Genomic DNA, 206,695 nt, shown 5'->3' with positions numbered 1-206,695 from the left:
CTAGTCCAGTCCTCACATTTTAGAGATGAGAAAATTGAGACCTAAATCTGGCAAGTGACTTGCCCAAGGTCACAGAGTGAATTTTCTGTAAAGCTAGAACTATAACCCAGGTCTATTGTTAGGTCAATAGAGATAGGTCAATATTGTATCAAGTATAACAAGTGAAAATGATAGGTCAATATCAGAATACATATTTTCCCCATTTTAACAAATACGGAGTTGGAAAAATAGGACACCTCTCACACATCTACAGAAATAAATCCTTTTATTTTATAACATTCCTTTTCATTTTTAAGATGCATACAGTACTTGTTGCCCAAGAATTCTGAGAAAAGCTATAGAAGACCTGGCACTATATTTGAGAATTACACAACTGGGCAGCAAAATAACACCTTTATAAATGTCAGGACATATAGAAATAAAATTTAGTGTTTGCACATAAAAATAGGGAAATTACATTCAAAATATTTTCTTAAATGTGCATTTAAAATATTTAAATGTTTTCTAAAACTTTGGTCGTCATGCTTTATTATAACTTGTTAAATTTCACAATTATATAGATGATTAAACCCAAATGGTAAGCAAATATATCACATTAACACAGCAGCAAGAGCAAGCTAATACTGCACAATCATATTAGCAGACTGATTTCAGAAATACATGTTTTTCACAAATAGCACACAAAACTTAGTTTGTGATAACATAGTTCAGTGACTTTTCTTCCACTTCATAAAATAAGGCTGAGTAATGAGACATAGCAAAACATGATTATATAATAAAAAGTATATTTTTAATTAAAAGTCTAATTGTACATATAGGGCAACAAATTTCAGTTTCTATAAAATAGTGCAAATGAGCAGGACTTTTCTCAAAAATATTAAAATTGGATTCATTCCACATGCCTCAGATTTCATGAATATTAGATTAGATTATTTTAGATTTTTGTGTGATGGGTGCAAATGATAGGGTTGATAAAGGACAGATGTGTACTCATAGGCTGCAAATAAAAATAGCTATTGACTTAATTTACGGGATGAGAAGTGCAGGCACTGAAAATCTAACTTTAAAAAACTTCCATTTGTCATCATGTAAACAGTTTTGTTCATCATATTTCATCAAAAATTCGTAATTCATTTCAAATTGTCATATCAAGCAATTCTTCTAAACTCTTTTTTATATGTGATGGTTGAGATGCAGCCTGATTTAACAGATTCTGACCCATCTGTGTAAAAAGTGCTTTTGATAATTTAGCTGTGGCTGTGCGTATATTTCCTCCAGCTCCAGGCAGCGAGCCACTATTTGTCATGTTCCCTAAGAGGTGCCATAAAACAACCAACACTTTCTGTTCTGTGGCATGGGGCTTCCTTTGATAAAGTTCCGTAACAATATCTGAAACACAAAAATATGGTAAACAGTGAGGTTAAAAAACAAACAAACAAATTCAAGTTCTGAGAATTAAAAAGCATATAAAATAAACGAAGCTTCTTCCCTATGCCATTTGCCCTGAAATGTTTGGTATCTTAAAAAAAAGTAAAGTCAGAAACTTTGCTCCCAAAGATTGGGATCTTCAAGTATTAGAAATCTATATATGACAGGCAAAAGTAGTAAAGACAGAAACCAAACCAAAAATTCATCACAATGTTTTCCAAATGTAGTTAAATCAAGACATATACAGTTTTAACTCATGGACCTTTTATTAAATACATAATTTGAAATAGTAGTTTTCCATCTGTACCAATATTTGATTTTAATGTCTTTTTATTTATCCTGTTTATTTCTACTAACAAGAAGACTAAACACTTACTGGGGAAAAGAGGAATAAAATTCTTTTGAAGAAAATTTTTGGGTAAAAGTCTTAAAAGGTCCTCTTTCTGATCATTATACAATTTATTTCTACTTCTTGGATAATGATATTGAGTTTAGTAGCTATCCTAAAATTGAATTGAAATGTCCATCAGTTTATCCTTAGTCAATAAATTATTTCTTTAGAAATAACAATTTAAAAATATTTACCAGCAAGCTTTTCAGTCATATCCTGTTTTGCCTTTCCATTTAAAAACTGGGCTTTTGTGCAAAATGGCTGTAGAAGTAAGTAATTATCTAAACAAAAAGAATAACACAGAGACATGTTTAAAGCGTTACAAGATCTTATTTATTTTCCATTACATAGCATTGAAAGGAAAAAAATCCATGCAAGTGAATGCAAATGTGTTAGGAAGATTTAATCTACATAGTTAAACACTTTTTAAAATTCTCTATAAAACCTTAACAGAGTAATATTCTTACAGCAAATGAGAAATAAAAATAGCTCACAGAATATTAAAGGAGCTGTCATATGGTATAAAAAAGAAGAAGAACTGCCTATCTCCTAGGCATCTTATTCCAAATGATAGTACATAGGTTTATCAAAAAAAAAAAAAAAAAAAAAGAATTGAAATTTTGGGGATAGTTTTTACCTTTACTGGTTTTTTTCAAATCTCTAATTTCATAGTTTCACAGGAAGTTGCAAAGACAGTACAGAGAGGTCTTGTGTACTTTCACCCAAATGTTACATCTTACATGATTATAGTACACATCAAAACAAGGAATCTGACATTGGTACAATATGTGTATATAATTCTAAGTCATTTTATCGCATGTATAGATTTGTGAAACTATCAGTACAATTAAGATACAGAACTATTCTATCACCCCACAGATCTACAGTCACATCTAGCCACTCCTCCTAAACTGCCCTTAAACCCTGATAACCACTAATTTGTTATCCATCTCTGCAAATTTGTCATTTTGAGAGTTAAACACATGGAATCCTACAGCATGTGACCTTTTGGCACTGGCTTTTTTTCACTCAGCATAATGACCTTGAGATCCATCCAAACTGTTTCATGTATCAATAATTCATTCCTTTTTATTGCTAACTAATATTTTATGGTATGGATGTATCAGTTTCTTTCACCATTAACACACTGAATTATATCTAGTTTTTCGCTGTTACAAACAAAGCTGCTATGAACAATCATGTGCAGGTTTTTCCATGGACATAGGATTTCATTTCTCTGGGATAAAGGCCTAAAACACAACTGATGGGTAAGTGCATCCTTAGTTTTTTAAGAAACAGCCAAACAATTTTCTAGAGTGGCTATGCCATTTTATTTACATTCTCACCACCAACGTAAGAGATCCAGTTTCTTTGCAACCTTGTTAGCATTTGGTGTTGTCACTATTTTTAATTTTAGCTGTTCTAATACTTGCTGTGGACTGAATGTTTGCATCCCCGCCCAAATTTATATGTTGAAACCCAATCCCCAGTGTGATGGTGTTTGGAGGTGGGGCTTTTGGGAGGTAATAAGGTCATGAAGGTGGCACCCTCACGAATGGGATTAGTGCCTTTATAAAAGAGACCCCAAAGAGCTCCCTTGCCCCTTCCACCACGTGAGGACACAGCCAGAAGATGGCTATTTATAAACCAGGAAGAGGGCCCTCACTCAACACCAAATCTGCTGGTGCCTTGATCTTGGACTTCCCAGGCTCCAGAACTGTGAGAAATAAGTGTTTGTTGTTTTTAAGCCACCCAGGCTGTGGTAGTTTGTTTTAACTACCCGAACAGACTAATGTAATGATTACTTGTGTAATGATTATGGTCTTAATTTGTATTTGCATTTCCCTAATGACTGGGGACGTTAAACATCTTTTCATGTGTTTATTTGCCATCCATATAAGTGTTTCTTCACATCTTTTGCCCATCTTCTAATTAGATTTTTTTTTAATGTTGAGTTTTAAGACTTCTTTATTTATTATTTATTAATTTATTTATTTATCAGCCAGGCCGTACCGTACGGCTTGCAGGATCTTAGTTCCCCGACCAGGGATCAAACCCAGGCTCCCTTACAGTGGAAGCCCGGAGTCCTAACTACTGGACCGCCAGGGAATTCCCAAGAGTTTTTTATATATTCTAGATATGCGTATTTATCAGATATGTGGTTTGCAAATATTTCCTCCGAATCTGCAGTTTGTCTGGGAGGATAACTGGGATGATGACATAGAGGATGACTTGTCCAATTAGTTACGAGCTACACTACAGAAATATGGTTCTAAGATGGAGACCTCATAGCATCCAGAACAAGTATGAAGCAACCTAAACTTGAATTGTTTACTAACTTCTAGGACAGAGAGCCCAGGATGGGACACTTAAAAAATATGTTTATTTCATTATCTGCTTGGATATATTTTTGTTTTTGTAACACAAAAATAAATATTTTCATGTAAAAAAAATAAGGTCTTTTGCAAAGTAAATGTTTTACATTTTGATGAAGTCCAATTTATAGACTTTTTTTGGATCATACTTTTTTCTTTTTTTTCACCAAGCACAGGTCCTAAGGACTTTCTCATGTGTTCTGAAAGTCTTACAGTTAAATTTTACATTTAAATCTGTGATCCATTTTGAGTTAATTTTGTATCAGATATGAAGTTGAGGTAGAAAATAAGAATTGAAAAAGTCAAAAAGAAGGGAAGAGAAAGTCAATTTAATGGGATGGTATTTAATCACTAAAAATAATTAAAACTGCTATGGAGAAAATAAAAAAAATTCTGTCACAACATGAATTGACAAAAATTTAACAGCTAGGTTTTCAGCATTAAAAAAATTTGTAGAATCAGAAAATACGAAAGTAAAGCCAAAATAATTTGAATGCCAAAGTAAGATTTCTTACCTACATGCTGACTCAATGCCTGAACAACATTTGTGGCAGCAGCATAGATGCCTGGATTCTTGGAATTCAGATTGTTATCTACTATTGCTGGGATGAGCATGTTGATTATAGGAGATAAGTTGTCTCTGAGCAAAGGAATCATTTTGTGCATTGTTTCTAGAGCCACCAGGTTTACTTTACTATTGGAATCATGAAGTCGAGATTTAAAAGCATCAAAGATCTGGAAGTAAATTGGTAAATTATTTAAAGTGAAATAATGTTGATATCTATTATATTTAAATTCCTTATGACATTTCATAGTATTCATCCTACTAAAGGAGAAATGTACTATTTAAAAACACACACACATCTTACTTAACTTGAACTTAGATAATAGGAACTTTATAAAAATGTTGATGCTAAATCTAAGTGTCCAATCTTCTTATAGCAAAAAGAGAAGGCTTCAAACATCACTTAAAAAGACATCCTACTAAATTAAGGTTGAGAAATTTGGTTCAGTACACAGATAACTGATTTACTATAAATGTGATAAAAATGCTGTTTTCTGAAATGTACAGGTTTAGCTAACTTTAAGAACTTAAGAAAAGTTTCTATTCTTATCTCTATTTGTAACAGAGAGATTTAATCTAGTTTCAGTTTAGGTTTCTCATGAGAATTTTAGATGCAATTTCAGAGTTAAGTTTTTATTATTACCTCTTAACCTGAGTACTTAAACAATTGTTCCTTGCTCTTTTAATTCTTAGCTTTCATAACTTCAAGATATAATAAAGTGAATGCTAAGCAATTCTTTACCTATATCAGGTGAGGGAAGAGCTATTCTGTGAAACCAAGACTATTAACTAATAATTCCTGATATATATAGATATAGATATATGAAAATTACTCAACAGATATCAGAAAATGTAACTTTCTGATTCCCATGACATGGTAACAAGGTACTTTTCTTCTGAAAATTAAGAGACACGACCACTAGAATAGAGTTGTTATAGTATGTTTGCCAAGTTTAATGAACCTAATACAAATTTAAAATGGAATTTAATGAATAAATTACTAATGGGATTAACTGAACTAAACTCTGATGAAGCACAAGTAATCTATACTCTGGTACCACTAACATTTATTAATTTACTACTGTCTCCCTTTCTATTGCTTCTTGTCTTCCTAAACAAATTATAAAATATAAATACATATTTATAAATATATATTAACATAATATATAAAAATTAGCATACGCAGATTTCTAACCTACATATGAAAACTTTTATTAACTATTCCTTAGTAATATCAACTCTCTTAAATGCCTTGGTTTTTAAAATATTTATTGATTCACTCAGCAATTTTTTTTTTTTTGGGTCATACCTCATGGCTTGTGGGGATCTCAGTTCCCCAACTAGGGACTGAACTCAGGCCATGGCAGTGAAATCCCGGAATAATGACCATTAGTCCAACAAGGAACTCCCTCACTCAACATATATTTACTGAATGCCAGGTTCTAAGAGCTCTGAGAATACAGAGCTTTCAAGGAGTTACCATCTAGTGGGACAAGTCAAACAAATAAACCTATTTTCTTACCTTTTTCCTCAATTACTTTCAATTGTTCTAGAATGCTTTTAACATTGCAAAACCTAAGCAGTGCATTCTTTTCACTAAGTTTAACACTTTACAGTAATATATATATATAATATTAAGAAATAGGGCAATTTTTTATGCTAATGAACTTTATTAACCACAGATTGAAAATGAAAATTAATTTTGACAGTCCTTACCTTCACAATGTTTCCAACAACAAGCTCTTGATTGTTTTCAGTATCTGATAAAAGCTGCTTAATCCCATTAATACGATCACGAAAGTCTTTTGCATTTAATAAACCTGTTATGACTTTAATGTACTCAGCACTTTCTAAGGAATTGCGGGGAACTGATTTTCTGGTGATTTCACGAATTTCAGTTACCTCTCTAAAGTGAAAGAAAGGTAAAACACAAACACAATGAATAATTCTCATCATGTATTCATTTTTGAAAAATTCAAAAAATGACTTAACCCATAGCCACGATACCTGTGTTGGGAGTCCCTAATATCTCCCCTGGGTTTGGTGATTTTCTGGGAGAACTCAGGATTCAGCATGTAGCTTTACTCATGGTTAAGATTTATTACAGCAGAAGGATATAAAGCAAAATCAGTGAAGGGAAAAGGTGCATGGGGTAAAAGTCTGAAGGAAACTAGATGGAAACTTCCAAGAGTCCTTTCCCTGTGGAGTCACACAGTATAAACTTAATTCTTCCAGCAACAAACTGTGACAACACATATGAAATGTTTTCTACCAAAGAAGCTTATTAGAGGCTCTGTGCCCAGGGTTTTTATGGGTAGTTGGTCATGGGTGGTCCTCTGCCTTGGACATACCAAAATTCCAGACTCCCAGAAGGAAAGCAGGTCTTCAGCTTTAACCATACTGTTTGCCTAAATAATACAGGCACAGTAAATTACTCTTATCAAGTTAAAGAATGGGGGGGAAATCCTCCTGAAATTCTAGTTTCCAGATGCTAGCCAAAGGCTAACCTCACAAGCTGGCCTTTCCAAGGATACCAGTCTCAGGCCCGATATGTCAATCCTTTTCTGAAAAATAGCCATGTGAATATGCCTGGGAAAATTAGAATCTCAAGACCAGTGGGATTTACTATTTCAATGACTTAGTATTAGTAACAATACATTAAAAGAATTATAGACAATGACCCAAATAGGATTCATTCCATGGATGCAAGGATGGTTCCACATCCACCAGTCAATCAATATAATATATCACATTAACAACATGAAGGATAAAAATCATATTATCATCTCAATAGATGCAGAAAAAGCATCTGGAAAATTCAACTTGCATTCACGATAAAAACTCTCTACAATTTGGGTATAGAGGGAACATACCTCAAGATAATAAAGGCCATATATGACAAGCCCACAACATCATACAACAGTGAAGGGTTAAAAGCTTTTCCTTTAATCTCAGGAACAAAACAGGGATGCCTACTCTTCCCATTCTTATTCAACATAGTATTGGAAGTCCAAGCCAGAGCAATTAATCAAGAAAAAGAAATAAAAGGCATCCAAATTGGAAAGAAAGAAGTAAAATTATCTCTATTTCCAGATGTTACAATATTTTATATAAAAAAACTCTAAAGATGTCGCCAAAAAATGTTAGAACTAATGAAAAATTCAGTAAGGTTACAGGATACAAAATTCACATACAAAAATCAGTTGCATTTCTATATACTAACAACCAACTATCTGAAAAAGAAATTAAGAAAACCATCTCATTTATAAACGCATCAAAAAGAATAAAATACCTAGAAGTAAATTTAACCAAGGAGGTGAAAAAGCTCCACACTCAAAACGAAAGAAATTGAAGAAGACACAAATAAATGGAAGACATTCCATGCTCATGGATTGGAAGAATTAAAATTATTAAAATGACCATACTACTCAAGGCAATTTACAGATTCAATGCAATCCCTATTGAAATAACAAAATTAGAACAAATAATTCTAAAATTTGAATGGAACCACTAAAGCCCAATTAGCTAAAGCAATCTTGAGAAAGAACAAAACTGGTGGCATCACATTTCCTGATTTCAAACTATATTGCAAAGCTGTAGTAATCAAAACAGTATGGTACTAGTTTAAGAGAGACCCATAGATCAATGGAACATAGTAGAGCCTAGAAATAAACACACAATTAATTTATGATATATGGTCAATTAATTTATGATAAAGGAACCAAGAATATACAACGGGAAAGCACAGTCTTTTAAATGGTGCTGGGAAAACCAAACAGCCACATGCAAAACAGTGAAACTGGACCCCTATTTTACACCATACACAAAAATCAACCCAAATGGGTTAAAGACTTGAATGTAAGACCTGAAACCATAAAACTCCTAGTAGAAAACATAGAGGATAAGCTCCTTGACATCAGTCTTGACAATGATTTTTTGGATTTTACAACAAGAGTAAGGCAACAAAAGTAAAAACAAACAACTGGGACTACATCAAACTAAAAAGCTTCTGTGCAGCAAAAGAAACCATCAACAAAATTAAAAGGCAATTTACAGAATGGGAGAAAATACTTGTAAATTATATATCTGATAAGGGGCTAATATCCAAAGTATAAGAGGCACTCATACAATTCAATGGCAAAAAAACAAACAACCTGATTAAAAAATAGGCAGAGGAACTGAGTAGACATTTTTCCAAAGAAGACACAAATGCCCAACAGATACATGAAAAGGTGCTCAACATCATTAATCATCAGGGAAATGCAATCAAAACCACAGTGAGATATTATCTCACACCTGCTGGAATGGCTACTATCAAAAAGACAAGAAATAACAAGTATTGGTGAGGATGTGGAGAAAAGGGAACCCTGTGCACTCTTGGTGGGAATGTAAATTGGTGCAGCCACTATGGAAAATAGTATGGAGGTTCCTCAAAAAAATTAAAAATAGAACTACCATGAAGAACTCCAAGTGCGGGAAAGGGAGTGAGGCAGCCATTCACTGTTTTGGAAGATAACAACTGGGTGAGGAGGCCTCTAACTATGCCTCACCAGGGTCTTTAAAAAAAAACAAAACAAAAAAACTACCATATAATTCAGGAACTCCGTTTCTGATTAATATATCCTAAGGAAATGGAATCACTATCTCTAAAATATATCTGCATCCTCATGTTCACTGCAGCATTATTTACCATAGCCAAGACATGGAAACAACCTAAGTGTCCACTGACAGATGAATGAATAAAGAAAATGTGGTATATACATATACATTCAGCCCTAGAAAGCAAGGAAGTCTTGCTGCTTGTGACAACATGAATAGATCTTGAGGGCATTATGCTAAGCGAAATAAGTCACAGAAAGATAAATACTGTATGATCTCACTTAAATCTAAAAAACCAAACTCATAGATACAGAGAACAGATTGGTGGTTGCCAGAGGCAGGGGTTAAAGGGTGGGCAAAATGGGTGAAGAGAGTCAAAAGATAAAAATTTCCAGTTGTAAGATAAATGAGTTCTGGAGATGTAAAGTACAGTATGGTGACAATAGTGTAGATTTGAAAGTTGCTAGGAGAGTAGGTCTTAAAATTTCTCAGGGAAAGAAAAAGAAATTGTAACTATGTGAGGTGATGGATGTTAACTAAATTTATTATTGTGGTAATCATTTCACAATATATTTACATATTAAATCATGCTGTATACCTTAAACTAATACAATGTTATTTTTCAATTGTATCTCAATAAAATTGGGAGAAAAAAGAATGAATGAAAATAGTTCATGGCAACATTATTAATTATACAATGTATAGACTATTCAAAACAAATATTACAATAATGTATTATGGGGATTATAGTATGTAGAAGTTAAATGCATGACAAAAATAGCATAAAAGGGGCTTCCCTGGTGGCACAGTGGTTGAGAGTCGCCTGCCGATGCAGGGGACATGGGTTCGTGCCCTGGTCCGGGAAGATCCCACATGCCGCGGAGCGGCTGGGCCCGTGAGCCATGGCCGCTGAGCCTGCGCGTCTGGAGCCTGTGCTCTGCAATGGGAGATGCCACAACAGTGAGAGGCCCGTGTACCGCAAAAAAAAAAAAAAAAAAAAAAAAAAAAAAAAGATGATAGGCTTAAACCCAACCATGTGAACAATAACATCAAATATAAATGGTCAAACATCCCAATTAAAAGGCAGAGATTGTTAGACTGGATACAAAAGCAAGACCTAATCACATACGATCTACAAAAAACATACTTTGAAAAATTTATTCTGAAACTTGATAACGGGATTTATAGCCAAGATTGAGAGGGTCAGTGGATGGAAGATTACTAAGAGTAGACATCAAGAGTAGGGGTTTTCTTACTAAGCTGGTCTAACAAGATTTTTGCTGAAGACAAGCCAGATACTTATATATCAAAGGTGGAGGATGAGGAACCTGCTCAGATATCAAGGGTGATAAGTATGAAGGGGTAGGAAGGAAATGACTTAGCAGGATTCTTAACTAAGACTAGCTTAGGCAGGCCAAAGACACGGCCCAAGGATGAGGCCTGGTGTAAAAGAGGGCTCAGAGGAGGCTGTCTAAAGTTTGTCAAAGAGAATCTTTGTCAAATAAGAAACCAGTTTACACCTACATGGAAAATAACAAGTATTGATGAGGGTGTGGTGAAATTGGAACCCTCTTACTATTGCTGGTGGGACTGTAAAATGGAGCCACTTTGGAAAACAGTCTGACAGTTCTTCAAAAGTTTAAACACAGTTATCTTACTACCCAGCAATTCCACTCCTTATACCCAAGAGAATTGCAAACATGTCCACAACAAAACCCAAATATCCATCAACTAATGAATGGATAAACAAAACGTAGTGTATCCATACAATGGAATATTATCTAGTTGTGAAAACGAATGAGGTACTGATATATGCTACAACTTGGATAAAGCTTAAAAACATAATGCCAAGTCTAAGGAATCAGTCACAAAAGACCACGTATCATATGATTCCATCTGTATGAAATGCCCAGAATATGCAAATCCACAGAAACAGAAGGCATACTGCCTAGGGCTTGGAATGGGGGGGTTGCAGGGAAATGACAGTGACTATTAATGAGCATGGGATTTCTTTTAGAGGTGATGAAAATGTTCTAAAATTGACTGTAATGATGGCTGCACAACTCAGTGAATATACAAAAAACATTAAACTGTATGCTTTAAATAGGTGAATTATGTGTTATATGACTTACATCTCCACAACACTGTTATTAAAAAAAAAAGACATATCATGTAAACACTATTACAATAAAATGGTTAATACTAGACAGAGTAGACTTCAGGAAAAAGAATATTATCAGAGATAAAGTGAGAGACTTCATAAGGATAAAAAGGTCGTTTCATCAAAAAGTCACAACTATCCTAAATACCTGAACATAAGCACATTGCATCAAAATACATAAAGCAAAAAATGACAGAACTTAAAGCATAAATTAAAAAATCCACTACAGTTGGAGATATTAATAGTCCTATCTTAGCAATTAATAGAACAAGTAGAAAATCAGTTAGGGTATAGAAGACTTGAACAACAGCTACAGAAGGCCACACCCCATGCAGAGAAAACCCAGCACAGAGGAACTGAGGCCTTGGACATGGAGGTGAAGATGCCATGAGAGAAGAAGGGAGCTAAAGTGCAGTGAGAAAAGTGGCCAACTGAGGAAAAGCAGGACCCTAGGAGGCAAGAAATGGGGCAAAAAGGGCCTGCAGACTAATGAAGTCAAATCAGGCTGAGAAGGGTATTGAGGAGGAGAAAAGAGCTGAGGTGGCAGGTGAAATGAGCCCCTCATCGGTAAGGTCCTGGAAGTAGGCCCTATTTACTGCATGAAGAAGTTAGCGATCTCCTCTAGAGTCCTCATAAATTAAATAATAATTCATTCTAAAATAATTAAAAGAAACATAAATACACATCTTCTCTCACATTTTGTTTTGAGACTTTTGCCCCAAAGTGGTTTGGTCCTTCCAAGCTATAGAATAACGTGGCATACACAGTCTCTGCTCTGGAAGCAACCTAGTTCCTATAGTATTTTATTTCCTCTAAAGAACTCTTTTAACATTTCTTGCAGAGCAAGTCTAACGGAAACAAATTCCCTCATTTTTCGTCTAAGCAAGCCTTTGTTTCTCCCACACTTTTTTCTTCCAATTTTATTGAGATATAATTGATATACAGCACTGTGCAAGTTTAAGGTATACAGCATAATGATTTGATTTGCATATCTCATGAAGTGATTATCACAATAAGTTTAGTTGCACCTAAAGAAACAGAAAAAAATGTTTTTAATAAATAACTTCTCCTTGTGATGAGAACTCTTAGGATTTACTTTCATATATAACGTATAGCAGCATTAATTATATTTATCATGTTGTACATTACACGTCCCTCTGTGAAGTATACTTTGAATAACAAAGTTCCAAAATTCCATGGATTTTTATTTTTTGTAAAATTTATTATCCAAAGACACACAAATACAGAAAATATGAAAGATACCTATGTATCTACTCATATAATTTTTAAAGTAATGTTTAAAATATATTTTAAAATATACCAGAGATCATAATAATTCTGAAAGATATTTAGAAGTTATATAATCAATATATTAAATATCACTAAATAGCTTAAACAGGTTATGCAATTACATATACAATTATATTTATAAAAATTTTAAGAGTAGTTTTTTTTCCTGGTTGGTGATATTATAGGTGATTGGTTAAATTTTTTATTTTAAATTTTTATTACATTATAGTTGATTTACAATGTTGCATTAATTTCTGCTGTACAGCAAAGTTTATCAGTTATATATATACATATATCCACTCTTTTCACTTACTTTTTCTTTCTCCTTTTTTTATTTTTATTTTTTTGAATTTTATTTTTCATACAGCAGGTTCTTTTTGGTTATCTATTTTATACATATTACTGTATATGTCAATCCCAATCTCCCAACTCATCCCACCCCCCCCCGTCAAATTCTTTTAATGTTTGTATTTTCTCAAGTGTTTTTCCCCCTTAACCATAATTATGTATTACTTTTATAATCAAGGGGGGAAAGTAAAGCCTATAAATTGAAAAAATTAATCAGAGTTGTCCAACACTGGCCAACTATTGACAAGTTCAATAACACTAAAGTTTTACTAATGTTTAGTTCATGTAAAAGCAAGTTGCTGTGAATATACAATTACCTTATTAAATCTAATTACCTCACACTTTCTAAGTCCTTACCAACTTTTAAAACTCCATTAAATTTTGACAAATACCCCTGGGATAGTTCATGAAAACATTCAAATAGACTATCATCACTATTAGGGAGTAATTTCTGTAATAATGTGGACTAGCAAATGCTTCTACCTTTCAGCTGAATTGAAAGCATCTCTAGAAACAGATGATGACCTTGTATTTCCAACACTGCCAGTATGAGATCGTCTTCCTTTTGTTGAAGGAGTATCTAGTGGTATCTCTCCCAAACCCTATAAGAAAGGCAGTGTAATAAAAGTCTTAAAACTTGTAAAGTGAAAGAATGTGTACAATGGAATTTTCATAGCAGTCATTGTTGATCTCTTATGGTTGAAAGCATTTTAATAATCTGCTATACTTGTGCTTTAAAGGGTTTCAGATATATAAACTATCTTGTAATTAGTAGTAAATTAACAAAGTATGTACCCAACTACTAGGAAATGATATTGGCTTGGTAAAACTGTTTAAATACAAAACTTAACATCTATGTTTTGTAACTACTCTTCTTCAAGCTTAAAATCTATACAGAAAATATGAACACATTATATAAACAATGAATTCCTATGCAACACTAGTATGAAAATAAACATTTCGAAAGAACTATTTAAAACCTCTTTTTTTTCCTGATACCTGTACTTGAAATAACTCACAGATATAATCTGCCTCATTTTAGTAAGACAATCTTTTTGCATGGCTATTTTAATAAATTCTATATGAATTAAGCTGAAATCTTTAATATCAATAGGAAGAAAAAAAATGCTCTAAAATGTTTACCACAATACATATTTGAAGTAGTATTCCTTCATAAATGAATCCTTTGCCAAAGCTTACCAGAGAGGAATAACATAAATTAACACAGAAAAATTCTACATTATTAAATTAAGCACATTTTTGCAAAAAACAATGTGTAAACAGATTACTTTTTTATAAGACACTTTTCACATTTCATTTCACTTGATATTCCCTCAGTCACGCATTTTACAGACATTTTTGAATCCCCATTATTTGTCATGATATATAAGACATGGGGCTTCCCCTCAAGGATCTCCTTATCAACACTCCACAGTGTGGTAGGAGCTCTAACGGTAGAACATACAAGGTAAAGTAGGAATTAATTGTAATAAACATCATTAGCCTCATTTTATAAAAATAAAAATTCTGGGTTAAAGAAATGATGTGCCTAAGATTATATAGTTGCTAATTCTGAGTTGTGATTCAAACCTGTCTTGTAATTCCAATAAACCACACTACATTCTACCAAATATCAAGCTTCTGTTCAATAAACATCTACTGACACTATGAATGTCTACTCAGTACTGCAGTTGTTGAAATGCTACTGTAGATATATTCTAAATGGTTAACAGAAATAATCAAAGAATTATTTCTATCCTTTACCTTCCTCAGCAAATGAACTTTGTTTTTAAAGTTGTTTATAAAATAAACTTCTTCTACATACCTTTTGCCTTAAGCTTTTAACAGATTCCTTAATATATGGTAAATCTTTAGATGGGACATACTTTTCAAGCATTTTATCAAAGTTAGGATGACACATCATGAGGAAAAGCATCTTTCGGCCATAATACCTATGGATATTTAAGAAATACGTAAATAATTCTATAAATCTTAACAAGCTCAGTTTCTGTCCTTAGATACAATTTTTTTTCCAATAGAAAAAACCTATCAACATCAAGATTATCATCTCTATTTTAAATAAGCCATTGAAATGTAGTTACACTAACTGGATTAGAAAATACAGCAGTCTCTTGCCACCCATCTTTAAAAAAAAATGGCTTCAAATCTTTTAGCTATGTGTCAGATCAGAGCCAAAAGCTCTGACTCTATTTTTCAGGCACCCGAGGGTCCATATCAAGGCTGGCATTTTGCAGAACTGTGAATTAAGAGAACTGTGTCTTTGTCCTGGGCTCCTTGCCTGGTGACCTTTTGCTGCTCACTTGCTGGCCAGATGTTCTGGCCTAAGACTACCTTCCAAAGGTTCTGTATTTCCGACCCTCTCTCTTTTCCTCTTCCTGCCAAAACTTACCTGGGTTTCAATTCTTCAAAAACCTATTCTTTGCTACTTAAAATACAACCAAAATTAGTTGGTAAATCGTGGCTGATATATTAATGAATGTCTAATGTTCTCCAAACTAGGTTTTTTATGCTATATGAATTTTAAAATAATTCTTTTAGGATAATACCTTAAGCCAAGATATCATTCTAATGGTAAATGATATGGTGGAAGTGCATACTGGAGATATTTTTGGATGGGGTGGTCGGTATAGTACCTCATAATAAAAATACATTATTATTCTTCAAGGAGGCTTGGCCCTAAAATAATTACAGTTATACTTTTACCTACAACTTGGAATTATGACACTAGAAGAACCAGGGAAGGCAAGGCTTTTGTGGGGGAGATGAATAGGATGATCTCAGCATCATTTATATCAACGAGACTCCTTCAAATGTAGTGAAATTACAGAAAAGGAGGTTAATAACAAAGAATAAAAATTACTTTTCTTGCCCCACAACCAGAATAAGGTCAATACCCGGATAAGTAGCTCCTAATCAGTTATAGTTTCAAAGGTGACTCTAAAGTTTATCCCAGAATGTTAAGGACTGTAGGTCTATCATAGGCCTTAATGATATGGGAATGGCTAAAGCAAACAAGTAAACATGCAAAAGGGACACGAAATGTAAGAAATACTAAAACTGGAAAGTTGTAATTATTTTGTAATTTTAAAATTTCAAATAAGAATCTAAGAAATGACAAAATGGATTAGAAAAGTTACTATGCCATTAAGGAAAGGTTAAGATGTACACAAAACAGCTATTGTAAATTTTATTTTGTTCCTAACTAGTCTATTATGATCCAGCCCTCCTAAATTGTTTTGAACTTTACTGTAGTATGCAGAACTTCTAAAATGGTTCCTCCAAAGATGTCCTGCTCTAATTCCTACAATTTATGAATATGATGAGATATAACTTCCAGGATTATGTTACATGGCACAGTTGACTTTAAGATAGGGGGATTGGGCTTCCCTGGTGGCGCAGTGGTTGAAAGTCCACCTGCCAATGCAGGGGACATGGGTTCGTGCCCCAGTCTGGGAAGATCCCACATGCCACAGAGCGGCTAGGCCCGTGAGCCATGGCCACTAAGCCTGCGCGTCCGGAGCCTGTGCTCCGCAATGGGAGGGGCCACAACAGTGAGAGGCCCGTGTAGCACAAAAAAAAAAAAAAAAAAAAAGATAGGGGGATTATCTGGGTGAACCTAATCTAATCACATGAACCCTTAAATGCAGAGAACTTTCTGTGGCTGGTAGAAGAAAAAGAAGTCAAAGAGATTCCAAGCATGAGAGGGATTCAACTTGCTGTTGCTGGCTTGAAGATGGAGTGGGTTGTGTGAGAAGGAATTCAGGTGGCCTTAAGGGAGCTGAGAGAGGACCCTCGCTGACAGCCAGCAAGGAAACAGGGACCTCAGTCCTATAATCACAAGAAACTGAAATTGGTCAAAAACCTGAATGAGTTTGTAAGCAGATTCATCTATAGAGCCTCTAGATAAGAGCCCAGCACTGTTATTACCTTGATTTCAGCCTTGTGAAACCCTAAGCAGAGAACCCAGTTGAGCATGCCAGACTTCTAACCTAAGAACGGAAAGCTAAAAAAATCTGTGTTGCCTTAAATCACTATATTTGTGGTTATTTGTTATGCAGCGACAGAAAATGAATATATCTACTTTCTATGTTAGCTTTTGGCATAATGACTTCCACAAGATTAACTGCAGTTACCTAAAGTACTGAATATCTTTGTCTTAAAATGGTAAAAAGTTTGATATCCTTCTTTACTTTTTAGTCTCCATGAAGTCAGGATCCTACCTTCTTCCTTTAATCTATGATCATATATAACTGCCATAATTTTTAGATTTTGTATGGGACATTATAAATATCTGGTCCAACCTTACTAATTTGATAGACGAGGAAACAGAGGCTAACAGAGGTTAAGTAACTTGCTTAGGGCAGACAGTGACTGGAGCTAAGAGTTGAACCTAGGCTTCTGACTACTTCTAAAACTTCTGTCAGCATTACAGCTATAGTACCATCCACATATTAATTATTTTGTTATCTTTCTCTGATTGTTCTTAACCTTCATAAAACTATTCTTCAAGTACAGACAGCAATCAGAAATTCATGGAATTTTCTAAGTGAACATATCTCATGTTATCCATTTTGCTTCCTGTATTTTTCCTTGATTTTACCTGGCTACTTGGAAAATATATCATTTTCCCCTAAAGGCATTACCTTACATTTGCCCACAATGAAGTTCTTCAGCCACTTTTCTGCCCACTCATACAGTCTTGTGCCATTTTCATGCAGATCATCCCTGTGACACGGCATCTCACTACCCAGAAGTATGTAGTGTCATCTGTAAATTTGGAGAATTCACTGTGCACTCCCTCAAGACCATTTACAAACTGGTTAAATAAGATCATCCCCCAGCACTAATCCCTGGGGACCCCACTTTTCCATTTAGAAAAATGTTCATTCTTCTTTAGCCTTTGTTTAAGCCCTTAAAGTAAGCCATTTAAGCCCTTAAAGTACGCCATTTAAGCCCTTAAAGTAAGAGATTCAGCAAATACTATTAGCAGCTACTCACCTGGTTTCTGGTGAGCTGTCCTGAGCAAATTTAGCAGCAGCTGGTAATATACGGTCAGCCATATCCTTTGTTCCAGATAGAATACGCTCTGGTTCCATAAATTTTACTACATCTGATAAGTGCTGGGCTGCACATCTTCTTACCGCAATGTGTAAATGGCTATAGGGAAACGTGGTCAATTAAAATAGAGTTGATGTATAAACAATTTTTCAAAGATATACCTTAAAAGTCAAATGATTACTCCTAAGCCTCAGCAATCATCCTTGCAGGCTAAAATGACAAATTATTTGCATTAGCTATCCCTCCCCAAGAAGTTAAAAACAAAACTCATAATCACTGACATTTATTTAGCTCCAGATGTATGAATGTAAGTAACATTAGAATAACAATATTATTATCCTCTGTATGCTTAATACCTAATATGATGTTTATCACGTAGGAATTATTTAATACATGTTTTTTGACTGAAATAACATTGAAATTTGCTTGTTTTTTTCCTATACCCCAGATTACAAGCAACTGTATTTTTAGTTTAAGGACATGTCCAGATTATTTTGAACATTACCTTTGTCCTCCATTGATAAGAGAAACAACTGCACGTGCAGGAGTTACATTAGTGATCATAGCTCTCAATGCCTTGTCAACATCTTCTCTTATAAATGTATTTGATTCTCCTGATTTATGCAACAAAACTTTTACTGTATTATCTAGTTCTTGATCCATGCTCTTTTTCAGGTAAGTGAAAAGGTCACTTAAACAAACCACAGCAGCACGAGAAACTCCAGAGCGTAAATTTTTCACCTAAAAAAAATTAACATTGTGAAGAATTAACATTGTGAAAATGACTCTACTACCCAAAGCAATCTACAGATTCAATGCAGTCCCTATCAAACTATCACTGGCATTTTTCACAGAACTAGAACAAAAAATTTCACAATTTGTATGGAAACACAAAAGACCCCAAATAGCCAAAGCAATCATGAGAACGAAAAAAGGAGCTGGAGGAATCAGGCTCCCTGACTTCAGACTATACTACAAAGCTACAGTAATCAAGACAGTATGGTACTGGCACAAAAACAGAAAGATAGATCAATGGAACAGGATAGAAAGCCCAGAGATAAACCCACACACATATAGTCACCTTATCTTTGATAAAGGAGGCAGGAATGTACTGTGGAGAAAGGACAGCTTCTTCAGTAAGTGGTGCTGGAAAACTGGACAGGTACATGTAAAAGTATGAGATTACAACACTCCCTAACATCACACACAAAAATAAGCTCAAAATGGATTAAAGACCTAAATGTAAGGCCAGAAACTATCAAACTCTTAGAGGAAAACATAGGCAGAACACTCTATGACATAAATCACAGCAAGATCCTTTTTGACTCACCTCCTAGAGAAATGGAAATAAAAACAAAAATAAACAAATGGGACCTAATGAAACATCAAAGCTTTTGCACAGCAAAGGAAACCATAAACAAGACCAAAAGACAACCCTCAGAATGGGAGAAAATATTTGCAAATGAAGCAACTGACAAAGGATTAATCTCCAAAATTTACAAGCAGCTCATGCAGCTCAATAACAAAAAAACAAACAACCCAATCCAAAAATGGGCAGAATACCTAAATAGACATTTCTCCAAAGAAGATATACAGACTGCCAACAAACACATGAAAGAATGCTCAACATCATTAATCATTAGAGAAATGCAAATGAAAACTACAATGAGATATCATCTCACACCAGTCAGAATGGCCATCATCAAAAAATCTAGAAACAATAAATGCTGGAGAGGGTGTGGAGAAAAGGGAACACTCTTGCACTGCTGTTGGGAATGTGAATAGGTACAGCCACTATGGAGAACAGTATGGAGGTTCCTTAAAAAACTAAAAATAGAACTACCATATGACCCAGCAATCCCACTACTGGGCATATACCCTGAGAAAACCATCATTCAAAAAGAGTCATGTACCAAAATGTTCATTGCAGCTTTATTTACAATAGCCAGGAGGTGGAAGCAACCTAATTGTCCATCATTGGATGAATGGATAAAGAAGATGTGGCACATATATACAATGGAATATTACTCAGCCACAAAAAGAAACTAAATTGAGTTATTTGTAGTGAGGTGGATGGACCTAGAGTCTGTCATACACAGTGAAGTAAGTCAGAAAGAGAAAGACAAATACCATATGCTAACACATATATATGGAATCTAAGAGAAAAAAACAAAAATGTCATGAAGAACCTAGGGGTAAGACAGGAATAAAGACATAGGCCTACTAGAGAATGGACTTGAGGATATGGGGAGGGGGAAGGGTAAGCTGTGACAAAGTGAGAGAGTGGCATGGACATATATACACTACCAAATGTAAAATAGATAGCTAGTGGGAAGCAGCCACATAGCACAGGGAGATCAGCTCAGTGCTTTGTGACCACCTAGAGGGGTGGGATAGGAAGGGTGGGAGGGAGGGAGACGTAAGAGGGAAGAGATATGGGAACATATGTATATGTATAACTGATTCACTTTGTTATAAAGCAGAAACTAGCACACCATTGTAAAGCAATTATACTCCAATAAAGATGTTAAAAAAAAAATTTCCAAAATGTACATTTTGCTGAAATTCTGAAAGAAATTCAGTAATAATGACTTTGAAACCAAATTTACTATCAAAGTAACGTACTTTAAATATGTATTATATTATTTCCTAAAAATATCAACATTTTATCAATTTTTTCAAATGTGGCAAAGTAAGGCATGAGTTACTTTACATATAAGCCTACTGATTTCATTTAGTACAGCTTTTCTTTCTTAAGGTCAAATAAATGTGGCATATTGATACTTTGTTATTCAAACAATCCTTAACTCAGCTGAAAAATAGGATTACCTCTTGAAGTACTGCAAAATTTGTTTCATGCAACTTTGTGTTCAATATTTCAGAATGAAAAGCAGCTAAGCATCTAATAAAGTTCAGTCCCTCAATTTTCTTCTCCCTATGGGAAAAACAAAGAAAAAACAAAATCATGCATTAAATGGGGCTCAACTGGAACAGGATCTCAGATTTCTTCTTTTGTGTGTATGGAATACTGTCAACGAGGAGACCCTGGGTATTTTCCCTTATCATGTAGGAAGCTCAAATAAAAAGATATGGAAAGTTTTGTTCACTCCTATAGTTCTCTTTCATGATCCAGAACATCTTTTAAGAGCCAAAACCACTATTGACAGTCAAACTAAGTTCATGCTTTATAAATAAAAAGGAACATTTCTCCACCAGTAAGAATGTCATATTCTTTTTAGAGAACAGAAGGGAAAGGAATGGCAAATAAAATGTGAGGGAATCAGTAAAACAAAAATGGAAGGAGATTAAGTAACTACATATTACTTTGTTGGTGAGTATATAATCCAAGTGCAGAAAACCATCAAGAGATGTTTCTGTAACTTCTATTTCTTTTTCATTATCTTACCTAATGAGCCAGATGAAGGGTAGGTGAATACTAACAACAAGACGGTAGATTCAAGTGGGATTGGGATATAACATTTTAAACTTGATGGTTTCCATCTTATATGTTTGAAAAATGCAAGCTGAGTTTCCTTAGTTGGTAATATTGATGGTGGTTATTTTTCTAAGCATTTAAATCCCCTGAATAAGTTATGGAAAATAGCGAGAAAAGACCTAAGATTCCAAGGTGGCAAGAGTAAACCTATTTAATAGCTGTCTGGTTCAAGATTTTCATTTTTTGATTAAGCATAAAACTGTTACAGTTACTGTTCAGATGCACAAACAACCAGATTCTGTACACAAAGTAAATAAGAGAAAGTGGAGTCAAGAGAGAGGAAAGCAGAAAAAGAAATTAAGAAATAGTGGCTGAAATTTTTTCATCAAATCTATAAATTCTCAGATCCAAGAACAAATCCTAAACAGGATAACCATAAAATAAACACAAAATGGAACATCATTATCAAATTACTAAAAAGAGTGTTGAAGGGAATATTCTTAAAAGCAGCCATAGAAAAAAGGGCAAATTACACGCAGGAGAACAAAGATAACAATGATAAAAGACTTTAGCTCAGAAATATGCAAGCCACTGAACAAAATTTAAGTGCTAAAAAGAAACCGACAAAAAAATCAACTTAATTTAAGGAGGAATATACAAATCTTAAACTATAGTTGGAGATTGCAAAAGCCCAGTAACTGATGAAACAAATAAACAGGAAGTCAGTAAGGATACAGAAAACTTAACACTGTCAACCACTACCAACCAACCTGATCTTCTTAACCTTTATAGAACACTACAAACAACTTCAGAATGCAGATTCTTTTCAAGTTCATGTGAAACATGCATCTGCATGGTTTTGACATCAGGGTATACTGGTTTCAAAGAATGAGATGGGAAGTATACCAGCCTCTTCAATGTTCTAAAAGTTTGTATAGAATTTCTTTCCTAAATGTTTGGTATAATTCACTAGTGAAACCATCCAAGCATGGAGTTTTCTTTGTGGGAAAGAAACTCAAATTCAATTTCCTCAATAGATATTGGGTTATATAGATTATCTACTTTTTGAGTGAATTTTGGTAGATTCTGTCTTTCAAGGAATCTGTGCATTTCACTAAGTTGTCGAATTTATGGGCATAAAGCTTTTTATCATATTCCTTTATTATTTAATAGCTGTATGATCAGTAATGATGTTCCTTCTCTCATTCCTGATGTATTAATCTGTTTCTTCTCTTTTTTCTTCATCAGTCTGACTAGAGGTTTATCAATTTTATTTATTTTCTCCAAGAGCCCGCTTTTGCTTTTATTTATATCCTCTATTATTTGTTTTCTATTTCATTGATTTCCATCATGTTGTTTATTATTTTCTTTTTTTTTGCTTATTTTGGGCTTCATTTGCTCTTCTGTTTCAGTTTAAGATGAAAGCTGAGGTCACTGATATAATGTTTCATTCTTAATTTTATTAAATTTAAAATACATTCTAATTTCCCTTATGATTTCTTCTTACAGCCATGGGTGATTTATAAGTATGTTACTTAGTTTCCAAATATTTAGAGATTTTACAGGTATGTGTTCCTAACTTCTAATTTAATTCCACTGTGGTCAGAGAACAAAATTTGTATAATCTGCAACCTTTTAAATTACTTGTTTTATGTTCCAGAATATGGTCTTTCTTGGTAAATGTTCCTTGCAGACTTGAAAAGAATGTGAATTCTGTTGTTTTAGGTGGAGTGTTCTATAAATGTCAATCAGGTCAAGTTGAAAGTCTTCTATATCCTTACTAATTTTCTTTCTACTAGTTTTATCAATTAATGAGAGGATTGTTTGAGTTCCAACTATAACTGTGGATTTGTTTATTTCTTTGCAGTTCTACCAGTTTTTGCTTAATGTATTTTGAAGCTCCATTATATGGTAATATAATTTATATAATATTATATTATATAATAGAATATGGTTCAGGATTGCCATGTCTTCTTGATGAATTAACTCCCTTATCAATATAAAATGGCCCTCTTTATTCGTGATGTGATAGAATTCTAAGATGGCACCTTGATTCCTGTCCCAGGTGTACATGCCCTGAATAATACTCTCCCCTTGAGGGTGAATATGATGGGATATCACTTCTCTCAATCATGTTACATTATATAACAAAAGGGATTTTGCAAGTTGTCCTACAGCTCACCGATCCTCTGTTCATGTCTTTCTTCTAGTTTCTTTAACACATGGATTAGAATTATAACTATAGTTATAATGTCTTTGTCTACTAATTCTATCATTTTTGGGTTAGTTTCAATTGTTTTCTTTTTTTCCTTTTCATTATGGGTTGTATTTTCCTGCTTCTTTGCATGCCTGGTAATTTTTTATTGGATGCCAGGCATTGTGAATTTTTATCTTAGATATTTTTGTATTCCTATAAATATTTTTGGGCTTCTTTATGAGATATAGTTAAGTTACTTGGAAAGTCTGATCCTTTCAGGCCTTGCTTTTATGCTTTGTTTGGAGAAACAAAACTAGTCTTTAGCCTAGGGCTTATTCATTCCATAGATGAAGCAAAACTCTTCTGAGTATTCTACCCAATGCCATGTGAATTATAAGGTTTTCCACTCTGCCGGCGGGGAGAGAAAGTATTCTTGGCCTTATATACATACCAGGGAACATTCTTTGTAACTTCTATGAGTGGTCCTTGTTCTGGTTTCACAAGCATGCCTTGACCAAATGCTCAGCTAAACATTTGAGAATAATCTTCTGAAGGTTCTTAGAGTTCTTTAAGGAACTGTATCCTCCTCTGGCATTCTGCCCTGCAAGCTCTAGCTATCTTGGCCTCCCCAAACTCCCAGCTCCATCTCTATCTCTGCTGGTATCTACATGGTTTTCCCCTCCCTAAGCTGTGTAGGAAGTTAGCAAGGGCTCACCTTTGTTTCTCAGGGATCACTGTCTTTCACTGCCTGGTTAACAATACTCTGAAAACCATTGTTTCATATATTTTGTATTATTTCTTTAGTTCTTTCTGATGTGAAGGCAAATCTAATGCCTGTTAATCTATCTTGGCAGGAAGTGGAATTTCAAGAGTTCTATTTTGGCCATGTTAAATTTAAGATGTCTATTGGCATCCAAGTGGAAGTCAAAGAGGCAGTTTGATTACAAGTCCAGAGCTCAAGAAGATACCAGAGATTCAGATAAGCATTTATGAGAAATCAGAATACAGATAGAATTTAAAGCTATCGAATTGAATGAGATCATTTAAGAAAGGGGTTGGCAAACTATGGCTCACAGGGCAAATCTAGCCCCATCAGAGTTTACTTCTATAAGTAAAATTTTTATAAGTAAAGTTCACTGAAACACAACCGTGCCCATTCGTTTTCATACTGTCTAAGGCTGATTTTGCACTATAACAGCAAAGTTGAGTAGCTGCAACAGAGACAAGTGGCCTGAAAAGCCTAAAATATTTTACTATCTGGCTCTTTATAGGGAAAGATTGCCAGCCTGGATCTATGGGATGAATGTAGATAGAGAACGCCAGTGGATTAAATTCTGGAGCACTCCTCAATTTTGAAATCAAACATTAAGTACTGAAGCAGGAAAAGAACCAAGAGTCTCAAATTTTTCCAGGGTGAAATGAAAAAAAGTATATGAATAAGGGAGTGTCAACTGTGTCAAATGATGCTGAGAGGCTAAGTATGATGAGGACTAATAAGTGACCAGTATTTAGCAAATGGCCACTTCTGCAGTTTTAGTGAAGTGGCGGTCACAGTGGGGAGGGTTGAAAGCCAATCAAAGAAGGTTGAGAAGAGAACATAAGGTGAAAAAGCAGACACAATGAATTAGCCTTTTTGAGGACTTTTGCTAAAAAGGGGGGAGAAAAGATATGTGAAAATGTGAAGAAGATGTGCAGTTTAGGAAGGAGTTTTAAAAACAGGAAATATTATAGCACATTTTTGTGTTGATGAATATGAATCTAGAAAAGAAGCAAAACTGATGATGAGGTATAGGAGGTGGATGCAGAGAGAGATTGAAGATTGAATAGGGGAGGAAATGGGACAAGGGGAGCCAAGAGATGTTCCAGCTGAAGCAAGTGGAATGCCACTGTCTTTTTTTTCCCTTTGAGTTATTGGCTGGGTTGGCTGGGTGGCTGCTGTAGCTGTGGTAGGAACAGATAAGTATTTTCAGGATTTTTATAGGATATATTTCACAGAGAAACACTTGGAGAAATGATGAGATTTATACTTAATACCAAAAGGTTTGCATAATCCATAATAAAGCTAACTATGTCCTTATGGTATGTAAGTTATAATATAACAGGTAATACAGTGCTATTAGGACCAGAGTTCAGCTACATTAATAAGTTGGAAAAAACTCAGACTGCCTAAGAAGTAAAATAATCATTCCTAAGACTATTTTAATAGGAAATGTTTCAAGGTTTCTAAAAATAAATTTTCAGAAAACTTTTGGAACTCAGCTTAGTTTTAAGTTAAGGATGGTGAACTCACCAATCCTCATCAGCTAAAAGCCTCAGAGCTTCTGTCAGTGCTACTTCTGGTTTGGAAAATGGCCGTAGTTCTGATGAATCCATTATTTCTGGACTATGGGTGACAGAAGGCATCCTTTCTTTATACTGTGGAATGGCTCCAGGAGATGCTTCGTCTAAAACAAAGAAACATACTAAATAAAGCATCGAATAACTGATACAAAGGGGTACAAATAATATTCTGACCATAGACTCTATGAATATTTCTTATAGAAACTAGTAACTATTAGTTTAGTCTCTAACAAAATTGTAATACCTGGATACCAAAGCTATTTAAAACTATACTTTTTATGTACAAAATTATTAAATTACATTTACTGTAAGTATATAAGTGTTTTTGCAGTCATGAGTCATATAACAAAGTCTAGCTTTAAGAGCTAAAAGTCAGTAAGAAGCATATGATCCCATTTTGTAAAAACATGTGGATATATACCTGTTTCAGTGTACAACCAATAACAGAAATGAAGCTTTGTGACAACAGTATATAAATTACCAATTTTTGCTATTGTTATTGAATTAATGGTATACTAAAAATGGTATACTACCATGTGTAGTAACGTGGTCGATGTTTCTTCCATAATCAAACATTTACTTTCCATTTTCTAGATGTAAGGCATTGCCCTAGATATTGGGGAAACAAATCATCTGAGTGCTCAGGGTAATACCTTGAGGGCACTGCATAATGTAAGACACATGCAGTGAAGGTGTTAGAACGGAACAGACCAGAAAGATAAAATAGAATGTGTAATGGTTTTTGTAAATGGATAAAGGTTAGTTATTTTTTCATGTTAAGAGATAATTTTAAAAAGGTAATATTAAGCACTAGAAAACGACTATAATAAAAAGTATTTATCAACCATGCTGTTCTTAAGAAAATGTTAGATGAAACACATGAGATACACAAATATAAGAAATTACACTTGATGCTGTATATTAATTACATATTCAGATGCAATTAAAATCCAAAGACAACAAGATATTAATGATATTAGTTAACACTTATTAAATACTTTGTGTTAGATGTTGTGATAAAGACTTTACAAACTTTACTACATTTAATTCTCTCAACAAAGGTGATGGATATTCTCATTATCTCTAATTTGCAACCGAGAGAAAATAACTGAGTTTTACAGAGGCTAAGAAATGTATTCAAGGTCTCAATGCTAGTGAGTGGCAAAGGCAGGACTTTCATCTAGGTCTATTATCACCCTAGATTTTATACAAAGAGGTCTAAGACAGAATCCCTGCTTTCCAAACTTTATCACATACCCGATGAGAAGAGACATGCTAAAAGATGAATATGGTATTCTGGATTACTGTAGTGATAAACTTGTACCAGTTTTTGTTAGAGTAAATCACATATGAAGAAAATTATATGACAATTAATGAATATGATAAATAGACATCATTAATTTTTTTTGATGATTCAGATGCACCCTCATTAGGTTTCATATGTAAGACTGACATGTATTAAAAAAAAACAAAACACAAAACTCAACTTTGGAATTTTACAATCCAGAAAGAATAGCAAATACAAAATAGCACTACTAACTTTCATTTATTGACATCTTGCCTGCATTGTGCTAAGTGCTTCACATGTTTACATTATCCCATTTGATTCATTCAACAACCCTATGTGATGGTTACTACTATTCCTACATTACAGGTGAAGAAACTGTTGCTAAAGTTTTAAGGATTCCCTCTCTATATCTACTCCACCTCCATTCTCATGAGAGAATAATTCATTAGGAAGAGATGCAGATAAACACCAAGTTATCAACCTTGGGGTTATACCACTATTGCTACTGTTTTTACCTGAAAAAAGTGAAAAAACAAAACAAAACAAATACTACTCTGGAAAAGGAGGTGTACAGAGTATCAGTCTAAAGCAGTGCTGCCCCAACTAAGGGTTTTTTGTTTAAACGTCCCCTCCTGAAGCCTGCTACTTTTATAAAATACAATAAAAGTGTTGTGGCAAGTCTCTAAAAGGTTACTCTCACTGTTTGTAGTTATCCTGTAAGCATATTCTTCTGTTCAAAATATAAGCATGATTTCAAGGAAGCACTCTCCTTATACTGCTTAGAAATAAAATCTGCAAAGCCTATATTATAGGCGAGAAAAAATCACAAAATTAGTTGATGTCTCTAGCAAGAATGAATATGAAACAATTTATGATTTGCTACTCTTTGTATTATTTGCTACTATTTGTACTTCTATTCCTACTGTTAACTACTGACTTAGGTAAGAAGTTTTGTGGGTTTTTCTCCCCCTAGATTCTATGACAGTAATAATTAGTGAAACTATTTAAGTATGCTGAAAATAGGCTTAAATGTCACAAATGCCTAGATTTAACTGGTACTCAGGGCCGTGTTTAACCAGTAATTTTACAGGCCAACACCTCTCATCAGGCATACTCTCAATAATTACTAACTTTGAGGATACAGAATTTTTAAAACGTTTTCTACACTTCCTGCATTATTAAAAGAAATACAAGCTAGGAAGAATTGCAAACATTCATCTAGCTCAATTCTCTTTTATATTTATCTTTGGGAGAGGTTAAGTATGTTGTCTAAGATCACATTTATAAATTTACGTTTTCTATACTTCTTGGGTTTTTTGTTCACACCTAGACTTCAGACCCAACATCAATTTAAGAATGTTTGTTATAGTTTATACAGTTTATTCCTTAGGAAAAAAAATAACAAAAATAATAAGCAGTAATTTTTTTTTTTGTGGTACACAGGCCTCTCACTGCTGTGGCCTCTCCCGTTGCGGAGCACAGGCTCAGCGCCCATGCCCCACGGGCCCAGCCGCTCCGCGGCATGTGGGATCTTCCTGGACCGGGGCACGAACCCGTGTCCCCTGCAACAGCAGGCGGACTCTCAACCACTGCGCCACCAGGGAAGCCCATAAGCAGTAATTTTTAATGTTTATTATAGTTCACACAATTTTTCATTTCAATTTCTGATTTTCCTAGCTGCTGCTATACCTAAGACCTATTCAATATTTTTTAAAATAGCACAGGAAACATGGAGCTTAATCTTGACCAGGTATAGAACCTATTAAGTACTCAATGACTAGCTGAATAAATGATAAATGCAATGATTTTTTTTTATCATGATCTAATAGACCAGCTTCACAATCTCAGTTACCTTAGCTATAAAATGGAATACTACCCTCAGTGAAACAAGAATATTTTGCAGGGAACAAAGATGAGATCTTTGAGATAATCTGAACCTTTCAGATAGTTTAGATATTTTACATGGCCAGAAAATAGAGGCCTTTTTTCAGGTCACAAAGCTAATTAAAAGGCAGAACTAATATTAAAGAAGCCAGGTCTGTCTACTGACTCCTACTGGTTTAGTGTTTTTTCCATCACAAAATGCATTGAACCACATGTGGTCTCTTCAACTTAAATAAGCATTTGTGACATTACTCCCTATATTTAAACATACCTTACCTGACTCTGAAAACACTAAAGATGGTGACCTTTTTAAACTGGCCTCTTTTTTTCAATGGAGGGCTGAAGGCAATGTTTTCTAAAGGAGAACTTTCATTTTTTTCATATTCCCACCTCATCCCCCAAAATATTTAAGTCTAGAAGGGAGAAAAACAATCAATTAGCTTCCTTTTTATAAGAAACAGTATTTATTACAATAGTTAGAAGTAACTGGGTCTTTCAAATTTCAGTGTTGTATTTCAACATATTCCACTATTAGCCATATATCAACCTCAATTAAACTATAGTACATTAGTTTTAGAATATTACGAGTTAAATAAGACCACAGCAAATGTTAAATTCCACTTACTTTCAGATGCCATTTTCTCAGTTCCTGTATGTTTCATTCGTTCCCAAGGATTCTTCTCACAATCTTTAATGTCAAAAAGTTCTTTTTCCTCTTTTCTCTTTTGTCTCATCTTGTCATAAGTAGATTTTGAAATAGAAACTTTAATCTGCAGGAAAAAGTTGAAATATCTGAAATCATTCAGGGAGTCTGACATTTAAAATAACTATCTTCATCTTAGACAACTGTAAGCTATACAAAATAAACTATACATTTCTTAGTCCTTATTTCAGTAATTCTAAAACTGAATAGAATTACCTAGTGCTAATCTCCAAATAAATTTGTGCCTGAAGATACTAGTTTGTTACTCCCTGAGGATATCCTAGGAAATTGTTGAATATATACATACACATACATATATGTATATAAAGTACATGTAGAGCATAAAGTACACTAGATACTTTACGCCAGAATGACAGCATATTTGGTGGGAAAGGAGAATAACCTATCATTTAAATGATTAAAGTTCAGGAATTTCAATTACACTGAGATTTAAAAAAATTTAATCAAAACACTTTCACTACCCCAAATCTGATATACACAAAACAATGATGCATCACTGAATTTATCCTAATAATTAGTAAATAACCTTACATCTTTTTCATTCTCAACATCAACACATGATGGAATACTCTGCTGGACTGCTCTTCCATAAATCCCTGATGGTGGTTCAGTACTTTTAACTGAAAACGTATCCCCATTTTCCACAGAAGATATCACTGATTGGCTGCAGGTTGCTGGTGCTGGGACTGGACTTCCAAATACCCCTGAAAGCAACCAACCATCAAACTGTCATTAAGTATTTATGTGATGTTACGCTGGACAGCAAAGTTTTAAGACAAGGCTCGTCTTCAAGAAGTATACGATATAGTTAATAAGAAAAACATGTTAAATAATCACAAAATATAAAAACACTCTAACAGGATGATAATATGAGGTACCACAAGACATTTCATGATAATATCAAATGAGAACACCATATTGTAAGTTCTGAGTTCACAAGAAAGAACGGTTGGGTGAGCTGGGGGTTTAAGATGGTTTCAAAGAGCAAGGATTTGAGCTGGGATTAGAAGACACAAAGAATTTGGATAGACAAGTGAGGAAGGAGGGGAGGACGTCCTATGAGATGGGATGCTCATAAGCAGAGCTGAACAAGTAGAAAGCATGTATGTGGAGTGAATAAGTTTGGTTGGGCACAAGGCAAATAGAGGAAAAACAGAAAATAAGTTTACAAGGGTAGGTTGGAGCCTATCTGAGGAGGGACTTTTATTTTTTATTATATATTTCTTTTTAAAATTTATTTATTTATTTATTTTTGTCTGCGTTGGGTCTTTGTTGCTGCGTGTGGGCTTTCTCTAGTTGCAGCGAGTGGGGGCTACTCTTTTTTTTTTTTTTAAAGAAGATGTTGGGGGTAGGAGTTTATTAATTTATTTTATTTAGTTTTGCTGTGTTGGGTCTTCGTTTCTGTGCAAGGGCTTTCTCTAGTTGTGGCAAGCAGGGGCCACTCTTCATCGTGGTGTGCGGGCCTCTCACTATCGCGGCCTCTCTTGTTGCAGAGCACAGGCTCCAGACACACAGGCTCAGCAGTTGTGGCTCATGGGTCTAGATGCTCCGTGGCATGTGGGATCCTCCCAGACCAGGGCTTGAACCCGTGTCTCCTGCATTAGCAGGCAGATTCTCAACCACTGCACCACCAGGGAAGCCCGAGCGGGGGCTACTCTTCGTTGCAGTGTGTGGGCTTCTCATTGCGGTGGCTTCTTTTGCTGCAGAGCACGGGCTCTAGGCGCGCAGACTTCAGTAGTTGTGGCACATGGGCTCAGTAGTTGTGGCTCGTGGGCTCTAGAGCGCAAGCTCAGTAGTTGTGGTGCATGGGCTTAGTTGCTCTGCAGCATGTGGGATCTTCCCGGACCAGGGCTTGAACCCATGTCCCCTGTGTTGGCAGGTGGATTCTTAACCACTGTGCCACCAGGGAAGCCCTGAGGAGGGTCTTAATTTAACTTAATAAGACTCTATCAAGCAAAGAAGTTAGGAAAGCTTTCTGAGCATTTCATTCTATTTACCAAAAATAAGATGTACACCCTCAATGTCTATCATCATATTCTAGTTTTTCAACTAGAATTGAAATTAAAATTAAACTAAAATTAAATTGAAATTTAAATTAAATTTTAACTTAAATTAATTTTAATTTAATTTAAAAATAAAATTTAATTAAAAAATTAAAAAGGAATCTAGCTGGGTTGTGTTAATGAACTTGATGGGGAAATCCTTTCACAATGTATATGGATATCAAATCATCACACTGTACACTTTAAATATCTTACAATTTTATTTGTCAATTATACCTCAATAAAGTTGGGGGAAAAAAACACTAGTTTTAAAGGATATTTGCAAATATGTTGTTCAAAGGTTTCCTAACTCCCCTAAAATATATAAGAGATATTAATTAAGATTTGTCTAGTCTTTGCATGGGAGACAATACAATTATATTAATTTATATTGATGACAAAGTCGATCAATAAGGACTACTATTTGAATTTAAACTGTGGTAAAATGGTCTAAGCTATCCTAAAAGTGTCTTAGAAGTACCTAAACCCCACCTGTCACATAATACACCTCTGAAAATTACTGACATGAATTTACTGTTGTTTCATTAGAGGATAGAAATGTCATGTTACGTATTCACTTTTAATTCTTTCAATTTCACAATATTTTAAAAAGAAAGTTCTATTCAGCACCTGAATCACACTCTTCTCTATTCTTTATTGATATGCTTTGCTTATATGTGAAGAACATATTCAATTAAAAGCTAAAAAACTTTGAAATACCTTTTCCAACAACTACTACTGAGTCTTCTGATAAGGTATTTGTAGACATAAAGTTGAAACTGGAAATTTGGTGGAAATTTGATGATGACCCTGTAAATCCTAAAGAAACAAAAAAACCCACATTAAAAAATACATATTTATATAGTATTTCAGGATATCATAACATGATCTTTTAAAACTGAAAACTAACTTCATGCAAAGAATTTACAATTTATATATTTACGCATGTTCATTAACTCAATAAATTTTTTTTTATTTATTTATTTTTTGTTTTTGCGGTACGCAGTCCTCTCACTGTTGTGAACTCTCCCGTTGCGGAGCACAGGCTCTGGACACGCAGGCTCAGAGGCCTTGGCTCACAGGCCCAGCCGCTACACGGCATGTGGGATCTTCCTGGACCGGGGCATGAACCTGTGTCCTCTGCATCAGCAGGCGGACTCTCAACCACTGTGCCACCAGGGAAGCCCAACTCAATAAATATTTATAATTAGAATACCTGGTTTGTCCATTGTATATTCTTGCCTCCTTTGTCATAGATTAATTGACTGTAGGTGCATGGGTTTACTTCTGAGCTCTCTATTCTGTGCCATTGATCTATATGTCTGTTTTTGTGCAAATACCACGCTGTTTTGATTACTGTAGTGCTGCAGTATTGTTTGAAGTCTCAAAGGGATATGCCTCCAGCTTCATTCTTTTTTCCTCAGGACTGCTTTGGCAATTCTGGGTGTTTTGTGATTCCATATAAATTTTAGTATTATTGTTCTAGTTCTGTGAATAATGCCATGCGTATTTTGATAGGGATCACATTAAATCTGTATAGTTTGCTTTGGGTAGTATTAACTTTTAAACATTAACTCTTCCAATCCAAGAGCACGGGATAGCTTTCCATTTCTTAAAATCATCATCAATTTCCTTTATCAATGTTTTGGAGTCTTCGGCATATAGGTTTTTCACTCATTTCATTTCTTCATTTTGCCACACCATGAGGCATGTGGGATCTTAGTTCCCCCCCCAGTGATCGAACTCATGCCCCCTGCATTGGGAGTGCAGAGTCTTAACCACTGAACCACCAGGGAAGTCCAGTATTTTTTTTTTTGACGTGATTTTAAATGGGATTTTTTTTTAACCTTCTTTCTGATATTTCATTGTTACTGTAAAAAAATGTAACAGATTTCTGTATATTAATCTTGTAACCTGCTACCTTGCTGAATTCATCTATTAGTTCTAATAATTTTTGCGTGGAGTCTTTAGGGGTCTCTATATAGAGTATCATGTCATCTGCCAATAGGGACAGTTTTACCACCTCCCTTCCGATTTGGATACCTTTTGTTTCTTTTTCTTGTCTGATTGCTTCCAATACTATGCTCAATAGAAGTGGTGAGAGCAGGTATCCTTGTCTTGTTCCTGAATTTAGTGGGAAGGCTTTTAGCTTTTCACCATTGAGTATTATGTTGGCTGTGGGTTTGCTGTAAATGGCTTTTGAGGTATGTTCCCTCTATACCCACTTGGGTGAGAGTTTTTACCATGGATGGATGCTGAATTTTATCAAATACTTTTTCTGCATCTATTGAGATGATCATATGGCTTCCTGTTGATGTAGTATTGATATATCACATTGATTATTATGATGAACCATCCTTGTGACCCTAAAATGAATCCAACTTGATCGTGATGTATGATCCTTTTTACGTATCATTGGATTCAGTTTGCTAATATTTTGGAAAGTTTTTTTTTTTGATTGATTGATTGATTTGGCTGCATTGGGTCTTAGTTGTGGCACGCAGGATCTTTGCTGCAGCACATGGGATCTTTCATTGCAGCACGTGGGCTCTAGAGCGTGCAGGCTCAGTAGCTGTGGCGCAAAGGCTCTCTAGTTGTGGCACATGGGCTCCAGAGTGCGCGGGCTCAGTAGTTGCAGCAAGCAGGCTCTCTAGTTGTGGCTCATGGGCTCTAGAGCGTGTGGGCTCAGTAGCTGTGGCACACGGGCTTAGCTGCCCCGCGGCATGTAGGATCTTAGTTCCCCGACCAGGGATCAAACCCACGTCCCCTGCATTAGAAGGTGGATTCTTAACCACTGGACCAAATCAAAAAATATTTGCTAATATTTTGTTGAGGATTTGTACATCTATGTTTATGAAACATATTGATCTGTAATTTTCTTTCTTTTTTCTTTTCTTAATGTCTTTGTCTGGTTTTGGTATCAGGGTGACGATGGCTTCATAGAATGAATTAGGGAGTGTTCCCTCCTCTTCAATCTTTTGGAATAGTTTGAGAAGGATAGGTGTAAGGTCTTGTATGTTTGGTAGAATTTCCCAGTGAAGCTGTCTGGCCCGAGATTTTTGCTTGCAGAGAGCTTTTTAAATTACAAATTCTATTTCACTTCTAGTGATCAGTCTGTTCAAAATATGTTTCTTCTTGACTAAATTTTGGCAGGCTGTATATTTCTAAAAATTTGCCCAATTTGTTGGCATATAACTCTTCATAGTATTCTCATGAGTTTTTGTATTTCTGTGGTATCAGTTGTTATTTCTCTTTACCTTCTTATGTTTTTTCGGGGTCCTCTCTCTTTTCTTCTTGGTGAGCCTGGCTAGAGGTTTGTCAATTTTGTTTATCTTAAAAACAAACAAACAAAAAAAACAGCTCTTGGTTTTATTGATCTCTTTTTTTTTTGATCTCTATTTATTTCCTCTCTGATATTTATTTATTTCCTTCCTTCTGCTGGCTTTGGGTTTTGTTTGTCTTTCTTCTTCTAGTTCTTTTAGGTGGTAGGTTAGGTTGTTTATTTGAGATTTTTCTTGTTTCTTGAGGAATATCTGTATCGCTATAAACTTCCCTCTTAGAAATGCTTTTGCTATATCCCACAGATTTTGTAAAGTTGTATTTTCATTGTCACTTGTCTTGAGGTATTTTCTGATTTCCTCCTTGGTTTCATCGTTTACCCACTGGTTTTTTACTACCATGTTGCTTAGTATCCATGTGATGGGTTTTTTTCTTATTTTTCTTTCTGTGGCTGATTTCTACAGTTTCATACTATTGTGGTTAGAAAAGATGCTTGAAATAATTTCTATCCTCCTAAATTTGTTGAAGCTTGTTTGGTGACCTAGTATGTCATCTATTGCAGAGAATGTTCCATGGGCACTTGAAAAGAATGTGTATTCTGGGTTTTATCAATGTAGTGTCCTATAGATATCAATTAAGTCCAACTGGTCTATTGCATCACTTAGGATCTCTGTTCCCTTATTGACTTTCTGTCTGGAAATCTGTCCATTGATGTCAGTGGGGTGTTAAAAGTCTCCTAGTATTATTGTATTCCTGTCAGTTTCTCTCTTCATGTCTGTTAGTATTTGTTTTATATAGTGTATTTAGGTGCTCCTATACTGAGTACATATATGTTAATGAGAATAATATCCTCTTCTTGTATTGATCCTTTTATCATGATATAATGTCCTTCTTTGTCTTTCTTTATGAACTTTGTTTTAAAGTCTATTTTGTCTTTAGAAAATGGACTTGAGGACATGGGGTGGGAGGGCAAACCTGGGGTGAAGTGAGAATAGCATCGACATACATACACTACTGAATGTAGAATAGTTGGCTGGTGGGAAGCAGCAGCATAGCACAGGGAGATCAGCTCGGTGTTATGCGATGATCTAGAGGGGTGGGTTAGGGAGGATGGGAGGGAGGCTCATGAGGGAGGGGATATGGGGACATGTGTATGCATATGGCTGATTTGCTTTGTTGTGCAACAAAAACTAACACAGTACTGTGAAGCAATTATACTCCAACAAAGATTTATTAAAAAAAAGAAAAAAAAAGTCTATTTTGTCTGATACGAGTATTGCTACTCCCACTTTCTTGTTATTTCCATCTGCATAAAATACCTTTTTCCATCCCCTCACTTTCAATCTGTATGTGTTCTTTGCCCTAACGTGAGTCTCTTGTAGGCAGCATATTGTAGGTTCTTGTGTTTTTATCCAGTCTGCCATTCAGTCTTTTTTTTTTTTTTTTTTTTTTTTGCGGTACGCAGGCCTCTCACTGTTGTGGCCTCTTCCGTTGCGGAGCACAGGCTCCGGACGCGCAGGCTCAGCAGCCATGGCTCACAGGCCCAGCCGCTCCGCGGCATGTGGGATCTTCCCGGACTGGCGCACGAACCCGTGTCCCCTGCATCAGCAGGCGGACTCTCAACTACTGCGCCACCAGGGAAGCCCCCATTCAGTGTCTTTTGATCGGAGTATTTAGTCCATTGATATTTAAAGTGATTATTAATAGGTATGTACTTATTGCCATTTTAAACCTTGTTTCCCAGTTGATTCTGTAGTTCTTCTTTGTTCATTTCTTCCTTTTGTGGTTTGATGATTGTGTATTATGTTGGAGTTCCTTTCTTTTTGGTTTTTGTGAATCTATGTATGTTTTTGATTTGTGTGATAAACTTGCTGGGTAGAGTATCCTAGGTTGTAGGTTTTTCCCTTTCAGGACTTTGAATATATCATGCCACCCCCTTGCGGACTGCAAAGTTTCTGCAGAGAAATTAGCTGATAGCCTTATGGAGATTCCCCTGTAACTGACTCTTTGACTCTTTGTTTTTCTCTTGCTGTCTTTAGAATCCCTTCCTTAACTCTTTCCACGTTAATTATATGTCTTGGTGTGGGTGTTTGGATTCATCTTGTTTGGGACCCTCTGTGTTTCCTGCACCTGGATATCTGTTTCCTTCTCTATGTTTGAGAAGTTCTCAGTCTCTTCAGCAAGTGGTGTTGGAAAAGCTGGACAGCTACATGTAAATTAATGAAATTAGAACACTACCTCACACCATATTCAAAAATAAACCCATAAAGACCTAAATGTAAGACATGACACCATAAAACTTCTAGAACAGTACACAGGCAAAACATTCTCAAACATAAATTGTACTAATGTTTTCTTAGATCAGTCTCCCAAGGCAAAAGAAATAAAAGCAAAAATAAACAAATGGGACCTAATCAAACTTAAAAGCCTTTGCATAGCAAAGGAAACCGTAAACAAGATGAAAAGACAACCTAGGGAATCAGAGGAAATATTTGCAATTGATGTGACCAACAAGGGTTAATATCCAAAATATACAAATAGCTCATAAAATTCAGTATCAGAAAAACAAACTCAAAAAATGGGCAGAAGACCTAAACAGACATGTCTCCAAAGTAGACATACAGATGGCCAACGGGCACATGAAAAGATGCTCAACATTGCTAAGTATCAGAGAAATGCAAATCAAAATCACAACGAGGTACCGGTCAAAATGGCTACCATCAAAGTCTACAAGTAATAAATACTGGAGAGGAGGTGGAGAAAAGAGAACACTTGTACATTGTTGGTGGGACTGTAAATTGGTGCAAACATGATGGAAAACACTATTACATGATCCAGCAATTCCGCTCCTGGGTATATATCCAGAAAAAAATGAAAACACTACTTTGAAAAGATACATGCACCCTAATGTTCACAGCAGCACTATTTACAATAGTCAAGACATGGAAAAAACACAAGTGCCCATCAACAGATGACTGGTTTAAGAAGATGTGATGTATATGTATATATTATATATATATATGTATACATACATACATATATACACATACACAATGGAATATTACTCAGCCATAAAAAAGAATGAAATATTGCCATTTGCAGCAACATGGATTGATCTAGAGAATATCATACTAAGTAAGTCAGAAAGAGAAAGACAAATATTATATGCTATCATTATATGTGGAATATAAAAAATAATATAAATGAATCCATATACAAAACAGAAACAGACTCACAGACATAGAAAACAAACTTCTGGTTACCAAATAGAAATGGGAGGGAAGGGAGGAATAAACTAGGAGTATGGGATTAACATACACACACTACTATACACAAAATAGATAAGCAACAAGGATCTACTTTATAGCACAGGGAACTATATTCAATATCTTGTAATAACCTATAATGGAAAATAATCTGAAAAAAATATATAATTGAATCACTTTGCTATATATGTAAAACTAATACAATATTGTAAATCAACTATATTTCAATTAAAAAAAGAAACCTAGCTCAGACTAGGCACTAGAGAGAAAAGAAACCTTGAAACACTTAAGGAGTTTATACATGCCAAGGTTAAGAGTGGGAAAGATGGCACTTCCCTGGTGGTGCAGTGGTTACGAATCCTCCTGCCAATGCAGGGGCCATAGGTTTGAGCCCTGGTCCAGGAAGATCCCACATGCCACAGAGCAACTAAGCCCGTGTGCCACAACTACGGAGCCTGTGCTCTAGAGTCTGCGAGCCACAGCTACTGAGCCCACGTGCCACAATTACTGAAGCCCGCATGCCTAGAGCTCATGCTCTGCAACGAGAAGCCACTGCAATGAGAAGCCCATGCACCGCAACGAAGAGTAGTCCCCACTTGCCACAACTAGAGAAAGCCCAAGCGCAACAATGTAGACCTGACACAGCCAAAAAAGAGTGGAAAAGATATACAAGAAAATAATCACCACATGATAATCAACCAACAAAAGGATAACTTTGAAGGAAAGCTTCTAACCCCCAGGAACAGATCAAGTCAATTTTATAGCAATCTGTACTTTCCTAGGTTAACTTCTAGCTCAGTTTGTGATTATTTAATTATCCTCTCTCCTACTAGACTGTAAGCTCTATGGGAATAGCACCTATGTCTAGTTTTGATTATCATTCTTTTCCAGAGACCGTTAGTACAGTGCTTGGCACATAGCAGGTGCTCAATAAATGTTAGATGAATGTTGTAAGGCAGAAAAAATGGAAAGCAAAATATAATTAATTTAGGGTCAACTGACAGAAACATCAGGTAGCCCCAAAAAGTGTTTGGTGACAAAGAGAAACAAATCTCAGTAAATGGAACTATTTGCTCCACAGTAGTTCACAAACATAAAATCTATACATAAACTATTAAGAGATGATTGATAATTAGACAAATCTCATGAGGAAACACATAAAAAACATATTTAAGTAGCTTAATTTCATTTATAAGAGAGGCTGACATAACACCATTTTTTGGTTGTTTTTATTTTTACCTTAACAAAACAAAGCTTTTTTTTTCAATCATATAATATTCGTTCTTGAAACAGGGGAGAGGTTCTGCTCCATATAATCCTTACTCAAGGACCAGGGTTCATCATCTAGAACATCAGAATCATAGTGGCAGGAGGAAGATGGAAAAAGAGAATCATGAACCTGTTCTAAAGCCCTTCTACCCACATGTCACTTCTGATTACGTTTCATTGGTTAAAGAAACTCATGTGATCATCTAACTGCAAAGGGTCAGAGAAGTGTATTCCTGCTGATTAGCCAAAAGGAGAACTGGAAATAATTAATGAGCAGCGATCATAACATCATTTTTAATGTTACTTTTACTTTTTACCCTACAGTTTCTTCTAAGCAAAGAATTACTGAAAGAAATATTGCTCAAATCTCAATTCTAACATATAAAGAAAAAATATGCTTAAAAGATTTTTTGCATATGAACTATCCTTATATAATCTTTTTTTGTTATTTCTGTCCCATTCATTCAAACAGAGAAAGAGAAAATATTAACTCATGGAATCTAGTTTGCTAACACTCCAAGCATCCATCTTAATCACTTTCTCAAATCATTAATTGGGGCTCCAGGTTAATATGCTAGAAAATGGGAAGGTTCAAAGGGACAACCAGCAGAGAAAAGGAAGAAGAGGTGGTTCTGAGAGCTAATCCTAAAAAAGTCTGAAGTTTCTTGTAAAAGGAATCCATTCACATTTGCCACTCATTGCCAATATTTCTTTTGGAAGGTTTTTTTATTCCTTTTAGCACTGCACTCAATATTTACTTTAACCTGATTATTTGAGCATGCAAGTTTTGTCTGATTGTGCCCAAGGCCACACTATTAGTTTTGGTTGGCTCATCACCACTCCATTCATTTAACATGTGGCATGAACACCATTATATACAAAGCATAATAGGGATATAAAGATGACAGTATCTTAACTTTATCTTATACTACTCCAGACCAGAAACATGGGGAAAGCTTCCTAAAGAAATGGCTTTTAGCCAGTATTCAAAAAACAGACATGATCTGGACACATTAAGATTAGGAAAGGGCATCAATGAAGACTGTACATACAAACCAAGAAAACTTCTAGTATTAAGAATTCTAGAGCATTTGGCATGAAAAGAAGTATAGTGAGAGGTAATTCAAGAAAGGTAAGCTGAGGCAAGATTATTAAGGGTCTTAAAAATTATGCTACAGAGTAGGAAATTTATTCTGTGAAAACCACTCAAGGTTTTGAGTATGGAAGAGATGATGACTGTACCTTAGAAAGATAATTCTGGAAGAGTATGTAGCCTTAATTAAAAAGAACTGAAAATAAGTGATAAAATGTCTTATCACAAGGCTACTGTAATTATCCAGGGAAGAAGTAATGAAAGCCCAAATTAAACTGAAAAGAATTGGTAAGATTGGTCACTGCCTGAACTTGGAGGATAAGGAGAAGTAGAAAAGATGACTGTAAAGTTTTAAGTCTCCGTAACTGGGAAAATGGTAATGCTGCTAATAAAAATAGATTAAAAAGGAGGAGGAGCAGGTCCAGAAAGGAAGGTAAGTTTGGTTTTGAACATGTTTATTCTTGTTGGCCAGATAGACCTAGTATATGTTTGGTTTAGAGTTGGAAGTGTGAGTGTGAAGTAATTTTCTGGAATAGAATTAACTATTGATCAAAGATACAAATATTTTTATGAGTCTGTTGTCCAAAACAAAAAAAGCCACTGGCAGTAAATGAACATATTCAGCAATTATTTAAAAACAATTAAATTATATTACCTTTAGGAAGAAAAGTATTTTTACATTTGATTTTTTATATAAGAAAATATGTAAGTAAATATGAAAAAACCCTGTCATTCTCTTTTGTAAAAACAATGGACAAATGATCTCTCCTAAAAAGAACAGATACTATGAATTATATTAAGGATTAAATTTTAAGAAATTTACCAAAAAAACAAAAACAACAACAAAACACAAAAGGTTTCTAATCAAGTTCCCTCTTACTGAAGTTGTGTTAGCTCCACAAAAAATATACATGTCTAAAATGCCTGATTACCTGCACATGTATGACTTAAGGTGACCAGAAGCAAGAGAATTTGACCTTACGATAACCAAGATTGCTACACACAAAAAAATGACAGCTCCTTACCTTTACTGGTAGGCCACAATGCTTAAATACAGGTGACTTCTATTTACTCTATTGAAATATTTATACCCTTCAAAATCACTCCCTCTTTGTTTTTTGACCCACCTCCTAGAATAACAAAACTAAAAACAAAAATAAACAAATGGGACCTAATGAAACTTAAAAGCTTTTGCACAGCAAAGAAAACCATAAACGAGACGAAAAGACAACCCTCAGAAGGGGAGAAAATATTTGCAAATGAAGCAACTGACAATGGATTAATCTCAAAAAATATACAAAGAGCTCATGCAGCTCAATATCAAAAAAACAATAAATGCTGGAGAAGGTGTGGAGAAAAGGGAACCCCTTGCACTGTTGGTGGGAATGTAAATTGATACAGCCACAATGGAGAACAGTATGGAGGTTCCTTAAAAAGCTAAAAATAGAGCTACCATATGATCCAGCAATCTCACTCCTGGACATATATCTGGAGAAAACTATAACTCGAAAAGACACATGCACCCCAATGTTCACTGCAGCATTATTTACAATAGCCAGGACATGGAAGCAACCTAAATGTCCATTGACAGATGAATGGATAAAGAAGATGCAGTATATATATACAATGGAATATACTCAGCCATAAAAAAGGAACGAAATTGAGTTATCTGCAGTGAGGTGGATGGGCCTAGAGTGTCATACAGAGTGAAGTAAGTCAGAAAGAGAAAAACAAATACCATATATTAATGCATATATGTGGAATCTAAAAAATGGTACAGATTAACCTATTTGCAAGGCAGAAATAGACACGCAGATGTACAGAATGGACGTGTGGACATGGGGGAGGGAGGAAGGGGTGGTGGGATGAATTGGGAGATTGGGATCGACATATATACACTACCATGTGTAAAACAGATAGCTAGTGGGAACCTGCTGTATAGCACAGGGAGCTCAGCTTGGTGCTCTGTGGCGACCTAGATGGGTGGGAGGGAGGTCCAAGAGGAAGGGGATATATGTATACATACAGCTGATTCACTTCATTGTACAGCAGAAACTAACACAACATTGTAAAGCAACTATACCCCAATAGTAAAAAACAACAACAACAACAAAACAAAATCACTTCCTCTCTACCCTGAGGAAAAAAATTTAAATGCAGCTGAAATAGGATCTCTGAAAAAAACAGAGCAGTCATAGAAGTGCTGCTTGCTACTAAGTTTAAAAAAAAAAAAAAGGAATGTAAATTATTAACAATGGTTAGTGATAACAAGGAAGCTTCCCAGGTTCTACCACAGGGAAATTATATTCCTGTTTCCAGTTTTACTCCATAGTTACAACCTAAGTAGGCACCTGGGAGTCTTTTGTTCACATGATTTCTCCGTCGCATTTTAATGGTAAAATGTCTGTATGTGTGTGTATGCGTGTGTGTATCCTGGGGTTAAAGGTCAGCAGGGAAACCCTAGTTTTCACCTCTTGGGTAATAGCTTCCCTGCATTGGCTCCTCAGACAAAACCATAAATTAATATGTGAACCTATGTGTTCTCCTATTTGGCAAGATTATTCAAACAACAACACAGCAGCAGAAGGGTAAGAAGAAAAATCTCAAAACTGAGACCTCAGTTAGTTTTTCTTTATTGGCATGCTTACAGAGAGACACTGAATCTTAAAAATGAACTTATGAAATTTACTAACCTTTTGTATGCTTATAATGTCTTGGGTGTTCCTTACTTTGTATTTTTAAAACACTAGGTGAAATGTCATGTGACCTATCATCTTCAAAATCACCACATCCAAACCCATAGTTCACACGTTGACCAATTATGCTTACATTGGATGTTGTAATCCCTATAAAATAAATAAAATACATAAAAATATTTATTTGAATGATGTAATACCATAGGTACATATCTCTCCTCTAAATCTATCTTGGCTTCTAAACCTTTAAAAAGGTTCAATAACATAATATTAAAAATTATAACATTACAGTAATTTTTTAAAGTTTTATCTTATTTAAAATTTTTATAATACTTTTACCTTACTAGCAGATCAGAACATTTATTATAAGCCATACTATCACATTTTACAAAAGAGGCTTTAAAATTACAATGAAATACAAAATTCAATGTTTGAAAGAGATAATCAAATATATATATTTTAAAAACATGACAGGCATTTAATGTTTAAACGACACTTTACAGCAAAACAGAATTTTTTTAAATCTAGAATTTTTAAACTGCTTCCTGAGAGAGGCCTATATTCTCCATTTCTCTCTTTTCTCCCACTCTCATGGTCTGGCTTGTGAGGCAATAAACTATATAGGAAAGGAGCTCAGAATCTGGAATTATGCTTCCTGGCTTTAAATCATAGCACTGCCACTTAAATTGCTGACAGAAGCTGGTCAAGACACTTAAGCTTATTTGTAAAATGGGGATAATAGTAGTAGCTCTTCGAGAACCTCTGTGAGGATTGAATGAAGAAAATGTAAAGGGGTTATTAGTACAGGGACTAGTGTACCATAAATATACAAATGTTATATTCCTAGTTAAAAACAAATCAAACCCTAATGTAGGCCTCCTTTTAATAAATACCTAAAATTTTAATCTACATTTGAATGTTTAAACTGAACACCCTATACTAATACTTTGCAGCTGTTAAAACCACAAAACTACTAAATGGAAAATCCTAGGCAATATATATTTAAGTCACCATCCATTTTTATGTATAGCTGCCATGTAAACCATTAAGTAATAACAATAAAATATAATTTGTTTTTAATACTGTTGAGGGTATTTTAATAAAAACAGGACAGCAGGGAGAGGAGGTGGCTGGTGGCCGCTGGGCTAGAGAGTACTGCAGAGTATAGGGCACTAGGTCAGATTCATTGAGAAAGATTTAAAAAATATCTGCTGTTAAATGATAGAGACCTTCTGGGCATAACATGGATATCTTTCTAAATTCTTCTTAATTTTGATAGTTAATTCATAAAGTAAGCCTCATAAAGATATTGGCTTTGGATGGAAATGCTTTCTACTAATAGTTGATACTAACGTAAAGCTACAGGAAAAAAGTTTGCTAAAACAACATTCAGGAAATTCAGCACAATGTGCTATAGTAGGTAGTAGTGGAATCTATGTGGAAATCTTTATTGGAAATGCTGATGTGAAGACAGAATTAATTTATAATTTTTACGTAATTATTTTTGTTTTTATCTTCAGGTAGTCCTTATTCTGAGCATTACCATTTTTATGTTTCACCAATTAAACAACAATAAACTTGTAGAAATCACTTGCTTACTGAAAACAAAACAAACCCTATCCCAAAGAAACAAAAAATGTAAACCCAAATTTATAAAATCCTAAACCATTAGCAACTTAACATTTTGGAAGCATATTAAATTTAACCAAGAATATCTTACAGTAAATACAATAATAGTGTTTCTAAAACTTGATCCTAGAAATACCTAACTTATTTGTTAAAAATGCAGATTTCTAACTCTGAAGATTGATTCAGTAGGTATAAGGTGAGGCCCCAAAACCTGTATGTTATATGCATTCCTAGTGATTCCTAGGATTAGGCAAGTTTGAGAAACACTGACTATTAAACAAGTTTGGGAAACACTGAACATCGCATACAGAAGTGTGTATTACTGTAAGACCTATCACTCCACTAAAATTTAAATGACTCACAAAGTCATACAACTAGGGTCAGAGGGAAACTCAAATCTCGGTTTTCTAAATCTACCCTTCTCTAATTCCAAGAATATTCTTCCAAAAGAGGGTTCCATTTTTATAAACTGGATACAACCTGGCAACAAAGTGTCTCTTCAAACTTATATAATTATTTGTAAAGTAATAAATAATTTATTAGGATAATCAGCCTTAAAAAAGAATTAAAGAATAACTTTATGTATTATATTTCTTTGGGTCTTCCCCTTTAGGAGAACAAATACTTACCAAGTGCCCACTATGTACTAGGTGCTTTATATATGTTATATACTTAGATCTTCACTACCCTTCTCAAGGTTTACATCATCAGATGAGGGAACTAGTTTCAAAGCAATTAAGTAACTTGCACAGAGCAAGAATATGATTATTAAAATATCAAACTGGGATTCCAGCTAGAGTCTTTCAGACTCCAAAGCACATATACATTGCCTTCCTGTGCCTAGTAGAATAACTATCTCTTAGTCTAACACACAAGCTTTGTGGAAGCCAGTATACCAGACACACATAGCTGAGTTGGGCTTTTATAATTATGACAGGCACTTGTTGGCAATCAGGGGTAAATAATCTCTGGGGATCAAGAATCTGAGAGTCCAAAAAAATAAAATACTTTTTACTTATATAGTGCAATACCACTATAAAAATGTCAGTGCAAAATGTAATGATATTACAAAAGAGGTAATATCAATTTTATTTGTGAATTGGGAAGGCCTCCCAGAGAAAGCAACTGAGTTGTTTTCACAGCTGAATGGGGTGTGGTGTGGATTTGAGTTCATCCAGAAGAAATAGTATGTGCAACTGCAAAGAGATAGGAAATGGTACTGAAGGTGGTTTGATTTAAATGGATCACAACATACAAAGCAGGAAATGAAAATGAAGCTGGAGATGTCTGCACGGCTCTGATCAAAGAAGAATGCTCTGAATAAATTTAGGCTAGGCAATATAGTCAGTTTTGCATTATGGGAAAGGGATTGTAAGTGGACGAGACTGAAGCTGGAGAGAAATGTTAGGCGGCTAGGTAAAAAATGAGTAAGAGTGATAGTGGGAATTACAAAGAGATGAAATTAAGATATATTTAGGAGGAAGAAGTTTAAAATCTTAGCAAACAGTTAGATACACACACAGCTTTTTAGGAAAGTAATTATAAGGTAAACCTTAGGGTTGTTAGGACTTTCACACTGAGATCATGCAAAAATAAGTATCATATCCCAACTTGCTATAATTAATTCATAATTCAATAGTTTTACAAATCATAAAGAACATATAGTTCCCATCCTAAATTGATCAGAATTCAAATATTTTTCTAATTTATTACTAATACCTGAACCTATTTTCTAAGAACTGCTGTTATAAATTAGTGATTTCCAGGTTAGTTTGCAAAATGCTTAACACAAGATATTTACACTAGTTAAATATTATTTTTAAAAGAAATTGTCTTTTGTGGCCCCCGGTGGTTTCTAAACTATTCTGCACTTTAGAATCACCTAGAGAGCCACCTAGAGAGTTCTCAAAAACTTTGATGGCCAGGTCACATTCTGTATCAATTAAATCAAAATGTCCTGGTGTAGGAGCCAGACCGGGTAACTTATGGGTTTAAAGGGGTATCAATTATTCAGGTAAGTATTTTTTCTTCCAAGAATAGTAAGTATTCTTGCCAAAATGGCCTTTTAAGGAGTTAAGAAGATGGTTAGTCTTAATTAGTAATTACAAAAATTCTAAATCTAAAATACATTTGCCATCATCTTTTAATCATTTAAAAATCATACTTTCTATAAAACATTATTTATAAAACAGTCATAGAATACCTGCACTGGGGCTTTGTTCAGCTACCTGAGAGTTCTTATTCTTTGCAGAAGAAAGTCTTGTTAGACAAGGTTTTGATCCAAATGTTGGAAATATGTCTGACCTACAATGAAACAAAGTAATTTCAATAAACATTGAAGATCTAGAGCTATTCAGCATTCTTATATCAAACATTCTCTATACTTTTATTAACTCAATAAACTTTGATAGTGAGGCAGCAACAAGTATGATAAACTATGGCTAAGAATATTTCTTATTGGTATTCCTATTTCACCTTTTGAACTTCCAACCTTTTCAACATATGGTCAATCCTTAATTATTCATGAGAGGATTACCAAAGGAAATGAAGACACTACAATTTGTGCTGTTTAATCTTTCTTTGGGTAAGGGGAAAAAAAAAAACCTGACCCAAAGACAGTCCATTCCAGAACTAAGCCAAATGATTCTAATCATCTAGTATATTATCTACCTTCATATATAATATAAAAATAGGGACTTAATAATATTAGAGATCAGCAACAAGTGAGTTTTAGCAAATGCCGCTTTCTTCATGGACTATTATTTGCTATACTTTCTTGACTTCATAAAGGCCTACAGGCCTTATTTCACAAAGAAAGTAAACTGAAGAATATTAAGTCTGTACATAAAGGGAACTGTTTAAAATCAGTAAGAGCTAAAATGCCAATAAGTCAGTGATGGATATTATTAAGAAGAGATTTTACAAAGGAGTACAATTCTTAGTAGTTGGGTAGGCATATTTGTTAATTGACCTAGTGAGAAATCAATGTTAAATATTTTAAAAGAGTAATTTCTCTAGACTAGATGACTGTCAATTTACATTTATATTGAGTGTATTTGACTTAGATGAAAGAAAATACTTCAGTCTCTAGAAAAGTGGTTCTCAATAATTTTTCCTTCCCAACCCACGTAAGGATGAAAGCCCTGCACAAGTAGTAGTGACTTTCTTTGGCCGTGATTCTTAAGGCAGGATGTAAGCTGGTTGAGAATAATTGCTCTTAAACTAATAAAATAAAATGTGGAAATAGTAAATTCATTAAAGATAATTCAGTCCATAAATGAGGGTATACTGAACTCCTTTCTCACGGAGTTTAATATCTGAAGAGAATAACTCTATGAAACAATATTGCAAATAGTGAATTCTAAATGTTATATCAACAATATAAAATGAACTTTTCTTCCCAATTGCGTTCCAGATTACTTACAGAACCTTGAAACTGTAAGACTATGTAACATAAAATTTCACACTCATGTAAGATAAAGGAAAAACTTTAGGTCTAAGAGATAAATGTATATATTTTAAATGTCTGGTAACTTAATGTAAACATAATTACTTCACCAGCCCACATAGCCATTCCAAATTCATTCTATAAATATATTGCATTATTCTACACAGGTAATTACAACAAAGGAATTTCCAGTAATAAAATATTTCCAACTGCAAAATAAGCTGCTGTTTCAGCTAAAAAATGTGGGGAAGGAAATCATGGAATGAGACAAACCTCTCACAATGGGACACAAAAATTTGGTTTAATTCTATGAACTGCTGAAATAAAACGCCCTTTTACATTAATGTTCAACAGAACATCATCTCTCCTTGGATTATGTAATCTCTACCTATTAGAGGTTCTAGTTCACTTAAGTAAAAATAATGTAAATTTGATTTTAAATATTTACCTCTATATGTAAACATGGTATGGATAAAATCAAAGGAAAATGAAATTAAACAGACTGACAACACCAAAGGTTAATAAGGATGTAAAACAACTGGAACTCTCATACATTGCTGACAGGAGTATAAAATTGCACAAGCATCTTAGAAAGCAGCTTAGCACTTATTTAAAAAGTTAAATGTCCATCTACCCAAGACCTAGTAATTCTACTCCTAGGTTTTTGTCTAAAATAAAGAGGAATACACCTGAAACAACACTGCAAATCAACTATAGTCCAATATAAAAAAATAAAATTTAAAAATAAAATAAAATACAATAAAGAGGGAAAGGATTCCCCAAAATTCTAGAATAGGGTCACAGAGATTTTCAGAAATCAAGGTAGGATCACTGTTTAAGATTTAAAGGTTATTGAGGGGGCTTCCCTGGTGGCGCAGTGGTTGAGAGTCCACCTGCCGATGAGGGGGACGGGTTCGTGCCCCAGTCCGGGAAGATCCCACATGCCGCGGAGCAGCTAGGCCCGTGAGCCATGGCCACTGAGCCTGCGCGTACGGAGCTGTGCTCCGCAGCGGGAGAGGCCACAACAGTGAGAGACCCGCGTACCGCAAAAAAAAAAAGGGTTATTGAGGTAATCTGGAAAAGTCTGTCGAATTGCTATGCTGTCAGTATGGGGTGACCAGGACTCTAATTCTAGCACTGCTGTGGTAAGGAAACTCCTGAGAGGGCTGCAAAAGCTACTGCATGGAGTCCTAAACTCGCACAAGATAATGGAATAACAAAATATAAGAAATAGTTGGGTAATGGCTGGGTGGAATTTATCCATCGATTAGAGGAAACTGGTGCTGAATTTTAAACGAAAATCATTAAACGAAAACAGTAATATCAGCTATTGGTCAATCGTCAGAGTCAATGATACAGAAAAGAGCTAAAGGACAAGGAATATTAGAATAAATCTTAGGCATAAGAATAAGTGGGGCTTTGGGACTAGGATTTATATTAATTTAGTTGGGGTTATGCTCTGTCTCTCCACCACCACCCCAAACCAAAGCCAACCAAGGTAATATCTGTAAATTTTCTGTTGTCTTTTAAATGTATTTCAACGTTTCAAAAACTAGAAAATGGTCTTAAAGTTTTTTTTTTTAATATGATATTAGAGCTTCAGACTACAAATTACAGATCAGAATTCATTTAACATATCAAAAAATAAAGTACATTATTCTCTTCCCCTGGGGAGTTGTCGACAGAGAAGAAGTCAAAGATTCTTGGCTGTAAACTCCACTTTCACTGTAAGAGCTGATGTTTGGAGAGGAAGATCGAGATGCAGAGTCCACAGTCAAGTCGAGCTTAATTGCAGAATCAGGGCTTTCAAGATCAGAAGTACTGCCACTCAGTTTTGCTCTTTTCTTAGCTGCACTATTACGAAGGGACCTAAGAGAGCTCTGCATCTAAAAAAAATTAAAACAATTAACTTTACAAAATAATTATATAAGTAAAAGTTATCCTTAAATTTCAAACTCCAATAACTATACCTAGCTAGCCACTCTTCAATCCAATACTAACAAGATGGATGTTAACATATCTGTACATAGTATAAATACAGATTTCATCACTCAGGTATTTATTTATAAACAAATTCCTAGATTATAAGTTCCTTAAGAGGAAGGATCTCAAGATATTATTCACCATGGTACTTCCAGCACTGGGCACAACGACTAATATATTGTAAAAATTCATTCATAGGTGAATCATTGAATCAGATAGTAGCACAGTTAAAGTCACAGAGGTCCATTTAACCTTAGGTCAATAGTGTGCTGATGTGGCTATTTAGAAGTTCTATGAGAAGGTCAGCAAAAAGTAATCAGCTTTCTAAATTTGAAGTTTACATCAAGTTTGCCAGTGTTAAGAGTTCAGAGAATAACAGATCATTGTATGTAACTTCTGAAGACAAGTATTTATAAAAATGCAGAGTAGAAATGTTTATCACATATATATTAAGTTTGGGAATAGAGCCTTGAACAAGTTAAGGAACTCAGAAATATACATAAGCTGTGTTTTGCTTATATTTTGATTATAACAATTATAATAGTTGATTTGATAGTACAGTCACTTCCCTAGTAAATCCTTGGAAGGTTGAATATCCAAAAACATTAGTATCCACCTATATTTACTAATAATTATAAAAAAGAAATTACCCTTTCAATTACCCACTAAAAGGACTATTTTTAAGTTATCATAAAAGACAATATGTAGGATCAGATGAAATTTATGAGTTACACAGGAAAATGCCTCTTCTGTAAGTTTGTTTCCTGTAAATAAATTCCCTTCATAGTACCATTGGACTATAACTGGAAAAACAAAAGCAAAAAGAAAAAAACAAGAAAAGATTTTACAAGCAATTAGAAGTTGGAATGACTAATTAATTCATTAAGAACCAATTTTGATTCTTTATAAGTTAGTTTTACACATGCTTAATGTTAAAGAAATGCTTTTTAAATGAATATGCATTAATTTTTTTGAACAAACTATCAGTACATGATGCCTTACGTCTTAAAAACAGGCTAAAATAAGACCACAAAATATCATCACTGGGTGTTTCAGTTTACGTATTTAATGTAAAACACTTTTCAACCTGACATCAGGCAAACTGAAATGATAAAAAGGAAGCATCTGTGGAAATACTGCTCTGAATCCAAAGTAACCTAGCAGCCACATACCTTCTCTGGCATAATTAATATGTAGAGTTATCATATTGGCAATACATTTTTATAGTATAAATGGAGTGACCTAGGATTCAAAGATGAAAATACAATATGCTGTCAATTTCATAAAGATAAATAAACTTGCACATATGCACAAGGAACATGCTCAAGAATGTTTACTGCAGCATAGTTTGCAATAGCAAAAGACTAGAAATAAGCCAAAATCAATTATATGAGTACATTATAAATGTATCAAAATACTACTATAGCAATATAAAAAGTACATAAAACACAAACTAATGGTAACAGTGGTGCCTCCAGTGAAGAAGAAAGAGAAACTGGATTGGGAAGGGAACTATGTTATGTTTCATTTATTAAAAAAGTAGGAAACGAAAACGACAAATTGTTCATTTGGTAGGGGTTAGTGCATGGGTATATTGCTATATTATCTGTACTTTTAATTTGAAAAGGAATAATATATGCACAGAATACTGGAAGGAAAGACATTAGAGTCACACTGATAAATTATTCTGGGTAGTGGAATTTGGTGTGATGAATTTTCTTCTTAATACTTCACTATAGTTTCCATGTCTTCTATTGTGAACATAAAATATTTTTACAAATAAGACATCATGTTATGGGATAAAAAGTACTTGATTTTTCCTTAAATAACAACTATTATTTATAGACAATTACAAGCATTTAAAAATTACTGAAAATATTTGGTTCTAACCTCTTCTTGATCCAAATCTTTATCCCTGATATTTAATTCTGAAAGATCAATTGTAAGACTATCTTTTTCACTCTTCCAAATGTCATCTGGCTCTTTCTTTTTGGGTCCCACTGTACTTAAATCAGCTTTATCAGGCAAAAGGCTGATGCCCCGTGGTATGGGAGGTACAGGCTTGGTCCCATTTAAGCCTCGTCGGGAAGATGGTGATCTCACCAAGGCAGGTGTAAGTTGAACTGGAGAAGGTTTCTCTTGAGAATTTTCTCCTGCATGAAAACGACATATTTTATTCTTTTTTTTTTTCAACTTCAAGTTGAAAAACAGTTATTGATAGCATTAAAATCACAAGTGTTTAGAATTAGGTGTTTTTAAATTAAAAAGCACATTATATTTTACTAGAAATAAAGATTGCTACTTGAGATAAAAATATCAGTGTCCCCTAAAAAGTATAACAAAAATGGACCACCCAAAATCCTTTCATATCAAATAAAAATATTATATACCAAGTGAACCTTTTTTTTTTTTTCGGCCGTGCTGCATGGCTTGTGACATCTTAATTCCCTGACCAAGGATTGCACCCGCGCCCTTGGCAGTGAAAGCATGGAGTCCTAACCACTGGACCGCCAGGGAATCCCGTGAAATTTCTTCATACACATCATCATGATTAATACTTGTAAAGTCCGTAATAAGCTAGAAGGGTTAATTATCTGGCTTGATATAACTATGTAAGCAACACTTGAATGACTACTATGTGCAAAGCAGTAATACTGGGCACTAGGGAGAACAAGTTGAATAATGTCTCAGCTTTCAATACAATATCTGATTTTGGAGGAAAGACAAATACAGAAATAAATTAAAGAAGAGAATGAACACTCAGTGCTAAGAGAAAGTAATAAAATCGGCTGACTATGCAATAAATTGACCTTATGGTTATAAACTGGAACATTTGTGTTGTAGGGTAGTTTAAAGGTGAAATATCTGATCTCAGGGGCTAGGGATAGGAAAGCATTTGGGACATGGGGCTTGCCTTTAAAAGACTTCTTATTTTGAGACTGAATCTGTCTTAAGTAAGCTAACATGTTAATTTTATGATTTTGGACTGGGCTATTGTTAAGAAAAGAATGTTTTAGTTAATAACAAGTAGTAGAAAAACCATCAAAATAATTTTAACAGAGAGTAAATAGTCAATAAATGTCTAATAAATACTAGACATTATAGTAAATATATGAATGATATTTTATATTTGTAAAGCTAAAACTTGTTAGTAGGATCTCAGGCTGTTCATGTTCATGTACCTTATAAAGCATTATTATTTGTTTAGTTCCGAAAAAGGATTCTGAAGTGCCAATATAAGAAAAAAAAGAAATGAAAATTTCAATTGCATTTTATATTACACATTTGATCTATTTAACTTTCTGTTAAATATTTTCTTAAATATTTACTAATTCAGAGAAATAAAACACAATTTACCAGCTTTTAAAGATCTAACAACCCGAACTTCAAAGTAATTATTCGAACATACAAATAAATTTGAACAAAGTATTAATTTTTACCATCATGTATACCTGTAGGATCAGATGACTTTTGGCTGACAAGCCTTTTCTGTGGACTTGGCTTTGAAACTCCTTCAAAGCTTTTAAGAGGCCAGGAATTTGAGAAATTAACAGAATTATCTTGGGACTTCTTTGGAGATACAGTAAGAGACGTGTGCTTTGGACTAGCTCGAGGTGATGAGAGAGGATAGGATGGAAGAATGAAGCCTCCTGAACTTGGATTTGGACCAGAGTATGATGAAGTCCGTTCCGTCTGACTACCAAATGTTTGCTGTGTCTTACTGCCAAAATTTAGGCTAGCATAAACTGTAATAAAACAAAAGAGAATGTAATTTATTTATACACATCTTCTAAGAGTTTTAAGTTTTTTTGCTTTTCACATTCAGGTTTTTAATCCCATCTGGCATTTATATTTTTGTATGATGTGAGGTAAAGACCTAATTTAACTTTCTGCTATATAGTCCAGTTTCCCCAGTGTCACTTTTTGAGCCACACATTCTCTTTCATCTATAAATCTCCCATATGTATATTTAGGTCTATTCTTAGGTGCTTCTTATTGGTTGCCTTAGTCTTTTTGTCTGTTCTTGCACTAGCACCACAATGTTTTATTTATCATCACACTGATAGGTTGAGTCTCCTTCCATTTTTTTCCCAGTTTTATTGAGAGATGGCTGACATACATTACTGTGTAACTTTCAGGCACACACCATGATGGTTTGAGATGTATATATATATATATATATATACATTGTGAAACGATTATCAAAATAGGTTCAGCGAACATCTACCTTCTGACATGGATACAATAAAAAGAAAAGAAAAAGGAAAAAAAAATTTCTCTTTATGATGAGAACACTTAGGATTTATTCTCGTAACAACTTTTCTGTATGCCACACAGCAGTGTTAACTATAGTAATTATGTTGTCTCCTTCCATTTTGATCTTCTTTAGAATTATCTAGGCCATTCTTGGTCCTCCATTCTTTCATATGAATTTCAGGATTAGCCTGTCAGGTTCCATAAAAGATCCTGTTGAGATTTTGACAGAAATGACACTGAATCTCCTTGTTTAAAAATATAGGATCTCTTTTAATTTATTCAGGCCTTCTTTCATGTCTCTCAAAAAAGTAATTTAGTTTTCATAATAAATGGTACGCAAATCTTCTGTTAGATTTCCAGATACTTACACATTTTGTTGATACTATAATTTTTCTTAAAAACTACATTTTCTGAATGTTGCTGGTGTCTGGGAGCTTTATTGACCTTTCCTTTCAGGTTTTATATTTGGCAACCTTGCTAAATTATTTATTATTTTAATAGTTTTCTGTATATCCTTTTGGATTTTCTACATAGATAATTTATCCAATAATGGTAATAATGATAATGATGAAGACTATGATGACAATAATGAGAGCTAATATTTATTGAGCTAATGTTTATGTGCCAGGTGGTGTTCCAAGTACTTTATATGTATTAACTAATTTAATCCTCACAACAATTTTGTGGGGTTGGTACTATTCTTATTTTATAGATTAAAAAATGACACAGTAAATTGCTAAAAATCGCACACTAGGAAATTATAAAGCTGGGATATGAACTCAGGCACTCTGGCTTCCAAGCCTGTGCTTTTAACCACTACATTGTACCATGTTTTATCTGCTTAGAAAGGTATAATCTCCCAAGACTGAACCAGGAAGAAATAGAAAATATGAACAGACCAATTACCAGTACTGAAATTGAATCAGTAATTTTAAAACTCCCGACAAACAAAACTCTGGTACCAGATAGCTTCACAGGTGAGTTCTATCAATTCACCTATCCTCGAACTATTCCACAAAATTACAGAGGAAGGAACACTGCCAAACTCATCCTATGAGGGCAGCATCACATTGATACCAAAACCAGACAAAGATGCCACAAAACAAGAAAATTGCAGGCCAATATCACTGATGAACATAGATATAAAAATCCTCAACAAAACACTAGCAAACAAAGTCCAGCAATACATTAAAAGGATCCTACATCAGATCAAGTGGGATTTATGCCAGGGATGCAAGAATTTTTCAATATCTGCAAATCAATCAATGTGATATGCCACATTAACAAATTGAAGAATAAAAACCTTATGATCATAGCAATAGATGCAGAAACAGCTCTTGATAAAATTCAACATCCACTTATGATAAAACCTCTCCAGAAAGTGGGCATAGAGGAAACATACCTCAACCTAATGAAGGCCACATATGACAAACCCACAGCTAACATACTCAGTGGTGAAAAGCTGAAAGCATTTCCTAAGATCAGGAACAAGACACGGATGCCCACTCTTGCCACGTTTATTCAACATAGTTTTCAAAGTCCTAGCCACAGCAATCAGAGAATAAAAAGAAATAAAAAGAATCCAAATTGGAAAGGAAGAAGTAAAACTGTCACTGTTTGCACATGACATGATACTATACACAGAAAATCCTAGAGACACTACCAGAATACTACTAGTGCTCATCAATGAATTCAGTAAAGTTGCAAGATACAAAATAAACAGAAATCTGTTGCATTTCTATACAATAACAACAAACTATCAGGGAATTCCCTGGTGCTCCAGTGGTTAGGACTCTACGCTTTCACCGCCAAGGGCCTGGGTTCAATCCCTGGTCGGGGAAGTAAGATCCCAGGAGCCGTGTGGCACAGCCAAAAAACAAACATGAAAAAACTATCAGAAAGAGAAATTAAGGGGCTTCCCTGGTGGTGCAGTGGGTAGGAGTCCGCCTAGCAAGGTGCAGTGGGTAGGAGTCCGCCTAGCAATGCAGGGGACACAGGTTCGAGCCCTAGTCCGGGAAGATCCCACATGCCGTGGAGCAGCTAAGCCCGTGTGCCACAACTACTGAGCCTGTGCTCTAGAGCCTGTGAGCCACAACTACTGAGCCCACGTGCCACAACTACTGAAGCCCACGTGCCTGGGGCCCATGCTCCACAACAAGAGAGGCCACCACAACGAGAAGCCCACACACTGCAATGAAGAGTAGCCCCCACTAGCCGTAACTAGAAAAGGCCCGCGCGCAGCAATGGAGACCCAATGCAGCCAAAAATAAATAAATGAATAAATAAATTTAAAAAAAAAAGAAAGAGAAATTAAGGAAACAATCCCATTTATCATTGCATCAAAAAGAATAAAATACCTAGGAATAAACCTACCTAAGGAGGTAAAAGACCGATACTTGGAAAACGATAAGACACTGATGAAAGAAACTGAAGATGGCACAAACAGATGGAAAGATACACTGTGTTCTTGGATTGAAAGAATCAACATTGTTCAAATGACCATACTACCCAAGGCAATCTACAGATTCAGGGCAATGCCTATCAACATACCAACGGTATTTTTCATAGAACTAGAACAAAAAATTTTTTTAATTTGTATGGAAGCACAAAAGATCCCGAATAGCCAAAACAATTTTGAGAGAGAACAGAGCTGGAGGAATCACACTCCCTGATTTCAGACTATATTACAAAGCTATAGTCATCAAAACAGTATGGTACTGGCACAAAAACAGACACACAGATCAATGGAACAAGATAAAGAGCCCAGAAATAAATCCATGCATTTATGGTCAATTAATCCATGATAAAGGAGGCAAGAATAAACAATGGAGAAAAGACAATCTCTTCAAATAAGCAGTACTAGGAAAACTGGACAGTTACATGCAAAACAATGAAATTAGAACACTTCTCTAACATCATATACAAAACATAGACTCAAAATGGATGAAAAACCTAAATGTAAGACCGGATACTATAAAACTCCTAGAGGAAAATATAGGCAGAACACTCTTTGACACAAATCGCAGTAGCATTTTTTGGATCCAACTCCTAAAGGAAATAAAAGCAAAAATAAACAAATGAGACCCAATTAAACTTAAAAGCTTTTATACAGCAAAGGAAACCATCAACAAAACGAAAAGACAACCTACTAAATGGGAACAAATGTTTGCAAATGATATGACTGATAAAGGATTAATATCCAAGCGTATAAACAGCTCATACAACTCAACACCAAAAAAACAAACAATCCGATTAAAAAATAGACAGAAAACCTGAATAGACATTCTTCCAAAAAGGAAATGCAGATGGCCAACAGGCACATGAAAAGATGTTCAACATTGCTAATCATCAGGGAAAGGAAATGCAAATCAAAACCACAAGATGATAGATATCACCTCACACCTGTCAGAATGGCTATCATCAAAAAGAACACAAATAACAAATGTTGGCAAGGGTGTCGAGAAAGGGGAACCCTCAGACAGTGTTGGTAGGAATGTAAATTGGTGCAGCCACTGTGGAAAACAGTAGAGAGGTTTCTCAAAAAATTACAAATAGAACTACAATATGACCCAACAATTCCACTCCTGGGTATATATCTGAAAAAAACCCCAAAACTCTAATTTGAAAAGAAACATGCACCCCAATGTTCACAGCAACATTATTTACAATAGCCGAGATATGGAAGCAACTGAAGTGTCCATCAACAGATGAATGGATAAAGATGTGGTATATATCTACAATGGAATACTACTCAACCACAAAACAGAATAAAATTCTGCCATTTGTAGCAACATGGATGGACTTGGAGGCTATTATGCTAAGTGAAATAAGTCAGACAGAGAAAGATAAATACTGTGTGATATCACTTACATTTGAATCTAAAAAATACAACAAACTAGTGAAGGTAACAATAAAGAAGCAGACTCACAGATATACGGAATAAACTAATGGTCATCAGTGGGGAGAGGGAGGGGAGGGGCAATATAAGCGTAGGGGGTTAAGAGATACAAACTATTATATATAAAATAAGCTACAAGGATATATTGTACAATGCAAGGAATATAGCCAATATTTTATAGCTATAAATGGAATATAACCTTTAAAAATTGTGAACCAGTATATTGTACACCTGTTTCTTACTTAATATTGTATTGGGTTGGCCAAAAAGTTTGTTTGGTTAATGAATATGCTGTTCAATAAAGTTCTTGGTGAAAACGAAAAATGTGTCTTTTATTTTTACTTAAAACCGAATGAACTTTTTTGGCCAACCTAATAAATCAACTATACTTCAATTTAAAAAGTCTATTTGTAATCTTTTAGGGGTTCCCTCAAATTTTCCTTAAATTTTTTTGAAGACTTTCTAAGACAACAGACCTAGCTTATGTATATAAGAAATAAAACATTTTTCTGAAGACTTAAATGACTATGTATATCATGTATCATTTACTTTTAATTCATATCTGACATGCTTAGGACCTCTACTTCTACCTAAATCTTATTGGAGACTTAAGTGGTCACAAATTTACATACACAACCTACTAGTAAGTTAAACCTTGACCTTAGAAAAACATGATATTCCTTTAGTAGCTGCTCTAACAGGTATTCTGAGAGGTTATAAAAACCAGAGCTACTATGAAGATCTGATTAAACACTGAGAGTGGAGGTAGTCTATAAAAGTAATGTAATCATTCAGGGATATCCAAAACAGGAAGAGGCTAAGCAACACAGAGAAGCCTCTCTGTTTCTACTAATCACCAGTCACAAAGGTATCTCATCAAGATTTGGGAAAAAAACCTATATCATTAAGAAAGATAAACTATTTTACTGGGAATAACACCATAAAGAAAAACTTTATGGAGTCATGTGGCCCTTTGGAGTGGGTGGAGGAAAGGATGGCTAAAGTGTAAGTGCTATACTATTAACTAAATCTTCACTAATTTCTAATGAGCATTATTTTTTCATCAACAAATAAAGACAGAAGTACAACCCTATCACTCAAAAAATTTTGGTAAAGGATATACAACAAAATCAAAATATCTCTAGAAAGATTTGATTTGATTCTACTAAATAATAATTGATATAGCTATTAATTAGCATAGAAATTGAAGAAACATCTTCATATCCAAAATTCATATGACTGACGGCCAGCCTCAAACCCTCCCTTTTGTTCTATATCTTATAAATATGTAAGATACCTGAAATGATAGCTAGTCAGGAAGTTATGGTTCCTAACAGGAGACATAACAGATTATTTAAAACTGTTATGGAAAATAACTGTCTTCTGCTAACACAGTAATCCTTAATGGATAATTTTATTTTCAATTACTTGGTATTAAAATACTCATCTCTACCATGAGTTTCTAAGCTCTCTAATTTTAATTAGTCATATATAAATATATATATCAAGATTACTAAATCTAACATTTTAAGATAAGTTATAAAAAATTTGATTAAAAATTTTTTAAAAAATACAACATCCTTTTCTTTTCTGTAAGGAGTATAATTACCCAAAATAACACATAAGGTAGATTTGGAAACCCCACATAATAATTATAAATCATATGTATCCAAATAAAGTTGGAATCTAAACCTTTATCTTGATGACTGTTAGTTGTCCCCAGGTACTGTAAGTCAGAATCCACACTGCCAGTTTTATCACATATCTGTGAAAATCCAAGTTGTCCACGTTTCCCAGAAAGATTTGTCTGATGAGTCCCAGTGGTGCCTTTGGAAGGAAGGAGGAGAAAAACATAAAATCAAAAGTTAACTTTATTTCATGAACACATCTAATTTCACAAATGTTGGTGTCATTTGTGTGGGAATAAATACAGGAGTATATATACACTGAGCCAGGCAGGCAAGAAAGGGATAAAGCTTTTGCTATTGGCAGATCTGATTAGTGACAGGGGTTAAATGACAGAAGACAGACTGGTAAAGTACAGAGAAAAGAAAAATATATTGAAAAATATGTACAAAGGCAGTTTCTTCCTACATGCTCCCTTCTCTCACCATGGAAGGTTTCTCCAGACCTGGCTTTCCTTCTTCCCAGTATTTGTAAGTACATTTACACTCTACCCAAAAAGGTCTACTGCAGGACTCTTCTTTCTTTCCTAACATGTAACACAGCATTTGCACAGCTTCCAAGCTTATCCAGGCGTATTTCCCAGATCCCTTTCCCCTTCCTGTGGCTGGTTAAGGTTATTCCTGGGCAGGGGGATAAGTCTGAAGAAAAGAAGGTGATATTGACCTCTTTGGTATTTAGTTTATTCATCTATAAAATCCTTTGTACGTATTTCTAAAATTCTGATTTTTATAATTCTTCCCCTACGATTTCAAGCCCCTTTACCCTTCATGTACTGGACGTCTTCTAAGTTAATTCTTACCTCCACGCTTCGGTTATACTTTCTCCTGAAATCTTGCCTCACTGGCAATCACAAACACTTCCCTTCTTTAAAATTCAGCTCAAGTCCAACCTCTTTCCTGGAGTTGTTGTAAACCACTTCCATACCTATGATCTTTTCCTTTCTTGAATCCGTATAGTACTTATAATTCATACCATTCAATCTATCATTAAATTACATGTTGTCTCAGTTATTTAAAATCTGTAAAATTAGGTAAGAACTTCCAGATGATACAAAAAAACATGAGTCTTATAAAAATCCCAAGTAATGGTACAAGCATAACGATATATTCTTGCATTTCTTTTTGTCTATTAAATAAACATTCAACTATACAATCATTATAACACTTCATTCTTGTATGAAAATATTATGGAATTTTACTGCATAAAGGTCTATAAATTCTCCTAGGGTAACAATGTTTTCTAAATATTGTGTCTGAACTCATAGCAAACAAATTTCAATAACTGATACCCTTTGGATCTTAAATAAAAAACAAACTCAATCTTCATCTTATACTCCATTTTCCCTTCCTAACTGGTTTCGTTCTGTCAACACATTACCATTTTTCTAATTACCTGGGTACTAAGTCTTGACATTTTTATTCCCCTTCTTTTTTATTTTATTTTTTTTGCGGTACGCGGACCTCTCACTGCTGTGGCCCCTCTCTGCGGAGCACAGGCTCCGGACGCGCAGGCTCAGCGGCCATGGCTCACGGGCCCAGCCACTCCACGGCATGTGGGATCTTCCTGGACCGGGGCACGAACCCGTGTCCGCTGCATCGGCAGGCGGACTCTCAACCACTGCGCCACCAGGGAAGCCCTCCCCTTCTTTATTTTATTTCTTTATTTTCTTTGCGGTACGTGGGCCTCTCACTGTTGTGGCCTCTCCCGTGGCGGAGCACAGCCTCCGGACGCGCAGGCTCAGCGGCCATGGCTCACGGGCCCAGCCACTCCGCGGCGTGTGGGACCGGGGCACGAACCCGTGTCCCCTGCATCGGCAGGTGGACTCTCAACCACTGCACCACCAGGGAAGCCCCGGCCCTTCTTTATTTTTTATATCCAGTCATATTTTCCTGATTATTCGTTTCTATTCAATTTGTAAACAACCTTGTAACCCTAGCTTCTATTTTCCTTAACAGAAAAAATCTCTATTAGCTCCCTATAGCTTATAAGTACAAGCTCAAATTTTTGAATCTAGCACACAAGGGTTCCCCACATCCCAATTTATCTTTGACCATCTAAAATGAATCTTGCCTTTACACAGTTGCCAGAACATCTCAAGCCCATTCCTAATGTGAGCCTTTGCTCTCTTCATACCTCCCCTCTAACATCTTAAATCATATATATCCCAAAAAGATGCAGTTCAAGTACTATCTCCTCTTTAATGCCTTTTCTATCTGATAAGGCCCATGATAGTGACCATGTTCTCTGAACTACATAATATTTACTTTCTGTAACACTTACTTAGGCAATTAAACACCTTTCCAGTTGCTCTGGCCAAAAAACCTTAAAGCACTCTTGACTTCCTTCTCACACTCCTACACACCCCATCAGCAAATCATATCAACTGTACCCTTGACATATATTCAGGATCCAATCACTTTTCACTACATTTACTGCTACACTGGTCGAAGCCTCCATCAACTCTAGCCTGGATTACAACAGACTCCCTCTTTTCTCCCTTGCCTCCTTTAATCTATTTCAAATGTAACATCCAAAACAAGCCTGGAAAACAAGGCAACTGATGTTACTTCTTTCATCAAAAATATTCCTCACTCAGAGTAAAAGCCAAAGTTCATTCGAAAGCCCATTAGGCCTTAAAATAAGAACCCCTATTATCTCTTCAAGTTAATTTTCTACTTCTCTTCCCCTTAACGCATTTCATTCCAGACTTACTAGCTTCTTTGATCTTTTTCAAAAGTGTCCCATACTCTGCACTGTTCCCTCTTCCAGGAATTATTTGCTGTTCTCTCTTGATATCTATGTGGTTTGCTTCAAATATTCCCTCCTGAATATGGCCTTCTTTCATCACTTTATTTAAAGTAGCCCCTCCTCTATATTCCTCTTTTCGAAAGCTTATTTTTTTTTCCATAGCATTTATCACCATCTAACCTACTCTGTTTTGCATTTATTTAATGTTTGCTTTGTCCCAACTAGAATGAAAGACCCATTAGGCAGAAAGTTTTCCCTCTTTTGTTGACTGCTATATCCCTATTACCTAGAAAAGTACCTGCACATATGGGCTTCCCTGGTGGCGCAGTGGTTGAGAATCTGCCTGCCGATGCAGGGGACATGGGTTCGTGCCCTGGTCCGGGAAGATCCCACATGCCGCGGAGCGGCTGGGCCCGTGAGCCATGGCCGCTGAGCCTGCGCATCTGGAGCCTGTGCTCCGCAACGGGAGAGGCCACAACAGTGAGAGGCTCGCATACAGAGAAAAAAAAAAAAAGTACCTGCACATAGGATATACTCAGTAAATATGGGTTGTTGATTAAGCAAATATTGCCTTACATTATTACTTAAAGGATTTCAGTGAGAAACACTCCCAGGGTCTTATGAGACAATTATGTCAAACTGTCCATTCTTATCAGATCTTTAACATATATTTATTGAATCTGAACTGTCTACTAGGATATAAGTTCTATGAGCTCTTAAAAGAACCATGAAGTTTAGAGGAATCTTTAACTTGGTTCAAAATTTCCATTACCTGCAACTTTCACTTACCAGTAGCACATGTAGGAAGAGAATCTGAGTTAAATTCCCAACTCTTCTGAAATAAGTTTCTTGACACTCTTTTTCTGCTAAAACATAAACCATCATTGACTGGCATTCCTTGAGAGGGCTTTAATTTTGGAGATGGAATGAAATCATTGGCTGAAAACTATAAGAACAGAATAATAAATTAGCAAATGTGGGTTAAGTCTACTTGGCAATAAATATGACACAATTTAGACGTAATTATGAAATTCAGATTAAAAGAAAAAAATTAAATTTATCAAATATACAATGATACAAATAAATGTCCATATACAGTATGGTACACTAGCAGTATTTTTTCATGCCATGATAGAAATGCTCATTTTTTTCCTCTTTCTTATACCTCACCCCAAAACTTTTCTGTACCTTACCTTCCTAGAGTACACACCTGGCAGCTAGGAAGGAAAGAAAGCAAATGACAAAAACAGTGAAATGACAACTTGAATACAGAAAAGGACATTTCTGATTCAGCAGCATGGCCAGTCACACTATGCCATCTTTGAGCATTGGACAATAAATGCTAATTGAAAATCACTGAACCTGTAAGCATCCCATTTTACTATTCTTAGTGAGACAAATTTACTATCCATAATTAGCAGCCCAAATGTAAATGTAACCTATGTCACGGTTCCCTTAGGAGATTTCTGTATGATAGGTCTTTCAGTCAAAACCAAGTACATAATACTTTATATACATCTAGTACTGTATAGCTCCCAATTCCTTTTCCACATACCCACTTTGATCCTTAGGGTACAAAAGTGCCAGGATAGAATTTTGAACTTCTACCTAATCATAGTTAAAGAACTAAGTGAAAGCATGATTCAAGTGTTCAGAATTCTTCACCAACGACAGCCTCAATTGCTCTGGATCATTTCACATTGACCATAGCTATAGAACATTTTAAAAATTGAGTGAACACACAAGAAATTATACTTACTGTCCATATATTTATTTGGCGCTTACAGACACAATCAAATCTACACAGGCAGTGAACTATAAGTCTTCTCAGGTATCCTCTACAAACTTTGTCAAGTGTCAAATGGCAATGAAATACAATAAAATTAAAGATACATCTATTTGAAAACCTCTTAGCCACTTGACTATTACAAGATTAAGACTATAAACTACTAAATATACCTCAAGTAACTTCTTATTCCTCATCAAATTTTGTGAAAAACCTGTTAACTCCTTCAAAAATTAATCCCAAAACACCAGTGAGAAATAATGAATGCCTCAGCTGAAAAAGGCCTGACTTTACTTTCTCAAAATCCAATGTTATAATTTCTGTGACTGATTATATTAGAAGGCAGTATGAAAAGGACACAATGGAATAAAAATGAAACAAATTACAGTCAACTTTTGATTAGATACATTAAAAGAAGGTATACTAACCCAGTTAAAATCATGAGTAATCCAGAAATAATTCTCCAGTATGGAATACACTTACATTAGAATTACTCCATAATTAATTTCTGCTTAGAGAACAGAACATGAATATGTATGACAGTGAATACAACAGCTAGTGGTAGTGGTGGTGGGGTGGAGATAATGGGGGCAGTGGTAGCAGTGGAGAATGTGTCTGTGAATCTGTCATTTTCAAGAATCTAGAAGTCAGGAATTACATTTTGCTGTAGAAAAATCTGCAAATATTTGAAAGCAGACTGTAGACACACCAATTATTATTAACATGAGAGGTCTCTTTTGGTCTCTCTTAAAAGCAGTCAAATGATTTTCATCAGGATAAGCTTTGATGGGACTAAACAAAAAAATAAAGGGAAAGGGAAATGAGTTAGCATAGAAGAGAAAAGTACACATATATTTTGAAAATGTTGTGAGCTAAATTTACAAAATATAAAGCAGTCTGTTTAGAGCACTTTATGACTCAGGAAAATGGAACTGAGTTTTAAGTCTTTGAAGTTAATATCTTAAAATTTAATTCACTTAATTCCTTACAGTAAATGAAACTGTTATAAAAGGTAAGTTTCACATTTAATATTAACAATGATTTGAAATTCACATAGTCTTATCTACTATTTTAATCTTGCTGTTTATTATCTCTTAACCTTTACACTTGATTGCTTATATATTTTTCATAAAAACACTTCTTTGACCTAACACATCTTAGTTCAGCTTTTGGCAAGGTATGTTAAGGACATCACAAAAATAGTTGTTGTTTTTTTCTTTCTTTTTTGGCTGTATGTGGGCTTTTAGTTCCCTGACCAGGGAAAGAACCCATGCCCCCTGCATTGGGAACACAGAGTCTTAACCACTAGACTGCCAGGGAAGTTCCATTACAAAAATAGTTTTAATTCTACTTTGGTATAGTTAGTAGCAAATTATCAGGAAAAGACTTTTTAATAGCTAATTCTCTCGGAAACCACCTACACTCCTGCCTTTATTGAGCTTGTACTAAATTTATCTTAACCTCTGGCCTCCAGGCTTGGACCTATTCATATTCTACCAGTTCTTTCTGGTTTTCCCTGGACTCCAACCTTGTCCCTTAATGGTGGCCATTAAAAAAGTTTATTCCAATTACCTTCCAATTACCTCCAAAGTCACCTTCTGAAACATCTTTGTGTGTTTTTTCAAATAATTTTCTATGCAACCTTTAAGAAAACAGAGTTGTGATACCATATATAACAAGTTTTATACCCCAGTTTTGCACTTAACATTATAATGAAGTATTATTATAAACATTATATTTCCCATGTTATTAAAACCTCTCATAAGTGCTACAAACTTTCATTACAAAAAGTAGTAACTACTTATAGTAAAAAAAAAAAAAGATAAAAAGTCAAATCCTTCTTTGGCACCCTTTTCACTAGAATCATGTGGATAAACTCTGTTAACAGTTCTTTCTCAATATATGTACATTTTTCAACAAGCAATTTTAAAAAGAAACAAAAGTAGATCGTATACTACTCTGGCACATAGTTAGTACTCAGCATATTGTAGACATCCTTCCATGTTAATCCATACAAATCTTCTTACTCTTTTTAACTGTTGCCCAGTATTCCACATTATGGTTGGACTCATAGTTCCCAACTGATGGACATTTTCCTTGTCACAACTTTTTACTATTACAATCTTGTAGTGAACATGATTATGCACATATCCTTGTGCATTATATGCTCTACAGAAATATAATAAAGAGAAATATATAGTTCTACAGAAATACTAAAAATGGAATTGCTAGGTCTAAGGACATAAACTATGCTTAAAGGCTGCATAATATTCCATTGACTAGATATGCCATTCTCCTACTATTGAACATTTGGGTTGCTTCCAAATTTTTTTTGTATATTGGTAAGTAAGGAATTTCAATGAGGGAAATGGTACATACCTAGCATACGGTACCAGTGCTGATGGAAGGAGACTAGCAGACCTTAGAAAGATTGTTGCATAGTAAGTATTTTTTAAAAAAAACTAAAATGGTTTCTTTGATATCCTTAGTCTTCCTACATAAGAACAGAATACCCAGACTGAACTCTTTGTAGGTATCAGCTAACCAGTTTACCCACAAAATGTGCAAACAAGACTTAACTATGTCTAGTCTGTAATAATTTTTTTCTCTTTTCTCACTCCTGGTTTTTCCTAGATTTAGCCTATTAGCTGACTCTCTCTCATGTAAGAAAACAAATTGCAAAATAACAAACCAAATGATTCTGACTGCTCTTTGATGTCTATTTCTGGAGGTGTCAGTAATATACTGCCCTTCTGGGTCCTAACTTGAGAATCAAACACATGGCCTCAAAGCGTACCTTTTCTGAGACTTGGACCGTTGAGTCCTCAGTGAACCTTTCCTCACGTAACTCACTGAGCAATAGGGCTCTGGCAGTAGATCTGATTCTTGATAAAGTCTGTTTCTGATTTTGACTGGGCACATGGACAATAGTTTCCACACAGATGGCATCAATGGTGGAAATGGGTTTTGATTTAATGGTCTATCAGGTGATTTCTGCTGGGTAAGCAGTCTGCTTGTCAGGTGGCAGCTGACAGGGAATCTGGAATCTCGTTTCCTTATTGGTATGTTGTTTTTGCTTGTTTTGTAAATGTATGGATATGAGCTCCTGTACTCCAATAACCAGAGTCCTCTTCCTCCATCCAAAATTAAGGTTTTTTTCATGTTTACTTATTATGGGCCCAATACCTGACAATATCTATAAAAATCAAATTCTTACACCAAAAATAAAGAAAACAAAATCCTTAACATTCAACGGTCAGTTTCTTTGACTTTGCTAAATAAATAACTGCAAATTAACATTATTTTAGAATTCTAAAGCTAAAGAAAGGACAGTAAAGAAACTTAATTATAAATTAGAAAAACTTAGAAAAATGGTGGCTTCCAAAAGCCAAACAGCACAATATTTAATAGTTTTCCAAACCTTAAGCAAGTTTAGCCTTTTAAAAACTAAGAAAATTTAATGCCATTATTGTAAAGGATATGGACATTGGAAAAAAAAAAAAAGTCTCACCAAATTCCTGGGAACCACAATTCTCAATCTAATAGTTATCTATTGCTGTGTAATGAGTTATCCCAAAATACAGTAGCTTAAAACAACAAACATAATTGTCTCTCTTCCTATGGATCAGACATTTGGAAGCAACTTATTAACTGGATGGTTTAGATATCTCTGAGGCTGCAATCAAGATGTTGGCTAGGCTGCTGTCAACTGAAGGCCTGACTGAGACTGAAGGATCACTGAAGTTCACTCAGGTGGCTACTGGTAGGAGGCCTCAGTTCCTTGCCATCTGGGCCTCTCCAAACGGCTGCTCACAACATAGCAGCTGAGTTCCTCCAGAGCAAGTGATCAGAGAAAGAGAGCAACCAAGATGGAAGCTAAAATGCCTTTTTATGACCTAGCTTATGAAGTCACACACCACCATTTCTACTTTATTTGTTAGAAGTGAGTCAGTTAGTCCAGACACATTCAGGGAGAGGGGAACTGGACTCCAGTTCTTCAGGTGAAGAATTTCAAAGTATTTGTGGAAATATATTTAGAAACAACACACTCAACAATGATGTTCCTTGATGAACCTACTGAATCTGATTATATTTTTGTTTCTTTAGCTGCTCAATATTCTTAATAGATTGGCACCTGCTTCTACCTTAAATTCTATTGATTTATCATAATTAGATCTTCTAAGTTATGTAGAAAGTAAAAAAATTTTCCATTTTATGAATATGAAATTTTTTGAGCAAATTGGTATATCTTGTTTCGCTCTACACAATATTAATCAATCAGGATAATATCAACTGGAACAAACTCTTGTTCCAATTAGCTTATAAAAATCATTATTACTAGGTTAAGTGCTTATATCACATTAAACTAAGTAAAACCCAAAAAGAGAATTTAAGATTTTTTAAGATTTAAATGTACTGGCTCTTTAAGGAAAAAAATGGTCTTGCCAAAAGTTATACATTCAAGGGAAAACACAGACTAGCTGTGGGTTTAATTAATGACCTTGATTACTAGGTTAAAGAACAAGGGAAAAAAAATGTTCTTAAACTTAAAAGTTTTAATACACTGCATATACTTGTATAGAAAAAATTCACATAAAAATTCTATTTAAGATGGCTCTTTGGACAAATCAGACTCATTTGAAAACAGCTCTTTGTCTTTGCCCAGATTTTATCACCATGTAAAAATAATATTAGGGGGCTTCCCTGGTGGTCCAGTGATTAAGAATCCGTCTTGCAATGTGGGGGATGCCAGCTCGATCCCTGGTCAGGGAACTAAGATCCCACATGCCACAGGGCAACTACTGAGCCCATGCCACTAGAGAGAAGTCCATGCGCCAAAATGAAAGATCCCGTGCACCCCAATGAAAGATCCCACGTCCCGCAACTAAGACCTCATGCAGCCAAAATATAAATAAATAAATAATATCAGTATGATATAATTGTTTGTGCAAACTTGAACTCATCCTCTCAGGAAACGCCTAATTAACTTAAATTTCTTAAATTTCCTCTACTGGTTTCACTGGTTGGATACATTAACATCACTCATTTTCAAAATATAAAATTGTAAAATCATGTGTTCAATTAAATTTTATAATAGATAATATCTTAATTAAAAGGCATCAATTCTTATAATGCCATAAATCTTATAATGCTTAATACATTAGCTTACATTATAATTTCTAGACTCAGTTAACTTTAAGATTTTAGAATAATACAAAACTGGGGAAAAAAACAAAAAACTGGGGCTTCCCTGGTGGCGCAGTGGTTGAGAGTGCACCTGCCGATGCAGGGGACACGGGTTCGTGCCCCGGTCTGGTAAGATCCTGCATGCTGCGGAGCGGCTGGGCCCGTGAGCCATGGCCGCTGAGCCTGCGCGTCCGGAGCCTGTGCTCCGCAAAGGGAGAGGCCACAACAGTGAGAGGCCCGCGTATCACAAAGAAACCCCCAAAAAAACTGAATTAATGAAAAATCTTTAAAACCTAATTTCTAATTAAGATAAAAATGCAAATCACTGATCACAATACTTTAAAAAATTTTTTATTGAAGTATAGTTGATTTACTATGTTATGTTAATTTCTGCTGTATAGCAAAGTGACTCAGTTACACATATATATATTCTTTTCCATTATCATTTACCACAGGATATTAAATATAGTTCCCCATGTTAAATTTACCCTTGTCTGTTATACATTACAGGATAACCATCAAATAAACAGGTTAAAGTATATATAAATGCCTTTGGATGATGACAAATGCATGTTTATTTTTGCCACTTAAATCATTATGAAAAGGATATATATACTCATGGAGAGAATAAAAAGACAGTTCTTGGTTACATGACTTTTAGTTTTTTGTCTGTGAGGAAACAAAAGTTGGTGTCTTTGGGTAAGGTTATATTTAATATATATAGCTGATGCTGCCTTAGGTTAAAAAGTTACAGGGCAATAAAAATATGTATACAAGGAAATGGGTATGTTTCGTCCATTTATCAAGGGAATTGTTATAGCTTTTTTTTTAGATCGTAAAATCAATATAATACATACATTGTCTTATTTAATATGCTTTTTAAGGTTTATTTTTATTTATTATTTTATTTATTTATTTATTTATTTTTGTGGTACACAGACCTCTCACTGTTGTGGCCTCTCCTGTTGCGGAGCACAGGCTCCGGATGCGCAGGCTCAGCGGCCATGGCTCACTCGCCCAGCTGCTCCGCAGCATGTGGGATCTTCCCAGACCGGTGCACGAACGCATGTCCCCTGCATCGGCAGGCGGACTCGCAACCACTGTGCCACCAGGGAAGCCCTAAGGTTTATTTTTAAAAACTTATTTTTAAATTATTTTTAAGTTTTAAAATAGATTGTTTACTCTGAGAATAGATATGCTTTGGGGTTACTCATGATTTTGACAAGCATTAAAAATAAAAGTTTTTTTTGGAATTCCCTGGTGGTCCAGTGGTTAGGACTTGGCGCTTTCACTGCCCTGGCTGGAGGTTCAATTCCTGGTCAGGAAACTAAGATCCTGCAAACCACGCAGTTGGCCAAAAACAAAAATAAATAAATAATTAATTTTAAAAAATTAAAAGTTTTTCAAATACTTCAGATATCTCAATAAAATTTTTAAAAGAAAATTAATGACTATTTATTGGAAACAATCCAACATCTACACTGATATTAAATATGCTTTCAGGATTGTTTATGATTTTGACATGTTTTAAAACTAAGGGTTTTTCTCTTTCAGATATTCCAATCATATATATATATATATTTTTTTTTTTTTGGCTGCATTGGGTCTTCCATTGCTGTGCACGGGCTTTCTCTAGTTGCGGCGAGCAGGGGCTACTCTTCGTTGCAGTGCATGGGCTTCTCATTGTGGTGGCTTCTCTTGCTGCGGAGCACAGGCTCTAGGCACACGGGCTTCAGTAGTTGTGGCACATGGGCTCAGTAGTTGTGGTTCATGGGCTCTAGAGCACAGGTTCAGTAGTTGTGGCTCACGGGCTTAGCTGCTCCACAGCATGTGGGATCTTCCCGGACCAGGGCTTGAACCTGTGTCCCCTGCATTGGCAGGCAGATTCTTAACCACTGTGCCACCAGGGAAGCCCTCCAATCATATTTTTAAAAGAAAATTAAAGACTACTTACTGGAAACGATGTATTATCCAAGGAAAATTTCAATTTTTAGGATTAAGTTCACACCAAATACATTAGTGCAACTTAATAATTTGGGATTTTCTATTACGTTTAAATTTGTCACATTAAGTATTCTAAATCTTTCCCACATTCTTCAAATCCCTGATCCTCTATTTTCCATTCTCAGCTTGCCTCTTAGTGTACCAGAATATGGAAGCCTAATATTAGAGCCCTGCCCTCAAAATGTGCATCACAAATCAGCAGCAGCAGCAACACCTAGAAGCTTACTAGACATGTAGTCTCAGAGCCCCTCCCAAACTGAACCAGAATCTGTATTTTAACAAGATACTGAGGTAATTCATATGCACGTTAAAATTTGATAAGCACTATTCCAGAGCTCATGTCTTCCTTTCGACTTCAAAAAAAATTTTGCTGTCTCAAAATTTTTCTGAATCCTAAGTCATCTTCCTTTTATTTTTCCTCCAGTTCTAGAAGAAAAGACTTCTGCCTCTATTCCAAAGCTAACCTCTCTATATACCTGTGTTCTTGACTCACTCAGTATTTAGGGACATTAATTCCTTGCCTTTCTCTCTCAAATTTGATTCTCAAATATGATTACAGGGATCAAATCATATGTTCCTTGCAAATCTAAAATCTACCACAGTACAAGACAGAGTAGGCAAGTTGAAGTCACTGGTGGCTTCTTTCTCTGCTTCCTTCAAATCGGATGATTCCTATTTAAAAATAAAACAGTAATAACTCATCCCACTACATCCTGCCATACCTTGCTTGGTCTTTTCTTTCACCCTCAAACACTTAGATTCTATTTTCTCACTTAACAGATATCTGTTGATACTGATTGTAGGCACAGCACTATGTTAGTACTGCTATATAAACAAACAAACAAAAACAGTCCCTATCAGCACAGTGCTTTACCATCATGGAGAAGAAAGAAGACATGGCTCACGTGCTAAATACCAACAGAGGAAAAAAATGCTAGGTGGTGCTTTAAAGAGTAACCTATAAGCTCGAACTTGGCTTCACACATAGTGGATGATCAAAAAGATGTTCAGTAAATGCTTACTGCCTGTATTTCCTTATCAATTCATCTCATAAACTTATAAATTTGGTCTGTCTAAAACCACTTTCGTCCATGTCCCAATTACCTTCCAATAACCAAATCTTCTACCTTGAAAAAGCTACAGACCTAGTAACTACATACACATAAAGCACGTATGCTCCTTACTTTTCAGTCTAGGTTACTGTAACTCTTAATACGTTGTAGAGAAATCTGTTAGGAAAAATATAGCTAACACGGCAGCCGGCTAGTGATGCCTGATTACTGGACCCCACTAAACCATTAAAAGTCAAAAAAGCACAGAAAGAGATGCAAAGTTTCTGATAACCAGAATACCACAGGAATCTGGTTATCAGTCTATATGTCAGGGCACAAAAATAATCAACTAAATGGTGGAAATAAAAACAGAATTAAAAAACCTAAATATTCAAAAGTAAGAGAACAGCTAAACAGACTTACATTATATGATCTAATATTAAACAGCCAATAAAAATCCTACTACAAATTATTTATTTTCAAGAAAAAAACATTCATGGTAAAGTTAGTGAAAGGGGGAGACGTTTGTGTATGGTAAAAATAATCTACATTTGTATAAATAAATTGAAATGATACTTGAAGAACAGACAATAAAATATTCACAAGAGGCCTCATTAGTGAGATTGCTGAAAATTTTAAATTTCTTCTTTGTGCCTTTTTATATTCTCCAAATTTTCTATAATAAGCACTATAATTTTTTACAATCAGAAGAATTATTAAGAGGAAATTAAGAAAGATAAAATTATGAGAAAAGTACCTTCAAAACCTATTTTACAAGTAGCAGGCTGAATCTATAAGAACAAATCATGCTTTTTCAGATTTAATTCTCCTCAATCTCTCCTGCATTTAACAGTACTGATGTACTTCATGAAACACTTTCTTTACTTCACTTCTAAAACCTTTGTTCTTTCTTGGTTCTGTTCCAACTCTTAGGCACTCTTTCTCTTTGCCTTGTATGGTTCTATCTCCTACTGCTATTCCTGAAATGGGCCTGTAGGCTAAAATTGAGTCTTAAGCACTCTGCTCTTACTCTAAATGCCCTTCATTGGAGAGCCCCTCCAATCTCACAGTTTCAACAATTACTTCTCAATATGGGACTTCCAAGTTCTACATCTCTAGTTCTTTCCCTGTCTCTTGAATAGTGGTCTTCAACAAACTAAGCTGAGTGTTCTATCTTCCTCTACCTAAAGCTCATTTTCCCCCAAATTAACTTCCACTTTTTTGGGTCTTGCTATTCATGGATTTATTATGCATTTTGTTACCTCATTCAAATTTGAGTTTTCTCTCTTTACCTCCCTCTCCTCTATATTTTAGAGCAGTTTTAGGTTCACAGCAAAATTGAAAGCACAGGGAGTTCCCATATATCCCCTACTCACACCCACACATATAGCAGATACCCACCCTCCACTAGCACCATCCCTACCAGAGTGGTACATTTGTTACAAATGATGAACCTACACTGACACATCATTATCATCTAAAACCCATAGATTTATATTAGGGTTTACTTTTGGTGTTGTACATTCTATGGGTTTGGAGAAATATATCCATGACCAGTATCCATCATTGTAGTATCATACAAAATAATTTCACTGTCCTAAAAATTCTCTGTGCTCTATTCATCTGCTTGAAAATATAGTATTTATTAATTTTTTAAAAATATATGTACTTTAAAAAACTGCACACATAAAAATATTTAAATATTTAATCCATGTCCTCCATTAAGATAATTTCCAATGTAGTTCTTCTACAGACCATTTCTGATCCAGAAAGTACAGTCAGCCCTCCAAATTGGTGGGTTCTACATCCACAGATTCAACCAACAGTGGGTGGGAAATGTTTTTTAAAAAAAAAAATTTCCAGAAAGTTCCAAAAAGCAAAACTTGAATTTTCCATTCCTTGGCAATACATAGCATTTACAACTATTTATATAGCATTTACATTGTATTAGATACTATAAGTAATCTTTAAATGATTTAAAGCATACAGGAGGAGGTTATATACAACTAAAATATGCCATTTTATATAAAGGACTTGAGCATCTGCGGATTTTGGTATGCTTGGGTGTCCTGACACCAATCTCCCTCAGATACTGAAGGACAACTGTATAACTTAATTTCTGGGATAATTTTTAATTTCACCATAACTTCTTTCAAAAGCAATATATATCGGGCTTCCCTGGTGGCGCAGTGGTTAGGAGTCCGCCTGCCGATGCAGGGTACACGGGTTTGTGTCCCGGTCCAGGAAGATCCCACATGCCGCGGAGCGGCTGGGCCCGTGAGCCATGGCCGCTGGGCCTGCGCGTCCGGAGCCGGAGCCTGTGCCTGTGCTCCGCAACGGGAGAGGCCACAACAGTGAGAGGCCCGCGTACCACAAAAAAAAAAAAAAAAAATGCAATATATATCTACACTAGAATTTCAGAAATGTGTTAATTTTCAGATTCTTGGTGCTTTAGCCAGCATTAGAATCTTAATACATTAACTTTTTCTTTTTTTAGGCCACACCACGCAGCTTCTGGGATCTTTTCTTTTTTTTTTAATTTATTTTTGGCTGTGTTGGGTCTTCATTGCTGTGAATGGGCTTTCTCTAGTTGTGGTGAGCAGGGGCTACTCTTTGTTGTGGTGTGCGGGCTACTCACTGTGGTGGCTTCTCTTTTCGTGGACCATGGGCTCTAGGCATGTGGGCTTCAGTAGTTGTGGCATGCAGGCTCAGTAGTTGTGGCTTGTGGGCTCTAGAGTGCAGGCTCAGTAGTTGTGGCGCACAGGCTTAGTTGCTCCGCGGCATGTGGGATCTTCCCCAACCAGGGGAAGTCCTGGTTGAACCCGTGTCCCCTGCATTGGCAGACGGACTCTCAACCACTACACCACCAGGGAAGTCCCAGCTTGTGGGATCTTAGTTCCCCAACCAGGGATTGAACCCGAGCCACGGCAATGAAAGCACCAAGTCCTAACTACTGGACTGCCAGAGAACTCCCTACACTAACATTTTAGATTTGACACATAACAAGCAGTGTTAAAATAAATGCTTACAGAAAATCATTCATTGCCCAGTAGTTATATGAGAAATACATGAGAAAAACCATATGACTAAATTATGTAAATACGGAAAAATTATTTAAAATAAAAATGAAAAATTTTAGAATTAAAAGGAACAAGAGAGAACACAGTTCTCCTCCATCCATTCTAAGAAAGGCACGAACTACTTATTTACAAAAATGATCTCCATACTTGGTCCTTGCCTACATTTCTAGTTTCATCTTCTGTTGCTTCCCACCAAACTCATTGTTTCAGCTGTTTAGAAATTCAGCACTTTTTATTAACTCACTAAGTCCTTTTATAATTCGGTGTCTCTGAACATATATATTTTCAGTCTGAAATTCACCAGGATGCATCCACACTTAGCAAATTCCTATTCATCTTTTATCATACCGTTTCGATTATAATCACCTATAAACCAATTAATTTAAGAAAAGTTTGACCATATGACTGTTGGATAATTCTAAGCATAAAAACAACTGCAAAGAAATCTTGAAGTTTATTTAGTAGGTAGTTAGTTGTTGTATTACTGGTGTAATAATTATATTTTGTGTACTGTAGGATACAGCATATGAATAAATATAACTGATATTGGGGACCAGAGTTATACTGTGGGAGAAGGGAGATACAAATATGGACTAAAGGAAGATGAGTAAGAACCTTGTAGTGCTGGATTTGAATTGGAGGTATCAGTATGAATTTGTTTTTAAAAAATAAAAAAGGTATTGGGACTTCCCTGGTGGTACAGTGGTTAAGAATCCGCCTGCCAATGCAGGGCAGACAGTTTCGATCCCTGGTCCGGAGAGGCCCCACATGCCTTGGAACAACTAAGCCCGTGTGCCACAAATACCGGGCCTGCGCTCTAGAGCCCATGAGCCACAACTACTGAGCCCATGCGCCACAACTACTGAAGCCCGCACGCCCTAGAGCCCGTGCTCCACAAGAGAAGCCACCACAATGAGAAGCCTGCGCACCGCAATAAAGAGTAGCCCCCTCTCGTCGCAACTAGAGAAAGCCCACGCGCAGCAACGAAGACCCAATGCAGCCAAAAAGTAAATAAAATTAAAATAAATAAATAAATAAATAATTAATAGAGGTATTCCCTGGTTCTATCCCTGAAAGGACCAATGCATAATGATAAGCAACAGCAGTGAGCACATCTATACCCAGACTTTGGTTTTAAAATTCCACTCTCCACGAAAAAAAGCAGTTCTTGGGCTCTTGGAAAAAAGGTTGATTCCAGGTCTGGAGCAAGAAAAATACAAGGTAAGGCTGGGCATCATATTATGTTTAAGTTAAAGAAGTGTTCAAAGACTAAAGAGTCATGAGAAAGGACACAGGAGCCAGCCACTGGTCAAATCAATTTTAGCTTCAAAAGGAATACTAATGTATTTAATTATTACACATAAAATAAAAAAGAATGCCAGGTAACAAATACAGAAGGAGCATTAGAATTTTCAGAAGTGTCATCCTTTTTTGTAGTTCCCAATGTAATAAATATACAGGTAAGGATCATTAGTGGATGCTAACAACAGGGGTGGAAGGTCGTTGACATATCCATAATGTCTCAAAGTATCATCCTGCAGATCATGTACTAATTATAAAGAGGAAAGTAAACCTTTGCAATGGAGTGATATGGCTATCACCACCTTAACCAAGTGATAAAACTTAGCATCACCAATAGTGGGACACCTGATATTACATGCCTCATGAGGTGATGTCATGTAAAGTTCATCTCATTATAGATGGTAATGTGGTAAATACAGATGAAGCATATGAATATTCGCTGTGCTATTCTTTTAACCTACAGATTTGAAAATTTCAAAATAAAAACTTGAGGAAAAAAATCTCAGTTCAGATATATCTTACTGGAAGGTTTTTTTTTTACTTTTCCAGTGGAATTATTTTTTCTATTTTCAGTATTCCCACAGGACCCTTTATATTTCTATTTTAGCACTTAACAAATTTGTAACGGCCTGTTTATAGGTCTGACCTTTTCCCTAAACTCTGCAGAACTGGTCTCATCTTCCTTCCCAGAACTTGGCTCTTTATCTGGCACCTACCAGGTATTCAGTGTTTGTTGTATGAATGAGATAACTGATATGCCAAAGTGACAGGCCAAAACTGAAATCCAAGCATTGTCTATATCAAATTGTGCCTCAAATTTAATCCAATCAATCAAGCAGGAAATCTACCTAACCTACCAAACCTGTCTCATTATAATAGATACATCAGCAAATTGACTTAAAAACAAAGCATACAGCCCTCAAGGAGCCTCACCTTTAAGTCATTACAAGCATACTTTCATTTTAAATTCTTTCATTGCTTCAACTCAAGGAAATTAGGGAAGATGCATACCTGTTCTATATCCTTTGAATTGGAGGTCTGGTTTTCTCCCGTGACTCCAGGCTGCTCATTTTCCCATGGTAATTTATTTTTTCCTTTTCCTGCACTTAGTACCCTTCGAGTACAGATAGTTGGACTATAAGATCCATAAATTTGCATGCTATCACTTGTGTGGTCACCACAGTGACAGTGTGCACTCTGAGTTCTGTTACCCGCCAAAAGCCAGTCTGTATCTGCTCCATGTGCCAAATGGCTTGATCTACCCTGGGCAGATGATGGCATGAGTACTGCATACTCCACAAATCCCTGTTCTGTTAACTTTGGGAGGGTTTTCCTAGCCAATCTGGCCTGCACAGCATTCATCACTCCATCTCCATTATCTTGCAGCTCAACAGTATCCACAGCTTTGAAAAGGATGCTGGTTTTACCTGAGCCCATTGATGATGCCAACACAGCAAAGGCTTCAAGAGCTGCTTGGCGTACCCTGCCTTTGCTATCTACGAGAGCTGGAGCAAGATCAAAAGAAAGTTTGGATAAGTCAAAATCCTCACTGGGATAGGTCAGGAGGGAGCAGATGCAAATGTTCACCACTTCCTCTCTCACTCTGGAATGCTTATGTTTGAGATGTTCCAGGAGTAAGCAAAGCACCTGTTGAGGACCTACTTCCTTCATTAGCTTGAGGAAGATTTTCATGTATTCTTGTTTGATCACCAACTTGTTGTCTGTCAGCACTTTGACAGAAGCTGCTATAACTGGTCCCAAGAACTGTTGTACCTGCTCTCCAAGACGAACAACCAGTAAATGCAGGACTTGAAGTGTGCCATGGACCACTTTGAAGTTAGAATCGTCTAACAAATTATACATCAAACTAATGAAACCGACGAGGCTAGAATGAGAGGTGGAACTAGGGTTAAAGCGTCCCATCACCTGTTTTAGCTCCTCAATAGCCTGAGTCCGGTTCTTATAGTCTTCCTGATCTAACAACCTTGAATGCAGCTCCTGAGGAATAATCCCAAATTTAAGGTTGCTGTTGGAAAGAGGCACTGCACTGGGAAGGGGATCTTCAGGAAATCCAGAGGCTTCAAGTTCCAAATAATAAGGAACCTGACTTCCAAACTGGGACTCCAGGCGGCGATTGTAGTGTCTCCTCAGGGCAGAAGGCAGGCGAGAGATATATGACTGAAACCTCTCTTGGCCAAGACGCTCCCCAATTTGTTGAAGGGCAGAGAAGGCTGTCTCAGATTCTTCTTCTATCTCCTGACCGCCAAGCTTTCGGGCTAAGGATATTATCACCTCGGTAAGATCTAGGCGGAGCAACAAATCCTCAGGAGTAAGCAAGATAGGGAACAGTAGTGCCGTGGAAGCTCTAAGCCGGGCATCGGTACTTTCCAGTCCTTGTTGTATAAGCAGTCTCAGCACCTGTCCAGAACTACGTTTCAGACACACGTGTAGGATCTGCAGCGCATCTTTCCGCAGGGCTGGATTCTCTTCTCGTAAGGAGACAACTAGCTGAGGCAGAAGTGCTAGGCTAAAGGCCTCTTCCAACTGGCCTGCCTCCCCCTGACCCCGGAGAACGTCCGAGAGGAGCTGTAAGCAGAGTCGCTTCTCATCACTACCTCCTTCCACAAGCACTCGGCCCACGGCCCGATACAATGCTTCCTTTCGTCGGGGGAAGCCAAGTCTACCGCCACGGCGCGGCAAAGCAGCCTGTAAAGCCTGAAAGGCCTCGGAAGGATCCGGCGCGGTCCGGAGTTGTTGAAGGAGCCGAGTCTCCTCTTCATCTCCCCCTGACAAACCACCTCCAGACCCAGACCAATTACTTGAAATTGCCTCCGCGGGCATCAAGAGGGTCGAGGCCAGAGGCGAAGGTGTCGGGGGGCAGGAACCGTGGTCTCCGGCAGCTCCACGGCAGCAGTAGTTTTTCTCGCCTCTCATGGCGCCCCCACCTCGTCTATCATCAGTCTCTGGGTCGGGAGGACGACTGCGGCTCTGGAGGCGATAGGCACAGAGGGCTGGAAGGGGCGGCAGCGGGAGCAGCGCGAAGGGCGCAGCCGCCATGAAGGGTCGTCAAGTGGCGGAGCCTGTAGGAAACCATCATCTCCGAAGGGCTCGATGGAGCCCAGCGTTCCTATTCTTCTCCAAGCCTCATGCTGCAGAGGAGGAAAAAGAACAGCTTAAGCCCCCAACCCCAGGAGACTGCCTTCGGCAAAATGGCCCCCGTCTGAGCCACATACCCCGCAGCTGCCTCCGGGCGTAACCAGGGGCACCACGTGACCAAACCGATCGCTCCCATGGTGATGTACCCAGCGCGGGCCTCTTGACCCGGAAATCAATCTGCCGTGATGAATGCTGGGTCATGTAGTCCATATCGGAAGATCGGACTAGGCAGAAGGCCCCTGGAAAAGGAAGTGAAAACGTTGCGAACGTAATGAGCGAATCTGGAGCGGAGAAGGCGAGGAAGAGAAAAGGCATTAAGGGGAAGTGACGCTCTCCTCGCTCAGGGCGGAAGTTCCCGCCCCACCCGTAAGAACTGGGATTTGACTAAAGGCAAAAGAGGATCTTGCCAGGGTTCCCGTTGTCCACGGCTCCTCCTCCTGTTACTGCGGGCGTGATTCCTGGGACTCAGGTATTTTCCTTTTGCTGTCCTGCGGCGCAGGCTTTGGCAGAGTTCTGCTGGAGTGCCGCTGGTGCTGGAGTAAGATGTAAAGAAATGAACGGGAGCAAGCAGGGAGAGAGGCGACATCTTCTTGTGCAGGGCTCAATCGTTGTAAACGCGTTGCTATCTACAGCCCTAAGTGCGATCCTTTCCGCCTGCCGTCCGCTTACCGGGAAGGGAGATCCGGCCCAAGGCCAAGCTCAGAGCTCGCGTACTTTTTTTCAAATCCTGGTGTTTTAGGCCTTTACTCTCCTCGCCCTCCCCCGCAACCCCCTTTTCCTACTTCGCTTACCCTCCGGTTTTGGAGGGTTAATGGTTTTCTGTCAGTGGTTTTCTGTCATTTTTCCTTATCCTCATCACTTTAAGTTCTCTTTGAAAACGTACTTGATCTGGAGATAAATCTGTTTTTCCTTGTAGCTAACCTTCTTTCCCTCATAGGTTCTCAAAGTCTAATGCAGTTCCTCTGTGGGACTCACCCCTTCCCCTCTCCCGCTCCCTCCGCAGCCCCAGCCTCCCTGCAGGATCCTCCCGCGTCTCTGCAGCCTTTCAGTATCCTGGAAACCGAGATTGCAAAGAATTTCAGTTGCTGTTGAAGTTCTTGGCATCACGGTCCTAAGAGAATTCTGCCCTGTAGATTTAGAGTTGATAATAGACGTTTCTTTGTTTTAGGCGAACTGTGAATTTGGTGAGCATTTTTTCCTTCTTGTAATTAAACTTAAGCGGAAACAATTGAAGAGCTGGAATGCCTGGTGTGAGGCTGAGTTCTTTGGAGTGTGGAAGAAAATATTTTGGGGAAGGAATAATACAGTTGCTTTTGAATGACCCAGTGAGAAAAGTCTGTTATCATCTGAAGTCCACAATTTATGCACTTAAAATGCAAGTGTTCCTACCCTGTTCTGTACCACATGTCTCTTAAATACTTTTTTAAGTCTTAGCATACCAAACCTCTTTATAAATAATTTTTGCTGGATAATGGAAGTTCAAAAATAACTTCTGGGTGTTGTCTTAAAGCACAATTTGATTATTATAGGTTTCTTTTCTTTTTCCCCTTTCTTTTGGGAGTAGAGTAAATGTAAATGGGACTTGTGTAAACATGCATCCTTCTGTTTTGGTTTAAGTTCTAGGTTGTTACTTTGATTTTAATTAGTCATTTTGGTGTTTAAATGAATCTGCCTAAATTTGGTTTAACTAAAAAAAAAATTTTTTTTTTTAAATTTTAGAGGCAGGATAAGGGCAGGGGAGTGAAAACCAAGAGATGATTTTAGAAGTTGTCAATGAGAAGGAATGTCTAGTTCTCATATTTCCAGCGTAAAAAGTTCAAATTTATACTTTTACTCATGTATGCTCAGACTTCAGGAACTCAATTCAGACTTAACTAAAAGAATGATGTACCTATCAGAATGTACACATTAGAATGCCAGTTTATGTTGGAATAGAAGATAACCCTTTCCAGTAATCAGAATTTTCTGGTTGAAAATCCAGTGCACTCTTTCCTGTATGCAACAACTTGGGAAGTTGTGTGGTAATCATGGAACAAAGAAAGTGAACTTGGAAAGTCCTGAATTATATATCATCATCAAAATTATGGTAGAAGCTTAAGAATTACCCCTTCTCTCTATAAAGAATACTTTTTCAAGGGGCTTGGATACTTAAATCAACTAGTTATATCCTTTTCCTTGGAACAAAGCACGGTGAGTTTTCATTTTGACCCCTTTTCTCAGGGCCCTGTAGATCACTATGTTATAGATTGCAGTCTATTTTATATCTGTTACCTTTAATTTCCTTGATGAAGACTTGGAAGATGCATTAGTCTTCATGGTGGATGGGACCAGGAAATGGGACCTTATCAGCATCCCATATATTACTATCTTTTAAAGTTATTTTGTGGAAAATAAATCTCATCCAATTAATGTATATTCTGTTTATTTCTATTATGAAGCAGATTTTTAAAAAATCTTATTCTTGAATTCTAGGAATTGTGTACTAACTAGAAAAGTCTTTTATATTTAACTATATAGAGAGGTAGGATAAAAATTTTTAAATCAAATTCCAGAACAGTGGAATACACTATTAGGTGTATTAATAGTACACCTCTGAAAGTTGAAAGGGAGTAATTAAGAATACATTGAAAATAGCAAATTCAGATAAAAGAAATTAAAATAATAATTTCAAGATAATTTCAGTAAGTTCAAGAAAGTTTACTTAAATTAATTGATTAGTTAGTTAAATTAAGGAATGTTTCTGATACATACCTTAATTTTTTGAGCTGAAGTTAAGGTAAACACAGTTGCCCTAAAAGCATCCTTTATTTCCACAGTCAGAATAAAATATTAATTGGTTGGATGAACCACTATAGTTTTTTCCTTGTTCTTACTCAGATTTTACAGACATCAAGGAATATTGGAAACCAGTTTGAATTCTGTAAACTGTTAAGAATTTTGTATAGTTTAAGAAATTATTGTGAAGAATTGCTGTGGAAATGAAAGGTGCTATTAACATTAACAAGTAATTATAATTACACTATTATTTGAGTGTTTGCTGCGTGCCATACACTTTGCTGGGTACTTAATGAATATTAACTCATTGAATCCTCACAACAATTTTTTGAGGTTACATCATCTACATTTGTACTGTGGCACATTTTGTGGGTGTTTGCATCAGAAAGTAATTACTCAAATGAGTCAATTTAGCTATTTGCTTAGAGCTTTGGAAAACTTTTGGTGGGGGAGAGTGTTGAAACTATAGGATAAAATTAGATTTTTCCATCATTAATCACTCATATCTATTATTATGTATTATTTGATTATATGTATTTTAATCTTCGTCTTTGGGTTTATGTTCTGAACCCTTTTGGTTTCTTGTTTGAGTCACAACTTTAATAAGGTTAAGAAATTATGAGCTTATTTTTATACATGTAGGATTAAACAGTTTTTCTTGATGTGTATCAGTTTTATATTTCATTTACTTAGGTTTATGCTCCAAATCCATTGTGCATTTCTGAGTCAAAATGCTACTTTTAAACAAAAAAAATTTTTGGTTGCATTTTAAGCACTAATCTGTTTGTTAACAGGATTTCACATTTTTTGTAACCAGTTTTTCAGTAGATGGTTTAATTATGTAACTTAGAGCTTTTAGTGGATGTAGTAATGGCTTTGGGGACTTGCTTTCTTCTGTGTTATTTTGGATTCTATGATATAATGACTGGTATTATAACAGGCTTCTAATTTTACTTTTGTTTCTCTAGATATAATGAAAGTCAATCTCAGAGAAAAGGAAAATATGCCAACTTGTTCCATAGGCTCACTGTCAATATTATTATGCCATCATTAGTTGAATTCTTCTGTGAGGAAAATTGAACTGTGGGAAAGAAATTTAAACAATTCTTATTTCTCTTGACCATTTATTTGCTCTCTTTGTAGCAGATAATTGCCTCCCAGCTGATTTCAGCACCACTGTTTTGTAGCTTAGGTGTCAATTAAGTATACTAACTCACAACTTGACCTTTAATAGCTTGATTTCAGAATCTAAAATTGTGAAGCTGCTGTAGACTATGGAATGTTTGATTTTATTTTAAACTTATCTAATGTTATCTTTATATTGTGGATATTTATGTAATAATGTGATTAGAAGTGAAGTACAATGCTATTACCTTTTTAAAACTTTTCAAATGGATACCATTTATTCAATTTTGACTAATCAATCCAGTTACCTGGATTTAGAGTACTCCTAAGTATTTGTTTTATGGTACCAAAATTAAAAACAAAAAAGTATGGCAGGGATGTGGGGGAAGAAGAATCAATCCTACTATTATATAAATAACAGAAGGGAATGATTGTTCCATGGACCTCTCTTTATTTCATTTTAAAGCTCTGATGTATTCTTGTATCTGATCGACATAGTGTGTGTGTGTGTGTGTGTGTGTATTTTATATATATGTATATGATCTGTCCTTTTTGGGTTTCTGTTCTGTACCTTTCTAGTTTCTTGTTTGAGTTAAAACTTGAATAAGATTAAGAAATTATGAGTTTTGGGGCTTCACTGGTGGCGCAGTGGTTGAGAGTCTGCCTGTCGATGCAGGGGACACGGGTTCGTGCCCCGGTCCGGGAAGATCCCACATGCCGCGGAGCCTGCGCGTCCGGAGCCTGTGCTCCGCAACGGGAGAGGCCACAACAGTGAGAGGCCCGCGTACCGCAAAAAAATAAAAAATAAAAAATAAAAGAAATTATGAGTTTATAAGTGAGGCAGTATAACATAGTATTTAAGAACTCTGGAGACAGAGTGCAAAGGTTTAAATCTTGCTTTGGGCTTAATTTCTCTGTGCCTCAGATTTCTTCATCTGTTATATGGGGATAATAATAATAACGGTGCCTATCTCATGGTGTTACTCTGAGGATGAACAGAGTTAATACATGTAAAAAGCTTAGAACAGTAGCTGGTACATTATGGCAATCAAAGATATTCTAGATGCTCTTTATAGAATAATTTAGTCTTATCAGGAATAGCAACAATTATAAATTGGTTCAGTAAATATTTTAAGCAGGTCAACACTGATCAGCATTGTAATTTTTTTAATGTAATATGTAAAGAACATTGTTCTAAGGTTAAGAAAACATTATAGTCCCAGTAACGTCTTAACTAATTGTGTGATCTTGTTAATTCATCTAAACTCTCTGAACTTCAGGTTCTTCATCTGTAAGTCTTATGTGAAGTTTAGTGCCATATATTTTTTTCTTTATTTCTTTTTTCCTGTACAAAATCTCATAAACATGCAATTGTAGAATAATGTAATGAACCCTTATGTACCTGTCACCCAGCTTCAGCAGGTATCAACTCATGGCATCATATCCATTTCTATCCAATCCCTCATCCTATATTAATTTGAAGCCAGTCCCTGACATCATTTTATCTACCGATATTTCAGTATGTATTTGTAAAAGATAAAAACTCTTAAAAACAAAACTATGGTATTACTGTTCAACAACAAAGAATAAAATAACAGTGATTAGTTAATATAATCAATAATACAGTCAGGGTACAAAATTCCCAGTTGTCTCCTAAATGTTGTGTGTATGTGTGTGTATGTATATGATATGTGTGTGCATGCACCTGTATGAATCACAGGTTGTATTTGGTTGATAATGTCTTTTAAGTTTATAGTAATCTGTAGGTTCATTTTCATCCTATTTCTTTCCATTTATTTGTTGAAGCCGTTATTTATGCCATAAAATTTCTCACAGTCAGGATGTTTTTGCTGATTGCATCCTTCTGTTATAGTTTAACATGCTTTTTCTGTTTTCTTTATTTCTTATAAATTAATAACTGGATCTAGTCTGTTGACTACATGTTTGATTTTGGGGTGTGTGTGTGTGTGGTGAGTGGGAGTATGCAAAAGTATTTATAGGTGGTATTATGATCTTCCATCAGAAGACCTTGATGTCTGGTTGTCTCTTTGTGACATTAGCAGCCGTTCATAATCAATGCCTACTTCTATTAATTCATTAAGATTGTAAAATGGTGATACTCTACCATTCCTTCTTTAATACCTGGAGTACTTTTATAAAGAAAAACTTATCCTCATCTATTTGGTAACCCAGTGGTACATTTGTTATAGGAAAGGCATGATAAATGCTTGATTCTTTCCCTTTATTTGCTAGGTTTCAAATAATGAGTTGATTCATTAGCATCCTTCAGTGGTGATCACTTTTTTTAAATTATCGTAATTTTATTATCATTATGAACTCATGGATTTAAGCATGTCTGCTGTGTTTTAATCAATTGCAGTTACTATGATTGATGATCAGTTTGTCCCATCTCTTTGACTAATGAGAAGCCTATTCAGTTTGGCTCCTAAGTTTTTTATGACCTTAGACATCATTGATAGCTTTATTGCTACCTAGTATGTAAAGATTCCAAATTTATGGTGACATTTTCTGCCCCAGGTCTGGAATCAGCCATTTTTCCAAGGAGTTCTGTTCCCTTGGAGGGAAACAATATTTAGGGACCACATCTGGTGCTAGGAGGAGTGCTCTTTGCTACTGGTTTGGTTGTAATTTCTAGCCCTTTTCAGTAGAGCTAGGAAATACAATTTTTTTCTTAAGGTACATTTTATACATTTGTATATCTGATATATTTCATATGTATATACATATGTATTAGTGTATATAATGTTGTTTCTATATATATTCTGATATTTTTAATTCAAAACCAGACTACAAGGTTTATATTTAATGTCTCAGTCTTACATCTTTCTCTTCTCCCATATTGAGAATCCCAGATCACAAATGACTCTAGGGATGATAGAATTAGAAATGTCATGTAATTATGCATTGTGGCAATGCACAGTAACAGTTTCAGAATACAAATAACACTCTCACCAACAATGTGATAACTGAAAGTGGTGTAAAAATTTTTAGGGCATACCCCACTAGGGATGGACTATCAAATTACTGTTTTAAGGTTATTTGGAATGGTATGGTTAGGCTACTAACTAGATGAACATTGGGCTCCTTTGCTTCCTTTTGTTTTCAAGTTTCTTATGGATTGTGTTTTTAAGGTTTAATTTTGCTTTATAATTGTGTAAAATAATTCCCTAATTCCACAGTCAAATCAATAAATGGGATATATTCAAAGATGTGTAGCTTCTATCTCTATCCTCTCCACTCTTTTCTCTCCCTTCTCTGTTAGGTAACCTTTTAAAAAATATACCATGTAATATTTCCTTTTTTTAAAAAAAAAATAAGTGAGTATGTATATTTGTAACCTCCCCTTTCTTAGATAAATAGTGACATACTAGACACACATTTCTCTTCCTTGCTTGGATCAGGGAGATCCTGCAGAGTTGTATATGCAGAGATTCCTCATTTCTATTCACAGCTGCATAGTACTCCATTGTGTGGATGTGCCGTAGTTTTTTTCAGCCATTCTTTGGTTGGTGGGCATTAGAGTTGTAAAATTCTTGGTCAGTTGCCTCTTGGTCTCTCAAATATGAAAGTACAAAAGCATAAGGTATTATTCTTTAGCTTGTACAAATAGACCTACAATTATTACCTTATGCATTTGTCTTTATATATTTTTTGCCAGTGTATTTTTTGGATAAATTCTTAGAAGTAGGATTGTTGGATCAAAGGGTAAATGCAAATGTAATTTTGCTAAACTTACCAAATTTATCTCCATAGGTCTGTATCATTCAGCATTTCCACAAGGATGTATGAGTGTGCCTCTTTCTTATGGCCTCACCAAGAGTATATTGTCAGGAGAGAATTGTTAACTCCATATAGTTTTAATTCATTTGATTATAACTGAAGTTGAGTGATTTTTCATATACTTAAGAACCATTTGTATTTTTTAACCATCTGTTCATTTCTTCAGCCTAATTTTTCTATAGGGCTAGAGTATTTTAGGAATGTTTTATTTATTGCTGATACATCTTTTATATAGTAATTTTTTTCTCAGTCTCATTTATATTTTGTTCTTTGCTTATGTTTTTTTAGCTATTCAAAGTTTTTTAATGTAATTGATTTGATCTACTTTTTAACTTATTGCCCTTGGGTTTTGTACCATAGTTAGAACTGTTCTCTAATCTCAAGTTATAGAGGAATTCACTCCATTTTATTCTAATACTTGTATGATTCCATTTTTTACATTTATACCTTTGATCCATAAGGAATTTATCCTGGCATAGATATGTGGAAGGGATCTGATTTTATCTATTTTCCTGAGGCTCAGTTATCCCAACATGTTTATTTAAAAGTCCCTCTTTTCCTCACTGATTTTGAGATGCTGCCTTTATCATAAACTAAATTTGCATATATTAAATTATCTATTTCTGTATTTTCTATTTTTCACCATTGATTTGTTTCTCCAAACCAAACATTCTATTTAATCCACAACAAATTTTACAGATGAGAAAGTTCAAGTTTAGAATAAGTAATTTGCCCAAAGTCTACAGCTATTAAGTAGTCAAATGTTGACTTGAACCCACTAATCTCTCTGGCCCTGAAATTCACACTTTTCCTCACTGTTCTTTCCTGTTTTCTATGGTACTTGTTCTTCATTCTGCACAAGGTTGTTATTGAGATAAATGAAACTGCCACTGTAAAACTGACAAAGGTTAGGTTTTGAAGATTAGGAATTATTGCTTCTGTGAGTTATCTTTAGCCATTTACGGGTAAATAACTAAGAACCAAGTATAGTCACAGTTGTAATTCATAATTTTGAAGGAGTAACAGTTATAATTTGCTATAATTTTTAAGCAGTTAACACTTGTGCTGGAAATATTTTAACCGATTCTCAAACATTAGCATGCATAAAAATACTAATGCATTCTTAAAACACAGATTGCTGCCCCTTCCTTAGTTTCTGATTCCTTAGATGTGTGGTTGAGCTCTAGAATTTGCATTTCTAGCAGGTCCTAGGTGATGCTGATGCTGTTGGTGCAAGGATCGTATTTGGAGAACCATTGTTTTAAAGCTCTCTCTTTTTAAAGTTCTGTTAATTTCTCTTAAGTCAGATTTCTTGAGAGAGAAAAGGAGTCAAATTTAAAATGTTAAGAATGATGTTATGGCAAACCTCCAATGTAATTCATTTTAAGTTCCCTATATTTACCTTGCCCTTTTAAAGTTCTTAGTTCAAATTGTTTTGGTTACATGTTAAGAGTATAATCTCTTAAACTTTATTCTCAATACTTCTTAAAGGGATTAAACATCATGTCATTTGAATCCAGTACAATGATAGAAATATGTATGGGTTTTCTTTTATGAAGTCATCTTTACCAGTATCCTTCTTGAGTGGTTTTTAAACCTTTGATCATTTTTATAATTTTGGGGGGTAATAGGAAAATGAGATAAAGGAAAACTACTACAGAGGGTATAAGTGTAGGGGAATAGCTTCATCCTGGCATTCTGGTGACATTGCATGTGTCCACATAGGCAAAAGCTTGGACTGTGGGACTGAAGCTTATCTGAGTCTTGGAACACCTTGCGATTCTCCTGGAACATGAGAGGATGGATGGTCTTTAAGGAGCTGCTGCAAGGCCATCTCTGACCTACCTCTCTGTCACCCCTGGGAGTCTGCCGTGAGACAGTTTCTCTTTACCTCCCTGGTGTGATGAGGTATGGGACTTTCGTGTCCCGCTGCCCTGCAGAATAGAGCTCCAGAATATAAAACTGCTGCTGCTGTAGTTTGGGTTCTTCACAACTTGTATTGCTGCCGTCCAGCCCCTTTTGTTTCTTTGTTGTCCTTTTTAGTATGTGGAACAAGGATCCAGGGAGCTTAGTCTTCTTTCACTGTCTGTAAGTAATAAACTGTTTAAATTTAAAAGTGGCTCGCTGTATCTTTTCTGGTCAAATTAGTCAGGTTTTGGCCTTGCCCTGTTTGTATTTATTCATTTGACAGTAAGTAAGCTTTGTTCCATTTTTGGTGAGTGTGGAAGGGAGTCACATGGGTTTAGCTGGCAAAAACCGAGTCTTCTTAAGGAAGATAATGATAATAATAAATAGCACCTAATGATTATTGAGTGCTATGTGTACTATTTTGTCTGTGCTTTACAGATGAGAAAACTGAGACTTTAAGACCACTTTCCCAAGGTCACATAGCTATTAAATAGTACAAACAATATTGTAACCCTAGGAACCTGATTCCAGAGACCAGTCTCTTAAAATTATACCATCCTGCATATCTGGATATGTGTCATATATACACACAAACATATGTTCTTTTATGTGTTGCATGTGTACATATATATGTGTGTGTATGTGTATTTACAAATCAATATCGTAGTATGCTTTTATATCATGTTGATGGTAATTTACCAGTCTTGAATTGGATATACAAAAATTAGTATAAAGATCTATTACTGTATGATTTCTATTTATACTAAAAATGAATCTAACCAATAACTCATTAACTTGATTTGAGAATCAACAATTCTTCAATACTTTGTGTGGTCCAAGATGTCCACTGACATCTTGTACAAAGATGGTACCTTGTACAAAGTAGATTTCTTACCCAGTAGTAAGAGATGGTACAACATAGAAAGCAAAATACTTCTTAAGCAAACAATGTAAAAAAAATCACTAGTAATAAGATAACTTATTAATAAATAAGATATTTATCACGAGCTTACTAAGTGATAGGCACTATTCTAAGTACTTTATATGCATAAATGCATTTAATCCTCAAAACAATCCTATATTATTGTATTATTACTGAGTAAGTTTCACCCTTTGGTTTTTCACATAACTCTCAGATTTCCTTTTTTTTTTTTTGACTCAACACCCATAAGATGTCTTGAATTTCTTCTCTTCATCAGGCCTTTTACTTTGTTTAGATCCCTTTTAAAGGATGGTACTCCAAATCTGTATTCCAGATGTGGTCTGACATTTGCAGAGCCAAGTGGAATGTCTCCTCTCTAGTTCTGTATATTATAGTTCTATTAACGCACCTTAAACCTCCATAAGATTAGTGTGCTAAAGTATTACTAAAATTAAAATCCCTAAACCCTTTAAACACATCCTACAGATGAGTCTTTTCTCTCTTTTTCTGTACTTGTATAGTTGTTTTGGAATCCACTATAGAATCTTAACATTTATCCCTCTTAAATTTCTTCTTATTAGATGTCAGGTCTTTTGGGATCCATGTTTTGTTAGCTGATGTATTTGCTGTCCTCTGCAGCTTCATATCATCTGCAAAGCTGAAGAGCCTGCCTGCAGTATCTTCATCTAGACCTTATGATGTACCATCAGAAACCTCCCTCCAGGTGGACCTCATTTCATTAAGTAGTATATACTCTGGTGTAGTTGTCCAACCACTTGCTAATTTAGTTAACTGAACTAGCTTATATTTTTTGGTTTTGTTCTCAAAATCATAAAAGCATTATAAAATTCTTTACAAGTATCTAGTTAAACATTGTATATTTTTCTGATCTGCAAGTCTTCTAAATACATCAGAAAAAAAAAAAAAGGTTAGTCTGTGACACATCTTCTTGTTAACTCATGCATCCTAGTCTTAGAGATCACTACATCCTCTTCTAAGTATTCACATATCAAACCTTTGATCGTTTGCTTTAAAGTGTTATCTGAAATTAACATTAACCTTACCAAAATGTTAGTAGAAATTACACTCTTAGTTTTGCAAATAGTCTCCTGTCTTGTGGCACTGGCAATGATTCAGGGATCTCATTCACAGGTTCTTTTAAATATCTTGGAACATAATTGTTTGGCATGGGAGAGATGTGAACTTATAAGGTAGCTAGGTCTCCTTTTTTTTCAATTTACTTTTTTAAAAGACTATTGTTTTTGAGCAGTTTTAGGTTCACAGCAAAATTAAGAGGAAGGTACAGAGATTTCGCATTTACACCCTTCCCCAACACATGTGTACCTTCCCCCATTATCAACGTCCACCACCACGGTGGTGCATTTGTTACAATTGATGAACTTATATTGACATGTCATTATCACCCAAAGTCCATAATTTACCATAAGGTTCATTTTTGGTGTTCTGTATTCTGTGGGTTAGGACAAATATATAATGATACATATCTACCATTATAATATCATATAGAGTAATTTCACTGTCCTAAAGATCCTGAGTGCTTTGCCTATTCATCCTCCGTCCCCCTTAACTCCTAGCAACCATTGATATTTTTACAGTCTCCATAGTTTTGCCTTTTCCAGGATGTCATATAATTGGAATCTTGCAGTATATAGCCTTTTCTGATTGGCTTCTTTTACTTGGTAAGACATTTTCTCCATGTCTTTTCATAGCTTGACAGCTCATTTCTTTTAGCGCTGAATAATATTTCATGGTCTTGTTGTACCATAGTTTATCCATTCATCTACTGAAGGACGTCTTGGTTGCTTCCAAGTGTTGGCACTTCAGAGTAAAGCTGCAGTAAACATCCATGTGCAGGTTTTTGTGTGGACATAAGTTTTCAATTCATTTGGGTAAATACCAAGGAAGGCGATTGCAGGATTGTATGGTAAGAGTATGTTTAGTTTTATAAGAAGCTAACAAAGTGTCTTCCAAAGTGGCTGTACAATTTTGCATTCCCACGGCCATGAATGAAAGTTCCTTTTGCCCTACATTCTGTCCAACATTTGGTGTTCTCAGTATTCTGGGTTTTGACCATTCTAATAGGTGTGTGGTAGTATGTCGTTGTTTTAATATGCAGTTCCCTCATGACACATGATCTTGAATATCTTTTCATCTGCTTACTTACCATCTGTATCTTCTCTGGTGAGATATCTGTTAAGGTCTTTAATCCATTTTTTAATCAGATTGTTACTTTTCTTGTTTAATTTTAAAATTTCTTTGTTTATTTTGAATAACAGTTCTTTATCAGTTGTGGTTTTTTGCAGATATTTTCTCCCAGTGTGTGGCTTGCCTTCTCATTCTCTTGACGTTGTTTTTCCCAAAGTAGAAGCTTTTGTGTGTTTTTTTGTTTTGTTTTGTTTTATAGAGACATCCAACTTATCATTCTTTCTTGTGTGGATTGTACCTTTGGTGTCTTATCTAAAAAAAAATCATTGCCATACCCAAGGTCATCTAGAATTTACTCCTGCATTATCGACTAAGTGTTTTATGGTTTTGCATTTTACATTTAGGTTTGTGATCCATTTTGAGTTAATTTTTGCGAAGGATATAAGTAAGGTCTGTGTCTAGATTGATTTATTACTTTACATTCCAGCACCATTTATTGAAAAGACTATCTTTTCTCCATCGTATTACCTTTCCTGCTTTGTTAAAGATCAGTTGACTGTATTTATGCGGGTCTGTTCCTAGACTCTCTATTCAGTTCCATTGGTCTATTTGTCTGTGTTTCACCAGTGCCGCACCGTCTTGGTTACTACAGCTTTATAATGATGCTTGAATTTGGGTAGTGTCAGTTGTTCAACTTTATTCTTCTTTTTCAATATTGAGTTGGCTATTCTGGGTCTTTTGCCTCCCCATAAAAACTTTAGAATCAGTTTGCAACATCCACAAAATAACTTGCTGGAATTTTGATTGGGATTGCATTGAATCTGAAGTGCAAGTCAGGAAGAACTGACATCTTGATAATGTTGAGCCATATTATCCATGAACATGGAATATCTCTCCATTTATTTAGCTAGTTCTTTGATTTCTTTTATTAGAGTTTTATAGTTTTCCTCATATAGATCTCGTACGTAATTTTGTTAGATTTATATCTAAGTATTTCAATTTTTAGGTGTTAATGGTTATATGTTTTAAATTTCAAATGCCACTTGTTCGTTGCTGGTTTATAGAAAATTGATTGACTTTTGTATATTAACCTTGTATCTTGCAAACTTTCTATAATTGCCTATTAGTTCCACTGTCTTGGGTTTTTTTTTTTTTTTAATTGTTCTGGATTTTCTACCTAGACAGTCATGTCATCTGCCAGCAAAGACAGTTTTGTTTCCTTTCCAATCAGTGTGCCTTGTATTTCCCTTTCTCATCTCATTGTTTTAGCTAGGTGTCATTTTTCATTTCCTTCTCTTATTTTCTGTATCATTCACCTTTCCTGTTCGTTCACTTTTCATCCTGAATAACATCTTCTTGTTGAATCAGACAAATGAGAGTTGAGATATGTTTCACAAAACAGCACTTATAATTAAATTAATTGCATGTAAAGGAATTGAGTACTTAAATGTTTATAGACTTTCAGATGAAGTTAATTTTGAACCAGCCTTTTGAAAATTTGAATTGGATGAAAAGAACACGGGAGAGGAGAAAGTTTATAGGCAAAATCTGGCAAATGTAAGAAAATATTTATATAGAGCTGTAGTAATTACATGAGCTTTATTGGAATGAAAGGTCATTATGGAAAGAATGGGAAATAGTGAAAGTGGGGATCATGAGAAGAGAATGAGACTTAAGTGCTGTAGTCATAGCACTTCAAGTTGTGTGGAACTTTAAACTTTACAGAACAATTTTCATGTAACCTTCTGAGATAGGTGGGAGGTATTCTTATTTTATGGATGAAAAAATTAATACTTAGATTAAGAAATGTACCAATTCCATATAATAGTATATGACCCAGTTAGAACTAAAACTCATTATATTTCCAAGGTCCCTGTTCTTTGCTGATACTGTTACATTTCTGTTGCCTCACCATAGTACCCTGTACTCATAACTCTTACAGTTTGTTATATGTTTCTGTGCATTATCTAATTTGATCCTCAAAAACCTTGTGAGATATATATAGTTCCGGTATTATTATGATCTCACTTTACAGATAAGGAAAATGAAGATAAGGTAAAGTTAATGATGTAAAGTAGCTAGGACTACTTTCTTAATCCTGTCACTTATTTGCTATATCTACTTGCTTTCCTGTTGTTCATTTTTCTCTTTTCAGTCTAGATGTTAACTTTTTCCATTAAACTGAGGCTAAAAGAAGTTAAACAAGTTTAAGAGGTCAACACTATAGTAAGTAAAAAGAACAGACCCAGATCTAAACATGTACCTTCTGGTTGCTGTTTTCTTACCAATATTCTGTTCTGGAATAAAGTATCTACTGGAAGACCAACAAGTTTCTTGAGACTTGTCTATACCCTGATTGAGAATTATTCTGTTAGATGTGTGCAAGATTAGTTGGAGAGATCAGAAGTGGAGGCTGGTGATATCAGCTATAATGTGGTCATGTTAACAAAATTTGTTAATGGACATAAAATTCAAATGAAACAAGTGTGAAATGATGATGTTCTTAATGAAGATAAAAGTTTTAATATTTGTATATTTGCACTTAAAAATGCATAGGAATGAAGTGCTATACTCTCCCAGTCCTACCAACATTTATATTATTTAATAATGTTCAGAATTTTTAAGTCTATTTGATAATACTTTTAAAATAGGAACCAAATTTTCTGCTTTTTAAAATTATCCCCATTGCTTGTATTTGAGGTATGAATGAGACAGGAAAGAGTTCATATTGTGTAGATATCTTATATTCCTTTCATCTATTCTAAGCAACTGCTATGAGCCATTCTGAAGTATCCATGTGTTGATTTCTTATGGCTGCTATAACAAATTACCACAAACTCAGTTGCTTAAAATAACAGAACTTTATTCTGTCACAGTTACGGAGGCCAAAAGTCTGAAATTATTATCACTGGGCTGAAATTAAGGTGTTGGCAGGGCTCTGTGCCCTCTGGAGGTTCTAGGGAAGACTGTGTTCCTTGCCTCTTCCAGCTTCTAGTGGCTGCCAGTGTTAATTGGTTTGTGGCTGCATCAGTCCAATCTCTTTCTCTGTGGTCAGATTACCTTCTCTTCTTCTGTCTGTGTCAAATCTCCTTCTGCCTTCTTATAAGGTACATGTGATTGCACTTAGGGCCCAACTAGATAACCCAGGATAATCTCCCCATTTCAAAATCCTTAATCATATCTAGACAGTCTTTTTTTTTTTTTTTTTTTTTTTTGCCATAAAAGTACCATTCAAAGTTTCCAGGGATTAGGATGCAGATGTCTTTTGGGGGAACAATTATTCAACCTACCCCAGTCCTTATTGCCTCTCACTTTTTCTTCTTCTTTTCTTTCTAGTCTCTTTTCTTCTTTTCTATTTTTAATCTTGTTCATCTTCCAGAAGCACGGAGTGTGCTTAATATCTATAATAAAGGAGTTGAATGATTGTTAACTTCCCTTCTAACTCTAAAAGCCTCTGTCTAGTATTTAGTATTTAAACAACAACAAACATGCAGATAAACAACAAATCTCAGTTATTTTGTGCTACCTGTAAAAGTAATCATTTGCAAGATTATTTTGAAATAACTATTCATGCTTTTTGTTTTTCTGTAGATGGACCACACATCCCCGACCTACATGCTTGCTAACTTAACCCACTTACATTCTGAACAACTTCTACAGGGCTTGAATCTTCTTCGTCAACATCACGAACTCTGTGACATCATTCTTCGAGTAGGTGATGTTAAAATCCATGCTCACAAAGTGGTACTTGCCAGCATCAGCCCATATTTCAAAGCTATGTTTACTGGAAACCTTTCTGAAAAAGAGAACAGTGAGGTTGAGTTTCAGTGCATTGATGAAACTGCTCTCCAGGCCATTGTGGAATATGCCTATACAGGGACTGTTTTTATTTCACAGGACACAGTTGAATCTCTCCTTCCAGCAGCAAACCTACTCCAGATAAAACTTGTCCTGAAAGAATGTTGTGCATTTCTTGAAAGCCAACTTGATCCTGGTAATTGTATTGGAATTTCTCGCTTTGCAGAGACATATGGTTGTCATGACCTTTATTTGGCAGCGACTAAATACATATGCCAGAATTTTGAAGCAGTTTGCCAGACTGAAGAGTTTTTTGAGCTTACGCATGCTGATTTGGATGAAATTGTTTCCAATGACTGTTTGAATGTAGCTACTGAAGAGACTGTTTTTTATGCACTTGAGTCTTGGATCAAGTATGACGTCCAAGAACGCCAGAAATACTTAGCACAGCTACTTAACAGTGTACGATTACCATTGCTAAGTGTTAAGTTTCTCACTAGATTATATGAAGCAAATCATCTTATTCGTGATGATCGCACTTGTAAACATCTTTTGAATGAAGCTCTGAAGTACCACTTTATGCCTGAACACAGACTGTCTCATCAGACAGTCTTGATGACACGACCTCGCTGTGCTCCCAAAGTACTTTGTGCAGTAGGAGGAAAATCTGGACTGTTTGCCTGTTTGGATAGGTAAATAGAAGGCTTTTAAAGGATTGATGCTAATAGATTTTATACTCTTAAAATTTGCTAATTTATTATATTTTTAAAATAGTTTGATTTTCCTGTTTATTTGCTTCTTTTTGTTGTTTTCTTTTTAAATCACTTACCTGATTATTTTAATCACATTGTCGTCCATTCTCTACAACACTCTCAATTTTAAACACCTCTCCTCCCTCCCAGTGCACAAATTTTATCCATCCTGGTTATTCATGAACTTTTCTTCCATTTTATGCCCTTTTTTCCTTTGTGAAATCATTTACATCTTTCTTTATATGAGTCAGTCCAGGTCAGAGGGGATTTATTATTGCTAGCTATATCAAAAAATGCTAAAGAGGAGAGCTAGGAATTTGTGATGAGAGCAGACTGGGACAAGAATATGTTTGAATGAATACAGTTAATCAGAGTAACCACCAAAAAAATAAAAAACAGGATATTGATATAAATCATGGACTTTACATGCAATTTATTTTCTTCAGCGTAAATTTTTTTTTAACAACAGTAGTAAAAAGTGCTTTCTTTTCTGATAACTTAGAGTAGGAGTTGTCAGACTTTTTCTATAAAGAGCCAAATAGTAAATATTTTAAATTTTGTCGCCATCATATGGTCTCTGTTGTAACTACCCAAGTCTGCCATTGTAGTGCAAGAGCAGCCATAGATAATACATAAACAGATGAGCATGGCTGTGTTCCAATAAAACTGTACTTACAAAAGTAGCTGGTGGGCTGAATTTGGCCCATGGCCATCATTGATTTAGAGCATTCTACAAGTAACTTTTTTTGTTTGTTTATTTGTTTAATTTTTATTTTATATTGGAGTATAGTTGATTAACAATGTTGTGTTATACAAATAACTTTTATACATTGAAAATATAGCTGGATGTTACCTTCCTTTTCCCTTAAATGGGATTGCTTTATGAAAACTTTTATGTTTAATTTATTTCTTTAATATTTAATATTCTAAATATTAGAATAAATATTAGAATATTTAACATTCTAAAATATTTTGAAACATTTGGTAGATTGCATTTCTTTCCTCCCATAGGAGGAAACTGTTGATGTTTTATCAATGTCAATTGATATGTCCTTTATCTTTTAAAAAGTCTCAGTGTACATTTTAATTGTGGTCTAAAACTAGTATTGTTGAGATTGGGCTAGCAATAGCTTTAAAGTTCCCTTGTGCCCCTCCTTGATGCCATCTCCTTCTCTCCCCCAGAAGTAACCAGTATTCTGAATTTTTAATGTATTATTCCCTTGCTTTTTGTTATAATTTTGCCACATATTATATGTGCCCCAGTAAATAGTTAGGTTTTACACATTTTTATGTAAATGCAGTAGTACCATGTATATTTTTCAGAGATGTGTTTTATCATTGAGCAGTAAGTTTATGAAATTGAGATTGCATGAGGAAATAATTCATTTAGTTTCATTGGCGTATGGTATTATAGTAGATGGACATAATACAACATTTTCTTTCTACTATGAATATGATGACTGAAAATTAATTGAAATGTTTCACATATACAGAAAAGTCCACAAATTCCAAGTGTACAGCTCAATGAATTATCACAAAGCAAACATTACAAACCATTTCAAGAAAAGAACATGAACAACACCCAGAAACTACCCTTAAGGTCCCTCCCTGTCCTCCCCAAAGGTAACCACCACCCTCATTTCTAATCTAGAGATTAGAAGTGTTTTTGAACTTGATAGAAATGAAACTATACTGAATATATTCTTTTGAATTTGGCTTGTTTCCCTCAACATTATATGTGTAAGATTCATCGCTGTTACATGTAGTTGTAGTTTGTTCATTTTCATTGCTGTATAGTATTTTCTTATATGATATGCACAATTTACTTATCCATTTTATGGTTGATGAAAAATTTGGATTGTTTCCGGTTTTCAACTATTACAAATAATGCTACTGTGAACACTGTTGTACATATACATATGTGTGCATTTCTGTTGGGTGCATATCTAAGAATGGAATTGCTTTGTCATGGGGTGGGTATACCACATCTTATTTATCCATTCTCCTTTTGATAGATGACTGTGTTGAGCTGCTGTAAACCTTTCTCTGTTTGTGTTCTTTTGCAAAACTGGCTGTAATAGGCATTCAGTAGAGTAGATACACAGGAATGAAATTGCTGTATCAGAGCATACGTGTATCTTCAGTTTTGCCAGATATTGTTTATGGGCCATTTTGATGTTTGAAATTTAATTTTTTCTGCTTATTCTTTAGTGTGGAGATGTACTTTCCTCAGAATGACTCTTGGATTGGTTTGGCACCCCTAAACATTCCTCGCTATGAATTTGGAATATGCGTTTTAGACCAAAAAGTGTATGTTATAGGTGGTATTGAAACTAACGTGCGTCCTGGCATCACTATCAGAAAACATGAAAATTCAGTCGAATGCTGGAATCCTGATACAAATACCTGGACTTCTCTTGAGAGAATGAATGAGAGCCGAAGTACCCTTGGAGTAGTGGTACTTGCAGGAGAACTTTATGCTTTAGGTGGTTATGATGGACAGTCTTATTTACAATCTGTAGAGAAGTATATTCCCAAAGTAAGAAAGTGGCAACCTGTGGCACCAATGACTACAACAAGAAGTTGTTTTGCCGCAGCTGTGTTGGATGGAATGATATATGCCATTGGTGGGTATGGTCCTGCCCACATGAACAGGTATTTAACTTAATCAAGTTGTATATGCTTGTAGATTTTTTAAAGTATCATTAACAATGATTTCTGGATTTTAAACAATTTGTGTATATGAATGAACTTCCCTTTTTAATTTTTAAAGTAATATTGATAGACATTTGGGAAACTTAACCTGCTCCACAAGTTTAATTGTAATTGGTTTACATGGAGATTTAATACAAACCTAAAACTCAAATCTCTTTTATTAAATTTTACATTCATTCATTCAATATAAATGGACTAGATTTTAGAATTCAGAAATCTGAAAATAAGATGAAGTTAGATAACTTTAGATTTGGGGTGGTGTGTGTATGTATAAATGTGTGTGTCTGTATGTGTGTGTATGGATGGATGATCTGTTACTACGTTGTTTAATAGAATAAAAAAGTGCAAAATGTAATTTCTATATGCTTACACAATATTATAACACATCATAAACTTTAAGCCTTATTTAAATATTCCATTCTGGATTCTTATTCTGTAATCATACGTGTATCATTATGTATCTGAGCTGTGCTGAAATTTAAATGTGAGATTTCTGTATTTTATAGTATTCTCTGAATAAAGGAGAAATATATATATAAGAAAAACAAAAGCATAAAGTGCTTATATGGAAAATTAATCATAATTCTGAACCTTTGTTGAAAGTCGATCTTCCAAAGATTTTATCTCTAATAGTATTATATCTCTAATAGTGGTATGTGTTTTATTTATTGTGAGCATTTTAATAAAAGAGAGTATGTGGTGGTTTGTTAACAGGCTGAGAAAGTAATGACACAACAGCATTTCATCTATAAATTTGTATTTCTGTGTAGGCTAAATTTTTCTCCCTTTTTATTGTTCCTTTAGTTGAAGGAAAAGTATTTGGGACCCAGACATGCATTTCTAGTTTTTGAAAAGCTGCTAACAGAAATTTCTAAGATAAAAGGTTAAGTACTTTAATTTTGAGATAATGCTTTTGAAGTTTGAGTTCTTGTTACAGTTTTTCACAGGATTTTTCTTGTCTAGTGATTTTGCTCTAACGGTTTTTATCCTGGTGTCCTTTCAGAAATAGTTGTAGTTTAGTCTCTAGTCTAGTCTAGTCTAGTCCCTATTCTGAACTTACTCTCAAATGCTTTAGGCTTTCTTGAGAAGTTAGGTTAGGACCAGAACAAGCTCAACCAACTTGCCTTTGCACCCCTTCAGGGAAAGTGTAGGCTTAAAGGCCTTCTGGGATTTTCCAGGAAAGCTTATTTGGAAATTCTGATTTGATTTGAATTTCCATAATGCAACTTGGAAATGCCAAGAATTCTCTGGCATACAGACTTTATTTAAATCTGTGAACTCTCATAAATTACTCTGATTATTATAATCATTACAATAATCATTATGATGAGCCAGTTTGTGTTATGAAGTATGTAGTGTTTGCTTTACAGTTAGTCACCATGAATTCACCTATAAGAAAAACATTCCTCTTCTTTCCTTCTCTTCATCTTCCCTTTTCCTTAGCTGTGTGGAAAATCCTTAGTATCTTTAGGAACCATCTATCTTCAGTTTGTGATTTTCAGCGTCCTTTCACATGCATACTCATTGGACTTTATTCTTACATGAATCCTTGAGGTTATATTATTCCCATGTTTACAGGAAATGACTTATCCAGGAGAAACAAATCCAAAGTGATAGGTCTAGGTATGTGATATTAGTACTTGAACCCAGATTTTCTGACTTCAAATGCTCCATGCTTTTAATACACCTTGCTGCTTGTACAATATAATAGAGTAGGGTATGGCTCTTATTGCACCAGTCTACAAGGTAAGCTTTTATCCCTGTGATTTTATCAGCAAAATCTGAACATTTGGGACAAACTACTCTTGTTTTATATCTGTCCGTTTGCACTTTTAAAACTCTGGTGGGTTTTAGTTGCTTTAGTAGGAAGAGTGACACAAAGGATATGTGAATTAATTCTTTCTTTTGTGAATATTTGCAGTGTGGAGCGTTATGATCCAAGTAAGGACTCCTGGGAGATGGTTGCATCTATGGCAGATAAAAGGATTCACTTTGGTGTGGGTGTCATGCTAGGCTTTATTTTTGTGGTGGGTGGACATAATGGTGTTTCACATTTGTCAAGCATTGAAAGATATGACCCTCATCAAAATCAGTGGACTGTGTGTAGACCAATGAAAGAACCCAGAACAGGTAATAATAACATACCAATTTCTAAACATATAGGACAATATTTTTTATAGTGATGTTCTTGAAATAGTAGTTTCTTGGGATATAACAGTAAGAGTATTATTACTTGTCCAGAAAAAACTTTTTTTGTGATAAACTTGACTGACAACTTGATTAGACAAAACTATATAGATTTTTTTACTGTGATTTTAATATGCCAATGTGCATATTGTTATTTTTTGAACTTCTACAACACATCTTGAGAAATGCTCATAATAGAAAGTATCTTATAGAAGCTCTTTGTGTCCATGTAACAAATGTAATTGTTTTATATGTTACACACACACGTGCACACACACCCAGGATCCTAGGGTTGTTCTATTTTGTTTTTTATTGTACATCAGCAGTCTGTATGTTACTTTCAGATGTTCTCTCCTCCTAAAGGGGTATAGTTATAGTTGATCTAGAAAGAGTTGGGTTTCAGGTTTCATAAAGAAAAACAAATACACCTTTGAGGAAATTATCCTTAAACCCAAACTCAAATCACATTATTTTAAAAGGAATGTTTTAAGTTACTGGTGGAAATGCTTTAGGAGTATTCCTTGCATTTATGATTAAAGAAACTCCTGAAAAATAAACATACGAAGGAAATTGAAAGGCTTGTTTACTAGAATTAGTTTCTGTGGTACCATTGAGAAGGAAAACCATAAAACAATGAAAATGTAAAATATTTGGGTAGCCTTGTTCTTTTTAGAACTATATATATATAAAGTAAAATTTTTTAAGCATAAATTATATAGTTTATATACATTTAAAATTTTAACACATTTGAAAACAAAAATTAATGATTTTTGAAAAATATAAATATAAATTGAGAAGAAAGCATATGGGAAGATATATACTACATTCTTAATAATATTTAACTGTGGTGGAGAGAGGGAGAGTAGGATTGAGGAGAGATGAAGGAAAACTTCAGCTCTTTTACATATACTAAGGGATTTTTTTCCAGTAAACACATATTGCTATATTGTTTGTATAATTAATAATAGGTTGTTGAAATGTATTTTAAGAAAACATTTAAATGCAAATTTAATTTAGTGCGAAGTCTGCTTCATGGTTAACATATTTTTTTCCCCTATTTTTACCCACCTTTCCTAGGAGTTGGTGCTGCAGTAATTGATAACTACCTTTATGTAGTGGGTGGTCACTCAGGGTCTTCCTATCTGAATACCGTGCAGAAATATGACCCTATCTCAGATACATGGCTGGATTCAGCTGGCATGATATACTGTCGCTGCAATTTTGGATTAACTGCACTTTGACAAGTGTGGACTTGTGGAAATAGCATAGTGATGAACCTTGTGCTGCATGAAAGGATGCCCAGTTTTCTGAAGCCCAAAAGCTACATTGCTTCCTTTTTAACTTGAAATGGCATGGAGACTCAAAGTTTTGTTGGGTACTTTGAACTGACAAGTAGCTTTGGTTGCTCTTGATTATACAGTGAATCGATAATCCAAGAAAAAAAAAAAAAGGAAAGATCTTGCCAATTGAATCGTGCACTTTTTTCCCCTAATACTGGGATAGAATAGTTTTATGTTCATAAGTGTACATGTGGAGAAAACCTTGCTGCTTTTTTAAAAAAAATTAGCTTTCTTCCCCCTCCTTGTTCTGCACCGTTTTTTACCAGGATGAGAGATACTTAGATGCTGGAGTATACTGAATGACTAGACAGAGTGCTGATACTATCTGTTGGATATAAATTCATATGCTTCACATTTTAAACAAAGGGCTGCTTTTTTTTTTCCTGGTACTTTTAAGGGTTGTAAATTACATGCCATACTGAGTCACCTGGATATTCTTACTGCTAAATGGCTTTAGGGCTGGGGATGTAATAAGTTTGCAAGATAAATGCATTTACTGTCATGATTTCAGGTCCTGTTTTAAGCAATCAGATACTTACTGTGTATGCCTTTTTTATATGGGCAGGTTAATGCTGGATGAATTTAGTTACCCATCTATGGTATGCTAAGCATGGATAGAAAGAGTTAAGCATATCAGTTTCAATTTTTTTTTAGTAGTCCAACAGGCTTCCCAGTATTGATGTAAATATTTGACAAATGTTTAGTACCACCCTTAATGCACATTGAGTTTTTTCATACATGCTTACAATAATATTAGTTTTTTTAAGACTTTTGTTTGCTTTTTCAAAGTATTCAGATATAAAAATGGTGCTAACTGTAGGATCTGTAACAAGGCTATACCAATGTTCTTTTGGATGTTAAATATGAGATATGCATGACATGTTTTGATAGTATTTTTCATTTTTACCAGCTTGGTTCATTTGTGCTTATTAAAAATGTTAGTGTTTATACTAATATTTACATCCAAAAAACATTCAGATGGCCTGTTATGCTTTTCATGGTTCCTGAATAGTGATTTAAAGAAAGATACATTTTATCTTCTTTCTTCTTGTGCTAGATGTTATATGCCCTTCTTAAAAACAGAAATATATGCATTAAATATAAAGCACTAGGCAGTTAAGCATTATTTTGTACATTTCTTAGGTAACTGAATATTTTAAAGTTATTGAGGAAAACTGGAACTTGATGTTTACTTGAGTAATGGTTCTAAATTCAGTTCCACTTTGACTAAAGAAACGATCTTTTAAAGCAAAATTGTTTGCTTTACCCAAGTGACAGCTTATTTAAAAGAACTGGTTAATTCATTTTGTTTTGCATGTTTTAGTAAACGTCTCAATCTTGAATACATTACTTTGCATTTTATTAGGATGTTGGTACTTGTATTTTTGGTACTGTAGTCATTTTGTTTTCATTCCCTTGATTTTTTCTTTCTCTTTTCTTTTTTTTTTAACTTCCCACTATCTCTTTATAGTCTCTACAAAACTATATTTGTTTCCTAAGAAAAAGTTCATATTGCATTCTTAAGTGCCATAATGTTCAGAACTATTGTTAAGAAGCCATTTGTAATTATAAAACATAGGTTCATTTCTTAGCATATATGTTATTTCTTGAAAACTATTTATAGCCAGGCAATTTTCAGTTTTCCTTGTTCTTCCATAAACTGCCAGTTGTAGACTTAAGTATATACTGCAAAACTGTGTGAACTCATCTTTAATCATATAAGTAGTTTCATGCTTTATGAATATTTGCACAGATTATAAAACATTGCAAGTGATTTTTAGTCTCTTTCTAATTAAGAACTCAACAGGAGCTACTAATAATATTGACAGGCTGAATATTTTCTATGTTGCTTGTTTGAATAACTTAATGATATATAGCAATAACTTTATAACTGATTTGAATAAATCTGTTGAATAGAAACAAGGTGCACTATTGTGATTGGCCTAGGCTTTATTTAAAGAAAGCAATTTAAAATAGATTCCATCACATACTTAATTTTAAATCCCCATCTCAATTTTCTTTCTGTTTATATCAATCAGAAAGAATTGTTATTCTTGATAACATTAACAATGTTAATTATTAAATACATCCTATTACACTGTTTTTAAGCCCCTCTCCCCAGAAGATAAGGGAATTTGAAAGACTGTAGAAATTTATTTTAATTGTAAACAGATCTATACTATACATTTTATTTTCACAATGTTTTCCTCACATATCATCCCCACTATCAAATTAGTATAAAATATATAATCGTTTGGTAAATTAGACCAAAGACCTAAGTTGATCATTGTTTTGGAAGAATCTAAATTTCATCTCAGTGAAGACTAAATATGAAACATTTTGGGCAGTAGTAAGAGCAATATACTAGAGAACAAATTATGAAACCCTGTGAAAGGAAGAGAAAAAAACCCCGAAATTTAGAAATATTTATTTTAGGTTTGCTAAACCTACTTGATTGTGCATAAGAACCAGAGGTATTATGACCTGACAGCTGGTAACTTTACAATAGAGCCTTCTCGTTCAGCTTGTGAGAAGTTTCATCATGAATACTTTGCTGACAAATTGTGAATTTAAAGCCACATTTCTAGTGTTAACAAGGTTCGAAATGTTTGATTATAAATTCCCAGGGTTAAAGATTTTAGAAATAATTTTATATACTCAGGCAAGGAGGAGAAAGCTATTTAAGATTGCCCAGAACTATTTTGGAAAAAAGTAACAGTGGGAAATAGAAATTAATTTAATCATTTAGAGGATAATTGCCTTCTATAATTATGTTATGAAGACTTAATCTGTTAGAAATGTTTGGCTATTTAATATTTGTTAAATATAGTAATAGAACTCAAGTGATTTTTAATGTAACCCAAAGGATAGTTATATAAGTTCCATATATTATTGCTAATACTGTTTTAAACATGAATGAATATTACATTTTAGGACGTGGTATCAAAGTAATAGGAGAATGGCATTAGGTTTTTGTTTTTGTTTTTTGCGGTACGCGGGCCTCTCACTGCTGTGGCCTCTCCCGTTGCGGAGCACAGGCTCCGGACGCGCAGGCCCAGCGGCCACGGCCCACGGGCCCAGCCGCTCCGCGGCACACGGGATCCTTCCAAACCGGGGCACGAACCCGCGCCCCTGCATCAGCAGGCGGACTCCCAACCACTGTGCCACCAGGGAAGCCCTGGCATTAGGTTTTGAAAAATTATTTTGATAACTTGACAAATATGGAGGGTCTACTATATGAGATACTGTGCTAGAGGCTATGGGGGCTAGAAATATAAATAAGATATAGTCTTTTCACCCAAAGAGTAAAATATAGTAAGGGAGACCTGTACCCAAATAACTATTATGGTAAAGTGTGAATCTAATTCCTTATTTCCGACATCATGAAAAGTGATTGGAGATCCAATTTATGTATAAACATTTGTGTCCTCTAGTGTCCAATTAGGTTTTATTGACATGAAAGAGAATTATTTAAAAGCTAATATTTATAGAACTCCAACTTTCCTAAAATTGGATAATATATTTTCTAGTAGAAAAACAGTATTATAGAAACTTAATATTATGTTATCAAGGCTCTGGCTAACATTGAAGGAAATATATGTATATATAATGCTGTTTGTTTTCAGTTTTGGTGTTTGATTTCTGGTATTGTCACCGAAGTGCTCATTTTCAGGAAAATCAGATTCTACAATAAATACACTGCTTAAAGTTCAATAAACTTGTGATAACCTCTATAACCTCTGTAGTTTGAAAGTTAATAACTTATAAAGATGTCACAGGTCAAGTTAACATCCAGTTCTACTTCTTAACCTTTTTTTTTCCTTTGTAAGACAGCACTTTAGTTAGACATGATTTAATTAGATACAATTATTCTGTGGCTGGATGTTTATTAGATTTTCACTTACAGTATATTGACTCAGTATTGATTCACATTTGAAGAGTGAGGAATACAATAAGTTTTAAATATTACAGGTTTACAGGCTTTCTTACTGGTGTGAATATGGAGTCAAAAATCCAGTTTACATCTCTGCAGAGAGAAAAATTGTTATCCATATCTTTTTATTTTATACATATTTAACTAGAGATAATTTATTGTTAATTTTGTCAAGTTATCATGTGTTAAGTCCCATTTATTTTAAAATCCTAAGCAAAAAGTTCCAAGTTTGCCTTAAAAACGAGTGAAATTAAAGAACTGGATGATAATGCCTATATTTTTGCCTTATGAATTGTGCTGTATCATAAACCAGAGATGGTTTTGATTTTAACAGGATTTTGAAATTTTGTAGATGTAGAGTACTAATATCTGTACTCTCTTGCAAAGAATGTGATCTAGTTGTGGATTATGTTAATGTTTAAATGTTTTTGTATATGTATTTTACCTCTGAATATGTATCTTTTTAGCATCAGGGTTTTATTTTTGTTTACATAGTAAAGTGGCATTTAACTTGTTGAAGGTTGTATTCTTTTGTCTTTTATTTTTAAAGTTCTTTGTGTGTACTATTGTGGTAATGCTCTGTACTGAGTATGGTTAAATTTCATTTAATGTGAAATATTAAAAATAAATTTGAAAAACAAGGCTTTGTGTGTGTCCATTGTTGTGAATTGACCCAAGCTAACTTTGTCATGCTTAGCTCTTAGGTTCTTTTAGGTAGATAGTGGCCACAGAAGTTGAGTTGGATTTGGGATAGCCACTCCTTTACATCCTGATTACCAGGTTATAATGAAAACATGTCTTAGGCTAAATACTGCTGCACATTTAGACACTTATTAAAGAAACATTCATTAACAAAGCAGGCACAAAAGAGTTCAGTTGATAAGTTCATTGCAGTCCCAGCTTTTTATCTTTTTAGATTCTTGAACCAGCCTTATAAGAGGGGTTTACTTGAGGCAGACATGGCAACATTCTAGAGGTTTCTGTTATTTTTATGGCCAGCATCAGATAACCAATAGACCTCCTAAAGGAAGAGCTGTAAACCTAGGTACTATCTTTAAGGAAGTTGTGAACTACAGGCCTGAAAGGATTCTGATAACCTGTCCATACAAGGGTTGGAAATGTATTTGTAGACAGTCTACATATCTTGAAACTTTAATTTCACCAGTAAGAGCAACTTTTTGGTGTCATGTTAGGCTACAAGCCACTATTTCCCAATAAATATCCCTGACATTTAGTATACTAATTAGCAAAACATTGGATACCGATCAAATTATGGATAAGAGATGTATTTGTAGCTGCCTTGAGAATGGGTTTCCTGGTTAGCATGCCAGCTAACCATCCCTCAGATGCATTCTTAATAAGGGCAACTCCTAGAGTTGAAGTAGAAACTTAACATATATGCTGAAGTATTTAAAGTATTATAGATGACATATGTTTATACATGTTTTGAGAGTGCATATTAAAATATTGGATTTAGATTTCTTGACTGGATGCCTTTGAAGTTCTGCTTTTTAATTCTAAGACATGCACAGATAGCTCTTACATTACACAGAAAATCTGTCAGCAGACAGTTATTAAGAGCTTAATATGTTTAAGACATGATGGAAGGTATAGAGGAGTAACAAGCCTTATCTTAACAATCTGCTTGAGGAATGAAAAAGACACCTCGGTTGCTTTTTGGGGGTTTTTTTGTTTTGTTTTTTTCAGGGAGGGAGAATTGAAGAGATAATGCTACTCTAGCAGAGCTCTACTGGTGCCTCTCATGTTCTTTCTAAAATTACTAGATGCTTCTCTTGTTTGGGGCCAGTGCAGTAATGGAAGTAGAAGTTTCAACTCAGTTTGGAAGACTGTGATGAGAGGATTGTAGGAATCAGGAATAGACTCATAATGGGATACAAAAAGCTGTTCCAGGTGTCCAAACTCAAGGCTAGGAGTAAAATTGAGTTCTGTGTCAAGGTAGTATTAAAACAGTACACATGGGTTTTGATATGTCTTCCAGGCTTTTTTTTGAGGGGGGGAGTGTTGGGTCTTCGTTTCTGTGCGAGGGCTTTCTTTAGTTGCGGCGAGCGGGGGGCCACTCTTCATCGCGGTGCGCGGGCCTCACTGTCACGGCATCTCTTGTTGCGGAGCACAGGCTCCAGACGCGCAGGCTCAGTAGTTGTGGCTCACGAGCCCAGCCGCTCCGTGGCATGGGGGATCTTCCCAGACCAGGGCTCTAACCCCTGTCCCCTGCATTGGCAGGCAGATTCTCAACCACTGCACCACCAGGGAAGCCCCTTTTTTCCCCCTCTTTTTAATAGAAATGGAATCTGCATGTACCCATCACCCAGCTTCAACAATTAAGCACATTTTGTTAATCCTACTTTTCCTTATCTATTCACCCTTTTATTTTTTTTGGCTGAACTATTTTAGAGAGAATCCCAAACATGCAATATAATATGACTGGTAAATAATTGAGGCTGCATCTATAAGTGATAAGGACACTTAAAATTTTCATTCTGTAAGCTACACCAATATAATCACACTTAAAAATTGAATACTTTTATTTAGTATAGTCTGTATTCAAATTTCTCTTATTGTCTCAAAAATTTTTTTCTGTTAGTTGGTTGAGTCAGGATCTAAATAAGGTTTATACATTGCACTTGACTGTCACATCCCTAAGTCAATTTTAATCTCTACCAGTCACTGCCCTCCTCCCCCTTTTCATGCCATTTACTTGTTAGTAAATGTGATCGTTTGTCTAGTAGTTTGTCCCACATTCTAGATCTGGCAGATTGCTTTTTGTGTGTTTTGTTTGACTTACTGTCCTATTCTGCAAGTGTTCTATAAACTAACTGATGGCTGCAGAGTCTTCATTAGATTCAGGGTTTTTTTTTGTTTTTGTTTTTTTTTTGCAAGCATAGTTGATGCTGCATATACCTCCTATTGTATTGCATCTGAGGCATATTATGTCTGGTTATCCCACTTTCAGTGATGCTAACATTAACCATAGTTTGGGTTCAGTTGTCAACCTGATGCCTTCGTTATCAAGTTCCCCATCAAACTCTCACCAGATGGTTTTAGCAGCTATTAGTGACTACTGCTGGATCCATTATCATATTGAGTTGTAAAATAGTAGTTTTCTAACTCTGCCATTCCTTCTGCATTTATTAGCTGGAATTCTATAAAGGAAAGCATTTCCTCATCACTTATTTGGGTACCTTGAGACAAGGTCTATTAAGGAAAGGCTGGGGAAATTGTGTGATTCATTCCTTTCTCAATCTTTAATGAATTAGTGCCCTAAAAAACTCCAAAGGTGATCAAGTGTCACGAACTCATGATTTTTTTTAATATATTTGTTTGAATATATGTGTTTCAATCAACACATCTTAAGCCTGTGTATAAGATTAAGTTCCATTGAAAGCCTCCTTGCTTTTAAAGAATTATTTTCACATAATTTAAAATAAAGACAAACTTAACAGAGAAGTTGTAAGAGTAATACAAAAAATTACTATATACCTTTCTCAAGGTACACCAGTTTTTGACATTTTGCCACACTTGTTTTATCATCCTTTCATCTTTTTCAAGCCATCTGAAAGTAGGTTGCATACATTGTCTTTTTATCCCTTAATACTTAAGCACATATGTCGTAAGAATAAGGATATTCATTCTCTTATTAACCACAGTTCAGGTATCAAATTCAAGCATTGTTGTGTTTTGGCTTTTCCTTTTCCTTTTCTTCCTCAGATCTAGAATCTCTAAATGGTATTTAGAGGTCCCAAGGTTTTGCTTGTGTTTTCTGCTACTGAGTTGTCCTTGCTTGTAGGCTATTCAATAGGCAGAGTCAGGAAATGCCTCCTTTAAAATTTTACTTTATTTTACTTAAATTCTTGGATTTTAATTGTTTTTTTCTTAGCTTGAAAATCTTGGTTTCTATCAACATTAACATAATTTAATTACCTATTTGATTTGTTTTACAACATACTTATAATGTTTTCAAAATAACAATACTGATATAAATAATAAGACCAATGAATGTAGTTGAGTCCTTTGTGACATTTTTTGTCCTTAGAATATATTTCACAAGGATCAAAAATAAAAACACTGGTTTTAGGGTCAAATGAAGTAATATTTTTATTTGGTTAAAGCATAATTGATTCATGTACAGTGAGGCTATTTTAACTGAGGTTTTAATTTTTAGAAATATACTTTCTAATCTAATTTTATTTCTAAATTATATGGAATATTTACTTGACTACAAAGTTGAAACTATACGAGAAGATGCATTCACGGAAGTTTTGTCACGGAAGTTTCTCTTTCACTCTGTTCATTTTTATTACTGTATAGGTAATCGTTTTTATTAGATGCTTGTTCCATTATTTCATTTTGAAAAAATCCTTCCCCATTTCCTTACCAAAAAAATAGCATACTATAAAAACACTTTTTTCCACTTAAAATATTCTGGAGATTATGTCATGTTAATATATTGAGATAATTCTTAATCTTTCTTACGATTACATAGTACCTCGCTGTGTAGATATACCATAGGACTTTTATCTAGTCTTGTGCTGATGGACATTTGGGTTGTTTTTAGACTTTTGCATTTACAAATAATGCCACAATGAATCGTCTTGTGCGTTTGTGTTTTGAGCACAGATTTTTAGAAGTGGAATTTCTGGGCTGTAGATGATATGCAATTTTCCTAGATCATGCCTGTTTTAGTTCAGGCTGCCATAGGCTAAATACCACAGACTGAGCAGAAATTTATTTCTCATAGTTCTAGAGGATGGAAGTCCAAGACCAGGGTGCCAGCATGGTCAGGTTCTGGTGAGAGCTTCTTCAGGGTTGCAACCTGACAACTTCTCATATCCTTACATGAAAGAGAGTAGAGAGGGGGAGTAAGCTCTCTCATGACTTTTATAAGGACACTAATCCCATTAATGAGGGCTCCATCTTCATGACCTCATCTAATCATGATTACCTCCCAAAGAGCTCACCTAATACCAACACGGCAGCGGTGGGGGGGGGGGGGGCAGGGGGTAGGGTTTCAGTATTTAAGTGTCGAAGAAACACAAACCTCCCATCCATAACATTGCCCAATTCTCCCAAGACGTACCATTTTCCATTCCCATCAACAATAGAAAAGAGTACCTTATAGGCTGTTTTTATTAGTTCACCTACGCAGTGTTACCATTAACAGGTAACACTTGGGGGCTTCCCCGGGGCTTCCCCGGTGGTGCAGTTGTTAAGAATCTGCCTGCCAATGCAGGGGACACGGGTTAGAGCCCTGGTCTGGGAAGATTCCACATGCCGCAGACCAGCTAAGCCCATGCACAACTACTGAGCCTGCGCTCTAGAGCCCGCGAGCCACAACTACTGAAGCCCATGTGCCTAGAGCCCGTGCTCCTCAACAAGAGAAGCCACTGCAATGAGAAGCCCGCGCACCACATCGAAGAGTATCCCCCGCTGGCCGCAACTAGAGAAAGCCCCCGCGCAGCAATGAAGACCCAACGCAGCCAAAAATAAATAAATAAAATAAATTTATACATAAAAAAAAGGTAATACTTGGTCTCATGTTCTTTTTGGTTCAAATTATGTCTAATATTAAAATATAATTAAAGACATGAAAAGCTTCTTATTTTTAGAGTACATGAAAAGTGCCTTAAACCTTATTGAGTAAGGCAGGATCTAAATAAGGATGAGCCAATCACTTTTGTTGTCCTGATTAGAAAGAAAGTATTGGAAAGGATATTCTTGTGTGTGCCCTGAGGACAGTTAGAGTTTAAGTAAGCAGGGGTCCTAGAATCTAATAAAGCAGGTGTTTCCAATGAATAGAGGACTATGTCTCAAAAAGTTTTAGAGCCAGATGGCAGATAAACTATTTTGGACTGTATCTGGTGGATAAACGATTTTTAGCAGGAACAAGATATGATATTTCACTACTATTTAGTATCTAGGAAAATTTAAGCTATTCACTTTCCTCCAACATTTTTACTTTTGCTTTATTTGTTTTTGCTTTTCAAACTAATTCATGAATTTAACTTTTTTTTTTTACTTTTCTGATATTATAGTTTGTTCTGTGAGCTTATTTGCCACAGAAAGAGCAACAATGGTTTTCAGTGTGAACTGAAAACTTCATTGTGAACTTGAAATCTTCACACAGAATTTATTCATCTCCTGCAGCAGCACTACTTATCTACTAATTTAATTTCTTAATAGAATATTGAGGACCTCCCTGGTGGTCCAGTGGCTTAGACTCCACACTCCCAATGCAGGGGGCCCGGGTCTGATCCCTGGTCAGGGAACCAGATCCCACATGCATGCCGCAACTAAGAGTTCGCATGCCTCAACTAAAAGATCCCTTATGCTGCAACTAAGAACCGGCGCAGCTAAACAAATAAATAAATAAATATTTTTAAAAAATAGAATATTGAAAGAGGAGTCAACAGTAACTGTAGCGGGACTTCCCTGGTTGCACAGTGGTTAAGAATCCGCCTGCCAATTCAGGGGACACGGGTTCCAGCCCTGGTCTGGAAAGATCCCACATGCCACGGAGTAACTAAGCCCATGCGCTCTAGAGCCTATGCTCTAGAGCCCGCGAGCCACAACTACTGAAGCCCACGTGCCTAGAGACCATGCTTCGCAACAAGAGAAGCCACCTCAATGAGAAACCCGTGCACCGCAAGGAAGAGTATCCCCCACTCGCAGCAACTAGAGAAAGCCCGCGCACAGCAACGAAGACCCAACACAGCCAAAACAAAAAACAAAAACAGAAACAACTGTAGCAAACACTTTCACAGTGCTTACTGTGTGCTGGGCACTAAGTGCTATAATAATAATTCATCAAATCTTCACCGCAAACTTTTGAGATATATTCTATTATTATCTCCATCTTACAGTTAGCAAAGTTGGAACAGAAGAGTTAAGTAATAGGACCAAAGCCACACAACTAATGACAGAGTCCAAATTTGGACCCAGGCAATTTGGTTTCAGAGTCTAGGCATTTAACTGCCATACTCTTGCCCCTAATTGACATCAAGAAAATCAGTAGTCGAGAACTGATGGTAATAAAGAGAATCCAGTGGTAATGTGATCACGTAACACGATTCACCTCAAAAGTCTGAAATTCCATTATTTTTTTCCTAGGTGAAAAATGTCAATCCTGAATTAAGTCTTCTGGCATTTCCATAAGCCCTCTAGGGACAGGAATTCCTAACCCTTTTCAAAGAAGAGCTGAAGAAAGCAGAGAGGAGGCCAGAAACATGAGGGTTGTGGAAGTGATGAAGAAATCCCAGAAGTCAATTTACAGGTATAATTTGAGCTGGGTTGTTGTTGGCAGAGAGCATAGTCAGCCTCACCAAAGACAACACCATTGTATGTTATCCCCAAGCTATGAGTGCTTATAGTGTCATAGAACTGAGGGAAAATTGTACTTGCCTTGCCCAATTTTTAAAGGCCAGAAAGTTCAGGAATAGGTCTTGCTCCATCCTGTACATTCTATACTGGGGAGCTTCTGCCACCTAGTGTTCATGTAGAAAATGGCAAGAGTTTGGAATCACCAACCCTGTCCCTCCACAAGTCCAGGAGTATTTAAAGAAGACTGGTCCCAATGGCTGTCTCATTTTTTTCTCAAGTTATCTTCCCTCCAATGAGAATTAGAAAATATTTGATATTATTAATTCTTTGTGGAAGAAAGAATTAATAGAAAGAAAGAACTTCAGCTACAATAAATTTCTTTTAAAATTTGATGGGGTTTGAAATTTGTTTTATCTTTAATTTTAGGATTTATAGCTTTCTAATGGAAATTTAAAATGGTTAGGCTTTGTAGTTAGACGTAGAGGCAATAATGAAGCAGACGGAAAGGGGACAGGGCACAACCTTTAAAAGAATGACATAGCCATTGGGACACAACAAAAACTGGTTGGAACCAACTAGGTCCAAGATGGCAGAAGATTCAGCTTCCAGTAGAACTTGAGCCTCATTATACATTAATTGTAATGTATTAGCATGCTAAATGACACACCCACAGGCGCCATGACTGTTCTGAGACCAACCATAAAAGGCCAAAAAATGGGTGGTGGCCCAATTCCTGGAAATCTCCACCCTTTCTCCAAAATAGTTGGAATAATCCTCCCACTCATTAGCCTGTGAAATTAGCCAGCTGATAAAAACTAACCACCCCATATTTTGGGGCCTCTTGCCTTCTGAGATGACCCACATTCTGTCTGTGGAATGTGTCTCTCCCAAGGCTGTTCTTGCCTTTTGAGATGGACCACATTCTATGGAATGTGTATCTCTCTAAATAAACCCACTTCTTACCTATCACTTTGTCTCTCACTGAATTCTTTTTGTGACAAAACATAAAAAACTTGAGCTTCATTAAGTCCTGAGACCTTGTGTGTGATCTCAGTTAAAATGCAGTGGTTCAAGTCCCAATCTGAGTTGTGCAGTTTCAATTGCCTTTGAAATCACAAGTTGAACAATCTGTAGTCTCTTTCCTCCAAAACCTCCTCCAGGGATGCTAGGTAGCAACTGGGAAAGGACTGTTTCAAAGACCTCACAGCAGTTGTCTGTAGAACCGTCCCTCCTCTGTACTCAGAGCCTGAGGTGCTCACCCTGCCATAGTACTTCCCTCTGTACAGTCTCCATTGATTGACTCACCGTTCCCCCTTTTTAGACATGTGCATACCTCCAAGGCAGAAATCATTTCTAATTCTATTAGCAAGTAGTGGATATTAAGTATGTATTAAATGGATGCTGTAGAGAAAGTACGTCTGCTATTAACTTGTTCCAGCTTGTAGCCCTCAAATCAAGCTTAGCCTGCTTGGGCAAAGATTTCCCTAACCAGCTAACCATTTCATTTAAGCCCTAACCTGGTGTCTTCTTGACCTGAGCACAAATCAACTTTCCTGTGTTTCCCGCCTTCACTCCTCTTCTCCTTTCCTTCCTTCCCATATGTTGGGTATGCAGAACTATTTATCGTGCTGGTTTTCCCCCTCTTCACAAACTCTCTCAGCCAACTTTTTCCTACTCTACTCTTAAAGCAAGCTAATTATGCTCAGTGTACTTTGATTTTTCTTTGTTACACTCTCTGTTAGATTAACAGGGAAATATAAAAAGTCTATTTTGTTGTATCTGTTTGGGGACAGTCTATACCATCAGGGTCTTCTTGCTTCCCAACTCTGGCACCTGGGATACTAGTTTTGAAATGTAGGTAGAGGAACATATAGGAATGACATCTTTCATAAAATAAAATAATGAGTTCTTGAAAATTTGAGAAAATAAAAGCATCTGAAGGCAAGTGTCCAGGTAGAAAGAAATGTCTGAACAGGTGGCCACTGCAGTTTTCTTCAGAGTCTCACTTTCCTGTACACATTTTGTCAAGCTGATTACTTCTATCACCGCTATGCTGGCCCCCAGGAGTATACACTTCTTTCTTCAAAGCCCGAACTCCTTGGTTCTTGGTTTTCTTCAAAGTACTGTGGAGCCATGGTGGACTTTTCAAAAAGTCTTTACCAGTATGAACCAATGATTATCATTGGGTGGAGAAATCGTGGATGATCATTTTCTTCTTTACAGTTTTTCTGGGTTTATTGATTTCTTACTGATTTATGTATTAGTTTTATAATCATCTGAAAAATTAGACTTTACAAAATTCAAAGGGAAAACAAGCAAGTAATAAAAATATAGCTAAGCATACAAACAGCAGGTTTCTAATTTTACCACACTGTTGTCTGCACAGCTCATCGGCTCCCCAAGCTCTTGTTCCATACCACATCATTTTTGAGGGCCTTACCAGAGTAGCTCACTTTTTCATTTTCAGTGGTACTCCTTTTGACACCTTATAGACCTCATTGAGAAAACAATGGATGGACTGTGGAACTGATTGCTCTTTGAGGGTAAATAATTTTATATCCTCAGGTAGATATCAGCATATAAAGAAATCTTCTAGCTACAGAGGCCTCCCCACCAACTTCCTCAACTTCTCAGAAATAAAGTAAAAGCTTGTATTTCCTGAGATCAAATTAAATTTGAAGTTAAAGGCCATCCAGTTGACCAGACAGTGAACCCTGGGCCAGTTGGGTGGGTAGGAACCCTGTTTGTTAGTAAGGCATCAAGTGGTTAAAATGAACTTCAAAAGCTATGTGATCTTAACTTTTGATTTTAACAAAGGAAGGTGAGAAGAATATAAATGTTTGCTTAGGCTGGAGTTTAGTAGTAGTAATTGCAGTCATTTTTACACGAACTGTTTACCTTTCCTGCTTAGGTATAGTGCATTACAATTATTGTCAAATAATTAAATGTTATTAACTCATTTAATCGTAAAACTAAACTGTTGATATAAGCTCAATACGTACAGCTTTTTATGTGTCACAGTAGTCATCTGCTTATATAGCTTAGTTGTTTGCTCATACTCTTAAGAATGAAATAGAACCTAGGATTCACCCTAGTAAGCATGCCTGTGGTAGTGTCTTTGTTCCTCTTTCTCTTTGATTGGATCCGATCCAGTGACAATGCCTCAGATGTTAAGTCAACCCTAATAATGAAAAGCTACTTTGAAAGATAAATCTAAGATTATTTGTTAAGTTTTGGGTGGGGGGTGGGTAAAGCTTCTTTGGCTGAAGAGAGGTTGGAGACTTCTTAAATGCTGGACATTTCCCCTTAAATTTGCTTTATTTGTTCTTTTTCTCCCTTTGATTGAGGTGAGGGTTTTAAAATCATTTCTGCTCTCCCCATAGGTATAGTTGTGATTTGTGGCACTTTGATTAAAAACATATTCTGATTATTCCCTCGTATCTTTTGCCCATCCCCACCCCCAGCATTCCGATTTCTCTGTTTAAGGTTATAAAAAATTTTCCATACCCTCACCTTCACATTTTGTGATAATCTTGTTTACTTCATATTTTTTCATCCCTTTTCTACTCACTATTTGGTCAGCAGGGAATAATTTCTTCAATTACCACCATAACAGCAAAATACCTATTATCCTTAAATCCTAACCATCTGGGGTCCAGAGCCATACTTAAATTTCATTACACATTAATCCTGTTACTGATATGATATGTCTGTTACTGATAGAAATGTCTGAACAGGTGGCCACTGATATGGCCATTACTGATATGTAGCTAATGACCTCTGAAAAGGTCATTAGTAATAGAGAATCTAGGAGACTTGCCTGTACATGAAAGAGGTAGAAAAGATATTTTTTATTAGCATGTTCAAGGTAGTCAAGATATTAACAAACATTTTAATCCTCACAACAACCCTGTGAGGTAGGTAAGTCATTGTTTCGTGACAAACTAGTATTATTCCAAATAAAGTGCAATTTATAAAAGAATAAATCTGCATCAGGAATAATTTTGTTAATGATACCATTTATGTATATGCTAATATTTGTGTTTTTGTATACTTTGATTCATGCAGTTGATTCATGCAGTAAGGTGTCCCCAGAAAAGTTTACTATAAATCAAATCCTATTTAAATACATGTGGGAACAATTTAAATAAACTCTGGGGTGAATTTTTTTAATAAAATAGATCACTTTTTGAGCAAATACTATGAATATTCCTTTCTTACACAAAATAAAAAGGCATCCTCATCAATGTTGCACTCACATTTATTCATTCTTCAGTAAGTTATCTCAACATGGCACCAATGCAATGTAAGACTTAATTTATTGAATTAAACCTTAGCAATTTGGCATATGGCAGTGAACTGTGTTGCTGTGTAGAAATCTCCAAATACATTGCGCTCAATCTCAACCCAAAACCTAGGATGGACTAATTATTGAAAACACTAAAATAAATGATGATAGATTTCAAAAAGTATTGTCCCTTGAGAACATTACTTATTTTTTTCCTTTAAATTGCAAAAGGAAAAGAGATCTTAGGGTCTTTGAAAAGAAACATAATATTCTGATAACTATAAACTTCTGGTGATTTATATTACAAATCAAAGAAAGCCTCATGCTATCAATTTACTTATAAGGGAGCACACAGATGTTATCCCCAAAATTTACGTATTTTTTCCTCTGTGCCAATATGACTTACTAGGAAGAGAAATACAGTTGACCTTTGAACAACATGGGTTTGAACTGTGTGGGTCCACTTATACGTGTATTTTTTTCAATAAATACATACTACAGTACTACATGATCCGAGGTTGTTTGAATCCGAGGATGTGGAACCACAGATATGGAGGGATGACTGTAAAGTTACATGGGGATTTTTGACCGCGTGGGGGGTCAGGGCCCCAGCCCCTGAGTTGTTCAAGGGTCAACTGTATTCCCAGGCACCCATTTTCTCTTAAATCCATATTTAAAGTACATTTCCATTATTCATCCAACATTAGTAAACATACAGTTTGCCTAACATTTTTTTTATAATTGTCTTATCTGCAAAATAAACTTTTACTAGAGAACTCCTATTACATTTAATTTAAACATTTAGATTAGTTATATAATTTATCTGTAACAATAACTTTAAGTTTGGGAGCTTAGTTAAGTTAAAATCCACTGGTAGGTTTTTAATACTTTAACAAGTGGTTAAAGTAATTTACCATTACAAAGAAATAACTGAAGTCCAGAAAAACATTCTCACCAAAGTATTTTAAAAAACTGTTGCAGGAACATTAGGCAAGTCAACAGGTAAAATAGACTAAGCCATCTATAGGTTGTACATTCAAATCCATACTAGATCCAGTAGTGCACTTTGGATTATAGTGAGGTAGGGCAAATAAACACAGTCAGATACATTTTGAACTGTTAAATTTATATAAACTGAAAATTGACTTATACCCAGGTTTTATTTGGATATCCAAAAAGAAAAACTGAGAATTCAAATGATGAAGTATTTTCTTGGATTCAAAGACAGAACTGTAAAAAACCTTTGAGGTACATATACAAAGGCTACAAGATATATTTTATTTCAACATAAAATATGCTTGTATAAAAATAACCTGGGATATAGAAAAAAGAAATACAAACATTTTTGCATAGATTCTCTATATACCTGGGGCTAAACACTAGATAATACACCTCTGAAACTAATATAGCTGAACTATTTCCTTGGATACCAAGTATATACAAAATAAAAGCCCTTCATCTGGGGGAGCATGGGCAGGAGGGAAAACAATTTAATTTAGCATCAGTCTATATTTATTTCTCTGTTGCTCGAATATAAACTAATGATGACAAGAGGAGAAACTCTGGGGGTTTATTTAACAAAATTAAGTTCACATTTCTGAGGCCATCATAGTGCATCCAATGTCCATCAATTTGAAAAGCTGCAGAATAATGATGTTCCTCTTTGTTAAACAGTGTGGCACCTTCCAACAAATACCTGCAAATTAAATGACAAAGTGTAGCAGAAAATCACAATACTTTGTTCTTGAGAAAAAATTCCCTAAATTTTTAACTAATAAAAAACTGAGATTATTTGCATTCTATTCTCTGTAAAAGATATCCATCTGTAAAAATTATGTATTATAATTGGTAATTTGGAGAAAGATGTTTAAGAATTTTTAAAATTGATATAATTTAAGAATTTTTAAAAGCATATTTTAACAGTTTAACCCATAATCTGCATGGTTCTGTTATATAAAATACACACAAGAAAATTTTTAAGGCAAAAAGTTAAAAGAACACTGTATGTCCTAATTTGTATGCAGATATCTTAATCTAATGATGACAGTAACATTTTATGTTTAAATGATGACCTCATACTATACACTACTTTGACTTGAAATACAAGTAATAGCCAACCAGAATTTACTGACTATTTACTATCTCTCAGGTACTAAACCCTTCACATGTGCTATCTTATTAAATCCTCACAATAATGGCACCAGATAGATACTGTTATCTCTGTTCAATAGATAAGAAAACTGACGTGTAAACTGGTTGTTACTGGCTCAAGGTCACATAGCTTGTAAGGTAGGGCTATTCCATAGTGTATTCCATAGTCTAAGCACTTAACCACTATGCACTCTGCCAGCAATGACTCCCTGCAGTAGATTCTGACCTTATCCAGGCTACATAAATTTAGAGATAGCTATGACTTTTCCAACAATACGTATCTCCCTTAAGGGCTACTCAAAATCATGATAGAATAGCAGAAAAATATAGAAATAAATTTATTTTTTACTAGTTTTATAAAACAAACAAAAAAACACATACTTGTGATCAGATAAATCCAAGTAATAGGGTACATATGCCAGATCTTCAGATTTCCAATGCTGCATATTTAAGACAACAAAAGGGGGTGCCCCGTGGCAGAACACTCGCTGGGAAAATTCCCTTAAGCCACCACACCTAAAATTGAAAATAGGCATGAACTTTACTACACTTGGGACAAAGCTGCCTTTTATCACTCTGGGTTGCCTTTATTACATAATTTCATAGTAAGCATAATTATCTATTTTAGGTATGGGTATATATCAACAGTATGGCTATATTAATACCTTATATGCCTAATTCCCAGAGTTAATAAACTTTGAGATTCTCTATATAGGAAATGATACTTTTAAAACTCCAGGAAAGGCTAGCTGTGTTTATCTAAGCTTATAAAAACATGTATCTTTTAGACTGATAGAAAAGTTTTTATTTGTAAATACATTTTTCTTTCTCTAGGCTGGTTTCAAACAGGAATAATGGCAGAGAGGGAATAAGATGACTCTTATAGTCTTCTTTAGACTGGATGAAATTCCCTAATTGCTTCCTTTTGCCATTAGGATGAAGCAAATTCTGTTTTCTTAGTAGTATCAGGTATTAAGCATATGGATCAGAATAAAACAAACGCAATTATACAGTAAAATCTCGATTAACCGGAATGCTCAGGGCACAGTATTTTGGTTAAAAAAACACTGACTAAACTAAGTTACCAGAAAACCATTTTGTTTCAGTATTTGTTGCAAAAATACACTAGTTCACTTTTTGGACTTAAGTACAATTAACTGAAGGTATTTTATTCTTTCCTTTTGTGATTAATTAGGCCATAGGATCACCCTTCTAATTATTAATTCTCATTGCACAATACTGTAGATATAAAGATTATTGAGACTGGGATGAATATGTTCTGCCCCTTTGTATTTCCTTTTCCTTTTCTTTTTTTTTTAACCACGTTGAACTTTTTGGTTGTCATTTACCTCTTTCTCCTAAATGAGGAGTGCAGAAAAAAATCCAGTTAATTGAGGGTCCCGATTAGCTGGGTTCCGGTTAACCAAGGTTTTATTGTACCTACTCAGCAGTAGGGAAAAAAAGAAAAGGCATTTGCTTTGTATTCATCAAGTAACTGTAGTATTATATTCTATATAGTGATATTGATAATGACAACACAGCATAAAATGGCATAGTAAACTAGAAGGTGTTAAGATTCCAAAACTATTAGGCTTTCTAAATACTTATGAGTTGCTATTTCATAAAATATTAACATCAAAGAACATACCAATACAGGTTTCTTTATAAAAAACGTACAAATACTTTCATCTTAAATGTCTCTCATACACTCACCCACACTCTTCACACAGTTCAATTCTGGAACAGAATAACTCATCCACAGCCAGTCGTATCAAGTTTCCATGTGGAATTTCTTGGGGAGGACTACAACAATTGCAAAATGCATGTAAGAACTGTTTCGATATTTTACATGTAAATACATTATTAGGATAACAAATTTTACAGGTCATTCATTATTAGCAAACCACATATCAAAGTATAACCTCTGTTATTCATCTTTGTATTTCTTATAGATAGTATAGAAACCAGTTGAACTTAATAAACATTAATGCATGAAGCTTTCAAGAAACATTAAATCTTTCTATAAACTGATCCTGAAACATGCAGTCGTTACTTTAAAAATTTCCGAGAGGATTCAATAGAGTGGATTCTGGTCTTGACGAAGAAAGCAGGACCCAGAATTAGGAGAGTAGCTGCTTAGTTACCTGACTCAATGCAAGTTACAGCCATTGTTGGCCTCAGTTTCCTGATTTGTTAAAAAAAATTTTTTTCCTACATACTTCAGAGGTTGTTTTAAACATAGGATTAAAAAACAGGCAAAAGACTTAAAAAGTTATATAGAGTATAATGAAAAATATTTTATTGAGAATCATAAAATACTAGTATTAATATAGGATTGTAAATATTTCATTATAGTTTCAAAAGATATACACATAAAAAGATACTAGTTTTTTAAAAACAAGGCAAATTTCTGAAACACTTTTTTTAGTCCATTATGATTTAGAGTAACAATTTTTTCTCCTGATGGAGATTTCAAAACCAACATCATCATATCAGCAATACAGGAAAATGGACAAAGTGTATTTCAGAACAAGAGAGACATTAATTGGTAGACCCTAAAAAAAATAACGTATCTTCAGCTTTCCCTAAGTAGCATGATGTTATAATACAGTATTAAACTAAATATGCTATACAGAAAATGTGAATTTAATAAGTTCAGGTATGTGACATACATTCCCAAAAGGGAGCAAATCTATTAGGCTGTTTTTCTGGACCACAGGGCCAAGTAGGCTTTCTGACAACAATGTGTTTGGTTCTATTTTTCTGGACCACAGGGCCAAATAGACTTTCTGACAACAATGTGTTTGGGTCTGTTTTCCTGGACCACAGGGCCAAGTAGGCTTTCTGACAGCAATGTGTTTGGGTCTGTTTTTCTGTCCTGTTTTTTTTTTTTTTTCCACTGGCAATTATCCCTTTTCTTGTTCATGTCCCCTGGGGGCATTAATGTTTCCCAATACTCCACTAGGGCTTGCCAGTTTGGCCTTCCTCCCTATCATTTACCAGCTTGGAGGTCTATCTTCTCTCCGAAAGCCCAAAATACTCAGCAAGCTATCAGAACCTTTCCTAGCCAATGAAAAATTCCTCACATCCAGGTCCTCTTCAGGTATTAACATTCCAAGTTTGGGGTTCCTGTCTCTAATCATGCCCTGGCCATGACATGGAGTACTTTCAATCTTCCTGTTCAATCTTCCTAGCCTACCTGACAGAGATCCATTCAGAGTGAAACATCCCAATATAGTATTAAGTGTTGTTCAAGAGGTTAAATTTGTGACACAAGGAATTAGTTATCTTCACAGTCATATTAGTAAATTCTGAGCAAGAGGAAAACATTTTGCATACTGAATAGTTCATTACTTTGCAAGTGAAATAGTTATCAATTGGTTTTGTAAAGTAAATTCTGAGATGTTTGGATGTAATAGAAGAGTTACATTTTTGTCATGGGACCTAATAAAGAGTCTTGCGTTTGCGTGGTTGCTTTACGTGTAAGTTGTTACACAGGTCTGTACTTTAAGAAGTACTTTGACTATATCTATCTACCTACCTCCCTATCTCTATATATATCATTCATTATAAAAAAGTATACTATTTTTGCTAAAAGTGACAAAACAGACTTTAGAGCAACTTACTTTATATTAATTGTGCGCTGCTGATCTTCCTGCACTCGAGTTGGGCATCGCCAGTTGGAACAGTAACTCTCTTGTATGGTCGACATGAGATTTTCAAGATTTTTTGTAAAATTATCATGTTCATTCCCAAACAAATCAATTATTAATGAAGCTTTATGAACTTCAGATTTGTATTGCTGTTTTTCCATTTTGTCCCAAATCCAAAGTAGCTTCACAGTTGTAAAGCTGTAGGTGTCCATTAAATAAAGAAAACAGTCTATAAACTCTCTACCTAAATGAAGAGAGAGTTCCCTGGGGAAATTTTCATTTTCATTGAGAATAACATACAATAACATCAAGAATCCATCTATGGTGCAGGTATTTTTCAGTCTTATTTCAACATAGAGTGGTGTACAGGATACTGCTTTGCGGCCAGCTTTGATAGTAAAAACACCTCCCCAAGGAAGAACAGGCCTCCAAAATGAGCGATCTTGGTTATAGTTATTTTTAATTGATGCTTTGATCTCTTCAAACAGTGTCTTCATCCTGCATTTTAAAAGTTTAAGATAGTACTCGTAAATTTGACTTTATATTTTAAATGCATATGTTTAAATGAAAATAAAGGTATCTAAAGATTCAAATTAAATTTGGTTAGCTTGACCCCCAATGTAACAAAAAAATTTAAAACAAGCTATGAGCCATTTTTTGGCAACCTGCATGGTCTCTGGAAAGACCATTTAAGAAGCTGCAACCTTTTCTTGAGGTACGGAATGGTCATTTGATAGGACTTTATATTAATTATATTGCAGATTTTATCAGTCATAGAGGAAAACCCTGTAACAAAAAAATCCTAAATAAAAATAAAACTATTTAAAGATACAGTCTAAATTTGGTTGGGTGTATTCCTAATGTAAACCTCTTCCTCCCCTCAAAATACAAGCTGTACTTCATTTTCTTGATAATATGTGTGGTTCCACTTATGAAATTGATAATGGAATTCTTTGTTGGGCTACAGAATAATGACCAACTGGCTTTGAAAGACAACATATGAAGAGTAATTGTGAGAACTTAATTGAATAGTAGCACAGCTAAAACAAAAATCATTTCTATGCACTTTGGGATTTTTATTTGAAATTTAGGACCATGCTAGATATCCTATAATTTTAACTACAGAGGCCATGCTGGGAAGAGCTGATTCAGAACTTGATAATTATCTTGATTCCTCTCTGCATGTTTTGGGAATGAACGGAGGCGTCCTTCCTATTTAAACTGGTACCTATCTTTCCCCCAACCTTGAGGATAGCTAAGCACTTGGTTTTAACATCATTGACAGTATTCTAATAAACATGTTGGTGTCATATGTATGTTATCTAAAGCAAAATTGAAAAAAATTAAAGAATGAGGTCCTAATGAAACTGAATTGAAAAATTGCTTTACTTTATTTGGGACAAACGCATGTCTAAACTAAAAACATCACAGGGTTTTCCAATATGTTTCATCCTTCCGTTTTCATGAAAACTGGAAGCATCTGAGGAATAGGAACAGAGAAATGAGTGACTGAGGTCAGTGTCTTACTTTGATTGTCTTTTCAAGTGCCACATCCTCCCAAGCACAATAGGAATCCAACACTCAGTGTTGCAGACCTATGTGTTTTGTGTGAAAAATTAAGTTCAAACTGATTTTGTAACACTAGCAGACTAAAAATTCAATTTTACCACACACACAGAGTATTTTTGACTTAGGCAAGATACTGTGGACTCTAAAATATTCAACACTATATTTAGCCTGAAGTGTAGATGTTTATATATAGTTGCTAACATGTGGGCTCTAGTTAACCACTTAGGAATAAGAGGGAGTGGAAAATTTAGAGCCTAGGAAACACAAACTCAGTTTCTTCTAAATGAAGAAGAAATGCTTCAGAGCATATTTTTAAAAAATCACAAGGCATTTAAATACTTTAAAAATGAAAATAACTTTTTTCATGGTTTGACTGATTTCTGTTACATTTTAAAGAACTCTGTAGCAAGGTCATAATTAAGAGCCCGAGTTCAAATTCCTAAATGTTGCACTGGAAAGGAACTGTAAATTTTTGTAGTATTTTTTGCCAAATTATCTTTTATACATGACCAAATGAGTAACTATAGCTCTGTAAAGCAAGTTACACTCTAAGAGAATTAAACTACAATTATATATATATATTAAAAAATATACACATACATAAAATGAAACTAATTTCTTTAGCCTTTTTCTGGGGGAAAAAAAGGAGGTAAGAGAGGATGCAAAGAATTAGAAGACAGTGTAGCTTCTGCTGTACCGTGGTGATTTGTTACAAAGTAAATTGCCAAAAAAAAAAAAAAAAAAAAAGCGGCTAAAAGAGATGGAAAAATGGCTGCAAAGAGCTTTACTTAAAATTGTCTTAAGTTCTGGCCACACCGTCAAAAACATCGTTTAGAAGCCCTGAAGAAGGTATTCTGCTGGCTTTTTTCCCCTGCCTCAACAGGCCCTCCAGTTTGAATAAATCTGGAAAACTCCCTGGACTTCTATTTCCTTGGCAAAATGACACATTTCTTCTGCAGTCGTTTCCAAGGGTGACAATCTGTACTCCACGCAGGTCGTGAGGACCAGACCATTTGCCCAAGGCATTGAGTGCCGGACGCCCTAACAGCTCGGAGGTCCCAAGGGTACCCTCCCGAGTCAGCGCCCCAAATAATCTGGAAAACGGCGCTGAGCTCCCGCTCGAAGCAGCTCCAGGCTGGGCGCAAGGACTGGCTGGGCGCGCGGTGGGCGCTCACCTCCGCCCCCCGCACTCCGGCCACGCCCACCCCGCCCAGGGCCCGCAGCACCGGGGAAGGCCTGGCATTTAGGGCTGGCCGCGCACGGCGGGCGGGTTCCCGAATCTGGAGCCGGTGAAAGGGCTGGGCGTCCCCTGCCCGCCTCCAGGCAGTGGCCCGATGAGCGCCTGGGACTGCGGGTAATGGGCGGGAGGGCCGGGCCACGGAAGGCGTTCTCACACCGGCCAGTCTCCGTCCACCAGGAAGCCGACTTTTCGTACCTCCCCGGGGACCGAAAACCGCCGGTGCTCCCGCACCCGTCGCCGCCGCCGCTTGCTCATGGAGAGCCCGTGCCGCCGCCGCCTCATCTACTAGAACCTCCGGCAGTCTCGGCCTCCCCCGGCGTGAGCGCTGGGCCCCGGCACAGCCTCCATCGCACTCGCCGCGGCGGCAGCCACAGCAGCTCCAGCGCCCAGGCCCGATCCGACCGGACCCACGGAGCCAGGACCGCGGGACGCGTAGCTTCTTATTACGGAGGAAGATTCGGCCTGACCTCCGCCCCCCTCCCCCCAGCCCCCAGTCCCCAGTCCCCAATCCCCAGTGCCCAGTCCCCAGCAGCCTGACGGTCTGCTGCGCAGGCGCGAAGACGCCCCTGCCAAAAGTGCGTGTGCTCGGTGTATATACAGCTTTCGTATTTGCCCAATGGACACCAGGATCAGGTGCATGGGGCGGGACCTCGCAGAGAGGGGCGGTGTTCCAGTGTTAGAAAGTGGGTGGGGCAGCCGGAAGTGGGCAGAGTTTGCACGGAGGCGGAACTTTGTTGGCAAACCTGCTTGGCTTCTTGAGGCTTGTATCGTTTTAGGACTTGACTTGATTTTGGCTTGCTTCTACGTCTCGTCTTTTCAAATTCTTAACTCAGAAGAGAAAAGCTTGTTTTCTCCGTAAGTTATAATTATTCAAGCATTTAAGTATATATTTAATAAAAAGTTGAGTTAGTGTGTTAAATGCTATTTTTAGTGTTCAAGTTAATAATTGGCCAGTCTGCTGTAATTTATAATGGAAGTTAATAACAATTAAAGAAATTAGATGGCTTTGGCCCCATTATAGAGATGAAAAAAAATTGAGTTTTGGAGGTGATAAAGTCCCACACATTTTGACAGCTGGATATTGAAGCTAGAGCCTCTTAATGCTACAGTCTGTGGACACAACCACTTTTCCTGTTCTGTGGGTCCTAGTTCTTGTATCCGCCCTTAAAGAGTCAAAGCCCGGAGAACACAGGCCATCCTGGAAAACTATCTCCACTTGCAATTAGAAATGGGGATGCTGTTGAGATACTCCCCATCCTGCCGTGCAACAAAAAATGATTGTCTGGAAAGTGAAGCTCAACCTCCAGAATACACAATGCACAGAGCTCAAGGCCAGCCCAAGACATCAGTGTGGTACCCAGTCACAGCAGAGTCTTGGACACCTTCTTGACTAATTTAATGGCCAGCCAGGGCAATGGCAGGGACCTTCCTCTTGGACCTCTCTTGAGGAGTCTAGTGATAGAGGGATGAATCTTCTGGGAGAGAAGCTTGACTCACTCAAGATAATTACTGCCAGTGGAGTTGGGAAGAAATGGACACCTCTCAGAGCAGAGAGGGAACAAAGAGGCTCTGCCCAAAAAGGAAGAATTAATAAATCTGGCAAAATCTGCTCTTTTTAGCTTCCTGGCTTTTCTTATTTCTTATGGCATTTCACAGGTGAGAAAACTGAGGTGCTGATGCATTAAATAACGAGTGTGTCTGTATTGGAATTCACATACAAAACATTCACTCTCAATATTAAAATTATCTTGCAAGGAGAAAGCCCTTTACAAATGTTCGTAAGTGTGGATTATATGTTTAATTGACAATCTCTCACAAGACACAGAATTCATTTTATACTGATTGGGTCTGTTTTCTAACAGAAAACAGACCCAATAATGACGGTTGTCACCATTTCTGGAGAATATCAGGGAGATGGCTCCTTAAACTGTGCTGAAGCTCAGCTAGGCAGAGGAAGCATGAATTCCTGGCATACTTGGATAATTCACAAAATTCACTGAGACTTTTAACCAAGATTTCCATTCTGCATCCTTTCTGCTCCTTTCAAAATCTGACGGCTGAGCTGAAGGTATTTTTAGCTTAATTGAGATATAATTGACATAATATATGGAGCATATTTAAAGAGTATAAATTGATAAGTTTTTATATATGTATACCCCCTTGAAAACATCACTATATTCAAGTGAATAAATCCATCATCCTCAAGTTTCCTCACGTGCCTTTGTAATTTTTCTCTTATCCCTCCATGCCTCCCACACCTAAGCAGCCACTATTTTACTTTTTGTCATTATAGATTCATTTGTCTTTTCTAAAGTTTTACATAAATAGAATCAGACAGTATGTATTACATTTTTTCTGGTCTGGTTTCTTTTACTTAGTGTCATTATCTTGACGTTCATCCATGTTGTTTTGTGTACCAGTAGTTCATTCCTTTTTATTGATGAGTATATTCCATTATATGGATGCACTGCAGTTTGTCATCTGTTGATGGACATTTGGGTTGTGTCTAGTTTGGGGCTATTACCATTAATGTTGCCATGAACATTTGTGTACAAGTCTTTGTATGGACATATATTTCTTTTTTCTCTTGGATAAAAATCTAGAAGTGGAATGGTTGAATCATAGGTAGATGTATGTTTAACTTTTTAAGAAACTGCTAAATTTTTTCCCAGAGTGGTTGTACCATTTTACAATACATTCCCATCAGGAGTATATTTGAGTTCCATTTCCTCCATAAAATAAAATGTTTATAAAATGTCCTCATGGACACTTGGTGTAGTCAGCCGTTTGTAATTTGAGCCATTCTAATAGATGTATAATGTTATCTTGTGGTTTAAATTTATATTTTCCTAATGACTAATGATGTTGAGCATCTTTTTATGTGCTTATTTGCCAAATGCATATCTTTTTTGGTGAAGTGGCTGCTCAGATCTTTGTTACATTTTTTAAAAATTGGGTTGTTTGTTTTTGTAAATTTTCAGAGTTCTTTATATATCCTGGATACATGTATCCAGATACATGCTTCGCAAAGGCCTTCTCCCAGTATGTGGCTTGTCTTTTCATTTTCTTAATAGTGTATTTTTAAGAGCAGAAGCTTTAAATTTTAGTAAAGTCCAATTTATTCTTTTATGAATTATGCTTTTAGTGTCATTTCTAAGAAATCTTTGCCTAACCTAACTCAAAAAGGCCATTTCCTATGTTTTCTTCTAGAAGTTTTACAGTTAGGCTGTATGTTTAGGTCTATGATGCATTTTGAGTTAAGTTTTATTTATGGTATGAGGCATTTTGGTTCGTATTTGTTACATATGGATAACCAATTGTTCCAGCAATATTTGTTGAAAAGGCTATTCTTTTTCCACTGTGTTGCCTTTGTGCTTTGACAAAAATCAGTTGTCCAATATCATTTTATAAACATTTTGTGTTTTATTTGTTCATCATCAACTATGTATAGATCACAGTGTGCTAGCACTGGAGTTATGTATCAGTACGTACTGTCCATAGAATAGAGACTAAATATTGCTAACTTAAATAAAATGAGAAATTTATTGGAAGAATGTGAGGTATAATAGGATTTTTTAAAAAGCTAAGCAATTATCAGGTCTCAGCTACCTTGATTCACCCAAAGGGAGGTAGTTCCCCAAAGGACAATGAGACTCTATATTATAGAAGAAGAGGTCCTGGGCAGATGTCTCCTGTAGCAGTGCTTCCCAACTTTTTTTACATCCACACATGATAAATGATCAGAATTGGGCAGTGTGCAAGGATAAACTGATGGAGATTAGGAGGTGTCTATATGGGATGTAGTGAAAAAAATCCATTATTTTTCTTTATATTATGTAATTATAAGTAAAAGGCAAAGTGTTAGGGAGATATGAAATATTGAATTTATATAAAACATCGCAATAAAATCTAAAAATTTGATGAGAAACTTGAGCCTGTTTCCATGATATGATTTTTATTTCAAACCTAAGTATAATATATGTATGGAAAAGTGTATACAGTTGTCCCTTGGTATCCATGGGGGATTGGTTCCAGGCCCTCCTCCATCCCTGGGGACACCAAGATCGTTGCATACTCAAGTTTCTTAAATAAAATGGAGTAGTCTTTGCATATAACCTATGCACATCCTCCTACATACTTTAAGTCATATCTAGGTTACGTATAATACCTAATACAATTTAAATCTATGTAAATAGTTGCCAATGTGCAACAAACTCATGTTTTCTTCTTGGAACTTTCTGGAACTTAAAAAAAATATTTTTCATCTGCAGTTGACTGGATCTGCAGATGTGGAACCCATGCATATGGAGGACCGACTACATCATAATTATGCAGCTTAATGAATTTTCACAAAGTAAGCATACTGGTTGTATGTTCTAGTTACATATACTTGCAGAACTAATCACCCCTAACTTTAGTGGCCTAAAATAACATTTATTTTGCTTATGAATTTGCAGTTCGGTCAGGGCTTGGCTGGGATAATTGGAAGGCTGGGGGCTGGAATCATCAGAAGTTTCCTTCACTTACATGTTTGGCTGTTGATGCTACCTGTTGACTGCAAACTTAGCTATGTATGTGACTAGAATACCTCCACAAGGCCTTTACATGTGACTCCTTGACTTTCGCAAAGCATGGTGACTGGGTACCAAGGGTGAATGACCCAAGAAAGAGAGCCAGGTGGAAATTCTAGTGCCTTTTCTAACCTAGCATTGGAAGTCATATGTTGTCAGTTCCAATGCATTCTGTTTGCTAGAGGTGAGTCACTAAGACCAGCCACATTAAAAGAGAGGGAATTGGTCTTCATTTTCTGATGGAAGGAGTGTCAAAGGATCTATGGAGATGTTTTTAAACCACCATACATATCTAAACAGCTCCCTGATCAAGAAACAGAACATTACCAGTGACCCAAACTCGCATTCCTGTCATTACCTGCTGTCCCATGAGTTACCACTCTTTTGATTTTTAAGAGCATAGATTGGTTGTTGCCTGTTTTTGTACATTATATAAATGGAATACTACAATATGTACTTTTCAGGTTTAGCTTTTTTCTCTCGACATTGTGAGATTCATTCATGTTGTTCCATGTACATTATTCTTATTACTGTTAAGTATTCTATTTTGTAAATAGCACATAATTTTTTGTCCAATTTAAAAATGTCCTTTTAATTTACCCACATATTTACCATTTCTGGTGCCTTTCATTCTTTTGTATAGATCTAAGTTTCCATCTGGTATCATTTCACTTCAGCCTGAAGAACTTCCTTTAACGTTTTCTGTAGTACAGATTTGTTATGTTGGTTTTTAAAAATGGCTGTACATTCTTGGACACTTTTTCCACTGAGACATTGGGTCTCTGTCTCCTCCTCTTGAATCTGGGTAGACTAGGGGTTTATTTGACCTATACAGCACAGCAGAAATGAAACTCTATGACTTCGGAGGCTAGGTCATGAAAGACCATGAGGTTTCTGTCTTATTTACTTGGATACTTGCTCTCAGAGACTTGAACCACCATATGAGAAGCCCACCATGCTGGAGAGACCATGTTCAGGTCAACAAAGCCAGCCAAGCCTAGCAGTCTAGTTATCCCTGCCATGGTGCCAGATATGTGAGTGAAGCTGTCTTGATCCCTCCAAGCCTCACATTGGCCAGGTGAATACCACTGAGTAACTTCCTTTGGTAATAGGGGTGGGGTGGGCATGAAACCATTAGCGCTTGACCATAAGCACGAGACCCTGAGAGCGGCAGTTAGAGGTCCCGCTCTGCCAACAATCAGCTCTCAGTGGTCTGCGTAGCAGAGAGTGTGGTGAGAGGGAGATGGCGGCCTTCTCCCCGGGGCCCTCCAGGCGGGGGGGTGAGCTGGGGACCCAGGGACAGGCTGAAGCCTGTGTCCCGCAGAGCTCCAGATCCCTCACCACAGTCACCCACTGGTTGGGCCCAGACCTTGAAGCAGCAGTGAACCTCTCCCCTATCCCCGCTTCTGTGACCTAACGGCGGCAGCTGTCTCCATGGGTGTATATGGACCCTGCTATTTAAGGTAACAGCTTTACCCAGCTTCAGTCTCTCCATGCAAATTTCAAAAATTGGTCCAGCTTAGATCAGTTATCTACCCCTAGAAGGTGGCCAAATGTCAGGGTTAAGTTGCAAGGACATTGCACATCATTACTTCAGGTCCACCTTTGTGGTTGGGGCTATTCTCCAAGAGGAGCAATTGTTGTGACCTGGGAATTCACCTGATTGGTATTTGTATTTGTATTCCTATTGATCCTAAATAAATACTTCTCTCCAGTTTAAATGAAAAGCCTGAGGGCTGGCTGAGTCCTGGGCACCTGGCTCCCTCAGTGATGATGGCTGGGTAGGGTCTGGGGACCTGGCCCTGAGGGCACTACCAGCTGAGATCTGCCTCTTCAGCCTGGCTTGGGCACTGGCAGGAGGACCCTGACTGGGTGCTGGACGAATGCTCCTGGGCAAGGTAACCAGCCTGCACAGGGTCCCTCTCTTAGCCAGGGCCTGGACCTTGGAGGGAGAAAGTTGAGCCTTGGGATCTTGCCCTTTCTTGTCAGAACAGAGAATAACATTTCTTTGTTAGAGGTTTACAGGAACATTGTGACCTGACCCTAACCTGACCTCAAAAACAAAGGATCTGACACCAAGGAGTTTGCAACAACTAACCACACCCCTCCCTTCCCTTTCCTATAAAAGAGCTTTGCTGAAAGCTTTTGGGGAATTTGGGGTTTTTAAGACATGAGCCAGCTGTCTCATTGCATGACCCTGCAATAAACCTTTCTCTGCTCCAAACTCTGACGTTTTGGTATTGTTCGGCCTCACTGTGCGTCACTGGGCACACAGACTTGCGTTCAATAACACGTTGATGGCACAAAGAATAGAATGAGTACCTAGCTAAAACCTGTGTAAATTCCTGATTTTCTTGATTGTGAGTTGTAATAAAATCATTGTTTTTTCATATATTTTTGGAATAGTTATACAGCATTACATAAGTGGAACAAGATTGGGGGTAACAAAAACCTAAAACATGTGGCATTGACTTTGGGACAGTATGTCAGGCAGAAGTTGAAAGGGCTTCAAGAAGACTGTTAGTGGAATCCTGATAGGCATCGAGGAGGGTGTCAATAAGGACTTAAAGGAAAATAAGAAAAATGTCATTGGAAGCTCGAGGAAAGGAGGCTCTTGTTATGTCATGGCAGATGGTTTAGCAAATGTGATAACGTGGAGAATTAGAAAATATATTTAATGAACTGATGGATCTGGCCTAAGAGGTATCCAGGCAGAATGTTCAAGGTGTCAACTGTTTTTTGTTTATCTGTGTTTAAACTATGCATCATAATGTATGGGTAGACAAAGCTGTTAACTTACATATCAGTTTGATTCTTTGGAAGCTTTTTTTTTTTAAGTTCAATTTTGAGATAATTCTACATTTATATGCACTTGTAAGAAATAGCACAGAGAGCTCTTATGTACCCTTCAGCTACTTTACCCTAATGGTAACATCTTGCACAACTATAGTACAATATTACAACCTGGAAATTTATATCGATAACAACCCAGTGACCTTATTCAGATTTCATCAGTTTTACATGCACTTATATGTGTGGGTGTGTGTGTACATTTAGTTCCATGCAATTTTATCACATGTGTAGATTCGTGTGACTAACAACACAATCAAGATACACAACAGTTCCATCACAAGAATCTCTTGTGATATTCTTTAACCCCCACAGTGGGTTTTTCACTCAGCATATTTCTCTTGAGATTTATCCAAGTTGTTGTGTGTATCAATAGTTCATTCCTTTTTATTACTAAATAGTATTCCATGTTATGGTTATACTACAGGTTAACCATACATGTGTTGAAGGACATTTGAGTTTTTTTACATGTTTTGGTAATTATGAATAAAGCTGCTATGAACATTTGTGTATGGGTTTTTTTTTTATATGATCCAATTTTTTAAAATTTAATTAATTAATTAATTTTTGGCTGTGTTGGGTCTTCGTTTCTGTGCGTGGGCTTTCTCTAGTTGCGGTGAGCGGGGTCCACTCTTCATCGTGGTGCCCGGGTCTCTCACTGTCGTGGCCTCTCTTGTTGCGGAGCACAAGCTCCAGACGCGCAGGCTCAGTAGTTGTGGCTCACGGGTGTAGTTGCTCCGCAGCATGTGGGATCTTCCCAAACCAGGGCTCTAACCCGTGTCCCCTGCATTGGCAGGCAGATTCTCAACCACTGCACCACCAGGGAAGCCCCTGTGTATGGGTTTTTGTGTGTACATAGTTTTCATTTCTCTGAGCTAATTACCTAAGAGTGCAACTGCTGGGTCATTGGTAACTTCATGTATAGTTTTGTAAGAAACTGTCATACTGTTTCTTCTAGAGTGGTTGTACCATTTTACAATCCCACAAGCAATGTATGAGCGATCCAGTTTCTCCAAATTCTCATCAGCATTTGGTGTTATAACTATACATTTTATTTTAGCCATTCTTGTAAATGTATAGTACCATCTCAATGTGGTTTTCATTTGTGTTTCCCTAATGGCCAGTGATATTGAATATCTTTTCATGTACTTATTTGCCATCTGTATATCCTCTTCAGTAAAACGTCTGTTCATGTCTGTTCCACATTTTCTAATTGGATTGTTTGTTGTCTTTTTTTTTTTTTTTTTTACTGTTTTTGAGAGCTCTTTGTATATTCTAGATTCAAACCTTTGTAGGATTTGTGGTTGAAAAATATTTTCTGCCACTCTTTATCTTGTCATTTCATCCTTTTAACAGGGTTTTTCTCAGGGCAAAAGTTTTAAATTTCGATGTGGCCCAATTTATCAATTTTTTATGTTACAAATTATGCTTTTGTTATCAAGTCTAAGAACTCTTTGCCTAGCCTTACCGCCCAAAGATTTTTCCTATGTTTTTCCCAAACTTTTAAATAATTCTGTATTTTATATTTAAGTCCAAAATCCATTTTAAATTAATTTTTGTATTACATGTGAGTTTTAAGTCAAGGTTCATCTTTTTGTGTCTACATGTCCAATTGTTCTGGCACCATTTATTGAAAAAAGGCTATTCTTTCTCCACTGAAATGCCTTTGTAACTGTCAAAAATCAGTTGGGGATAACTGTGTGGGTCCATTTCTGGGTTCTCTATTCTGTTCTGTTGATTTATATGTCTATCCCTCTGCCAATACCACACTGTCTTGATTAGTATAGCTATGTAGTGATACAGCTGTATGGCATGCAAAAAAAGTTAATAGACCTGTCACTGCTGTCCTTAGAAAGATCTTCTTCCAAGGTTGGCCCTTGGCTAGCATCTGGAAATTAGGATTTCAGGAGGACTTTCCTAACTGATAATGACCACCCTAACTGATAAGGGTAGCTCATTGTGCCTAAACTGTGTAAACAATGATGGTTTATGCTGAACACCTGCTTTCCTTCTGCGACTCTGGAATTTTGGATTGTGCTAGGCAGAGTGTGCTCTGTGACTAGTCCCCATTAAAAACCTTGGCACTGAGTCTCTAATGAGATTTTCTGGTAGACAATATTTCACATGTGTTATCATAACTTGTTACTGGAAAAATTAAGCAAGTCCTGTGACTCTAGTGGGAGAGGACTCTTGGAAACTTGTGCCTGGTTTCCTCCAAACTTTACGCCATGCACCTTTTTCCTTTGCTAATTTTGCTTTATATCTTTATGCTGTAATAAATCATAGCCATGAGTATGATTATGCTGAATCCTGTGAGTCCTCCTGGCAAATCATCGAACCTGGAGGTGGTCTTGGGGAGTCAACACAGTAAGCCTTAAAACTGGATAGAGTGATTCCTCCCACTTTATTCTTCCTTTTCCAAAAAAATTTTTTAGCTATTTTAAGTACTGTGCTTTTCTGTATAAATTTTAGAATAACTTGTCTATGTCTACCAAAAAAATTCATGGATTTTGATAGGAATTGCATTAAACCTATCCATCAGTTGGGGAGAATTGACATCTTTACTATATTTAATCTTCCAGTCCATGAACACAGTATGGTTCCTATGTATTTAGGTCTCCTTTAGTTTCTTTTTTTTTTTTGCGGTACACGGGCCTCTCACCGCTGTGGCCTCTCCTGCCACGGAGCACAGGCTCCGGACGCGCAGGCCCAGCGGCCACGGCCCACGGGCCCAGCCGCTCTGCGGCACGTGGGATCTTCCCGGACCGGGACACGAACCGGTGTCCCCTGCATTGGCAGGCGGACCCTCAACCACTGCGCCACCAGGTAAGACCCTCCTTTAGTTTCTTTTATCAGCATTTTGTAATTTTCAGGATACTGATTCAGTACACATTTTGTTAGATTTACACTTAAGTAATTGGTTTTCTTTGAAGCAATTGTAAATGGTAGTATTTAAATTTCAGTAAAAACAAGTATGAAGCTTGTTTTTAAGTATTATTAAGGTGGTATAAAGTGGCCTTTTAGGACTAGATTAGCCCTACTCTAAAAGTGTATTTTTATGAGGTCTCTAATGAATGCTGCAGGATTTTTAGTAAGGTCTCTCCACTCTGGAGGTCAGACTCGAATGGCTCCCAGACTTACGTGAACTCTAGTAGTTGTTCAGTTCACAGCAGCCTGGTTGTTATACTTTTTCCAGTAGTGGTTCTTTGTGCAGCTTTGTAGATTCTCTCTGTGTGTGTGAGTATACCTTAATACTTGGCAAAAATCTCAAGGGGACCCAGTGTAGATTTCTGGATCTCTTTCTCTGGCCAGCTCCCTTCTTTCTGGTACTTTGCCTTACAACTTCCAGCAACGTTGTCAATTATACCTAGTAAAACTGGAAAAAAGATAACATTAATAGTCAGATATCATCTCCATTGATTTCTTATTTATTTATTTATTTATTTATTTTTGGCTGCGTTGGGTCTTTGTTGTTGCGCGCGGACTTTAGATGCGGCGAGCCGGGGCTACTCTTCATTGTGGTGCGCGGGCTTCTCATTGCGGTGGCTTCTCTTGTTGAGGAGCACAGGTTCTAGGTACACGGGCTTCAGTAGTTGTGGCTCACGGGCTCTAGAGCGCAGGCTCAATAGTTGCGGTGCACGGGCTTAGTTGCTCCGCGGCATGTGGGATCTTCCCAGACCAGGGCTGGAACCCGTGTCCCCTGCTTTGGCAGGTGGATTCTTAACCACTGCGACACCAGGGAAGTCCTCCATTGATTTTTTTATACCCTCCTCCCTACCCTCCCTACCCTGATGAGATCCCTGTACTTAATTTGTTTTATTGAGGTATAATTGACATAACATCATATTATTTTCAGGTATACAACATAATGACTCGGTATTTATATATATTGCAAAATGATCACCACGATAGTCTAGTTAACATCCATCACTATACACAGTTAAAGATTTTTTCCCTCTCTACTTAATTTTTCAAGAGTGTAAGCAGAACTGGAAATACCTTCTTGTCAGTCTTCAATCCTAGAAGAGATTGACTGAAGGAGTATAATCATGGTCAAGCTATAGAAATTACCTGATTACTGCTTGGTCCCTCTGTGGTGATCTGTATCCTGATTTTATACCCAAGTGATGTTACATCCCAGTGATGTTATATGATCACTAGTTTTCCTTTTTATTTGAAGTCCTTAGAGGGGTCTTCCTTTAGGACATGATAATATGAAACAGCAAAAATGCAAAGATTCTCACAACTGCTCAGGATATAAAGACTGTAGAACATCTGTCCCTTAACATAAAATATAAATTATCCTGTGGAAATGATTGGCCTAAACTTTGCTGAACCATGCTGTCATAGTGCCAGTTTTAAATGAGTATATTCAGATGTAAAAGAATCATTACGACATTGCAAATGGCCAAAAAGTGCCCTGCCTGTCCCACCACACTGCCTCACAGGATTGTCCAAGGGGCTCCTGGCCAGAGGTTTCTTATATCACCAACTTGAAACTTAGCCTTGATGTCATTGTTTTAAAAAGATGCTTTTTCTTTGCACTTGGTAAAATATATTGGTTTACCAATTTGTACTGGTACAGATGTAAAAGGATGGAGATGTAAAGAGATGTAGGAACATGGCTTGGCCTTGCTGCGTGCCATTTAATACAGAAATTTGCATTAGATGTCCATGACTACCCACTCTGTTTCTTATGCTGGTTTCATGATAGAGGACTAAAGGAGCATTAAACCTGTATATATATACCCCCCACATTTGTGATTATAATACTCCTCCCAGTAATGATTTCTATCAGTAGAATTAAGAAAAATTGATAAATGCTATAAAGGTGTTTTTAAAATATTCTACTGATTTTTCTATTGGGAGAAACAGAGTTTAATTGTGGTCAGTGTGGGGAAACCTACCTGTTTCCTTTATAGGATTCTAGACTGAAAGATCCATGCAATTCAAATAGGAGAAAGCCAATTTAGAATTTGATGTTTGTTTTTTTTGTAATAGAATAGATTAGTGGTTGTCCATACTGGCTAGGCTTCAGAATTATCTGTGGAGTTAAAAAGAAAAATACAGATGTGAGGATTACACCCCTAAAGATGCTGAAATAGTAGTTTTTAGGGGCCTAAAAATAGTAGGTTGGGGCCTAAAAATCTGTATTTTAAAAAAGCTTTTTAGGTAACAGCTGTGTTTCCTGGTTTGATAACGACACAGAGATGGAATATACATATTAATTAGTAAGAAGAGTTAGCTTGAAACAAGCCTGTATTAGTCACGACACTTTGGTTATAAGCAAATGTCAGAAAACCAAACAAGCTTGAGCAAAGTGGGATTCACTGGCTCTGGTAACTGGGAAGTTCAGGGTGGAGCTGGCAGGAGTGCTCCAAGACACTCTATAGGGACTCAAATGATATCATTAGCTTTCTCTCTCCTTTCTTCCTCTCTACCAACAGGTCCTTTCATGTGATGGGAAAGGTGGCTTCTGACAGCTGTAAGCTTTCATTTTTATTGTTCATGACTCAAAAGACATTCCCTCTCCCAGATTCCTTACATGAAATTGCATGGATGGACTGTGGCCCTGCTTGGTTCATGTAACTTTGACCAGTCACTGTGAAAAGGAGGATGGTCATATGATTAGCTGGAGGTCATACAGGGCCCTGTGATGACCAGTTTCATCAGAACCACATAGGAAGGAGAAAGGGCAGTTTTTCAGTGGAAGAAAGTATGCTGGGGAGGACTTCGCTGGTGACGCAGTGGTTAAGAATCTGCCTAACAATGCAGGGGACACGGGTTGGAGCCCTGGTCCAGGTAGATCCCACATGCCATGGAGCAACTAAGCCCGTGCGCCAAAACTACTGAGCCTGCGCTTTAGAGCCCATGAGTCACAACTACTGAGCCCATGTGCCACAACTACTGAAGCCCGCGCGCCTAGAGCCCATGCTCTGCAACAAGAGAAGCCACCACAATGAGAAGCCCATGAGTAGCCCCCCGCTCACCACAACTAGAGAAAGCCCACGTGCAGCAACGAAGACCCAACGCAGCCAAAAATAAATAAAATTTTTAAAAAATTATTAGAAAACAAAATAGTGACTATAATAGTGCTGTACAATATATTCTTGTTGCTTATCTATTTTTTTTTGCGGTACGCGGGCCTCTCACTGTTGTGGCCTCTCCCGTTGCGGAGCACAGGCTCCGGACGCGCAGGCTCAGCGGCCATGGCTCACAGGCCTAGCTGCTCTGCGGCATGTGGGATCTTCCCGGGCCGGGGCACGAACCCGTGTCCCCTGCATTGGCAGGCGACCTCTCAACCACTGCGCCACCAGGGAAGCCCGCTTATCTATTTTACACATAGTAGTTTGTATCTCCTAATCCCATATCCCTATCTTGCACTCCCCTTCTCTCTCCCCACTGGTAATTACTAGTTTGTTTGCTATATATGTGAGTCCGTTTCTGATTTGCTATATTCATTCATTTGTTTTATTTTTTAGATTACACATATAAGTGATATCTAACAATATTTGTCTTTGTCTGATTTTTTACTAAGCATAATATTCTCTAGGTCCATCCATGTTGCTGCAAATGGCAGAATTTAATTCTTTTCTATGGCCAGTATTCCATTTTATAAATATACCACATCTTCTTTATCCATTTGTCTGCTGATGGACACTTGGATTGCTTTCATATGTTGCTATTGTAAATAGTGCTGCTATGTACTTGGGAATGCATGTATATTCTCAAATTAGTGTTTTATTTTTTTCCAGATATATACCGAGGAGTGGAATTGCTGGATCATATGGTAGTTCTATTTTTATTTTTTGAGAAACCTCCATACTGTTTTCCATGGTGGCTGCACCAATTTACATTCCCACTAACAGTGTACAAGGGTTCCCTTTTCTTCACATCCTTGCCACATTTGTTATTTGTAGACTTTTTGAGGATGGCCATTCTGACAGGTGTGAGGTGATATCTCATTGTAGTTTTAGTTTGCATTTCTCTAATAATTGGCGATATTGGGTATTTTTTCATGTGCCTGTTAGACTTCTGTATGTCTTCTTTGGGGAAATGTCTATTCAGGTCTTCTGCCCATTTTTTTTTTTTTTTTTACGGTACGTGGGACTCTCACCGTTGTGGCCTCTCCCGTTGCGGAGCACAGGCTCCAGACGCGCATGCCCAGCGGCCATGGCTCACGGGCCGAGCCGCTGTGTGGCATGTGGGATCTACCTGGACCGGGGCACGGACCTGTGTCCCCTGCATCGGCAGGCGGACTCTCAATCACTGCGTCACCAGGGAAGCCCTTTTCTGCCCATTTTTTGATTGAGTTGTTTGTTATTGAGTTGTGTGAGCTGTTTATATATTTTGAAGATTAACTGCTTGTCAGTCATATCATTTGCAAATATTTTCTGCCATTCAGTAGGTTGTCTTTTTCTTTTGTTGAGGGTTTCCTTTGCTGTGAAAAAGCTTTTAAGTTTAATTAGCTCCCACTTGTTTATTTTTGCTTTTATTTCTTTGGCCTTAGGAGACAGATCCAAAAAAAATATTGCTAGGATTTATGTCAAAGAATGGTCTTCCTATGTTCTTTTCTAGGAGTTTTATAGTTTCAGATCTTACATTTAGGTCTTTAATCCATTTTGAGTTTATTTTTGTGTATAGTTTTATGGAGTGTTCTAATTTCATTCTTTTTTTTTTTTTGCGGTATGGGGGCCTCTCACCATTGTGGCCTCTCCCGTTGCAGAGTACAGGCTCCAGACGCACAGGTCCAGTGGCCATGGCTCACGTGCCCAGCCGCTCTGCAGCATGTGGGATCTTCCCAGACCGGGGCATGAACCTGTGTCCCCTGCATTGGCAGGCAGACTCTCAACCACTGTGCCACCAGGGAAGCCCTAATTTCATTCTTTTACATGTAGCTGTCCAGGTTTTCCAGCACCACTTATTAAAGAGACTGTCTATTCTCCATTGTATATTTTTGCCTCCTTTGTTGTAGATCAACTGATCAGAAGTGAGTGGGTATATTCCATTCCATTGGTCTATATGTCTGTTATTGTGCCAGTATCATGCTGTTTTGATTACTGTAGCTTTGTAGTATAATCTGAAATCAGGGAGGGTGATACCTCCATGTTTGTTCTTTTTTCTCAAGATTGCTTTGGCAATTCAGGGTCTTTTGTGATTCCATATGAATTTTAGGATTATTTGTTCTAGTTCTCTGAAAAATGTCTTGGGTATTTTGATAGGGATTGCCTTACATCTGTAGATTGCTTTGGGTGGTATGGACATTTTAAAAACATTTACTCTTCCAATCCAAGGGCATGGGATATCTTTCCATTTCTTTGTATCATCTTCAATTTCCATCATCAGTGTTTTATAGTTTTCTGGGTATAGGTCATTCACCTTCTTGGTTAAGTTTATTCCTAGGTATTGAATATTTTATTCTTTTTGATACAATTTCAATGAGATTTTTTTTTTACTTTCTCTTTTTGATATTTAATTCTCAGTGTACAGAAAAGCAACAGATTTCTGTATGTTAATCTCGTATCCTGCAACTTTACAGAATTCATTTATTAGTTCTAATAGTTTTTTGGTGGAGACTTTAGGATTTTCTATATAAAGTATCATGTCATCTGCAAATAATGACATTTTTAGTTCTTCTCTTCCAGTTTGAATGCCTTTTATTTCTTTTTCCTGTCTGCTGTGGCTAGGACTTCCAATGCTATGTTAAATAGAAGTGGTGAGAGCAGGCGTCCTTGTCTTGTTCCTGATTTTAGAGGAAAGGCTTTTAGCTTTGAGTATGATGTTAGCTGTGGGTTTGGCTTAAATGGCCTTAATATCTTGAGATATGTTCCCCCTATGATTTATGATGAATGAATGTTGAATTTTGTCAAATGCTTTTTCTGCATCTATTGAGATGATCATGTGATTTTTATCCTTCCTTTCATTAATGTGGTGTATCACATTGATTGATTTGTGAATATTATACCATTCTTGTGTCTCTGGAATAAATCCTACTCAATCATGGTGTATGATCCTTTTTATATATTGTTGGATATGGTTTGCTAATATTTTGTTGAGGACTTTTGCATCTTTGTTCATCAAAGATACTGGCCTGTAATTTCCTTTTGTAGTGTCTTTGTCTGGTTTTGGTGTCAGAGTAATGTTGGCCTTGTAGAATGAATTTGGGAGTATTCCATTCTTTTCAATTTTGGGAAATATTTTGAGGAGGATAGGTATTAGTTGTTCTTTGTATGTTTGGTAGAATTCCCCTGTGAAGCCATCCAGTCCTGGACTTTTGTTTGCTGGGAGATTTTTTTTATTACAAATTCAGTTTCACTGCTAGTGATCGATTTGTTCAAGTTCTTTGTTTCTTCTTGTTTCAGTCTTGGCAGGTTGTATATTTCTAGAAATTTGTCCATTTCTTCTAGGTCATCGAATTGTTGGCATATAACTGTTCATAGTATTATTCTCTTAGGATATTTTTTATACCTCTGTAGTGTCAGTTTTTATTTCTTCGCTTTCATTTCTTATTTTATTTATTTGGGTCCTCTCTCTTTTCTTCTTGGTGAGCCTGACTAAAGGTTTATCAATTTGTTTATCTTGGTTTCATTGATCTTTTCTATTTTTGGTCTCTATTTTATTTATTTCCTCTCTGATCTTTATTATTTCCTTCCTTCTGCTGACTTTAGGCTTTGTTTGTTCTTATTTTTCTAATTCTTTTAGGTGGTAGGTTAAGTTGTTTATTTGAGTTTTTCTTGTATTGCTGTAAACGACCCTCTTAGAATTGCTTTTGCTGCATCCCATAGATTTTGGAAAGTTGTGTTTCAATTCCTTGCCTCAAGGAATTTTCTGATTTCCTCTTTGACCCATTTTTTTTTTTTAGGACCATGCTATTTAGTCTCTATGTGTTTGTGTTTTTCCCATTTTTATTCCTGTAATTGATTTCTAGTTTCTTAACATTGTGGTCAGAAAATATGCTTGATTTAATTTCTATCCTCTTAAATGTGTTGAGACTTGTTTTATGGCCACACATGTGATCTATCCTAGAGAGTGTTCCATGTGCACTTGAAAAGAACATGTATTCTGCTGTTTTTGGATGTAATATCCTACAGATATCTATTAAGTCCAACTGGTCTATTTTATTATTTAAGACCAGTGTTGCCTTATTGATTTTCTGTCTGTATGATCTGTCCATTGATGCAAGTGGGGTGTTAAAGTCCCCTACTATTGTTGTATTATTGTCAATTTCTCCCTTTATGTCTGTAAGTATTTGTTTCATATATTTAGGTGCTCCTTATTGGGTGCACATATGTTAACAATTGTAATATCCACTCCTTGTATTGATCTCTTTGTTATTATATAATGTCCTTCTTTGTTTTTCTTTATAGACTTTGTTTTAAAGTCTATTTTGTCTGATATGAGCATTTCTATCCCAGCTTCTTGTCATTTCCATTTGCATGAAGTATCTTTTCCCATCCCCTCACTTTCAGTCTGTGTGTCTTTAGCTCTGAAGTGAATCTCTTGTATGCAGCATATAGATGGTTCATTTTAAAAAATTTATCCAATCAGCCACCCTATGTCTTTTGATTGGAGCATTTAGTCCATTGACATTTAAAGTAAAGTATTGATAGGTATGTATTTATTGCCATTTTATTACTTGCTTTCTGGTTGTTTTTGTAATTCTTATCTGTTCATTTTTCTTATTTTTGTTTCTCTCCTTGTGGTTTGATGACTTTGTTTAATGGTATGCTTGTATTCCTTTCTTTTTGGTTTTTGTATATCTACTGTAGGTTTTTGATTTATGGTTACCATGGGGTTTATATATGTTGACCTATAACTATATCTACTTATTTTAAACTGGTAGTCATTTAAGTTCACATACATTCTAAAATATCTACATTTTTTACTTTCCTCCTCCACATTTTGCGTTTTTGATGTCCTATATTAAATCTTCATGTTTATCCCTTAACTATTTATTGTAGTTACAGTTGCTTTTACAATCTTTGTCTTTTGTCTTTGTGTAGTGGTTTATTTAAGTGGTTGATCCTCAGTCTTTATATTTGCCTTTCCTAGTAAGATTTCCCCTTTCCTATAGCTTCTTTTCCACTTAGAGAAGACCCTTTAACATTTCTTTTAGGGTTGGTTTATAGTACTGATGAACTCTTGGGTTTTTGCTTGTCTGAGAAGTTCTTTATCTCTCCTTTGATTTTAAATGATAATCTTTCTGGGTACATGGGGCCTTCTTTAACATTAAGCATTTAATTGTATGATGCAAAACTGTTGGGGTCACTGAATTTCAAGCAGGAAATTTGTTTGAGTTCTTGTACAAGTTAAGTGTAGAATATACCTGTTACAATTTGAAAAGTATATCTTCTCTTACCCCTGATTTTCATGTGTGGTAGGCAGCCTCCTAGAATGGCTTCTAATGATCCCCTCCTCTTGGTATTCACACCCTTGTGTCATCTCCTCCTCCTGTGGGCTGCACCTAATGACTTGCTTCTAATGAAGAGAATATGCAAAAGTGGTAGGATGTCACTTCCAAGATTGGGTTATAAAAGACTGTGACTTCCAACTTTTTGGCACTTTCTTGCTTTTTTTGCTTTCCTTACTTTGATGAAGGAATCCCCTTTTCTGAGCCCCTTTGTGAGCATTTGTATGTCCTAAATGAGTGCTTCCAAAGAATCTCCTTGGAGGAGGATGTCATCAATGTAATGTCATACCTGTGGTCCTCAAGAAAATTGGATGCAGTTAAGATCGTGCCGGCAAAGATAGTGTTGATGTTAAAGTTGTTGAGGTATCCCATGAGCTGCTGAGTAAAGGCATATTGTTTCCCTTTGGGGGTAAGGCACCTGAGAGGATGTTGAAATAGACACTGAACAGCATATATTAGCTAAATTTATAATAGCAAAATATTTACCAGTTGTTGATTGGATAGAGTCAGTAATTTCACTAATGTTGTGTATAGGAGCCTTGATGAGTAGGACCACAGCATTTAAGGTTGTGGTAATTCACCACGAGGCACTGTTCATTCTTTCCAAGTTCAAATACGGGCAAAATTGGGCTGTTAAATGGAGAAGCAGTGAGGATAATCACCCCCTTCTCTAGATAGGTCTTGTATGATGGATTTTGATCACTGAGTATTTTAATTTTCAGTAGGCCATGTTAACTATTTTAACAGAGGGAGAGAAGATCCATGGTATCCTACTTTTATCAAATGCCAACAACTTAATTTAATTTTAACTAATTACTCATTGGGTCAGAGCATTCATGCCCATTATATTATATTTTAGGGCAATGCTAAGGCTGTGGGGATTTTAGGCAAGGCAATAGTTCCAATAGTTAAGGTGAGGCATAGTTATTTGTCCCCTATTTTATACTTGGTAACTCCCCTTATAGGGGGTATCTTGTTAAAATGCAGTGGGATCCCTAGTATTGATTAAGTTCATGAAAGTTTGCCAGTTGGTGCACTTTATCAGGTACTGAGTTAATATAGAACCTGTGTTGTATAAGCACAAAAGCCAATCAGTGCCCTTTTATCTTTTGTTGTATAAATTCTTTTGGTAAATTTTGGATTTTCATTTTGGTCAAATTGTAGACCTTTGTTTCAGTTTTTTGTTTGCTTGTTTCCTTCCCCCATATCCAGGCTTCTTTCTTTTTATTTTATTTATTTACTTATTTTTGGTGTATATGTGTGTGTATGTGTGTGTGTGTGTGTGTGTGTGTGTGTATTCTTCAGGGGCAGGGGAGATTTCTCCAACCTGCTTGTATTTATGAATTTCTTTTTCCAGAGAGCCTCAAATAAGTATAATCAGGGTTAGGGGTTTCCCCTGTGGCAGTGGTTGTTTTATAGGGTTTAAGGACTCCAGTCTTAAGTCAGGTTTGAATTAGCCCCTTTGCTGTCTCTCAAGGATGCCATGGGTGTTTTTTTCCATATACCCCTGAGGATTAGCATCTTAGTTACGGCACAGGCACATGCAGCACAGCAACAGAAGTATTTAAAGGTCCTGGTGTGCAATTTGCTCTTAGGAGTGAGGACTTCATAAAATTCACATCATATAATGGCTGTTTTTTCTCTGTTCTCTCCCTCTCTTTCCCACCCTATCTGACTGCATAATGACTGTTCTTTAATGTGTGACCACTGTATCTTGCATGCACCATATCAGTCTTTCCCCTGAGCACTTTATATATTGGACACAGTGCCTGGCTGAGATACCACCAGTTGGTAACAGGGTAAGAATCTTTCCCCAGAGCTTAGGATCAGTCACAGCTTCATTCTAAGACACACAGTTCTTATTTGAACTTTCAAACATGCTGAATTTTGTCTGTTTTTGAGATCCTACAATCTCACCTCAAGCTCATCTTGGTAATAACTGATTCTAGAATTATGCCTGAGGCTACTGTGTGTCTTGGATAATCTCTTGACTTTTACAAAGTTTCTCCTTTTAGCCTGGTTATTCCCCGCAGAACCTACTGGGCAGATCACTCTCCAGGTCTTGGCTCTTTCTCCTTCTCATGTTGCCACAAATGTACCTTCCTGCTTGTGCTCCAATTTTAAACTATAATATTAGTAGCCAACATTTAATATGTATCACACTACACTAAGAGCTTCTAATATGTAATCCAAACGTCAACCGGGGTGGTAGTCTTGATTCTTGGATATCTACATAATACTATCTCACATCTCCATTTTACGTCCTATGGAAGCCCAAAGCTCTTCCCATGATAGTACAAATTCATGTGGTTCTTGATATTCCTCAAAATTGTGTGCTTAGTTCAATTTATGGATTATCTTGCTAGCACATGTGTATGTTCTTGCTCCATGCCGTGACCCAGATGTAAGAATTAACTCTGCACTCTTGGGACTTCCCTGTGGTCCAGTGGTTAAGATTCCGCACTCCCAATGCAGGGGGCCCAGGTTCGATCCCCAGTCAGGGAACTAAGATCCCACATACTGCAACTAAGCTCGTGAGCCACAACTCCTGAGCCCGCGTGCCTCAGCTAGAGAGCCTGCGCGCTCCAACGAAGAGCCTGCATGCAGCAACGAAGACCCAGCACCGATAAAAATGAATAAATAAATTAATTAATTTAAAAAATAGACTAACTTAAAAAAACCCCTCTGCACTCTCAAAGGCATTTTGGTGTACAGTTGACTTCACTCAAGAATTGGGAAGGATGAGGAAGGGTTTATATGTTAGCAATGCAAGAGTTCTAATTAAACACTAGACATTCTCCTTTCTTAGAAAAACTTTGGCATCTTCAGCACTATGACTTTTTTCTAAAACTTTTTATTTTGAAATAATTTCACACTTTCAGAAAAGTTGCAAAAATAACACAAAGTGTTCCTGTACGTCCATGGTTTTCCAAGTCCATCAGGTGCCAGCAATAATTGGTTATAAATTTGTCAGTTTTCCTAAGCCACATTTCCTAAGATTCTAAGATTAATTCCAGAGTAATCAGAATATATTTAAGATTAAACATTCTATTTAGGGTGGGTCAGAGAATTAGGAAAGCATTACAGCCTACTCTTTTCCTTGATATGTCTTGTCCAGACTATGAAGTTCTGTTTTTCCTATCTTTCTCCACCTTTACCCTGGGAGTGGACAGAATCCCCTGGGGAGGAGAGGATATTGAGAAAAAAGAAGGGAAATGCTGGGACTATAAACCTCCTTGCGTGTTCACTGATGATAGGAGAACACCCAGCCTGGTAGCCTAGGTTTGATTGTAGTAGTCTAAGTCTTCCTATAGCCCTTGATTAATGAATTGTCTGGGATTGATGGAAAAAAGGAACTAACAGTTTTTGAGATCCTGACAGTCACTGTGTTAAACATTCTACACTTGAAAATGCAGGCAGATTAGAGCTCCTTTGTATAAAGTCTCTATTTAAAAAGAACCTCAAATAAGTGATTAATTTGTGATGGTCTTGTAGCTTAAACACAGGACTTTGAGGGACAGAAGGACTGCTGATCTTCTGAGGCTTGCTTTTGGAGCAGGGGAGATGGGAAGTGGGTGAAGTGGTAGAGGACATTGTTGGCAGCAGGATGAGGGGTGGAGGAAGTGAAATCAACAGCATCTGTGGTGGTGGTGCACAGGCAGTGTGGATGGTAGAAGAGAAATGTTTGTTACAGTCTGCTTTCCTCAGAAAGCAGAGCCAGAGGATAGAACTTGGATGCAGGTAATTTTTTGGGGAAGTGATTCTTGGAAGCAGGAGAAAGAAGGGTGGTGTTTTTGTTGTTTTTTTTTTTTTTTAAGAAGGGTGGTGTTTGCTTGAAATGGCAAGCAGTGGGGCTGAAGTTGAGTCTGAGGTCACAAGGAACTGTCCATCATTGTTGTAACTGAAATCAGAGGTGGGCCTTGAAGATGAAACCTGGACCCTGGAGGCATTTACTGTTGTCCACACAGTACTGTGCCCTTACACAGCTCATATTCACATGTATCCCACATTAAGTCCTTGGTTTCACTGAGTCTTCAAGGAGATGGCTCCCCTCAATATCTATGTCAGACAAAATAGTGGGCTAGAAGACCAAGCTTTAGTCTCTGCTGTTGCAGCGGGTCAAAAGGTCATGACTGATATTTTTTTTTCTCTACCACCCATTCTTGATTTCTCTTAGTCAGCATTTTGGTGGGTGTCACTTGCTTACGTGGCAGGGTAATCCACACAGATTCTGCCCCTTGGTTGTCTTGCTTTCATCAGGTATTGGTTGCTGCACTTGCTTGCTTGCTGTTATCACTGGACATGAGAGCACCAGAAGACGCAAGTTGATATCCCAGGTACCAATATACATCTCCATGCCCGCATTACATAGCAGCAATCCTGGTTCTCATGATAATCAGAGTCCATGGCCCCTGCTACATAGTAACATCTTTCATTGTCTGCTGGCCCACTGACGGGTAAGGCTCCCAAAGTGATCAGGTTGCTAATTGTAGTTTCAGGTTCAGTGCAGTCCTTGCCATGCCCCCTGGTGGAAATAAAATCCTCTGAGAACCAAAGACCTCTAATCAGAGAGCCCAAGATGGTGGGAAGGGAAGAACACATTCTGTACGTGGAGTCGCTAGGAGTGATGGATGGATGGGCCAATACCACATCCACTCCTTGGTCCTGTACCCATGTATTCAGCTATAGGGGTGCAGGTCTCTGTATCAGTCACTGGTTGAATTGCACATACTGTATCCTGGAGGACAGTACCCCTGTATTGCAGAGTATCAACCCTGAATTTGTGTCTCAGCTGAACTTTAATAGGATGCTCTATAATTCTTATAGTCTAAGTTGCTTCTGGGTGAGTCTAAGCTCACCCAGAACTTTCCCCCAAAGTTGCTGCTGAAATTAAGGGTAGGCTGAGGGAATGTGACTCAGGCTTTAAAGACATCTGCTATAGGGGAGAACTGTTGATATTTAAGATGACCAGAAAAGTTTTGAAGGCTGCCTTAATTTTTGCCTGGGAAAGGGTGTTGATCTAGACTCACAGATGATGATTTTCCCTACCTTTATTGAGTAATGATTGACAAAAATTGTACATATTTAAGGTATACAACATGGTGTTTTGATATATGTATACTTTGTGAAATGATTACCATAATCAAGATAATTAACATATCTATTACCTCACATAGTTACCATTTGTGTGTGTGTGTGTGTGTGTGTGTGTGTGTGGGTGGGTGGGTGTGTGGTGAGAACACTTAAGGTCTACTCTCTTAGCAAATTTCAAGCATACAATATTTATTATTAACTATAGTCACCATGCTGTACATTAGGTCTCAGAACCTACTCATTTTATAACTGAAAGTTTATAACCTTGACCAACAGCATCTCGTTTCCCTCAGTCCCCAGTTGCTGGTAACCACCATTTTACTTTCTGTTTTTATGAGACTTTTTTAGATTCTACACATAGGTGAGATCACACAGTATTTGTTTTTCTGTACCTGGCTTATTTCTCCTAGCATATGTCTCCAGGTTCATCCATGTTGTCACATATGGCAGGATTTCCTTTTTTTTAAAGGCTGAATAATAGTCCACTGTGTGTGTATGGTGAATGGATAAAGTGAGAGTGGTAGTTCACATATCGTTACCCATTATATACCACATTTTCTTTATCCATTCATTCAATGGCAGACATTTAGGTTGTTTCCATATCTTGGCTATTGTGAATAATGCTGCAGTGAACATGGGTGTGCGGGTATCTTAGTACCTTTGAGATACTGACATCATTTCCTTTGAATATATACCCAAAAGTGGGATTGCTGGATCATATAGTAGGTTCTATTTTTAATTTTTTGAGGAACCTTCATACTATTTCCCATAATGGCTGTATCAATTTACATTCCCACCAACAGTGTATAAGGAGTCCCTTTTCTCCACATCCTTGCTAACATTTGTTATCTTTTTGATTTTTTGATAATAACCATCCTAATAGGTATGTGGTGATAGCTCATTGTGGCTCATTGGCCATTTGTATGGCCAACAGTCTTTTTGGGAAAATATCTCTTCAGGTCTTTTACCTATTTTTTAATGGGATTATTTGTGTTTTTTGTTTTGTTTTTGCTGTTGAGTTGTACCAGTTCCTTATATATTTTGGATATTAATCCCTTACCAGTAATATGGTTTGCAAGTATTTCCTCCCATTCTGTACACTGCCTTTTCATTTTATTGTTTCCTTTCCTGTGCAGAACCTTTTTAGTATGACGTAGTCTCAATTATTTATTTTGGCTTTTGTTGCTGTGCTTTCAGTGTTATATGTGAAAAATCATTGCCAAGACCAATGTCAAAGAGCTTTTCCCTATGTTTTCTTCTAGGAGTTTTAAAGTTTCAGGTCTTATGTTTAAGTCTTTAATCCATTTTGAGTTGATTTTTGTGTTTGGTGTAATATAAAGATCCCATTTCATTCTTTTGCATGTGGATATCCAGTTTTCCTAGCATCATTTATTGAAGAAACTATCATTTCCCCATTGTATATTCTTGATGCCTTTGTTGAACACTATGTGTGTGGAGTTATTTCTGGGCTCTTTCTTCTGTTTCACTATTCTATATGTCTATTTTATGCCAGTTCCATACTGTTTTGATTACTATAGCTTTGTTATATAAATTGAAATCAGGAAGTATGATGCTTCCAGCTTTGTTCTTCTTGCTCAAGATTACTTTACTATTCAGGGTCTTCCGTTTCCATGCAAATTTTATGATTGATTTTTCTATTTCTATTAAAGATGTCATTAGAATTTTGATAGGGGTTGCAGTGAATCCCACAGATCGTATTTTAAGGACTAGTGAGTGACAAAAGTAAAATTGCTTTCTGATTATACCCCAAGAGTCCTTCTTGTTCAGTGTGACAGTTATGCAATCAAAGCCATTATTCACAGTTCACAAAACCTTTGTCTCAGTGTTGCATGATTGTGAGAATGTGAGATATACGAGTGGCCTGAGGTGAACAAAGGTGATGCTGGCCAGGACATGAAAACAAGCAAGCTAGAATCTCTTTGGAGTCATTCTTTGTCTGGTGATCTAAAGGTGAATGCCAACTTGCTTGCACCTTGTTCTGCCTCCCATCTAAAGATTATTTTTGTTTGGTAAGAACAGACACCGTGAGATAAAACCTGTCTTTGTGAGTTCAGGCTGCTATAACAATGTACCATAGACTGGGTGGCTTATAAACAACAACAATTTATTTCTCACAGTTCTAGAGGCTGCAAGTCAGAAGTCAGGCTGACAGTGTGGTTCAGTTCTGGTGAGGGCCCACTTCCTGGCTCATAGATGGCTGTCTTTTTGCTGTGTTCTCACATTAGAAGGGGTGAGAGAGCTTTCTGGGATTTCTTTTATAAAGGCACTAATCCAGTTTGAGGCCTCCATCCTTATAACCTAATCACCCCCAAAGGTACCACCTCATAATACCATCACATTGAGGATTAGGGTTCAACACATGAATTTTGGAGGACAAAAAACATTTAGTCCATTACAATACCTTCAACTAAAACTAGGTAATACAAATGCTAGATAAGTTGTAGTTACCCCCTTCCCACCAAAGGAGGAGGAAAATGGAGGAAGAACAAGAAAAGAGTGACTGATTTTGAAGTTGAAGGTATAAGAAACAGCAGAATCCTGCTAACCTCCCCACCTTCTTCCCAGCTTAAAAAAAACTCTTTATGCTTGGGGTTTGTCCCAGATACACAGGCCCTGAATGGAAAATCTGAACATATGTGTAATATCTAAAGGGACTTACAGGTTTTAAAAATTCACTAATATATCAGTTACATTAAAATAATCAACTTTACTTTCTCAATCTTAGAATAACTAATTCATGCTTAACATGGCATCTGTTATGTTGGAAAGACTTTGAAATTCCTTGTGCTCCCTGCTCTGCAGTGTGGTGGTGCCTGAGAGGTTAAACAAGCTGAAACACAGCAACATCAAGGTTGAGTAGAGTGTAGGAAGGTATAAAATGTCCAGAAAAAATTGACTCCATGATACATTTCAACAACCACTTCACCTTCCCGTGCCTCTTAACAGTTTGAGAGCTTTTGTTTAACTCTTTTTTTGATCATTTTATTGGGCTGTAATAGCACTTAGAAAAATCTATGGCACCTTACAAGTGTAAGATAATATTTTGCCAAAGTACCATATGAAGGAATTGGAAGACATGAGAGAAGGTGGTTGCTAACATGCTCTTGGGCCAAGAAGGAAGTTGAGTTACTTGACTCCTATTCATCAGAAGAAAAAAAGTTATTTATAAATACAACTAACTGAACAGGATTATCTACTATCAGTGTTAGTTTAGTAGCTTTTTTTTTAATGTTGGCTTTTATTCTGTTTATCCTTTTTTTTGAATTTTATTTTATTTATTATTTTATACAGCAGGTTCTTATTAGTCATCCATTTTATACACATCAGTGTATACATGTCAATCCCGATCGCCCAATTCATCACACACACACACCCTGCTGCTTTCCCCCCTTAGTGTCCATACATTTGTTCTCTACATCTGTGTCTCAATTTCTGCCCTGCAAACCGGTTCATCTGTACCATTTTTCTAGGTTCCACATATATATGCTTTAATATATGATATTTGTTTTTCTCTTTCTGACTTACTTCACTCTGTATGACAGTCTCTAGATTCATCCACGTCTCTACAAATGACCCAATTTCATTCCTTTCATGGCTGAGTAATATTCCATTGTACATACATACCACATCTTCCTTATCCATTCATCTGTCAATGGGCATTTAGGTTTCTTCCATGACCTGGCTATTGTAAATAGTACTGCAATGAACATTGGGGTGCATGTGTCTTTTTAAATTATGGTTTTCTCTGGGTATATGCCCAGTAGTGGGATTGCTGAGTCATATGGTAATTCTATTTTTAGTTTTTTAAGGAACCTCCATACTGTTCTCCATAGTGGCTGTATCAATTTACATTCCCACCAACAGTGCAAAAGGGTTCCCTTTTCTCCACACCCTCTCCAGCATTTGTTGTTTGTAGATATTCTGATGATGCCCATTCTAACTGGTGTGAGGTGATACTTCATTGTAGTTTTGATTTGCATTTCTCTAATAATTAGTGATGTTGAGCAGCTTTTCATGTGCTTCTTGGCCATCTGTATGTCTCTTTGGAGAAATGTCTATTTAGGTCTTCTGCCCATTTTTGGATTAGGTTGTTTGTTTTTTTGTTATTGAGCTGCATGAGCTGTTTATATATTTTGGAGATTAATCCTTTGTCCATTGAGTCGTTTGCAAATATTTTCTCCCATTCTGAGGGTTGTCTTTTCCTCTTGTTTGTAGTTTCCTTTTCTTTGCAAAAGCTTTTGAGTTTCATTAGGTCCCATTTGTTTATTTTTGTTTTTATTTCCATTACTCTAGGAGGTGAGTCAAAAAAGATCTTGCTGCGATTTATGTCAAAGAGTGTTCTTCCTATGTTTTCCTCTGAGAGTTTTATAGTGTCTGGTCTTACATTTAGGTCTTTAATCCATTTGGAGTTTATTTTTGTGTATGGTGTTAGGGAGTGTTCTAATTTCATTCTTTTACATGTAGCTGTCCAGTTTTCCCAGCACCACTTATTGAAGAGACTGTCTTTTCTCCATTGTATACCCTTGCCTCCTTTGTCATAGATTAGTTGACCATAGGTGTGTGGGTTTGCCTCTGTGCTTTCTATCCTGTTCCATTGATCTATATTTCTGTTTTTGTGCCAGTACCATATTATCTTGATTACTGTAGCTTTGTAGTATAGTCTGAAGTCAGGGAGTCTGATTCCTCCCGCTCCATTTTTTTTCCCTCAAGGCTGCTTTGGCTATTCGAGGTCTTTTGTGTCTCCATACAGATTCTAAGATTTTTTTGTTCTAGTTCCATAAAAAATGCCATTGGTAATTTGATAGGGATTGCATTGAATCTGTAGATTGCTTTGGGTAGTACAGTCATTTTCACAGTATTGATTCTTCCAATCCAAGAACATGGTATATCTCTCCATCAGTTGGTATCATCTTTAATTTTTTTCAACAGTGTCTTATAGTTTTCTGCATACAGGTCTTTTGTCTCCCTAGGTAGATTTATTTCTAGGTATTTTATTCTTTTTGTTGCAGTGGTAAATGGGAGTGTTTCCTTAATTTCTCTTTCATATTTTTCATCATTAGTGTATGGGAATGCAAGAGATTTCTGTGCATTAATTTTGTATCCTGCAACTTTACCAAATTCATTGATTAGCTCTAGTAGTTTTCTGGTGGCATCTTTAGGATTCTCTATGTATAGTATCATGTCATCTGCAAACAGTGACAGTTTTACTTCTTCTTTTCCAACTTGTATTCCTTTTATTTCTTTTTCTTCTCTGATTGCCGTATCTAGGACTTCCAAAACTATGTTGAATAATAGTGGCGAGAGTGGACATCTTTGTCTTGTTCCTGATCTTAGAGGAAATGCTTTCAGTTTTTCACCATTGAGAATGACGTTTGCTGTGGGTTTGTCATATATGGCCTTTATTATGTTGAGGTAGGTTTTCTCTATGCCCACTTTCTGGATGGTTTTTATCATAAATTGGTGTTGAATTTTGTCAAAAGCTTTTTCTGCATCTATTGAGATGATCATATGGTTTTTATTCTTCAGTTTGTTAGTATGGTGTATCACATTGTTGATTTGCATATATTGAAGAATCCTTGCATCCCTGGGATAAATCCCACTTGATCATGGTATATGATCCTTTTAATATGTTGTTGGATTCTGTTTGCTAGTATTTTGTTGAGGATTTTTGCATGTATATTCATGAATGATATTGGTCTGTAATTTTCTTTTTTTCTAGTATCTTTGGTTTTGGTATCAGGGTGATGGTGGCCTCGTAGAATGAGTTTGGGAATGTTCCTTCCTCTGCAATTTTTTGGAATAGTTTGAGACGGTTGGGTTTAACTCTTCTCTAAATGTTTGATAGAATTCACCTGTGAAGCCATCTGGTCCTGGACTTTTGTTTGTTGGAAGATTTTTAATCACAGTGTCAATTTCATTACTTGTGATTGGTCTGTTCATATTTTCTATTTCTTCCTGGTTCAGTCTTGGGAGGTTATACCTTTCTAAGAATTTGTCCATTTCTTCCAGGTTGTCCATTTTATTGGCATAGAGTTGCTTGTAGTAGTCTCTTAGGGTGCTTTGTATTTTTGCAGTGTCTGTTGTAACTTCTCCTTTTTCATTTCTAATTTTATTGATTTGAGTCCTTTCCCTCTTTTTCTTGATGAGTCTGGCTAATGGTTTATCAATTTTGTTTATCTTCTTAAAGAACTAGCTTATAATTTTATTGATCTTTGCTATTGTTTTCTTTGTATCTATTTAATTTATTTCTGCTCTGATCTCTATGATTTCTTTCCTCTGCTAACTTTGGGTTTTGTTTGTTCTTTTTTCTCTAGTTCCTTTAGGTGTAAGGTTAGATTGTTTATTTGAGATTTTTCTTCTTTCTTGAGGTAGGTTGTATAGTCATAAACTTCCCTCTTACAACTGCTTTTGCCACATCCCATAGGTTTTGGATCATCGTGTTTTCATTGTAATTTGTCTCTAGGTTTTTTTTTTTAATTTCCTCTTTGATTTCCTCAGTGATCTCTGGGTTATTTAGTAACATATTTTTTAGCCTCCATGTGTTCGTGTTTTTTATGTTTTTTTCCCTGTAATTGATTTCTAATCTCATAGCGCTGTGGTCAGAAAAGATGCTTGATATGATTTCAATTTTCTTAAATTTACTGAGGCTTGATTTGTGACCCAAGATGTGATCTATCCTGGAGAATGTTCCATGCGCACTTGAGAAGAAAGTGTAATATTCTGTTTTTGGATGGAATGTCCTATAAATATCAATTAAATCTATCTGGTCTATTGTATCATTTAAAACTTGTGTTTCCTTATTAATTTTCTGCCTGGATGATCTGTCCATTGGTGTAAGTGAGGTGTTAAAGTCCCCCACTCTAATTGTGTTACTGTCTATTTCCTCTTTTATAGCTGTTAGCAGTTGCCTTATGTATTGAGGTGCTCCTATGTTGGGTACATATATATTTATAATTGTTATATCTTCTTCTTGGATTGATTCCTTGATCATTATGTAGTGTCCTTCCTTGTCTCTTGTAACATTCTTTATTTCAAAGTCTATTTTATCTGATATGAGTATTGCTACTCCAGCTTTGTTTTGATTTCCATTTGCATGGAATATCTTTTTCCATCCCCTCACTTTCAGTCTGAATGTGTCCCTAGGTCTGAAGTGGGTCTCTTCTAGGCAGCCTATATATGTGTCTTGTTTTCGTATCCATTCAGCAAGCCTGTGTCTTTTGGTTGGAGCATTTAATCCATTTACATTTAAGGTAATTATCGATATGTATGTTCCTATGACCATTTTTTAAATTGTTTTGGGTTTGTTTTTGTAGGTCCTTTTCTTCTCTTGTGTTTCCCACTTAGAGATGTTCCGTTAGCATTTGTTGTAGAGCTTGTTTTGCTTTTGCTTGTCTGTAAAACTTTTGATTTCTCCATCGAATCTGAATGAGATCCTTGCCCGGTAGAGTAATCTTGGTTGTAGGTTCTTCCCTTTCATCACTCTAAGTATATCATGCCACTCCCTTCTGGCTTGTAGAGTTTCTGCTGAGAAATCAGCTGTTAACCTTATGGGAGTTCCCTTGTATGTTATTTGTCATTTTTCCCTTGCTGCTTTCAATAATTTTTCTTTGTCTTTAAGTTTTGCCAATTTGATTACTATATGTCTCAGTGTGGTTCTCCTTGGGTTTATCCTGTATGGGACTCTCTCCACTTCCTGGACTTGGGTGGCTATTTCCTTTCCCATATTAGGGAAGTTTTCAACTATAATCTCTTCAAATATTTTCTCCGGTCCTCTCTCTCTCTCTTCTCCTTCTGGGATCCCTATAATGCCAATGTTGTTGCGTTTAATGTTGTCCCAGAGGTCTCTTAGGCTGTCTTCATTTCTTTTTTCTTTATTCTGTTCTGCAGCAGTGAACTTCCACCTTTCTGTCTTCCAGGTCACTTCTCCATTCTTCTGCTTCAGTTATTCTGCTATTGATTCCTTCTAGTGTATTTTTAATTTCAGTTATTGTGTTGTTCATCTCTGGTTGTTTGTTCTTTAATTCTTTTATATCTTTGTTAAACATTTCTTGCATCTTCTCGATCTCTACCTCCATTCTTTTTCTGAGGTCCTGGATCATCTTCACTCTCATTATTCTGAATTCTTTTTCTGGAAGGTTGCCTATCTCCACTTCATTTAGTTGTTTTTTTGGGGTTTTATCTTGTTCCTTCATCTGGTACATAGCCCTCTGCCTTTTCATCTTGTCTGTCCTTCTGTGGATGTGGTTTTTGTTCCACTGGCTGCAGGATTGTAGTTCTTCTTCTGTTTATTTATTCTTTTTTTAATTTTTGGCTGTGCTGCCCTGGATGTGGGATCTTAGTTCCCCAAGCAGGGGTCGAACCTGTGCCACCTGCATTAGAAGCGGGGAGTCGTAACCATTGGACCACCAGGGAAATCCCAGTTTATTAGCTTTGTGGTTTTGTCCTCCAAACCTTTGATTAAGTATGGCCCTCCCTGGTGGTAGTGTTGTTTTATGAAATTAAGGAAAAAGCTTATTCCAAATCAGGGAATGACTGGGGAGGTGAGACTTGAATGCGTTAGAGAGTTCAATAGGAAATTGAGTGCAAGGCAGTTTGAGATTATGAGCCCCTGGAAATTCTAAGAAATCCTGAGGAGGCAGTAGCCTTCCCTTTAGACCTGGAATAGGAGTGTGAAACAGTTCTTATACATTTCAGAGATCAGAGAGACCTCAAATGACATCCAGGTGACACTTACCTTCTGTTTTCCTAAACCTCCTAATTCTGACACGGGAGCTATTACAGTTGAGTGGAACCCAAACTCAGAACTCTGGTCAAAAGGAGGATCAGGGGCTTTCAACTTTGGGCAATAAATATCAATATTTGAATACATTATTTCTTTGGGATGATCAGGGGTCCTGGTTATACTTTTTCTTTTTTAAAAAATAAATTTATTTATTTATTTTTGGCTGCACTGGGTCTTCAGTGCTGCTCGCGGGCTTTCCCTGTTTGCAGCAAGCGGGGGTTACTCTTCGTTGTGGTGCGCAGGCTTCTCACTGCAGTGACTTCTCTTGTTGCAGAGCATGGGCTCTAGGCACATGGGCTTCTGTAGTTGTGGCATGTGGGCTCAGTACTTGTGGCTCGCAGGCTCCAGAGCGCAGGCTCAGCAGCTGTGGCGCACAGGCCCAGTTACTCTGCGTCATGTGGGATCTTCCCGGACCAGGGCTCAAACCCACGTCCCCTGCATTGGCAGGCGGGCTCTCAATCACTGCACCACCAGGGAAGCCCCTGGTTATAGTTTATAATATTGTTTTATGTTAAATGAAATTCTGTTGAAGATCAGTTTTACAAATAGTGTTTTAAAATGAAAATGATTCATAATTTTAGCAAATTAGCTACTTGTTATTGAAAACTGAGTAAACTTCATTGCCTCTGCAAAATTCTGGACTATCTTTTGCTATTCAAGTGATTAATGATTAGTGATTAATAATTCCCAGCAAACTTTTCCTTTTACTGTCCCCTCCCCCAATTTATTTTTACCCATTTATATCTTTTTAAAAAATGTGTTTATTTTTTATACAGCATGTTCTTATTAGTTATCTATTTTATACATATTAGTGTATATATGTCAATCGCAATCTCCCAGTTTACCCATTTATATCTTGGTCTTTGCACTGCTGTAAGTTCCATAGTAAATTCACTTACTTTTACATTTCAGATTCTGGGAAAACACATATCTTTTACTTTGAAACACCCTTGCCTTATTTTTGATTCAGAAGCCTATTTCCTATTGAGGTAGGAGTTCTTTGAAAAGATTACTACTCTAGAATTTCCCGTTTTCTATTTTACCTTAATTGTACTTGCATTTGTTTTAGATTTTCAGTTTTAACAATTTTAACCATCTTGCATGTCATAGGCATGTTACTGTGCCTCTAGATGGCAATACAGTACCATTAAAGAAGCTCAGATTTTTCTGCTAGTCATAGACCATTGGTGGTCCTGCTTCCAGAAAGATGAACTTCATTTGCAAATGATACCTGCTTCTCCTTTCATTGTTTCCCCTTTTTACCCAGCCTTGAAATATATGATCACTAATTATATCTGGTATCAAAGTGAAATCTGTAAAGCACCAAGGTAGCTACAAGGATGCTGGATCAGGTTTTAGGGTGCTGCCAAGTCTTATTATCCATTAAACTTAATAAAACTTAATTAAACTATAATTTGAATGTTGGTGCGTTTAATGTTGTCCCAGAGCTCTCTGAGACTGTTCTCAATTCTTTTCATTCTTTTTTCTTTATTCTGCTCTGGGGTAGTTATTTCCACTATTTTATCTTCCAGGTCACTTCTCTGTTCTTCTGCCTCAGTTATTCTGCTATTGATTCCTTCTAGAGAATTTTTAATTTCATTTATTGTGTTGTTTATCATTGTTTATTTGCTCTTTAGTTCTAGGTCCTTGTTAAACGTTTCTTGTATTTTCTCCATTCTATTTCCAAGATTTTGGATCATCTTTACTATCATTACTCTGAATTCTTTTTCAGGTAGACTGCCTATTTCCTCTTCGTTTCTTTGGTCTGTTGGGTTTTTACCTTGCTCCTTCATCTGCTGTGTGTTTCTCTGTCTTTTCATTTTGCTGACCTAACTGTGTTTGGGGTCTCCTTTTCACAGGCTGCAGGTTCGTAGTTCCCATTGTTTTTGGTGTCTGCCCCCAGTGGCTAAGGTTGGTTCAGTGTGTTGTGTAGCCCTCCTGATGGAGGGGACTAGTGTTCTGGTGGATGAGGCTGGATATGGTCTGTGTTCTGGTGGATGAGGCTGGATCTTGTCTTTCTGGTGGGCAGAACTGCGTCTGGTGGTGTGTTTTGGGATGTCTGTGACCTTATTATGATTTTAGGCAGCCTCTCTGCTAATAGGTGGGCTGTGTTCCTGTCTTGCTAGTTGTTTGGCATAGGGTGTCCAGCAGTGTAGCTTGCTGTTCGTTGAGTGGAGCTGGGTCTTGGTGTTGAGATGGAGATCTCTGGGAGAGCTTTCTCCGTTTAATATCACACGGAGCTGGGAGGTCTGTGGTGGACCAATGTCCTGAATTTGTCTCTCCCACCTCAGAGGCACAGGCCTGACACCTGGCCGGAGCACCAAGACCCTGTCAGCCACATGGCTCAGAAGAAAAGGGAGAAAAAAAGAAAGAAAGAAAGAAAAAAAGAAAATAAAGTTATTAAAATAAAAAATAATTATTAAAGATAAAAAAGTTAAAAAGTAATAAAGAAAGAAAGAAGAGAGCAACCAAACCAAAAAACAAATCCACCAATGATAACAAGCGCTAAAACTATACTAAAAAAAAAAAAGGACAGAGAGAACCCTAGGACAAATGGTAAAAGCAAAGCTATACAGACAAAATCACACACATACACACTCACAAAAAGAGAAAAAGGAAAAATAAATATATATCATTGCTCCCAGAGTCCACTGCCTCAATTTTGGGATGATTCCTTGTCTATTCAGGTATTCCACAGATGCAGGGTACATCAAGTTGATTGTGGAGATTTAATCCGCTGCTCCTGAGGCTGGTAGGAGAGATTTCCCTTTCTCTGTTCACACAGCTCCTGGGGTTCAGATTTGGATTTGGCCCCGCCTCTGCGTGTAGGTCGCCTGAGGGTGTCTGTTCTTCGCTCAGACAGGACAGGGTTAAAGGAGCAGCTGATTCAGCGGCTCTGGCTCACTCAGGCCGTGGGGAAGGGAGGGGTACGGAATGAGGGGCAAACCTGCAGTGGCAGAGGCCAGTGTGATGTTGCAACAGCCTGAGGCACATTGTGTATTCTCCCAGGGAAGTTGTCCCTGGATCACAGGACCCTGGCAGTGGCGAGCTGCACAGGCTCCTGGGAGGTGTGGATAGTGACCGGTGTGGATAGCACACAGGCTTCTTGGTGGCTGCAGCAGCAGCCTTAGCATTTCATGCCCGTCTCTGGTGTCCGCACTGATAGCCGCAGTTCGCGCCCGTCTCTGGAGCTCATTTAGGCGGTGCTCTGAATCCCCTCTCCTCATGCACCCTGAAATAATGGTCTCTTGCCTCTTAGGCAGCTCCAGACTTTTTCCCAGACTCCCTCTTGGCTATCTGTGGCGCACTAGCCCCCTTCAGGCCGTGTTCATGCAGCCAACCCCAGTCCTCTCCCTGGGATCTGACCTCCGAAGCCCGAGCCTCAGCTCCCAGTCCCCACCCGTCCCGGAGGGTGAGCAGACAAGCCTCTCAGGCTGGTGAGTGCTGATCGGCACCGATCCTCTGTGCGGGAATCTCTCCACTTTGCCCTCCACACCCCTGTTGCTGCTCTCTCCTCCGCGGCTCCGAAGCTTCCCCCCTCCGCCACCCACGGTCTCTGCCCGCGAAGGGGCTTCTACTGTGTGGAAACCTTTCCTCCTTCACAGCTCCCTCCCGCTGGTGCAGGTCCCGTCCCTATTCTTTTGTCTCTGTTTTTTCTTTTGCCCTATGCAGGTACATCTGGAGTTTCTTGCCTTTTGGTAAGTCTGAGGTCTTCTGCCAGCGTTCAGTAGCTGTTCTGTAGGAGTTGTTCCATATGTAGATGTATTTCTGATGTATTTATGGGAGGGAAGGTGATCTCCACGTCTTACTCTTCCTTCACCTTGATGGTCTCTCCTTCAGCCATTTTTAAATTGGGTTGTTTGTTTTTTTGATGTTGAGTTGTATGAACTGTTTTATATTTTGAATATTAAACCCTTATCAGTCATATCATTTGTAAATATTTTCTCCCATTCAGTATGTTGTCTTTTCATTTTATTGATGGTTTCTTTTTCTATGCAAAAGCTTTTAAGTTTAATCAGGTCCCATTTGTTTATTTTTGCTTTTATTTTCTTTACTTGATATGTCTTGGTGTGAGTCTGTATGGGTTCATCTTGTTTGGGACTGTCTGTGCTTCCTGTACCTGAATATCTGTTTCCTTCTTCTGTTTCAAGAAGTTTCAGCCATAATTTCATCAAATACATTTTGAACTCCTTTCTCTTTGTCTTCTCTTCTTGGAGAAGAGGTGATGTGAATGTTGGTATGCTTGATGTTGTCTCAGAGGCCCATTAAACTGTTCCTATTTTTTAAAATTTGTTTTTCTTTTTGCTCTTCTGATTGGTGATTTCCCTTGTTCTATCTTCCAGGTCACTTATGCATTCTTTAGTATCACCTAGTCTGCTGTTAATTCCTCCTAGTGTGTTTTTCATTTCAGTTACTGTATTCTTCAGTTCTGCCTGGTGGTTTTTATATTTTCTAGTTCCTTGTTAAAATTCTCACTGTGCTCATCTGTTCCTTTCCCAAGATCAGTTAGCATTCTTATTACTAATGCTTTGTACTCTTTACGTAGTAAATTATTTATCTCTCTTTTATTAGTTGTTTTTCTGGTTTTTTTTCTTGTTCTTTCATTTGAAGCAAATTTCTATCTTCTCATTTCGCTTAACTTTCTCTGTCTCTATGAAATTATGTGAAACAGCTACCTATCCTGGTTTTGAAGGGGTGTCCTTTTGTAGTAGCATTCCTATACAGTCTACATGTGCCCAGTGGCTTTGGTGGGAGAGCTGGATCTGAAGTAAGCATGAGTTGCACCTTCCCGCAGGGTGTGCTTGCACCTATCTCCTTGGTAGGAGGTGGGGCTGGAAGTGAAGGGGTTAGAGCCAGAGCCGGGTGTAAGCTGGGGCTTCTCCTCTGCTTAGTGGCCAACATCACTCTATCAGGGGCAGGGTTGGGTCCCCAGCTGCTGGAGCAGAAGCCCTGAGGTTTGGGTCTGAGCTGGTTCTCTTCTCTAAGTGTGTATTCTTCCCTTTCCCAGCATTGACACCTTCATCCCAGTGGGGAACAGTACTGAGCAAGAGGTTTTTAGAGCAGGTGCTTGGTGTGGACTGGGGTGCATGCTGGGGTGGTCCTGTCATCAGTCACTTTTCTGGACTACCCCTGATTTGCTGTCTCTGCAAGTGCTAATAATAGCCGCCCTTATACTGTTCAGCTGTCATTCCAGGTGGGAGCCAGCTCCATCCCCCATAACCGCACACACACCTTGGCTGCAGCAGTCTTTGCCCTAGTGTGGAGCTACACCATGGAGCCAGAGGAGCCAGGGCAGGTGCTCGGCTCAGTCTGGGGCATGTACTGGGTTGGTTACAGGAAACTGAGCCAGAGTCCCGGGCAGTTTCAATCTGCTTCCTCTGCTTTGTTTCAGGAGTAATCAAGTGTGTGCTTGCTTTTCATGAGCAGAATCTAGGTTTCTTACAGCTCTGTTGTCAGTCCCACTGGTTTTCAAACCAGCTAAGGGGACTCGGCCTCCCAGTGTTGGACCCTAGAGCTGGGGTGCACAATACGTGGTTCACTCCACTCACCCTCCAGGGAGGATCTCTAAGCCTGTGTAATCCCCTCTTCTTCTCTGTCCCCTCCCAGTGGCTCAGGTCCCAAACTTATCGCTTCTCTTCCCTTCCTATCAGACTTTGTGTGGATTTTTCTTACGGCATTGGTTGTACGAGTCTTTCTGCCAGTCTCCAGTTTGTTTTCAGTGAGGATTGCTCCACATGTATTTTTGCTCCAGGTGTATTTTTGATGTGTTCATGGGGGAAACTCCCCTAAAGTAATTCATCTTTTAAAAGGGAACTGAAAAATCTCACTCTTGCAACATGAGTTTTTAAGGATTCTAGTATTACTTGAAAATTCCTTCGTTACCACTTAACATATTTGCATGTGAGAGATGAAATATAAAAGCAAGTCTTCTTGTTAAGCTATTGGTTATCTTCTGAGGATTACCTTTCTAATACCAGCTAGCTTCATGCTCCTAGGTTTAATGTTCAGCATAATATAACTGAACTTGTAAAGATATCCTGATGTTAAAATCTTTCATTGTTATTTTAGGCCAAGGTTTCTCAAATTGCCCAGTTATTAGAATTAGCCTGGAATACTTGTTAAGAATAAAGCTCACCCCCTCCCCAGTCAGAATCACCAGATGGTGAGGGAGGTCTAGCAAACTATTTTTCAGTGTCCCGGTGCTTTTTATCATTAGGCAATTTTGAGAAATTGATTAATACCAATGATATTTACACTGAGTGTACACCTAGGGAACTTATTAAACGTGTGTTTCTGGATTCCATCCCCACGTGTCCAGATTTTAAAAGATGTGAGTGGTCCCTGGAAAAGTAGGGGCTCAGGAGGGTCAGCGTCAAGGCTCCGGATCATCAGAACAAGGTCTGTGGTCATCAGAGATTGACAGTTTGTGGAGCTTGGAAACCCCAGAGGGCAGGCAAGTGCTGAAAGGACATAATAGGAAAGAGCCTCAAGCCAGGAGTCATGGCATTTATCAATTACGTCACTAGAACAGCTCTCAGAGCTTGAGAACATGAGCCTGACTTGAACATGAAGTCCATATGAATCAAGGTGCAATTTGTATGCCTGTTGGCATACAACGTGGACACTTCTAGGTCTGGATTTGCAGGGTGAGCAGCAGGATAATTGTAACTGGTTAGGAAATGAAATAACTATAATTATAAGGAGGTGCTGATACTGGTTGAAGAAAGAGGGAGGCAGCTATAGTTGCCAGTGGTTTTGATAATCTAGAGTTCCTTAGTCCCAAAATATCTTCCTTTGTAACACTTCCTCAAAGAGTGGTCTTCAGATTGCTTACATAAACATCATAGAGGGTGGGGGGAGGTTATTTACTCTAAGTGCAGGTTTCTGGGTCCTACCTTAAATTTATGGATTAAAAATCTGTAGGAGTGAGACTGGGGAATAGCATTTTTTTTTTTTAACATCTTTACTGGGGTATAATTGCTTCAGAATGGTGTGCTAGCTTCCGCTCCACAACAAAGTGAACCAGCCACACACACACACATGCTCCCATATCTCCTCCCTCCTGTGTCCGGGAATAGCATTTTAAATAAGCTCTTAATGATTCATATACATACTGAAGTTTAAAAAATCATGACCTTATCAGAGGCCCTGAAGCCTGAAATATATCTAGACAGGCATTTTACCTGGTAAAATGCAAACCCGCTGGGAAGGATGATACATTATATAGATTATCAGACATTAAATGAATTAGCTCTCTGGAGGAAAAAGGAGCTGAGATAAGAATTTGATTGAGGAAGGGGAAGGAGGAAGTAAATGAAAAGCAAAGGCAAAGAAACTTTCCTGGTTGGGTTTACCTGAGTCTGGTTTTACCTTTGTATGGAGGAGAAACATTCAGAGGGATAGGACACTTGGGGGCTTTGAAGATGGGCTCCAGTGGTACCTTCAACCCAGAAGCATGCTGGTGTGGCTGTAGCCAGTCAGCAGGGTGTTTCTATCATAAAATGAAGAGATGTTTTATGGGAGAGTATAAATAGTCTCCTGGAAAACTTACTTTAGTGTTTTTAGAGTTCCTTAATAACTGTTATAGTTCTAGGATTGATTACTTTAAAGACCCCTGGAGCCTATTATGTTTTGCAAGGTACTCTGTTTCTAGTGACAGTTTCTTTTGAAAGAAATATTCTAGAAAGGAGAAAGGATTTAAAAATTCAGCTCCCATAGTTTTTAGACCTATTCTGTAAGAATATCCAACTATCATTTTTCTAATTCTAGCCCCATAAAACAACCATCAGATTTTAATTTGGCCTCTTGAATGTACCTAATATTCTAAGCAACAGCTGGTCCACTTCTCATTATAAATTATTAAATTGATATTTTGGGTTAAGAATAATGCTGTTGTGAGTTTGGTGTCAAGTGGGCATGAATCTAGGGACTCATTATTTTGGGGTAACCTGAAGAAGTTGAGTTTATTAACTTGTAAAGCAAAGAATCGGTTTCTTCCAGTCTCACCAAGATGCAGATGTCTTGTGTGAGTAGGTAGAATTTGTTATTGATTTGGTTGCCTGGACCGCACCAGGGTCCTAGCCCAGGCCAAGACCCCTTGTCTCAGCAGGGGAAGTTCTGTTTTTGCTTGGATTTGCACAACTGATAATAAAATCGATGCTAAGACTGTAATAGCGCAAGCTTTATTCAATGGCCAAAGAATGGAGAAGTGGGAACTTAGTTCGCAAATCAACTTCTCAACCTGACTGAGACACTGTATATATAGGAGGATTGAGGTGAAAGGGAGGGAATTGAGTAAAGAGAGGGAGGGATATTCATGACTTATCTGAGAACAGGAGTGTGGTTTGGACCTGGAACTGAGGCAGTACTCCTTTTCAGTCCTTGTATGAGTTCTTCTGGTTGTTGTCATGGCAACTGTCAACTGTCAACTGTCATGGTGCTGGTGGGTGTGCCACTTAGCATGCTAATGTATTACAGTGATCCTGTAAGGAAGCTCAAGGTCCTCTGGAGGTCAGGTCTCCTGCCATCTTGGGCCTAGCTGGTTCTAACCAGTTCTTGTTTTTCTTTTTGCAGCCTCCTCCTTCAGATAAGAGCAGTTAGTTTCCATTTGAGGGAGGAGCAGGGATATGATTCTGGGGCAACAGCCTGGTAATAGTAAGACATCTACCTATCAGGTTGAGAAAGTCAGTGTATTATTTATTGCTGGCTCTTTAAACAATAAACATTTATTATCTTATAGTTTCTATACGTCAGAAATTCAGAAACAGCTTAGTTGGATGATTCTCGCTTGGAACTTTTCATGAGGTTGCAGTCAAGATGTAAGCCAGGGCTGCCTTCATATAAAGTCTTACTGGGGGCTGGAGGATTTGCTTCCAAAGTGGTTTCCTCAAGTGATTGACAAGTTGGTCCTGGCTAACAGTGGTACACCTTAGTTCCTCCTGATGTGGGCCTCTCAACAGTCTGCTTGAGTGTCTTCATGACATGCCTACTGAATTGCTAGTAGTCCAAGACAGAACGAGGAAGAAGTGGTAATGTCTTCTATTTCTGTAGCATTTGTTATACAGGCTAGCCATGATTCTGTCAACCTAAATAAACCTAGGAGGCAATAAACAAGTGAAAAGTGTTTATTTGGGATCAAAGAATTGCAATTCAGGGCACACAGTTTTGGTAGCAACCCAGTGTCCTAGAGTAAAAGTCATGGGTTTTTAAAGGCAAAGAAGGAAGGTTTGCATTACAAAGAATTTTAATTGGAGCTGGAGGCAGAAGCTAGTCTTGGCTAAACATGACTGAGTGCTAAGGCTATCACTAGAAGGAGGCAAGTTTGTTCCTGTGACAAGCTGCAGGTATTCTTGCAGAGTCCTTGGAGTATTTGTGGTTTGGTCCAGTTCAAAATTTCATGGTTCCACCAGGTGAGGGCGTATGTAAGGTCCACCTCCTTAATGGCCTCCCAGCTCCATTTAAAAACCCCTTTACAGGGCTTCCCTGGTGGCGCAGTGGTTAAGAATCTGCCTGCCAATGCAGGGGACACGGGTTTGAGCCCTGGTCTGGGAAGATCCCACATGCTGCGGAGCAACTAAGTCTGTGTGCCACAACTGCTGAGCCTGTGAGCCACAACTACTGAACCTGTGTGCTGCAACTACTGAAGCCCTCGCGCCTAGAGCCCATGCTCCATAACAAGAGAAGCCATTGCAATGAGAAGCCTGCGCACCACAAGAAAGAGTAGCCCCTGCTCGCTGCAACTAGAGAAAGCCCGTGCACAGCAATGAAGACCCAACACAGCCAAAAATTAAAAAAAAAAAAAATTAAAACCATTTTATGATGATAGACTACATTTAGGTTTGTTTCAAAGTTCCTAGTTGTGTGTCTTTGCATCTTCCACTTTTTGTTTTATTCTTTGGCTAGCAGTGAGACTCCATGGATTTAAAAAATCAAAAGAAATATTTTTCAGGACTTCATGTAGTGCAGTTTTTAAAGCTATAAATACAGTTTATGCTTATGCATGTCTTCTCAGGTTGTTCAGATAAGAATATTTATGTAGTGTTATTCCTACACTTTCAGGAAGGTATTATAGAAGTTACCATTGAAGAATTCATTGTTTTTCTGACAGTAACATCTTTGCTGCACCATTCTTAGAGGCAATTTTCTTGACAGCATTATTTGTGTTCTATGTCTGGAAATATCTATAAATTATATTCAATTCTCTGAAAATCTCAAAGGAAGAGTTGCTGTGATAAAATTTTCGACACAGATATTTCACATTTCTAGCTGTGGCAGCAACTTCACAATTCTAGAGGGAAAAAGTGAATGTGTGTGTGTGTGTGTGTGTGTGTGTGTGTATGTATATACACAAATAACTCAAATACATGGATGGTGACTTCTATTTCAAGAAGATAAAAGGAAAAATCTTTATCCTAATTTGTATTTTCTAACTTTAGAAACACATTTCCCCTTGCAGATGTGGTACCATTTACAGGTAGCAAAGAATTATGATCCCTTAACTATTATTAGTATATATGCTTGCTGACTATGACTTTGTAAATGCTACTGGGAAAGTTGAGAGAGGGGCCTTAGAAGCCGTTGCTGTGAATGTGAGAAAATGCCTACTGAAGCCAGAAGATAAATTGTTAGCGGCCCAAGATCTTGTGGACAACATGATGCTTATGAAATATTGAGCAAAAAGTTGAACTGGGCAGAAGTCATTAGAAAAATTTGTATTACAGTCACATTAACGATTCCTTGGACTGTTTAGTTGGTAATTATGACATAGTATAAAAAATTAAATAAAGTATTTTCATGTGACTCAATATATGAAATTTAGAAATGTGTGGGATTTAGAAAAAAAGAGAGTTTGAAAGAAAACTGAAGGTTCTTGTTTGACAACTGAGCATGGTAAACTTCTATTTGAATTGATGATCTCAAGTCTGTAGACCTACTAAGTTGAGAAACCAGATCACAGATTAGTGAAAAGAATGCTAGAAGTTTCCTAAAACAGCCTTCTTAATCTTACAGCTACTTTGTAGTATGTGGGATAGTTCTTAAACAAAATCTTTGCTCCAAACAGGTTTACCTGGGCAGCAGTTGAAGCAAAAGATTTAGCCCCAAGCCTGTAGTTTCTCTTGGGTCCTTTCCCACCTGCCCTTTTGATGCAGTATGAAATGGTAGAGGAACAGTATCTTTGGAGTCAGACTTATGTTTGAATCTTGGTGTCTGCCAGTTGCTAGTTCTGTGATCTTGGGAAAGCTACTTAATCTCGCTGAGCCTCAGTTTTTTCATATAAATGAGGGATAATAGTACCACCTCAGGGCCAGCTATAGCAAAAGGAAATTGCCAGGCTCCTTGTCCAAAAAGCAGGAAAAAGTGCTATAAAGTAGTGATATATAAAGCCATTTTTCCGTTATAAATATTTTATAACTTATAAAACATAATGGTATAATCATTGTAAGTTCAGAAAAATTAAATTTCAAATTATTATCATGAATTTTACCATTCATCTTTATATTGTATAATGCCAATATATATTTACAATATATAATTGTAAATGCAAGCATAAAGGCATTTAATTTGTATGTGGAATCATTGGTATTTCATAGGTTGTTCATGCATATATAGTTCATTCTTACCAGAATAGTGGGGAAAAAAGCTGCACAAAACTTTTAATTTCACTTCTTTATATGTGCATATTATACCAATACACTCTATGTCTAGCTTACTGATGAAGAAAGGTCTGAAATGAACTCAACTGTTGGTGGCCTTATCTTTCCCATTTTTACTATGTCATCATATTTAGCATTAGTGGTACTGGGAAGTAACATGATTAAAAAAGGATATGGTTGGGTTCCTTGGTTGTTCATGTTTCTTAGAACACCATTACCTTCTGTTTGTGTTCCAAGCAAGGCCCCATTCAAAAGGGTAAAGCATGAACTGTGATCTGTCAGTGACCCTGCTTACACACACATAGATGTGTCATAAGGAACATGAGCACAGAATTCTGGTGGAACCACTGTGCATTGAGTTTTAGTGAGACTCAAAGTGAAATATGCATGTTATGGAAGCCATGAAGGCTATGTGTGAGTGGAGTGGCAAATTATAGCTGACACATGCATGTATTTGTTTCTGCTCATATGCATCCCCCATTGTCCCACTGAACTTCACTTACAAAACATGCTCAAAATTAAAATCATTAAGAATTTCAAGAAGGCAACAACAGAGCTTTTAAGAGCAGGGCTGTATCTGATTGTGCTTGCAACATGCCCATGAAGCTGGCCCTGTACCTACTTTATAACATTGTAAGTCCCCTAGCAGAGTACATAGTAGGTGCCCAATAAATGTCCTTTCATTTTCTTATAGAAAAACGTTAGATTCCTTCAGAATAGACATACATGTTGGCAGGACTCAGAACCTTGATGCCCAGGGGGTGATGAAAACTACTCACCTGTTACTTTTTTTTTTTTTTTTTGCGGTACACGGGCCTCTCACTGTTGTGGCCTCTCCCGTTGCAGAGCACAGGCTCCAGACATGCAGGCTCAGCGGCCATGGCTTATGGGCCCAGCCACTCCGCGGCATGTGGGATCTTCCCGGACCGGGGCACGAACCTGCATCCCCTGCATCGGCAGGCGGACTCTCAACCACTGCGCCACCAGGGAAGCCCATCTATTACTTTTTATAAGAGGAAAAGCACAGCATGATTTTTCAGGTTCTTGAGAAACCAATTGAAATCTTTCTGTACATTTGTCCTGATTCAGCCACCATGATTGGCTTGGTCACTAGATGAAACAAGTAAAGAATATTTGCTATGATTTGCAGGGCCTTATAAGTCTTCCTCCCCCGCTCAAATCTCTCTCCACTATTCACTTGCTGTAGTGCTTCCAGGTTCACCATTAGATATTCATTCCTCTGGGGTAAACTGCTGTCATATTTTAAAATGCTGTAGGTAAAACTACTGTGTAACTGAGCATAAAGGGGTTTTGTTCAAATCACTTAAAGTACTTAGAAAGAGAAAAGGGCAAGGTTTTTATGGGAAGCATTTTGGCTTTGACAGTCATATTTACCCAGAATTTAGAAAGAAATAGATTCCTTTAGAAAGGGAGCTGGAGGAATCAGTGATAATTCTGACCAAGTCCTTCTATATTCCTAGGATATAGTAATGCTTTCTTCAAAGGTCAGCTTTGGACCATTGTGGGTCAGATCAGAAGCTTTATTGGAGGCAAATGCATAGTGCCAGGAAGAGCTTATTAAGGCTTATCTTGGCTGTGTAAGTCAGGAGAGGGCTAAAAGGACGCTAAGTTCTAGGATTTTGGTCAAGCTACTTATCTCATTGGAGACTCTTTGGCCTGAATGTCCTCTAAAGTGTATTCTGCCTCCCTAATTTTCCAAGTAAATGCTTTTGTGTTTTCTCCCTCCTCTTTCAGCTATCCCTGAACTTTTTCACAGTGGGCCTTCCCAAATAGGCATTGTGGCTTATTAGTGGGCAGAGTATCTAGAGGCCTCAACTAGAAGCTGAACTTATAAATTCAACCATCCTATTTGGGGAAAACATTTGAAAACACAAATAAACTTGGGAAAGTAACAGATTAATCAAATAACCTCAAAATTACTCTGTTGTGTTTTTCTGTGGGCCATCCCCTACCTAAGGATTTTACAATTTTTATCTCATTTATTTCTTGCTCTAACTGTTTGAGTTAGGTTCTTTTTATTGTTTCCATTCCATAGATAAAAGCCTGGCTATGGAAGGTAATATTGATCATTATTGCCCTCATGAAAATTAGTTTATTGGCTAGGGTATTATTTAGTTCTTGCCACAATAATGCTGAGTAACAAACCATCTCAGAGACTCAGTGTTTTGCAAAGACAAACATTTATATATTTTTGCTCATAGGGCTGTGGGTTGTCTGTGGCTTTGCTGGGTTTTGCTGGGATCAGCTGCATTTGCATATACCCAAATTTTCTCATTCTCCTTGGACCAGCCACTACCTGTTATTTGTCTCACGGCAAACCAGGAGCACAAAAGTACAAACCAAACTATGCAAGTATAGTTAAGGTCTCAGCTCGCGTCATGTCCACTAACATTCAATGACCAGAGCAAAGCCAATATCAAAGGGGAGGAAAGTATATTTTACCCATAGTGGGAGGGCACTACAAAGTGACATGGCAAACAGTGTGGATGTATAATCCTACAACAGGGGAACACTTGGGACCAATAATCCAATCAACCTCTAGTTGGGAGTAGACACTGAGAGAATGTGAATCACATTGGGCACGGAGGGAGGGAGACAAAGAGAGAAGGTGAACTATGATGCATGGTGCGCAATGTAGCAGGTCTGGCACTAAGCAGCAAGAGGGTCCAGACTAGGTGGTGGGCATGCCAGAAAGGAGAGTAGCATCCTCTCATCTCCTTTTTCTGAGCCCAAACCAGATTGTCTACTTTGAAAAATCTATTTATGGGGACCGTTCAGAGAGAACAAGGGCAGCATAAGACCCCAGGATCTATTTTTGAGCCATTACATTATCACAACCCAGAGGAGTATTAGGTTAGAGTTTGTGGTCACTGCTTATTCTCAGCGGATTTTATGATATTCATTAAAATTCTGGCCTGAATCTCCTTCATTGTGGCACAAATAATATTTTATGTAACTTTACTAAAAAGCAATGAGGATGCTTCTTAATTTAAGGGCTATGTTTTGGATCAGAGTCTAACCATTGGTTCCTTTGAGGTTTTGACAAGACTGTTTCTGGGAAAGAGTTACCATATTATTGTCCTAGCTGCCACAGACAATATGAAGTTATAACAAAATTAATAGCATGTTCCAAACTTCTTATTTGTAGTTCAGGGAGATATTCTAGCCTTTGCAGGGGAGAGGATGAGATTGGAAAGAGGGGCCAGAACCAGATGATAAAAGGCTTGGGGAATCCATGATAATAAGTTTGGACTTTATGGAAGTTTATTGAGGGAAGAAAAAAGGAGGAAGTGAAATGCTAAGATTGATTTTTTTAGACAGATGGCTCTGACAGCCTGGGAAAAATGGATCTGAGAGGAGACAGTGGGTAGGAGGTAGGGACACCAATTTGGAATTTACTGTGATGTTTTAGGCAAGAGGTTGTAAGAGCAATCATATTCTCATTCTTGGGAGCACCAGTTTCAGATATCCTTTTGAGACCATCTGTCCCTAACATCCTCTAGTACTTTCAGTTCTAAAATGACAAAATCCTGGAGGGCTTTAGTTGGAAGTACCATTTGATTTTCAGATTGGTGCTATTTAAAAAAAAGTCTTCCTAAAATGCTTCACAAAATGTAGGTGCTCACCGTTTGCTTTAAAAAAAAATTGAGTTCTATAAGCAAACTGACTGTTTGCTTTATCTCTCTTTGGTTGTTGTTTATGGAATGAAAAAATATGTACCTTGTAATATGTCCAAGAAGAAAGAAGGCTTGTTAAGACTCAAGTCTATAAGGGGTAAAAACATGCCCTTGTTTTTAATTGCTGTGGGTATTATCTTCTTGTCTGTAAAGGCCATGCACCACCCCTATGTCAAGGAAGGGAGGGGTAGTGTGTTGTGCAAAAGGCAGATATGCTGTTAGCTGGTCAAACATGTCTAGTATCACACATGAAGCCCTTCAGTTCAGGCTAAAGCAATATATTCTGCATCATACACAGGTCAGAGTGTGGCGGAGAGTAGCTTCTTGTGTAGTTTCTCTATGTAATGCACTTGTTCAAGGGTCTGGGGCCAACCCTGAAATTTGGCAGAAAGGTTTCCTCCTGGATCCTTTTTGTCCCATTGTTAAAAAGCAGTCCTCATTCTTGGCAGTGCCATCCCAGGCTCAGTGATCCATCTTTGCCCTGGACACTTAACTGGGTCCAGTGTGCAAATGCTGCTGCTGCGTCGGATTAAGGTCTGCTGGAGGATGCCCACTAGCTCTTCACATATAAAGCTTGTGGAATTGCCATGTAGGCATGGTCTCCTTTTTCAAAGCGTCTCCTGTTCTATTAACACCTTTCCTTCTTATTTTTTCATCCCTTCATGTGAGTGTGTGTGTCTCTTTCAACCATCCTTAAGAGTTTGACTGACTAGTATCATACTGGGTATTGTAGGGAAGTGAACCCTGTGCCCCAGTTTGGAACCTGGGTCAGGCCTGGGAAGTTGTAGTTGTGTTTCTGCTTTATCACCTTGCCTTAGCTTAGTTTCAGTATCCTTTGCTAAGTAAACTAAGAACCCAGTTCTGTGGAATAGAGCCCTTTACATCAGCTCCACGATGGTTGGAAGAGTATTGGAAAGCATCACCCTGATAGCGTTGCCCACTTCTTTGGCTCTGCTTTGGAAACTGAAAAAGGGATTCGAACTGATGAATCTCCAAATGTCAGGTCCTCATTCAATAACCTCACCATTTTCTCTAACCCTGTGGCAAGACTCAAGCTCTCGTCTGTGGATCCAGGCCCTGCTCCTAAGTGCCATTTTCTCCTCACATTTACGTTGAACAATCCCAATAGCTGTCACATAAGCTGCTTGGGTGAGACTGAACTCTTCTGGCCCTTTGTCACTTTCCCTAAAACAGAGGTCATTGAGTATGATATCAGGAAATGGAAAGCAAAGCTGGTGGCTTCATTCTTAGTGACAACTTGCGTGCGATAGGAAAGTATTTCAAAGTATGAATCTATGCACCTAGGGGTCATCTCATCAGATTCTTTCACTTATAACCTAAAGATCTTTCCCATCCCCTGGTGCATTCAGATAGACATGGGTCACACAGAAACACAGGATGTAAACACTCTATTGTTAGGCTAAAAAAAGTTGATGGCTTAAGGAGGAATTGTTTGGAAGCATACTTGCAGAGATTTTTTTTTTTTTAATTCCTAGTTATATGTTGTCATGGGTAGAGAAGAGTAGGGGAGAGACAGGAATCATGGATAAATGGGTGATGTTTCTGAGGCAGGATCAAATGCCTCCATGTATTCAAAATATTTAATGGCTCATTCCATTCATTCATGATAAGTTTTGCTATTTCTGGAGCCAAACCCAAATACCATTGAAGAAAGCTGTAGCCTCTCAACCAACAGGGCTGAATATTTTCAATGTGCTTTCCTCCACTCACCTCTGAGGCAAGAGTGAGCACTTTAGGTTTATACACTTCATGGCTCCTGAGGATACAGCTCAGGGGGGTACTAGTCTCAGGATGTCAGTCATACTGCCTTACCCTTGGGGACTTATCAACTTCAACATTCCAAATTGTTCCCACTTACTTGCTGGGTGGGGCCCAAATTGCCAGAGGTTGGGGCTGGTACAAAAGAACATTTGTATCTCTATTGTTACATTCATCTAATAACAAGTTCTGTCATAATTTTCTTCTTTACTGGTTTAAGGTTATACATTTATGACTTAGTTTATCATAGTTCTGTTACTATAATAGTAACATGCATGAATCTAGGGATGATTATTACCGTAACTCTATAATTCAGCTCTCCCAAGCTATTGCTAGTGCAACCAAATTAAAGAATGATATAAAGATGTGTTATATTAACCCTACACATTATGATCATCCTTCTTAGACAATATATAAATAAAGGAAACTGTCCTTGTACTGGAAAAGGAGGCTACAGATATTTTTGGGATATAAAAGTGATTGTAATGATAACTCAGTGTGGTCGGGAAGAGTTTACAGAACATGAATGTTAGATGTTTTGTGCCTTCCCACCGTCTCATGCGAGGAGAGGAGAATGTTCTACCTGTCCATCCTGTCTTAAAGTTAGGGCCCCCCAAAATTCTCTTTTGGAATTTGAGGTATTTACTATAGGCACTGGTGCTATCTTCTTGTCTGGAGCTCTCTGAGAGGCAGAACATATAGGCATAACCCACCCCTGGAACTGGGAGAGGGATAGTAGAAAACTGGCAGGGTGCAGCCTGTCAGAGGAGGCAAAGATAGTCCCTAGATTCCTATGGAGCTGAGCTTGTCAGAGTTGATATTAATAGGTTTCCTTGAGGTCTAGAGCAGGCTAAAGAAAATAACCTGAGGCTGTAGACTGGCTTACTACCTCCAAGGCTTTCCAGTAGGATGAAGAGACCCAATACAGAGGCTGTGTGGAAAACTAACTGGGAGCTGAGCTGGCAAACCACAACTTTTCTTCTGACACTAAGAGGTTATGGAGAGACTGCCCGGATGGATGCTCAACAGCCTTCAAACCAGCCATAAAAGAGAGCCAGCGACCGGACACCACGAGCACCAGAAGCCAGATCAGTGGGGATGCCAGCAGCCAGGACCAGAAGAAAATGGACTGCGAACAAGCTGTGCATCATGTTTCTTATACGCAGGCTCTCTGTCTTTACTGACTTGCTGCCAGGATGCACCACGGGCTGGTTCGTCTAGGAGTTTAGTGGGCGAAGAAAACTCAAAGAGAAAACTTTGAGCTGTGAATAGTGACTGAGATAGTACTTGAATTTCATTGAAAGAGGAGGACCAAGTTTTAAACTAAAAGTGACTAAAAAAGTTCTTATGTTTGACTGTGTTTATCAGAATAGAATAGATTAAATGATCTGTTGTGGGCAGATTGGGAATTCAGAGCCAAAAAAGTATATACAGTTGTATAATAAGTATAGTCTCATTTTTGGGGTTACTATCTTGTTGATGATTCTTCAATTCATACCTGCTACAACAGTGACCTGGGGCTCACTGTCCCACATCACCTGGCAGAGCCTTTCCTCAGTCTGTACCTGCTCCTATGCTGGAAGTTCCACCAATCCTGATGGAAGGGATACGGACTGACAGGGACAGATTCAGAGCGTCAATAGGATTGAGCTGAATGGTGTTCAGGGCTGGCTGAGCTATAAAGGATGAGAAGGAGCTAGCCACCTGGAGAGTCATGTGAAGAGTGGAAGACCAATCAGGAGTTGTCCTTGAATCTCCCCTTTTTCTCATGTCCTTAAACTCATCTCCAAAATATATCTGGAATCCACCCACACCACTAGCATATGCAAAGGTTCTGAGGTGGAAAAGAGCTTTATGAGCTACAGTGGGAGTGGCTGGAGGTCTCAGAGCAAAGGTGGAGAGTAATGAAGACATAGGTGAGGGTTTGATTTTATAAGACATTGTGGGAAGGTTTATTCCACGTGAACCAGGAAGCCATGGAAATGTTTTAAGAAAGGAAATGTCTGGTTCAAAGTATGTGTCAGGGTTGCTTTTGCTTCTGCGTGGGGCAGTGGTAGAAGGGAGAGCAAGGAGGAGGCAGTTGCAGGAATCTAGCTAAGAGGTAATGGTCACCTGGTATGCTACGGGCACAGAGCAACAAAAGACGTGTGGGTAGAGTCAAGATCTATTTTTGGTTGAAAGGCATGAGAGAAAGGGGGGAATTCAGGGATGACGCTTTGGTTTCTGGCTTTAGTAACTGGATGGGATGCTGGTGCTACCCTGTTCAACTGATAGATAAAATGGCGAAAACTCCCATTTTGAATATGTTAAGTTTGGGAGGTTTGTAAGACCTGCGACTAAAGGTTTCAAATGGCCTGTTTTTGTCTGAGTCTGGAGCTCAGAGAAAAAGGTCTGAGCTAGAGATATAAATTTGGGAATCACTAACACTCGAATAGTCTATAAATCTATGAAAATTGATGAGATCACTTAGAGAATGAGGACAGAGAAGGGTGCCCAGGAATAACCCTTGGGCACTTCAAAATTTAGAGGAAGAGCCAGGAAGTAGATGGAAGAGAAATGACCAGTGAGAAAACCTGGAGGGATTGGAGTCATGGAAACAGAGAAGAGAGGGACTGATGTTGGAAAATAGTACTGGGAAGTAGAATAAGATAAGAACAGAGAAAAGCCCATTGAATTTGGCAGCTCTGGTGTTGATACTTCAATATAAGTGATTGGTTATTTTTTTTCTTTTTTGGTTTTTAAACTGTTCATTGATAAGGAAGTCCAATAACTTATAGTCTCTAATCAAATAGAAAATTTTAGACACTTTTATTGTACATGAAAAATTATTTTTATAAATAACTGGCTTTATATTGTTTAACAACTAGTTCTTGGGAATTATAACTGTCTCCAAGGGTAGTCTAAGGAAGCTCCGGTATTCAGCAAATTTTAAATGGTGGAACTTTCTAGCCTTCATGGCAAAGAGGAGTAATTTTGAAAAATTGAGCCATTTAGCATACACCTCACATTATACCAGGTGGCAACCTGGATTTTGCCTAAGTATAAAGTCAGCCCTCTTTATGGACTCAGTCTGATAATAACAACATAAACACATACATGGAGGCTGAACTAGTGTAAGTATACATTAATAAAACAACGTTTATGTGTGCTAATGCATTTCTGAAAGCAGTTTTGTTGGATTAAAACAAAAAAAAGTCTGAATTATATTTCAAAATCCATTTGGTGATGAAAGAGAATTGGGTTAGAGGCAATTACCTGTCAGTTCCTTTTGAAGGTATGACTTGAAGATCTCTTAGAGCCACACAGAAAAAATTGTCTGGCAGTTCTGCCTCATAGCTAAGGTGGCAATGAAGGTGACAGCTGCAGACCCTCTCTGGATGACCTGGGGCCCGCAGTGTGTCTTATTTATTCCATATTAAATAGGACACGTAACAAACATCCATCTCAAATGAAAGGGAGGCCAGTGTCTGTAGATGTAATACTTCCGTCTACCTAATGGACTCTTGAATTCCTGAACCCCTTGGTTCTGAATTCTTTAGTTACTGCTACTATGAGAGCATAATGGTAGAAACATATTCTCTTTTGTGTGTATGGTCTCTCAGATTACAAATAAAGCTGCATTTCCCTTTTTCTTTATTGTCAATTAAGCTTAAATAGTAGCACTGAAAGGTCTCTCCTTCTCTTTAGGTGTTAGCTACACTTGAAAATTTATAGTTGCTAACACTTAAACACGGAGTACAATACAAACCCGTCTCAAGCTGCTGACAATCAATTATTTCAGACAGCTGGATTCAGTCTTGGTTTTCGTTCTGAAGTCTCTGCTTCCTGAAACATGAGCTCTCTGTTGGTAGCATCTTTCTTAATTCAAAATCAAGTCTTAAAATGTCTAAAACATATATAAACAAACATACATACTTACATATTTTAATTATCATTACTTAGGTGTTTCTATAGCTAGATTGGGATAAGTTATTCCAAATTATTCAAGTCTTTCATTTAGTTTGTTTTGTGAGTAAACGAATGCTTTTGTAAGGGATGGAAACAGGGGGAGTGACGTATGAGTTGGCATCTGACCTTGTAGAAAGGGCTTTGTGTGATGTGCTTCAGACAGGAAGAAAAAGAATTTACAAAATGTGTTTTTATTGTTGATTTGAAAACCTTGACTTTTGAGGTGGGATATTTATACGAATAGAGAATGGCTGGTAATTCAGTTCCCTAACCTGCAGTCTTTTACTGCAGAATTGAGTAGGGGAGCAGAGCTGATCAGTGTTTAAGTGCACGGATGGATTAGGCAAAGGATAGAGAATGGACTTGCTTAGGGCATCAGCAAAAAACCATCTGCCTCCACTACTGAAAAGAGAATTCTGAACCCGAACTTTGTAAGTAGAACATTTAAACAGAGGTGACTTTAATTTTAGTGTATATGTGATTTTTGTATCACTTTGAAAAATTACATATGAAGGATCTAATATCTTCAATGTTTATTTAGGCCTCTAAAGAGCCTAACCTGGCCCTTGATTGGCAGATGGTAGTCCTCTATAGTGAAATTTGGAGGTATCTCAAGGGTGTCTTACCTAAAATTATCTAATGAAGATTTTGTGATTTAGATATTGCCTTCCAAGTGTAAAGAAATGGAGAATTTGCTTGCCTGCATTCTGGTGTGTGTGTTGGTGGGGGAGGGGTGGGGAGCTTCAGATTCTCTTGAGAATAATAAATAGGGCAGGGGATGAATTACATTTTCCCGGATGCTGTGATGAGGTTATAGTCTTAATACCCTAGGTTTAGTATGTATTTAATATATAGTATATAAAGCATCTTTTTGATAGTTGGGTTATAAGAATCCTAGATTAGGTAGATATCATTTAGAGAGTTAAGATGACTTAAATATGCTTTTATGTCTGTGATTACCAAGGTAATATGCAGTTATTGCAGTATTTTGTAAACTTGTAAAGGTATAAAGAATAAAGTGAAAATTACTCATTCCACCACCCAGAGATGGTTGCTGTTAATTAATATTTGTGTGTATGTGTGTGTGTGTATAATTGAAATCATATTTGTAGCTATATGTGTATCTAGATGTGCTGCTTGGATTCCACTCTTTATGACATACGTTTTGATGATAAAAGAATATTTAAAACCTTTTTTCTGCTTTCTTTTTTACATTTGTGCTATAACGATATTTTAAACCAAGTTTAAAAATTTTTGTATTACCATAGCGCCTAATATAGTGCCAAGCATGATGAGGGCTTCAACAAATTATGATGTATTTATGGATGACAGTTTTTCCAGTATAATCTTATTTTAGTTTTTAATGCCCAAGAAGTATTCATCACTTATATACACTTCCTTTAGAGTAAATTTTGTTGAGTAGTTCATTTGCTACCCCAGGGCTATCTCAGGTCAGAGCACTTACAGTTGGGAGTTTGGCATGACTAAATAATGCCTGCTGTCATTTTGTGCTTTGATGTTTTGATAACTGGTCCAGTTTCAGGTTCATAGCTTAAGAATCATTTATTTGTCAAATGAAATTTGCTTTGCCACTTTATGATTTTGATCACTTGCAAATGTAAATGATTCACTAATTGCTTTCCTTATTAAGGTCCTTCTTATCTTATTCATGCAGTCATAGATGGAAAGATGTCAAATGGTTTCACAGTTGCAGTTTACTTGAATTTTGGATTAGAAGGAAAAGCAGGGTCATCTTAGGCCACTATGACTAAAAATTAAAATGAACAAGTTCTGAGGAAAGAGAACAAAAGAACAATAATATAAGCATTTATGGTCTTTATGAAATTGAAAAGGAAAGACCGTTTCAGAAAACAATCCAATTAAACTGTGAGACATGAGATAAGCTCTTTAGAGGCTGACAGTTATTGCAATTCTGACAATTCAATTTTAGTTAGGAATAAATGGTGAACCTGTTGGTTTTGTCACATAAAATACAAATGGGCAGAATATTCTACTATGCTCTTCCAGGGTGGATTTCAAATCACAGTAAAAACTTCTCAAGAAATGTAATATAAAATTGAATTTTAAAATTCATGCTCTCTTGGAGTGCGCATCTGTGTTCCAACAATTTAGCTAATCCATATTAGGATGTAATGACTTGAGTCAACAAACCTGATGAATGCATTATAAGTGCAATCACACAGTGATAAAGAGACATGACATCTCACTTTTTTGTGAAATAGAGTCCTACTTTTCTATAGACTAGATAAAAGTCAACTAATGAGAATATATTTTTTAACAGACCTTTTCCTCTTGACTATTTCTTTCCCATCTGTCAATTACAATTTTTTAAATTTAATTCTTATGTATTTTCTTCCTTTAACTGATTAGTTTAACTGTTCTGAACAAAAAGGTTTTCATATAATTTCCTGGAACCCCATGATATATTTTAATGATTGAAATATAACAGAAGTAGAGGATAAACAGCAAGATCAGGAGTTCCCTCTGTCCTCCTCCTCTTCCCTTACTCCCAGGTTTCACATGTTTCTCCCACTGCACGTCATGGGGAGAAAATGAGGTCCTCAGGCCTGCAACAAATTAGCTGCAGGACAATATGAGAGCTTCCTGGAGACCTGAGGCCGCCTAATAGTCGTTTATCCTGAAAACATATGTGGCAAGAGGAGAACATTCAGACTATTTTAAACATGGAAACGTATTTTTTTCCGCTTCAACTCAGTGTGCTAGACGGATGTGAAACAAATATCTTCCTTTGCCTCCAGGGAGGGTTTGGTGATTAAACACTCTCTGCTCATGAAGACAAGAAAACTAGTTGTTTGGTGGCTAAATTGTGTGTTCAACACTTATTCAATGGCTATTTATCAAGTGTCTATCACAGATCAGGCATTATTCTAGATATTAGTTTACATTTTATATAAATGAATAGAAAGATATCTAGGGAGAAATGTATAGGAAGAGCTATACAATTAGAAATACAAATATCTGATTTTCAAAAAAGTGCTATAAAGAAAACAAAGCAAGTAAAGGAGTGAAAGTTGAGGGATTGAGGCTTCTGGGGGGAGGAAATTAGTTTAGGTAATGACTTAGATTCTGGGTTTAATCAGTCACTGTCTTAGTTTATTCAGGCTGCTGTAACAAAAATACCATAAACTGAGTGGCTTATAAACAATAACTATTATTTTTCACAGTTCTGGAGGCTTGGAAGTCCAAGATCATGGCACTGACAGATTTGGTGTCTGGTAAGAACCTGTTTCTAGATGACTCTCTTTTTGCTGTAACCCACACAGTAGAAGTGGCCAGGGAGCTCTGTGGGGCTTCTATTCTTAAGAGCTCAATCCCATTCACGAGGGCTCCACTCTCACGACTTAATCATGTCTCAAAGGCCCCCACTTCCTAATACCATCACATTGGGTATTAAGTTTCAGCATATGCGTTTTGGCTGGGGGGTAGGGGGAGAAGTGGGTGGGGAGGATACAAACAGTCAGACCGTAGCAGCCACCAAAGTGTTTTGTTAAAAAAGAGGGATGACAGGATTTGAGGGAAGAGTCAGGGTGTCCCAGAGAAGCTGGAGGGAGCATGGGGATACCATCTGAGACTGAAAGGAGAAGGGGATCCGTGGGGTATGGTTTGTAGGGTGCACTGCTCTGGCCTCTGTTCCAAAGGTGTAGCCAGACTAAAGAGGGGAGTTTGTGTGAGCAGGGAGACAGCACCCAGGGCTGGGTTTCCAGCCTCAGCAGACTCTCATGTCCCATTTGTGACAAGAGAGCTGGAGAGGGCTGTTGGATTTGAAGGAAACCGTGAAGATCAGCTCATGGGCATGACCTGTTCAGGCAGATGCCCAATGTCTAGAGTGACCTTCCTTCTGCATTGGTGTTAGGTAAGACCGTGGAGCCTTGGCTCAGCCCTGGTAGTGTGTGTGGGAGCACTGAGAGCGCCTCAGGTTTTCTCCTGGCCAAAAATTATATTGACCCATAGTAAATAGAAGTAATTTTTCTTTCACATGTGAGTTTGTTGAATGAGATCCATATTGGTTACATTTAAATGACTTTCCCAAGCTGCATTTTATCCTCTTCTGCCCACTCCAGTCTCATCCTACTCAAATGGAAAGTACATTATTTGCCGATTTCAATCTGAATGTTATTTGAACAATCTTGCTCTCTAGAGTTTACTAACGATTTGACCTTTCATGGCAATATTTCAGCAGCTTAAGAAAAGTTCACTGGGATGAAAGTTAATTTTACGGCAGAACTTTATGATCTCTTTTACATGTTAAAGTGCTGTCTGTCTTTAAGGAAACCTAAATTTAAGTCTTAATTTTTAAACAATTGCTGTTTCCTTTGAAAAGACGGTGGAGAAATAGTTTGCTTTTGCTGTCACTTTTTTATTCTGGAGGTCAAGGTATGCCCATTTTGGGGCAGCTTTGGAATTTGAGAAAGAAAGGTCTAAATGGCAGTTCTTGTCTCCCCCTCAGAAAAATGGTTGTGAAGAGGTTTCCGTGCTAACATTTATTATTTTACAAAATGATTGTGGGTTATGAGTCATTGGATTTTAGCGTTTAAAAATCTGTGGCTAGAAATTTTATGGAAGAAAACAAGGTTGATATTTTACTGAACTGCTGTGAAAACTTTTCTCCTTCTTCATTTCAATTTGTCTGAAACAGGAATTGGGGTAGGCTCAGATAATGCTGTATCCCCTTCTTATTCTCACTCTTCCTTAATATGTGGACTCAGGAATGATTTGAGTCAGATAGCGGGGGATACTGTCCTTGAAAATAATTCTCCCTGCCTTAGGCCCTAGCTAAAGCGTAACCACCTATGCATGTGAAACCTTCTCTAGACCTCTTCAGCTACATTTATCACTGTATCTTTGGAGTTTTCTCATTTCCCACTCTCTGGTGGGAGGATTGCCAAATAACTCCCTCCCCCAACCTTTTCATAAGAGAGAGACTCTAGCTCAAAAGGATACAACCTGAGCTGGGGCCATTACCTGGGAGGCAGGATGCAGCTGTGTGACTCTCTCTGCCTTGTCGCAGCCCAGCTGAACAGAACCCCAGTGTTCTGAGTGAAAATGTGTTGCCCGTTGTTTCTTCATGGCAAGCCAGAGTGCTACTACCAGAGAAATGTTCTTTTTTCTACGTTGGAGACTTATTTGTCTCCAGGGAAAGCTAATGTTTGTCACTGAGAAAAGTGCTTATTTAATTGGTACCCTAGTAAGAGAATCAGCAGGCTTGCCACTCTCGCAGGAGGAAAACTGGAGCTAGAATTGGGGGACACATGTTCGCTTTGGTTAAAGAACTGCAATAGGATGGGGGTAATATCACCACCTGATGTGAGGAAGAAATTGAGAATGGCTTTTATACGTGTGAAGTAGGGAGTGGGTGGCCAGGCATATCAGTTAGGGGAGCAGAGCGTATGGGATAAGGGAATTATTATAGGAATTAGACCTATACAGTTGAAGAGATGGGCAAGTGAAGATCTGGAAAGGGAGTTGCTGGATCAGAAAAGAAATGACTCACTGGTCCATTTGAGAAGCTAAGCATGTCTAGCAAGCAGAGTGGGACTGTGAAAAGGAAGGTCTATGGTGGGCTCTTGCCTCTGTGTAGCTACTGCCTCTGGTGAGCCTGCAGCCACATGTCCAGTGGTGGGCCTGCAGTCAAAAATGTCAGCATTTGGGAAGAAAAGTTGTACACGGATCAGAGGAGAGTGAGGATAAAATAGAATCTGCTGGTTCCTTCTACATCTGCCCGTCTCTGTATCTATCAACAATGACCTTCAGAGAGTAGTGGTCACTGCTTTACTCCTGCCTTTCAAATCTCATGCAAATTCTTCTTTTGTACAACCTACCTCAGAACCATACAGGGAAGGGGATCCTGGGAAATGTAGTTTTTTAGTTTAACAGTTGCAACGCTGTCCCTACCCACAGCAGGTCTGTGAACCTCAGGGCAGTGGGCCTGATCAGAATCAGAGGGAACTACAAGGTGGTCACCTTCCTTGTGAGGGATGAAGGCCAACATCTTGAGATGCCTCACTTATATGGTGCATGTAAAAGTCCAGATTAACCGGGATGCTAATTTTGTCCATCCTGCATGGTATTTCTCTTTTGAACTTCCCTTCAGTAAAGAGCTTCGTAATTACATTGCTCTCTAATATGTTAGTCTTCTGGAGGCTCAAAGGACAAAGTGACAAGGAAGGAAGGACTGTGTATTAGTTAATCATGATTTTGATAGTAGCAGAAAGCCCAATGAAGAGTAACTTAAACAAACAGGGTTTTATTTTTTGCATAAGGTAAGAGGTCAGGATGATGTCTGTCCTGGGCTGGAGCAGAGGCTCAGTAAGGTTTCAGGACTCAGGTTCTTTCACTCTTTCTTCTCAGCATGTTGTTTTTTGTGCTTGTGCTTGTTGCCTCATGGTCTCAAGATGTCTGCCTTAGTTCCAGACATTACATTTTCTTTTAAGACAGGAAAAAGGAGAAAAGGGCTAAAACCTTTCTTTCTCCTATCATGGATACCTCTTTCTAGGCACCCACTCTCAGACTTCCCCTTCTATCCTATTGGCCAGAACTGTGTCACATTGTCACCACTAGTTACAAAGGTGGCTGGGAAAGACCTTATCTGTCAAGGGAAAGTATTACCATGACTGCTACAAATTGATCATGATTCAACTCCTGGACCCACAGAGGGAAGCCTGAATTCCCTGATATTTACCTAAACACAAAATTGATGTTCTGGTTACACAGAGGGAAGAAATGGTAGTGGTGGGTGGGGAGGATGTCTGTAGTAGCCAAAGAACAGTGTCTACTGGAGGGTGTTTTGTTGTTTCTCATTTCCTCCTGGATCTCAAGAGGGAAGGGAGCATCTACCTACAGAGTGGACTGTGATGGAGAAACCCTCTTGGCTCCTAGTGGCAGCAGAGTCTACAGAACCACAGCTCTGAGGTCCTGGAGAAAAATTCCCCTGCTGTGGAGAAAATAGGACCAACTATTCTGAATATGGTGACCATTAACAAATGGCATCCTTTAAACTGGAAGGGGTGGTAGTGTGGTTGGCATCTGGGTTATATCACTATCACAACACTTATTAAAGACACTGTGATTGTCTGTTTTATGTCTGACACTTCCATGAAGAAGTAAGCTCCTTGAGGATAGAGATCTTGTCTTATTTATCTGTGTCCCAGCATCCAGCACGGTATCTGCCTCAGAGTGAATACTGACTGTTGAAAGAATGACCTTTCCCAGATCATTCAGTGATATAGTGATACAACCCTTTGTATGGATTTCAGGAGCCTGTGGCTATACATTTGAATAATGGGGTGAAAATTTTAAATTTCAATACACAGGCTATACCTGAGACATATTGAATTAGATTCTCTGGGTTAGGACACCAGGCATCAGTGTTTTTGTTTTTTCTCTTCAAAAAATAGTTTTAATTAAGTAATACAGTCCCATAGTCCAAATACCAAAACACTGCTATTCCTATTCACTCCATTTCCTCCCTTCTCAAGCCCATCCTACTCCTCTAACACAGACCCTTTTTTTTTCAGTTTCTCACCTAGTCTTCCAAAACTTCTTTGTGCAAATACAAGCAAATATTTCCCCCTTTCTTACACAATAGGTAGCCAACTGTTCAGCCCTTATGTTTTTCACCCAGCAATATGTGTTAGAGATCTTTCCCTATCAGTACACAAAGAACTTCCTAATTTTTTCCCCACAGTTGTCTAACATGCCATCTTATGGATGTGACATATGTCCCTGTTGATGAATTCTTGAGTGTTTCCCCCAACCTTTTGCTATTACGAGAACATTACAATGAGTAACCTTGTATATTTTGTATGCATGCAGTTATATATAAAGAATAAAGTCCCAGCAGTGGGATTACTGAAAATCATTTGTAATTCTGATAGATATTACCAAATTGTCTTCTAGTGGAGTTGTACCAATATGCACTCCTGCCAGTAATGTACGAGAAGGCTTGTTTCCCCATAGTGTAGCGTATAAAAGATGTCAGATTTTTTTATTTTTTACAATCCAATAGATAAAAATGATAGCTTGTTTTAATTTGCATATCTCTTATTTTGGTTAATATTAAGCATATTTTCAAATGTTTGAAAGCCATTTGAATTTTATTTGCTCTGAACTATCTTTGTTGATTTTTCTTTTTTTAAATTAATTAATTTATTTGTTTTTATTTTTGGCTGTGTTGGGTCTTCGTTGCTGTGCGTGGGCTTTCTCTAGTTGCGGTAAGCGGGGGCTACTCTTTATTGTGGTGCACGGGCATCTCATTGTGGTGGCTTCACTTGTTGCGGAGCTTGGGCTCTAGGCACGTGGGCTTCAGTAGTTGTGGCCCATGGACTATAGAGCACAGGCTCAGTAATTGTGGCGCACAGGCTTTGTTGCTCCGCGGCATGTGTGATCTTCCAGGGCCTAGGATCGAGCCCCGTCCCTTGCATTGGCAGGCGGATTCTTAACCACTGCGCCACAGGGAAGCCCTGTTGATTTTTCTTTTAAGTTGTTCTTTATCCTTATCAACTTTTGGAAGCTGTTTATATTGATATATTTGAGACATTGGCCCTTTGTTTGTAATATGAGTTGCAAATATTTTTCCTAGTTGGTCAGTAGCCCTTTGACTTTGTACTTAATTGCTTTAGCCAGGCACAATGCTTATCTTTTAATGTAATCGTATATATCAGTCTACTTTCATGGCTACTGGATTTTTTTTTTAATAGATCTTTTTTGGAGTATAATTGCTTCACAATACTGTGTTAGTTTCTGTTGCACAACAAAGCAAATCAACAATATGCATACATATGTCCCCATATCCCCTTCCTCTTGAGCCTCCCTCCTGTCCTCCCTATCCCACCCCTCTCGGTCATTGCAAAGCACCGCACCAATCTCCCTGTGCTATGCTGCTTCCCACCAGCCAACTATTTTACATTTGGTAGTGTATATATGTCAATGCTACTCTCACTTAGCCCCAGCTTCGCTCTCCCACTCTATGTCCTCAAGTCCATTCTCTATGTCTACCTTTTTATTCCCGCCCTGCAACTAGGTTCATCAGTACCATTTTTTTTTTTTTAGATTCTATAAATATACATTAGCAAATGGTGTTTTTCTCTTTCTGACTTATTTTACTCTGTATGACAGACTCTAAGTCCATCCACCTCACTACAAATAACTCAATTCCTTTTTTTTTATGGCTAATATTCCATTGTATATATGTGCCACATCTTCCTTATCCATTCATCTGTCGATGGACATTTAGGTTGGTTCCATGTCCTGGCTATTATAAATAGTGCTGTAATGAACATTATGGTACATGTCTCTGTGAATTATGGTTTTCTCAGGGTATATGCCCAGGAGTGGGATTGCTGGGTCATATGGTAGTTCTATTTTTTGTTTTTTAAGGAAACTCCATACTGTTTTCCATAGTGGTTGTATCAGTTTACATTCCCAACAACAGTGCAGGAGGGTTCCCTTTTCACCACACCCTTTCCAGCATTTATTGTTTCTAGCTTTTCTGATAATGGCCATTCTGAGTGGCATGAGGTGATACCTTATTGTAGTTTTGATTTGCATTTCTCTAATAATTAGTGATGTTGAGCATCTTTTCAGGTACCTCTTGGCCATCTGTTTGTCTTGGTGAAATGTCCCTTTAGCTCTTCTGCCCATTTTTTTTTGTTTGTTTTGTTTTGCGGTACGCGGGCCTCTCACTGTTATGGCCTCTCCTGTTGCGGAGCACAGGCTCCGGATGTGCAGGCTCAGTGGCCACAGCTTACGGGCCCAGCTGCTCCGCGGCATGGGGGATCTTCCCAGACCGGGGCACGAACCTGTGTCCCCTGCATTGGCAGGCGGACTCTCAACCACTGCGCCACCAGGGAAGCCCCTGCCCATTTTTTAATTGGACTGTTTGTTTTTTTGATATTGAGCTGCATGAGCTGTTTGTATATTTTGGAGATTGATCCTTTGTCTGTGTTTCATTTGCAAATATTTTCTCCCATTCTGAGGGTTGTCTTTTTGTCTTGTTTATGGTTTCCTTTGCTGTGCAAAAGCTTTTAAGTTTAATTAAGTCCCATTTGTTTATTTTTGTTTTTATTTCCGTTACTCTAGGAGGTGGGTCAAAAAAGATCTTGCTGTGGTTTATGTAAAAGAGTGTTTTTCCTATGTTTTCCTCTAAGAGTTTTATAGTGTCTGGTCTTACATTTAAGTCTTTAATCCATTTGGAGTTTATTCTTGTGTATGCTGTTGGGTAGTGTTCTAATTTCATTCTTTTACATGCAGCTGTCAAGTTTTCCCAGCACCACGTATTGAAGAGGCTATCTTTTCTCCATTGTATGTTCTTGCCTCCTTTGTTGTAAATTAAGTGCCCATATGTGCTTGGGTTTCTCTTGGCATTCTATCCTGTACCATTGATCTATATTTCTGTTTTTGTGTCAGTACCATACTGTCTTGATTACTGTAGCTTTGTAGTACAGTCTGAAGTCAGGGAGCCTGATTCCTCCAACTCCGTTTTTCTTTCTCTAGATTGCTTTGGCTATTTGGGGTCTTTTGTGTTTCCATACGAACTGTAAAATTTTTTGTTCTAATTCTGTAAAGAATGCCATTGGTAGTTTGATAGGGATTACATTGAATCTGTAGATTGCTGTGGGTAGTATAGTCATTTTCACAATATTGATTCTTCCAATCCAAGGACATGGTATATTTCTCCATCTGTTTATGTCATCTTTGATTTCTTTCATCAGTATTTTATAGTTTTCTGCCTCCTTAAGCAGGTTTATTCCTAGGTATTTTATTCTTTTAGTTGCAGTGGTAAATGGGAGTGTTTCCTTCATTCCTCTTTCTGATTTTTCATTGTTGGTGTATGGGAATGCCAGAGACTTCTGTGCATTGATTTTGTATCCTGCAGCCTTACCAAATTCATTGATTAGTTCTAATAGTTTTCTGGTGACATCTTTAGGATTTTAACATGTATATCATGTTACTGGCAAACAGTGACAGTTATACTTCTTCTTTTCCAATTTGTATTCCCTTTATTTCTTTTTCATCTCTGATTGCTGTGGCTAGGACTTTCAAAACTATGTTGAATAAGAGTGGTGAGAGTGGACATCCTTGTCTTTTTCCTGATCTTAGTGGAAATGCTTTCAGTTTTTCGCCATTATGATGCTTGCTGTGGGTTTGTCATATATGGCCTTTATTATGTTGAGGTAGGTTCCCTCTATGCTCACTTTCTGGAGAGTTTTTATCATAAATTGGTGTTGAATTTTGTCAAAAGCTTTTTCTGCATCTTTTGAGATGATCATATGGCTTTTATTTCTGAATTTTTTTTTTTCCTGTGGTATGCGGGCCTCTCACTGTTGTGGCCTCTTCTGCTGCAGAGCACAGGCTCCGGACGCACAGGCTCAGTGGCCATGGCTCACGGGCCTAGCTGCTCCACGGCATGTGGGATCCTTCTGGACCGGGCACAAACCCGTGTCCCCTGCGTCGGCAGGTGGACTCAACCACTGTGCCACCAGGGAAGCCCTATTTCTTAATTTGTTAATGTAGAGTATCACGTTGATTACTTTGTATATATTGAAGAATCCTTGCATTCCTAGGATAAATCCCCCTTGGTCTTGGTGTATGATCCTTTTAATGTGTTGTTGGATTCTGTTTGCTAGTATTTTGTTGAGGATTTTTGCATCTATGTTCATCAGTGATATTGGTCTATAATTTTCTTTTTTTGTGATATCTTTTTCTGGTTTTGGTACCAGGGTGATGGTGGCTTTGTAGGATGAATTTGGGAGTGTTTCTCCCTCTGAAATTTTTTGGAAGAGTTTGAAAAGGATCAGTGTTAGCTCTTCTCTAAATGTTTGATAGAATTCGCCTGTGAAGCCATCTGGTCCTGGACTTTTGTTTGTTGGAAGATTTTTAATTACAGTTTCAATTTCACTACTTATGACAGGTCTGTTTATATTTCCTAACACTTCCTGGTTCAGTCTTGGAAAATTGTACATTTCCAAGAATTTGTCCATTTCTTTGTGCTTGTCCATTTTACTGGCATATAGTTGTTTGTAGTAGTCTCTTATAATCCTTTGTATTTCTGCAGTGTCTGTTGTGATTTCTCCTTTTTCATTTCTAATTTTATTGATTTGCCTCCTCTCCTTTTTTTCTTGATGAGTCTGGCTAAGGGCTTATCAATTTTGTTTATCTTCTCAAAGGACCAGCTTTTAGTTTTATTGATCTTTAGTTGTTTTAAGTGTAGGGTTAGATTGTTTATTTGAGATTTTTCTTGTTAATTGAGGTGAGATTGAATTGCTGTAAACTTCCCTCTTAGAACTGCTTTTGCTGTGTCCCATAGGTTTTGGGTCATCATGTTTTCATTGTCATTTGTTTCTATGTATTTTTAAATTTCTTCTTTGGTTTCTTCAGTGATCTCTTGGTATTTAGTAGCACAGTGTTTAACCTCCATGTATTTGTGTTTCTTACAGTTTTTTTCCTGTAATTGATTTCTAATCTCATAGCATTGTGGTTAGAAAAGATGCTTTATATGATTTCAATTTTCTTAAATTTTCCAAGGCTTGATTTGTGACCCAAGATGTGATCTATCTTGGAGAATGTCCCATGTGCACTTGAGAAGAAAGTGTATTCTGCAACTTTCCAGTGGAATGTTCTATAAATATCAATTAGATCTATCTGGTCTATTGTGTCATTTAAAGCTAGTGTTTCCTTATTTATTTTCTGTTTGGATGGTCTGTCCATTGGTGTAAGTGGGGTGTTAAAGTCCCCTACTATTATTGTGTTACTGCCCATTTCTTCTTTCATGGTTGTTAGCATTTGTACTGACATTGTACTTATGTACTGATGTGCTCATATGTTGGGGACATAAACATTTATAATTGTTATATCTCTTCTTGGATTGATCCTTTGATCATTATGTAGTGTTCCTCCTTATCTCTTGTAACCATCTTTATTTTAGAGTCTATTTTATTTGATACGAGTCTTGCTACTCCAGCTTTCTTTTCATTTCCGTTTGCATGGAATATCTTTTTCCATCCCTTTACTTTCATTCTGTATGTGTCCGTAGGTCTGAAGTGGGTCTCTTGTAGTCAGCATATATACGGCTCTTGTTTTTGTATTCATTCAGCCTATCTGTGTCTTTTGTTTGGGGCATTTAATCCATTTACATTCAAGGTTATTATCGATATGTATGTTCCTATTACCATTTTCTTAATTGTTTTGGGTTTGTTTTTGTGGGTCTTTTCCTTCTCTTGTGTTTCCTGCTTAGAGAAGTTTGTTTAGCATTTGCTGTAAAGCTGGTTTGGTGTGCTGAATTCTCTTAGCTTTGGCTTGTCTGAAAAGCTTTTGACTTCTCCATCAAATCTGAATGAGATCCTTGCTGGGTAGAGTAATCTTGGTTGTAGGTTTTTCTCTTTCATCACTTTAAGTATATCCTGCCACTCCCTTCTGGCCTGCAGACTTTCCGCTGAAAAATCAGCTGATAACCTTATGGGGATTCCTTTGTATGCTATTTTTTGCTTTTCCCTTACTGCTTTTAATATTTTTTCTTTGAATTTAATTTTTGTTAGTTTGATTAATATGTGTGTTGTTGTATTTTTCCTAGGGTTTATCATGTATGGGACTCTCTATGCTTCCTGGACTAGGGTGACTATCAGCGCCCACTTCAGGGGTGCTGATCCTGTCTGGCCTCCACTTCTCCTCCCCCCTCAGTCTCCCTACATCTTACTGGTTCACTTTGGGGTTCCTCCCATCTCCTTGGGTGTCAGAGTACCCCACCAGTGGTAGGTGGGTGCCCTAGTTGTGGGGAGATGCTAACTCACATCTTCCCACACCTCCATCTTGACTCTACCTCTTGGATTCTCAGCATCAGTGTTTTTAACAGCAGTATTTCTTTTTTTTAACATCTTTATTAGAGTATAATTGCTTTACAATGGTGTGTTAGTTTCTGCTTTATAACAAAGTGAATCAGTTATACATATACATATGTCCCCATGTCTCTTCCCTCTTGCATCTCCCTCCCTCCCACCCTCCCTATCCCACCCCTCTAGGTGGTCATAAAGCACTGAGATGATCTCCCTCTGCTATGCGGCTACTTCCCACTAGCTATCTATTTTACGTTTGGTAGTGTATATATGTCCATGCCACTCTCTTACTTTGTCCCAGTTTACCCTTCCCCCTCCTCATAGCCTAAAGTTCATTCTCTAGCAGGTCTGCATCTTTACTCCTGTCTTGCCCCTAGGTTCTTCTGACCATTTTTTTTTCTTTTTTTTTTAGATTCCATATATATGTGTTAGCATACGGTATTTGTTTTTCTCTTTCTGACATACTTCACTCTGTATGACAGTCTCTGGGTCCATCCACCTCACTACAAATAACTCAGTTTCGTTCCTTTTTAGGCTGAGTAATATTCCATTGTATATATGTGCCACGTCTTCTTTATCCATTCATCTGTTGATGGACACTTAGGTTGCTTCAATGTCCTGGCTATTGTAAATAGAGCTGCAATGAACATTTTGGTACATGACTCTTTTTGAATTATGGTTTTCTCAGGGTATATGCCCAGTAGTGGGATTGCTGGGTCATTCTATTTTTAGTTTTTTAAGGAACCTCCATACTGTTCTCCATAGTGGCTGTATCAATTTACATTCCCACCAACAGTGCAAGAGGGTTCCCTTTTCTCCACACCCTCTCCAGCATTTGCTGTTTGTAGATTTTCTGATGATGCCCATTCTAACTGGTGTGAGGTGATACCTCATTGTAGTTTTGATCTGCATTTCTCTAATAATTAGTGATGTTGAGCAGCTTTTCATGTGCCTCTTGGCCATCTGTATATCTTCTTTGGAGAAATATCTATTTAGGTCTTCTGCCCGTTTTTGGATTGAGTTGTTTGTTTTTTTGATATTGAGCTGCATGAGTTGCTTGTTTGTTTTGGAGATTAATCCTTTGTCAGTTGCTTCATTTGCAAATATTTTCTCTCATTCTGAGGGTTGTCTTTTCGTCTTGTTTATGGTTTCCTTTGCTGTGCAAAAAATTTTAAGTTTCATTAGGTCCCATTTTTTTATTTTTGTTTTTATTTCCATTTCTCTAGGAGGTGGGTCAAAAAGGATCTTGCTGTGATTCATGTCATAGAGTGTTCTGCCTATGTTTTCCTCTAAGAGTTTGATGCTGTCTGGCCTTATATTTAGGTCTTTAATCCATTTTGAGTTTATTTTTGTGTATAGTGTTAGAGAGTAGACAGCAGTATTTTTAAAGCTTTTCAGATGATTCCAGTGTGTAGCCAAAGTTGAAAGTCACTGAAAGAGAACCTTTCAGTTCTTTCCTTTTTAAAAATATTCCCTGGAGAAGTACTAAACACACCAAACAAATATCCAGTGGTGTTAGGTCTTAAGGAAGGTCTGTGCTTGGAATTCTTGAGGGCTCTTTCTTACTGGAATTCAAGCAGTAGTTAGGGATTACAACCCCAGCAAAGATGGTGTCTTCCATTGAAAACATCTTCTGATCATGCTTATTAAAAAATCTCCATAAGGGAGGGACATGTGGGTGAGAAATAAGATGAGATGATACCATCAGAACTATAGCAGTATTAAGGATATTACATAAATTAGTGATTCCAGTTTTTCTCCATGGATCTCTAAGAATGCCTTTTCCCCTCTTTCCTACTCTCTAATCTGCCATTTCTTCATCCCTTCCCCCAATTCCTGGTTGCTCAAGGCAGCTCAAAATTTCTAGGCAGCTCTAAATTTTCATGTTGCTAAAATACAAAGCTGGCAGTTCTAAGGGCCAGAAAGGATCTTTCTGGTATGTACTAAACTTGAGAACAGATTCTGTTTGTACAGAGTGTCATCATCATATTTTGTACTGAATGTGTCCCCAGTCCTAATTAGATATGAATTATATTATCTGGTCTTGCATGTAGTTGGTACACAATAGATATTTGTTGGGAGGCAGTACGGCAAAGTGGAGTCAGACAGTCCTGGCTTTAGGACCTGGTTCAATCACTTATTAGCTGTATTATTTAAGACTAATTAATCTTTATGACCACTGGGTTCCTGATCTATAATATGTGAACCAAAATGTCTTCCTTTCAGAGATACTGCGATTCTCATCAGGTTAAAGCATATTCCTGTACCTCCCACTAAACCATAGCCAAACCAAGCAAAATCCTATCCCCGCCCCACTGGCATCCCCACTGTCCTAGTCCTGGCATGGTATAGACTGGGTGGCTTACACAGCAGACATTTATTTCTCAGAGTTCTGGAGGCTGAGAAGTCCAAGATCAAGGTGCAGGCAGATGTGGCTTTTCCTGGCTTACAGACGGCTGCCTTCTCAATGTATGAGTACTAATTCTATTATGTAGGATCCACCATCATGACCTCTTCTGTACCTGATTACACCCTATCTTAGTCAGTTCGGCTGCTATAACAAAGTGCCATAGACTGGGTGGCTTATAAACAACAGAAATTTGTTTCTCACAGTTCTGCAGGTTGGAAGTCTGAAATCAGGGTGCCAGCATGGTTGAGTTCTGGCAAAGCCCTCTTCTGGGTTGCAGACTGCCAACTTCTCTCTGTATCCTCACATGGTGGAAGGACAAGGGAGCTCTCTGGGGTCTCTTTTATAAGGGCCCTAATCCCATTCATGAGGGCTTTGCCTTTATGACCCAATCACATTCCAAAGGCCCCATCTCCTAATACCATCACATTGGGGATTCGGATTTCAACATATGATTTTGGGGAGACAAACTTTCAGTCTATAGCACCTCTCAAGGGCCCCACCTCCTAATACCATCACATTGGGGAGTTGAGTCTCAATATATGAATTCTGAGGGGACACATTCAGTCCATAATACTCATAAAACCCGAGAAACTATACCTCAAACATTTTGTCAACCTCATAGCTATTTCCTTCCTCTACTAGGAAAATATCTCAAAATACTTCTCCATTTTCATTTCTTCCATACTTCTTCTTGCATTCACCCCTCAGCTAAGCCCTGAAACAGCTCTCACATATTCGTAAATCAATCCTAATAGGTTAGCAGCATCCTACATTGGTGATCATTCTCTTCTTAGATTCCATGACATTGCACTTCCCTGGGTTTACTCCTACCTGTCTGTTTAATCCTTTATCTTTGGAGTTCCTTAAACTCAGTCCTAGGCCCTTCTCTTCTTACTTTATATTGTTTTCCTAGGTATTTCCACTTACACCTTTGGCTTTACTTACTACTTACAGGTGAATGACTCCCAAATTCATATCTGTAGCCCAGATCTCTTCTCTGGGCTCCAAACTTGTCATTCTAACCAACTTGTTGAAATTTCTGCTTGGATGTCAGAGTAGAGGAATTCGGACTCAACCTCAGACTCAACTAAATAAAGCCAAAAATAGAGTTAAATTTTTTTCTTTCCAAATCTTGTTCTTATTCACCTCTCTTTCTTAAAGGATGGTACCACTTTTATTTATCCATTTTACAAGCCAGAAACCTGGAAGGACCTTTCTCCATCACCCCTCAAAACTAAGTAATTGACATGTCCTTGTGGCAGTATCTCTTAAATATCTCTTGAATCTGTCTATATCTTTCCATCTTCACTGCTCTCACCCTCCTTCACTATATCGCTTCTCTACACTAGACACTGAAATAACTTCCTAACTGGTCTCCTCATTCCTTTCTTGTCTTGCTCCCTTCTCCAGCTGGAGTGATCTTTATTTTTTTTATTTATTTTTTAAAAACATCTTTATTGGGGTATAATTGCTTTACAATGGTGTGTTAGTTTCTGCTTTATAACAAAGTGAATCAGTTATACATATACATATGTTGCCATATGTCTTCCCTCTTGCGTCTCCCTCTCTCCCACTCTCCCTATCCCACCCCTCCAGGCTGTCACAAAGCACCGAGCTAATATCCCTGTGCCTTGCGGCTGCTTCCCCCTAGCTATCTACCTTACTACGTTTGTTAGTGTGTATATGTCCATGACTCTCTCTCGCCCTGTCAAAGCTCACCCTTCCCCCTCCCCATATGCTCAAGTCCGTTCTCCAGTAGGTCTGCGTCTTTATTCCTGTCTTACCCCTAGGTTCTTCATGACATTTTTTTCCCCTTAAATTCCATATATATGTGTTAGCATACGGTATTTGTCTTTTTCTTTCTGACTTACTTCACTCTGTGTGACAGACTCTAGGTCTATCCATCTCATTACAAATAGCTCAATTTCATTTCTTTTTAAGGCTGAGTAATATTCCATTGTATATATGTGCCATATCTTCTTTATCCATTCATCCGATGATGGACAATTAGGTTGTTTCCATCTCCGGGCTATTGTAAATAGAGCTGCAATGAACATTTTGGTACATGACTCTTTTTGAATTTTGGTTTTCTCAGGGTATATGCCCAGTAGTGGGATTGCTGGGTCATATGGTAATTCTATTTGTCGTTTTTTAAGGAACCTCCATACTGTTCTCCATAGTGGCTGAACCAATTCACATTCCCACCAGCAGTGCAAGAGTGTTCCCTTTTCTCCACACCCTCTCCAGCATTTATTGTTTCTAGATTTTTTGATGATGGCCATTCTGACTGGTGTGAGATGATATCTCATTGTAGTTTTGATTTGCATTTCTCTAATGATTAATGATGTTGAGCATTCTTTCATGTGTTTGTTGGCATTCTGTATATCTTCTTTGGAGAAATGTCTATTTAGGTATTCTGCCCATTTTTGGATTGGGTTGTTTGTTTTTTTGTTATTGAGCTGCATGAGCTGCTTGTAAATTTTGGAGATTAATCCTTTGTCAGTTGCTTCATTTGCAAATATTTTCTCCCATTCTGAGGGTTGTCTTTTGGTCTTGATTATGGTTTCCTTTGCTGTGCAAAAGCTTTGAAGTTTCATTAGGTCCCATTTGTTTATTTTTGTTTTTATTTCCATTACTCTAGGAGGTGGGTCAGAAAGGATCTTGCTGTGATTTATGTCATAGAGTGTTCTGCCTATGTTTTCCTCTAAGAGTTTGATAGTTTCTGGCCTTACATTTAGGTCTTTAATCCATTTTGAGCTTATTTTTGTGTATGGTGTTAGGGAGTGATCTAATCTCATACTTTTACATGTACCTGTCCAGTTTTCCCAGCACCATTTATTGAAGAGGCTGTCCTTTCTCCACTGTACATTCCTGCCACCTTTATCAAAGATAAGGTGTCCATATGTGCGTGGGTTTATCTCTGGGCTTTCTATCCTGTTCCATTGATCTATCTTTCTCTTTTTGTGCCAGTACCATACTGTCTTGATTATTGTAGCTTTGTAATAGAGTCTGAAGTCAGGGAGCCTGATTCCTCCAGCTCCTTTTTTCGTTCTCAAGATTGCTTTGGCTATTCGGGGTCTTTTGTGTTTCCATACAAATTGCGAAATTTTTTGTTCTAGTTCTGTGAAAAATGCCAGTGGTAGTTTGATAGGGATTGCATTGAATCTGTAGATTGCTTTGGGTAGTAGAGTCATTTTCACAATGTTGATTCTTCCCATCCAAGAACATGGTATATCTCTCCATCTATTTGTATCATCTTTAATTTCTTTCATCAGTGTCTTATAATTTTCTGCATACAGGTCTTTCATCTCCTTAGGTAGGTTTATTCCTAGATATTTTATTCTTTTTGTTGCAATGGTAAATGGGAGTGTTTTCTTGATTTCACTTTCAGATTTTTCATCATTAGTATATAGGAATGCCACAGATTTCTGTGCATTAATTTTGTATCCTACTACTTTACCAAATTCATTGATTAGCTCTAGTAGTTTTCTGGTAGCATCTTTAGGATTCTCTATGTATAGTATCATGTCATCTGCAAACAGTGACAGCTTTACTTCTTCTTTTCCGATTTGGATTCCTTTTATTTCCTTTTCTTCTCTGATTGCTGTGGCTAAAACTTCCAAAACTATGTTGAATAAGAGTGGTGAGAGTGGGCAACCTTGTCTTGTTCCTGATCTTAGTGGAAATGCTTTCAGTTTTTCACCATTGAGGAGGATGTTTGCTGTGGGCTTGTCATATATGGCCTTTATTATGTTGAGGAAAGTTCCCTCTATGCCTACTTTCTGCAGGGTTTTTATCATAAATGGGTGTTGAATTTTGTCGAAAGCCTTCTCTGCATCTATTGAGATGATCATATGGTTTTTCTCCTTCAATTTGTTAATATGGTTTATCACATTGATAGATTTGCATATATTGAAGAATCCTTGCATTCCTGGAATAAACCCCTCTTGATCATGGTGTATGATCCTTTTAATGTGCTGTTGGATTCTGTTTGCTAGTATTTTGTTGAGGATTTTTGCATCAATGTTCATCAGTGATATTGGCCTGTAGTTTTCTTTCTTTGTGACATCCTTGTCTGGTTTTGGTATCAAGGTGATGGTGGCCTCGTAGAAGGAATTTGGGAGTGTTCCTCCCTCTGCTATATTTTGGAAGAGTTTGAGAAGGATAGGTGTTAGCTCTTCTCTAAACGTTTGATAGAATTCACCTGTGAAGCCATCTGGTCCTGGGCTTTTGTTTGTTGGAAGATTTTTAATCACAGTTTCAATTTCAGTGCTTGTGATTGGTCTGTTCATATTTTCTATTTCTTCCTGATTCAGTCTTGGCAGGTTGTGCATTTCTAAGAATTTGTCCATTTTATTGGCATAGAGTTGCTTGTAGTAATCTCTCATGATTTTTTTTATTTCTGCAGTGTCAGTTGTTACTTCTCCTTTTTCATTTCTAATTCTATTGATTTGAGTCTTCTCCCTTTTTTTCTTGATGAGTCTGGCTAGTGGTTTATCTATTTTGTTTATCTTCTCAAAGAACCAGCTTTTAGTTTTATTGATCTTTGCTATCGTTTCCTTCATTTCTTTTTCATTTATTTCTGATCTGATTTTTATGATTTCTTTCCTTCTGCTAGCTTTGGGGTGTTTTTGTTCTTCTTTCTCTAATTGCTTGAGGTGCAAGGTTAGGTTGTTTATTCGAGATGTTTCCTGCTTCTTAAGGTGGGCTTGTATTGCTATAAACTTCCCCCTTAGAACTGCTTTTGCTGCATCCCATAGGTTTTGGGTCGTTGTGTCTCCATTGTCATTTGTTTCTAGGTATTTTTTTATTTCCTCTTTGATTTCTTCAGTGATCACTTCATTATTAAGTAGTGTATTGTTTAGCCTCCATGTGTTTGTATTTTTTACAGATCTTTTCCTGTAATTGATATCTAGTCTCATGGCGTTGTGGTCAGAAAAGATACTTGATACAGTTTCAATTTTCTTAAATTTACCAAGGCTTGATTTGTGACCCAAGATATGATCTATCCTGGAGAATGTTCCATGAGCACTTGAGAAAAATGTGTATTCTGTTGTTTTTGGATGGAGTGTCCTATAAATATCAATTAAGTCCATCTTGTTTAATGTATCATTTAAAGCTTGTGTTCCCTTATTTATTTTCATTTTGGATGATCTGTCCATGGGTGAAAGTGGGGTGTTAAAGTCCCCTACTATGAATGTGTTACTGTCGATCTCCCCTTTTATGGCTGTTAGTATTTGCCTTATGTATTGAGGTGCTCCTATGTTGGGTGCATAAATATTTACAATTGTTATATCTTCTTCTTGGATCGATCCCTTGATCATTATGTAGTGTCCTTCTTTGTCTCTTCTAATAGTCGTTATTTTAAAGTCTATTTTGTCTGATATGAGAATTGCTACTCCAGCTTTCTTTTGGTTTCCATTTGCATGGAATATCTTTTTCCATCCCCTTACTTTCAGTCTGTATGTGTCTCTAGGTCTGAAGTGGGTCTCTTGTAGACAGCATATATAAGGGTCTTTTGTATCCATTCAGCCAATCTGTGTCTTTTGGTGGGAGCATTTAGTCCATTTACATTTAAGGTAATTATCGATATGTATGTTCCTATTCCCATTTTCTATATTGTTTTGGGTTCGTTATTATAGGTCTTTTCCTTCTCTTGTGCTTCTTGTCTAGAGAAGTTCCTTTAGCATTTGTTGTAAAGCTGGTTTGGTGGTGCTGAACTCTCAGCTTTTGCTTGTCTGTAAAGGTTTTAATTTCTCCATCAAATCTGAATGAGATCCTTGCTGGGTCGAGTAATCTTGGTTGCAGGTTTTTCTCCTTCATCACTTTCAGTATGTCCTGCCACTCCCTTCTGGCTTGTAGAGTTTCTGCTGAGAGATCAGCTGTTAACCTTATGGGGATTCCCTTGTGTGTTATTTGTTGTTTTTCCCTTGCTGCTTTTAATATGCTTTCTTTGTATTTAATTTTTGACAGTTTGATTAATATGTGTCTTGGCGTATTTCTCCTTGTATTTATCCTGTATGGGACTCTCTGTGCTTCCTGGACTTGATTAACTATTTCCTTTCCCATATTAGGGAAGTTTTCAACTATAATCTCTTCAAATATTTTCTCAGTCCCTTTCTTTTTCTCTTCTTCTTCTGGAACCCCTATAATTCGAATGTTGGTGCGTTTAATGTTGTCCCAGAGGTCTCTGAGACTGTCCTCAGTTCTTTTAATTCTTTTTTCTTTATTCTGCTCTGCAGTAGTTATTTCCACTATTTTATCTTCCAGGTCACTTATCCGTTCTTCTGCCTCAGTTATTCTGCTATTGATCCCTTCTAGAGTACTTTTAATTTCATTTATTGCGTTGTTCATCGTTGCTTGCTTCATCTTTATTTCTTCTAGGTCCTTGTTAACTGTTTCTTGAATTTTGTCCATTCTACTTCCAAGATTTCTGATCATCCTTACTATCATTATTCTGAATTCTTTTTCAGGTAGACTGCCTATTTCCTCTTCATTTGTTAGGTCTGGTGCATTTTTATCTTGCTCCTTCATCTGCTGTGTGATTTTCTGTCTTCTGATTTTGCTTATCTTACTGTGTTTGGGGTCTCCTTTTTGCAGGCTGCACGTTTGTAGTTCCCGTTGTTTTTGATGTCTGTCTCCAGTGGCTAAGGTTGTTTCAGTGGGTTGTGTAGGCTTCCTGGTGGAGGGGACTAGTGCCTGTGTTGTGGTGGATGAGGCTGGATCTTGTCTCTCTAGTGGGCAGGTTCCCGTCTGGTGGTGTGTTTTGGGGTGTCTGTGGCCTTATTATGATTTTAGGCAGCCTCTCTGCTAATGGGTGGGGTTGTGTTCCTGTTTTGCTAGTTGTTTGGCATAGGTTGTCCAGCACTGTGGCTTGCTGGTCGTTGAGTGAAGCTGGGTGCTGGTGTTATGATGGAGGTCTCTGGGAGATTTCCGCCGTTTAATATTATGTGGAGCTGGGAGGTCTCTTGTTGACCAGTGTCCTGAAGTTGGCTCTCCTACCTAAGAGGCAGAGCCCTGACTCCTGGCTGGAGCACCAAGAGCCTTTCATCCACACGGCTCAGAATAAAAGGGAGAAAAAGTAGAGAGAAGTAGTAGAAGTATGAGGAAAGAAACAAGGAAAGGAGGAAAGGAAGGAAGGAAGAAAGAAGCAAAGAAGGAAAGAAAGGAGGGAGGGAGGGAGGGAGGAAGGAAGGAAGGAAGGAGGGAAAGAAGGAAAAAAGACAGAAAGAAAGAAGATACAGTAAAAATAAAATATAATATAGTTATTGAATTAAAAAATATTTAGAAAAAAAAAAGGGACGGATAGAACCTTAGGACAAATGTTGGAAGCAAAGCTATACAGAGAAAATCTTACACAGAAGCATACACATACACCTTCACAAAAAGAGGTAAAGGGGGAAAATCATAAATCTTGCTCTCAGAGACCACCTCCTCAATTTGGGGTGATTCGTTGTCTAAAGGAGGGAAGGAAGGAAGGAAAGAAAGAAAGAAAGAACGAAGGTAAAGTATAATAAAGTTATTACAATTAAAATTAACTATTAAGAAAAAAAATTAAAAAAAAAAAACCATGGACGGATAGAGCCCTAGGACAAATGGTGGAAGCAAGAGTATACAGACAAGATCTCACACAGAAGCATACACGTACACATTCACAAAAAGAGGAAAAGGGAAAAAAATCATAGATCTGGCTCCTAAATTCCACCTCTTCAATTTGGGATCATTCCTTGTCTATTCAGGTATTCCACAGATGCAGGGTATATCAAGTTGATTGTGGAGCTTTAATCCGCTGCTTCTGAGGCTGCTGGGAGAGATTTCCCTTTCTCTTCTTTGTTCTCACAGCTCACAGGAGCTCAGCTTTGGATTTGGCCCTGCCTCTGCGTGTAGGTCGCTGGAGGGCGTCTGTTTTTTGCTCAGACAGGACGGGGTTAAAGGAGCCGCTGATTCGGGGGCTCCGGCTCACTCAGGCCGGGGGTGGGGGGGGG

The 206,695-nt window shown here is 37.0% G+C and overlaps 3 protein-coding genes across 7 annotated transcripts; 1 reads left to right on the top strand and 2 right to left on the bottom strand.

Annotated features, from left to right (window-relative positions):
- Positions 1-267: 267 nt before the first annotated feature.
- TOGARAM1 (TOG array regulator of axonemal microtubules 1) lies at positions 268-81,046 on the bottom strand. 4 transcript variants are annotated; one of them, XM_029238730.1, is made up of 21 exons: positions 78,822-81,046; positions 64,189-64,345; positions 60,658-60,792; positions 54,251-54,556; positions 52,701-52,963; positions 50,481-50,713; positions 47,583-47,683; positions 43,748-43,900; positions 32,868-32,966; positions 30,637-30,809; positions 30,007-30,151; positions 26,160-26,313; positions 21,066-21,171; positions 18,742-18,977; positions 18,177-18,335; positions 14,983-15,109; positions 13,641-13,759; positions 6,476-6,665; positions 4,710-4,929; positions 2,014-2,100; positions 268-1,389 (listed from the first exon to the last, which is right to left on the bottom strand). In XM_029238730.1, the coding sequence occupies exons 1-21, from the start codon at positions 80,865-80,867 to the stop codon at positions 1,136-1,138; spliced, it is 5,463 nt and encodes a 1,820-aa protein (XP_029094563.1). In that variant the 5' UTR covers positions 80,868-81,046; the 3' UTR covers positions 268-1,135. The 4 variants fall into 4 exon arrangements, 3 of the variants coding, with proteins under 3 accessions (XP_029094563.1, XP_029094564.1, XP_029094565.1); XM_029238731.1 differs by having other exon boundaries at positions 54,263-54,556; XR_003795990.1 differs by lacking the exons at positions 268-1,389; positions 2,014-2,100; positions 4,710-4,929; positions 6,476-6,665; positions 13,641-13,759 and adding an exon at positions 17,822-17,945 and having other exon boundaries at positions 15,068-15,109.
- A 268-nt stretch (positions 81,047-81,314) lies between these two features.
- Positions 81,315-104,551, top strand: KLHL28 (kelch like family member 28). 2 transcript variants are annotated; one of them, XM_029236185.1, is made up of 5 exons: positions 81,315-81,435; positions 97,255-98,153; positions 100,425-100,868; positions 102,850-103,058; positions 104,193-104,551. In XM_029236185.1, the coding sequence occupies exons 2-5, from the start codon at positions 97,255-97,257 to the stop codon at positions 104,354-104,356; spliced, it is 1,716 nt and encodes a 571-aa protein (XP_029092018.1). In that variant the 5' UTR covers positions 81,315-81,435; the 3' UTR covers positions 104,357-104,551. The 2 variants fall into 2 exon arrangements, with proteins under 2 accessions (XP_029092018.1, XP_029092019.1); XM_029236186.1 differs by lacking the exon at positions 81,315-81,435 and adding an exon at positions 83,120-83,156 and having other exon boundaries at positions 104,193-104,356.
- Positions 104,552-121,277: 16,726 nt separating this feature from the next.
- Positions 121,278-129,059, bottom strand: CUNH14orf28 (chromosome unknown C14orf28 homolog). The gene is made up of 5 exons (XM_029238540.1): positions 128,821-129,059; positions 125,790-126,314; positions 123,877-123,966; positions 122,545-122,679; positions 121,278-121,708 (listed from the first exon to the last, which is right to left on the bottom strand). Exons 2-5 carry the CDS (start codon positions 126,311-126,313, stop codon positions 121,525-121,527), a joined length of 933 nt encoding a protein of 310 aa, XP_029094373.1. The 5' UTR covers position 126,314; positions 128,821-129,059; the 3' UTR covers positions 121,278-121,524.
- Between the last annotated feature and the right edge of the window lie 77,636 nt (positions 129,060-206,695).

This window comes from Monodon monoceros, unplaced genomic scaffold (assembly GCF_005190385.1).
Source record: "Monodon monoceros isolate NGI ecotype Baffin Bay Population unplaced genomic scaffold, NGI_Narwhal_1 Super_Scaffold_21, whole genome shotgun sequence".
Taxonomy (NCBI): Eukaryota; Metazoa; Chordata; class Mammalia; order Artiodactyla; family Monodontidae; genus Monodon; species Monodon monoceros.
Note: the sequence above shows the minus strand (reverse complement) of the source record. Positions and strands in the feature narration are given on the sequence as shown.

What these genes read in the sequence shown, in the direction of transcription:
- TOGARAM1 (XM_029238730.1), bottom strand. Translation starts at nt 80,867, where the DNA reads ATGGCGGCTGCGCCCTTCGCGCTGCTCCCGCTGCCGCCCCTTCCAGCC. An exon ending in CCCCAGGGGAAGAGAATAAT is followed by an intron (nt 47,684 to 50,480) that starts GTACTTTATTTT and finishes GTTTCATTGTAG; the next exon opens with GTCAGACATATTTCCAACAT. An exon ending in TGAACAAAGCCCCAGTGCAG is followed by an intron (nt 43,901 to 47,582) that starts GTATTCTATGAC and finishes TTTATTTTATAG; the next exon opens with GGATTACAACATCCAATGTA.
- KLHL28 (XM_029236185.1), top strand. Translation starts at nt 97,255, where the DNA reads ATGGACCACACATCCCCGACCTACATGCTTGCTAACTTAACCCACTTA. An exon ending in CTGTTTGCCTGTTTGGATAG is followed by an intron (nt 98,154 to 100,424) that starts GTAAATAGAAGG and finishes CTTATTCTTTAG; the next exon opens with TGTGGAGATGTACTTTCCTC. An exon ending in GGTCCTGCCCACATGAACAG is followed by an intron (nt 100,869 to 102,849) that starts GTATTTAACTTA and finishes GAATATTTGCAG; the next exon opens with TGTGGAGCGTTATGATCCAA.
- CUNH14orf28 (XM_029238540.1), bottom strand. Translation starts at nt 126,313, where the DNA reads ATGAAGACACTGTTTGAAGAGATCAAAGCATCAATTAAAAATAACTAT. An exon ending in GAACTGTGTGAAGAGTGTGG is followed by an intron (nt 122,680 to 123,876) that starts GTGAGTGTATGA and finishes TTTCAATTTTAG; the next exon opens with GTGTGGTGGCTTAAGGGAAT. An exon ending in TTGGATTTATCTGATCACAA is followed by an intron (nt 121,709 to 122,544) that starts GTATGTGTTTTT and finishes TTTAATTTGCAG; the next exon opens with GTATTTGTTGGAAGGTGCCA.